The sequence below is a fragment of the Macaca fascicularis genome, chromosome 3, assembly GCF_037993035.2.
Source record: "Macaca fascicularis isolate 582-1 chromosome 3, T2T-MFA8v1.1".
Taxonomy (NCBI): Eukaryota; Metazoa; Chordata; class Mammalia; order Primates; family Cercopithecidae; genus Macaca; species Macaca fascicularis.
Window position 1 is genome coordinate 150137835 of NC_088377.1, and position 288358 is coordinate 150426192.

The following is a 288358-nucleotide window of genomic DNA, read 5'->3' on the forward strand; positions in this document are numbered from 1 at the left end:
GTGCAAGCAGGGGAAATGCCAGACGCTTATAAAACCATCAGATCTCGTGATACTCACTCACTATCACAAGAACAGCAAGGGGGAAACTACCTCCATGATCCAATTACCTCCACCTGGTCCCATCCTAGACATGTGAGGATTATGGGTATTATAATTCAAGATGAGATTTTGGGTGGGGACACAGCCAAAATCTGACACAGCCATATCAGGAGGTAAGGGAGTAAGTCTGGGGGAAAGAAGACTTGGGGGAAAGAAGTCTTGAGGGAAAGTTCTTAAAATCTGTTTTAAATTGCCTATCCTTTAAATTACTTGGCCTCACCCTTCTAAAATTTCCAGCAAAATTCACTTTGTAGAAAGACAGGCCTTATTTATCCTGTGCTTTTGCAACACACCTGGCACACTGGTGTGTACTTCTGAAGGTGTGCAGAGGTAAACCTTTAATTCAAACAAATAAATCTCCATTTATTATTGATCCTAGCCTTTAACAACTTTTATTAGTATAAGTTTATATCACAAAGGTAATATTTGCTTTTTTTCTTCAAATAACGCCAGAGAGTGCCAAGAAAAATGTTCTCTCTTCTTAACTCCATTCTTTTAGAGATAACCACTAATAATAATTGGCTATTCTTTCAGACTTTAAAACATGCATATCATTATATGGTCTATAATTTATTCTAAAATACTTAAGTATCTGTGTTTTAGCTTTAATCAATACCTTATGGCTGATTAGTTAACCTTTGACATACCCTAGTCAAGATGAATACTCCAGAGATGGTTAGTTACCAATAAAAAACTAATTAGAAGGCCACCCTCTAGAATAACCTAGAACACACTGCAAGCTTTCCAGTTATTTTTTTATTTATTTAGTATAATGGATATTAGAGATTTTTTTCCTTAGTAAAATTACTAGAGATTAAGTTGTGTGAATTGGCTAGAAATATTACATAGGCACTCCTGTCCTTGGTGAATAGGGAACAAGAGTCTAGTTAAGTCAAATTCTATACACTTTGCATGGCATGTTAGATATAAGAGTCCATTCTGTCCTCTGTGCATTTAGAAAGGGAGAATTTTATCATTTACTTCCAACTAGGTTTACTGAGTACTGTAGGTAGACTATTGTCACATCTGCCTCTGATGAACCTTTAATACAAGGTCAGTTGGAGTGTCTAAAGGAACAGAGAACTGGCACTTGGTCTTACAAGGGGAGATGGTGACTATGTTTGTGCCTGCCTGCTAATAAAGTTTTTGTTCCCTCAGCAAAAGTCCATCTGAGACCTGCTTTCATTGCGCTGCCTCGTGAGGAGTTGTAGGAGAAGACATCATAACTATTCCCCACTTCCGACTGTTAGAGGCAACAGCTGTCTGTCAAGAGCAATCTGAGGATTGTGCACAAATTGATTTGGGTCATTTTCAAACACATGTATAGTAATATGAATAAATAATAAACATACATGAAAATATATACTCCTCTAAAAAACAACAAAAAAACACGACTATACAATATATACCGTCTGCTCAAAATCTGTTGTGGAGTAAATCTCTAACTGTGGGAATTTTGGGTACCTGAAGGATACTGGTGAAAGTGATTTTTGGGTAAGATGGACTTCCATAAAATCTCAAATTTCTATCATCCAAGTGAATGTTTGTTCTGCTGATGAGTTGAATCATCTCTTCACAGTAGGCCAGGCATTTAATTATTATTATTATTATTATTATTATTATTATTTTGAGATGGAGTCTCACCTGGTTGCCCAGGCTGGAGTGCAGTGGCACAAACTCGGCTCACTGCAACCTCCACCTCCTGGGTTCAGGTGATTCCCCTGCCTCAGCCTCCCGACTAGCCGGGATTACAGGCACAATAACCACAGCCAGCTAATTTTTGTATTTTTAGTAGAGATGGGGTTTCACCATGTTGGCCAGGCTGGTCTCGAACTCCTGACCTCAGATGATCCATCTGCCTTGCCATCCCAAAGTGCTGGGATTACAGGCATGAGCCACCGTACCTGGCCGGAAATAAGCATTTAATACTTATGTGTGATGCCCAGCAGATGCTAGTAGTATTCATGGAGAGTCCCAGTCCCAGGCTCTACAGAGTAGGGGTGAGGTAGAGCTAACCATCCTGTTTCACAGAGAAGTAAGAGGGATTCACAGCTGTTCTCTGACAGCCCTCATGTCTCACGAGTCTGTGAAGTGACAGTTTCCATGGGCTCAGAGTAGATGTTGTGAAGCTTTCTAGAGTCCTCTGACCCTGGAAGCTGCTAATTAAAGTGCCACCAAGATGCTTCCAGCGACTCTGAGCTAGTTACATGTACATTTTAAAGAGCTGACCTTCCCCCTTCTTGTCTGTCGTACCCCACTGTGAGTGCTGTGGGTGGTCAGCAAATAATAACAGTTAATAACTCTCTCCTATTCTTTCAAAGCTCTACAGAAATGCAAATTGCTGCCTTCAGAAGGAAGCACACGGGCCTATGAATTTTATATCAGCAGGGATTACCAATGAGTCATGCTTGATGTTGTAAAAACTATTCAGGTAGGCAGGCAGGCACTGCAATAAGAGAATAGGATGGGGAGTGCCTCCCTTTCCTGAATGTTCAGTTATTGAAGTGCACACGTGCGTGGGTATACACACACAACCACACATGCCCAACTCACGGAAATAGACAATTACATAAAATATATGCCAAAATCTCCACAGGAAGGAAAGCTAAACTCTTTAAAACCAAATGCTTATCACACTGCCAAAGAGAAGTAAATCTGTAAGGTGGTAAGCAGTGGTAATACGTGGGGGAGTGCCAGAACACATGCAGATGTGTGTTATTTATGCCGTTAATTGTTATTTCCAGTAGGTGTCTAGCTGTCAGTGCGCATGAGTTAAGTACCGTAAAATAACAGCTGTCACACATCTCACAAGAACAACAGGGAGTCAATATACGCGGCAGTGTAAATCTGATTACCTTAGATAGTAAGGAAAAGAGAAAGAACGCAAAACCAGATGAGCCTATGGCTGTAATTTAAAAACCAAATTATCCCATTTGAATATGTTCTATAGTAATTATGCATTTACACTGAGTACACTAAGAGAAAAGCCATCTTGGAAGTACAGAGCTGATTTGGGTAATTGCAGTGAATTCTTATAATTTTATGTTGTCTTGGCATCCATTTTGAATACAAATTTAAGTTTGTTATACCAGAAGCAGAGCTCAATCACCCTTGGCACAGTTTCTGGTTCTACACCGCACCCAAATGGCTCAAGACATGGCCAGAGATAAGAACCTAGAGGCATCTCTTCGGCATACCAGGGCTCCCTGCTTTCTCACTGATTCCTTTAAATGAACCAGTTGGGCATTTGCCTATGAACTGAAAGTGCCCCACACCCTATTCCTTTGTATATACTGCTGGCTGCCCTCTCTCTCTCTCTGCCTGACTCTTCGTTCTTGCCTGATGTGACCCAGGGGTGAGAACGGTTCTTGACTCATTGTGCCTTCCCTATTTAGTATATAAATAAATCAGTATGTAAATAATTCAGTATGTAAATAAAAATCTTGGAACTTGTTTCCTGTGGTGGTGGTATACTGGATTTGCACCTTCCATCTGAAGAACTAGGGACTGCCCCAGGCTGGGTTTTCCCCAGGAAGCCAGGGAGAGCTCAACGTTGGGCTTCCAGTGCCAGGGCAATGGTTGGGCAGGCATAACCTGGATGGAGGTCAGACAAGAGCCACAGGGCATCTGCTGGCTTAAACAAGTTTCCCGTGTAATGGACCATCTCTCTCCCCACTTTTGGTCACTGGTCAGACTACTAGGCACTAGGCCATCTGCCAAGCAAAAGAAGCATCCCCTGAAAGGCCCACTGCAAACACATACATAGAGCTTCCCTACATTTCCCATTAGGGCAGGATTGCTGGTTGCCCTAGTGCTGGAACCCCAGTTTAGCTTGGGGCTCTCAGTAACGAAGTTTCTCTTAATTCTTAAAGGAACAAATGAAAGGGGGAGAATAAGTGAGAGAATGAATGAGAATGAAAAAAAGGTATAGAACCAGTCGGCCAGTGACATTTTCTAGTGAAACATATATGGGCTGCAAGAAAAAGACTCAGAAAAGCCTTGGGTGTAAATGTTGAAAGGATCTTGAATGATCTGGCAGGAGAAGATGTGCCAGCAGGGCTTCCCGTATAGTTCCGAAGGATGGTGATGAGGACACGACAGACCGAGATAGTTTACAAAGGCTTAATGGAGCTCAGATATTTGAGGAAAAAAATAATAAAAAAAAGATTAACAAGATTCAACTGAGACAAGTGAACACAAACACATATGGGTAAAGTAATCTTAAATAAAGATACTCAGATGGAGGAAAAAATGTGTCAAGCCTGGACCTGGAGTAAAAGCAGATAGAAAAATTTTGAGTTGCAAGGGATTACAACAGCTCAGAAAGGTGAGAATTCCCTTCTGTGGTTTTCAACGCAGAGGTGTCTCATTATGAAATCTTGATAAAGGATTTCATGTCTCTTTACAAACACAATGAGATCCTCATTATATATCTGAATAAATGAACCATGCCTACAATATAGAATGCATTTTGAGGTTTGTGAATATGCAAAATGTGGCTGAAACTGTTCTAACTCCAACTCTCATTTCTAGTCAAATAATTTTATACAAACTTGTTTATCCGAAACCGTAATTTTCAGATTGTAAAGAACTATTTAATAACAATCACATTTACTATGTGCTGGGCACTTTTGTAAACACTTTACATATTTAAGTAAATGAATCCACATAACAAGCCCCCTCAATAGGTGCAACTGTCCCCCCACTTTCAGCAGATGAAGAATCCAAGTCACAGAGAGCTTAACGACCTTCCCAAGGTCACACATTGAATAAATGGTGATTCAGGGATTCAAACCCAGGCAGAGGATCTCCAGAGTTCATGCTCCTTTAGCAGTACACTAGACTCCCTGTGTGTGGCAGAAAAGAAGTTGACTAGATAATTCCCTTTAGTCTGGAGGATAGACTTGATCTGTGAATGAGACTAGAAGGGCCAATGAGATATTCCCAGCCTCTACCATTCATCTGGGACTATATCTTCCTGTCTACTCACTTCCAAATATCCAGTTCCCCCTTAAAGGTAATCTCTGTGGCCTGCAGGACATGGGGTCTCATGTTATATTTTGTGTTCCAGCACCTGGACATGCATCATCTTTGGCCCATTGAGCAGGAGCGGTCGTGGAGAGACACAGACATGCTGAAGACTATGAAGAGCCTATACAGAGCTAAGAATTCCTTATGACTTTTGTGATATGATTGAGAAATTAGAACTGTAGCTAATTTTGGGAGAGTGTTTAAAGTGACCACTGTAGATAATTTTTGAAAATTCTCTGTGTAAACATATATAACTATACTACATGTTACTTATAAAACATTCATTTCTTTGGGGACACTATTTGTCTCCCTGGAAGCTTGAAACATAGACGGTTGCCCCCATTACTGTGCTTTTAAGGGACACATAAGATTATGATTACATCATAATACATTTTTTACTGGGCTGCCATTGTGCTCTTCTTTTTTCCTCTCTGGCTGAACTCTCTTACAAGTAGAGTCACTACTTTTTTTAGACAATAAAAGCATACTGCCTCTGGAAGATCATTGTTTAAATCCAAACTCAAAGTAGGATGAGTCTTGTAACTGATCAAATTCCCCTCTGTGCATTGGCAGCTATGAGCCTTCGAGCCAGAGTTGTGATCCAGTCCTAGTAAGTATATCATCATCCTTTATTGTCTGAACATCTCTCCTATCCTTATCATTTGCCCAGTTTCTTTCTTTCTTTCTTTCTTTCTTTCTTTCTTTCTTTCTTTCTTTCTTTCTTTCTTTCTTTCTTTCTTTCTTTCTTTTTTTTGAGATGGAGTCTTACTCTGTCGCCCAGGTTGGAGTGCCGCAGCGTGATCTCCGCTCACTGCAGCCTCTGCCTCCCAGGTTCCAGTGATTCTCCTGCCTCAGCCTCCTGGATAGCTGGGATTACAGGCACCCGCCACCATGCCCGGCTAATTTTTGTATTTTTAACATAGACGGGGTTTCACCATGTTAGCCATGCTGGTCTTGAACTCCTGATCTCAGGTGATCTGCCTGCCTCAGCCTCCCAAAGTGTTGGGATTATAGGCGTGAGCCGCCGCGCCCGATCCATTTGCCCAATTTCTTGACTTACTGTTTTACTGGTATGTGCTGAATTGTATCCCTTTAAGATTCATATGTCAAAGTCATAACCCCTGGTATTTCAGAATGTGACTGTATTTGGAAATAGGATCTTTAAAGAGGTAATGAAATTAAAGTGAGATCATTAGGGTGGGCTCTAATCCAATATGACCAGTGGTGTCTTATAAGAAGAAGAGATTAGGAAACAGATACACAGAAAAAAGACCATGTCAGGACACAGGTAGAAGGCAGTCATCTATAAGGCAGAAAGAGAGGCCTCACTGGAAATCAACCCCAATTTCACCTTGGTCTTGGACTTACAGCCTCCGAAATTGTGAGAAAATAAATTTCTCTTGTTTGAGCCTCTCAGTCTGTGGTATGTTATTATGGCAGCCTGTTATGGACTAAATTATGTTTCCTCAAAATTCATACATTGAAACCCTAACCTCCAGTGTAGACTGTATTTGGGGATAGGGACTTTAGGGTGGTAATTAAGAAGGGTGGCTCCCTAATCTGATAGGACTGGTGACATAGTAAGAGGAGGAAGAAACACCAAGAGAGCTCTCTCTTTCCATGTAGAGAAGAAGCCAAGTGATGATACAGTAGGAAGGCAGCCATCTATAAGCTAGGAAGAGATTCCTCACTAGAAACCAGTCCCAATGGCACTTTGATCTTGGACTTTCAGTCTCCAGAACTGTGTGAAGGTAAATTTCTGTTATGTAATTCACCTAGACTGTGGTATTTTGTGTTGGCCCTAGCAGACTAACATATAGCCCTAGCAAACAAATACATTTACCTTGTTCTATTGTTTGGACATTTTTAGAGGTGCCTTAAATCTTCGTTGGAGCAAACCATGTTTGTGTTGATCTCATTTGTAAATATGAAGAGAAAGGGGTAAGTGTTAGCCTGTTTTAAATTGCAAATACAGTGATCATAGAAAAGGTATCAAAATGTGCAAGCCAGCAAAGTGTGGCTAAAAGAATGTTTCTATAAATTAATACACTTCATTCTCTTAAGCAAAATTAAGTATTAACCTCATAATTATTAAACTCAAATTTTTCTGAGTGAAGCTTATGGTTAAATAAGCCAATAATAATGAACCCTGCTTTTTTGGGGCAGAGGCTAACTTGGAGAAGATGGACCAGAAAACTGAGCTTGAGTCTCAACCTGGCACTGCTGTGTTTCTGCCATTCAGAGAAGCTGACTGGCCTCTTCAGCTCTTGCATGGGAGCGTTAGTGGTGACTCAGCCCAGGGACAGTCCAAAAAAAAAAAAATCCCTTTAATGTGAACCTGCTGCCAGCAACATGTACCCTGAGGGTAGAACATCCCAACCACAAGAATTACCTTCTTTGGGAGTGGGAGAGTTGGAGATGAGATGGACTAAAGGTTTGGTGTCTGTTGATTCCTTTTCTCGATCTAAAATTTAACCTCTTTCTCCCTTTCGAGACATTGGAATAGAATTCTCAGTTCAAGAGGCCCAAGTGATGAGGTCAAGAGAGTTGTGTTCAACATTTTATCTTTGCTTTACCTCTCCTGGCTCACTCAGGCCCTCAATCAGGGTACATTCACAATGAGAAGCTGGAAGTAAGCTGATAAAATTAAAATATAGCACATGGCATATCCAGACAGAAATAACTTGTGCTGAGAATTGTGTCTGACTTTCCTGGTTTTGCCTACCATGGGCATTTTCAATTAACCAGCTAAGATAGCTAGTATAGGTATTCAAATATAGTAATGTCTAGACTTGTTATTTAATTATATATATGTATGCGTATGCATGTGTTTGTATGTGTGTCTCTCTATTTATCATCTGTTGATCTGCCATAATCTCTAAAGGCTATAAAGTATATCAACCAGGATTCTTTAGTTATAAGTAACCTAAGCTCATTCTTGTTAATGCTAGCAAAAAGAAAATTTATAGGAGATATTCACCATAGAATGCATTAGCTTATAGATATGTTGGCTTCCATGCTGTCACAGAACAAGAACGGAAACCAGAATAGTTTGGCAGACCTCTAGGCAGTGGAAATTGACCATCTTTTATAGGCTCTGTTCCTGCAATGATTGTGCCCTAAACTTAATTTTTAAAAAACTATCTTTGTATCACTTCTCTTTGTGTTCAAAGTCCAGGGAGAGAGAATCTCATTCCATGACTTGGTGCCAAATCTCTGATTAGGGTAAGGTACAGTTTGACTAAGGCTGCATGGAGAGGTGCAGAAGTAATTCTCCCAAAAAGGACTTGATATAATGCTAGGAAGAAGGAAGCAATCTTGGTTGGCCAAACAGTGACAATAATGATTACAATAATAACAGCAAGAAATGTCCACTGAATTTTAATTCCTTGTTTCTGATTTGGTGATCTGATGAGGATGGCTCCTCTCCAGTGTATCTTAGGATGTTTTAAATTAAATTAAACTTGTTTCCTTTTAGAGACAGGGTCTCACTCTGTCACCCAGACAGGAGTACAGTGGCACAATCACACTCACTGCAGCCTCAAATTCCTAGGCTCAAGCAATCCCACCACCTCAGCCCCCGAGTAGCTGGGATTACAGGCATGTCACCCTGCCTGGCTACTTTTCTATTTTTTGTGGAGACGGGGGGCTTACTATTTTGCCCAGGCTGTTGTCAAACTCTTGGCCTTAAGCAATCTTCCCTAGTCAGCCTTTCAAAGTGCTGGGATTACAGGCATGAGCCACTGTGCCTGGCCCTCGTAGGCTGTTTTTGGCGCCCCCTATCTGAAAGAGGATGTCTACCTTCTGCTTTAGGATTCATGCCATTTATCACAGATAGTGGTTAGCCTTTATTTATGCTCTGCTCACAGCGAGTTTAACGTACAGAATTACCATCTGCTAATTTGCAGGGTATAGTGTCCTTCTAGTGTCCTTTGGAAGCTGCTGGATGCCTGCTGCGCGAGTTTTGGAGGAAGCATGACTGTGGGAGTCCCTCCCTCTTCATCTTGCCCTGGGTCTGTGTGCTCTCGGCTGGCTGTCTCTGGTGGGACAATGAGGCTACTCTTCTTCAAGGCTAGATGATAAGGGCTTCTAGTTCTTCTCGGTGGAAATGGCCACTTTTGCATGGAGGCTAAACTCAGGCTATTTTGGTTTAACCAGAGCATGTCCACACCATGTAGGCTATCACACGCTACTTGAGAGGGAAAGAAAATCCTGAGGGTTCATGTAGTACGAAGAATGTCTTTTCTCAAATTAACTCTGAATCCGCTCTGAAGGGGGGGCATAGCAGTGAGAAACTGTGGGTGCCCAGGAGAAAGTGCAGAATGTACAGGAAGGCCACCTGGATGGGTCCCTGAGCAGCCCCAGGAGTGCAGGGCTTTAGGATGGCAGGGCTTCCTTGCCTCACTGTCAGAGCATTTCTGTTCATTCTCATCTCACATCACATCGCTTCCCTTATTAAGTGCCCAGAATCCTTGTGCTTTCTCTCCCAGTTCTTATTAGAGCCGATGGGAGGTAGTCTCATAAACATATATCAAGGTGTTAGGAACTGCGTGGGCTGCCCCCTCAGAAGGAAATTTCCTTTGAAAGGGGTTAGGATGATTTATAATGCAACAAAATTAATCCTTCTGGTGGGATTTTTAGTTACCATAATTGTGGGGAAAATATTATTGGACAACGGGGGACTTCATATCCTTACAAAACAAAGGATATTGACCACTTCCTAATTCTGCCCATGTACTACCTTACTTATCTTACCGCGGGGCATTTCCAAGCTACTGTGGAGAGAGGAAAATAATGTGAAGCACAAAAAGTGTGCCAAACTGCACAACAAGTTCTGTGCCTTCAGGGAGGAGCTTGTGGAAGGAGCCACAGAAAAGTTGATTCAGAGGCATTTAGCCAACAGAGCATTTAAACCCTCTCTTAGATCCATTTAAACTCAGAGGATGTCTTCTATGTTCTTGAGCTTTTTACAATTCTACAAAAAGCTAAACCAATATACACTAGGGTATAAGAAGAAGCAACAGAAATTGACTCAGGACCATTTACAGATAAACTGTAAACTAACTGATGGCAGTGGTTATGCTTTCAATGCCTTTGTATCACACCATTCAGCCTAATTCATTCAATGCATTGAGCAAACATTCTCTGAGCATCTTCTATGTGCCAGATGCCATGCTGGATGTTGGAGATTCTAAATCATTAAGATGTGTTTCCTGTCTTGAAAGAACACAGAACCTAGTGGAGAAGATGGAACTTATGGGCACACAATAGTTACAAAATAATGTGAAGTCCATTCCTAGTTGTAGCAATAAAATGCCATTGTATTATTGAGTGTAGAAAAAATTAATTCTGTCTGGCTGTAGAGACACGCTGGCATTTGAGCTCAGCCTTGGAGGATGAGACAGTTTCTCAGTATCTCATTAGCTTGGCATCCTGAATATAGCAAAGACTTAATAAATGTCATTGCCTAATAATCTCAAAGATGGAGGAAACTAGAATTCTTTGAAATTTAAGTTCATTGTTGTTTTTCCATTTTCTGCCTGGACTGAGGTAGACCCATTTCTCATTCAGACCCCTGCCTGGTGTGGCATAATTGGTCTCCTGTAAATCATCAATGTTCCTGAGATTATCACATGGACCCTACATAGGACATAGGAGTGGAAGCTTGACATATGACGAATGCCAAATTAGCTGTTGAAATTATCATCTCTCCTACTTTTTTTTTTTCTGTTGGAGGGTTTTATATTTTTAAGTTTTTGACCTTGACATCTGTCTTAGTCTGTTTTGTGCTGTTATAGCAGAATACTTGAGAATAGAGATTTATTTTTTACAGTTCTAGAGGCTTGGAAGTCCAAGATCAAGGGGCTCACATCTGGCAAGGGCCTTTGTTCTGTGTCATCCCACAGTGGAAGGCAGAAGGGCAAGAGAGCATGAGAAAGAGCAAAAGTGGGGCAAACTTACTGTTTAACAAACCCACTCCTGCTATAATGACATTAGTCCACTCATGAGGGCAGAGTCCTCATGACCTACTCACCTCTTAAAGGCCTCACTTCTAAACATGATTGCACTGGAGATGACACATCCAACACATGAACTCTGGGGATGCATTATTCAAATCCGAGCAGCATTACATTCATAGCCCCAGTAATTCAACTCCAAGTACATTCTGATGACAGACTAAAATTTATTGCTGTGGTGACACTTAATCTGGCACCAGTGATAAGTCAATTGTAGGGCTGTAAGTTTTAGATTTATAATGAAATTTTGATTAAATTGGGCTTTTTAAAAATAGTGATATTTATTCTGTGAACTAGCGCAGTATGTAGAAAATGAATGGTGAAAAACCCAGTACAAATCCTTCTGTGTAGTCATTAGTGACTCTATATTTATCAGTAATAATTGCATTATCTTGATGTATTTAATTTCTGTTTTCAGGCACCCTAAAAAAGTAAACAATTGAATGTTGTTGGAGAAAAATATGCAGGTCACTTCCACAGGTTGTTTTTGTCTGCCTCTAGATAGTACTATACACCTGAATGAAAGAGAATAAGCTCTACCAACCATCAGATATTTCAAAATATCTGAATTAGGATGATACAGAAACATCAATGAAATGATCGGTGGAATTTGTCAATCTTTATTTAAACTTGACACTGGATATTAAAGCCTTTGCTGTTCATTGTCAGCCTTTAGAGTTCAGAAAGAGTGAAATTCTAATTTTCTCCACAAGGTGGGAGTAGAACACTAAAAGTGTTTTGAAATGGCACTCATGAAGAGGTGTCACATATTTGTGGTAAGAAAAACCATACTCCAGCAATAAACAAGAAAAAAGAATTTTTAAAAGTCTACTAAAAATTAGTAATCTTCATGTCCTCATGTTCACATTAATTTCAGCCTCTTTATAGTTTGTAGATTTTCTACAAATTTCACCTTCAAACTAAATACAGGGTTTACAAAATGGACAAAGAAAATAAAGAGCAATAGCCAGTGAAGGGAAATACCACACATTTCATCTTGAGTGGTAGTATGTGAAGTCTCCAGTGTTTTGGGAGTGATTATGAATTCTCTCAAGATGGTTGACTGTCTGGGTGTCTGACTGGGGAACGTATATTTTTGAGGCTTGAAGATCAGTAGAAAATAGGTTGGGCAAAGTAGTTGCGTGATATGGTTTACCATTTAGACAGAGTCTAAACTTACATGAAAAGGTAAATATTTCATCTGTCTTTCTGGTCTTGTTTATAGAGCCTTTTATCAAGAGAGAAAATCAGGCCAGTCTTCTATTTCAAGTCTAACTCAAGATTCTTTTCTTTCAGGAAAACATTCATGATCTCACTCCACCTGAAGCTGGTGCCTCTGTAATGTGTAGCAGAATCCCATGGAGAAGCTGCAAAAACACAAAATGTTGGGCCCCACCCCCAGAGTTTCTGATTTTGCAGGTCTGGAGTGGGGCTGGGATACATACTTCTAACAGGCTCCCAAGAGATGCTAATGTTGCTGGTCTAGAGACACTTTGAGAGCCACTGTTTTAGTATGTATTTACCCAGCTTATGCAATCAACTGCTATCACAGCAAGGCCCAAAGAATGCTCCTTATTTGTTTGTTATGCTGGAGTTTGGCTTGGCTAAATGTTATTTGAAACTGAATGGCTATTGATTGTGGCTCAGAGACTGTTTTCTCCATAGCACTGCAGTTGGATTTATTTATTAGAATTTGAGCTGAATATTGTCTCACATTTTGGTTACATTGGTTTCTCAGGATATTTTGTGGGTACATGTTGTCTCTTTCTAAGTGCACTGTCACTTGAGGTGGGCCTGAGCCTTTTGTTCCTGTTTGTTCTTACTTTTCCACAGAGCTAGCAGTCTCCAGCACAGGGGCGATCAGTCCTTAATCACTGAAGACTAATCAATCTTTCAGTATACATGTTATTTTAGTGAGTACTTTTTACCAGAAATACTAGTACTGATGTAAAATAAGGATTAGGATTAGGGAAGGATTTGGTCTGAAGAATTCATTTCATATGTATAAGTCAGGGTTCTCTAGAGAAATAGAATCAATAGGGTGTGTGTGTGTGTGTGTGTGCAGTGATGGTGGTGGCAGTGCAGGGACAGAGAGAGAGAGAGACAGACAGGGAGGGGGAGAGAGAGATATATATATATTTATGAGAAGGAATTGGCTCACACAATCACGGAGGCTGAGAAGTCCCTAGGATCTGCAGTCAGCTAGCTGGAGACCAAGGAGAGCTGATGGTATTGTTCCAGTCCAAGTCCAAAGCCCTGAGAACTAGGAGAGATGCTAGTGTAAGTTTCAGTCCAAAAGATGCTAAATTCAAGATCCAAGAAGAACTGATGTTTCAGTTTGCGTCTAAAGGCAGGAAAAGACCGATGTCTCAGCTCAAGTATCAGGCAGGAGGAGTGCCCTCTTACAAACAATCAGTCTTTTTGTTCTGTTCAGGCCTTCAACTCATTGGATGAGGGCCACATGCATTAGGAAAGGCAATCTGCTTTCCTCAGTCTGCGCATTCATATGTTGATGTCATCCAAAAACACCCTTACAGACACACCCAGTATTATGCTTGACCTAATGCCTGGGTACTCCACAGCCCAGTCAGTTGTCACAAAATTAAGCATCACATTATATATGTGAAATCATTAGTTAAATGGAAATTGGATCATTGTCCAAATTCCTCTACCTTTTGTCTCAATAAAAGAAAAAATGGACCGACACTGTTCTGGGTGGCCTCATATGACTTCTAACTGTTTTGGTCATCAGTTTAGTGGGTGAATTGTAGCAATATGATCGCCTTTAATCTTCAGGGGTAAGATAAAAATAGCCATGCTCACCTAAAATGATCCATTGACAAATTCAACTAGCTTCCACAATAACAAAAATTCTTGTAAACATGAAGTGCTATAGATCTATTTAATAAAGACAATCATTTCCATATCATGTTTTTTACTGATGAGATATATTTCTTTATAAACCACACTTCTAGAAATAAAAGAAGTGTAAGCAGAAGTGCATGGATCCACTGAGGATGGCAACCATTTAAAGATACTAAAGATTAAAGCTGGCTATTTACCAGCATGGCACAGTGAGTGAAAGACTTTATACGATACACGTTCTAATTATTTAACAAATCAACTCAGGCATAACAATGTGGTATGCCCTACAGGCTCTGCCACCGATTCCCTTATTCCTAAGTATGTGTAACTTCTATAAAACAATCAGAGAAATTCCCATTTCTGAATCATCATAGTCTTCTCTCTACCTGAGGTGAAAGTGCAGAGTAACCCACAGGGCCATGGAAAGACACTGCATTCTTTTCTAGTACTTTAACCATAGCCTCGAGGCCCTGAATAACAAGCACTATTATTTATTTAATTTCATAATGGCTGTGGGGAGAGTGTTCATGAAATGTTTTGAGTTCCTCAAATAAAATACATGATACACTCTTTTCAGGTGAGATTTTCAGATAGATTACAAAATAATATTTTTTTTCTAAAAGTGAGGAGAGAAAAAAGTTAAAAAAAAAAACATAAAGTGAGGAGAAATGAAAGAATTCTATTTGACTTGCAGAATTTGCATTTGAATTATCTATACTTACCAAGATGGCTATGTCAGTTGTCCCTGTCTGATGGTAGCTTATAATTGCAAATGCTTAAAGATAAACAGATCATAGGTTCTGGATGAGGCTGAGCACAGGCTCTAAAAGTGGCATCACACAGCCACCTGCTCATCCTGGCTTTGGGCTCTGCCCCTTGAATGTTTGCCCATCTGACTCCATTTGTACCTCCCTCACTGCTTCCCTGATTCATTTCAGTTTCATTCTCATTTTGGCTATTTCCTCACTTCTGGTTGGTGCTCTCTAGAGTTTCTGGCAAAAACATGGACTCTGAAGTAAGGTTGCCTGGGTTTAATTCTTGTTCTATTGCTTGCTCTCTGAGTCTCAGTTTCCTTCTTCCTAAAATAGGGATAGAACCCATCTCAGAAGGTTGTTGTCAATATTCACTGAGATAAGCACAATTTCTGATAAATATTCATGCTTAATACATGCCAGTTGTTGTTATTATTATTATTATTTTTAGGTTGTTTTTGCTTTTAGCTCAACCTTATGTTACTGTGGCTCTGTGACCTGGTGTTGCTCTCTTCTGCTTAATTCTGTGGCACAATGTACTGTCCTAGCTTTCTTCAATCTGTGTGTACCCTCTGCTTCTCTCCCTCAGTTCCGCCCCTGGTAGCAGAGGGTTCCTGGGGCTTAGGAGAGCTGCTTCAGTATCATTCCTCTTCAATCTCAGACAATAGCAAACATGCTTCAGATCTTACCAGGTAAGAGATCAGGTTACAAGTGGAACTAACCTGTTGGTTTTGTCATCTGAATAAACACTATAGATCACCTCCTGAATGATTCTGTTTTAGAAATCCATATTCATCATTGGTGGAACTCGCTTGGCTACTACTGCTCTATTCATCACTCATTGATTAATTGAAGGTATGCCTGCAGAATTCATTCCATGGACAATGATTCTAATGCCAGCAATGTGAATATTCAAGTTCTTTTGTTTCCAGCCACATTTTAGGTTGACCATGCCTTGCTTTAATTGTGTATGCTGTCTTTTAGGGAACTCTCATTCAGTCATTAGCTTGAAATATTTACTGTCACCCAAAAGCCAAGTATTTTTGTTGTCCTGTAGGTTAGAGGTTAGCCTTTTGGGGCCTGAAAGAGGAAAGCAACAAAAACTCAGAGAATTTATTTCCTGCTCATACACAGCAGCTGGATGGAGAATTTTCTCCCTTGTAAGACCTTGTAGGACACCTTTTGGTTCTCTGAAGAATTGGTAAATAAAAAAGTAGAGTTAAATAATCAAGAAAATAGCACACTATGAACACAAAAGCTTTAAAGGGGTTTTTACCTATGGAATTAGCCATAGAAAAGCAGCTCTGTTTTTAGATGAATCAATCTTAGCCTAGCCTTTAATAACAAATAAACGAGGCATTTAAACCTCCATTTATTTTGAATACCTGTGCTCATCACTGTAACCAATGGTATGTTCTTTTGTCCCACAAATGAGCTGAAGACAGGGCCTTACTTTAATATGAAATATACTGATTTTGTTGGATTCTATTACCTTCTCATGCTGCTAAAAAGTCTTTTCATGTTTTCAAATTCCACTGCGTTTTCAATGTCAGGTTTTTTTCTTTCAAAAGGAAAAGGGTCCCCTGTGGAAGTTTATGAAAGCTGACACATTTTCTTGTAAAATATCCTTCTGAGACCATATGGTTTATCAGTAAGCACATATTTTTAGACCTTTTAAAATGAGTATTATGAAATTAACGTGAGATGTTTTTAGAAAAGTGAATGCTATTGACTCAGTAGGGCAGGATGCCTGTCTGCTTTGTGGTTGTTACTCTTTATAATTCCCTGTGAAAGACGTTTTCAGATAATTAAAAAAGGTATTTGGTCTATGGAGCAAAAAAACTTATCAAAAGAGGTTATATAACACATGCATGGCAGCTACTTGTCAAAGTTAAATATACCCATTTCTTTCCCCCCAAAGCCATTAGATCTATTACCACCTAATTGCTTGGAAAATTCATTTTCTTTTTCTCAAATCACAGCCTTAATTGAGGTCTGAAAGCTCACCAAGGGCCTTTTAAATCAGCAAACCTAACTTAAAAAAAATTCTCCTATAATTTAACTTTGTAGCTGGGGACATATTTTTTTTTCTTTGAGACAGTTATGGCAGTCAGTACTAGTAGAAAAGCCTCTTGCTTTGAGAAATCAGAGAACTGGGGAGCATGTCTTACTGTTTCTGATAATGCACACTGGGGCCAATAATTCACAGCAAAGTGAATAGATATTAATTGCAAACATATTGTTTAATCATGCTGAAACCAAAATATTTTAAACCAACATATGTGGGTGTTTTATTGTAAATGTTAGGATAGAAAACACAATCTATTCTACATTCTGGCTCTGGAAATCTGCCCTCCACGTGGCCATCTGCAGGAGTACCATATGTGTAACACACACAACTTTATTCCTTCTTATACCAACCCTAAAGTTTGCATAACAAGAAAAAATTTTCAACTTTGGTTTCTGACATATCAGGGTGCTTTCAAGCATAAACAGTGATTAGAATATCTAAATTGATGTTCGAAATCAGAATTAATTTTAATTATATAAGACAAATGAAAATAAATGTGATCTAAAGAAATAAACATAGAAGCAACCATTCAGGTCAGGGTTGCTATTTCAAGGAGTCACCCTGAGAAGCTATGAACTAATTTGAAATATTCTACCATTTCTCAAAATGTTTTTGAAACTCCTCTTTTGGAATTGCCTCAGAGTTAGTTTTTCATCTGCGTCTCCTTATCACTTTAGAATTACATTTTTGTTACAGATGGCGTTACCTTGCTGGGGCACTTTATTCACCAAGCTTCACTTGGAGTGAATTTTTGTGTTTAGAAACTTACAAGGATATGGTGCAAGCAAGTCCAAATATTTTGTGCAACATCACCCTCTCTGGATCGGCTATGTGCCTCTTCTCCTACCCCAGGATAACTTAGATTTAAAATTGGGAAGGAGTAAGCTGGGTGACTGATATGCATTAGTTTCATTTAATCTTTACAAAGTCCTATAAAAGAGGTATTATTCATGTTATTCAGATGAGGAAACAGACTCAAAATGTTTAAGTAATTTAAGATCTCTTTGAACTAATGTAGATTTGGGAGTTGTCTGGGACTAAATTTCAATGTTTTCTTCTACACCTGTCATCTCCACTCAAGGTGACAGCATCATTTTGGAATTACAAGTCCTGTTGTGCTTGTGAAAATTTACGTTAGTTTTTAATTATGTTCACCATGTACATACCTGTGTAAGTTTGGGCCAGGGCATCAGAGATATATTTAACATTCTGTTAATGATTATGTAGTTGTGAGAGCTGAGGATAGGTGAACAAATGTCATCTGTTTATGCACAGCAATCACTGTGATAGGAAAGCCAAATAATACTGGGCACTGTTGACAGTAATAATCTTTTACCTCCTAGTGTTATAAAAATTTGCGTCATTAAGCAGGACCAAACAAATGAGCCAATAAGAAGAAAGCCCCATTTCTGCTTCTCCTAAGCAGACCTTAGGAGTAAATAATGATGAATGAGATGTGAGCCTGTGATTCTAATGTAAAAACCTTGGGAGAGATGGAACCAGAGATGATTTGGGCCTCTGCTTAGGATGATATGTTTGAAGACAAAAGAGCCCATAAGCTAGGTGCCTAGTTTAGGAACCCATAAGCTGGGTGCTTAGATTAGGAGGCATGTATGCATGCCGCTTGCTCAGATGACATAATTCGGAAAAGAAAGAGGAATTGGAGATATGTAATAATCTAGTTATGGTTCAAAAGAGGGTACCATCTTTCCATGTGTCACCAACCACATCTTCAACAAAAGCTTACATAGAAACATTGCTTACTATGTGACAGGTGGAGTTACCTGCTTTGCCTGGGACTTTTCTAGTTTCAGCACTGAAAGTCCTGCATCCTGGAAGCTCCTAAGTCCCAGGCAAACCAGAATGTTGGTGTTTGACGCCAGGTTCTATTTTAGAACTTTATATTTAGTAACACATTTAATCTTCACAACAACCCCGTGAGGTAGGTACTATTATTATGCCTATTTTGCAGATGAGGAAATGCTTGCTTAAAGAGGTTAGGAAACTTGTCCAGGGTTCCATAGCTAGTAGGTAACAGAGTCAGGATTTGAAGTCAGGTAGTTTGGTTCAGTGTCAGGGTGCTTCTTAGAAGATTGCCTCTTGGAGGGCTGCCCCTACGAGTGTCCTGCTTTGTACTAAAGGGAAAAAGAAGGATTGTTGGGAATAGAATGATGGCTTAAAACATAGTCTTACTCTCATGCTGCATACATGAGAGGTACAGGCAAGAAAAGTGGCAATCATTAGGTCTGGGAAGGAAGAGAAACTCTTGTCATAAAGTAGAGTGAGCTATTTGGGTATGTCAGAAGGTTAATAACCCAACCTGATTGGTCAGGGATGACATGAAACAATATGTAATGGCACCAGCCTCTGGCTTGATATGTAGGGACTGGTCAATAAACAGAATTATGTCATTTGGCTTCAATTCTTGTAGCTGTAGGAGAATTGACAACTATGACAGTGGCTGCTTAAAAATGGAAATGATTGTTAAGGAAGGATGTGAGCCACTTGGAACTTCCAGGGAAGCAGAGGACTGGATGGGGAAATTTGGGATAGAATCAGTCACATTGTGATAATCCCCAAGGCCACAGTAATGTTAGTCTGAAAGTCTATGTGGTCCATGGAAGCCTGGGATAAATGAACACATAACACTGAGGATATCTTGGTGGGAGATTCTTAGGCATATTTATGACAGGATGCTGATATGTTAATACTATCAACACCACTACAACAACCCAACAAACAGACACAAATCAAAATAAAAACATAAGACTTGGAACGATTTTTCTGGAGGACATGAATTATGCTGTGTTGTTATTATGCATAGGGATTAGCAGATTTCAGAGCTCTTCCCCGATGTGGAAAACAGTAAGCACTGTCATTCACTATAAACCTGATCAATAAGCCAGTAATGTGATTAATACCTGTAATGCTCAGGATGGTCTTGGATTTTGCATTGAAAATCCTTCAGGAAACCTCTTAGTCTTGAGCAAACTGGACAGCTGACTGCTCTACCAGTAGGCTAGCTCTGGAGCTACTCAACCCCAACTCAACAGCTTGCTCCAAGCTCTGTGAACTTAGAAAAATTATTTCACTTCTTTTTAGTCTTAGTTTACTCATCTGTAAAGTGGTCATGATAAGGGTATCTACTGCAGATTTGTTATTAATCTTAAGTAGTACTTATCTGCCCTTGTTGCAATCCATTGCACATAATAAGTGCTCAATACATTTCAGCTATCATTAGGAAATACAAAAATTACACAATAGAGATGAGTTTGTCTATGTTGCTTTGCTTTGCCCATACCTATCTAGTGCATTAAGTAGTCAGTTTTTCTGTTCACCAAGCCTTTCTGGCTTTTTGTTTTCGTACATAGTAGGATTCATGTTAGGCGTGACCACCTGACTTGCTTTGGTTAATGAAATAGGAGAAATGAGGTGTGGTACATCTCAGCAGAAGCTTTAAAAATGTTCACATGGCACATCATACTCTCTTTCCCAGGAATGTCCCAGATAATGGCTGCTCTGTTATCTGGGACATTCCTGGGAAATGGATCCTGAACTAAGGATGAAGAAGCAAAGCTCTCAGTTGAACTGTAACAGATGTGAGGCATTAGTGAGAAGTAATTTGTTGCTTTAAGCTGCTGAGGAATTTTGGGTTTGTTTGTTACTACAGCATAAGCTAGCCTCTATGCCAAGGAGTGGACTGACAGTCTCTGAGCAATGCCGTTCATGGAGAACTGTAGTCGGGCCAAAGTCAACTGACTTAACCCAGTTACTTTCCAATTGACTGGAAACTTGTTTATTTTTGGCTTTTCAGGTTTGCCATTTTATCAAACAAAGAACAAAATGACTCTGTGCATGCTTTATCGTGGCTGACTTGCGACGGCAGTGATGTCGATCTGTGGTACACTGTGCTGTGCTCTCTGTGGCTTTGCATTGTTTTGCTGCTTATGTGTAATGCCTTCAGTTGGATAGTCATTTACAACCCTGGAAGGATATTAGACTCTTCTGGGGAGTTTATAAAATATACCCATATCCAGGGTATACCCTACATGCTGTACCCTACACGCTGTTTTGTAGGAGGTCCCCAGGTGATTCCAATGTACAATACATGCTGACTGTTTTGCAGGAGGTCCCCTGGTGATTCCAATGTACAGTAGGGGTTTCAGCCTCAACCAGTTCATTAACTCTTTGGTGAGGAACTATGACCTGAAATTGCTGGATATCTTCTTTACATCTATTGTAAACAGGAGGCCAGGACGCAGAGGGCCATGGGGCATCATGAAGAAGAAAGCATGACATGACTTAGTGGAGGGTAGCAGACCATTGTCCCACACTTCTAAGTGCTATTTGCCAATTCAGAACAAGCATTCAGTGTGGGCTGACATGATCTTTCCAGAAGGGTAATTCAGGGCTGCAGGTGTCAATTAAATCGTTGTGGAATGTAGTGTTTCAAATGTCCACATCATTAATAAGATGTGGTCTCCTTAAGAAAGAAGGAATCATGTCCTTGTGGGCATACTAAGGGAAGTTCTTCACTTTGGTAAAAGGGTGCTGCTGATCTACAAGCACTGTGGACACGGATCATTTTTGGAGGTGACATCTTGTCTGCTGTTTCTTTGGCTTCACTTGTTGCTGACCTTGACTCTCTTACTATGGGATCAACTGTTCATTGCCTTTTTGATACTGCCTTCCTCCAATGAATGCGCATACCCTTGTACTGACTCTAGGATTTTATTTCTGTCTCTGTCCTCATTTGTGCAAATGAGTGCCCCTCTGTGGTTTGGATCTTCTGATCCTGAATCCCGGTGGCCATATGCAGCCAGTGTTTGCTGAGTCTGGGGAGCACTGTCCAGGCTCTTCTCTGTGTTGCTTTGCTAACCTGGACTGTTTCTATTATCAGTTCAACCTGCCAACTCATGCCCCCCCAGGTGCAGTGGAGGGTGAAGAAAGGCAAGATCCTCCTCGTTTTTGCAGCTTTTAGTTGGCCTCCTTGTCCTTTGATCCTGCTTATTTTTCTAAGCCAATTAATCGGAGCTCTTGTGTATAAACATATAACACATATAAATACACAGACAGAGAGACAGAAGATGCAGCACTTGTAAAATTTTTCATTTGCCAGATTTTTTATTGGATTACTGGCTTCAGGGTGGAGCCCTTGGGGGAACAGGGCCATGAAAGCATGCATTTCTAGGGTCAAATAGGCAGCAAACAAGCAGTTGAAGGCAAAGACAGATCCCCAAAATTGAGGGCATCATTTTATACTGGATCCTGGCTCCCCAAAAGGAGAGAAATACTATGGGAGAGGACAGTGCAGTGCTTCTACTCTGCATTTCATTGCAAGGCAGCCCAAAGCCAATCAGCTCATTTTGTCATCAGCCCATCTCTCACGGGAGTCTCATCTTGCTGGGCAAGTGGGGATGTTTCCTTCCAGGTGACCAACAGTGTGCATCTCTGATCCAAGTGTGCAAAGAGTCAAGTATCCCTCCATAATAACTATTAGCCATCCCTTAAAGTATATTTCCTACCTGGTTATTACACACCAAAGCTCTCTCATAATGTGAAGTAATTTCTGATACTTCCAAAACTCAAAACCATCAGATAACACAATACAAAACAGAACAGGGCCTTTGATTTTGAGAGGGATCTATCCACTTTTAATTCCTGGGATTTCATGAGGAAAATAAAGGATTTTTTCCCAAAACGGGTTTTTTGGCACTTCCTCAGTTTTTCCCAATGAGTTTCAGGCTACCAGAAATTATCTTAGGGCCTCTCGTGTGCATTAAGAGTGGCAAGACAGAAAAAAAAAAAAAAAAAAAAGGAGAAAAATAATTCAGCCGACTGAGAAGAAAAAACCTTTTCCCAGAAAAACAAGTTCCAAGAAGAGAAAAACATAAAGGCTTTAAAAATATATCTATAGCTTGTTTATCCACTTTTAATTAAGCTGACTTTTAACCATAGTGCTCTTTAAAAAAGAAATCCTTTCAGATCTCTTATTACCCGACTTTAGCCATGCCAGGCAGCCAATAGTTCTAGTTTCTGAACTTTACCAAAGGTAACCTCCTACATGCTTCAAAGACATGGTAAACTGTTTCTTTTTTACAAGATTTGGAATCTCTACAAGGTGGTTCAGAGAAAGGAAAATTCAAGAGAGGAAATCAGAAGCTAACGATGGGGGAAAAAACTCAATAAATGGCCAAGTTACACAAATAACAAACCAGAAAGGAATCAATCCAGAAGCCAACAATTGAACTCAGGCCACCACTGTCAAAAGATAAAGCCTTAGCTACTAAGTATACAGCATTGAGCAGTTTCTATTACTTTTCCCAGAAGGAGCCTAGAGAAGCCAATTTCAAGCTTGAAAGGCTTTTAACTGCTCAAGAAATTTTTTTAGGACTAACTATGACATGAACCCCCAAATTCCTGTCCTCTGGATGGTGGAAACCAAAAGAAAGTATCCCCACGTGGTCACAAGGTTAAGCTCTTAAGGACACAAAACAAGACAGAGGCATTTCATACAGTATTGGTTTCAGGGAGCCATAGCAAAGTTTGTAAATGACCAGCCTGCCAAGCTGGCTTGAAAAGCAGGCTTATAGGGGTCCTAAACCCACGTTCTATCCTGTGATACCCCTTTCTCCATTACAGAACACAGAAAGACAAATTCTTAGCACAAGGTATACCAGATTTGTTGCAGCCTAAGACTAGTCTCACAAATCCTTTTTTCTATTCATCAAACTCTTGCAGAGGAGACCAATAGTTTACTGTTTTACTCAGACAGAGAAACAGAAAGAGAGAGAGAGACCAGAAACTTGGCTGGTAAGAATTTCTTACCCTTTTTGCTGGCATACCAGGTTTCTGGATTCCCTTTCTCTGCAGCTTCCAGAAGAACAGAGTGGCTTCTGACATCCCTGCTCGCTTGTGCTATAGCTGTGGGGTTCAATCCACTTTACAAGAGAAAATCACCCATTACTATTTCATAGAGACATAGACAAGATTCTTAATTTGCAAGATGCTGCCCAATGGGTTACATACGGAACCAAATTAACATTTTCCAACCAGCAAAATACACATAACAAAACAAACATTAGTCAGTTGTTTAGCAGCCAGTATCAGCCTGGCAAAGCTCAAATTGTTTCCCGTTGGTCCCTGTTGTCTTTGATCCACTCCAGGTGGGGACAGATGATCTCTGAACGGTAATTCACAATGGAGTCTCTGGGCAAAGGGAAGAGCAGACAGGCCTGAGAGACAGGCCTGGTTAGCCTTCTTTAGAGCTCATTGAATGTAACCAGACAAATGAGGACTTCCATCAGCAACCCCTCTGAGATCTCTTCCATATATACAAACACACACAAAGACGAGTTGGACAGAAGGCCTTCCAAATTAGATCCCTAACCAAGAACTCCAAGAGTATCCCTTCCAAACTATCCTCCTATTCTCCATCTGAGAAACCTCCTCAAAATCTTCCTGATTGAGGAGAAGTCTCCTAAACCAGGACTCTTCCTACTAGTTAGAAAGAGCCAATTGAGACCTCCCAGGAGCCGAACAAACACCCTGCAATGAAGCTACAGACACAAATATCCCATGGTGGAACTATAGACACCCTACAATGGGGCTACAGATTCCCCACCACAGGGCTACAGAACCAGTCAGGAGAAGGAAGGAGGTATTGGCAGTGCCTAGGATACTCACCAATTCAGACATCCTAAAATGGGGTTACAGGCAGGCACCCTACCATAGGGCTACAGACAGATACTCTGTGATAGGGCTACAGTTAAGGGACATCTCCCCAGGACTATTTCTCCATTGCAATTAAATCTATGCACATTGGGTCGGGAGCACCCCACCAGCAGAGAGAGTACCAGAGTCAGCCCCCAGTCCAAGATAACTAGGCAGCCACTTGGGCTGGCTTCTGGATCCATCGCTGGTGTGGGGGGCCACTGAACCATGGATAGGTAGCCACAAGGGCAATCCAGGATGAGCCCCCAAATTTATAACCACCCAAGGGGTTTACCTTGGCAACTGCTTAGACAGAACCGATTCATCAAGATGGGGAAATGCAATAGAGAAAGAGTAATTCATGCAGAGCTGACTGTGTGGGAGACCCTAGTTTTATTATTACTCAAATCTGTTTCCCTGAGCATTCAGGGAGCAGAGTTTTTAAGGATAACTTGGTGGGTGGGGGAAAGCCAGTGAGCCAGGAGTGATAATTGGTCAGGGATGAAATCATAGGTAGTCAATGCTGTCTTCTTGTGCTGAGTCAGTTCCTGGGTTGAGGCCACAGGATCAAATGAGCCAGTTTATTGATCTGGGTGGTGCCAGCTGATCTATCAAGTGCAGGGTCTGCAAAATATCTCAAGTACTGATCTTAGAAGCAGTTTAGGGAGGGTCAGAATCTTGTAGCCTCTAGCTGCGTGATTCCTAAACCATAATTTCTAATCTTGTGGCTAATGTTAGATCTACAAAGGCAGTCTAGTCCCCAGCCAAGAAGGAGGCCTGCTTTGGGAAAGGGCTGTTACTGTCTTTGTTTAGACTATAAATTATAAACTAAGTTTCTCCCAAAGTTAGTTCAGCCCACACCCAGAAATGAATAAGGACGGCTTGGAGGTTGGAAGCAAGATGGAGTCGGTTAAGTTAGATCTTTTTCACTGTCTCAGTCATAGTTTCCCAAAGGCAGTTTCACCCTTTGCCTCTGTCTGACTCTCTACCTCTCCCTGCTTCTCTGAGGTTTAAATAGATCAGAGGCAGAAGTTAATTGGAGATAAAAGTTTACCGTTAAGCAGGCAGGTTGTAGCACAATATCCATATAATCTAAAGTAACCGAGGCTCTCTCAGGGTCATTGAAATGTGCAAAGGTATTCTTCCAATGCATTTTTAAAACCTAGATAAATTGTGTGTCATATAAAATGCATTATAAAAGGTTCCAATTGAGTCATTGGATTAAATGAACCTTTCAGCACCTTCCAGAGGAAAAGAGATGATATTTGGTGTGATAGAGTAGTCAATGCTTGGCTTCACACTTCCATGCTGCAGCAATCTTCCGGGAAGGCTTTGCTTAAAAAGAGAAATAAAAAGAAATAAACCAGTGAACTAATGACTCTGTATTTGATATAAAGTATCTTTTTTTTTTTTTTAAATAAAAACTTCCAGAATATTCCCAGGAAGGAAAATGATATCTAAAGCTTCTACTTTCCTTTGACCCACTACTAAAAGGATACCTAATTCACCCCTCCTCGCATCCAACCTTTAGTACTGCCCACTAAATGGCTGATTACTCATATGCTAAAAGCTGTCTGGATTTCTCTCTCTCCTTAAATAGCAAGTGTGGCATTTTGCTAATGTCACAATTAACAGGAAGCTGTAAGCCAATCTCTGACCAGTGAGCTAATACAGAAGAAAAAGAACAGATGCAATCAACCTATTAATCAGGGTTCAATGTTCTTTATTCTTCAACTATTTTTATTCTGAACCTATGTTTTAGAAGACTATTTAAAAGATTCTATTAATTTGGAATCCATTTATTACAGACAGTCATCCTTAGAGATACTATTTTCACCTGAATAATATTGTGCTGTTACCTTTATGGAGCATAATTAATGAGAGAAATGTTCTGATTACTCATTTCACAAATTCCAAAGTCCACCTCTCTCACGCCCTTTCTTCCAATATCTCACTTTTAGACTTTCTGTCTCTCAGCCTGCCCACTGATTTGTCTGTGAGGTCCTCAGTTTGTTTTCCAATTTAAAGGTAACATTTTGGCCAGGCATAGTGGCTCACATCTGCAAACCCGGCACTTTGGGAGGCCAAGGTGGGGGGGGGTACACTGGAGGTCAGGAGTTCAAGACCAGCCTGGCCAACATGGCGAAACCCCGTCTCTACTAAAAATGCAAAAATTAGCTGGGCATGGTGGTAGGTGCCTGTAATCCCAGCTACTCAGGAGGCTGAGGCGAGAGAATTGCTTGAACTCGGGAGGCAGAGGTTGCAGTGAACTGAGATCATACCACTCCACTCCAGCCTGGGTGACAGAGCAAGGCTCTGTCACCAAAAAAAAAAAAAAAAGGTAATATTTTGTTCAAGAATTCTTGTCTGCTTATTCTCCATTTATATATCTTGTATTATGATTATTTTTCTTAAAATTTAAAACATCTAGAATAGGGTCCTTGCTCCTACTAAAATGATGCTTTTGCTTGTTCCTCATTTGTGTATCTATACCATGATTATTTTTCTTCGAATTTAAAGTACGTGAGGGTAGGGGATTTCCTTCTGTTGAAACGATGTTATTGGATGGTGATGATAAGCTAAAAGAAGGAAGAAATCAATTTTTTAATGTGTTAAAATGGTTATAAGAAACATTAAAATTTTTGGATAAAGGGCATATGATCATTTATAGCATAACTTCTTGAAAACAAGATAATAGGCACTGATAAAATTAAAATTTATAAAAATTATCTTTTCCTCTTGGAGCCCTCCATTCAAATTTTTATTGAGCAACTAACTGTCTTGTGCCTTATATACTGGCTTTAGCTCTCCTAGACTGTCTTTCATTCCAGTCCCACTTGGACAGAGTCCCATATTTTCTTGCAGGCCCTGGAGGGGAAAGGGGAAGAGAAAATGAGCTGGGATTCTGGCATGGGGAGGGCTGCTGTGGCAGAGTGGGATGGCCCTGTAGCTGAGAGTGGCAGTATAATCCCCCTGAGCCAAGACCAGCTGCCTCAGTGAGACATAAGATAGGCTTAAATCAGACTGCAAGGTCTTAATGAAACTGAAAAAGGACAGGCCATGAATCCTACCAGCTGCCAAGCTTAACAGCAGTTGCCAGTACAATGCCCAGAAACAGGCTCAGTGGCACTTCCATGATGGCCTGTCCAGAGAGAAGCATAAGGATGGAAACTGTTAATCCCAGCCCTCCACTCCCTACTGTCAGGAGGATACAGAAAACATGCTTCATATACCCAGATGTCCCCTTGGGGAAGAAAAGAGAGAGAGAGAGAGAGAGAATATCTAACCAAAAAAGACTGAGTTATCTAGAGAGAAATAGATTACAAGAGAGAAATGAGCTCAGTTTTTATCACCACTCAGTAGGTGGGTGCTAATGAGAAAGATTAGATTGCTTACAGACAAAATAAAGAAGCTGAATTTTTTCTGCACATTTGTGTGAAGTGAGAGAAATTTTGGAAACCTCTGCTGTGTGTGGTATGTTTGTGTAGTGGAGATAAGTGGGAGGAGGGTTCGTCTCAAAATCACAAAGAGGAAGTAGGAACATAGAAGGAAAAAGTTAGATTTGATGCCTGGAGGTTCTGGCGAGTAGTGACCAGCGTTTCCACCTGCAACTTGCTCCCATTACACACGAACACTGCCATCTATTAGACAAAATGGAATGAAATAGGGCTAACTAGGAATATAAGGAATGAACAAAGAGTGTGTAGAAAAGTTACCATTGACATTGTGTTGGGACTCATGGAAAACTCTACTGAAGACAGAGGGGTCTTTGAGAGGTAGCCTGAAAGGCGAGTAGAATTTCAAAAGGAGATTGTGCAAGAGCTCAGAAGCAAGGGAATACACATATGCAAAACCAAAATGTTGAGTTTGTCTCGGGTTTAAAACCATGGAGGGAAGGAGCCAGGAGTTGTGGATGAAAAGGCAGGATGGGGCCAAGCTGGGAGGGCAGGACAAAGAGTTTGCACTTCATTCTATAGGATATTGAGGTCAAGTGGATTTTTTTCACCTCACTCTTCTGCTGAAACTCCTCAATGACTCCTCTTAGACAAAAACTTAATATATCCTAGAATGTCATAGCATGTCCTGCCTGATGTCCCATGAGAAAAAAAAAGAAGTCCCGGGTCATATAGGTTTGGAAAATGTCCTACATCAAATTCTCCTTCATCACATTCTTGGAGATTCACAATATGCATTTGCCTATTAAAAGCTTTAAGAAATCCTATGGCAAAGAAACCTGTTACCATTGTTTTCTTCATTTAACCCAGCATTTCCTGGACCAATGGATTATGAACTAGTTTTTTTTCTTTTTTTTTAACATTCACCATAATTAGTATCCCCTAAAATTAGTTTTTCTCTTTGTCTCAGAATACTTGGATTCTTTTCATGGGAACTGAAGTTCTTCATGATCTGGTCCTCTTTGTGAAATGAACTTCTCCTTGAGCATTTTCTGAGCTGCTGTATTCCTCCAGACTCACTTTCTCCTTTCTCTTTAGAAACGTCTTCATTTTCTAACCAGGGAAGTATTTGTCTCTTTTTTTCCTCTAATGAACCTTTTATTGTATATATTTATGATGATTGGTTTTCTATACTGTCCTTTGAGCCCCTCGAAGATAGAATACATACCTTGTAAATTTCTTTATTCCTATTATCTAAGACAGTGTCTAGCACATAGCAAGGATGTGATTTATCTTAAATATATTAAACAAATGAATAATTCTACCTGGGTTCTACAGATAACTATGGTAGAGTTGTGGGAGATGAATTTGAGGAGAGAAGACCATGGAGGCAAGGAGACTTGTGGGAACCTATTGCAGTTTTAAGAGAAGACTTAGGCCTGTACTGGCATAGTGGCAATGGCGATCAAAAGAGAGGGGCTAAGATTTACTGAACATCTGTTATAGGCCAGACACTAGACAAGTTGCTGTAAATCTTATCCTATTTTCACAAACACCTGTACTGGGCAGGTCATGTAAGCTTGTGTTTAGTTACACTAGCCCTTTCTGATAAACCTCAGGGCACCTGCCTGTTACCAGCTCTCTTTTAGTAGGTTCTATGTGCAGATGTAACCATGCTTTGTCCTGTGTGGCCTTGGCACTTTAGCCACACTTGAGTGTATCAAGGATGAGCATCATCAATCTCCAAGGCAGCCATCCACAGGCTGGCCAGTGTCTACAAGAGACAGCAGCAAGCTCTGTCCCAAAGATAGAATTCTATTTGGAGTAGTAATCAGATCTGACCTTGTCTTTCAGACAGCTTAAAAATGAAACACAAAAAGGGTGCAGTGGGAAGTAGAAGCAGAAGAGAAATACATGTAGAAAAGGTGATAGAAGGAAGGCAATAGGAAAAGGAAGTTAGCAGGAGTCATAACATTAAGCGTGGAGGGAAGTTAGTTGGTGTAGAATAGAAGGGAGCAGGTATAAGAAAAGCAGAGAGAGAGAAAGGGACTGTCACCATTTAGGCAGAGCTGCTAGTGTAGGGAGTAACAAACTCTCATCTTTAAATGGATGAGTTTTTGTCCTGTAGGGTCATCGGAGTCACATCTGCCCTGTTTTGAATCATGATCAATGACGTCCTGGTCATCTGGGTGGTGACTATTTCCTTTTCTTCCTGTTTATTTATATTTTTAAAATTGTAAATTTATAGTTGTTAAATTTATGGGGTCTGAGTGATATTATAATTTTTTAGTGCAATGTGTACAATAATTAAATCAAGCTAGTTAACATATCCATCACCACAAATACTTAACAGTTTTTGTGATGAGAAGTTTAGAAATCTCTCTTAGCAATCTTGAAATGCACAATAGTCTATTAATAATTATATTCACCACACTGTGCAATAGAACTAAAATAAATCATTTCTCCCATCTGAGATTTTGTACCCTTTGACCACCGTCTCCCTATTCCTCCCACGGCCTTGCTGCTCTAACCATCATTCTACTCTCTGTTTCTATGAGTTAGATTGTTTTTATTCCACATAGAAATGAGAATATGAGGTGTTTGTCTTTCTGTGTTTGGCTTATTTCATTTAGCACAATGCTCTCCAATTCCATCTATTTTGTTGGAAATGACAGAATTTCTTTCTTTTTTAAGGCCAAATATATTATTCCATTGTGCAAGTATACCATATTTTCTTTATTCATTCACCCATTGGTTGATGGTCATCTAGGTTGACTCTACAATTTCGTTATTGTGAATACTGCTGCAATGAACATGAGAGTGCAAACATCTCTTCTACAAACTAATTTCAAATCTTTTGGTTAAATACCCAGAAGTGGCATTACTGACTCATATGGTGATTCTATTTTTGGTTTTTTGAGAAACCTGCATACTGTTTTCCGTAATGACTGGACTAATTTACATTCCCACCAACAGTGTACAAGGATTCACTTTTCTGTACATCCTCACCAATGCTTGTTATCTTTTGTCTTTTTGATAACAGTCATTCTTACAGGTGTGAGACATATCTCATTGCAGTTTTAATTTGCATTTCCTTATTGATTGGCAATATTGAACATTTTTTTTCATATGCCTGTTGGCCATTTCTATGTCTTCCTTTGAGAAAGTCTATTTTGGTCCCTTGCCCGTTTTTTAACTGTTTTTTTTTTTTTTTAAATCCTATTGAGTTCATTGGGCCACTTATATACTTTGGATATTAACCCTCTATCAAATGTATGGCTTGCAAATATTTTTCTTCAATCCATAGGTTGTCTCTGCACACTGTTCTTTCCTTTGCTGTGCAGAACATTTTTCTATCATATGTAATATCTTGATGATATCCTGAGATAACTAGAAATGTGTGTCTCTTCCTTGAGAGAGCCTAGCATAGCACTATTATTTTTATTATAATTTTTAAGGTAAGGAAACCAAGGCTCCTCAAGACTAGGTGTTTTGCTCAAGCTCATAGAACTAGTAACCATGAGACTAGAGACAGAAGCTGAAGCTAGATTTCTTTTACTCACAGTCAATATTATATCTGATTCTATATAAACTTTCACCAGTTGGGAAGCAGAGGATGGATTCAGAAAGCACTGCAGAATTAGAATCCATGGTGCTTGGTGACCTAGTAGCTGTTTCATTTGCATGTCATTAAACAGATCTTATAATGTTTTTTCTTTTCTCTCATTTTTTTTTTTTAAAATACCATTTGCACTGCAGGAAGATGATGCAGAATCATGGACTCAAAGGGCTGTGATGCTGTTGAGTCCAGTTTTTTTGTTCTTAAAAAAAAATTCTGAATCACTTGTGAATTTGCTTCAGCTTAACAGCAGAGACTCCTTAGATATAGTACCTGTTGATTTTTGGGACTCATGAAAAGAGAAAGCTTTCTGCTCTTCACTGGTCTAAATAGGATAAAGAGGCAAAGCACCTGCCTGCACAGAATTCACAAAAACATTCCTTGTCTTTCATCATGGCAACACAGCATTCATGTAGACAAGCCTTGGCCTAACGCTTCTTCTGTCTTCAGGGGGGACCCCACTTCCTCTTCCTCTTTCCTTCGATTTCCAAGAAAATTGTATTAAGTCAGTCTCCACAAATTTAAAGACAGATGAATAAGATAAAAGGTGGTTGGAAGTTTATCCTTTAAAGGTACACAAAAAGATTTTTTTTTGGGGAAAAATCATAGTATGAAGAAGACTGGGGTGAACATTATGTCTTCCATAGATAGTGCTGTGTGTGAGAAAATGTGGATGCATTCAGTGTCTGTTCTGCATTGTAAACACCATGAAATCAGGGACTAGGTCTTTCTTGTTTGTCACTACATTTCCAGCTCTAGTTTACTGTCTGCATTGTAATAGCTACATATTACAGACTGAATTGTATCCTCATAAAATTCATATGTTGAAGCCCTAATCCAGTGTGACCCTATTTGGAGATAGGGCCTTTAGAGAGTTAACTAAGGTTGAGTGAGATCAGAAGTGTGGGGCCTTAATCTGATAAGACTAGTTTCCTTATAAGAAGCAGAAGAGAGATCAGATCTCTCTCTCTCTCTCGCTCTGTCCACACCTTGCACAAAGGAACAGTCATGTGTCTATAAGCCAGGAAGAGAAGCCTCAACAGAAACCAACCCCAAGGCATCTTGATCTTGGACTTCTCCCAGCCTTCACAACTGTGAGAAAATAAATTTCTGTTGTTTAAGCCACCCAGTCCGTGGTATTTTGTTATAGCAGCACTAACACACTAATACACTACCTCTAAATCTTTGTAAAGAAATAAAGGAAAGAAGAATGGCGGGAAGGAGAAGAGATTTATCTTTTCTACTTACTGTATTGTGTGGCCTTGGGCAAATCACTGAAGATGCCTCTATTTCTTTTTTTTTTTTTTTGAGATGGAGTCTTGTTCTGTTGCCAGGCTGTAGTGCAGTGGCACAATCTTGGCTCACTGCAACCTCCAACTCCTGGATTCAAGTGATTTTCCTGCTTCAGCCTCCTGAGTAGCTGGGACTACAGGTGCGCACCACCACACCTGGCTAATTTTTGTACTTTTAGTAGACAAGGGGTTTCACCATGTTGGCCAGGATGGTCTTGATCTCTTGACCTCATGATCCACCCTCCTTAGTCTCCCAAAGCTCTGGGATTACAGGCGTGAGCCACCCTGCCCTGCCCAGATGCCTCTATTTCTTAATGGACACAATACAGATGAAAATAAGACCACCTTCTCAGGTTTTTAGGGAGGGGTAAATAGGAGAGTATATGTAGACTACAAAATACTATTAAAATGTTAGTTGTTCACCTCATCAAAAGCACTCATTCAACGACTGCTTATTGAGAATTAGTGAAAACTTCCTGTTAGACTACAAGGTCCAGAAATAATAGTTCTTATTATTGACTGCAGAAGTAATGAACAAATACTGAAATCTGTATTTTAGGGAATAAAAAATGTGATTGTCATTTTTCTTCAACTTCTGTAGCTGTTTCTTTCCAGGCTTTTCAAAAACGAGTGACATAAGATCATCTCATATTTATATTTCACTTGCTTCACATGAAAATTTGTGGAACTCGCCCAGGTTTTCTGTGTTAAACGTCATCAACAATAAAGATAATGCATGCCATTCTTTGCAATCTGGTATTGATGTCTTCCTTCTGTCCTGAATCCTTGTGAGAAATAAACAAACAAAAAAAGATTAAAAAAATTGCCAAGAGGCACCAAGCTATCCGTTAACTTTTAGGGAAGCTTTATGAAACAAGGTGTGGTGAGTTTCAGTTATACAGGATGATTAAGTTGTAGAGATCTACTGTACAACATGAAACCTACAATGAGCGTATTGTGCACTTCAAAATATGCTAAGACAATTGATCTCATGTTAAATTTTACCAACACACACACACACACACAAGCACACAAAATAACACAATATAATTTTGGAGGTGACATACATGTTTAGTACCTTGATTGTGTGATGATATCACAGGCATATGTGTATGTCTAAACTAATTAAATTGTATGCAGTAAATATGTGCAATTTTTGTGTATCAGTTACATCTCAACAAAGCTTAAACAACAACAAACCAAAATGTGTTCTGTTGGAACCAGTTTGCACTGACTTGTGAGAGCCAATTGTTATATTTTTATGAATTTTATGAGCCTAATATTAAGCACAACTATTATTAAAAACTAAATGATATAAACTTACAATTAAAAAATTAAATTTAAAACACAGGTTATTACTCAGAACATATCATTTTCTAATTACTGCACTCCATTTCATGATTATCAATAATCTTGGAGTTGTTTACATTTGCTGTGTCTGCCCAAAGGGAATAAACCTAATGGTGAGAGGCTGCATAGCTTCTTCTAAATGTGTGTGCTGTGATGTTACCTTAGTAGCTTGAAATAGGATGGAAAATGGCAAACACTACAAACCTGAGCTTTCCTGTTCTCTCCACTGGAGACCTGTGGTTAAACATTTACCCACAGATGACTGGGGGCAACAAGCAGAAGTGACTGCGATTGGACCTTCACGGTGCTGTCAGGGTTGGTTTCTCATTCAGGATGGCCTGGAAAACAAACCAGCTAAGTCCTGGAAGAACCCTTTTCCGGATGGGGGGTGGGAGTGAGGCTGTACCAAATACAGCTTTCCATGGGACTAGGTACTAGGTACTTCTCTCCAGCAGGTGGATGGCAACATCTCGTGTGCTCCAAAGTCTCCAGAAGCTGGGCAGTTGGTGTTTCCAAACACTATAAGGGCTGGCTCCCCAGAACAGACTGCCTGGAGAAAGCTGCCTGTGTACTCCCCAGTGACAAGGCTATTTTCTCAGTTGGCTCAATATAGAAGGCAGAATAACATATTGCAAGGCCCACAGGAATGCAAATCCTGACTCTGGGCCCACCAGGGCAGAAATGGCAGAAACGGTGGGATCTAGGACTTTACTTTCCTTCTTGCTTCTCCTGCTTTCTTTGTTGCTTAACGAATACAAGAGCCATACCATGTAAGACTATGCTATGTGCCCTGAATTGCGGTATAGGTGAGATAAGACACAAGACCAGCAACAGAAACAAAAACAAAAACAAAAACAAAAACTTACAAGACTGAAAGCTATGTTAACGAGACAGTCATCCACATAGCATCTATTTCATTTTTTGGATCACATCCTGAAAGTTTCTTGCTTATTACATTCAAAAATTTGTTTTTACCTCATACTATTATTGAAAGATGGTTTGCAAAAATACATACATTACATCATGTTGGAATAAATTAAAAATAATTGGGGAATTTGGACAAAGGGAATATGTATAATATGTAAAATAGAAGTAAAGGAATTCCAGAATATACAAATGCTAATTATGATATCATAGATCCTTGCAAGGGGTAGTCAACAAGTTTTCTCTAGCAGCCATCATGAAGAAGAAAACACAACCATTATATTCACAGGGCCCTTCAGGCACCCACAAACAGACTGTTTAGGAAAAGTACCACTATTTCTGATTCTGTGACAATAGGACCATTTTTGATGTAGTGATTGATGTTCTCAGTGACACCCTACAGTTAATATAGTATTTAATTTCATTGTGCTGTTTAGTATAATGGCTCAATGTAAGCTGATGTTAATTTCCATTGTTCTGCATTAATGAATTAACAAACACCTTAGCTAGATTTGGTTATAACTGTTATCTCTGCCAAGTTTTCCTTTCCTTATCCAAATTCTGCTTGACCTTCTTTTTTGTGTTCCATTATTGTTTTGTGTCCTCATTTGGTATTTGCTGCAATAATAACTTTCTTATATTATGACATTTATTATTAATTGCAGAAAATTCATGGTCTACCCAATGATTTATGTTTAGATTCAAATTAATGAAATTTGTATCTATTGTATTAATAAGAAAGCTTGATACAGCCAATATGTTTTATGAAATTTTTGACCCTAACAACTTATTGCTTGGGAATGCCTTTTTAAAATCCAAGGGCCTGGTCTTGTAGTCTGCCATCTCTTGCTCTTAGTTCTGTGTACCTTAGACCCTCTGAGGAGTCAGAAAAGATATATTCTTTTTGGCATGAAGAATAGCATCTAAATCAAGTCCAACAGGATTCACTTTGGGCAGAGTATGGCAATTACTGTGTTAAGTCTTACTATGTGTCAGGCACCTTGCCATATGCTTTCTGTATGTTTTTTGATTTAACTCTCACAGCACTGAAGGTACATATTTATTACCTCCTTTTACAGATAAAGAAGCTGAGGCTCAGAGAGGATAAATGAACTATCTGATGTCGCCCAAGGAGGAGCACGTCAGGGTTTTCACTAGGTTCTCCTTCATTGCAAAGTGTGTGCTTTGAACTCCAGGTTGCCATGGTGTCAAAGGAGGGAACATTTGGGCTTTCCTATCAGCTTGCCCAGATGGGGCAGTGGAAGAAGAAGAAGTGATGGTATTTGAAAGCTGTCAACAGTCAAACATCAAAAATGGAGTCAAACTCTTTATCACAAACTTGCAGACCAGAGACGTCTCTTCATCAGTGCCCAACCCAGCTACCCTCTAGGCTGGTCTTTCTGAGGTGGCTGAAATTCATTAATAAAGTGGTACTGAACCTCTACAGGAAATTGATTTCATATTTCTAGAAGAGTTTTAGGTCCACTGCGTAATTGAATGAAAAGTACTGCACAAAGAGCTGCCATATACTCCAACATGCACAGCTCTCTGACTGTCAGCATCCCCCACTGCAGTGGTACATTGGTTAAACCTGGTGAACCTACATTGACACATCATTATCATCCAGGGTTCCTAGTTTACATTAGGGCTCACTTTCAGTGCTGTACATTCCAGGGATTTGCAAAAAGGCATAATGGTGTATCCTCTGTGTTACATTTTACCGTTTCACATAATTGCTCAGGCAGAGTTCTTTTGCAGACTGATGAAATCTCTGTAGGTTCAGAATCCAGTTTCAAGACACTTATTGCTATCAGTTCCCTTAGGAATGATGAGCTTCTGGGGATTGACTTCAGGCTAACAAGGCGCATAGACTGATGTATAAACAAGTGCCAACATTAATATTCAGTGGGCATTTGCTTTTCTTGTCACTAGAAAACCTTATCTCATGTATCTCTTCCCATTATCAAGCTTTCCGGGAATCCAGGGTGCTAACCAAGAAATTGTGAGGCAAACATGAATATATGAAATCATGGTGAAATAAACTGAGTAGGCTTGATGGATATTTCTTTTGAGTTATGGCAAAAATTAAAGAATTATACATGCTTTACCACAGAGTATGTATCTCTAGTGGCTTTTATCATCTAGATTCCAGGTCTCTGGATAAACTCTAATAAATGGTTATTTTTCAACACTGTTTTCTAAACTTCATGCAGATTGCCAGGTCATTTCGTTAGCATTTATGAGTAAAATGTGGTCTTCCAGGTTATTCAAAGTCAAAGCTCAGGTTATAGTGACTTAGTCCCCTGAAGAGAGTTAGAGACACACCAGTCTCCTGCAATATTCACTTCAAAAAGCCTGTCGTGGGTCACTTTTGGAGAAGGCTAATCGTATCCTATGTTAATTAACTTCAGTTTCAGAGGATGACATTTCTGATTTTGTTTCCAACTTTCGGGAGTGACTCTTAGTCTTTGGAGCTTACTCTACACTGATTATTTAGGATCTGAAATGAAGGTGTCTAATATATTAAATACAAAAAAATCACTTGACAAAATGGAAGTCTTATATAAATACAGCTAATTATAAAAACATAAATTCCATGGTTTCCCTCAAAATCCCTCTTGTACCAACCCCACCCCTGTTCTCAACTTAGGTTGTTTATGACACTTTGACATAGTGAACTTCACCCTGGCTCAACCTCCATTGTATACCTATGTTACCAGAACAGTTTTATTCTCTTGGGTTCCTAAAACCAGGATCTGCCAAATTAAGTGTCACTTTCTATTGAGTATGGAATGTGAGCTGCTACCTTGAAAAAGACACTGTGAGAAGAAATTTTCCCAGCTTTCCAAGTGACAAGGTTTTGGCTTATCAGTATTACATTAATAAATGCAATGTCTGAACAAAAGAATATAACTAAAACAAAACAATTTGTGATGCTAATTTACAATCAACATTCGTTTAGTTACAAAAAAATGAAACTAAAACAAAACAATGTAACCTGTGACTGTGGATTTGGCTCCAAACTTCAGTGGGTTTCTCTCAATTTATTCTTTAATAACGATAAATAGCAATTGAAAAATTAAAAAAAAAGAGACCTTAAAACTCACCTTCATCTCCTAAACTTCAGTTTGATACTTTAAAGCTCATGCTTGATTCATGTCTCAGGATTATAAATCTTGAGATGTGTTATTATTATTTTTGTACATAGCTGTTTAATGCAACAAAAAAATCCATCCTGCTGCAAGTCTCTTTTCTTTTTTTCTTTTATGTTCTTTTCTCTCTTCTTTCTCTCTTACTTTTTTCTTTTCTTTCTTTCTTTTCTTTCTTTATCTCTCTCTTTCTTTCTCTTTCCTTTTTTTCTTTCCTTTCTTTCTTTCCTTTCTTTCTTTCTCTCCCTCTCCTTCATTCCTTTCTTCCTTTCCCTTCTTTCTTCTTCCTTTCTCTCTCCTTCCTTCCTTCCTTCCTTCCTTCCTTCCTTCCTTCCTTCCTTCCTTCCTTCCTTCCTTCCTTCCTTCCTCCCTCCCTCCCTCCCTCCCTCCCTCTCTTCCTCCCTTCCTTCCTCTCTTCTCTCTTTCTTTCTTTCTTTCTTTCTTTCTTTCTTTCTTTCTTTCTTTCTTTCTTTCTTTCTTTCTTTCTTTCCTTCCTTCCTTCCTTCCTTCCTTCCTTCCTTCCTTCCTTCCTTCCTTCCTTCCTTCCTTCCTTCCTTCCTTCCTTATCTCTCTTTCTCCTTTCCTTCCTTCCTTGCTTGCTTCCTTCCTTCCTTCTTTCCTTCCTTCCTTCCCTCCTTCCTTTTTCCCTTCCCTTCTCTCCTCTCCTCTCCCCTCTCCTTCTTTCCTTCCCTCTTTCCTCTTGCTTCTTTTTTAAAAAAGGCATCCTATTTCCTTCTAAATGGAAGTCTGTTTTTTAATAAAAATGATTTTGATTTCAAGCAACAAGACAGGACAGTTGGAAAAGCAGTCTAGTGCATTTTCCAAGCGCAATGGTACAGGCTTCCTTAAATATCCCTTTGGAAATTAATGGCAAAATTGATGTCTCCTTTTCCTAATCACTAAGCCAGACTGGTAGAGAAAAAAGGGCTCTGTGTTTGTATGCCTCTCCTCTTCTCCTTAAATGCAGGGTCAAATTGGAACTGTAAAAATGACAGTCAAGAAAGTAATTACACTCTGTTCCTTGTTCTTGCCTGAGGAGGGGTTGTAAGTAAACTAGTGTAAGCCCAGTACTTCCAAGCTATGAAAGGATTTCTCTGGTGCATTTTTCCCTCTTTGTGCAGACATTAGTTAGGGTAAATCCCATTTCATTTAATAACTGCCTGGATTAAGGAGGCTTTTTGAAGGGACTAATTTACATAAAGTAAGCTGATTTGAATAACGTGTTGGTTTGAATATTAAAAACAAAATGTGCACCTGCAATTTTGTAAAATAATTTGACTTGATTGGCACTGCCTCAGGTATTTCTTCTAATATTAGTGAGGTTAAAGTTTCCTTACTACTTTTGTGCGTCAGTGAAAAGAGCTAAAGAGAGACTTCCATACAAATAAATTATTTGGCAACTAATTACTGGGCACTTTGCTTAAAAGTTTGTTGCCTAAAAGTTTGTGCTGCCTTAAATTACAGAAACATGAAATCAAAGATGGTAGAAAAAAATTAATTCTTCTGAAACTAAAGACTTAGTGTTTACCTCTATAAAATCCTACACTATGGCTGCCGTTATTTAGTTCTATAAAGATAAAAACCAAGAATTTCTTTATATTTAGAGGCTAAATACTTTTTGTAATACCCAAATAAATGTATGTATTTTTTCTTTGATAAGGAGTCTCGCTCTATCGCCCAAGCTGGAGTGCAGCGGCACAATCCCGGCTCACTGCAAGCTCCGCCTCCCGGGTTCACACCATTCTCCTGCCTCAGCCTCCCAAGTAGCTAGGACTACAGGCGCGTGCCACCATGCCCAGCTAATTTTTGTAATTTTAGTAGAGACGGGGTTTCACCATGTTGGCCAGGATGGTCTCGATCTTTTGACCTCATGAGACACCCACCTCGGCCTCACAAAGTGCTGGGATTACAGGCGTGAGCCACCGTGTCTGGCCATAAATCTTTATAGAAAGTTTTTCATTTGAATTTTGCAAAAGGGCCAATATATAATAACAATGTATAGTTTATGTCTCATTTCATAGCATTTAGGCAGAGGTTCTTGAACTTTCTCTAGCCTCTGTACCCTTAATGTCTAGTAATTTTTTTTACAGAGTCTCTAGGCAAAAGAAATACCCAATGGATCTGTTTGTTAAGCAGTTAGGCTCAAACAACTTTATTTATATCCTAAAACATGAATGCTATTTTGAAAAATAATATGTAAAGGCAGAGAAAACTCACAGGTCATTCTGAAATAACTGCAACTATTTACCAAATGTATGTATGTATACATCTATTGGTCACTGCGGAAATTCTCAAACCTTAGAAACAGATGAACATTATTGCTCTTATTTCTTGTTCCACATTGATTTTCATTTGGTTCTTTTTATCACCGTTGCAAATGTTTCAGAATGATATGATGTCATCAGGACTGTAAATTCATCCAGTGCTGACACTGAACGATCTTGGAGCTAGTAGTTTCCGTGGTGTCTGACAGATGTCACTGTGTTCCTCCTGAAAACTAAACTTCCTATGGCACCTTTGTAAATTTGCTGTGGCTCCCTTGGGGGGCTTCACGCAGTTTTAGAAGGTTTTATGCATCCCTTTTACAGTTTTTAACTCTCTAAAGGTAAATTTCTTGTCAGTGTTTTCAGTTCTTGGTTTTGTTGTTAGTCATTAACTGCAGAGGAAATATTAGCTGTGTGAATATATTCAATAAACATACTTTTACAATGAATTCCATCTACTTCAGGGATAATGGTAACTCTTTTCAAGTGAAATATGTCTTGGAAACATTGATTTAGTTTAACTTTCCAGAAAAGCAGTACATAAGCATTCCTCAAATATATCAAAGGCCAGGATGAACCCAATTGTAGAGAGAAATAAATGGCCAAACAGAAGCAAAATGCCAGGAAACTTCATTTTCTAGAGTGTTTGTCTGACTCACTGATGCAGCATTCCTGTTTTCTGCTTTGGTTGGAATTCCCATCCTCTGTGAACCCAAGAAATGTAGGACATGGGTTCAGAAGATTAGTGCTAAAATAAACATCTCATCATGGAGAAGAGTTGAGAACATATAATGGGTTTGGCCTTCCCTGTATTGTTATATGCACTTAAGTTTCAGATTTACAGTCTATTATCTAGAGAAGACCAGAATTGTGAAGACTAGATAAAGAAAAGGCAGGTAACATTTAGAGTGCAGAATGAATAGTCTTGGAAAGGGCAGGACTGAACCAAACATGAACTATACATTTCATGTAGCATGACAATAAGATTAAGACAGTAAGACAATAAGATCTCTTCCATCCTCCCTCAACCCTGATCTTAATCAAGTAGCATGACAATAAGATTAAGATCAGGGTTGAGGGAGGATGGAAGAGATAAAGAAAAAGTGGAATCTGCAGATTAAATATACCCATTCAACTGGAGAAAAACGGACTAGTAAGGGGTCAGCTTATTTCCAGTTGCTTGCTGACCAATTCTATTGGTTACCCTTTAGATTTTTTACTCTTATGACTAATAGTGTACTAGACATCACCTTACATAAATCTTCATGAACCTCTCTGATAATTTCCACAGGGCAAATTCTTAAAAGAATTGCTGAGTCATAGAATATAAGTATGTTAAGACTTTTGGGACACTTTTTTCGAAGTATTGCACAGAAAGGTAATAGCAACTGAAAGTCCTCCATCAGTGTATGAGAATGAACACCGAAAATCACACTGTAATCATCTGGCAAGGTCCACCTAAGACAGTTATATCTGGACATGGCAATAACAAGAAGGATTCTGTCACCTCTTCAAAGGCCAGAAATTAAGAAATATTAGATCTACACTAAAAAGTAAAAACTATATAAAGTTCACTAATGATGTCTATTTTTAAATACTTCTAAGCATCTGTGAATACCCCACAGTGAGATGTTGGCAGCAAGTTGTAGTTACTCCTCAAGGGTGGGATACCAATCCAGAGTAGCTGAAGGAATGCTCTCTCTCTGATTTGGTCTGGATACTTTTGGCTGGCTTAAATGAGTCTTTGAAAATGACTTCATTATCTGTACTCAAAAATCTGCTCTTCTTTGTGAATTTTCCTATCTTGGTGAATAGAACTACCATGCACACATTTGCCAAGCCAGACCTGAGAATGATCCCAAAATACCACAATTTGCCCTTACCCAGATCCAGCTGCCAACTGCTTATCAATTTCTATCAATTGTATTTCTTTAATATCTTTCAAACATACCCCAATTCCAGTGCCCTAATTTACACTTTTGTCATTTCTTGTTTCCGTATGTTCTTGCTACCTTTCACCTTATTCTTTTCCAATCTATCACACTGACACTGGAATGAGATTTCTAAAACGTGTATCAGGTCATGTCATGTTCCTGTTCATAATTTTAAATAGATTCCTTTTGTCTACAGAATAGAACCTAGGCCTATGTTCAGTCTTATGTTGTCCTCTGAGCCATGGAGCCCTCTGCCATGTCACACAGCTTCTATCACAGAACACACCCTTATACTGGTCATGATTTTCATCCTTAAAACCACGGTTTTACCTTTGCCCATCTGAGGCACCATATTCAGTCTCAGTCTTATCCCTCACACTTTGATTTATGATTGATCATCCTAGCCACAGCCTCTCTTTAACCTTCCCACGTTATGCTCAGCACTGCCTCTTTGACTTTGATTTCTGTTGCCCTGCTCTAACTATTATTGAGAATCTCCCTTTGTCCTTGTTGCCGTAAGCTACCATGGAAAAAGATATCAAGAATTCTACTAGAATCAGGGCATCTGCTCAGGGTGAACCTAGAAGTAATGTTGATTTGATACCTGTCTGGTGCTTTAAAATTCACCTTCACTACAGGCAGAGCTGGCCCAAAGCACGGGGACAGGCTAAACTTGTCCGAAGGGGCTCAGTTTCCTGAGTGTCAGGATTGAGGTTCTGTAGAACTAGAGCCAAGGCCAACCATGGTTCTTAGAGGCAAAACTCTATGTAAATATTTTGTCTCATTTGCAGATTTTCCTTAGAAAGCTATCATAGGAGTGCTGTAGAGACAATTAAGCTTTTAATAACAGAATGGTTTAGAAAGAGTATTTTTAATTTGTTAAATTATTTCCAGTTGAAAAATTGAGAATTTGAAAAAGCAGGAAAGCATTATTTCCTGCCTGATAGCTTAGTCTATTGATAAATAAATAATGTTTGAGGTAAGCTGGCTATCCTAATTTTAATGTTTTCATGTAAAAATGCAATTGATTAATGAAAGGAAGCAAAAACATTGTTCATATAAATAACATTTATCTTATTAAAATACTTCTTAATGTTTCTAGTTACAGAAAATATCCAGAATAAATGAATTTTAAGCATTTAAGCAATAGTAATTGACATTACTGTTATTTACCTTAATATAATATGACTAAAATATTTATAATTTACCTGTTGAATAAGAAGGGCTTTATTGCCAGTTATTCTGAAATAACTTAGTTTTGATTAGCTTTTGGATGAAAATAATAAGCCGGTTCAATTTTTTTTATGTACACAGAATATGAATTTAATATTGAAACAAAGTGGTGCTGTAAAATGCATAAAATAGGCCTTGAAAAATCAAACTTGTGGCTGGGTGAGGTGGCTGATGCCTGTAAACCCAGCAGTTTGGGAGGCTGAGGTGGGCAGATCACCTGAGGTCAGGAGTTCAAGACCAGCCTGGTCAACATGATGAAACCCCATCTCTACTAAAAAAATACAAAAGTTAGCCAGGCGTGGTGGCGGGCTCCTGTAATCCTAGCTACTTGGGAGACTGAAGCAGGAGAATCTGTTGAACCCAGGAGGTGAGGTTGCAGTGAGCTGAGATAACTCCATTGCACTCCAGCCTGGGTGACAGAGCAAGGCTCTGTGTCAAAAAAAAAAAAAAAAAAAAAGAAAAAAAAAAGAAAAAAAAAAAAAGAAAATCAAACTTGTGTTTATATCTTTGTTATAATTTTAAAACTTGTAATATATAATACTTTAGGGTTGGATGGGCTTTTATTGGCATTCAGTCACGTAGCTTATAATGTGTGGATGAGGATAACTTAATTGAGAAAGTATTTGGAGCCCCAAATAGGATCATAGGTCCATTTTGTGAGGGAGGCATGATAAGCCAGAAAGGGGTTACTGAATGGAGACAGAAGGTCACATAGATGCAAATCCCAAACAAGCCACACTAAAGAGATGCTTTCTCAAGTTTATGTGAATGTACCATCTCCATTGTCACTGAGTATCAGATAAATAGTCACCAGATTAACAATTAATAAAACACTGAAGAATAAGAGATTGGATGGTACAAGAGTCAATGCTAAATGGAAAAAAAAGAGAAAATACTTATGTTTACATGAACGTTGATTATCAAACATGCTGTGAACTTTTTCCAGATCAAAATAATTGCCTTTCAGTAAGAAAAGCTTTCACTGACACCCCATCTTGAGTAATAATAGATATATTATACAACTCATCTAACTGATTAGCAGTTTTTGGCTTTTAGGGGGTTTTTCAATAAGATAAAAAGACTGAAGTGGAGTAGAAGGGAGACCATCTGTTTCAGTGTTGAATTTTAATTTTCTATTATTAATATAACAATTAGCGATTGATAGTTATTACAGATAAAACCTGTGTTCATAAATATTTAAAACAAGACAAATGGGTGGTTGGATTGGATGACTTGGAGAAGATTTGGATCGATGTAATCAGAATTTAGTGGTTATATGGTTTGTGTTCCTTGTTAAATTCTAGAATGGCACAGGGATATAGAATAGCATTAAATTAATTTCCTTTTTCACTCTCGTTTTGTGCAATTTCCCACATTATACCCTTTGCTATAATATGTGCCATGTTCAATTAAGATGTGCTAGTATGTTGAAGTATTTTTCAACAACTCTGTTGAAATCTCATGAATGAGGTCAGCTCACAGGGTCAAACTAATACATGCTAAATGCTTGTATGTAATTTTTTAGCTTGAGACAGGCTGTGAGGCATTTATTTGACGAACTCCTAAGAATAATTGGTTCTCCAACAACCTTGACAGAATAGGCTTTTTGAGAATAAAATAGGTCCTCTTTCATTTCTTTCCTGTAGCTCATTTTAAGTGGTATCTTATAACAATCTCAATTTTAAAGTTACTTCTATTCATTCAATGAAAGTAACTTGTTTCTTTTGATCCTTTTGGTTGCTGGGTCTTTAAATTGCTTAAAGCTATTCTCTCAAACTGTCACTGTTAATCATGCATATTTGTTTTGCCTTATGCTATTAGTAGGATGGAATTTTCTAACTTCTTTGCATGATCCTGTTACATTGATATACTTAACATCTGCCATAAATGATTTATGAAGATTTAGTGAAAATTATATTTAAACACATTTAAGATGCAAACTTTGTTGAAAACATAAATGGTTTACTCACATTTCAGAACTTGCCGAACCTTTCTAATTATAATTAAGATATAATATCATTTCATTATTATTTTGGAGCCCCAAGCTGTCACAATGTATTTTTCCCTTTATGCAGCATTTTCCTTTTAAACACATTCATAAAACTTTCATTTTATCTAGGTGAGTACAGGCCTTTGGTTGCAATTTCTTTTTTAGATCTGATGCATGTTGCAAGGTATGGAAGAGTTTGTGATTTTCAGAGTAATCTAAAAGCCCAGTGTAGAAATTTGACTTAACAGATGGAACACACACACACACACACACACACACACACACGATGGAATTTGATGCTTTTTTTTCCTAACAAAAAAATATTGCTCACACCAAAGGTTATTTTATTTAAATAGGTCGAATCACTTGGGTCACCAAAGCTAATGTAATAAGCCTGGACGGTTATGTTAAAGCATTAGCTTAATGGATTAATATGCCTCCTCTGAATAAACAACCCTCTTGAGATTGTTTCAGCCTGTGAATTCAATAAATTTACCACTCCTAAAACATTAGGCTTAAATAGCGTTCTACTCTCCTGGGACTTTAGCCTCGCCAACTCAAAATCAAACTTTACAAGGGCTTCCAGTTACATTTCCTTTCCTATGCCACCTTTCCTTCCTTGCCTATGCTCTTACTCATTTTAGGAGACCTCGGGACTAAGGACACTCTCTTGTATCTGTGTATAGACTTATAACAATTTAAACTCTATGATTAGTGACAGGAGTGTGTGGCAGTATCCCAAGGTAAAGAGCATCATTTAACTTTGGGTGATTCACTTCGTCTCTTAGAGTTGAGTTACTTCATTCTTACGATAAGGATAGGCCCTATATTTTTGTGGGTAAAATGGTTAAAAGAAACATCTCCAGAGCTGCTAGGGGGAGATGGGTAATGAGGAAAGTCCTTTTCAGCTTAGATGAAGCCAGTTGACCTGCCTCCAGTAAGTACTTAATAAATACTAATATTATTACTAAAAGAAAAACAAACCTGATAATGATTTTTCATTTGCCAGGGTATTCAGAGTCCCAGTTGCTACGCAAGGCAGAACACAGACAAAAAGGAAGGATGTGCACATTAGGAAGAAATTTCCATTTCTATTTTAAAAAATAAGTGTCACAGATTTGGTCTGAATACTTCTTTTTAAGGAGCACATTGGAACAAACATCCATAGACATCCTTCAACGAATGTTTGTTGCCCAAAACATATTTGAACAATCATTAATCAGAGACAGAATAATCTACAAGGAGTACTACAAACAAACAAACCGGGGTTTCAATCTGGAGGTCCATGAGTGACATTTGCCCTGCAATGTGTTTTGCTTGACTGCCAGGATGGTTTTAAAAAATGAATGTGAATTACTTTAGGCAAGACAGTTATCCTTCAGTTTGTTATAGGCTCCACTAACTCCCTAATGCTTTGAAACTGTGAAGGTTTATACCTTTATATAGCTTTCTGGGCTTTGCAGCTGATTGAATTTATGTTCTCTGATAATCAGCTATTTGTATTAAGAGTCCTTTTATACCATGAGAGATGTACAAGCAAAGAGTGAGGCTGAGCCCTAACAGGAGGCTCTGTTAAGCCCGGTGGAAGTATCCTGACGAAATCTAAGAGAGACCCCTCCTTTAACTCTCTCTCGGTATTCCCATTCTTGAGGAGAAACTGGAACTTGCCAGAATCTCACTGTGGAATATTCACAGATGCTTAGAAGTATATATAAATTAACATTATTAGTAAACCCTACTTCTTGTTTTTTAGTGCACATCTAATATTTCTCAGTGAATTAATTTTTGGCCCTTGAGGAGGTGGCAGAATCCCTCTTAGTCATTGCTATGTACAGATAGAACTGTCCCGGGTGGACCCTGTCAGGCAATTATAGCACCATTTTTGCTGTCCATTCTCACACATCAATGGCAGACTTTCAGTTGTTATGAATTTTCTGTGCAATGCTTTGACAAACTCTATAGACACTCATAACATACTTGTGTTCTATGACTCAGCAATTCTTCTAGGAATGTGTCCTGTAGAAATTATCAGAGGTGCATAAAGATTTATGTATGAGGATGTCTAGCACCCTATTAGCTCTAAGAGTAAAAAATCAGAAACAATCTAAGTGTCCCAAATAAGTATTTGTTAAATAAATTTCAGTATGGTAATCTGGAATTCACTGCAGTCATTAAAAATCTTTATTGGAATATGTGGTAACATAGAGAAGATGTTTACAATAAAGTGTTCTGTGAAAAAAGTACCTTATGAAATAGTACATAGGCTATGACCTTGCTTGGGTCTCTAAAAAGTAAATGTAAAATCACAGAATAAGTTTAGAACTATGCCCTTAAATGTTAACAGTGGCTCTCTGGGTGATAGGGGTATGGTTGATTTTAATTTTTCTGTGTGCTTTTCTTTGTTTTCTAAATTTTATTGTTGTATAATGAGAAAAATACTAAAAATAACTATTTTTAAGAGGCATTCTCATGCTCCAATGGCTAACACTAGGCAAGCAGCACCCCTTAAACACTACTCAACAAGTCTAGTTTTTGGCTGTTTTCCCTGCCTAAGCCAGAGGACTTGAACGTCAGTTCTCTGGAGGGCCCTTTCAACCTCATGGCCTAATTCTCTGATTTTAAGATAATCATGATTTGTAGATCTCTTGTCATCTCAAGCAACTTTTCAATTGTAGAGGAATTGGAAGCTTTTCACTGTCAGAGCTAATGGTCCATACCAGTACTGCCACCCTGTAGAATAATTATGCTTTTAAGAGGAAAAAATCTCTGCTACCCTGTGATCGTTAACTACGGGATTGTTCTTTTCATTTCAAGAGGAGTGGCTCTAATTTAATGCTTCTGAATGATAGTGAAGGGAATGGTTATTTGTTCTCAAAAGGGTCTTTTTAATAGGATCATTGCCTTGAAGCAAAGTTCCCTTGGAAACTGCTTGATGTCTGTCTGTACATTTAAACATTTAAAAGTTGGGTGCATGTGCATGTCTGTGAAATTCATATTGAAACGGATGAAGATTAGTATAGAAAAGGGAAATGCATTTGTGTCCTAAAACCTCAAATTAAATTAAAAGTATCTGACCATTTTTTTTTTTTTCAGAATAAGGGTATAATGAAGAAAAGAAAAACATCCAATTTTTGAAATTCTTTCAAATGTTTATGTGGTGGGAAAAATTTATTGTTAACGTATGTAAATCCTAAACTCGTACTAGTTTTCAAGTTTTTTCTTAGCCTCTATGCTATGGGTTATATGAAGAAATTAATTTATGCTACTGCAAAGTTGCTGGCTTGGCATGAGAGGCCTTGCATATTTGGTATTTTGGAGGCTTGGGAAGGTAAATTAACATAAAAGTATTTATTAACACTTAGGGCTTTGATGGAGATTACAAAAGGAAAAAAAAGATTATATTCACTAGATGACATAATTTGCTTTAGAAATACAAACCATTATTTCATTTAGTGAGTTCAGACCACATTTTTTAGGCAATAAAGACACCTACCAAGTATTCAAGGCAACGTTGGAGAACGTCTAGCTCAGTGGTCCTGAATGGCCAGTGTGCATATATGGTGGGAGATGTGCAAGGGGGCTTGAAAAGATAAGCAATTAATTGCTGAGCATTTTTAGACTGCTAAACCTCGCCCTGCCCAGAACTGGATGGAGTACGCAGTCTTTGGTTACATGAAGTTTGAAAATGTCTTGGGCGTTTCTTCTTGAAAAGTTGTAACTTTATAAATTGATAAATGAAAATACCAGGCTCCAGAGAAGTTCAGTGACAATACATAACATTACCAAACTAGTTTAGAAAACAGATTAGTTTCTCGTTTATAATATGAATTATTTTAATATAAAATTGAAAGGGAAGGGTAGGAAACAAACTTCAATATACAGAGCAAAAGCGCTTCTCAGCTTGCTTTATGCTTTCCACCCTGACACAACCACCTCTTACTTGTCACTATTGAAGGACTCAGTTGTCATGACTGCTACTGGCCCAGCTTTGTGTCTTATCTGCTCTTGTTTACCCTTTGGTACAGAAACAAGTGACATTTGAAAAAATGGCTCTATATCAAGGTGTAAACATGTTACTGCTGGAGGGTATCTAGGTTCTTGGCATCTTGAACAAAGAATTGGACAAAATGCACAAACAAAGCAAAAAAAGTATGAAGCGACAATAGCAGAGATTTATTGAAAACACAAGTAAGCTCCATAGGACGGGAGTGGGTCTCAGCAAGGGGTTCAAAAGCCTGGTTACAGAGTTTTCTGGGGTTTAAATACCCTCTAGAGGTTTCCCGTTGGTTACTTGGTGCACACCCTACGTAAATGAAGTAGCAGCCCACGAGCAGTTTGATTGGTTGTGGGAGAGGACCAATCAGAATCAGAAGTACTTCCAATTTTTCATCTGCCAGACAGAAAATGGGGGTGGGGGGAGGGGCGGGAGGAGGGGCGGGGTGTCGGGGGTGGCAGAAAGGGGAAGGGGGGTGGGGGAGGGGAAGGGGGATGGGGGAGGGGAATGGAGAAGCGGGGAGGGGTGGTGGGGGCGGGACGGGGTTGTCAAGGGAGTAGACTCTGGTACTTTTGGTACTTTTGTTACTTGGATATGGAAAGTTGCGGCTTTCCTTTTGATTTCGTTCTAGGAAGTCAGCATGAATCGGCCTTCGGTTCCCTGCCTCCAGATCCTATTCTCCAGCCTCAAACATGTTGGAGGGGTTAAAGTGGGTGAATAAATGACGAAGAGGAGATGAATGTGTATAGACTGTATAGACTATTGCTTCAAGAAATTATCACTGAAGAAGAAAGAGTGAGGGTGGTAGCTGGGTAATAGAGAAAAGATGAAAGCCTATATGGGATATGGTAAAAAAAAAAATAATGGAGAAATGGTTGCAGAAATCTTTCTAGATGTTATTGATGCTATATATAAAAATACTTTTAGGATTTTGCTGTGATAATGCTGCATAGCAAACGCCCTTGAAGTCTAGTGGCTTTCAGCAGCAAGCATTTTTTTTTTCTAATGGGGTTGTAGGTTAGATCTTACTTGCTGGGCTCTGTTGGGCTTGCCTGGGCTTGGGTGCTATGGGTTGGTTCAGCTTTGATCTACATGATTCTCATTTAGGGACCAGAGACAATCCCAGGTATGCTCTTTTCAAGGAAAATGATAAAAGCACAAGTGTTTAAACCAAACCACTACAGCACATATAAAGCCTCTGCTTGCATAATGTCCCCTTACACAACCCACTGGCCAAAGAAAATCGCATGGCTTAGTTCAACATCAATGGGTCAGAGTATACATCTCCTCCAGAATCAGGATAGCAACCACGTATCTCTTGGCAATGCATTTCAGAGTTACACAAGGCATAATGATCCCCTGCTCTTCATTGGCACCTCCCTATTAATCAGGGACTTAGTATATTGACTCATAGTCAAGACTGGGTGCCCTTTAGGGTTCCCACTTAGTTCATGCTTACTTTGCTTACTTCATCATAGCACTTATCATTGCACTATGCAATTAGGGTGTTCAGAGAGGCTTCACTGAGAGGGTGACATTTGAATAAATGTCCCAAAAGAGGCAAAGGAGAGAGCCATATAGATATCTGGGGAAGGATATTCTAGGCAGAGATAAAAGCAGATGCAAAGGCACTAGGAAAAAATGTACCTATCTGCTGTGTTCAAGGATTAGCAGTAGACAAGTATGGTGGGAATAGAATGAGGGGGAGAATAGTAGGAGATGAGGTCAGAGTGGTGAAGGGAATCAGTGGTAGATTGAGCAAAGGAGAGACATGTTCTAATCTAACTTTTAAAGGATTATTCTAGTTGTCATATTGAGAATAGACCATAGGGGGTTGAGGGTGTAAACATGGAGGTTGGTTAGGACACTGTGATTATACTCCCGACAATAAATGATGATGACTTGAATCATGGTGGTAACTACAGAGGTGATAAAAAAGGGGTTAGATTCTAGATTTATTTTGAAGGCAGAGCCAATAGGATTGGATGGGTGCATGAGAGAAAGAAAGTCAATGATGACTTAAAGGCTTTTGGAACAGCTGGAATGATGGAGCTGCACATTGCAGATATGAGGAAGATTGCAGGATAAGCAGGTTTGGGGGTAAAACCAGTTTTGTTCAGGACGTTTTGAGATTTTCATTGACCATGTCAGTGAAGACATTGAATAGGGGAGCTAGTGTTGTAGACTATAGTATTTGTTCACAGCTCTTTCTTTCCCCATCCCCATCCTTGTCATGGCTTCCATTGGGTGCAGTATGTTTCTCTACCTCATTGGTTCTGGGCTTGGCCACATTACTTGCATTGGCCAATTAAATGTGAATGGAAGTGATAGTGTGGACACTTAGCTGGGATATAGATACTATGGCAAAAATGTGGCAGTCCCTTTGAAGATTTTACTCTCTGCCATGAGAAAAGCATGCCCTTGAAGAGCTATTGGAACCAGAATGAGACAGAGGTGAAGCAAACCTGAACTAAACCTGTAGCCTGAGTTACAGAGGCCTGGGAAAACCTGAAGACAAATGAGAAAAAAAAATAAGTATTTTTAAAAATCATAAGCCATTGAACTTGTGAGTTGTTCGTTATAGTGTTATTAAAGCGGAAACATGACGAATGCTGTTAGATATTTGAGACTGGAATTTATGGGAGAAGTCAATGCTAAAATATAAATCTGGGAGTTGTCAGCTTGTAGATTGATAGATCACCAAAGAAATGAGTGAAGATAGAGGAGATCCCAAGAATGAGCCCTGGGACTCTCCACTGTGAAGTTGTCATAAAGGGGAGGAGGGTTCACAAAAAATGAAATGAAACAACAAAACAAAACAAAACACTGCCCCCAAAATCTGAAGAGTGACCCATGGATAGAAGAAAAACTAGAAGAATGTGAGGTCCTGGAAAACAAGTGAAAAAAGTCTTTCGAGGAGGAGGGTGTGATCAACTAAGTCAAATATTGCAGCTTTGTCATGTAGGTGAAAAACTGAGACCTAATTTAGCAACCTGGAGGTGACCTCAACAACAGTTTTGGCGAATTGATGGTTGTGTGCTTAACAGAATGATTTAGTAGAGATTTTTTAAATTTTGGAAAGAGCAAGGATAATTTTTGGAGCAATATAATTTATTTGATGAGAGATTATGGGATCCAGTGCTCAAATCGAGGAGTTGGGTCGAGATGAAGCCATGGAAAAATCACTTGTAGTAACAAAGAGGAAGGTGCAATACTTGCAGCTGGGTAGATAGAGGTGGTGGCAGTAGTTTCTAGAACTACTTTTTTCTAAGAGATGTAGGCAGGAAAGTAAGTAACTGAGAGTGAAGATGAGATGATGGAATTTTGAGGTGGAAGAAGAGATATAAAAGAATTTTCTAGGAGAAAAAGAATAAGTAGAGAAATACAGTTCATTCTCTGGGCAGCACTAAAAGTCTCTTTGAGATTAATTATTATGATTTAAACATACAGCAAAACCTTTTTCTCTAGCTACTAGCTACCTTCAGCTTCATGGGTGCTAGGACAGAACAGGTGGGGAGTTGGATTTAACCATGATTACAGTTTTGCCAAGTTAGAACCACAAAGTAAGAAGTTAAGAGAATTGAGGTTTTATACAAAAGAGAGAGGATGAGCTATGGATTTAAAAATAGGTAAAAATGGAAGTAAATACATAAGTAGGATGTGGGAAAAACTGATAGGTCCTAGTTTGGATTGGGATAGTAGAGGGAAAGTGCTGGAAGGACAAGGAGTGGTGGTGGGAGAGTGGAATGCTTGATATTGAGTCTATAGAGGAATTGCTGTTGTAGGTGGCTAGGCGGAAGACAAGAACATTAGAGGAAGTAAATTCAGGTGTATTGGAAGGATCATCCAGCTAGATATTTAAGTCACCAAAAATGATGGTAAGTAGAGTGCTGGAAGTGCAGGGAATGAGGGACTCAATTCTTCAGGGAGTGAGGGAAAGGACCCAGGTGTATAGATAATTGCAACAAGGGAGGGTAGTGGGTTGATGGTCTGATGAGATAAATGGAAACTATATCTTGTCAGGAGATTCAGGTCAAGTTGAGGACATTAAGGATACAGGGCATTTTGCTGATGATCGAGTGTGGATTTCACAGAGCACATTGAAATTGTTTCAGGTGTTGGGATGGGTGGGGGATGAGTTCATAAACCAGAAAGTAGGCAGCTATCTAATAAGAGTGAGGATGAAGGCATATGGGGTGGGAGAGGAATCGAAGAGGGTGAGAAGCTGAGCTTCTTGAGGTGGTCAATAAATCAGGAATTAAGAGATAAATCTGTTCCAGTTTTATAGTAGATAGAAAGGTAGTGAGAGTTGATGTAGTGAACAAGAAAAGTGGGGTTTTATCTGTAGCACATGAAGTTTGGAAACCTTCCTCTTCTTGTCAAGGATAGTGTGGAAAAGGCAGAAGAGTGGTATTAGCTGATGCTTGAAGAGCCCGGGGCACGGAATTAGGACGCCGTGGTGTGAGTGGTTGAGGTAATATGTAATGTTAGAGTCACCTGGCATAAGCAATTAATCAGGGTTCTTTGTTTCTAGGTACTTCAGGTTCAGAACACAGTACTATTCTTCCCTAATCATAGTGACTTTTTCCTGATTATGTTGTAAAAGCCACGGTTCAGTAGCTAATTATTTGACAATTAAGTTAAAAGTAAAAAACAAACAAAAATCATGTATTGAGAGCATTTATATAAGACATAGAGTTACAGGAGTACTTTATCTTATCTAATTATCAATCAGTTTCTTTATTGTGTGGAGGTGTGGGGGAGGCACTGTCTCTTACCTCAAATAAATTTCATAGAGGATTTAAAAAGTGCCCAAACTATTTAATGTGAGAGGAAGAAATCAGGCCATCTACCATTTTCCTTCTGCTCTGACCATGATGCAGCCCTGGGTCAACTTCATGAGTTAGCAGAGGAGGAAGATGTCATCTGGTGAGTTATCCATTCTTACTTTTAAGGGATTCTGTGTGAAGTTTTTCACAAGAATCAACAGAATCATACCCTTGAAGAAGATTAATTTCGCATACCTCTTGGTGCAAAGATCCTCTTTTCCCCAAATGGAAGGCTAGAAGATTGATGAGGTCATTTTGGCTGATTCATAATAAAATTTTCCTTTATTTGCATAGCAATTGAGGCATTACTATACTTTATTTTTATAAGGTACATTTTCAAAGCTACTTCACTTACAATGGTTAATTTTATGATAGAATTTAAACTTTTCGCCCACTTTAATTTATGGTGTTAAAGTGTTACATCTGAGTACTTTGCTTAATTGGCTTCCAGAGAGTGACTGACGGGCATGGCTTACATTAATCAGCTCTGAATCTCCATAGCAAAATTTCTTTTACCCTCTATAATAATTTTATGCTTAGGGGCTGTCAGGAAATAGTATGTATCCCTTTGGGAATCCCACATTCTAGAGAAGTGAATGTGTGGAAAGATAATAAACCATGTAGCTCCCTGGCACTTGTGTTTCTCTAGGATAGAATTCTTGAACAATTAGATCATGATAGATTGAGAAGCACCACTCTACTGTATTTAAAAATGAAATGCGTTTTAGTTCATCAACAGTATCCTTTATTTTGGAGTCTTGAGATAGAAGTTGTAAATACCTCACTCATTTATTCCTTTGCCTTTCCTGAGGGAGACCACATCAGATTTTTATTTGTTCTAAACATCAAATGGAGACACAATGACGGCTAGACAGAGAATAGAACAACAAGCCATGTATTTGAATGGGTATAAGTTGCTTTGTGTCATTTCATTTTTCAGGTAGGTTCTGTTAGGTAGTAAATTATGTCATAGCTTTATTTGAAATAAATTAGGTTCATTTACTTCTCATGGTTCAAAGTATCAGAGTATGGGATAAAAGAGGCCTGAGCAATATCAGAGGTGGAGGGAAAGGAGCCAAAAGAGGAGAATGAACCCGAGAAAGTAAATTTGTCCATCTTGGGAAGGAATGACACCTTCTTTTCTGAAATGAGGGAAAAGTAGGCCTACACATTGTCACATTTTAAGGTCGAAGTATAAGAAGTCAGTAGTGTTTCTGTCTGATGGTGTTATCTCTACAAACACTCATGAAATTTAATTCCTATGTTGAATTTTGGTGCATAGAAAGTACTCAGATGTAAAATGTTACTTTCCTAGTCACAGGACATCAGCATACTTTACCCACTTCAGTGGTCTTCTAGAATCCAGGTGTTTGGCACTATTGGTCACAGGTGGGGGAGTCCACCTGTGCAGCTGTCCTCCTCTAAGTCCAAGTTTCCCACCAGAACAACTGATTCACAGTGTTCAGCAGCTTATTTGGTCTCTTTTAGGTTGTAAATTTTTGTAGAAACCGGCTCTGCCTTTTCAAGTGCTCTGTGTTCATGTCTTCATAATAGCCCAATAAATATTTGATGCATGGTCACAGTTTGTTAACAGTGATTTCATTCCCAGAAGAATGTATATGAATTGCCAGGGTATGTACTCTAGTACTTCAGTTAGTAGAAGGTTATGGTGGAGTAACCTATCTTTTATTAATGCTTACAGTTATGAAATGTAACCTAACGATTAAGCGGGGGTGGGTCGGGGGTGGGGGTATAAATTGGAGAGGACTCTCTGGTGGAAATATCCTAACAATCCACAAGAGGGGGATATATTGCCATTGAAGCAGAGAAGGGAGCTAATGAGATCTCAGTTCCTAGCTTTTCAGAGCAGAATATTTGAGTGTATTTCTCCAGTTGGAAATGAGAAAAGGATAGGCTTTACAATTTTCTTTTGGGATGGGAGATTAGATTTAGAGATGCTCACTTATTTGCAGACTGCTGGAATACGCATGACATATCAAGGTTTAGGATGCATCAACAGCCTCGATGAGCCTATCTAAAAGCTTAAAGGATTTTTGTTTGTTTGGTTTTGATCTGATTATTGTTCCTTCAAGGATGGGTTGCAAAGCTACCTTTGCTGTATCTCCCCTTTTCATTTCATTGGCAGTGGCAGTAGAGAGTTAGTGCTGCCTAAATTGAGTTTATAGTCCTTGCTGGGAAGAGGCCTCACTAGTTTCACTGCCTCCTTTGGGCAAGATGTGGCAGCAGAATACATCATTTTGGTTTTCAGGAGCCTTTACGTACCAAAAGGCAAGGCGGAACTGCAGGTAACTGTATATAAGAGGAACAGAGGGAAACTTGATTCTAAATAGTGTTTATTTGTACCTTGAGATCCATATTAATTGCCTGACCTCCTCATGTTTATGTGGTTAATGGGGACAGAAACCCTTTATCATTCAATGAAAATGTTTGCAACATTATTACTGGATCACTTGTAAATATTATTTACATAATATTTACATAAAAGTCTTTTCAGAACAGTTTTCTTTCTCCTCCTGTGTGTTAACAAATGATATCAGCCAATGATATTTTCAGTCTTTGACATTTCTGACTCCTCCCTGATTTGTAAAGCTATTTCTTTCCTTAGTTTTCTTGTTACCTTTTTGAGCTTCCCATTCTCAGTGTTCTTCATGCAATCCTTGCTTCCTCCCATGTCATTGCTGTCCACGGCCACCTCTATGGCCCTGCTGTCTTAGGAAGGATGTATTGTATAGAGACTGAAAGCATGGACTGGAGACATTTTGTCTGGTTTACATCTCAGCTCCAGTAGCTACTGTGTGATCTTGGGTAAGTTGCTTAAACTCTCTGTGCCTTAGTTTCATGATCTGCAGAATGGGAAGAGTGATAATGCACACCCCCATTGGATTTCTGTGAGGAAAAGAAGAGTTAATATATGTAAAGGGCTTAGAATAGAGTTTGACACATGGGAAATACTCTTTCAATCTTGGCTATTAGCATCATTCTTGTTGTTATTAACCTCTTCCACCATAGACTTCCTTTGCAGTAACTCATCTGCATCCAAAGTCTCCACTATCCCCTGAACATCTTTTCTGAGCCTTAGGTACATTTCCTGGGGCTTTCCAGACATAGCCACCTGGACTGCTCCCATGTACCTCCGACTTAATGTGTTCAAAATTGAACTCATCATCTCATCATCTCTCACCTTCTTCTCCTTGCAAACTTGCTTTTTTTTTTTTTTTTTTTTTCCCTATTCCTTCTTTCACCCAATGGTACCATCTCTATGTGTAGAAGCCAAAGCCAGGAAATAATGAGTTATCCTTGCCTTCAATCCTTCACCTCCAATTCATTTGGTTATCAAATTATATTAATGTACATATTAAAACTTCTTCCACATGCAAGCCCTTAATTACCCCAGGGGCCCCGAACCTATCTCCTTGCCCCTGATTGTACCTTGTTCTTTTTACTTTGGCCAGAATGATTTTTTTTTTTTACGAATGCAAATTCTGATTCCATACTTCCTCAGATTAAAACTATTCCATATTTTTTATAGCTTTCAAAGTTATGTGGGGTTTGATGACCTGGACCCTGCTTGCCTCACTGTGCTGCCTATTGATTCTCTCTGCTGCCCAGAAACTATTGTCCTAATGCAAACGTGGGAGCACAAAGGGGAAACCTATTGTTCATGCAGCAGAGAGAGAGAGAGAGAGTAATATCTAAATTGCTGTGTCTAATACAGACACTAGCACATAGTAGGCACTAAATGTATACTCACGTCTGTATGAATAAAGGCCTGGACTCTGTATGAACGGTGGTTCTTTCTTGCTGATAGACTTTAAAACTGCCCTCAATGTGTTGATTGGAATCATCATGTTTCACAACATAATTAAAATGTAAGAAATGTTTCTAGCACATCAGTAAAATAGACACTTTCAAATAATGTCAGAGGAAATGCAAGCTCAAACTCACAAATAGCCTTTTACATAAACAACACTCAGAGGTGCATTTTCTCCTTAATGCATGTACATAACTTCCATTAACGTTCTTTGCCTCAGTGTTTAGCTTTTATTTTTATGTCTGTTGTGTAAATCTGAGTGTTGACACTTTAATGGAAATATCCTGGTTTGTGATGACATCATACCAAATGTAAAGTAGAGATAGTCGGATTGTTTGGAAAACTTTCCTCTGAGAATGTCTGTCTGTAATTCTGAAGAAAATTTGTTTTAATCCGTGACATTCTGCTTCCTAAGGGAGCCTCACTAGTTCACAAGTCCTGTATGCTGCCTTCGCTGCTTTAAATTGTGGATGATTTCACATGGATAGTCATAGGGAAATGACTTCATGTAGCCTAATCCCAGTTAAAAGGCAAAAGGCTTAGGCTGGAGAGAAATCCTAGGAGTCATTATGCCTTCTGCAGAAAGGGGCTGAGGTGCCACAGGGATGGTGATGGGGAGGAACGGGTAATGGAAAAAGAACAACAGTGGCTCTTTTTTGTTGTTAGTACGGTGTTTGGCACATAGTTGGTGTTTTAGAAACCATTCTGGTGAGGCTTTGTCCCATATCCTATAATTTTTATCTTTTTTACACTAAATTTAGGGGAAAATGAAAGGTTTGAGTATACCAGGGTCTCCTGGGTTTCTTTATGTTGTTCTGGAATCCTGAAAAGATGGAAGTAGGCATAGATCTTTGATTCTTCTCACACGTCTCTGTTGGGCCACCCTGATGGGATGGAATCCTGCTTGTTATCAGTGGAAGAGGAAGCCCAGCAGTCTCCCTACATTATCTTCACACACGTCCCACTCTACCTGTCATTAGCACAACTGACTGCCCTGAGGAATGATATGTGGCTTTGACCTTCATGCTGAATTGTCACCCTGACGTTTTATTCTTCCGTGTTGTTCACTGGATCAGACAGATGCCGAGGGTTTTAATTCCAGGGCAATACTTCTTCTCTGAACATGACCCTCAGTGGATATTTCAAGGTTCATAGAATGTTGAGCTGCAATGGAGACCATTGTGCTCTTATTAGGGAAGAGGAAATTGAGACTCACTGGAGTTATATGAGAGGAAATTGAGAACTGGAGTTACTTGCTCAAGACAGATTTAGTAACAGAGCGAGGATGGGAGCTCAGTTCCCAGAATACAGTATGGGCCCTCCGTCCTTTGCTTCATTCAAAATTTCTCTCATTCTCTCTCTCCAATTCTTTCTTTCCATTCTTCCCCCCCAATCTCTCTTCTTCCATTTTGTTTCTGCTATATGAGAACACTTTGACAATGTAGAAGACAGAGCAATCTTTATAACATGAAAGTCCTAACAATTTTCTCTTCAAAGACCACACAATGTATTATTAAAGGGCATGAAAAAATAGACTTTATTTTTTGAAGATTTCATTCACTATTAACTTTCCCTAGATCAGAGAGATGGGTCTTGACAGTTTTGCTTTGAGACTGCTCAGTTAGTGATATTAGCTCATTCTCTTTCTTGGTCCATTTTTGATAGCTGGACACTTGTAAGGGCAACTCGTTGTCTTGCTCTCAGCTCAGCCTGGTCGTTAGTGTCATTTAATGTCACTTCACTCTGCAGAAAATCATACTCTAGTTGCAGTAATTATTTTTCTTTTTAATTTAAAAATATTTCAAGCATACGACTAAGAACAGGAGAAAGAGAAAAGATACCCACATTATCCACCATCCAGATTTAATGCACATTAACATTTTGCCATAACTTCTTCAGACATTTTATCTGAAACATTGCAAAATACATTAGAAGTTTCCTCAATCCTTCAGTCTCCTCAAGGATTAGCATTGTTTTAAAGTTAATGTGTACCCATTTCTTTATATTATATCTCCACAAAAATTGTGTTTTTAACAACTTACATAAATAAAACCATTGTGTATGTATTCTTTTGCAGATTTCCTTTTAAACTCAAAATTAGTTTCTATAGATATATCTATACTTACATAGTAATTCATTTTTATTGATCTGTATGTTATTCATTTGGACTGCCATGCATGATACCATTTAGTAAAAAATGCCATCATTTATCATTCACTATTGATAGACATTGAAGTTGGATTCAATTTTTTCTAATATTATAAACTACACTGCAGTGAACATCCTTGTATGCATTTTTTTAGTGCACTTATATGGGAGCTACTCTAGGGCACCCATCTAAGAGTAGAAATTTTGGTTTGTACAGTATGTTTAATTTTGCTACTACTTCTAGCTCTCTACCTTCTAGGCACATGATAGAATTGTACTCTTCCAATCCCTTTGAAATTAGGTGTAGCTGTTTGATTTGTTTTGGGCAATGAAATGTGAGCACAGCCTGCAGAGGCAGTGAGGAATTTACCACATTCTTTCTTTGCTTCTGCCTCAGTGAACTTTAATGATCCATATGATGACTTCATCGAATGGGGTCTCAGTGAGGATGACATGGAGTAAAGTCACCAGTTGACTTGCAATAAATATTAGGCATGAGCTATAAATAAATTATTGAAGTTTTATATCAGGGGTTGGCAAACTATAGCCTATTGGCCAAATCTGGCTCATTACCTGTTTGTTTATATATCATCTAGGCAGAATTGAGTAGTTGAGACAGAAACCATGTAGTCTATAAAGTTGAAAATACCTACTATTTAGCCCTTTGATGAAAAACTTTGCTGACCCTTGTTTCAAACCACTGAGATCCTGGAGTCGTTATGCGGTATAACATAACAAATCCTGACTAATATGCTCACTGCCATATGGTATTGTCTGACTGTAAGCTTTTGGCCAATCTGATAGATGTCTTAAAGTATTTTTTATCAGGAAAGCAAATCATTCTGTTTTTAAAGCCATAGATATATCTTGTTGACCCTTAGGGACCTAATGTCTCTTTCTTTACGAAGTTTTTTTGAGCAGCTTTTTTGTGAGGTACAATCACATACAGTACAATTCTTTCTTTATAGGTATATAATTTAATATTCTTTAGTAAATTTAAAGAGCTATGCAACCATCACCATAATTCACTTTTAGAGCAATCCCATCAATTTTAGAGCAATCCCCCAAAGTTCTCTCATCTTCACTTGCAGATAATCCTCATTTCCACCCTCGGCCCCAGGCAACCACTAATCTGTTTTCTGTTTCTATATTTTCACTGTTTCTATACATTTTATATAAGTGGAACCATACAATCTGTAGTTTTTCAAATCTGACTTCATGGTTTTGAGCATGATGGTTTTGAGATTCATCAATATTTTAGCACCAATCAGTTCCTTTTTATTGATGAATAGTATTTGATTATATGATTCCACATTTTGTTTATCCATTCACAAGTTGTTGAAAATTTGAATTGTTTCTACTTTTTGGCTATTATGAATAATGCAGGTATAAATATTTGTGTACATGCTTTTACAGAGGCATATGTTTTTATTTCTCTTGGGTAAATTTCTAGAAGTGAAATTAATGAATTACATTTCACTTTTTAAAGAAACTGCTACACTGTTTTCCCAAATAGCTGTTTCATTTAACATTCCCATTAGCAGTATATGTAGGTTTCATTTCTCCAGATCCCCACCAACACTTAGTGTTGTCAGTCTTTTGGATTATAGCCATTCTAGTGGATCGACAGTGGCATCTCATTGTGGTTTTAACAATGACTTCTCTAATGACTAACAATATTGAGCAACTTTTCATTCATATATCTCATTTGTAAAATATATATTCAAATCTGCTCATTTTAAGATTGGATTCTATTTTTATATTGAGTTGAAAGGATTCTTTATATACTATGTACAAATCCTCTATGACATATAATTTGCAAATATTTTCTAGTCTTTGTTTTGGCTTTCCATTTTCTTATTTAAGTATGTTGATGCAAAATACTTTAATTTTTATTAAGTCCAGTTTATAAGTGTTCTCTTTTGTAGATCATGATTTTGTTGTTGTTTTCTAAGAACGTTTTGTTTCCCATGAACCTAAGGCCGTGACAATTTTCTTCTAAAAATCATATAGTTTTTGCTTTTACATTTAGGTCTTCTACATTTGGTAAGTCTTCTTTTTCTTCCCTTCTTCCCTCTCTTCTTCTTCTCTCTCATCTCCTTTCTTCTTCCTTCTCGCTTTTATCACCTCATGGCAGATAACATCAGTGCTGCATATGTTTCAAGGAATACCTCTGTGTTCTGAGCCTGAATCATTTTCGTTGTCACAAATATAAAAGCTAAATCAGTTTTTGAGTTGATTTTGGTGTACGGTAGGCCTAGTGGCTCTTGTCTTATTCCTTTTGGGGTGACTAAAGGTGGGAAGAAGTATTAGAGATGAAAAACTGGTAGCTTGTTGAGTTTGGTGAAGAAGAGAAAACAGAAGCCAGAGAACATACTTTTCATTAAGAACAACTTTTTAAGTAGGAAAATGTGAAACTTTCAAAGTGTGAAAATATCTTCCTTCTGTGAAAAATCCATTTTGAAACATTATCAATGTTTGCATTGTAAGCAAGTAATAATGAGAGCTACTCTTGCTCTTATGTGCATAAAATTGTGGATGTTTGAAAAGAAAAGAATTGGAGCTTATGAAACCTTATCTTTCCTTCTAGTTTTACAGACTTCAAGTGAGTTATGCAAGTCCAGAGAGACTTAAGTTTTCTTCAAAGATTTCAGGACGTAACTCAACTCAGCAAGGAACACTTTCATAATTCTTTCATAAAACGAGGGGAATGCGGATGTCTTTGAGTAGGACCAACACGGCTTTCTGTAGAGATTTAATTGTGCACACAGAGATAAGCTTTTTCTTCTTTCTAGCTGCAGCAACTTCGGAGCCGGGTGGGAAGTTACACTGCACTTATTTAGCTGCAGAATTATGCAGTTTTGTAGTAGTATTGCTAACCCAAGGACACAGGCATCAGGGTCACAATAAAAGTAGCAACATCAAAGAACATCCTCGTAGTCTCTACCTATCAGTCAAATGTTGCATCTCCCATGGTCTGTGTGTTGTGTCCCTCCTGAGAAGAGTCTCAGATGCTGTCCCTGTTGTTCATGCTGTGACTCTTGACTGTGTCCACTGCTGTTCGGCAAGCCAGGCCTGGCAGATTTCATTGTCAGATGCTATCTCCCAGGTTCCTCCACTCTCTGCCCACAGCATCTATAGGCCTTGGAGTTAAATAGCCTTGGTTTGAATCTTGGCTTTGCTAGTGGCACTGTGTCCACGAGCAAATCCTTTGTTCTCTTTGATCCTCAGTTTCCTCACCTGTGTAAGTAAGAAAACAACATTGAACTTTTAGGATGCTGTGTGGATTAAAGACAATATAAAGTACCTAACACAGTGCCTAGCTCATCATAACACTTCACGACATCTAAAAATACCTTGCTGAGTACACACTATAAATGGTAGCCACACAAAACTAGTTGTGGTAGTAGTACTGGTAGGTCTTCTTGTTCTCCACTTCTTCCCTCTCCTCTTCTTCTGTCTCCTCTCTTTTCTTCTTCTTTCTCCTTTCTATCACCTCATGGCAGATAACATTAGTGCTACAGTTGTTTCAATGAACACTTCTGTGTTCTGAGCCAGAATCACTTTCATTGTCACAAAACTCCTCTCCTCTCTTGCTATCCATCGTTGTCATCCATCCCTACCATCTCCCCTGTCAAACCAAATAGACTTGGTTTGAATCCCAAAGATGGGCTATATGTGTCAAATCTAGCAATACGTTTCATTTCAGGGTAGCATGGGCTGAAATGTTGCTAGTCGTGTAAGGGGTAAGCCTTTTAGAGCAAAATGTGGGGGCAGGGGACCTTTTCTGCAGCCCAAGTTACTGAGCTGAAATACAAAGCTCTGAAGGGCTGCTTTATCTGGGGAAACTCAGATACCTTTTCAAAATGGTCATCTGGCTGCAGTTTTCCCCTCTGCCTCATTCACCCCCTGAAGCTGGAGGGACATTTTTACATTCCTTCTTGACGTGGGGTTGCAGTTCCTTCCCTACTTCTCCTCACACCAGTAAATGACACTTCATTCTGCAACTTACATTCAATGCATCGGTTAGTCTCGTGCTCCATTAAAAATGTATGTACTCTGATTCTTTTGACTTGTATTCTTTGCTATTACCTACAAACCCTAACTCAAGCCACCATCCTCTCTTTTCTGGACAAGTCTTCTTACACTGTTCCTACTTCCATTTTTGAACCCCTGTAATGGATGCTACATTATGAAGCCAGAGAGATCCTAAAATACAAATCACATCATGCATTATCCTACATAAAACCCTCTAATTGCTTCTCATAACTCTTAGCACAAAATCCAAACACTTTACCATGCTTTTACAAAGTCCTGTATATCCTGGCCCCACTAACGTTTCTGTCATTACCCACTACTTTTGTTTGCTGTGCTCCAGCCACAATGAATGTCTTTATGTTTGTTAACCTGGGCAAATTAATATACTCAGCAGACTCTACATATCCTTTGCCATCTCCTTTGCCTAGAATCCTTTTATCCTATATTCCCCCATGACTATCTTTTTTAAAAAAATAAAAAATTTTGTGGATACTGTGATGGTTAATACTGAGTGTTAACCTGATTGGATTGAGGGATACAAAGTATTAATCCTGGGTGTGTCTGTGAGGGTGTTACCAAAAGAGATTAACATTTGAGTCAGTGGGCTGGGGAAGGCAGATCCACCCTTGATCTGGTGGGCACAATCTAATCAGCTTCCAGTGAATTAAAAGCAGGCAGAAAATTGTGAAAAAGGAGAGACAGGCCTAGCCTCCCAGCCTACATCCTTCTCCCATGCTAGATGCTTCCTTCCCTCAAACATCGGACTCCAAGTTCTTCAGTTTTGAGACTCGGACCAGCTCTCCTTACTCCTCAAGCTTGCAGACAGCCTATTGTGGGACTTTGTGATCATGTAAGTTAATATTTAATAAACTATATATATTATATATATATATATATATTTATGGGCCACGTGAGATGTTTTGATATAGGCATGCAATGTGCAATAATCACATCATGGAAAATTGGGTAACCATCTCCATAAGCATTTGTCCTTTGTGTTACAAACCATCCAATTATACTCTTTTTGTTATGTTAAAATGTACAATTAAATTATTATTGACTATATTCACCCCGGTTGTGCTATCAAATACTATATGTTATTCATTCTTTTTATTTTTTTGTGTCCATTAACAATCCCCCCTCCCCACTCCACCCTTCCTAACCTCTGGTAACCATCCTTCTACTCCCTCTCCATGAGTTCAATTGTTTTGATTTTTAGATCCCACAAGTGGGAACATGTGATGTTTGTCTTTCTGTGCCTGGTTTATTTCACTTAACACAATGACCTCCAGTCCATCCATTTGGTTGCAAATGACAGGATCTCATTCTTTTCTATGGCTGAGTAGTACTCCATTGAGTATATGTACCACATTTTCTTTATTCATCATTGAGTATATGTACCATGTTTTCTTTATCCATTCATCTGTTGTTGGACACTTAGGCTGTTTCCAAATCTTTGCTATTGTGAACAGTGCTGCAACAAACATGGGAATACAGATATCTCGTCAATATACTGATTTTCTTTCTGTTGGGTATATACCTAGCAGTGAAATTGCTAGATTGTATAGTATCTCAAGTTTTAGTTTTTTAAGGAACTTCCAAACTGTCCTCCATAGTGGTTATACTAATTTATATTTCGACCACAGTGTACAAGGAATCTCTTTTCTCCCCATCCTTGCCAGCATTTGTTATTGCCTGTCTTTTGTATATAAGCCATTTTAACTGGGGTGAGATGCTATCTCATTGTAGTTTTGATTTGTATGTCTCTGATCGGTGATATTGGGTACCTTTACATATGCCTGTTTGCCATTTGTATGTCTTCTTTTGAGAAATATCTATTCATGTCTTTTGTCCATTTCTAAATTTGATTATTCAATTTTTTTCTATAGAATTGTTGGAGCTTTATATATATTCTGGTTATTAATCCTTTGTCAGATGAGTAGTTCACAAATATTTTCTCCCATTCTGTGGGTTGTATCTTCACTTTGCTGATGACTATCTTTTTCTTCACGTTTAGATTAAGTCCAGGTGTTATATCACCAGAGGCCTTTCCTGACTCTCCAATATAATGAGGTGCCTTCACTCCCCTGGTGGTTTGCTTTGCACTATCATGGTTTTAATTGTGCATTTATGTATGTAGTAATTTTGTTTGTTTGTTTGGTATCTGCCTCCCCCAAGTAGTATACTAGCTCCAGGAGAAAAGAAACATTCTCTGACTTGGTCACTCCTTTATCCTTAGTGTATAGAATAGTGCCTGGCACACAAAAGACTCAATAAATACTTGTGCAACAACTGAATAAATAGTTCAACATCCAGGGATAACTCCCACTTCCAAAAGCACTGCTGAGCACTTTCTACTGCTCAGAGGTTCCACTCCAGGATTTCTGTTTCCTCTTCTGAGGAATGTTCCATCAGACTTCTTGCGGGGGAGCTCCTGGTGAGGAGTGGGTCTGGACAGTTGTTCCTTCAGGATCCTAGGGTAAGATTCCAGCCTGGGGACCTCCTGTCCCTAGTCTGGGTTCCTCTAAATGGTGACTGGCTTTAGGAAAGTATTGATATCAAAAAGATAAGACTGCAGATCAAAATGAGCTGTCAATCACTTGTATTTGTCAGGGAAGTGTAACTGAGGCATGGAGCAAAATTGGGACTTAAAATTGCAGGTGGTGGGAAGCTGTGTTGAAGAGATCAATGATACAGGGTAGTCCAGTGAGAATGGTATGGGTGAATTTTAGAGTTGAAGTATGGATTTTTGAGGCCATTTATTGTGGAAGCAGAGCATGTATTTAATGTGGTTGATCTAGGTTTGTTTAAATAATTGTAATGCCAAAAGCTTGCCAAAAGCATGAGGATTGGGACCTGCCTCAGTCAGGTTTTTATGTTCCTTCTGCATCACACACACACACACACACACACACACACACACGAATCAATGGGCAAAAAAATTATGTTGTGTGTGTATACATATGTATATTATGTATGTAATTATGTATACACACATACCATAATTTCTTTGTCCATTCATCAATTTTCAAACTGTTAGGTTATTTTCATATTTGGCTACTGTAAATAATCCTGCAAAGAACATGGTAGTGCAGATATCTCTTTAGGATACAATTTCATTGTCTTTGATATATGTTCAGAAGTGGGATTACACATTTTCTCTAAAGTATCCTCCCATTTTTTTGTCCTTAGAACAATGAAGAAATGTACTGTTTTGTAATCAGATTTTCAAGAGTGAGCCTTGGACACATTTTCAGGCATGTTTAATCTTTTAGACCAAACACTGCTTGTTTCTGAGAAGATATCTGTGCCTGTCGTATATACGATGTAATTGTTGAGATGATATACAGAGAAAATTGCCTTAAGAAAGTCTGTACACACACATCTGAGCTTGCTGAACTCTAACATACACTAGAGCTTATTATTTTATGAAACAATACATAGTAGACATTCTTAATGATTCAAAATAATATTTTACTTGAAGAATAAGATTGCCATATACATTATAACATAAAGTGAAGAAAATGTATGCAAAAAGCCACCACCTCTCCTAAAGTATTGGAATATTTGTGAGCTTTTCTCAACTCTGTCATATATAGAGAGTATAAATTCTGGCTGAATTCATTACTTGGCAAAGTGATTGTTTGCTCAAGGCAGCACTAGAGACAAAAGTTTCCCTCAGTTTCACATCTAAAAGCATCATGCAGAAGTAACAACTGCAAAAGCTGCCTTCTCTGCACCAGGCTTTTCATTTGTGCTTCACAACAACCATAGTAGGTGCTGTTACCCTTGTTTTACAGATGGAGAAATGGACAGAACAACTGATTGCTTGCAAATGTGGTTGAAGCCTCACAAATGAAGTCTTACTTTTTGAATTATGGTGGTACCTCTTACTTCAAATTAGAATCCCAGCAGGTTTTTAACTTCACCAATTTTCTCAGCAAGAAGGGAGCTAAAAAATGATGTGTCTGTGAAAGTATGAACGAGACCTGTTACCCTAGAGTTTCGCAGAAATGGAAAGATGCAAAAAAGTGATTCTTTTTGTTCTTGACATGTTGGGAAGGTCTATAGACAATTTGGGGCGTGAAAGAAGTTAACTAAGAAGTGTGAATTTACTGTGCTGTTCTGGCCTTAGAAACATGTTTGTACTTCATTTTAACCTCTCTCTCTCTCTCTTTATCTCTATCTCTCTGTCTTGTATTTTATGACTTTGTTTTTTTGACTGTGTACTCTTTGGCTGAAATTCTCAAGCATGACTGTATCAGAATTATATTAGTTATAAAAAAGAAAACAAAAAAAAAACACTCAGAAAAAAGACTAAAATAGAATATCCTTAATTACTGTTAATTATTTAATAGTGATTTGTGTTAATTCCGATGAAAATTCTTATAGGATTTGAAAATGTCCACTGAAAAGAAAGATTATTTTTAGAATGCAGAATGTATTCACTTAAGCCTCCTGAATTTCTTAAATATTTGATGGAAATTGCAACATCTATTTTCCTTGAAGTGATAGCTCAAAAAAGTGTTTTAATAAATCTATCTAATCATATCCTGCATAAATGACTTCTGTAAAACATGTTGAATAAATTTGAAAACTTTCTGAAATCATCAATATTTCTTATATTTACACGTGTAGAGGAGAAATGGATGTTGGTTTCTTCCTTGGAATCAACGTAGGACATTAAGGACATTCAATTCATATATTCTGAGGAGACAGGATTAGCAAGTGTTGGAAATTGGAAATAAGGAGGTCAAGTTTAAGATTACATATCTTTGGTTTGAGGATCAAGCAGAGAAAAGATTGAAAGGGTGTTGCCATTAGTTTATGATGTGTTTGGTAGGTGCCAAGTATTGGAGCAGGGAAGAGAAGAAGCAGAGCTTCTTGTGTATGAATACTGATTGTGTCTGTTAAAGTGAGGTCCTCAATGGAATAAATGCAAACCAAAGTGATCAAGGTCAGTGGAAACTCTTGAGTGGGCATCAGAGTTAACAAGGGAAAAGAGCATCCAACCAGAGAGTTGATCAGTCAGAATGATCTGAGGGCAAACTCAGCCTCTCAGCACGATTTTAACCTAGGCAGTAGACTAAGGATAGAACTTGGAACCTAGAGTATGAACTTAAAAGTGTAGCTCCTCTGAATAAATTTCTTAGTTGAGGTTTGGATGAATCCTGCTGTATTAGTTCGTTTTCCTACCACTATAAAGAACTACTTGAGACTGGATAATTTATAATGAAAAGAGGTTTAATTGATTCACAGTTCCACATGGCTGGGGAAGCCTCAGGAAACTTACAATCATGGTGGAAGGTGAAGAGGAAGCAAGGCACGTCTTACGTGGAGGCAGGAGAGTGAGAATAAGAGAGAGAGGAACCACACCACACACAAACAAACAGATCTTGTAAGAACTCACTCACTATCATGAGAAGAGCATGGGAGAAACTACCCTCATGATCCAATCACTTCCCACCAGGTCCCTCCCTTGACATGTGGGGATTACAGTTTGAGATAAGATTTGGATAGAGACACAGAGCCAAATCATATTACATGCTAACCTTCCAGAGATGCTGTGAGTTGTAACTATGCTTAAATATAAAATGACAAAAAGTCAAGTGTCACCTACAAGTGAACTAATTCTAATACAATATGAAGTGTATATGATGTCTAAATCTGTGTTTTCACTTAAAAAATAAACCAAGTCTTCAATTCCACACAGTAGATGAGCTAAAATAACTAATTTACTTTTAAAGTTCAGTGATTAGAAATTATATTTCCATCCTTTTTATATTTCAGGAGCAATACTCATAGATGCTATCTAGGTAAGTTGTGATATTTTCTTATTTGAGTTTTTCAAAATCAAAGTATTGACTTTATCTTTTAACAGTAACTTTTTTTTGGAATGAAAAAGAGATTAATCATGAAATAGCATAAATACTGTGATTCAGAAGCCATTCTCATCTGGAGTGCTGGGATAGCACTACAGTGAGAAGAGTTCCTTTACAAATAATAGTTGCAAGAAGGAAAGAAGGGAACCCTACTCACTATGCAACTGACTTTCTAAGAGGAAGAAAAGGCAAATAAATAAGCTCTTGTTGAGTTAAATTATATATACATATAATTAAAATACGTGTATATATATATATTCACACATAACATTCAAACGTCCAAATAATAATTGATACTTCTTGTTTTATGCTCAACATTTTGATAGAGAAAGAAGAAGGTATAAACAAGTGAATACAGGTTGAATATCTCTAATCTGAAAATTCAAAATTCAAAATGCTCCAAAATCCAAACTTTCTGAGTGCTGACATGACATTCAAAGGAAATGGTCATTGGAGCATTTTGAAACTGTATATTTTCAGATTTGGACTGCTCAACCAGTAAATATAGTAAAAAATTCCAAAGTCCAAAAGATTTCTGGCCCCAGGCATTTTGGATAAAGGATACTCAACCTGTGCATAGTACATCATGTTTGTTGTCCTTACCAGATCTGTAAAAACTGACTTCTCATTACTGCTGAATATGTCCCCTTGGCTTCAATTCTCTGCCTTCTCATTCCCAATTCTCTCTTAGGGTAGCAAAATTAAGTTTTCTTCAGATATCCGAGACTTAGAAAAATAAAATCAAAATATAATGATTAGAGAGATTATATTTCCAGGTTCAAATCTGGAAGACTAAATCAAGCTTAATTGTAATATAATCTATGGCATTAACATTGATAAAGGAAGGAGATACCAATGGAAGCAGGCAGTAACACGAAAGCAAAGACAAACGAGGAGTAAGGGCACCATCTTAGAGAAAAAATTGCTCTGAAATTGCATGAGTATCTGGTCCATGAATCAGGAATGTGTATGTAGTGGAGGTGGAAGCATCCTGCTCTCCATACTTGCTGTATTGAGTACTAAAATCATACAGTTAGTTGCCATTGTTCTGATTCTTTACACTACCTTCTGATAATAATTTGGCTTCCCATATAGCTTTGCCCCAGTATCAATATGACATACAATCCACTGGACTGTTAGGTCTCTTATTATAAAGGCATGCTTTGGCATTCTGACTCATACGTTAATATTTTGTGAGTCCAATTATTGAGAAAAGTTTCCAAGAGACTGATCATCTGATAATTGATATTCTCAATGTGTATACTGAAGTCTGTGCTCAGAGCTGTTGGGCCCTCACTAAGTAAATGCCATTATAGAATGCTCTGGCTGGGATACAGGGTGGCTCGAGCTTTTGCCAACAGTATTTCCTTCTCAGCTCATCTCTCCTTTGAATGACGGTGCCTGATTTTACATTACCCATTCCCTTTTCTTGATGCACTTTCTTCTACTCATTCCAGTCCTGTCTGAGAGACAGTTTCACAGCTTGTATCAGTTGGAGCAGTGGTTCTCAACTTTGGCTGCATATTACAATTATCTGGGCAGTTAAAATAGTTCCAATGCCAAGCCCACAACTAAGACCAAATAAATCAGAACCTAAATAAATAGAACCCAAGTTAATTCTGATGTGTAGCCAAGGTTGAGAACCATTGCTTTAAAAATTCTCTGTTAATTTATCCAGCTCACCTGAATTGTCTCTTTGCCAAATTCCTTTTGCATTCCATCTATTTTCACATCTTTGTATTTTTTGTCGTTCTAAATTGAAAGTATACTCCATGTGCTTATGGAGGTATTTCTTCAATGAGTTTTTAAATATAATTTATGAAATTACCTCTGATAGACATAAATATTTTGGATAAATAGTAGTTTACCAGTTTACCATACCTGTAGTGAACCATTCTTCTCCTAGATTGCTTAAACATATTTCAACATTGGTAGGATATAATCCACATTGTTTATGATTTGATAATCCTAATCTGTTATTTTTGGTACAGGGTGTATTGAAGAATGTGGACCTATGTGTGTGTACGTTCATGAGTATGTGTGTGTGTGTGCACAAATAAATATAGACATAACTTGAATTTGTTGAAATTCCAAAGCAGCGTATTAAATAGAAGAGGGAAAGTTGATTTAATTATCTCGTGTTATTGGTAGCCATTTTTCATGAATTTGTTTTTTCACTCAGGATGATTGGAGGCTTATGTTTTTATTAAAATTTATTAATATGTATCATCAATGTGTGTTTTTTATTTTTTATTATTTTTCAGACAGAGTTTCGCTTTTGTCTCCCAGGCTGGAGTGCAATGGCACGATCTCGGCTCAATGCAACCTCTACCTCCCAGGTTCAAGTGATTCTCCTGCCTCAGCCTCTGGAGTAGCTGGGAATACAGGTGTGTGCCACCATGCATGGCTAATTTTTGTATTTTTAGTAGAGACAGGGTTTCACCATATTGGCTGGGCTAGTCTCGAACTCCTGACCTCAGATGATCTGCTTGCCTCTGCCTCCCAAAGTGCTGGGATTACAGGTGTGAGCCATCGCGCCCAGCCAGTGTGTATCTTTTAATTGCTAGAGTGATATCCTAGACTAGCTAGGCTGGTGATTTTAATATATGATAATAAGTTCTTATATCCCAAAATTAAGAGCCAAGATTATGACACTCTGAGTTCATAAGTGGAGAAAATAAGACTGTAGCCTTTTAGTGAAAATAATTGTCTGCAGATTTCAGCTGAGCTTAAATGACTTCAGATGATGACTTGGACTACATGATTCCTGGTAAGTGTAAGAGAAAAAGTTTAACAAACCTTTGTTGAACCGTTTCTCACTTTTAATTTTTACTCTGCATACAGAATTAAGTTTTTAGGGATATGACTACAGAGATATTAAAAAAGCCTAATGAATAACTAAAGTGTTGGATGAGAAAATACAGCTCAACATAGTGTTTTCTTTCCCTCCTTTTTTCCTTTATTTCCCCCTCCTTCACCATGATTCATGGTGTGTCATAGTTGTTTGAAAAACTACAGGATTAACTATTTATAGTTTGTATTATAGAGGCTGGATATATTTATCACTTTTCTGGGATGGAAGCTCTAATAAAATAATCAGTTAAGGCTGGGCACAATGGCTCATGCCTGTAATCCCAGCACTTTGGGGGGCCAAGGCAGGTGAATCACGAGGTCAGGAGATTGAGGCCATCCAGGCCAACATGGCGAAACCCTGTCTCTACTAAACATACAAAAAATTTGCTGCGCATAGTGGTGGGTGCCTGTAGCCCCAGCTACTTGGGAGGCTGAGGCAGGAGAATTGCTTGAACCCAGGAGGCGGAGGTTGCAGTTAGCTAAGATCGTGCCACTGCACTTTAGCCTGGACGACAGAGCGAGACTCCATCTCAAAAAAAAAAAAAAAAAAAAAAAAAAAAGAAAAAAAGAAAACAATTAAGACTTCTGAAAGTTAGTTAGGCTGGAAGATTATATTTATTGCTTCTAAAATTTTGTCAGGGGAGCTGGTACTGGCTCTATTTCAAATGTCTACTATGAGCTACTTAGTTGCTGTAAAATAATATCAGAGCCTGTTTTTAAGGAAAACATCCTTTCAGAATGAAAGAGTTAAAAACTTTCAATTATTACATGTTACTTTGACAAATCGCTTTCACTTTTAGATATTTTGTAGTGCTTCTGACTCACTAAAAAGTAGCTAAGCCCAGCCTTATCTCAGAAAGGACTCCGTTTTACTCCCGAAAGAAGTGGTTACATGTGAAACGCTTTTCAACTTAACAATTATGAACATTCTCATTAGATGTCAGGCAGTACCTAGACCATCCGGATTCCTTTTATGATGGAATCTGTCATTTCATGCTAGAACTCAGAGTGTACCTTTTCTTAAAATCAGCTCGACTTAGGAGTCACTTCTGTGGCTCATTCCAAGAGAAGGCACCTTGAGGAACATTTGGTTCTTTCCCATTTGTGTACCTCATGCAACAGCACTTTTGTTGATTAGAGATAATTTGATAACTGGGAGTTAAAGAAGGATTATTAAAACAGCTAGCAAAAGTGCAGCCTCAGAAATTCTGGAAACCTACAGAAATGACTTTTTAAATGCATTCTTTAATAATTTATATTTGACATTTTGGATTCTGAGCTGCTGAATGAGAAGAGAATTGGAATAGAAATAGTGTGTTGCCTAAGATTTTACTTAGCTAGATAAATATAGATAGATAATTAGAGTCAATTTGGGGGTTTTTATAGCAATGGGGGCCTGTAGGCGGGAGAGACATTGTATACTAATAGAAATTGCACTGCTGTCCTGTTTAGGTGTTGAGGTTCTTTGATTTAAAGATACTAGTGTTTTTAAATTTATATTATTAGTCAAGATTATTTTTGTTGCAAGAAACAGACCCTTCTCAATTGTGTGGAGCATAGGATAACTCTCTTCTAAGATTAGGAGTCAAAAGAGGTCTGGGTTTCACAGGTGTGGTGGTTCTGGATTCAAAGCCACCCTTGAATCTTAGTGTCAGGAGCTCATGCATCTTTCCTCTTGTGTTGAACCATTCCTGAGACTCAGCTGCACCCCAAATGCCTGCATCTTTCTGTCTCCTGCTCCAACCAACTGTGGGGCAGAGAGAACCAATGGCCTACCATCCACACAGCAAGGGCTATGAATAAAAATGACTCCTTGGTATTCTGGCTCAGACATTATCCCCAAAGACATTGCTACCACAAATGTTACTGGGAACCAAGAAGAATCTGGAGAGCTTCTATTGTCTTAGGAGGAGAAGATGTTATATTCAGGTTTGCTTGTATTAAACAGAGATAACTAGATGGTCAGGTGAATATATCCAGAAGACATTTGGTTAATTGCATCTGAAGGTCAGGGCAGAGGGCAGGGCTGTGGAACTCGCTTTGTTTGCCAGTAGCACATAGATGAGAATTCATATCATTAGCTCAAATGATACCACCTGAGAAAAATATATACAGAGAAGAGCAATGTGCAGAAAAAGTGAGGAGAAAATAAAACACTGTAGAACACTAGCATTCAAGAGACAGGAGGAGGAGAAACAAAAATAGTCATGCAGGAGATAGCAGTAGAACAGTTAGAGTAGAGGTAAACCCAGGAGAGAATAATCCCATGGAAACCAATGATATACAATTTTAGAAAGACATGAGCCTCTAGCATTCTCAAGTGGAACAGAGGGGACCAACACTGCAAGAACAGACAGTGAGCAGATTTGACATTATGAAGATAGGTGGTGGCCATTTGCAGAGCAATTTTTAGAGTTGAGGCAAGTGTGTGGTGGGTAGGTACGAGGTGAAAACCAGTTTTTCATGGTTGGTGGAGAATGGGAAATGGGAAGTGAGGATGTAGAATTAACTAGAGTAGAATATTCTTCCAAAGCAGCTGAACAAAGAAGGAAATTAAGCAGAGTTAAAGATAGGGCCTGGGCCAATGAAAGGGATATCCTTTTAGAATAGAAGAAATTTGAGTATATTTATTAGCTCAGGGTAAAAGACTGGAGGGTGCAAGAAGACCAAAGGATTAAAAGTTATGGTATAAACAAAGCCAAGAGAAAGGTGATGTGGAGGAAGATTCCGCATTGATAGGTAGCTGCTGGCCTATTACAGTTAAACTGTGCTGGCTGCCAGAAGTAACTATGAAGTATCTATGTATGTAAGGTATAATGTTTAATTAATTTTTAAATTAATGTATTAAACCATTGACATATGTACTCAAGTCTTTCTGTCTCTGATCTCTTATTACAGGTGATATAATGTATAGGTGATGTATTTTTTCTTGGCTATTATGGCGTTTAGAAATAGCAGAAACAAATCCTTGAAAAATTCACTATAAACTATTTTTAACCTTTTAACCATTTTGATCTATTACTGAAATACAAAACATAGTGTCATTGACTGATGTATGCTTTATTTCCCTTCCCTTCCCTTCCCTTCCCTTCCCTTCCCTTCCCTTCCCACTTACTCCCATGAAAAATACTAGTGAGAAAAAAAAATAACAAACACCACTCATATCTCCTAATGCTAATCAAGTGATGGAAGTGGCTTACTCAATGGGAAAATTAAAGTAAATTTTTGTGATTAGGAGCCTTGTGCCATTTCAACAGTTGTAACTACTTCCTTATGGTACTGGTGATTCTAGACTTGCCTTTCAGATGCTAATGGAGCTTAGTCATACCAGGTCAGCAGGGTCAGAAAGCAGAGACAGGGACTCAGAAAGACATAACATGGGACATTTTAATTTTACTTAAAATATTTTTAATTCTTCTAGGGACACAGTGTATATATATTTGTGTAGTATGTGAGATGTTTTGATACTGGCATGCAATGTGAAATAAGCACATCATGGAGAGTGGGGATTCATCCCCTCAAGCATTTATACTTTGAGTTACAAATAATTGAATTATACTCTTTAAGCTGTTTTAAAATGTACAGTTATTATTGACTATATTCACCCTGTTATGCTATTAAATACTAGATCTTATTCATTCTTTCTATTTTTTATACTCTTAACCAACCCCATCTGCTCCCCAGCCCCCGACTACCTTTCCCAGCCTCTGATAACCATCTTTCTACTCTCTATGTCCCTAAGTTCAATTGTTTTGAATTTTAGATTCTACAAATAAGTGAGAAGATGTGATGTTTGTCTTTCAGTGCCTGGCTTATTTCACTTAACATAATGATCTCCAGTCCATCTATGCTGTGCAAACGATTGGATCTTATTCTTTTTTGTTGCTGAATAGTACTCCATTGTGTATATGTACTACATTTTCGTCATCCATTTATCTGTTGGTGGACACTTAGGTTGCTTCCAAATCTTAGCCATTGTAAACAGTGCTGCAACAAATATAAGAGGGCAGATATCTCTTCAATATACTGATTCCTTTTGGGTATATACCCAGCAGTGGCATTGTTGGATCATAGAGTAGCTCAATTTTTAGATTTTTGAGGAACCTCCAGCCTGTTCTCCATAGTGATTGTACTAATTTACATTCCCACCAACAATGTGGAAAGGTTCCCTTTTCTCCACATCCTCACCAGCATTTGTTATTGCCTGTCTTTTGGATATAAGCCATTTTAACTGGGGTGAGATGATATCTCATTGTAGTTTTGATTTGCATGTCTCTGATGATCAATGATGTTTGGCACCTTTTCATGTGCATGTTTGCCATTTGTATGTCTTCTTTTGAGAAATGTCTATTCAAATCTTTTTCCCATCTTTTGATTGGATTGATTTTTTCCTATAGAATTGTTTGAATTCTTTACATATTCTGGTTAATAATCCCTGTCATGTGGATAGTTTGCAAATATTTTCTCCTATTCTGTGCATTCTCTCTTTGCTTTGTTGATTGTATCCTTTGCTGTGCAAAAGCTTTTTAACTTAATGTGATCCCATTTGTCCATTTCTGCTTTGGTTGCCTGTGCTTGTGGGATATTGCTCAAGAAATTTTGCCCAGGCCTATGTCCTGGAGATTTTCCCCAATGTTTTCTTGTAGTAGTTTCATGGGTCTTAAATTTAAGTCTTTAATCCATTTCAGTTTAATTTTTGTATATGGTGAGAGATAGGGGTCTAGTTTCATTCTTCTGCATATGGATTTCCAGTTTTCCCAGCACCATTTGTTGAAGAAACTGTTTTTTCCCCAGTGTATGTTCTTGGCATCTTTGTAAAAAACGAGTTCACTGTAGATGTGCAGACATGTTTCTGGGTTCTCTGTTCTGTTCTATTGGTCTATGTGTCTGTTCTTATGCCAGTACCATGCTGTTTTTGTTATTATAGCTCTGTAGTATAATTTGAAGTTAGTGTGATTCTTTCAGTTTTATTCTTTTTGCTTAGAATAACTTTGGCTATTCTGGGTCTTTTGTGACTACATATAAATTTTAGATTTTTTTTTATTTCTGTGAAAAATATCATTAGTATCTTGAGAGGCATTGCACTGAATCTGTGGATTTTTTGGTAGTATGGACATTTTAACAACTCTGGCTATAACTTCCTGTACTATGTTGAATAATAGCAGTGACAGTAGGCATCCTTGTCCTCTTTCAAATCTTAGCGGAAAGGTTATCAGTTTTTCCCCATTCAGTATGATGCTAGCTGTGGGTCTGTCATATATGGCTTTTATTATATTGAGGTATGTTTCTGCTGTCTCCAGCTTTTTAAGGGTTTTTTTTTTTTAATCATGAAAGGATGTTTAATTTCATCAAATTATTTTTCAACATCAATTGAAATGGTCATATGGTTTTTGTCCTTCATTCTGTTGATATGATGTATCACACTGATTGATTTGCATATGTTGAACTATACTTGCATCCCAGGAATAAATCCCACTTGGTCATGATGAATGATCTTTCTAATGTATTGTTGAATTTGGTTTGCTAGTATTTTGTTGAGGATTTTTGCATCAATATTCATCAGAGTTATTGGCCTCTAGTTTTCTTTTTTTTGATGTGTCTTTGGTTTTGGTATCAGGGTAATACTGGTCTCATAGAATTAGTTTGGGAGTCTTCCTTCCTCCTCTTTTTTTTTTGGAATAGTTTGAGTGTAATTAGTATTAGTTCTTCTTTAAATGTCTGGTCGAATTCCGCAGTGAAGCCATCAGGTCCCGGGTTTTCTTTACTGGAGGATTTTTTTTTATTATGACTTTAATCTTGTTTTTTTTATTGGACTGTTCAGGTTTTGGATTTTTTCAATCTTGGTAGGTTGTATGTAACTAGGAATTTATCCATTTCCTCTAGATTTTGCAATTTATTGGCACATGGTTGCTCATAGTAGCCATTAATAATCTTTCGAATTTCTGCATTATTAGTTGTAACATCTCATTTTTCATCTCTGATTTTATTTATTTGGATCTTCTCTTGTTTTTTCTTAGTCTGGCTAAAGGTTTGTCAATTTTGTCTAACTTTTCAAAAAGTCAATCATTTGTTTCATTCATCTTTTGTATTTTTTTTACTTCAATTTCATTTCTGCTCTGATTGGTATTTCTTCTACTAATTTCGGGTTTGGTTTGCTCTTGTTTTTCTAGGTCCTTAAAAGGCATCATTAGATTGCTTATTTGAAGTTTTTCCTCTTTTCTGATGTAGGCATTTATAGCTATAAACGTCCTTCTGAGTATTGCTTTTGTTGTATCTCATAGATTTTGGTACATTGTGTTTCCATAATCATTTGTTTAAAAAAATTCTCAATTTCCTTCTTAATTTCTTCATTGACCCAGTGGTCATTCAGGAATATATTGTTTAAGTTTCATGTAGTTATATAGTTTCCAAAATTCCTCTGGTTACTAATTTCTAGTTTTATTCCATTGTGGTCAGGGAAGATGCTTGATATTATTTCAATTTTTTTCCAATATTTTAAGTCTTGTTTTGTGGCTTAACATATGGTCTATACTTGAGAATAATCCATGTACTGAGGAAAAGGATGTGTATTCTGCAGGTCTTAGGTAAAATGTTCTGTAAATACCTATGAGATCCATTTTGTCTATAGTGTAGATTAAGTCTGATGTTTCTTTGTTGATTTTCTGTCTGGAGATCTATCCATTGCTGAAGTGGGGTGCTGAAGTCTCCATGTATTATTATATATGGGCCTGCCTTTCTCTTTATCTCTAATAATACTTGTTATATATATCTGGGTGCTCTAGTGTTAGGTGAATATATTTTTTAAATTGTTATATCCTCTTGCTGAATTGACCCCTTTATCGTTATATAGTGACCTTCTTTGTCTCTTCTTATAGTTTTCTTTTTGAAATCTATTTTGTCTGATGTAAATATAGTGACTCCTGCTCTTTTTATGTTTCCAATGGCATGGAATATTTTTTTTACATCCCTTTATTTTTATGCTATATATGTCCTTATAGGTGAAGTGTGTTCCTTGTATTCAACAGATCAATGGGTCTTTTTTCATGCATTTAGCCATTCTATATCTTTTTATTGGAAAGTTTAGTCCATTTACATTCAATGTTATTGTTGATAAGTAAGTCCTTACTCCTGTCACTTTGTTTTATTTGTTTTCTGGTTGTCTTATGGTATTCTTTCCTTTTTGTCTTCTTCCATTAAGGACAGTTTCCTCTGGCGATATGATTTAGTTTCTTGCTTTTCATTTTTTTGTTTACCCATTGTACAGTTTTTAGTCTGAGGTTACCTTGAGGCTTCCAAATAGTAGCTTATAACCCATTATTTTAACCTGATAACAACATAACACTGCTTGTATAAACACGCAGAAGGAAAACTAATAAAAACTCTATGCCTTCATTTTGTCCCCCTGCTTTTTAACTTTTGTTGTTTCTATTTATATCTTATTGTATTATGTCTTGAAAAGCTATTGTAGTTATTACTTTTGATTGGTTCATCATTTAGTCTTTCCACTAAAGACTAAGGTAGGTAACATACCACATATTGTTATAATATTGTGTGTTTTTCTGTGTACTATTAGCAGTGAGTTTTGTACCTCCAGGTGAATGTTTACGGTTACCAATGTCCTTTTCTTTCTGATTGAAGTACTCCCTTTAGCGTTTATTGTAGGACAGGTGTGGTATTGATGAAATCCCTCAGCTTTTGTTTGTCTGGGAGTCTTTATTTCTCTTTCATGTTTGAAGGATTTTTTTTTTTTTACCAGATATACTATTTTAGGGTAAAATTTTTTCCTTCAGCTCTTTAAAAATGTCATGCCATTCTCTCCTGGCCTGTAAGATTTCCACTGAAAAGTTTGCTGCCAGATGTATTGGAGCTCCATTGTAGGTGGTTTCTTTTTTCTTGCTGCTTTTAAGATCCTTTCTTCTCATTGACCTTTGGGAGTTTGAATATTAAATGCCTTGAGGTATTCTTCTTTGGGTTAAATCTCCTTGGTGTTCTATAACCTTCTTGTACTTCAATATTGACATATTTCTCTAGGTTGGAGAAGTTCTCTATTATTATCCCTTTGAATAAATGTTCTACCCTCATCTCTTTCTCTACCTCCTCTTAAAGGTCAATAGCTCTTAGGTTTGCCCCTTTAGGCTATTATCTAGATCCTGTAGGTCTGCTTCCTTGTTTTTTATTCTCTTTTCTTTTGTCTCCTCTGTATATGTTTTAAAAGCCTATCTTCAACCTCACCAATTCTTTCTTCTGCCTGATCCATTCTGCTATCAATTGCATTTTTCAGCTCTAGAATTTGTTTGATTCTTTTTAATTACTTCAATCTCTTTGTTAAATTTATCTGACAGAATTCTGTTTTCCTTCTTCGTGTTATCTTGAATTTCTTTGAGTTTCTTCAACACATTTACTTTGAAATAAAAGGTCACTTATTTCTGTTTCTCCAGGATTGGTCCCTGGTGCCTCATTTAGTTCATTTGGTGAGGTCATGGTTTCCTGGATGGTGTTTATGCTAATAGATGTTATTGGCATCTGGGCATTGAAGTGTTAGATATTTATTGTAGTCTGTACTGTCTGGGCTTATTTGTGGCCATTCTTCTTGGGAAGGCTTTCCAGATATTTGAAAGGACTTGAGTGTTGTGATCTCAACTGTATCTGCTTTAGGGGGCACTCCAAGCCCAGGAATGCTGTGGTTCTTGCAGGCTCGTAGAGGTATACCATCTTGATGGTCTTGGACAAGATTTGGGAGAATTCTCTGGGTTACCAGCCAGAAACTCTTGTTTTCTTCCCTTGCTTTCTCCCAAACATATAGAATATCTTGCTCTCTATTCTGAGCTACCTAAAGCTGCAGGTGGAGTAACACATGCGACCTGTTGCCACCACCACTATGATGTACTGCTTCAGACCTGAAGCCAGCATGGCGCTGGGTCTCACCCAAGGCTGGCTGGAACTACCCCCTGGTGACCACTTATATTCGCTCAAGGCCCCAGGGCTCTACAATATGCAGGTTGCAAGGCCATTTAGGCCTGCATCCTTTCCTTTAGGGAATGGATGATGGGTCCCTGGGTAGGTCCAGAAGTGCTGTCTGGAATTCAGGTACTAGCGTCAAAAATCTTAGAAGTCTATCTGGTGCTGTCTTGTATTGCAGCTTAGCTGGATCTCCAACCACAAGACTCAGTCCTTTCCATTCTTCCCTCCCCTTTCCAAAGGCATAGGAACCTCATCCTGCAGCCACTTCCACCCCAGGCCATGAGGAGTATTGTCAGACTACTGCCGATGTTCCCTTAAGGCCCAAGGTCTCTTAAGTCAGCTTGTGAATGCGGCCTGTCCTGGGACTTACCCTTCAGGGCAGTGGGCTCCCTTCTGGCCCCAGGGAGGTCCAGAAATACCATCCACAAATCAAGTCCTGGAATCAGTGCCCTCCGCTTGGTGTTCTACCTACCTGTGGCTGTGCAAGACAAAGTCTCCTTTACTTTTCCCTCTGATTTTCTCAAGTGGAAGAAGTTTTGCCCTATAGTCAAAATAGCTGGTAATGTGCTGAGTCTTACCTGAAGTCTGCAAGTCTCAGAGGCTCTCCCAAGGCTCTTGATGTAGTACCTGGGTATCACTGCTGGTTGTTCAAGGCCCAAGGGCTCTTCAGTTAGCAGGTAATGAATGCTGCCAGAACTGGGTCCTTTCCTTCCAGGCAGCAGGTTCCCTTCTGGCTCAGGGCATGTCTAGAAATGTAATCTGGGAGCTAGGGCCTTGAATGGGGGTGTGGTGGCTCTGATTGGTGCCTTATCCTGCTATGACTGAGCTGGTATCCTAAATCTAAGACAAAGTTCTCCCCACTCTTCCCTATCCTTGCCTCAAGAGGAAGGAAGGAAGGAAGGGGTCTCTTTTGGAGCTGCAAGCTGTGCCACCTGGGGTTAGGGGAGGGTGATGCCAGCACTCCCTCGGCTGCTTCAGCTGGTGTCTCAGTATATCTCCTGTCACACCTCCCAAGTCCACTGTCTTGGGCCTAGCTCAGCACTAGGACTCACCTGAGTTTTAGTCTTTATGGCCTAGACTGTCTTTCAAGTTTACTTGGAGACACAGAGTGTTGTAGCCCTTGGTGGTGAGGTTTTGCAGGCACTCAAGTTTGGACCACTGAGACCAACAATTCTCCTCTGGCTAGGGTTGGTTTAAATGCTTCCTCTGTGGGTGGGCATCAGTGAGTTTGGACTGGTTTTCCTTTCTGCTCTAACAAGACAGCACTGAGTTCAAAGCCTAACAACTGCAGTCTTCTCCCTGCCCCAGCACCAGAGCTTCTGTTAGCACCATGCAGCCAATGTGGGATTGCGTGGCATTGCAGATTCAGGACTGTTTTTTCTATCTCTTCAGTTCAGTGCCTCTTTCAGTGATCTGAAGTTAAAACTAGGTGTGAGTTTGAGTGCTCACCTGATTTTTGTTTTTTATGAAGGTGTTTTCTTGTGTAGATTGTTGTTAACTTGGTGTTCTTGTGAAGGGGGAAGATCCATGGTGCTTTCTATTCTGCTATCTTGCTCTGCCCCTTCCCAGTGTGGGACATTTATATGGAATGAATTAAGGAGATATAACCATGTGCCATCTGCTGCAAAATAATTTAGAGTTTCAACACAAATTCTTGATATCACATCTTGAATTCCTTGAGACATGAAGTCAGATATAACAGTTAATTATATTTTGAAGTGTTTGTCATTAACAGGCTCACTCAGCTATGCACGTTGTGATCAAAGCTCTAAGGTTATCTGTGGACTTATAGCAGCCAACATTTTCCTCTTTATGTTAAAGCAGAAAAAAGGACTTTGTAGCTCTACCCGACATTCTGGTAAGACCCAGAATGTTTCACATGGACTTCATTTGGTGCTTCTGACTTAAAAAATTGATGAACAGTTATACTTGCATTGTTACCACTAAGAAACTTATACAGGTTCTCCGTTTTACACATAGACTACTCAGAATTAAAATTTTAAACTAGGAAAGATAAGAACCTAAAGTAGTAGCAGAGAGAGAAAGCAAAATCTGCTGAGAGGAAGAGAAGCAAATAATAAAACCATGAAAAATTCCTGCAATTTTCTAAAGAAGAGGAGAGATTAAAAGTAGGTTCTTGAGGGCCAGATGTGATGGCTCAAGCCTGTAATCCTAGAACTTTGGAAGGCCAAAGCAAGAGGATTACTTTAGCTCAGGAGTTAGAGACCAGCCTGGGCAACATAGCAAGACCCTGTCTCTTAAAAAAAAAAGTAGGTTTTTGAATAAGACAAATAGATTGGAATCAGGCAATGAGATTTGAATCTAGGTTTAGGCCCTTAGCCCTGTGATGTTGCATAAGTTATACAGGTCTATAAGCCCCTGTAAATGGGTTGCTGTGCATTTTAAATGAAATATAGAGTGAAAAGCATGATACCCAGCACATGAGAGATAGTTAATAAACATCAGTCATTGTAATTAAAAAGGCACACTTAAGGGATGTATGAAATGGAAAGTGGGTCTGACAAATGTACTGAAAGTTGTTTATGTTAGAAACAATCTGGGAACGTTGAATAGACTGTAGGGAACACAGATGTGCTCTGAGTGGGGGCAGCTAATCGCCGGCAACATTAGTGAGGAGTGAGCATCCTCACCTCTCTGCAATAAATGATGCATCTGTTCAGGTTAGCCTAAAGAGTAAGGACAATGGCTCCTTGAAGAGTTGTAAAAAAATATGTATTTCCAGGATGCCTAATGTCTTTCCCTCTGCCCAACTTAATTGTTAATGAATAGGGCTGGTTAGTGTCCTGAAATCTGTGCATTCAAAGTGATCTTCAGTGGGTCTGATGACACGAACCACTGGGTTAGGGAATGGTGCCTAGAAGGGCAGAGCTACTTTAAAAAAATATACTACTGCTCAACCTGGTGGCTCACACCTGTAATCCCAGCACTTTGGGAGGCCGAGGTAGGCGGATCACGAGATCAGGAGATGGAGACCATCCTGGCTAACACAGTGAAACCCCGTCTCTACTAAAAATACAACAACAACAACAACAACAACAACAACAACAACAACAACAAAATAGCCATGTGTGGTGGTGGGCGCCTGTAGTCCAGCTACTCAGGAGGCTGAGGCAGGAGAATTGCTTGAACCCGGGAGATGGAGGTTGTAGTGAGCCGAGATCGTGCCATTGCACTCCAGCCTGGCGACAGAGTGAGACTCTGTCTCAAAAAAAACAAGCAAGCAAGCAAACAAACAAACAAACAAAAAACCAAAATAACCCTACTATGGCAATCATTAAAAAAAAAGTTTGGTAGGTCTTAAAGCCCTCTGAAAATCTAATGTAAAAGCTATGGATCCTTTAAGAATGCAGTGCATACTTATTCATAACAATTTGCTTACATTTCAAAGTGTTCTCTTACGTTAAAAGCTTAGCCGCACTGGGCTAAAGAAAACCCTCTGTAAGATTATTTATGCAAATAGAACTGTTTGTGGCACTGATAACAACTAGCCAAGTAAAGGGATTCTTTCTACTGGCTCCTAATGAGTTGTAACACAGAGAGCTAGCTCTTCATCAAAAACTTACGCCTTTCTTATTATAGCATAGAACTCTTGCTGGGAAATAACTATTTTCCCAGCCTCCCTTACATTTAGGCGTGGCTATACTAATAGCTTTGTCAGTAAAATGTGAGCAGTGATGATTTATGTGTCACTTGCAGGAAGAGAGGGTCAAGAATGAGACACACCTTCTCCATCCCCTCTTTTTCTCACTGGCTGTCTGGATGAACATCCCCGGGGTAACCTTGGAAACCACATGTTGAAAACAGAAAAGCAGTCAATTGAATGGAGGCTGGATCTTGAATTAATGCTCACAGGAGAACTGGCAGCAGATCAGGAACACTCATTTTTCTTTATATGCAAGAGAGATACATTTATTATATGGTAAGCCACTGAGATTTCAAGATTTCTCGCGAGCAGCTGGTGTTATCTTAAATAACCACTGTGCATTTTGATAACTATGGTAGAGGGTTTAGCCACAGACCACTACTTGAGAAATAAGCAGTAAGTGTATAGTTTTCTGTCATAAGTCAATAGGATAAATGTCTCCTGTAGAGGGCGGTGAATTTCATAGATGGTGTGCTGGGAAATAAAGCAACGAATGAAGCCAGTGTTGTTCTCTGAGCCAGTAGTGGAGCTAGCTCTTATTTCTACGGACTCCTCTCCCTAGAATAACCAGGACAATTTGGAACACTTAATACAAGACTCAGGCCGAAGAAAGGGGAGAGGTTTCTCCTGTCAGCACATTTTGCTTTTAGTTTTCCCATTTAGAAAATGGGGCTGACTCTCTCTTCCTGTGTCCTAGGTATGTGTTTTGGGAATGGAAAGAAAGAAAGGTTCAATGCCATTGTGACAGAGCTGCTAGATAGTCCCCAAATCCCTGTCCTTTCCTTCATGAGCACATGTCTAGACTTGCTTCCCATCCTCAGTTGCAGTTTGGTAGCTATGTAACTAACTGAGTTTTAGCTCATGGAATGTGAGTAGAAGTGATATATGTCACATTTTCCTGGCCTTGAAAAATCTTCCAGATGTGGTCTTCCATGTTAATTTCCCCTTAGAGCTGGCTCAGAGGGAAATGACCATCATGGCCTTGGTCTCTACCTATTGAAGGTGGCAAAGCCTCTGTCACTTTAGGTCCCTGAATGACTGTAAGGAGGACAGCTCTACTGAACTGATCACCTTCCCAGCAAGAAATAAAATCCCATTGAGTTTGAGGCAAAATATATTTTGGGTTTATTTGTTACAGAAACTTGTATTACTTTAACCACTCTAGCCAGCAACTGAACTTTGGATCATACATCCTAATAAAGATCCTTAAAATTTTTATAAATAAATAAACATATATGTAATATACATTATCTAGATCTTAACATACACATTTAATATATATACATGCATGTGTGTGTGTGTAAAAGGAAATCATTAATGTTTTCATTAGAATGACTGTAATATGATAGTAAGAACAATTGGAAGGTACTCTAGGACCTAAGTTGAGGAGCAAAGTATTTAATAGTCAGGAAGTTTCTTACTTAGATAGAACTCAATTAGTTAATGGGAAGTAAATAAATGGCTTTGAATCCGAAATGGCTTTTATATTTTTCTTTTGTTTTTATCTAACAATGACTTATTTATTCAAATTAAAACATTTGGGGGTTAACATCAGAATTGCTTCTCTTGAAATAAGAGTGGTGGGTGAAGGGCTGAATCCTATCAGACTAAGGAATCCTCTGTAAAAGGGTTGTAGGGACCCCAGGACCACTCACAGCACAATCTGGAATATCTTGGATTAGGTGAGCTCTAAAGTTTCTTTTGGATATAGCATACCCTCATCTTGGAAACAAGTAAGGTTTTCATATTTTGTTTCCAACTGTGTGTAGTTGACAACACCAAATTCTATTTCCACTTTCTTTTTTGATTAATAGTGACCTAACTGGACTGAACGAATGGGAATCCAATGATATTTTATCTTCTTTTCCAAGTGCACTTGAAAACCCCAGCTTCTCAGGAGTCTGACCAAACTGCAATCTAGTATTCATGTCAACACATTTGTAAACACTTTTGTAGAAGAACCTTGCTATCTACTTTGAATACTAGAAATATTGTTACTTCCCCTTTGATTTTTTAGTTAAATTTTATTCCTAACTCTGTCTGTGTATATGTGTGTGTGTGTGTGTGTGTGTGTGTATGTATGTGTGCACATAATGATGAATATCTATAGCAATCATCAATAAAATTAGGGGCCTCTTTTAGCTCTATGGAAAAATTTATTAATTTGTTAGCTTATGGTCTTAAGCCTAATTCTCAATTATTAGTAAAAGGAAATGTTGACTGTTTTTTTCAGTCAGAGTGAAACAGATGGGATACTCAAACTGAGTAATAAATAAACAGGGTAGTAACAGGGTAGTAAATAAGGACAGGGTATGTGGAGGTATACCAGCAAAGCCATAGCACAGTAAGGACCTGGGAATTAGTAATAATGGGGCACCATCATGATCTGGAGGCCCGAAGAGGCAAAAGTGGAAGAGTAGTTACCAGAAGCATGAAACAGAGAGGGCATTTGGAGAGGGCTGTGGGAAAGGAACTGTGGCTTGTGGTTGAGGGAAATTGGTAGCCCACAGCGGCCTTGGAGATAAATAATCCAACTTCATTCCTCTCTTCTATCTTTCTGCAGGGAATTCCCAGAAACCAACCCCAAAATAGAAGCCAGAGGGCAAGGGAGTCCATTTTATTAATCTACACATGTCAGCCTAAGGGGCCTTGAGTAGCGAAGAGAAAGAGAGGGTCTTGATCTAGATGGGCAACAAAATATCCAGCCTACTGATCATGGATCTCTGTTATACAATTTAAGAGTGATATGGTTTGGATGTTTGTTTCCTCCAAATCTCATGATGAAATGTGATTCCCAGTGTGGTGCGGCCTGGTGGGAGGTGATTTGATCATAGGGGTGGATCCCTCATGAATGGTTTAGCACTATCTCCTTAGTGATGGTGAATTCTTGCTCAGTTAGTTTACAGGAGATCTGGCTGTTTAAAAGTCTGGGACCTCCCCTTCTCTCTCTCTCTTACTCCCTCTCTTGCTACATGACATTGCCTTCTCTCTTTAGACATTTTTCCATGATTGGAAGCTGCCTGAGGCCTCACCGGAAGCAGATGCTAGAGTCATGCTTGTATAGTCTGTAGAACTGTAAGGCAGTTTTGAGGTGTTTCTTCATAGCAATGCAAGAACAGACTAATACAAAGAGTATTTGTAAAAATTAAATTAGGTCAGACACAGTGGCTCATGCCTATAATCCCAGAATTTTGGGTGACTGAGGTGGGAGGATCACCTGAGACCAGGAATTTGAGACCAGCTGGGCAACATAATAAGACCCCCATCTCTACCAAAAGTTAAAAAAAGTTAGCTAGGTGCAGTCATGCACACCTGTAGTACTAGCTACTTGGGAGGCTGAGGCACAAGGATCACTTGAGCCCAAGAGATTGAGGCTGCAGTGAATTGTGATTATGATTGCACCACTGCATTCCCTCCTTGGTGATAGTGGGAGATGTTGTCTCAAAAAAAATTAGAGTAATTAGTATTCATGTTCGTGTTTAAATATCTAATCCTTTATTTAAGGTGCTCTTTCATATGTAAGACTATTCTTAATCACAAAAATATAAGCATTTGAATTTGTCTCTGTCCAGTATGGTACATGTGACCATTTAAATTAAGATATATACAAATTAAATAAAATTATAAATTTAGTTCCTTGGTGCTCACTCACTTCATGAGGCTAGTAGCTGCTGTACTGGGCAGCAGAAATAGAGGACGTTGCCATCATTACAGAAAATTCTGTTGGATAGTGCTACTCTAGTTATTTAATTGTTAATTGCCTAACTTCTTTCCTTTCTTTTGACTCAAAGTGAAAGTGAAATGACTTTTGTGATGATTCATTTTTTTCTTGAAATCCTGGACCCTAAAATTGTTAGATTATTATCTGAAATTATCTTATTCTGAATGAGTAGAGTTATTTGCATTTATGCAAAAGAAAGCACTGGCTAACTCAGGCAAAAATGAAATATATTGAAGAGATCTGTTAACACCTTGGTTTTAGCCCAGTCAGTCTGATTTTGAGCTTCTGACCTCCAGAATTATAATAGAAAAAAATTATGCCTTAAGATACTAGATTGTGGTAATTTGTTCTAGCAGGAATAAGAAACGAATACAGTATTTCAAAGGTTTGTGGTCCTCCAAAGTTTAACTCTACAGGACACAAATCTTCATTAGGGAGATTTGAATTGAACTGGATTTTTCTTTCTGGGGGAGGTAATAATAAAAGGTTGAGAAGCACTGATACGGAGTTTCACAAATATTTCTACCTCTTACATTATCTACAACCAACCTAAACTATACTCACCCCTTTCCCAAATGGAAATAGACTAAAATTGTGATTGGTTCCTGCATCTTGTTCCAAGTATGGGGATATCTGGGCAATGTTTATTCCTTGTATGGTTTCCTTGAGATCAATTTTATCCTTATAATACTCACATTATGGGCTAAATGGCAAGGTTAATTACCATCACTAAACGCTATCTTCAATATTGGTGGAGGGCAATGTGAAAGAGAAAGGAAATTACTAAAAGAAAAATGACTCAGCAATGAAGGGAATATGAGCAGGGTTAGAGTTTCATCTCTCGCATTTATGATTTCTTCTGCACTACCTTTTCCAGTTCCCTTTGCCCTTGGTAGGGGTTGTTTGCCCAATGATATGCTCCAAATATTTATTCTTTAAATATCTGAAACCCTGCTGGTCCTTCGCTGGATTTTACTACATATTTGTTTTTAACCATATGTTTTAAGCATAGTTGTAAAAGAAGGTGTCCAGGGAATTACCTGAATTCCAGCCATTTCCCTGATCCTATATAATAGCTATAATAGCAGCAGCTCCTTCAGCATAGTGATCAACACTGTAACACCTCCTTTTGCCTATTTTCCCAGTGGTATAAAGATCTCTAAACAGTCAAGTGGTACTCATAGCTTTCATTTCAGCAGATAATTGCTGGATGCCCTGTTGGAGAAATTCCTTCCACTCCCTTGTGTGTTTTAAAACTCCCGAACAACTCAGATATGTGGATCTGGGAGATAAAATGCATCATAAGTAGAAAATTGTGTTATTGGAAAGAAGTTGAATTAGCTCAACTTTTGAAAGGCCATGAAATATTCTAAGCAACGGAGCTACATGATCAGTTTTGTATTCAGAAAATAGTGCTGCATTAAATTTACTTTCTGAATTATTCTTTGTTTAATTAGTTGATGATCAATATACCTCAAAGTAAGATTTGCATTTACTCTGCCAGTTCTCTGAGGCTGCTCCCAATCTGGAACCACCATAAATTAAACTTTCCTCTTAAGGTTTTTTTTTTTCCTTCTTCAAATCACACAAATAGTATGACTTCAGGTTGCAAATATGCTTTAAGAATGGCTTATGGCTCTAAATTACCAGAGTAAATATAATTTTTTTCCTCTTCAAGGGAACATAGATGAAATAGGTGAATTTCTTTTCTGTTCCATTCTGTGCAATGGAGCCTATGCCTCACCCATACTTACATCGTGAGTATAGCAGGAATCACTTAGATTACACATCCTTGAGGAGGCCTGGGATTTATGTCCCATTCCTTACCTTCTGAGCAGGTGTCAGAGTGGAAGCTCAAGGCCTTCCAACTTTAGTGATAGTCTTCAGGTCAAAAGTCAGCCTTGGCACTCTTTTATCTCCTAGACTTTCCAGGTTACTTTACTTCTGAAGCTTGATGTCTTCATTGCTTTTGTGTTAGCTCAGTGATTCATGTAAAAAAATACTTAAAAAATTTTTATCTGACATCTTATTCAAAAGGGTTGTTCAGGGTATCTAATCTGCCATCCTGTCAAGTACAGAAATCCTTCCACTTTTATTTCAAAGGTAAGAAAACAGACTCAGAGTTAACATTACTTTCCTAGGATCACACGGTTGTTTTGAACAATGACATATGCTCAGTAGATACTAATTTTGAGACAAGATGAGAGTCAGGCTTTCTGACAACGCCTGGCACCTTGTTTTTATCTCTGTACATAAAAGAAATCAATGTCTTGATCAAAGATGACTTGACTATAACAAATAAAGCCTATTAAAAATATACTGAGCCAAAAAGAAGATTTGGGTTATAGAACCCAAAGGCAGGAGGTGCAGTTTAACCACAGGAGGCATTGCCATCAGTTGTAAAAAAATCATCCAAATTCAAGGCAGTCACTCTCTCTGCCTCTCCTGTCCTCAAAATCCCCATCTCTGCAGTTCTCTTGCATTTGCCTTATTCTCTTAATTTTTTTGCTAACTGACTTCCTTGTCATTTTGCATAAGGTGAATAATGACCATTCTAGTTCCCTTTAAATTACCTCAAAGCCGAAATACTTAGTGACCGAGTTCTCTCAGTGAACTCTAATACAATCAGTGTGAGGCAATATAATTGGTTCAGCTAGAAAATTTTCTTCTAGTAAGCTTTGGCCAAGGTGTCAGTTTGGGATGTGACAGTACACTCTATGGGAATGGGGCATGGATATATTATTTTAAAAGAGAGAATATGATAAACTAGGTATTGAAGGAATATACCTCAAGATAATAAGAGCCATGTATGACAGACCCACAGGCAACATCATACTGAATAGGCAAAAGCTGGAAGCATTCCCCTTGAAAATCAGCATAAGACAAAGATGCCCTCTCTCACCATTCTTATTCAATGTAGTATTGGAAGTCCTGGCCAGAGCAATTAGGCAAGAGAAAGAAAGAAAGAACATCCAATAGGAAGAGAGGAAGTCAAACTATCCCTGTTTGCAGATGACATGATTCTATATGTAGATAACTCCATAGTCTCTGACCAAAAGCTCCTTAAGCTGATAAAAAACTTCAGCATAGTTTCAGGATACAAAATCAATATACAACAATCACTAACATTTCTATACAACTGCCAAGCCAAGAGCCAAATCAGGAATGCAATCCCATTCACAGTTGCCACAGAAAGAATAAAATACTTAGAAATACAGATAACCAGGGAGGTGAAAGATCTCTCCAATGAGAATTACAAAACATTGCTCAGAGAAAGCAGAGATGACACAAACAATGGAAAAATATCCCATGCAGATGGATGGGAAGAATCAATATCATTAAAATGGCCAACCTGCCCAAAGCAATTTACAGATTCGATCTTATTCCTATCTAACTACCAACGACATTATTCACAGAACTAGAAAAAAGTATTTTAAAAATCTCATGGAACCAAAAAAGAGCCCAAATAGCCAAGGCAATCCTAAGCAAAAAGAACAAAGCTGGAGGCATCACATACCCATCTTCAAACTATACTACAGGGTTACAGTAACCAAAACAGTATTGCACTGTTATAAGAACGGACACATAGACCAATGGAACAGAATAGAGAGACCAGAAATAAAGCTGCACAACTGCAACCACTTGATCTTTGACAAAACTGACACAAACAAGCAATGGGGAAAGGATTCCCTATTCAATAAATGGTGCTGGGATAATTAACTAGTCATATGCAGAATATTGAAACTGGACCCCTTTGTTACATCATAAACAAAAATAAACTCAAGGTGCATTAAAGACTTAAATGTAAATCCCCAAACTAAAAAAACCCTGGAAGACAACCTAGGCAATACCATTCTGGATGTAGGAAGGGGCAAAGATTTCACTACAAAAATGCCAAAAGCATTTGCAACAAAAAGAAAAATTGACAAATGGAATCTATAAAGAGCTTCTGCAAAGCAAAATAAACTATTACCAGAGTGAACAGATAATCTACAGAATGGGAGAAAATGTTTTCAAGCTACGTCTCTCACAAAGGCCTAAAATCCAGCATCTATAAGGAACTTAAACAAATTTACAAGAAAAACAAACAAACAACCTCCTTAAAAACTGGGCGAAGGACATGAACAGACACTTCTCAAAAGAAGACATACATGTGGCCAACAAGCATATGAAAAAGAGCTCAATATCACTAATCATTAGAGAAATGCAAATTGAAACCACAATGAGCTACTATCTCACCCCAGTCAGAATGGCTACTATTAAAAAGTAAAAAAAAAATAACAGATGCTGGTGAAGTTGTGGAGAAAAGGGAATACCTACACACTGTTGGCGGGAGTGTAAACTAGTTCAACCATTCTGGAAGCAGGGTGGTGATTCCTCAAAGAGATAAAAAAGAACTACCATTTGATCCAGCAATCCCATTGCTGGGAACATACGCAAACAAATATAAATTGTTCTATCGTAAAGACACACGCATGCATATGTTAATTGCAGCACTATTCCCAGTAGCGAAGACATGGAATCAACCTAAATGTCCATCATTGACAGACTGGATAAAGAAAATCTGGTGCATATACACCACTGAATATTATGCAGCCGTAAAAGAATGAGATCATGTTCTTCTCAGGAACATAAAGGGAGCTGGAGACCATTATCCTTAGCAAACTAACTCAGGCACAGAAAACCAAAAACTACATGTTCTCACGAATAAGTGGGAACTAAATAATGCGAATACCTGGATACACAGAAGGGAACATCAGACACTGGCACTTACCTGAAGGTAGAAGGCACTTACCTGAAGGTAGAAGATGAGAGGAGGGAGAGGATCAGAAAACAACAACAACAACAACAAAAAAAAAAAAAAAAAAAAAAAAACAAAGAAAAAAAAACCTATTGGATACTAGGCTTAGTACAGTGATGAAATAATCTATACAACAAACCCCTGTGACGTGAGTTTACCTATATAACCTGCATATGAACATAAAATGAAAGTTTAAAAAAAGTAATATAGGAAGGAAAAGACTAAAGGAGAATATATCCATCTCTAGTACTGCTAGAAATATATATATATATATATTCATATATATAAGTATATACATGCCTCTGTGTGTGTGTGTGTGTGTCTGTGTATTATTATTATTATTATTATTTTACTAGGCCATGAATTACTATGGAATTTTAGGCACACCAACGACTTAGGTCATAAAACACAATAATGGCATTGTTTATTTCTCCTTTTGCAAAACAAAAGTCGACTCAAAAAAACCTTTGTTTTCATATTAACCTTTTGTTTATGTAATATGCTAGAGTGGCATTTTCTTTCTTTCTATGGTCTGTATGAAAGAGTGACTAAATGAGATTTAATGCTTTGTTCCAGCCAGTGTGTGCCAAATATAAGATTCCAAAAAAATGACCTTTTAAAGTCTGACTCCTTGTAGATGATGGTTGCCAAGAAAAAGCCAGCTTATAGGTTGATTTAATGAATGGGCCAATCCATTATGAATAGGACAAGAGCTTTCTGAAATTGCATCTGGGCCTGTTTCAGATGTTTTATCCAACTAAGTGTCTGTAGTGTCTGTTTTTGTCCTTGGTTTATCTTATTTTGGCAATCTATGTGGTATCCTTAATTCAGATTCTTTTGACTACTAGGCAGAGGAAGAGAAGACAAATAAATGCAAGTGTGTGTGTGTGTGTATGTGTGTGTGTAGGAAGAGGAGGAGGAGGAGGAGGAGGAGGAGGAAGAGGAGAATATTTTGAGGAATTAAGGGAAATAAATGTCTTCTCAGGACTAGAAAACTAGAATCTGAGGACATAATTTGAGAATACCTCCATTTCCCAGAAAAGACAGAAACAAGTCATGTATTTGGAAGCTCTTTTGAGATCCAGAACAATTTGTAGAGAATCTCTGTGGGAGTTGTTGAAAATCTAAGGGCAATAATACATCTAGACAAGGTTTGAGAAGGGAGAAGAAAACCTGCGATGGCTTATTCTCTTCCTATCTATCAAGGGAATGGCAAGAGTGGTGTAGGGAATAGGAATATAAAGAAAAATTTAAAATATGTTGCATTTTTTGTTGGGAAGATGCTCTACCCCTTTAATACTGCTCAACTTCCTAATGCTTGTCACTTTTGTTTTTGTCACACAAGTTGATTGTGGATGCTCCAGTTCTTGAACCACATCGTGATAACTATCAAATTATATAATAAGATCATTTTGAATTGAACTATAGATAGGGTTCTTCTGTGTAATCTTCTTTGGGTGTTTATGTTATATCATGTGATATGACTTCATTTAAAGGAACTTCACTTAGGATGATTTACATCCTGAGAAATAGCTCTGACTTCTAGAGTTTCTTTTTCCCCTCTTAAACATCATTTGAAGAGATGCTCAACTAGTGTGTTTCTGAGAGTTCACAAACTCATAAAGAAATGTGATAGGGCTGGGTGTGTAATCCCAGCACCTTGGGAGGCTGAGATGGGAGCGTTGCTTGAGGCCAGGAGTTCAAGACCAGCCTGGGCAGCATAGTGAGACCCTGTCTTTCCCACTGCCCTCTGCACTCTCTATCTCTCTCTCTATATATAAAAGAAATGTGATAGACATATACTATGACATGGAAAAATATGTTTCTAAGAAGTCAGAGACTATACTATTTACCAACATAGATACCATTCCTAACTAATGCAGTGCCTGGAACCATGTATGTGCTCAATTATTTATTGGCTGAGTAGACAAGGTACATGCTCTGTTAGTTCCAAGGAGAATAAATGACATGATACACTCTCTTGGACTTTTTATTTTACTTTTCAGGGTATAATCAGGTGAGCAAAATAAAAATAATTGTGACATCAAATTCATTTGTAATTCAGACTGGGAAACACAGGAGTTTCTGGGTCATTAAATGATGGTCAGGGCCGAATCTACATAATCTACATTAACTGCTAGTTTGACCCTGAAAACCTGTCCAGAATGCACTGACATTAAAGAGGCAAGGAATTATGAACTGCAGCCTTCCTGGATACATAATTTATTTCCTTTCATATGACATTTACCTTGAATAGTGATAAGTGTATTAGACTATCATAAATAATAAGTCGGATAAGCCTGTTTTATTTTGGAGTTTTAAAATTAAAAACTTAAAGAAGAAAGGGTGCAATAGTGGAATGAATTGGATTATGAAGTAACATTTTATAATAGTAAAATTAATATAAAAGTTTAATTATGATCTTCATATTTTCTCATATAATTAGAACTGGGGAAGTTGTCCCAGTTCATGATCTGGGATATTTTACTCTTGACAATTTGCTAGATTAAATTTCTAAAGGGTAGGGATAATGTGTTACCCAAACAACCTTTTATTTTTAAAATTTTTTTGAGGTAAAAATATACATAAATAATTAGCCATCTTTACCAATTTTAAGTGTAGAGTTTAAATACATTTATATTCTTCCCTCAACCCCTTCATTCCCATGATGCCCCCCTCTGGATTCTGGTAATCAGAACTCTACTTTCTATCTTCATGAGATTCACTTTTTTAGCTCCTGCACATGAGTGAGAACATGTGATATCTGTCTTTATGTGGCATTCTTCTTTGAATTCCTATGTCCCTTCTTTTTTCAATGCTTATTTTAGATTCAGGGGGTACGTGTGCAGATTTGTTACCTGGGTATATTGTTTGATGCTGAGGTTTGGGGCACAAATTTTCCTGTCACTCACGTACTAAGCACAGTACCCAATAGTTAGTTTTTCAACCAATTTCCCCTCCTCTCTCCCTCCCCGCCTAGGATTCTCCAGTTTCTATTGTTGCCATCTTTATGTCCGTGAGTACTAAATATTTAGTTCTCACTTGTAAGTGAGAACATGTGGTTCTCTGTTCCTGCATTAATTCTTTTAGGATAATGGCCTCCAGATGCATCCATGTTGGTGCAAAATACATGATTTCGTTCATTTTTATGGCTGCATAGTATTCCATGGTTTATATGTACAACATTTTCTTTATCCAGTCCACAACTGACATGCACCTAGGTTGATTTTGTGTCTTTGCTAGTGTGAATAGTGCTGCAATGAATATGTGAGTACATCTGTCTTTGGTAGGACACTGTTTTCTTTCAGATATAGATCCAGTAATGGAATTGCTAGGTCAAATGGTATTTCTGTTTTAATTTCTTTGGGAAATCTCTAAACTGGTTTTCACTGTGGCTGAACTAATTTACATTCTCACCAACAGTGTATAAGCTTTTCCCTTTTCTCCGCAGCCTCACCAGCATCTGTTGTGTTTTGACTTTTTAAGAATAGCCATTTTGACTAGTATGAAATGGTATCTCTTTGTGGTTTTGATTTGCATTTCTCTGATGATTAGTAATGTGGAGCATTTTTTTCTTATGTTAGTTGGCTGCTTGTATGTCTTCTTTTGAGAAGTGTCTGTTCATGTTTTTTGCCCACTTTTTGATGAGGTTATTTGTTTTTTATTTGTTGAATTATTTAAGTTCCTTACAGATTCTGAATATTAGACCTTTGTTGGATGTACAGTTTGTAAATATTTTCTTCCATTCTGTGGACTGTCTGTTTACTCTGTTGATAGTTTCTTCTTCTGTGCAAAAGCTCTTTAGTTTAGTTAGGTCCCACTTGTCAATTTTTGTTTTTGTTGCAATTGCTTTTGAGAAATTAGTCATAAATTACTTCTCAATGCCAGTGTCTGGAATGGTGTTTCCTAGGTTTTCATCCTGGATTTTATATTTTGAGGTCTTAAGTCTTTAATTCATCTTGTGCTAATTGTTGTATACGGTGAAAGATAGGGGCTTAACACAAAGTATGGCCTCATTCTCTCTTCACAGGAAAGTATAACTAATAATAGTTAAACCTTTGTTAATCAGATAACCTAGGTTTTTTTTTTTTGGCTAAGAACCCACCCATTAAGATCTTTGTGATTGTTTGAGTGGAAGCACTTCAGATTTCTTCAGAAATCCATTTTAGATATAATTCCCTTCCCTTAAGGCGTTATAGTGCAATGTTGCTTTAAAAAATGTTTGGACCATTTGAGTGGCATGAATGTCACCAAAAATATTATATAAAAATTTCATTTTCCATGGGGCCAAAAGGACAAAGTGCTAAAGACAGAGGCTTAAATTTCTATTTTGAATTAAATGTATCTTGAAACAAGAGGCAATACATCCTTGGTCGACTAAGGCAATGTGTAAGATAAAATACCTTTTACAGAATCCATCTTGAAAAGTATAGGCCAATGACAGGCAATCAGTTGTTTCTCAAGAAGAGATAAGGACATAGTTAAAAGCCTTAATGTTGATGAGAAATGGACTTGCTGGTGCTTTAGGGGATGAAATGGGTTTTCTGTAGAAAAAGAGTTTTAAGTTTTCAGGAAAATTGTTAAGTGCAATAAGATGTCATTGAAATGAAGTATTAGGGAATGTTAAATCTTGGGTCAGAGCAATAGGCCCCAAAATCATTTTCCTGGGTTCATCTTTGCTAGATTAAGTGAGCTCAGTTTTATACTTACTACTTTCTTACAGTTTTATACATTCTATAACTTTTATTCTTTAATTTCCTATATCTGCCATTGATCTCTGTATCCAGCCTTGATTTTTCCCCCGACCTTGAGAATCATAGATACACATTGCTGTTGAACATCTTCACATGGATGTCCTACATGGTCTTAAATTAATATTCCACTCTTCTTCCTTTCCACACTGCTACCCAAGAACAGTCTTTTTTCCCCCAGTATTCCAGTCACTGTTAATGACATCACCATTCATTCACTTCCTCAAGATAGAAAACGGAGTTTTCCTGGACAGGGCTGCTGCTTGCTCTTGTAGTGCTTTTGTGGAAGTTAGAAAGAGTTGACCTTTTGGGCATACAGATCCTACCTGATAAGCCAAGCTCAGGTTGAATTTCAGTCCTCACTTCCCCTCCTCTGCTGGTTCTTGTTCAGCACACGACATGCATAGCTATGGAACAATCCTCATTCTAGATTTTTCTACTTTCTAACTCACATATGATCAATTTTCAGCACACAAATATCCTGTAATCTGCAACACCTTTTTCTTCTCTGCTTAATTGTCCTTTAAATTAGTTAATACAGAAAAAGTATATATATTATATATGTGTGAACACCACTAAACCTAGAACCTTTCCAAGAACCAGAACATTATTAGCTTTTTGCCATCCTTTTTGGCCCTTCCTATTCCTGCCCTAGTTCATGCCTCCATTGTATCTCACTTTATTGCTATAGCCTCGTGATAGACTTCAATGCCCCAGTATGTCCATGTTAATCCACAAAGCGTATCACCACAAATTTACCTTTTCACTCCCTTGCATAAAACTCTTTGTAGATTTTCATTCCTTAGACAAGAGCTCCTCTAAGTTGCTCAGCATACCAGGGAAGGCTGTCTGAGTTCTGTCACCCACATGTGTGCCAAGCCCAATCTCGGCACTTCGTAGTTTAGGCAGAACCAAACTGTCGTTCCCCAAACAGCACACTCAGCTGCTGGCTCTGCATGAGCCCAGCTGGATGAACATTGTTCTGACCAGCCAATCCTTTCACATTTTCTGGAGCATCTCCCTCTATGTCTCTCTCTTAGTAGACTGCTAGCTCTTTGAAGACAGCAAATACATCTTTATTTTTGTTTCTAATCCAATTTCTGGAGCATATCAGGGCTTCAAATGTTTGAATTGAAATGGTGAGGAAAGAAGTTTATCTAAATATCTTCTTGAGTGATGCCAAATGTTCTTTCTAATGTTGGTTTTAGATTCAACTGGTCATCTAGACATTTATTCTGGAGGCCTTTTAGTATATATTTAATGTATATATTTTTGTGATTATGTAAACACAATCTCTGGGTTACTTTGGGGAAAGTTTCTTAATGTGAATCTGCTCAGGGAATATGACAAAACAGAAAATAGTGTTGATTCCCGCCCCCCACCCACTTTCAACATAATTAAATGAACTCAAAGGACTTGCTTGGTATCATGTAAACTCTTACATGCAGCGTTGTCCTAGAGCCCTCTTGGATAAAGTTTTAGAAATTCCATAGCACCCAGTGTATCTTCTCTTTTGTTCTCCTTTCATCTCTGGCTTTTTTTTTTCTCCCTGCCACTCAGATTCCTAATACTCTACAGCTGCTGTTAGGGTCTGCCAAGGCTCCCAGCACTCTGTGCTCCAGGGCAATTTCACTTGTTACAAGGTTTCCTCTCTACACTCTCTTTCAGTCCACCCTTCTTCCAGGGCCACCGTTTATTACTGACTATCAAGAGGAAAGAAATCTCATTACATTAATTCAATTAGTATATGAATACTGTTATTTAACTTAATGTGTGAACTGTCTCAAGAGTATCTAGATTGAGAGAATACTTATTACCCTAAAGGAATGAAGCTTGAATGATGCATTGCATTTAGTGGGTAGTGCATCTTGATATTTTTCTAATCATCAAATAATGTGCATGCCCATTCCCTTTCCCACAAATCAGCCTTGCTTGAATGTCTAACTGTTCAAGTTGATCCATTTGTAAAAGAAGGAATAAGCTTTATAAATATTATTTATTGGCAAAGTCAAAAATGTACAAAGCATTTCAAAATCAAGTAGGGTGATTCTTATCTGTGGAGGTCAGGCATAAGGGCAAAATCTCAGCCTGTTTATGCATAGTTGAACTTACAAGAAGTTGGTTTACATTTTTACCTCCCTTTCTACCTTCACAACAATCTCATACTATGAGAAAGCTTGGGTAGTAATGTGGGTTATTACCTTTTCTCCAGCCCTAATGCATACCATGGTGGTAATGGATGTTTGAAAACTTTAGTACCTCTTTCAACGTGACAAATATTTGTTGAAAATATAGTATTTTCAGGGCAGTGTGCAATGAATAAGACATGATTCCTGTCCTCGCATAGCTTAGTAGAAGCTCTCACTCCACCCAGAAGACAGGGTGTGATAAATGTTACATGGGAGGTACAAATAGCCTCCCTAAGTTCCAAGGAGAAGATTAATTCTGTATGGCAAAGGCTGAAAATACTTTACAGAAGGGTAGCAGTGTAGCATCTGAAGAAGAGCTGTAACTTCAAAATGTGGAGTTGTTGGGCAAGGGTATTCTGGATAAAAGAGGAGTGTCAGCCAGAATACAGAGGCAGGAAAGAAGAGGATGAGCAAGGGTGTATCTGGAGTGTCTGAGTGGAAGAAAGGTCAGAGGCCTAGACTATTACTCTAGATTTTGACCGAGAAACACTCAGCACATAGCAATTCCTTTATTCTTCGAAAAATAATTCAAGCATGTTTTATTGCCACTTAATAGATTCACATTTTAATTGTTTTCATTTTCAATGAGTCTTACTTTAGACAATATAACAACCCCAGTTTGTATCAATGAAAATAAAAATTTAGGAAATTGTCCCCTATTTTACCATTTAAATATTACATCTTAAAGTCTCATATTGTCTAATGAGTTTTAAGTTTTCTGTAGTTTTAGAGTGTATCAGACACAGCTAGTAAGCTTTAACAAGTAATCATTGAGTACCAACTATATACCAAATGCCATTTTGAGTGCTATAAATGTGAAAATGTCTCTCCCCTCATGCAGCTTAAGTTCCAGTGAGGGAGATAGACATTTACCCAATAAACAAATGAGTAAATGATCCGTAGATTGATAAACGATCTGTGCTTTTGCTATTGTGTCCGGAATTGGTGGGTTCTTGGTCTCACTGGCTTCAAGAATGAAGCTGCGGACCCTTGCGGTGAGTGTTACAGTTCTTAAAGATGGTGTGTCTGGAATTTGTTCCTTCAGACGTTCAGATGTGTCTGGAGCTTCTTCCTTCTGGTGGGTTCATGGTCTCGCTGTTAGGTGTGAAGCTGCAGACCTTCATGGTGTTAGGGCTCTTAAAGGCAGCGCATCTGGAGTTGTTCGTTCTTTCCAGTGGGTTGGTGGTCTCAATGGCTTCAGGAGTGAAGCTGCAGACCCTTCCAGTGAGTGTTACAGCTCATAAATGCAGCGTGGACCCAAAGAGTGAGCAGCACCAACATTTATTGCAAAGAATGAAAGTACAAAGCTTCCATAGTGTGGAAGGGAACCCAAGCAGTTTGCCACTGGTGGTTCTGGCAACCTGCTTTTATTCCCTTATCTGATCCCATGCACACCCTGCTGATTGGTCTATTTTACAAAGAGCTGATTGGTCCGTTTTACAGAGAGCTGATTGGTCCAGTTTGACAGAGTGCTGATTGGTGCGTTTACAATCCTTGAGGTAGACAGAGTCACAGGGTGCTAGACAGGAAAGTTCTGCAAGTCCCCACTAAGTTAGCTAGATACAGAGTACCAATTGGTGTATTTACAAACCTTGAGCTAGACACAGAGTGCTGATTGATGTGTTTACAATCCTTGAGCTACACACAGAGTGCTAGACAGAAAAGTTCTCCAAGTCCCCACTAGGTTAGCTAGATACAGAGTACCAATTGGTGTCTTTACAAATCCTGAGCTAGACACAGAGTTCTGACTGGTGTATTTACAAACCCTGAGCTAGACACAGAGTACTGATTGGTTTATTTACAACCCCTTAGTTAGACATAAAGGTTTTGCAAGTCCCCACTAGACTCAGGAGCCCAGCTGCCTTCACCTAGTGGATACTGCACCAGGGCTGCAGGTGGAGCTGCCCTCCAGTCCTGAGCCGCGCCTGCACTCCTCAGCCCTTGGCTGGTTGATGGGACCGGGCGCTGCGGAGCAGGGGGTGGCGCCTGTCTGGGAGGCTCAGGCGAGGGAGCCCACCGCTGGCGGCGGGGGGCGGAGAGGGGCGGGGAGCTCACACATGGCAGGCTGCAGGTCCAGAGCCCTGCCCCAGCGAGGAGGCAGCTAAGGCCCAGTGAGAATTCAAGTGTGGTGCATGCGGACAGGCAGTGCTGGGGGACCTGGCGCAACCTCCGCAGCTGCTGGCCCGGGTGCTAAGCCCCTCACTACCCGCGGAGCTCGCCCGGGCGCCTGCTGGAACTCGCACTGGCCCCCTAGCGCAGCGCGCGCAGCCCTGGTTCCTGCCTGCGCCTCTCCTTCCACACCTCCTGGCAAGCAGAGGGAGGCGGTTCTGGCCTCAGCCAGCCCAGAGAGGGGGTCCCACGGTGCTGTGGCAGGCTGAAGGGCTCCTCAAGCGCCGCCAGAGTGGATGCGGAGGCCGAGAAGGCGCTGAGAGTGAGGGGTGCTAGCACATTGTCACCTCTCACTATGGCAACAAAGAACAGCAAATTCTCAGTGGCTTAAAGAAACAAGATTGATTTCCTGCGTGCGTATCTGGGATCAGCTGGGGTTAATCTGTTTGATGCTTTGGATGGGTTCTGACCCGTGCCATATGCTTGCGATTCCAGCAGCTCTGTTGAAGGGGGCGGTGGTTACCTCAGACAAACTCTTCTCATTGTGAGGGAAGGGTCTCAGGAGCACAAGAGGGCTGGTGAGACTTACCATGCCCATTGAGGTTCATTGTCACTTCCAGCCATATTTTGGTGGCCAAAGCAAGTCACATGACCAAGTCTCAAGGGACTGGGAAAGTACACACTTCCCAGTGTGAGTGCTATGGGAAAGACTGACTCTGCTGCATATCACCCAGTCTACCTCAAAAATAAACAAAAAGTATGTAAGAGTAGGATCTTCAAGAGTAATGTGTATTGAAAGAAAATAAAGCCAGGTAATGGGATAGAGTACCTGGGATAGAGCAAGAAACTTCTTTAGACAAAGTGATTAGGGAAGAGGTGATGTGACTTTGGACTTGAGATCTAAATGGTGAGCAAGAGCAAGTCATGATGAAGCCCGGGGAACAGGCATTGTGGACCTCAGCAGCAATATGGGTAAGCACCCTGTGGTGTGAATGAGCTTGGCTTACTTCCAGGCTGGAAAGTAGACCAAAGTGGCTGAAGCCTGGCAAATAGTGGTGACTGGAGAGGAGGTCAGAGCAGCAGGCAGGAGCCAGATCACAAAGAGGAGTGTATGCCAAGCAAAGAGTTTGGATCTTTGTGCAATGGGAAAACACCGGGCTTTCAAGTCAGGGTAGTGACACAACCTAAGTTTAAAATGTATCTTGCTGCTGTGTGGCTTCTGGACCATGGGAGTAAGGGTAGGTGAGGGTGGAAGCAGGGAGATGAATTAAGGGGCTATTGGAGGAGTCCAGGAGAGAGAGGATGGCAGTTGGGAATAGGGTAATAGGAATGGAGAAGGTGAGGAATCTAATAAGGGACATGTTTTGAAGTATAATTAAAGAAGGATTTATTTTTCTGTTATAAGAGATCATGTGCTTTTGACTAAACACAGTCTAAGCAGCTGTGGTGGAAGGGAAAGAACACTGGGCTTTAAGTCTGAAGATCTTTCTTTACCCAGGCTTTGCTTTAGCCTGTGTTTGACCTAGGGCAAGCTCTTAACTATTCTGAGCCTTAGTTTCCATAATTCAAGCAAACAAGTAAACAAACAAACAAATAATAACCAGATAGGGAATGACAACTAAGTCATATAATTTTTAGGTGATGAAATATGAAAGAAATTCATATAAAATACAAGCAGTCTGCATGAGTAAGGCTTAGATGTCTTTAATATGGTCATTTCTTGGCATTCTAAAAAAAAGTGTTTCAGATATAGGCAGTTCCATAAGTTGTGCATTCTAGAAGATGACACAGTGGTGGCAGTGCTGGCTTATAGGTGCCCCTAAATGATACATAAAATATCAATGTTGTGTCTCCCAATCTTCAAGTGAGTGCAGTCACTGAGAAATGCAGGAACTGTTGAAGCTGGAAGTTTCTCTAAGCATGGATTTATGATATACATTCTTGGGAGTCACCCTTTCATAGGTTGACCCATATGCTGCTGCCAGGGATAAGGGATAGTATGCCATAAGCCTTATCAGTTAGTATAGCAATATTACTTGTAATGGAGTGATTAAGCCATTGTTTTGGTTGAAAACACCTGAGCATCGAATTGAGCTGTCAGGGATTTGCAGGAAGGTAGCAATTTTTCAGACAGGGTTCTGGCATTTTCTGATAACATCGTGTTTTTATATATAATTAATACCACTGCTATTTGGCTGGTGTTTCTGAGATGTGAACTGCAATGGCTTCGTAAGTCCCAGATTAGGGAGAGAGGTGATACTTTCACATCTGAATTTATTTCTTTCTGTTTTTTTTTCTCCCTCTACCTGAACAAGTCTTCATAGACCTACTGCTGGCAGTCCTTATGATGAAAAGCACAGGCAATATCTCCCAAGTAAACTTAAAGCTATTTCCAGTTGGTGTTTCTAATAAAGATTCAGCTAATTACGGTTATGTATATACCTTTGCAGCTTCACGGTTGAACATTTGAGTCACCTTCACATAAATAATCAGTTTCCATATGTATGTGTCAGGCAAGTTCCAAGGGAAAAAAAGTGAATCATTTAGTTTAAGAACCCCCCCAGAAAGGATTATATTAAGGAAACCAACAAGGGATGTGGAGGCACCCAGAACCTAGCAGCAAGGGAAGCCATTACAGTCCCTAGGGTTGAAGGGAAAATGGCATTATTTAAACCTGGTGAGAATTGGTGCTTTGGAGAAGGAATTAGCTTAATATTAGTTATAGTCCTGGAGGAATATAACTTGGCAGAAAGGTAGTCCAAAGCATAGAGTGCAAGGAGAAGAAATATACTGATCTCCCTCTTTTCCCCAGCTCTGGCTTCCTCCTGATGATGCCCATTAGCCATGCCCTACTTAAGCCAGCCTGCAAAGTAACTCAGATGATGTGAACCAGTTGGTCCGGTCTCCCAGGACAAAGCAGAGAGGAAAAGAGCTGAGAATACATTTAGGCGACTAAGTGAACAATAACTACACATCTATATTTCTCAGCTATTATACTGTACCTTGAAATCTTCCCAGTTATCTGAAAGAGTTTTAAAAATTTTTCTAAAAATGTGTTTAAGTCATCTCGTGGGGGTAATGTCAAAAAAGCCACCAACAGACTAAATTATCTTAGTCTTGAAATCACCGGGTCATGAGAAACATCCCATGTGAGCAGTTTTGGTTCATTCTCCTATTGAGTGTGTTGAACAGGGCGTTGGGAGTTGCGAATTCTGGCTCCATCACTCAGTAAGCATGTGACTCAGGTGAGTCACTGTGACTCTGTGGACTTCTGTTTTCTCATTTGTAATATAAAAAAGAGTATTTATTGCTATAACCTGTAAGCATTATTGTAACCACTAGTGAATCATAGATAACTTCTAGAATATTTACTTAAGAAAGGCAAATCCACAGCCAAAAATTTATGTAACAATAAAAGTCATGTATTTGTGAATGTAGTTTTATCACGGCTTAGGATTATCCATAATATCACACTTAAAGCAAACAAGGTTAGTTGCAAGTTGACATAAACACAGATGTCTTTTGTGTAAACAGTCTGTTGTAGCCTTGTGATATGAAATTAAATGTATGCATTTGGAACCAATGAAAACATGAAGCATGACGGATTGCTGGAATTCCAGTACTGCAGAATGGCAATGTTTTTATGCTACTCTTACAACATATACTTGCAAATCAGCATCTGTGGATGGTCAAAGGTAACATTAGTGAAGTCACTGGCTGCTTCCCATGGGGTCTGTACCCTCAAAACAGAATTGAGTCTTTATCGCTTGCTCTTCATGGGGCAAAGATTTATTTTTCTCTTAGATTGCTCTTCTCCCCCTTTTATGTCCCTTCCCATATCCAACTTTATATTCTTCTTTTAATTTCTATATTTTTGTCTAATTCTCCTTCTTTTTTCCCAAGATCAGGTATAATTTGGCATGTAGTTGAGTTTGAAGGGTCTCAAGAGTTGGTCAAGGTGTAGTTTAAGAAAGCAAGTGGAATCAATGCGTTTGCTGATACAGGTAGCTCAAAGCTAATGGAATTGCCTGTTAAGAGAGAAGTTGGCTTTAAGGCACATCAGTAAGTAGTAGACATAGGCAGGATTAGGAGTTTGGATTTCATTTTCATTGCAGTGAGGTCATTGAATGTTGGAAAGTGACATGATTAGTCTCACATTTCAAAAAGATAGTTCTGGTTGTTTGGTAGTAAATGGCTTTGAGGGCATCATCAGTGGAGGCAGAGAAAACCAGTTCAGAGGTTATCATACATTTTCAAGGTGAGAGATTATAATGACTTGAATAATGTAAGTAGCAGTAAAGAAGGAGGAAGATAGATTTTGATGTGGTAGAAGCTGTGCTGTCCAACCCAGATTCCCCTCAGGACTGAGGCACTCGTTCCCTCAGCTCTGGGGAGAGCAGGCTGCCAACAACCCAGAGCTTAGTCCACCTCCAAGACGTGTTCTTTCCTAAGGGAAATGCCTCATCCAAGATCATGCCTCTGGGTTGGCCACCCCTATTAACTGCTCAATGAGAAGGAAGTACAAAGGCCCTTTCCTTAATTTAGGACAACCCTGAAAGACCATCCTAGCTCCATAGCTTCCTGTGGAATCAGTTGAGGCCCATGTCACCACTGCATTGCAGTTCAGCTGCTCCCGCTGTCATCCTGCTTTCCTATTCCCTTACATATGTTCTCCTGAGTACACCCCCAGTAAACCCCTTGCATACAAATCTCTCAGACTCTGTTTCCAATTCAAACCAGGAGAATGCAAAATCAGTTTTGGAGGTAGAATTAACAGGATTTGTGAACAGATCAAAGGGGGAAGGGTATGGCGGCCAAAATAAAGAAAAGAGAAGAATCTTCTATGTCGCTAAGGTTTCTGACTTCCACATCTAGGAGGATGATTATGCTTTTCATGGAACTTGGGAAGATTGATGCTCATTATTAGGATTTTGGATATGCTTTGTGTCAGGAGACACTAAGACTGACCTATTCAAGCAGGAGATGTCAAATATATAGTTAAATACATGAATTATCCCTTTCTTCAGAGCCCCACTGCCACTTCTTTCATCCTGGTCATCATCTCTCCTCTGGAGTTCTGCAGTAGCCACTGACTCACCTTTCTGGTTCCAATCATGTTCCTCCTAAATTCACTCTCCATTCTTTAGTTAGGGCTACTTTATAAAATGTCATAATTTAAGTTTTATACTTAAAATGGTTTTGTTGGTTCTCTTTGTCCCGAGATAAAGTCAAGATCTTTTAATCTAGCGTGGAAGGTCTGCCACCTCCACCCTGTCCGGAGTGTTGACCTCATCTCTTTTCGGTCTCTCATGTTTATCACACTGAACTTTTTCATGCCTTGAATGTACTCTGTTTTATCTTATCTCAGGGCCTTTCCGCATGGTGTTTCCTCTGCCTGGGATATTACCACTTTGCCCTCTCCCTTCAAAAGACTAATTCCTCCTCATCTTTGGGACCTAGTTTAAATGTCATCTCTTCAGGAATGTCTTTATGTCTTGGAAGGCCCCCCTGTGATATATTTGCAGAGCTCACTATACTTTTCTTATCATAATTCTTATTACATTTTTGTTTTGACAGGGTTCCTGGCAACTTATTTCTACATTCAGGGAAAGAAAAGTCTGGTCTAAATTAATATAGAATTCTTTTATTTTTCCATAGAGTCTTGTCTCGTTTCTTAGTCTTCTTTTATATTCAAATCAAAAAGTGCTCAAAACCGCAGACAGCTTCCCATCTGAGACCCAGGGGTATGAGCTTCCATTAAAATCGACCTCTAGGTCAGATAAGGTCAGATAAAACTTAATGAACTTGTCTCTTGACAACTCACCACTCCTCCGCTCACATCCCCTCCTGGCCAGAGATAGAGTAAAACCAAGAATCCTAATAGCAATAGCACATTTCTCTCCTTACTTGACTCAGGCACGCTAGGAAGATGAGGGTTTTCTAGACTCTGCCTGCTTTGTCCTCCTTTGTTGAACTTTGCTCTGAATGAACATGTCGTCCCGGCTACGAGTTTTCCAAAGCCATCCCTAGTTTTTTTTTGTTTTGTTTTGTTTTTGAGACGGAGTCTCGCCCTGTCGCCCAGGGCGGACCTCAGCTCACTGCAAGCTCCGCCTCCCAGGTTTACCCCATTCTCCTGCCTCAGCCTCCCAAGTAACTGGGACTACAGGCGCCTGCCACCTCGCCCAGCTAGTTTTTTGTATTTTTTAGTAGAGACGGAGTTTCACCGTGTTAGCCAGGATGGTCTTGATCTCCTGACCTCGTGATCCTCCCGTCTCGGCCTCCCAAAGTGCTGGGATTACAGGCTTGAGCCACCGCGCCCGGCCCCTAGTTTCGTTTTTAAGGCACACCACCTCTTCTGTATAGGACCTTCTGGTTTTAATGTATTATATTAATTTATTTTTTTACCACTCATTAGGAATTTCTTATCAGAGGTTACCCTGCCCAGACATCTGTCTCTGAAATGCTGAGAGGGTAAGAATGAGAGCAGAACATCAGGAATTTCGGCTATTGGAGTTGCTCTTGGGCATGGAGTTTAGCTTTAAATCCTTTATGAATTTCCCAAAGGTCTTTAGGGCTCTTTCTAGACAAAATTTATGGGTTATTAAGAACTTAACATCTACAGATTGACTTTGGGCATTGCGAATGCTAGGGGCCACATGTTGCAATATTGAGACACATTCTTGATATTCACCTTCACCTTCTGGTTGGCTGCATTTATTAAAGACATAATCATCAGAGATAATTCTTAGCTCCTACCCCTCAAACACTAGGGACCAATCAGAAAGGGTTCTGTAGATGCCAGTCAACTTGGTAGCCTTTGCCACATGCATTCAATGATAACTTATGGCTTGTATCTAGCAAAAATTCCACTCTACAGGTGATTTTCTAGAGAGCTCTCCTTTGGAGGTCTTGAAGGTAATATTTTGAAATTCGTTTGCTGAGAAGTAGAGAGGTGAGCCACCAATCCTGGAATTTCTCACTGATTGCCTGACTATAAGCGGCCACCAGCCTAGTTGGTCATATCTATACACAAAGACTTTGTTCATGACCCCAGATCTCTTTCATGGATTCCTATAGACAGTGGCTCAATTAGTCCCCTTCTCTCAAAGGTGATGTTGTCAGGAAACTTGCAGCAGAATTCTGTAAAACTGTCAGAGGTTCTTGACGTTAGAGGATGAAGCATAGAAGAAGATGAGTAGAGACAGATTTTATAGCCATTCTGTAGAATTCATTGGTTTCTCAGGGAACACTAGGGTCAATGGCAATCTAATTGCTTTTCTATTTGTTTCAGATTAGCTTTCACTGTTGCTGTGAAACACTTAGGAGAGAGGCTGTGTTTAGTTATTCACTGCTAATCCCTAGTACCTGCAGGGTGTTGGCCCAGAGAAATCACTCAATAAATATTCATGTCACCAATAATGTATTTGATTATTTCAATAGGATGCATCTCAATTTATGCTTCATTTGAGGCTGGTTTTGAGATTGAGTAGTTTGTCTCAGCTGTTCCTTCTCCTTGCTCCCTTGAAGTCCTCTCCTTTCTAACCAGTTCTGTCCCCCACCAGGTGGATGTCCTCAGTCTGTGTCACTGCCATCATGGCATGTGCTCTCTTTGGGGTCTGTACTGAAGTCCACTCTCTGTTACTATCCATTGCTGTAGCTATTTTGAATGTCTTCCGCAGAGATTATACTCTTCATGAAGGCAAGAATACCACCTTGGTATTTGCAGTATCTTGTGGAGTCCTGGTATACAGCAAGAGCAAAGGAAAACTTGAATCTCTGAAGAAACTGCACATTTCTGGCAAGCTAACTAACCGAATGACCTCGGGGAAGGTCCTTTGCCACTTAAGACCTATATTTTTCAATAAGAAAAATGAGAAGTTGAATTTTGATCTCTAGGATTTAATCTCAACCTTAGAATTAACCATTTTCCTTGCCTTGAGGTAAATCATTTTAGATTGCTTGATAGAGCTTTTTGTGCCTTTCTAAGGTCTTTATTATTAATCAACAAGAATTAATGAAATAATATGTAAGATGCTATTTGGGATGCTAACTTACAAAAATGTACTTAACATCTCATTTCCTATGTCTTTTCTTCCTCATTTTTGCCTAACTGTTTGGTAAAGTGTTTGACTGTCTTTGTTTTGGGTGTTGGGATATTAACTTTCATCTATTACTGAGTAATCCAGAATGTCTAAGTTAGCTCTGCTGATGACCATGTTTGAAAAATCACTTACACTCTACAGTTGGATGTAGAGTGTCAGATATATTTCTCTCAGCAACAGTCTGTTTTTTTAATATGAATATTTGTTTTTGATGTAAAGTTCCACTGTGTCTTTTAATTATGAGTTTGGCTGAAAGCATTCTTAACCATTCTAGTTACTTTATTTTATTTGGGTGGTTAATTTATATGTTGATCTGACTTCTCCCTCATTCATGGGCTTTAAGTGGGTGAGCTCAAGAAACACATATTCAATATGACTGTCTCTTCTTCTCTGGATTTAGCATGATCCTAAGCCTGGCACTTATCAGAAGGTAAAATACTCTTCCAAATGTGATTGGCTATGTGTAGTAGACTAGAAACATGTGGTAAACACTGGGTTTCTACTGAGATTTCCCTGTTCCCCTCACCTGCCATATTATATACGAAGGCAGTGGGATGACTAGAGGGACTTCTGAAATGACTCATGAAATCTTTGCTATTCTATGAGCTCAGTATAGGTAAAAGACAGATAAGAAAAAAGAAACCCAAGTACATACAAGTGCATTATACCTTTTCTCTTCAAGGTACTATATTTATGCATTTATTATGGATTTCCATGCATATCTATTTTTTAGTGACTGCTCAGTACTTGATTTTGAAATTATTCTCCTTATTTCACAGATCTTCATTCTGTACATAAAAGGTTTTTCAAAGCTATTTTTTCTATATGTTTTATTTAATACGTATATCTATAGATAAACTGTCTTAAGATCATGCCCTATCAAGAACAAATTCTGCTCTTCTTGTGAGTAGGTGCAAGAAAAGCCCAGGCAAAGAGTCTATGTTCCTTTGGATTTAGCATGCAAATTTTCTTATACAATATTACAGTTCAAACACAGTCACATAGGTATGGAATATGAGAACTCCAGTGGAAATAAGCTGAGTTCCATTTAAGAAGCAGATAAGAAGGGTGTAAATAAAACAGAATCAGCAATGAGATGAGTTTGCTGTGTACACTATGAATGAGCAACAATGGAGCTCAAGAAGATTCCTATCACTCAAGTGTGTGGTGATTCTTTGGGCTGGAAAATGCATTCTGTTATATGGAGCTTATTAGTATCACAGTCTTGAGCTGCTGTTATAAAGCCCAAATGCAGCTGTGAGTGCAGCCATGGGCCTCTCAGCACCTGCTATGTGTGGATCACTGATTAGAGTCAAGCTTTCAGTGCCTTTGAATTCCAACCCTTCAGTTCAGCTTGGGAAGGGAAGCAAAGTGCACAGAGTCAAAGACAGTAAATAGTGTTTGGAGGAAGTGCTGGATCAAAAGTCCTATCATCCTTTGTCTTGACAGAGCATGAATGACAAGGGCAGGCTCAGCTGTAGGGTTCCCTGAATCTCCCCATCCATGAGTGAGTGAGCTACATGTACAACTGGGAATGAATGGTGCTTCATCTGCAGAGCCTACCCTGTCACTCTGTGCTGTCAGCAATAACGCCAATTAGTGTCAGTTTTGATGATGGCTCTCGAGACCTGAAGAAGACCAGTGTTTTGGCTACTGAAATAAGAATGTGCTTTTCTATTCAAATCATAAGAAAAATAAAAATTCTTCTTAGGTCTCCAGATGTGGAAAGGAGGTGGTGAGTGAGTAAATCATTTGACTACCATAAACAATATTTTTGTTTAGGCACGACTGATTCTTTGGGGGAAGTGTTCTATAAACATGTCAGCCTCTGTGATCTGAATCTGAATATGAAATAAGAATGTCCCCAAGTACATTCCCTTCCTAGTTTGGCAGAAATTATGGCGCACACCTGGAATATGTTTTCCAGGAGTGGTGCTGGATTGTGCTGAGCCATTGCCCCTCCTTTCAGACAGGTGACTTGCATTTTCACACTCTCTGAGTTGAGTGTATATGCAGCTTACAGTAATGGGAAAAGAGGCTTAGGGTTTGCATTTGCGAACTGTGTCTCAGAATGTGATTCTAAATTACTTAGCTGGCTGATGTGTTCTTAATACAGTCTAATCTTGGCAAGGAGGCACTTGCTCTAGACATGTTTCATTCTTGTCTGCTTTCTTTTAATTATCCTTCTGTTTAGGGAAGGAACTGAACTGCCTAAGTGGCAAAAATGAAGAAGCATTATTTCTATCCAGCACAAATTTCACATCAATGCTGATAATCTGGTAGCACAGAGGCAGTTACAATTATGGTCTAACACAGAAGAACAGTTTTGTAAACAAATATTCAATCCTGGAGATGAGAACTAGTTCAAGCCATGAAACTGGTTTACCCTTGCAAGTCAAGTTGATGTAGAAAACTGACGAGGCATGACAAGGCCCATGAGTTTTTTTTAGCACATAAAAAAGAACTCAGGATGTATTTGCCAAATTCTGGGTGATTCATCACCACACATTCTCTCTGTTTTTAGTAATATTATATGCTATCAACAATATGGTCTACTCTTTTGTTGTAGAAACAGCATGGATGATTTTTGAAATCTGTTTAAAGACCAAGTCTATCCAGACTTAAAAAGAAGTCAGGTAACATTTCCATTTTGTCCTATGATGTGTTATTCTTCCTTTCTGAACATGTGGCAGAGTATAAAAGGGTTTGTTGGGCTGTCTTGGAATGACATGCTTCCACTATTTTACTGATTTCAGTGTGAGCTTGGCATGCTTCTCACAATTCTGCTTTGGATTGTAATTTGGACTTATGACAGACTTTTAGGACTTTAAGAAACTTAAAGAAATCCACCCTAGAATGTACTTGAAAAGTATGTTTTTTTTTCCCATGTCCTCATTCTTTATAGAAGTCTCTGAGTAAGCAGTTTTAGTTCTGTGACTCTCAAACTTTAACGTGTATATTTTCACCTAGAGGATCTTAATAAAATGCAGATTCTAATTCAGCAGCACTGAGGCAGGGCCCAAGATTTTCTGCATTTCTAATAAGCTCCCAGGTGACGCTAATGCTACTGATCTGTGAACCACATTTTGAGTAGGAAGGATATTCCTGGATTTCCCTGGCTGCTGCTTTATGAGTTGTATTTTCCTGATTCTTTGCATGCTTTGTTACTTTTGATTGGATGCCAGAGTGTTACCTTGTTGGATGCTGGGTATTTTTATATTCTTATAAATATTCTTGAATTTTGTCTGGGATGCAGCTAAGCTACTTGGAAATAATTTGAGCCTTTTGAGGCTTGTGTTTAAACTTTGTTAGGTAGGTCCAGAGCAGTGTTAATTTAGGACTTATTTTACTCCATTACTAAGGCAATTCTCTTCTGAGTACTCTACCAGAGACTCTAACCATTATGAGGTTTTCAATCTGGCTGTTATCTTTGTCCTGTGTGAGCTCCAGGATAAAGAAGATAAGGACTGAGAAAACAAGGTCAATATCTCATAAAAGCAAAACCAAGAAAGAACTCTTAAAAATTAAGGATATTATTGTTGTAAAACTAACAATGAGAACATGGTAAATAGATCAGGAATTAAAGTCGAAGAGTGGAGTAGAAAATCTCCCAGAATAGAAAGAGCAAGATATACAATATGAGGAAGAGAGAGAGAGAGAGAGAGAGAGAGAGAGAGAGAGAAAGAGAAAGAGAGAGGCATAGACAATCACTGTAGAAAGGTGGTTCTTCTTTCTGCCTTTGGTAGTTTCTTCACATAAATACATGGATCAGTACTCATTTGATGACTTGAGACAAATCCTTTGCAGGTATCTGGAATTCTCTCTTTGTGCAGCCATCTCTTCCCCTCTACTCTGCCTTACACACTCTAATTGCCCTCCCCTCCTTCATTTCTCAACTCTATGTCCTTAACTTAGGGAGATTTTTGGGCTCCCCCTGGGTTCTTCTCCATTCAGCTTGGACACTCTTATAGGCCCTTTATTTCCCTTCTTTCGGAGAGCGCTGTGTTATACTACCTGATGTCCAATGTCTAACAACCATTGCCTTCATATATTTTTTTCCCCCAGTGTTCTAGGCATGAAGATAAATTTGGCCCATTACTTTATCCTGGCCAGATGTTGAAGTTCCTAGATATTCTTGTCTATCCTGATTGTCTTTGCTTATTTAGCTTAGTGTCAAGAACTGTGCCCTGCTTGCAAACTAACGAGTAAGTCTGCCACAGTTACAGTATTGGCAGAAGACATGAGACACCTGGATCATAGAAAAAGGATATATTGCTCATGGCATAGCAAACAGCTTGAGCTTCATGTCCCTTTTGTTCCTCTTGTCCTCCAAGTCCTATGAGGATATGTGGAGTGGCCTAGATGAATGGTGTGCACACAGTGGGTCTGCATCACAGCTGAGGATCCCTGAACCCCAGTCTTATAAAGAAACTTCTGGCCAATTTGCCAAAACTTTGTTCTGAAGGGAGACTTAAAAAATTATTCTGGTCACTAAGAAATATTCTGCTCTCTGCCCCAGAGGGAGACACTATCTTTAACTTCCAATATGTTCACCATATAATCATTCTTGGGAAAGATAGTCCAGATGAAAACTGTCACAAGACATGTTGAACCTCTCTGGAGAATAGCTCCTCAACACTAAGCTGTAATAGTGAACTGGCTGAGGGTTTTTGGACTCCGGTTACTTCAACTATTTTTTTAAATCAGGTATCGAGGGATGCAATTACTTACGCAGGATGTCTTTAAATAAGGGCCAGACTCAGTTTGACAGTGAACAGATTTAGAACACACACATTGATGATTTACCATTTATTCAATTTTAACAAATAGGATGCATTATAAGCATTGGAAAGCACTAAAGTTACTTACTTTTTCAAGGAAAATGAACACGCAAAGTAGGATTCTGCTTTTTGAAGATAATCTCAACTTCAACATAGGCAAATATTCACAGTGTAGATTCACATATGATAAGTTATTGAACTTCGATAAGGTATATTGATACTGTTGAGTACAAAAAAATGATCCTTTCCAATTTAAGTGTTATGTGTCTTATCATCCAGCTGGGCCTGTGCTAAAATTGAGAGGTAAGGCTGGAAGAGAGAAGTCTGCCCAGGTGCAGTGAGCATCTTGTCCTTTCATTGGAGAATTTCTTGGGCTTTGATAATATTTCTCATGTGCTGTCTGAAAGAAGCAATTCTAATTATGTGTAACAAAAAGTATGTATGACATAGTTAGACTTGATTAAAGAAACAAAGCTGATAATATTGACTTTATTATTTGGCAAAGTCCCGTAGGAAACTAGAACTATTAGGCAAAACTATCTGGAAATGTCATAAGCATGTCAATAGAATTCATTCAAAGGCTTAGTCAGCTCATATAACAATTTAGACACATTGCATTCTCGGGAGTGGGTCTTTTTTTTTTTTATAATTTTTGTATTTTTAAAAAATTATTATTATACTTTAAGTTCTAGGGTACATGTGCATAACGTGCAGGTTTGTTACATATGTATACTTGTGCCATGTTGCTGTGCTGCACCCATCAACTCGTCAGCACCCCTCAACTCGTCATTTACATCAGGTATAACTCCCAATGCAATCCCTCCCCCCTCCCCCCTCATGATAGGCCCCGGTGTGTGATGTTCCCCTTCCCAAGTTCAAGAAAGGCTCAGGACAGATGTGGAGATAGTTTGCCCATTGTATGGTTTTGTGCTAGAAAGAATGGGAAGGGCTAATATTTGCAAATGACTTTGAGGGTAAGTTTCTGTCTTACCTGTAAACGTCTCTAAAGCTTTTTCTGGATCTCCTGGAAAAGTTTATAAGTTCCTATCAGCCAGGGCTTCTTTCCTTGGGGAACTTAGACACAACGGGACTCTTCAGGAAGCCTGTGAATCTGTAAAATTTAGTGTGGTTGGATGTGTTGCATTTTTCGGGAGAGAGTCAATAACTTTTATCAGATTCTTGAAGAGTCAATTGAGATTAAGAACAATGTTTCAAAGTTTAGATAAACTAAAGAATAACTCAGAGACATTTAGTTGGGTACTTTTGCACTCTCACAGTTAGTTTGAATGAAAATTGTTCTCTCAAATGTTAGAAAGTTAGTTGTAGACTGAGTCAAATGACAAAGGTAAAAACAGAATTGAAAGAGAGGGACTGAGGGGGATTTAAAAAAACTATAGTTAATTTGAGATTAGCAAATCTTATTAATATGCTTATTGGATGAAGTATAATAAATCTTATTAGCATATTTTTTGGTCTACCTGCTAGTAGAAAAGTCAGTCTGGAAACTTTTTCCTTGAGATGGCAAACTATGGTGCCAAAGGAAACAGTTTTAGTTATTGATAAATTCTCTAGAAAGCCTGGAGAGCTTTGCTGAGGAATGTACATGACAGGCTTTGTCTCTTTACCTATCTGTCCATCAGCACCTCCAGCATAGTTAACCAAGTTCAGCCTCATTTCCCTGAGTTTCTCACAGGTCAAATTGAACAAAACTCCAAGGGAAGATCTCACTGCAGAAAAACCACACAGTGTTTTTCTTGAGCGGTACACCGTGATCTTTGTCAAGTTATTAACATAAATTAATTCTCTTTTTTATGCTTCTCTCATGATGGTTATCCTTTTATTACTTCCAAATTATGGCCAAAGTTTGAAAGACACATTTCAAACTCTATTAGCTTAGAGACAATTGAATCATCATTTTCCCAAATTATGTTTTATATGAGAAGAAGAATTCAAGAGTACAGTTTTTTATTATTGGTCAATGCACAAAGCAATTTCATTTTATTATGAAAGTGGCCAAGGATAATTACAGGGTATTTAATGATTAGTTGGCCTATCAGAATCCTTTTCTTCAACATTCAGGGCCTATATATTGGCCTAATTGTGCCCAGGAAATTGATCCAAACTACCTATTTCTTCAGTCTGTTTTAAAACGTTGCTGTCAAAACTCAATTAAAGAGAGGAAGAATATAAAACTATATGGCATTCTATTTTTAATTAGCATTAGTCTGGTTTATTCCTTGACATTTCCTTGTAATATCCTGCCTCAGGACCTTGGAGCATGCTATTATGTCTGTCTGGCACACTCTTTCCCTAGATATTTACATTCAGATTGTTCCTCCAAAGTCTTTTCCTTAATGATGCTTTCTCTAATTATTCTGGAAAATATTAATCTAAATTTTCCAAAATGTAATTATCCTGGAAAATATTAATCTAAATGTTCTAAAATGGAAAATTACCTGCATCACTCCCCTCTCCATATTGCTTTATTTTGCTTCAGCACACTTACCCTTATATTGCATAGCCCATCCTTCTGTCTATAGTCTCTACCAGAATGAAAGAAAGTGCCACACATACAGCTTTCAACTGACTCTCATGCTTCAAGAATGGTGCTCAGAATATTGAAGTTCTCCACTGAGCATTATTGAGAGAATGAATATATGGATCTTTATCTAAATATTCTGGAATAGTGTCTTTAGATGGAATGCATAGGTGTTCTTCAGCTATAGAAAAATGATGCCAACTTCTTTGACTATGCTCAACACAGAGCCTGTTGTCTTTTTCTGGCAGCAATTTCTAAGAAGTTAATTTTAATGGTTAGAATTATTCTGGAACAGTTAAACATTAACAGCATGGTGATAGCACAACTTGAGTTGTCTACTACATATTTATACAATATAATTGTCACTTCTGAACTTATTCAGTAGTTTAAACTTCTAAGTTTTGGTATTTAAATGGTCTCTTTTCTATTATCTTGCATAGAGATGTGACAGCCTGTCATATTACACTAGTGATGTGATCCCTATCAGTAGTAAAAAAGTTTCAAGATCAAAGGTCTAAACTATCCACTTCTTATTTTTATCCTCATAATTCCAAAAGCAAGATGGAAAAACAAGTAATTGAAGTAGTAAGGAAAACTTAGGATCCATACAAAATATGAGTGAAAGGATGATGTGAGTAGCTAAAAATGACAGTTATTACAATTGTCTGTTATTTTTATTCTTTGATTCCAGAAACATAATAGCTAAATTTAGGATTCAAGACATTTAATCAACTCAACTCAGGAGCTTAAAAGTCATATTTCTTCTTCATGTTTTAGATGGTCGATCTCACTTTTATTCTTAAATATCATACTTCACATTCTGTGATATCTTTAAAGATCTTCAGAATTTATTTGAAACAAACAGGACATGATGTTAATTAGAAAAACTCTGTGAGTCACATTTCAGAATTGCTGCATGTGTAATTTTGTATTGCATACTTAATGTTCATGGTGATAAACTGTAGACTAATTTACAAACATCTCAATGTAGCAGATGAACCAATATCCTTACAATATAGAGTCATAATAATTTTATTGCTATTTTAATCTAAAAATCTCAGCTGTGAGCAAAGATTTCAAAAAATAATCAACCTTTGTTCTTTTTTTGATGAAATGGAGTAAAACTTGAAAAAAATTTGAGGAAACAGTTAAAAATGACTTAGTTGTACTGATCCAAATGTTCTTAGCATGCTATGAATGTTTGCTGCTGAAATTTTTTCCATTACCTGTCATCAAGAAGAGGTTAAATATGGTTCCTATAAATTATGTTGCAGACCAATTGCAGTAGAAAAATGGCAGTCATTATTTTATCAAATTACTTTTTATCTACAAGACTGCTGTCCTTGCTGCCATGGTATTATAAATTAGGTGCTAATGTTTGAAAAGGGGAGTTTGTTACTTAGTTTCTAATCTCTATTTCTATTGCTGACAAAATAACTTTATCTTTTAAGGAAATCCAGTAAGACCCCATTGAGTACTTTGCAGTCTGGGCTACTGCACATGTTTGATGCTAATAAATTCTCATGATAAAAATCAATAAAAGGAAGGTTTCATTTCATTAGTGTTATGAGACTATGAGTTAGCTAAGAAGTATTAGTAACTAATAATAACTGTTAATTTGGCATAGAGTATTTAAATCTCTTGATATTGCAACTTCCAACAAAATTTACTTCATTGAGCTAAAATTGTAGATTTCAGCACAGGCTTATATATGTCTCAGAGTATTTCACAAATATTATTTGGCTATGGATAGAGGTGTGGGCTTGGGGAACAACCCAGTACTTGTTCAGGGCCTATGATGTGTTAGGTGTTTTTTCTCTTCAATGCTCACAACTCCGTACCTTATAGGTGTCCAGTACCTATGAGTATTATTCTACTCAGTTTTTAGATAAGCAAACTTTTGCCAATGCCAAATCATACAGCATTAAAGAAGCAGACTCAAGACCTCTCAGACTCTAAGCTATGTTCTTATACTATCAGTCTGTATCAGTTCAGACTGCTGTAATAAATTACCATAGACTGAGATGCTTAAACAACAGAAATTTCTCACAGTTACGGAGGCTTCAAGCCTGAGATCAGGGTGGGAACACAGTCAGGGTCTTGTGAGGCCCCCTTTTGGGGACACCGACTACTTTCTTCTCATCATGCTGTCACCCTGTGGAAAGACAGCAAGGTAGCTCTCTGAGGTCCATTTTATATGGGTGCTAATTCCATTTATGAGGCCTCAACCCTCATGATCTAATAAACTCTCAAAGTCCTCACCTCCTAATACTATAGAAGTAGTGGTTAGGGTTTCAACGTATGACTTTTGGGGGATGCAAACATTCAGTCCATTGTACCACTTCATGTCATTCCCACACATTTTGCATATGGGGAACAATAGGAAAGGCAAGGACAATTGTGCTTATTTATTCTGAAGAGGAGAGAACTGAACATGTCTTTAAGAAGGTATAAGGTTTAGGGGGGAGGGAGATGCATGAAAATAGTTTTGAAACTGAATTGAGAAACCAAGTCCTTGTTTTAGTCACTAATTAACTCTGTATGGTAAATAAACAACTTAACTACAAAGAGTCCCATTTGTTTCTTGGTAAAATGGAGGAGTTGGTTTCAATATTTCAAGATCTTTTCTAAGTCTGAATTACTTTAATTTTGTGATGCTGAAAGATTATTATTGACTTAGCTATCTTGAGTTTAGATGAAAAGAGAAAATGCTTTAGAATGAATGTCTGAAAGGTACAAAGAAAATTCTTGCTTACTCAAAGGCAGGGTTATGATTGGGGGCCATGAAACTATCTAAAAATTTGAAGGACCCACTCTCTTGGAGTGCCTTGAGGGTAGAAAATCATACATCAAGAACTTGTCTTTCATTCAACGAATACAATTCGGAGTCCTTTCTGTGTACAAAGCACTATGGAAATATGTGAGATATAACCCCACTATCTTCAAGGAGACTTTGATGTAGTAGAGGAATAGATGTGTAAACACTAATAGAATATAGTATTTGTACAATAATGGATCTAATCTTTTTGAAGTGGGCAAAGGAACAATTTAGAAACCCCAAAGTAATTCAGAATAGCTCTCTTACTTATTTGCTTAACCACATGAAAGGCATAATGTAATCTAAAGTAATACTTTAAACACATCCTTTATCTCTCATTCATTTTCCTCACACACTCCCAAATCTGGTGCCTCTCTCTTTTCAAAATTCCCCACATCACACTACTGTACATTTTGTGTCTCTCTTCCTTCTTCCTCCCCACCCTCTCTTGTGTTCTAATTCTGTAAAACAAAATCTGAAAGAACTAGGAGAAAATCGATGTCTGAGCACAGAAGAGAAAAAGACACTAAGCCAGCAAAGATAAAAGTTTCCTTCAGGGACCTGTGATAGCTATAGTGTGGTTTTCCCCACTGTTTACCTTCACTTTTATCCACTATAGAGCTTCCTCTTAGGGGGAACATGTTCAGGTGGTTTTAGGAACTTATTTCACTCTCCACCAGTCACAGAGATAGAGGTGCTTCAGGACTGACCATCAGACTTCTTCATTCTCCTGGCCAAGGTGATTGGTTCAAGGACATGCTCATGTCCTAAACTGGGTCAATCCAAGGGTCTCCAGGAGATTGGATATATGGACTCCAGGAAAGAGTGAACCTCTTTCTTCCTTTGTCTATCACAAGCTGTAAGGATCACACAGTATGGAACTGCGAGAATCCATTTCCTTGGTTGGATGCAACAAGCTTCCAGCAGAATAAAGTTGCTAAAAGAGGAGAGCATAACTAGAAAATGGAGAAACCAGTAAACAGTGGACAATATGAGTCTGTAGATCCAACAGTGTTGAAAGTTGATGTCCCTCTATATTCATCCAAGTTCATGAACTAATAAATCCCATCTTTTTTTTCTTCAGCTAGTTTAGGTTGATTTTTTGCCTTTTAAAAAGAAAAGAGTCCTGTAGAATGCACATCCTTAGTTGTGGTTATGGGAATTTTCATGTGTTAATAATTGTCCATTTTCACTAATGCTGGGTCAGTCTTCATAAAGGTTGCAAAATGTTAGTCCAGAACAGCTAAATCTCTTCATATCTCAAGTTCCCAGCCTACCTGCTCTATCAGTAGAGCTCTGTTTACAGTTCAGTGTCTCCACTCTTTTTTTTCCTATTGGGCACGTATACATCTTTCAGGTTCCTCTGTAGGTGCTGCAAAGTAGACTTTATGTGAATTCATTGCAGTCCCTTCTTGAAAACCTTGAGGTTGAGGACTGATGAGCTTCTCAAAGAGCAAACCTGCATTTTAGGCATTTGGTCTCCTTTCCAGTGTTTTAACTCTTGAAAAGAGAAAGAAGCTTGGGAAAACCTCCTTGACACAATAAAACAGGAAACAAAGGCTGTCCTGACAAATATATCCCAACAATGCTGGATGTGCATACCTCCTGGGAAGGAATGGTGAAATAGCTACATTATTTCCACTTATGCTCCACTCCAATTTATAAATTAAGAGACACAATCTTCATCAAGGACTCCTGGATTGCTCTTGAGGGTTCCCTGACCATGATGGCAGAAATCAGCCTTTTTCTACCTGCTGTTGGAAATTATCTTCAAGGGAAAGAGATACATCTCCTTTGCTTCCAGCTTTCCAAGATCACTCAGAGAGTGTTATATCTGAGTCTCATTAGTCTGTCTGGCCAGAGATCAGCAAGTTATCTCCTCAGTCCTTATTAGATTCAGTATTGAGGAAAATTTGGGTAGCTTTTTGGGAAAGTAATGAAGTCTATTATTGATTATTAATGACAGACAATCTATAGACCCTACTTAGACGATTATGAACTTTCAGGTCTCAGTTTGTAGTTCCAAATGGATCACAAATTATAGTTCTTTCTCAGATAATGTGAGAAGACAAAGTAAATGCTTCCCTGTTCATTGACATTTGGTGATAAATTTGGCATATGAGTCCAGTAACTTTTCATAGCAGCATAGCTTTGTTTTAGGGCAGTGGGATCCTGCTACATGGATATGTTCATTTTTATGGCTTTGAGTCTATCAACAGCTCTTGGGACAGAGACTTGAAAACAGTCCTGTGAGGCATACCTCTCCTTCCTATCCATCCCAATGCTTTGTCTATGGTATTCTCTAACCGTAATTTAAGGGTCTCTTTTCTAGACTCTGGAATAGTATTTTCTATAACTGTCTCAAGTTTCTGGTGGGAAGTATCTGTCTCAGTGGTTCCAACACCTGTCTGATGTAGGTACAATAGCCACCATCAAGTCCCTTGGAATTGGGACTTTGTCCATGAAGACATACAGTGTTTTCAAGCAGATCAAGCTGACATCTATGTCCTCTCAGTGTCCAAAATTGACTTCATCTTTTAAGAAACAAGATGTCTAACCATGTTGAAGTTAAAACGAATTTCAAATTTGTTACTTTCTTAGTATGTAGATATCCCCTGTGCATTTGACCTATGAAGTTTGATTCTCTGGCTGGAAAAATACTATTTTGTTTTATTTTATTTTTTAAGTTTAAGTATTTTTTAAACTTTAATTTTAGGTTCATGGGTACATGTGCAGATTTGTTATACAGGTAAACTTGTGTCATGAAGATTCGTTGTACAGATTGTTTCGTCACCCAGGTAATAAGCCTAGTACCAATTAGTCATTTTTTCTGATTCTTTCCCTCCACCCTCCGGTGGACCCCAGTGTCTGTTGTTTCCCTCTTTGTGTGCATATGTTCTCATCATTTAGCTCCCACTTAAAAGTGAGAACATGTGGTATTTGGTTTTCTGTTCCAGCGTTAGTTTGTGCAAATACTGGCCTCCAACTCCATCCACGTTCCTGCAAAATACATGATCTCATTCTCTCATTCTGTCTTAGGGCTGCATAATATTCCATTGTGTAAACATACCACATTTTCTTTTCTTTTTATTATTATGCTTTAAGTTCTAGGGTACATGTGTACAATGTGCAGGTTTGTTACATATGTATACATGTGCCATGTTGGTGTGCTGCACCCATTAACTCATCATTTACATTAGGTATATCTCCTAATGCTATCCCTCCCCACTCTCCCCATCCCATGACAGGCCTCAGTGTGTAATGCTGCCCTTCCTGTGTCCAAGTGTTCTCATTGTTCAATTCCCACCTATGAGTGAGAACATGCAATGTTTGGCTTTTTGTCCTTGCGATAGTTTGCTGAGAATGATGGTTTCTAGCTTCATCCATGTCACTACAAAGGACATGAACTCATCATTTTTTATGGCTGCATAGTATTCCATGGTGTATATGTGCCACATTTTCTTAATCCAGTCTGTCATTGGTGGACATTTGGGTTGGTTCCAAGCCTTTGCTATTGTGAATAATGCCACAATAAACATACGTGTGCATGTGTCTTTATAGCAGCATGATTTATAATCCACTGGATATATACCCAGTAATGGGATGGCTGGCACAAATGGTATTTCTAGTCCTAGATCCTTGAGGAATTGCCACTGTCTTCCACAATGGTTGAACTATTTTACAATCCCACCAACAGTGTAAAAGTGTTCCTATTTCTCCACATCCTCTCTATCACCCGTTGCTTCCTGACTTTTTAATGATCACCATTCTAACTGGTGTAAGATGCTATCTCATTGTATATGTGTCACATTTTCTTTATCCAGTCTACAGTTGATGGGCATTTAGGTTGATTCCATGTCTTTGTTATTGTAAATAGTGCTGCAATGAACATTTGTATGCATGTGTCTTTATGGTAGAATGATTTATATTCCTTTTGGTATATTCCCAGTAATGGAATTGTTGGTTGAATGGTAGTTCCGTTTTTAGCTCTTTGAGGAATTGCCACACTGCTTTCCACAATGATTTAACTAAATTACACTCCCAAAAACAGTGTGTAAGTGTTCTATTTTCTCCAGATCCTCACCAGTTATTTTTTAACTTTTTAATAGTAGCTATTCTGATTGGTGTGAGATGGTATCTCATTGTGGTTTTTATTTGCATTTCTCTAATAATTAGTGATATTGAGTTTTTTTTTCATATGCTTTTTGGCCGTATGTGTGTCTTCTTTATAAAAGTGTCTGTTCATGTCTTTCGCCTACCTTTTAAGGTTTTGTTTTTTTTTTAATTTTGCTTTTATCTTGTAAATTTCTTGAAGTTCCTTACAGATGGTGGATTTTAGACCTTTGTCAGAGGCGTAACTTGCAAATATTTTCTCCCATTCTGTAGTTGTCTGTTTACTCTGTTGATAGTTTCTTTTGCTGTGCCGAAGCATTTTTAGTTATTAGATTCCATTTGTCAATTTCTGCTTTTGTTGCAATTGCCTTTTGCCATCTTCATCATGAAAGTTTTGCCTGTTCCTGTGTCCTGAATGCTATTGCCCAGGTTGTCTTCAGGGTTTTTATTGTTTTGGACATTACATTTAAGTTTTTAATCCATCTTGAGTTGATTTTTGTATGTGGTGTAAGGAAAGGGTCCAGTTTCAGTTTTCTGCATATGGCAGACAGTTATCCTAGCACTATTTATAGAATAGGGGATCCTTTCTCCATTGCTTCTGTGTGTCTGCTTTTCTGAAGATCGGATGGTTGTAGGTGTGCGACCTTATCTGGGCTCTCTATTCTCTTCCATTGGTTGATGCGTCTGTTCTTGTAACAGTACAGTGCTGTTTTGGTTACTGTAACCCTGTAGTATAGTTTGAAGATGGGTAATGTGATGCCTCCAGCTTTGTTCTTTTTGCTTTTGATTGCTTTGACTATTTAGGCTCTTTTTTGGTTCCATATGAATTTTAAAATACTTTTTTTCCAATTTTGTGAAGAATGTCATTGGTAGTTTGATAGGAATAGGACTGAATCTGTCAACTGTTTTGGGCAGTTTGACCATTTTAATGATACTGTTTTTTTCCCCATCCATGATCATGGAATGTTTTTCTGTATGTTTGTGTCATCTCTGATTTCTTTGGACAGTGTTTTGAAGAGATATTTCACCTCCCTGGTTAGCTGTATTCCTAGGGATCTTATTCTTTTTGTGGAAATTGTGAATAAGATTACCTTCCTGATTTGACTGTTGTTGGTGTATAGGAATGCTAGTGATTTTTGTACGTTAATTTTGTGTCTTGAAACTTTGCTGAAGTTGTTTATCAGCTGAAGGAACTTTTGGGCTGAGACTATAGGGTTTTCTAGGTATAGAATCATGTTGTCTGCAAACAGGAATAGTTTGACTTTCTCTCTTCCTATTTGGATTTCCTTTATTTCTTTCTCTTGCCTGATTGCTCTGGCCACAACTTCCAATACTACATTGAATAGGAGTGGTGAGAGAGGGCACCTTTGTCTTATGCTAGTTTTCAAGGGGAATGCTTCCGGCTTTTGCCCATTCAGTATGATGTTGGCTATGGGTTTGTCATAGATGGCTTTTATTATTTTGAGGTATGTTCCTTCAATACCTAGATTATTGAGAGTTTTTAATATGAAGAGATGATGAATTTTATCAAAAGCCTTTTCTGCATCTATTGAGATAATCATGTTGTTTTTGTTTTTAGCTCTATTTATGTGGTGAATCACATTTGTTGATTTGTGTATATTAAACCAACTTTGTGTCCTGGCCCAATTGATGGTGGTGGATTAGCTTTTTGATTGCTATTGTATTTGGTTTGCAAGTATTTTGCTAAAAAATTTGGCATCAGTATTCATCAAAGATATTCGCCTGAAGTTTTCTTTTGTGTGTGTTTGTGTCCCTGACAGGTTTTAGTATCAGAATAATGCTGGCCTCATAGAATGAGTTGGAGATTTTGGAATAATTTCAGTAGGAATGGTACCAGCTTTTCTTTGTACATTTGGTAGAATTTGGCTGTGAATCCATTTGGTCCTAGCTTTTTTAGTTGGTAGGCTATTTATTATTGATTCCAATTTTGGAACTTATTATTAGTCTGTTCAGGGAACTAATTTCTTCCAGGTTCAGTACTGGGGGAGTGTGTGTGTCAAGGAATTTATCCATCTCTTCTACGTTTTCTTGTTTGTGTGCATAGAGGTGTTTGTAGTAGTTTCTGATGATTATTTTTATTTCTATGGGGTCAGTTGTAACATTCCTTTTGTCTTTTCTACTTGTGTTTATTTGGATCTTCTGTGTTCTTTATTAGTCTAGCTATCTTATTATATTTTTCAAAAACAAACCCCTGGATTTATGAATCTTTTGAATGTTTTTTCATGTCTTGATCTTCAGTTCAGCTCTGATTTTGGTTATTTCTCATCTTCTGCTAGCTTTGGTGTTGGTTTGCTCTTGCTTCTCTAGTTCTTTCGGTTGTGTTGTTAGGTTGTCAATTTGAGATCTTTCTAACTTTTTGATGTGGATGTTTATGGCTACAAATTTCCCTCTTAACACTACCTTTACTGTGTCCCAGAGATTCTGGTATGTTGCATCTTTGTTCTCTTTAGTTTCAAAGAACTTCTGAATTTCTGCCTTAATTTCATTATTTACTTAAAAGTCATTCAGCACATTGTTTAATTTCCATGTAATTGTATGGTTTCTATTTAATTGTATGGTTTTATTGCCCTGGGGTCTGAGAGTGTGTTTGGGATGATTTTGATTCTTTCGCATTTACTGAGGATTGTTTTATGTTCAATTGTGTGGTTGGTTTTAGAGTATGTGCCATGTGTGACAATGAGGAGAATTGTATATACTGTTATTTTCTCCTTTGCTTAGGAAACTTAATTTGGCTGGAAATAAAATTCTTGGTTGAAGATTTTTTTCTTTAAGAATGTTGAGGCCGGGGGTGGCTCAAACCTGTAATCCCAGCACTTTGGGAGGCTGAGACGGGCGGATCACGAGGTCAGGAGATAGAGACCATCCTGGCTAACACGGTGAAACCCCGTCTCTACTAAGAAATACAAAAAACTAGCCGGGCGAGGTGGCAGGCGCCTGTAGTCCCAGCTACTTGGGAGGCTGAGGCAGGAGAATGGCGTAAACCCGGGAGGCGGAGCTTGCAGTGAGCTGAGATCAGGCCACTGCACTCCAGCCTGGGCGACAGAGCGAGACTCCTTCTGAAAAAAAAAAGAATGTTGAATATAGGCCCCCAATCTCTTCTGACTTGTAGGGTTACTGCTGGCAGGTCTTCTGTTAGCCTGATAGGGTTCCTTTTGTAGGTGACCTGCCCTTTCTGTCTAGCTGCCTTTAACGTTCTTTCTTTCATTTCAACCTTTGAAAATCTGATGATTATGTGTCTTGGGGATTATCTTCTTGTGTAGAATCTTTCAGGAGTCCTTTGTATTTCCTGAATTTGACTGTTGGCCTCTCTAGCAAGGTTGGGGAAGTTTTCATGGATGACACCCTGAAATATGTTTTCCAAGTTGTTTCCTTTCATCCTATCCCTTTTAGGGATGCCAATCATTTGTAGATTTGGCCTCTTACATAGTCCCATATTTCTTGGAGGTTTTGTTCATTCCATTGTATTCTTTTTAAATAATTTCGTTTGACTGTCTTATTTCAGGGAGCCAGTTTTCAAGTTCTGAGATTCTTTCCTCAGCTTGGTCTATTCTGCTGTTAATAGTTGTAATAGCATTGTGAAAATCTTGTAGTGTGTTTTCCAGCTCTATCAGATCAGTTGGGTTCTTTTTTATTCTGGCTATTTCATCTGTTCTGTTGCTCCTGTGTCATTTTATTGTGATTCTTAGTGTCCTTGGATTGGGTTTTGGCATTCTCTTGAATTTCAATGATCTTCATTCGTATCCATATTCTGAATTCTATTTCTGTCATTTCAGCAAACTTAGCCTGTAAGAACTCTTGTTGAACCAGTGCAGTTGTTTGGAGGACAGATGACACTGGTCATTTGAGTTGATGGAGTTCTTGCATTGGTTCTTTCTCATCTCTGCATGTAGATGTTCCTTTAGTTGTGATGAAGATTGAGTATAGTAAGTAGACTCCTTTTCTGGATGTCTTCACAGGGCCCAGGTTTCATGCAGGATCTTTATTTGAAGGTAACTTCTTGTTTCTGGTTTCAGAGGTGGGTATGTTAGTGAGGTATTTTGAGTGTTGAAGCTTTGGGATGTGATCCAGTGGGTGGTGCTTAGGCATAGCAGGTAGACTCTTGCTTAGTCATGTAGCTCCCCTATATTTCCTCACAGTGGCAGCTGTCCACCCCCTCAATGCTCTGGAAGTGTGGGTTCCTCTCCTGCTTGAGTTCTGGCTGTAGACTGCAGCTTGGCAGTCTCAGGCTGTCCACCACAGCTCTGGGATGATCTTGGGTTTTATGTTTCCTCTCAAACTTGGAGGCAGCAGAAGGGACCTTACTAGTGGTTGTGGCTGAGGGTCTTTTGCTTGCTTCCTGGGGGCTTCACCTTAGAAAGATGCAGGTCAGCTATCACTAAGTGCAATCAGCCTGGGATAAGGGGTCTGTGCTGTGGGTCCAAGCTGGGGGTTCCCTGGCTGGTGATGAACAGGAGGGATGAGTCGGACCCATGGGAGATGAATTGGTCTCCTCTTGGCCTGATTGTAGCTTATTGGAGGTGTGGAGAAGGTACTTAGGGTCTTTGTTCCTTTGTTAGTTCAAGGGTTGCAGGGGTAGTATCACTGCAGAGGCAGTGGTAGAGAGACTTTTGATTGCCCTGGGGCTCCACCTCCAAGAAACACAGAGCCACTATTACTAGGAGTGTTCTGTCAGTGGGATGGGGAAGCTGCACTGCTGGCATGAGATTGGGGTTCCACTTATTGAGGAGTAGAGGATTGAGCGCTCACTGAGAGGAGAGACTGGTGTCCTCTCTGTATGGTGACTGTGGCATGCTGTAAGCTTGGGTGTACCCCTCATGCTGTTTGTTTCTTCCCCAGACTGAGGGCAGCAGTGGGGATGGGGGTTCCCGTGGAAGAGGAGATCAACTCCTTTCTGTATGGTGTGCTGGAGATGCCAGTGTAATGACTAGGTTCTTTGTTCCTTCCCCAGCCCAAGGACTATTAGGATAGCACCATTACAACTGTAGTGGCAGAGGGGTTGTGGGTTGATTCTGGGATTTCCTCCTTGGAGAAATGCTGGGCTGTCTCTGATTGTGGTGACCAGGCATGGTCAGGGTGGTCGTACTGGAGTCCCAGGTTGGACGGCCCTGCCCAGTGAGGAGAATTGAGGACCAGCATCTGTGTGGATAACAGTCTGGCCACTTTTTTGTGAGATGATTGCTCTGTGTTTGGGCTCTGGATCAGCCCCTGGTCCCATAGACTCTCCAGAGCCTGGAGACAGCAAGGGCAAGGGCTGGGAGACAGCAAAGATGGCAACCCATCCCTCCCACTGGGAGCTCTGTCCAGGGAGTAGCATAGCTGCTACTGGCTCAATAACCCTGGTGGGGAGTGGCTGGAAACCCAGGCCTGGAGGACTCACCCAGTGAGAAGATATGAGATCAGGGACACATGTAAGAAACAGTCTGGCCACTTTTCTATAGGGCTGCTGCAGTATGCTGGGGGGTCTGCTCTAGTCCCTAGTCATCTTGGATTTTTCATTACCTGAAGGTATCAACAGTGAAGGCTGTGAAACAGCAAAGACGACAGCCTATCCTTCATTCTTGGAGCACTGTCCCAGGGAGGTATGGACCTGAGCTGGTCTGAATGCACCTGCAGAAGGTGGCTGGAGATCCCAGTTGGGAGATCCTGCCCGTGAGGAGGAACAGGATCAGGAACCCATGTAGAAAAGCAGTCTAGCCACTTTTTCATAGAGCAGCTGTGCTGTGCTAGGGGTTTGCTCCAGCCCCCAGTTGCCTTGGACTCTCCAGAGCCCAGTGGAAATAATGGCTAAGTCTGCTAAACAGCAAAGATGTCAGGTCACCTCTCCCCCTGGGACCTCCATCCCAGGGAGGTTTGAAACCTCTGTTGGCTGAAGCATATTGGTAGGAGTGGCTGGAGTCCCTGGTCAGGAGATCCTGTCCAGAAGAAATGGTATTGAGGACCCACTTACAAAAGTAGTCTGGCTACTTTTTTGTAGAGCAGCTCTGCTGTGCTGGGGGTCCACTCCAGCCCCCAGTTGCCTCAGGCTTTCCAAAGTCCGGAGGCAAGAATGGCTAAGACTGCCAAATAGCAAAGGAGATGGCCCACCACTCTCTCTGGAAGCCCCATCCCAGGGAGGTGTGAAACCTCGGTTGGTTGGAAAATACTAGTGTGGGTGACAGGAGATCCCAGGTGGAGATTTAAGAGAAATGGGATTTGGGATCTGTGTGAATAAGCAGCAGTCTTACTGCTTCTCCATAGAGCTGCTGGACTGTGCTGGCGGATTGCCCCAGTACCTAGTTGCTTCGAACTCCTACTTCCCTGGGTGGAGGAGGTTCCCCTGGCTCTGTGTTGCTCCTGGGAGGGCAGTTGTCCTGCCTTGCTTTTCTCCGTTCTCCATGGGTCAAGTTGTTTCCTTGGTTAATCCCGATGTGAGTACCTGGATGTTTCTGTTGAAGGTGCTGTATTTACTTACCCCTTCCATTTCTCTCTGTGAAAGCAATGCAAACTAGTTGCTTTTAGTTGGCCATATCGGCCAACCCCCTGGCAAAATTATTTTTTTTATTATTATTATTTTTTTAATGCTTAATTTCATTATAATCTTAGATCCATTCATAGATCGTCCATGTACAAAATGTTTTTTTTTTTTAATTTATTTATTATTATTGTACTTTAAGTTGTAGGGTACATGTGCATAACGTGCAGGTTTGTTACATATGTATACTTGTGCCATGTTGCTGTGCTGCACCCATCAACTCATCATTTACATCAGGTATAACTCCCAATGCAATCCCTCCCCCCTCCCCCCTCCCCATGATAGGCCCCTGTGTGTGATGTTCCCCTTCCTGAGTCCAAGTGATCTCATTGTTCAGTTCCCACCTATGAGTGAGAACATGCGGTGTTTGGTTTTCTGTTCTTGTGATAGTTTGCTAAGAATGATGGTTTCCAGCTGCATCCATGTCCCTACAAAGGACACAAACTCATCCTTTTTTATGGCTGCATAGTATTCCATGGTGTATATGTGCCACATTTTCTTAATCCAATCTGTCACTGATGGACATTTGGGTTGATTCCAAGTCTTTGCTATTGTGAATAGTGCTGCAATAAACATACGTGTGCATGTGTCTTTATAGCAGCATGATTTATAATCCTTTGGGTATATACCCAGTAATGGGATGGCTGGGTCATATGGTACATCTAGTTCTAGATCCTTGAGGAATCGCCATACTGTTTTCCATAATGGTTGAACTAGTTTACAATCCCACCAACAGTGTAAAAGTGTTCCTATTTCTCCACATCCTCTCCAGCACCTGTTGTTTCCTGACTTTTTAATGATCGCCATTCTAACTGGTGTGAGATGGTATCTCATTGTGGTTTTGATTTGCATTTCTCTGATGGCCAGTGATGATGAGCATTTTTTCATGTGTCTGTTGGCTGTATGAATGTCTTCTTTTGAGAAATGTCTGTTCATATCCTTTGCCCACTTTTTGATGGGGTTGTTTGTTTTTTTCCTGTAAATTTGTTTGAGTTCTTTGTAGGTTCTGGTGCTTTTGTCCATAATGTGCAACTCTGATTTTAGTGTCACCTCCCTAATGATTTTTTGAGTTTTAAAGATGTTATTATATTTATGCCTTAAATATAATTGAAATGTTTTTGGCACCATAATTCCAACAATTTAGGTTTTGTAGGTGGAGGAGTCCTTTTGGGTCAGATCTGGAATGACTCTTTTAATCCAGTGAATTGTGTATCCTAAGAGTGTCCAAGGTCTTTATTGGAATTGCCACAAAATATAACCTTACAAAACTGTTAAACCACATTCCGCTCCTTTTACACTTTTTATTTCTTAATTTCAATTATATTTTGTCTGTTGTCCATTCACTTGGGAGTCTGATTCTGGCACCTAATATATTAACTGTCCACCCCACATTCATGATACCCGCAGCAGTACCCATGAAAGAATTGTATGTGTAACTTGATAAATTTCCTCTGTTTGGCAGCCCCATACTCTGTTTTAATAGATCTTTTTTCTTGACTACGACTAATAACTTCATCAGCATGGTATATACCATAAGTTCTCAGCATTTTTTGCAACCTTTCAATCATCCCCTTACCTTCTCCAAAGAAAAGCTCATGTGCTATATGGCACATATTCTATGTCCTACATGACATGAATGATAATGAGCTTAATTAGGAAAAACATATCTCTGTTATTGCTTTAACTAGGTAAATGCATTTTCTCTTAATAAACTCTTTAGGGAGACTCAATTCTTGATGCTACAAGAATCTATGCTATAGGAAAGCTGTAGAGAAATACACTTTCAGAAAGGAGAGCGTTTTCTAGACATTTAAGTTACAGTCACATGTTGGTCTGGCCTCTATGTCCTGCTTTTCAGACCTGGGAGATGAATTCATTCATTCATTTATTCAGTAAATATTTATGGAGTGTCTGCTCTGTGTTAGGAAATGTTCTTGACACTGGTTATTTGTTAATAACAAAGACTCCATGCTCGTGGGTTTACATTCTAGTGGATGAGACAGGCTATGAACAGATAAATGTTATATATCAGGAGATAATACATGCAATGAAGAAACATAAAGAAGATAAGAAGGAAAGGAAGTTCTGGATTCAGGGCTTACTACTTTATATAGGATAGTCAGAGAAGGCTGCTATATCAGATGATATTTGTACAGACATCTAAAGGATGTAAAGGAATTAGCTACATGGATATCACTGGAAAAAGTTTTCTGGGCAGAAGTAGAAACATATGCAAAGAACTTGAGCTTAGGGCATGAGAAGAGATGGTGGCTTTGTCCAGGGTGACAACTGTAGAAATTGGGAAAATGTGGTTGAATTTTGGAAACACTTTGAAATAAAACCCACTCCATTTGAAGAAAATGGGTTTTCTTTACATCCCTTGGTGAATATAATTAAGTAATGGCATGAAGAGCCTTTGCTCTACTGTCCCTGGTGATTGGCTCATATTTAGCCCTTACTACATGACTGAAGTTGAAATCTTTATTTTGTGCATATTTTGCATACGCTAATATATGTGAACAGAATGTGTCAGAATAATTGACTCCTGTGATAGGTTGTAAGTATGTACTTTTAAAATGCCAGGCATATGTTCTAGATTTTTATTATGTTTCACCTTTGTTAAATTGATTTAATGTATGTCACATTATGAGATTATTACTGTCAACTCCAAATTTCATTAAATCACTCATATCATAATAGAAGACATTGACAAAAGGCTGGTTGTGCTTTGTGTCTTTTATAGGATTCCTGGAAAATGTCATTATGGTTATGTCTTTTTGCTAAATGGAATTTGTAAGAACTGCTTAACATTTATGGGTGAGACATCAACCCCTCCCGTCCCATGCTTGTAAATCCTGATGCTTTTGCTCCAGAAATCCTCATTTCTACACTGTGATCTCAGACTTTGGTTTCCTATCTGCATATCCTGGTGAGACAATGTCAGCTTGTCCTGTGCCACACTTTGAACCACAGCTATTGTTGTCTTTAAATGGTAATCCAGAGTGAGAGGTCATTTCACTGTACTTTGCCACCAACTCAAATGCTTAGTGCATTTCAAATCATGGCTTGTTAGAGTCAAAAACCTTTATAAATTGCCTTGTCTATTATCTCGTCTTACAGATATGGAAAATGAGCCTAGAATAGCTTTAAAAAACTTAATGTTTTTGTATTTTTTTACCATTATGAGAGACAAGAACTTGTGCTTTAAAAAAGCCTCTACCTGGGGTTGAATAGTAGCTACTTTAACAAGAAATTTTATCAAAATATCATGGTCATCATTCTGAGGTCAAAGTCATAGTGTTAACAATGTGGTGCGAAATGATCTTGGGAGCAATAGTGTGAAGGGAGCAGCTAAGAGGTGTGTCTCTTGTAGGTGGATGTGCCTCCATCTTAACCTGAACAGCAGGCATATTGAAAAGAGGAGAAAATGGTTCCTTGTTTCCTCTTGGAGGTCATATCAGTCTTCTGGCTACTCAGAATTGTTTTTGATGGGTTATCCTATTAATAACCATTGATATATCTCTGGCAGGATAAAAGCAGATTAGTAATGCTATAATGTAAAGGAAAAAATCATGTGTAACTACATATTTCTCCAGCGAGCCACTGACCCTTAAGCTCACATCATGCCTTAAAGCAGTTGATACATGCTTTTTTTTTAGTCCCCAGTCAAGCACTGATTTCGTTTTGTCATATGTTTTTCTAAGCCTCGAGAGGTGCCTGACTAAAAGGCAATCCAGAGGTTGCTCCTAGAACAAGGGAAAATTGATTCTGGGAGAGAAAACAGCAGATACTTCCTATAATGGAGGAGCAAGGAGAGCAAAGGGATTCTCTGAGGGCTTCTTGAAGATAGAATTCAAGTTTGCTTTCCAAACTAAGATATTAGAGGAGATGTGAGGTAGAATGGTAATTTTTGTCAGTATCTGAGACCTCAATTACTGGCTTTTTATTTCATAAAACCCTCATTTCTTGGTATAGGTTTAACTTCCTTTCTAGAATAATCCTTTCCACATTTCCACCTGCTTATTGTCTTGGCAATGTGGACCTCTTGCTGTGCACTTCATAGGACCCTTATGGGCTTGCTTCACTTCTAGGTGGGGCTGTCTGAGGCAATCTCTACCATTTGACCTTGAAGTTTGTGAACAATTTTGCTGTTTTTCATGTGAGTTATTTATGAGAAATGTTGCTCAAGAAAAAGCTTATCCCTATATATATACTTTGGAGAATATATATATATATATATATATATATATATATATATATATATATATATATATAAAAAACAAATTATCTATACTCCAGAAGGATTAGTTTAAGGGGGGGCAGTCCAGGGGTATGAACAGGTAATTCTGGACAATGAACATCTAACTACAATGGAGAGGAGAGTTTAGTTAGGGCTTCTGCTGACAAATAACACTAGTCACTTTGGAGTATTTACTATTCTGTGAACATAAGTGCAGTCTCTCTCCTGTCCCACTAAACCCATCAACTGCTCCACATCTCTAGCTCTTAAGAGTAACTTTTCTTGAAGACTCTGTAAAAATTGCTCCTTGAAATCTGTCCTTTTTCATTTAAAATGCTATTTCTTTTGTGCAGTGGTAGCAATGTACTCAGACCTCTATTTACAGCCTTTATTTCATTCTGCCCTTTATAATGCTTAGTTGTTTACATACATTCTGCACCCCTATATTATAGGCTTGTTGAACCCAGATACATTCTCTCATATCTCCCTACCATGTGGCATCTGATACAGTGACTACTTACACTGGTCCCTTCAATACCTGTTTGCTAAATAAATGAATGTAGTAGGTCAGTTTTTCCTCCTGATTATCAGTAGAGAAGTGTGAATGAAGCACACAGCTTGAATGAAGCACACAGCTTGCATCTTATCCAGGTTTCCAGGTTTACATATCTAGGATCAAAGATGGGCATCAAATAAAACAATCTTGTTTTGATTTAAATAATATTTTGATGTTTTCAGTTTGCATATCCGTTTTGTTTTAGTACATCTAAAAACACATGGTTTGGTCTTGTTTCTATGTGGGGTTTTAAAGGAAAAAAAAGGCCAAATGAAAAAAAAATGTTTACTTACAGCCTCCACCCCCAACACACACACACACTCACACTTACATCACCACCATCAAATAATAATCATGGTACAGTGAATAAAGTCCGTTTCTGGTTTTGGAATATGACTGAGGCATCTGGATAAAAGTCCAAATTTAATAGTTACTGTACATGTCATGTTTTATTTTATAAATTTGTAAGTATATAAATAAGCAAGATATTATTTATAAACACAAGGTTTTGAAATTATTTATTGTTCTCTAAAGGATCCAATTTCTTCTTCTCCCCTCTCTCCTCCTCCCATTCCTCCTTCCTGTCCTCTTCATACTCCTCTTTCTTTGTCTTAGTCAGTTTCATTGTCTTCCTTCTCTTTGGCATATTCTCTTTCTCCTCTTCCACCTCCTCACTTAGCAGTCTGACAACTTGGTATAGATTCTTTTGCCCTTTTCAATGAAGTTATAAAGTCCCTAAAAACTAAAAAGTGAAGTTTCTTAGGGTAAAAGATAGTTTAGCAAGAGGGACATTTTTAAGACAAAATAAATTTATTCTGTTAATAACAACACATCAAAATAAATAACTCAGAGGGCAAAATGTTAAATACTAAAAACCTTCCAGATTTATGTCCTACTGACAATGTAAGGGTTAATTTTATGTGTTAACTGGGCTAGTCTGTAGCACCCACTTATTTAATCAAACATTAGTCTAGGTATTGCCATGAAGATATTTTGTAGATGTGGTTAATATTTATGGTCAGTTGACTTGTAAAAAATGAGGTTACACTCGATAGTGTGAATGGGCCTCATTCAGTCCTTTGAAGGCCATAAGAGTAAAAACCAAAGTATCTAAAAAGAGAAAGAAATTTTACCTTAAGACTGCAGTGCCAACATTTGCCTGAGTTTCCACCCTGCTGGCTTGCTCTATGAGTTTTGGACTTGCCAGGCCCCATAATTGCCTGAGCCAATTCTTTAAAATAAATCTCCTTATATATGTATATCCTACGTGTTCTGTTTCTTTGGAGAACCCTGACTGATACAGATAGGAATACTTATTACAGTAATAAATGATGAAAGCAATACTTCCTGAAATGTTCTTAAAGTCACTTTAAGGATGCTTTATTTGGTAGTTAATAAGCATCAATTGCTGTATCTATCAATGGCGAGGATAAAAGTAGACAGTACCTGTGTTGCTCAAATAGATTGTGGCTGCCTTTGCAGTTACTTGCTAGCCTACCATAATGGTTTATAAAGTCTAAATAAGAATGAACTGTTCTGGCTGGGCACCTTGCCTCACACCTGTAATCCCAGCACTTTGGGAGGCTAAGGCAGGCGGATCACTTGAGGTCAGGAGTTCGAGACCAGCCTGGCCAACATGGTGAAACCCTGTCTCCCTGTAATCACAGCTACTGAGGAGGCTGTGTTAGGAGAATCACTTGAACCCAGGTGGTAGAGGTTGCAGTGAGCTGAGATCGTGCCACTGCACTCCAGCTTGGGTGACAGAGTGACTCTGTCTCAAAAACAAAAAACAAAAAACAAAAAAAAAAAAAGGGAGAACTGTTCTGGAATGGATTATATTCCTCTTAAGAGTAATATATATTATAAATACCATTTTGATATGCTAAGAGAATCCAGTAAGCATAACCAAATAGATCAGCATATTCAGAAGGAAATCTTCAATTTATGGAAAATTGTATTCAGAGATATGATGTTAAGTTGCAATTTAAAGCACATTCTTTCACCTTCATAGAAATCATGTTGTGTATTAGGTTAAAAACAACCAAAATTTTTTATATAAGTTGCCCAAAATATACTCTGTGAAAGCTATTTTAGAAATTATGATTTATGTATAATGATGTGTTTTTAATGAAAAAACAAATTTCTACTTTGGAATACCAGGGATATAGTTTTTCCAGCTGCAGCTCTAGCAGAAGCATCTAGGAGTTATTCATTTTGACTGGCTTGGCAGCCAAAGGGAGAAATAATTTTTCCAGTTTAAGTCACCAGTGATGAGGCCTGGATCAGAGACCTCAGCATCTTGTGTTTATGCATTTTGACACTTATTTGTATGATCTGTATATAGCTCTTAATTGATTATAGAGTACTTACTTTATGCCAAGCATTGTGAGACACTGAAGGTGAAAAGACGAGAAAAACCTAAACTGTCTAGTAGTTTTCTAGTCAAACATACCACTACTCCTTCCCTCAAAGAAATAGAATTCAATGTGGTAAGCATTGAAGAGGAGATACAGATAAGGTGCAATGGAGATATAGCAGCAGGAACTCTTAAAGCAGCATGACTGGAACACAGAGTTGCATTAAGGACAATGGCAAGGACAAGGTTATGAAGGGTCTGTCATGCTCCATTGAGCAGTTAAAACTTTAGTCTGATAAGAAACTGATGCTTTGCTTGTCCAATACCCTTTATTCTTCCCGGAGCAATACTTACCTCCTTTCAGGGAATTATTCCTCTTGTATCTTTAGCCATGGGCATTCAATGGGATGACATCCTTCCAACTACAGGGATTGGTGGATGAATAGACTTCTGTTCTGAGCTGGGACAATCATTTTCCCAGCTCCTCTCATAGTGATTTTTCCAAGGATGGGATTATTGTCCAGACTAGAATTTTTCTAATTATATTTTGATGATGAATATTCTTTCTTTGATAGTCAGAAGCTGTTAGGATGTGAGTTAGGATTTTTAGTCACCAGTCAATTGCCTTTTGGAAAAGCTTGCTTTAGAGAACAAAGTGACCTAAAGAGAGAAGTGGAAACAAGAGATGGAAAAATAATTTTTTGACAGTGTTTAAGAGCTTTCTTTGTGGTATCTAAAAACAAACTCTATCCTCCTGCCTCATAATTTCTTTACAAACTCGTGTGTGTGGTTATTTTTTAAGCTAATTTGAGTTGGGTTTCTCCTATTTGCAACTGAAGACTCTGGATTAACATAAGTACCTTGAAAGAATTTGGAACTGGACTGTGATGTGACCTCTGAATGCAATAAGAGGTTAGGTTGAGACCAGCGGGACAATGGAATGAAAAGGGATAATCAGAGGCAGGGAGACAAGACAGCTCAGTGTTTCCCAAAGTGTGGTTGAATGGATCACCAGTACTGGAATCTCCTGCAAATAGTGAAATAGTTTGTTAATCATGAAGATTCCAGGTAACTGAAAAACATTTCTGAGGATGGGGGCTGATAAATCTTCATTTTAAACATGCACATAAAGTAAAACTTTTAGAACCACTAAGTTTGGAAGCTACTGTCACTATGAGGTGAGAATTGAGGTCTCAATTCTAAACCAGGGGAGGGGGATCATAGAAAAAAGAGGTTAGAGAGATATTTGGTTGGCAAAATACACAGAATTGGAAGGTTGTGCAGCAGGGCCATGGGAGTGAGAAGAGGCTAGGGTAATTCTCAGGTGTTTGGTTGCTTAGTAGATAACAGTAGAGTTACATTAATAAATTGAAATCTAAAGAAAGGAGTAGACTTGAATCTGGAAGAGAATATTTGGATTTGGGCTTTTATTATGAGTTTAAAGTGTTTGTGAGGCATTTTAATAGTTTTCCAGCAGGGCTAACTATACAGTCTGATAGTTTAGGGGACAATTCTGGGTTAGAAAGACATATTTAGTAGTTATCAGAATATAAGAGGAAGTTAAATCTATGGGCATGTCTGAGATTACCCGAAGAGTAATGAGTCAAGACGGAAAGTCTGTGATAGAGTCAAGGCCTGAGGACCACTGCTGTTTAAGACAGTGATACCGGGGAGTAGGCTGTTGGAATACCTTATTTCAGAGGTATGAGGTTTCTGACTGATGACAAGATTCACATTATGGTCTTGAAAGTGGAATACACAAGAGGAATGAAGGTAAAGGTAATGGCAGTTGAGCAGTTGAAGAGATTATGAGGATCTCCATTAATATTGATGTCCTTCTGGATAAAGCCTGGAAGTAATTTGGGTGATCCAGATGCCAACATCTGCAATGAATGTAAAATAAATTTGAAATTATGGGGGAGAGGGCAAGATGGCTGACTAAATGCAGACAAATGGAACAGCTCCCATGGAGGGACTGAGATGACTGGCATGCCATTAACAGATCTTCAGAAGGAAGGCACTGAGAGTAGACAGATGGAAGACGCAGAAGCTGGGCTGTAGGAAAAGAAAGCTGGGGACTCTGCATGGGGCTACTGTGTACCAGGACTCATTTTTGGACCACAACAGCTCTGGGAGAATGGGTCACTTGTACTGGCAAGGAGCAACCTGCTATCACCCTGGGCTCTGGAACCTTGACAAGAGAGGACCCCTCAACCACCATGGACAATTGAGGTATCAGGAAGGAAGGGCTGCTTAGAGAAGTGGTGGAGACACTAAAGGTGCCTCCCTGTGGGAAAGGCATCTATGCCTCTCCTGAAAGTCACTTTTAGGATGCTTTATTTGGTAGTTAATAGGCATCAATTGGCTTTATCTATCAATGGCTGGAAGAAAAGTAGACTGTACCTGGGTTTTTCAAATAGATTGTGGCTGCCTCCTTAGCAGTTACCTCCTAGCATACCATAATGGTTTATAAAGTCTAAATAAGGATGAACTATTTTGGATGGAATGGATTACATTCTTTCACATCAACAAACCAGCTGGTGTGGAGCCTAAAGGATCTGGCACAGGAGCATCTGCAGCAGAGCATGGCCAGGGACAGCAATCCCCCTAGGCTCAACTCGCTCCCATAAGATAATTTAGCTCTAGGGGAACTGTTGGACCTGAGATTTGCAAGGCCATCTTGCCCATCAGACATGGCTGGTTTGACCTGAGTACTCCTTGGTCTGCTGGCCTCTCCTGGGACCCCAGCCTGGCCATGCCTGCTTGCAGGGCAATCTCAGGTACCGATGGGCCCACACCATAGCTTCTGTGATGGCAGATCATGCCTGACCAGTGGAGAACTCCAGCAATGCAGTCCCTTCAGCCACAGACCAGCCTGAACCCTCCCTCCCCATACTGCAGCTTCCCCCCAGTCCACGGGCAACTCCCTACATCACTTTGATGGCACATGTCTGCACAGGTTGGTTTTGCTTTACTTGCCCCCCTATCATGAGGAGTGCAGTCCACACCCACCCCCTTCCCCTGCTGACTGCCATTGCAGATAGAACCTTAGCAGGCACAGAGCCAGCAAACCCTGCCCCTGCCAGTGCCCTACCCTTGTGCTAACACTGGCTAGAGAATATGGAATCCTCCCACACCCTGAGCAATAATTCCTGCTTACAGGGTACAGAGAAGGCACCCAGACCTGCATCTGCCAGCACCCCACCCCCCTGCCAACACCACCTCCAGCATAACCACACACACAGTCTTCAGCAGGGGCCCCCTGACCCCTGACCAGCTGTGTTGCCTCCACCACCACAGTGAATGCCCACAGAGAGGCAGGCAAGCCAGCACCCACTAACCCTCTGTCACACCTGCCACACCTCAGCCCTCAACAGCAGTGGGTTCCATACCTGGAGGATCAGGGAACAAAGTCAGGGCCCAATACAAGTCCCACAGAGTTATAGCAGGCAGGCCAGGAGTTGGAAGCTCAGTGCTGGCCCCCTAAAATCTCCCAGAAATGAAACCAGTTGGCTGGTTTGATGACCTCAAGGTCATCAAATAGGATAAAAAAAAAAATCTGAAGGTCAGCAACCTCAAAGATTGTAGGTAGATAAGCCTACAAAGATGAGAAATAATCAGTTCAAAAATGCTGAAAACTCAAGGAGCCAGAGTGCCTTTTGTCCTCTAAATGATCATATCACCTCTTCAGCAAGAGTTCTGAACTTGATGAGATGGCTAAAATGACAGAAATAGATTTCAGAATATGGACAGGAATGAAGATCATTGAGCTACAGGAGGATGTTGAAATCCAATGCAAGGAAGCTAAAAAATCATGATAAAATAATGCAGGAGCTGAGAGACAAAATAGCCAGTGTGGAAAAGAATGTAACCAATCAAATAGAGCTGAAAAACACACTACAAGAATTTCATTATGCAATCACAAGTATTAATAGGACAATAGACCAAACAGAGGAAAGAATATCAGAGTTTAAAAACTGGCTTTCTGAAATAAAACAGTCAGACAAGAATAGAGAAAAAAGAATCTAAAGGAATGAACACAACCTCTGAGAAATAAGGGATTATGTAAAGAGACTAAATCTATGACTAATTGGTGTCTCTGAAAGAGATGGGGAGAAAGGAGTCAACTTGGAAAACATATTTTAGTTTATCATCCATGAAAACTTCTTCAGCCTAGCTACAGAGGCCAACATTCAAATTCAGGAAATGCAGAGAACGCCTGTAAGATACTTCACAACAAGGTCATCCCCAAAACACATAATCATCAGATTCTCCAAGGCTGAAATGAAAGAAAAAATGTTAAAGACAACTAGAGAGAAAGGCAAGGTCATCTACAAAGGGAAGCCCATCAGAGTAACAGTGAACCTCTCAACTGAAACCCTACAATCTAGAAGACACTGGGGGCCAATATTCAACATTCTTAAAGCACAGAAATTCCAACCTAGAATTTCATATTTAGGCAAACTAAGCTTCATAAGTGAAGCATAGATACGATCTTTTTCAGAAAAAAAAAATGCTGAGGGAATTTGTTACTACCAGACCTGCCTTGTAAGAGCTTCTGAAGAAAGCACTAAATATGGAAAGGAAAGACCATTACCAACCTTTAGAAAAACATACTGAAGTATACAGACCAGTGACACTGTAAAGCAACCACATAAACAAGTCTGCAAAATGACCAGCTAACATAATGATGATAGGATCAAATCCACACATATCAATACTAACCTTAAATGTAAATGGGCTAAATGTCTGGATAAAGAACCAAGACCCATTGGTATGCTGTCTTCAAGAGACTCACCTCACATGCAGTGACATATATGGGCTCAAAATAAAGGGTTGGAGAGAAATCTGCGAAGCAAATGAAAAGCAGAAATAAAGCAGGGGTTGCAACCCTAGTTTCTGAAAAAACAAAAACAAAAACAGACTTTAAATCAACAAAGATAAAAAAATACAAAGGAGGACATTATATAATGGTAAAATATTCAATTCAACAAGAAGCTCCAACTATCCTAAATATATATGCACCCAACACAGTAGCAACTGGTAGGACTAAAGCAAGTCCTTACAGTCCTTCAGAGAGACTTAGACTCTGCACAATAATAGTGGGAGGCTTTAACACCCCACTGACAATATTAGACAGATCATCAAGACAGAAAATTAACAAAGATATTCAGGACCTGAACTTGGCCCTGGATCAAATGGACCTGATAGATATGTATAGAATTCTCCACCCCCAAACAACAGAATATGCGTTCTTCTTATTGCCACATGGCACATACTCTAAAGTTGATCACATATGGCCCGGTGTGGTGGCTTACGCCTGCAATCCCAGCACTTTGGGAGGCCGGGGTGGGTGGATCACGAGATCAAGAGATTGAGACCATCCTGGCCAACATGGTGAAACCCCATCTCTACTAAAAATAGAAAAAAAATTAGCTGGGCATGGTGGCATGTACCTGTAGTCCCAGCTACTTGGGAGGCTGAGGCAGAGAATTGCTTGAACCCAGTGGGTGGAGGTTGCAGTGAACTGAGATTGCACCACTGCACTCCAGCTTGGGTGGCTAAGTGAGACTCCTTCTCAAAAAAAAAAAAAAAAATGATCACATAATCAGAAGTAGAACACTCCTCAGCAAATGCAAAAGAACTGAGATCATAACAAACAGCCTATTGGACCACACAGTGCAACCAAATTAGAAATCAATACTAAAAATTCACTCGAAACCATACAATTACATGGAAATGGAATAACCTGCTCCTGAATGGCTTCTGGGTAAAAAACAAAGTTAAAGCATAAATCAAGAAGTTCTTTGAAACCAATGAGATTAAAGACGCAGCATACCAGAATCCTAAAGCAGTGTTAAGCAGGAAATTTATAGCACTAAGTGCCCACATCAAAATGTCAGAAAGATCTCAATTTAACAATCTAACATCACAACTAAAAGAATTAGAGCATCAAGAGCAAACAAATCTCAAAGCAAGCAGAAGACAAGAAATAGCCAAAATCACAGCTGAACTGAAGGAGATAGAGACACAAAAATCCACTGGAAAGATCAGCAAATCCAGGAGCTGGTTTTTGAAAAAATAATTAGATAGACTGCAAACTAGATTAATAATGAAAAAAGGGAGAAGACTAAAATAAACACAATCAGAAATGACAAGGGAGATATTACCACTGACCCCACAAAATTACAAACAAAAATAAGAGAATATTATGAACATAAATAAGAAAACCTAGAAGAAATACATAAATTTCTGGACACATATGCCCTGCCAAGACTAAACCAGGAGGAAACTGAATCCCTGAATAGACCAACAATGAACTCTGAAATTGAGGCAGTAATAAATAACGTACCAACCAAAAAAAAAAAAAAAAAAAAAAAAAGACAAAAAAAAGGCCCAAGATCAGACAGATTCCCAGCTAAATTCTAACAGATGTACAAAGAAGAGTTAGTACCATTCCTACCGAAACTATTCCAAAAAATTTAGGAGCATGGAATCCTCCCTAAGTCATTCTATGAGGCAAGCATTATTTGGATACCAAAACCTGACAGAGACACAACATAAAAAGAAAACTTCAGGCCAATATCTTTGATGAACATCATGCAAAAATTCTCAACAAAATGCTGACAAACTGAATCCAGCAGCACATCAAAAAGCCTACCCACCATGGTGAAGCAAGCTTTATCCCTGGGATGCAAGGTTGGTTCAACATATGCAAGTCAATGAATGTGATTAGTCACTAAACAGAACTAAAGACAAAAACCACATGATTAACTCAATAGATGTACAAAGGCTTTTGATAAAATTCAACACCGCTTCATGTTAAAAGCTGTCAGTAAACTACGTATTGAAGGAACATACCTCACAATAATAAGAGCCATCTATGACAAACCCACAGTCAACATCATACTGAATGGTCAAAAGTTGGACTCATTTCCCTTGAAAACCAGCAAAAAACAAGGATGCCCTCTTCACTCTTATTCAACATAGTATTGGAAGCCCTGGCCAAGGCAACTGGGCAAGAGAAAGAAATAAAGGGCACCCAAATAGGAAGACAGGAAGTCAAACTATCCCTGTTTGCAGATGACATGATCCTATATTAGAAAATTCCATCATCTCAGCCCCAAATTTTCTTCAGCTGATAACAACTTCAGCAAACTTTCAGGATACAAAACCAATGACCAAAAATTACTAGCATTCCTATATACCAACAACAGCCAAGCCAAGAGCCAAATTAGGAACACAATCCCATTCACAATTGCCACAAAAAGAATAAAATATCTAGAAATATAGCTAAATAGGGAGGTGAAAGACCTCTATGGGGAGAACTACAAACCACTGCTCAAGAAAATCAGAGATGACACAAACAAATGGAAAAACATTCCATGCTCATGTATAGGAAAAATCGATATCATAAAAATGGCCATACTGTCCAAAGCAATTAACAGATTCAATGTTACTTCTATTAAACTACCATTGGGATTTTTCATAGAACTAGAAAAAGCTATTTTAAAATTCACACGGAACAAACAAACAAACAAAATTCCTGAATAGCCAAGGCAATCCTAAGCAAAAAGAACAAAGCTGGAGCCATTACCCTACCTGACCCCCAACTATATTACAGGGCTACAGTAACCAAAACAGCATGGTACTGGTACAAAAATAGACACATAGCCCAATGGAACAGAATTAAGAGTCCAGAAATGATCAGGCTGCACACCTACAACTATCTGATCTTCAACAAAACTGACAAAAACCAGCAATGGAGAAAGGATTCCCTATTGGATAAACGGTGGTGGGATAACAGGCTAGCTATATGCAGGAGATTGAAACTGGAACCCTTTCTTATACCATATGCAAAAATTAACTCAAGATGGATTAAAGACTTAAATGTAAAAATCGCAAACTATAACAATCCTGGAAGACAACCTAGTCAATGCATAGGCAAATATTTCATGACAAAGACACCAAAGGCAACTGCAACAAAAGCAAAAATTAACAAATGGGACCTAATTAAATTTAAGAGCTACTGCATGGCAAAGGAAATTATTGACTGAGGGAGCAGGCAACTTACAGAACGGGAAAAAATTTTTGCAAATTATGCATTCAACAAAGGTCAAATATCCAGCATCTATAAGGAACTTAAATAAATTTACGTGAAAAAACCAAACAATCCCACTAAAAAGTGGGCAAAGGACATGAACAGACACTTTTAAAAAAAGACATATATGCAGTCAACAATCATATGAAAAAAAGCTCAGCATCACTAATCATTTGAAAAATGCAAATCAAAACCACAATGAAATACCATTTCACACCAGTCAGAATGGCTATTGTTAATAAGCCAAAAATAATGATGCTAGCGAGGTTGTGGAGACAAGCAACACTTGTACACTCTCAGTGGGAGTGTAAGTTAGTCCAACCATTGTGGAAGACAGTGTGGTAATTCCTCAAAGACCTAAAAACAGAAATACCATTCGATTTGGCAATCCCATTACTAGGTGTATACTGAAAGGCATATAAATAATTCTATTATAAAACCACTTGCACATATATGTTCATTGCAGCATGATTCACAATAGCAAAGACATGGAATCAACCTATATGTCCATCAGTGATACACTGGATAAAGACAACATGGTACATATCTACCACAGAGTACTATGCAGCCATAAAAAAGAACAAGATCCTGTTCTTTGCAGGGACATGGATGGAGCTGGAGGCCATTATTTTCAGCAAACTAATCCAGGAACAGAAAACCAAATACTGCATGTTCTCAGTTATAAGTGGGAGCTAAATGATGAGAACACATGGACACATAGAGGGGAACAACACCCACTGCGGCTTATTGGAGGGTTGAGGGTGGGAGGAGGGAGAAGATCAGGAAAAATAACTAATTGGTACTAGGCTTAATACATGGGTGATGAAATAATCTGTACAAAAATCCCCTGTGACACAAGTTTACCTATATAACAAACCTGCACATGTACCTCTGAACTTAAAAGTTAAAACAAACAAACAAACATTTGAAATGACCCCACTGGAAAGGGAAGAAGTTAATATAGTTTGACAATATGGCAATCAAAGGAGGAGTGTGTTCCTTTCATACTTGGGTGGAGTGAATTGATTTAAAGTGCCCATGGGAAGCCAAGAAAATGCATATCCCATCTCCTTTCCCTAGTGTACATGGGTCAGGGAAGCTTCCATTCAGAAGAGTTGTAAGAAAAGCCATCTCCTAAGAGACCTCTGTTTTTATTTAAGCATGGGGATGGGAGGAGCATCCTGCAGTCATTAAGGAGGTAGGGGAATATTGGTGCTAGATTTGGGAGCTCCAGAATTGGAAAGGGTTGAGTGGGAGGTTTTCTGTTGGAGAATGAAAGAGGGCTGGTGAAGGGAAGGAGTGGTCTGGATGTGGAAGCAGGTAGGACCACATGATGATGAGTGGACAGGAGAGGAAAAAGAACCAGAGGGATGCAAGACAACATCTCTACCTTGTGGAGTTAGGGAGAGAATACACATGTACATCAGGACATTCACAGAGTTGTTCAGGGCTCTACATACAATCGTGCCAAAGTAGTTTGTTTATTAAATAAGTGGAGTTCAAAGGAGAAAGAGAATATGCTAAAAAGTGGCAGTGCAAAGACCCTTGGATTGAATGAGACATAAATCAAGTAGGTTAATTTATATGAAGCACTCTCAAAACTGTGAAGTATAATATGACAACATGAGATGATGTAATCAGGGCGATGATCTAGAACAGTTTCCAAATTCCTTTAATCAACCTGCTGCATCAGGATTTTCTGAGGAACTTTTGAAATTTTGGATGCATGGGCCTGGGCCCTACTCTTGATTTACTAAGTCAGACTCTCTGATAGTGAGGCCTGGAGATTGCTGTGTATTTTGTACAGCTCTCTTTCTGAGTACACAGTTAATTTGTATTTTAACATCAGATATCTACTTGATTATATTATAGTTAAACTTACATGGCAATAAAAATGCGTGAATGGCAAAAAAAAAAAAAAAAAAAAGATTACTGTGAATGAATCTCATGAATAAAGATAAGGAATTGTGGACAACTATTTGGAAAAATCATGGGAGGCCCTTAATTTCAGAATTTTATTTTGAATGCAATGAAATACCACAGAATCATTTTGAGCAAGTAGCAATGCTGTGAATGATGTATTTTAAGAATATTATTCTGGTTCCTGTAAATAATAATTAGTAACAAAATTCGAGTGACTCAGAATTATTCTACTCGTGTTTGGAATGAACATATTTAGTGTAATATGATTCTAAATGTGGCTTACTAAAAGTTTTGGTAAAAATGAAAACTCTAATCTGTATCATTCTAAGCATTATTTTTGTCTAATATTGAGAAATTTGACATTTATTATTATTATTTTAACTCAAACAGCTATGTTTATCTGCAATAAAGTTTAAGCAGAAAATTATTATTTTTTTCTGTAAGTTGATTTCCAGTTTCTCTAGTGAATTAAAAGTTATTCATTTTTAAACACAGAAACAAAACTTATTCTATACCAATCCTTTTTATGTTAAAAAAAAAAAAAGATTCGTTTTGCTTTGTGGACTTATGAATTCCTTGCAGTGTGTAAAGGAATTAAAAATCATAATTTGGTGAATACTTCTGGGGCACATAGAATGACATTTTATGCTTTGCTGAAGTTGTATGTTTTATGGTCTTTTCTAACGCAAAAATTGCGTGCCATTTCAATCTTTTCCTTACATTGAAATCTGTCTCTGAAGCTACTTTTAAGAAATATATAATTCTGATGAAGAATTCTGTTTCTCTCTGAAAAACTTTCTTCTCTATCTGATTCTGGGTGACACAATGGTGATTACCTTTGTTCCTACTTAGACATGCTGAAAATTGCTTCAAGGCTTTGAAGTTCTCAGATTTAAAGAAAAGATGAAATGCAAATATGTATGTGCTGTTTTCATATGGAAATGATATTCTGAATCAGAAATATACTTCTTTGTTGGCATACACTGGGTCTTATAGAATAAATTAAAAAGCTCTTGCAACACAGGCTTCATGTTTTTCCTCATAACTACACTAAGGTACATTATTAACTAGAGTCTAAAACTTCTAGGACTTTAAAGAACAATTGAAGTTTTCATTAAATTTTAGCATATTAGAATGTGAGGATTTTATTTGTTTATTTCCATGTTTGGAGTGTGTCCATGTCATTCTCTGAGTTCCAGTGATTTTTTTTTTGGTAAGTAGCTTTATATTTTATTATTTCAGATTACTAAAGTTGTACATCTCATTGTGAAAAGTCAGGGAACACAGACATATAGTGGAAATTACTTATAATCTCTCTAGTGAGACTCAGTCACAATTAATCTTTTAATATACATCCTTTCAGACTTTTCTCTGTCCTTAGGAATCTTTGTGGGTATAACTCAACCTGTGCCCCTCATTCTGTATATGTCTCTGGGTGGGCCAGTCTCTCTCTTGTCTTGGCTTTCTCTCTTTTCGCAGGATTTTCTCCATTCTATCTTAGGAGGGATCCCTTATTTGACTTTTATTTTTGCTTCTCTGCTCCTCATCTTTCTGTCATACTGTCTATCTTTCACATTCTCTATATAGGTATTCATATGTGTGTATAAGTGTGTGAGTGAGTGTGTGTATATGCGTGTGTGTATGTTTATGTGAAAAAGGATCATTAGACACATGGTGCCTTGTAATTTTTTTTAAAAACCCTTTCATAACAATAAATATACATCTAAAACTTCAAATGACTGAATGGTATTTGATAGTAATGGATAGCACAGTGTAGTATAGACTTTGTTTATCCAATCCTTTTAGGCAATTTCTTTTGGATATTTAGGTTGTTTCAATTTATTTTACTGTCTTTCATCCTTTAATGTATTTTTATGTATCGTACAATTTGTACAACTTCTACGTATTTCTTAGTAATTGAAATAAATGTGGAAGTAGTTTTAAATATTTTTACAAGGATGGGTAGATGACATATTCCTTTGCTTTTGAATTCTAATTGTTTGAGTTCTGCATAGTTTAGGTTATACTCTTTTTGCTTTTCCTACGTGAAAGATAACTTGATCTTGTATAGAATACTTAGGTAGCAATGTTTTTCCCCCTCAAAACTCTTTTCTTCTGTTATCTGATCTGCAAAGGAGGAGGGTGAATTTTGCCTGCTTATTATTATTGTTATTTTTGCCTTTGTTTTATTTCCTGGTTAAGGTTGATGGCAGTGGAGATGAAATGAGTGAGTAGAATATGGATACATTTTCAAGGTATATTCATGGTGAGTACACACATGTAAACAGTGGGAAGTGACAAAGATGCTCAACAACTTCTGGTTTAAGGTGGTGGCCTATGCCTAAAGATTTCTTCCCTTTCCACCTAAAACATCTAAAAATGTTTCAGAGAATAAATGAAATATAAAGATTCCGAAATACAAGACGGAGTGCCAATTGTGATGAAATTTTATGAGTACTTTTTGGAAATTGCAGAATCAGGGTAATGAAAAACCAGGAAAGAAAACTTTAGCCTAGACCATCAGAAATAAAAAGATGTCTGGAGAAAATCCATGTAATACACCAGATTCAGTGTAAAGAAAAAAAATTCCAAGGACAAATTAGGATCTACATTATCAATAGGATGTTTAATTAAAAAGATACACTTGATACTGGGCTAATTGGGTCCCTTTTCTGCTTGTACTTTTACCTCTCCCACTTTTTCTGTTGTATCTATCCTCCAAGAATAATTTCAAGGATTGATATCGAAAGACATTGTTAATTTGCCTTGGGATGGCCCCTTGTGTGGCCATTAAAGCCAGAGAAAAGCAGGAGAAATTCTGTGTCTCCACCACAGACATGGAGGAAAGAAAGGGAGAGCAGCAACTCCCAGGTGTAGAAAACACTAAATAGTCCTTTCCTAAAGTTCAATTTACTACTTAGGCTTTTTTTTTTACTTTTTATTTTTTTTTTGTGGATCCCATCCCTGCCTGTCAACTCACCTCTCTGCCGACTCACACTACGGGGAAGCCTTTGATTTGACATATGCCTGTACTTACACAGAGCTTGTGGTCAAGACTCCCATTTGGAGGCAAGACTTAGTAAAGTTGCTTAATGAAACAATGCAGGGAAACCTGCACAAATATGAACATTTATGCATTGCCCTTTGCTTTTAAATGAGAATGGTAAACCAATAATTGCCCACAGCCTAAAAGAGAAATATCAAGATGATGATAAGGAACAAGAGACCCACAAGAAAGCAGAGATAATTCAGGGTGCTGAAAATAGAGTAAGTGGAGATTATACACACACACACACACACACACACACACACACACACACACATATAGGGACATGGTCTCACCATGTTGCCCAGGCTGATGTGCAGTAAATGGGTATTTTTATTAATATCTTTAGACTTATCTAAGTGCTGAATTTTGTAAAAGAATAGAGGCAATGGAAAAGAAATAATCCATGAACAGTAAAAGAGTTTTTTAAAATTTAAAAGTATTATTTTCATATTTTAAAAATGGATTTACTGAAAAATAAAATGAGTATGGTAAAATTGACTTGGTTTTGGAAGTGCTATGGTCAGAAAATTCTGCTAGAAAAAAAGCAAACAGACAAAGAGATAATGAGTATGAGAACAACATTGAGATTTAGCACCTTAATGATATGCATTTCAAAAAAAGAAAACAGAGACAACGAAAGGGAAGAATTAATCAGTAAAACACTAGATGAGTATTTCCTTCAAGTGAATAAAGGTTAGTTAAAAAGGCCCAAGGAAGACTCAACAGGAAAAATAAAATTATTCAACTAGATATACTGCTGATGTTTCTGAATTCTAACAATGTGAAAATTTGTAAATCTTTCCTAGAGAAAAAAGGTATTTTACAAGAAAGAAATAATTTGTCTTATAGTGTTTCTCCTTAGTAACAATAGATATTTGAGAAAGAAGCCATGTCTCTTTTTGAAGCAAATTTGTTTCTTTTTTTTTTTTTTTTTTTTGAGACGGAGTCTCTCTGTGGCTCCCAGACTGGAGTGCAGTGGCGCAATCTTGGCTCACTGCAAGCTCCACCTCCCGGGTTCACGCCATTCTCCTGCCTCAGCCTCCCGAGTAGCTGGGACTACAGGCGCCTGCCACCACGCCCGGCTAATTTTTTGTATTTTTAGTAGAGACGGAGTTTCACCGTGTTAGCCAGGATGGTCTCGATCTCCTGACCTCGTGATCCACCCGCCTCGGCCTCCCAAAGTGCTGGGATTACAGGCGTGAGCCACCACGCCCAGCCTAGCGAATTTATTTTGAATCTAGCCAAAGTATCTAGTGTGATTGCAAAATAAGGACATTATTAGACATGTTAAAATTCCCAAATTACCACCATGTTGTTTCCTGATGTGAAAAAGCTATTTGATGACCATTTGCTTTGAATGCTTTGCACTGGGAATTGGCTACTTAGGCTTTCCTCATATTATTATTTTTTTTAGGTACTTATAAAACAAAAGCTTTTACTGACAAATTTAGGAATATTAATAACAATAATTTTTTTGTTTATCAGGTTTAGTAATGAGAACAATGTAATTCTTTTAGGGGAAATAACATTTCATTTAATTGGTGTTTAAAGTTACTTTTTAAATTTTTTTATTATTATTCTTTAAGTTCTAGGGTACATGTGCACAACATGCAGGTTTGTTACATATGTATACATGTGCCATGTTGGTGTGCTGCACCCATTAACTCGTCATTTACATTAGGTATATCTCCTAATGCTATCCCTCTCCCCTCTCCCCTCCCCACAATAGGCCCCAGTGTATGATGTTCCCCTTCCTGTGTCCAAGTGATCTCATTGTTCATTTCCCGTCTATGAGTGAGAACATGCGGTGTTTGGTCCTCTGTTCTTGCGATAGTTTGCTGAGAATGATGGTTTCCAGCTGCATCCATGTCCCTACAAAGGACACAAACTCATCCTTTTTTATGGCTGCATAGTATTCCATGGTGTATAGGTGCCACATTTTCTTAATCCAGTCTGTCACTAATGGACATTTGGGTTGATTCCAAGTCTTTGCTATTGTGAATAGTGCTGCAATAAACATACATGTGCATGTGTCTTTATAGCAGCATGATTTATAATCCTTTGGATATATACCCAGTAATGGGATGGCTGGGTCAAATGGTATTTCTAGTTCTAGATCCTTGAGAAATCACCACACTGTTTTCCACAATGGTTGAACTGGCTTACAGTCCCACCAACAGTGTAAAAGTGTTCCTGTTTCTCCACATCCTCTCCAGCACCTATTGTTTCCTGACTTTTTAATGATTGCCATTCTGACTGGTGTGAGATGGTATCTCATTGTGGTTTTGATTTGCATTTCTCTGATGGTGAGTGATGATGAGAATTTTTTCATGTGTCTGTTGGCTGTATAAATGTCTTCTTTTGAGAAGTGTCTGTTCATATCCTTTGCCCACTTTTTGATGGGGTTGTTTGTTTTTTTTTCTTGTAAATTGTTTCAGTTTGTAGATTCTGGATATTAGCCCTTTGTCAGATGAGTAAATTGCAAAAATTTTCTCCCATTCTGTAGGTTGCCTGTTCACTCTGATGGTGGTTTCTTTTGCTGTGCAGAAGCTGTTTAGTTTAATTATATCCCATTTGTCAATTTTGGCTTTTGTTGCCATTGCTTTTGGTGTTTTAGACATGAAGTCCTTGCCCATACCTATGTCCTGAATGGTATTCCCTAGGTTTTCTTCTAGGGTTTTTATGGTTTTAGGTCTAACATTTAAGTCTCTAATCCATCTTGAATTAATTTTTGTATAAGGAGTAAGGAAAGGATCCAGTTTCAGCTTTCTACTTATGGCTAGCCAATTTTCCCAGTACCATTTATTAATTAGGGAGTCCTTTTCCAATTTCTTGTTTTTGTCAGGTTTGTCAAAGATCAGATGGCTGTAGATGTGTGGTATTATTTCTGAGGGCTCTGTTCTGTTCCATTGGTCTGTATCTCTGTTTTGGTACCAGTACCATGCTGTTTTGGTTACTGTAGCCTTGTAGTACAGTTTGAAGTCAGGTAGCATGATGGTTCCAGCTTTGTTCTTCTGGCTTAGGATTGTCTTGGCAATGTGGGCTCTGTTTTAGTTCCATATGAACTTTAATGCAGTTTTTTTTCAATTCTGTGAAGAAACTCATTGGTAGCTTAATGGGAATGGCATTGAATCTATAAATTACCTTGGGCAGTATGGCCATTTTCATGATATTGATTCTTCCTATCCATGAGCATGGTATGTTCTTCCATTTGTTTGTGTCCTCTTTTATTTCATTGAGCAGTGGTTTGTAGTTCTCCTTGAAGAGGCCCCTTCACATCCCTTGTAAGTTGGATTCCTAGGTATTTTATTCTCTTTGAAGCAGTTGTGAATGGGAGTTCATTCATGATTTGGCTGTTTGTCTGTTATTGGTGTATAAGAATGCTTGTGATTTTTGCACATTGATTTTGTATTCTGAGACTTTGCTGAAGTTGCTTATCAGCTTAAGGAGATTTTGGGTTGAGATGATGGGGTTTTCTAAACATACAATCATGTCATCTGTAAACGGGGACAATTTGACTTCTTCTTTTCCTATGTGAATACCCTTTATTTCTTTCTCTTGATTGCCCTAGCCAGAACTTCCACCACTATGTTGAATAGGAGTGGTGAGAGAAGGCATGCCTGTCTTGTGCTAGTTTTCAAAGGGAATGCTTCCAGGTTTTGCCCATTCAGTATGATATTGGCTGTGGGTTTGTCATAAATAGCTCTTATTATTTTGAGATATGTTCCATCAATACCGAATTTATTGAGAGTTTTTAGCCTGAAGGGCTGTTGAATTTTGTCAAAGGTCTTTTCTGCATCTATTGAGATAATCATGTGGTTTTTGTCTTTGGTTCTGTTTATATGTTGGATTGTGTTTATCGATTTAAGTATGTTGAACCAGCCTTGTATCACAGGGATGAAGCCCACTTGATCATGGTGAATAAACTTTTTGATGTGCTGCTGGATTTGGTTTGTTAATATTTTATTGAGGATTTTTGCATCAATGTTCCTCAGGGATATTGGTCTAAAATTCTCTTTTTTTGTTGTGTCTCTGCCAGGCTTTGGTATCAGGATGATGTTGGCCTCATAAAATAAGTTAGGGAGAATTTCCTCTTTTTCTATTGATTGGAATAGTTTCAGAAGGAATGGTACTAGCTCCTCCTTGTTCCTCTGGTAGAATTCGGCTGTGAATTAGTCTGGTCCTGGACTTTTTTTGGTTGGTAGGCTATTAATTATTGCCTCAATTTCAGAGCCTGCTATTGGTCTATTCAGGGATTCAACTTCTTCCTGGTTTATTCGTGGGAGAATGTATGTGTCCAGGAATTTATCCTTTTCTTCTAGATTTTCTAGTTTATGTGCGTACAGGTGTTTATAGTATTCTTTGATGGTAGTTGGTATTTCTGTGGGGTCGGTGGTGATATCCCCTTTATCATTTTTTTATTGCATCTATTTGATTCTTCTCTCTTTTCTTCTTTATTAGTCTTGCTAGGGGTCTATCAATTTTGTTGATCTTTTAAAAAAATCAGCTCCTGGATTCATTGATTTTTTGAAGGGTCTTTTTGTGTCTCTATCTCCTTCAGTTCTGCTCTGATCTTAGTTATTTCTTGCCTTCTGCTAGCTTTTGAATGTGTTTGCTCTTGCTTCTCTAGTTCTTTTAATTGTGATGTTAGGTGTCAATTTTAGATCTTTCCTGCTTTCTCTTGTGGGCATTTAGTGTTATAAATTTCCCTCTACACACTGCTTTAAATGTGTCCCAGAGATTCTTGGTATGTTGTATCTTTGTTCTCATTGGTTTCAAAGAACATCTTTATTTCTGCCTTCATTTCGTTATGTACCCAGTAGTCATTCAGGAGCAGGTTGTTCAGTTTCCATGTAGTTGAGTGGTTTTGATTGAATTTCTTAGTCCTGAGTTCTAGTTTGATTGCACTGTGGTCTGAGAGACAGTTTGTTATAATTTCTGTTCTTGTACATTTGCTGAGGAGTGCTTTACTTCCAATTATGTGGTCAATTTTGGAATAAGTGCAATGTGATGCTGAGAAGAATGTATATTCTGTTGATTTGGGGTGGAGAGTTCTATAGATGTCTATTAGGTCTGCTTGCTGCAGAGATGAGTTCAATTCCTGAATATCCTTGTTAACTTTCTGTCTCGTTGATCTGTCTAATGTTGACAGTGGGGTGTTGAAGTCTCCCATTATTATTGTATGGGAGTCTAAGTCTCTTTATAAGTCTCTAAGGACTTGCTTTCTGAATCTGGGTGCTCCTGTATTGGGTGCATATGTATTTAGGATAGTTAGCTCTTCCTGTTGAATTGATCCCTTTACCATTATGTAATGGCCTTCTTTGTCTCTTTTGATCTTTGATGGTTTAAAGTCTGTTTTATCAGAGACTAGGATTGCAACCCCTGCTTTTTTTTGTTTTCCATTTGCTTGGTAAATCTTCCTCCATCCCTTTATTTTGAGCCTATGTATGTCTCTGCATGTGAGATGGGTCTCCTGAATACAGCAGACTGATGGGTCTTGACTCTTTATCCAGTTTGCCAGTCTGTGTCTTTTAATTGGAGCATTTAGTCCATTTACATTTAAGGTTAATATTGTTATGTGTGAACTTGATCCTGCCATTATGATATTAACTGGTTATTTTGCTCGTTAGTTGATGCAGTTTCTTCCTAGCCTCGATGGTCTTTACATTTTGGCATGTTTTTGCAATGGCTGGTACCGGTTGTTCCTTTCCATGTTTCGTGCTTCCTTCAGGGTCTCTTGTAAGGCAGGCCTGGTGGTGACAAAATCTCTAAGCATTTGCTTATCTGTAAAGGATTTTATTTCTCCTTCACTTATGAAACATAGTGTGGCTGGATATGAAATTCTGGGTTGAAAATTCTTTTCTTTAAGAATGTTGAATATTGGCCCCACTCTCATCTGACATGTAGAGTTTCTGCCCAGAGATCTGCTGTTAGTCTGATGGGCTTCCCTTTGTGTGTAACCCAACCTTTCTCTCTGGCTGCCCTTAACATTTTTTCCTTCATTTTAACTTTGGTGAGTCTGACAATTATGTGTCTTGGAGTTGCTCTTCTCAAGGAGTGTCCTTATGGCATTCTCTGTCTCTCCTGAATTTGAATGTTGGCCTGCCTTGTTATGTTGGGGAAGTTCTCCTGGATAATATCCTGCAGAGTGTTTTCCAACTTGGATCCATTCTCCCTGTCACTTTCAGGCACACCAATCAGACGTAGATTTGATCTTTTCACATAATCCCATATTTCTTGGAGGCTTTGTTCATTTCTTTTTACTCTTTTTTCTCTAAACTTCTCTTCTTCCTTCATTTCATTCATTTGATCTTCAATCACTGATACTCTTTCTTCCAGTTGATCGATTTGGTTACTGAAGCTTGTGCATTTGTCACTTAGCTTTTGTTTCATGGTTTTCATTTCTGTCAGTTCGTTTATGGACTTCTCTGCATTGGTTATTCTAGTTATCCATTCTTCCATTCTTTTTTCAAGGTTTTTAGTTTCTTTGCCCTGGGCACGTAGTTCCTCCTTTAGCTCTGAGAAGTTTGATTGAAGCCTTCTTCTCTCAGCTTGTCCAAGTCATTCTCCATCCAGCTTTGTTCCATTACTGGCGATGAGCTGTGTTCCTTTGGAGGGGGAGATGCTCTCTGATTTTTTGAATTTCCAGCTTTTCTGCACTGCTTTTCCCCTATCTTTGTGGTTTTATGTGCCTTAGGTCTTTGATGATGGTGACCTACTCATGGGGTTTTGGTGTGGGTGTCCTTTCTGTTTGTTAGTTTTCCTTCTAACAGTCAGGACCCTCAGCTGCAGGTCTGTTGGAGTTTTCTTGAGGTCCACTCCAGACCCTGTTTGCCTGGGTAGCAGCAGCGGAGGCTGCAGAAGATAGAATATTGCTGAACAGCAAGTGTTGATGTCTGATTCTTGCTCTGGAAGCTTCATCTCAGAGGTGTACCCAGCCGTGTGAGGTGTAAGGTGTCAGTCTGCACCTGGGGATGTCTTCCAGTTAGGCTACTCAGGGGTCAGGGACCCACTTGAGCATGCAGTCTGTCCGTTCTCAGATCTCAACCTCCATGCTGGGAGAACCAGTGCTCTCTTCAAAACTCAGTTGAAAATGCAGAAATCACCTTTCTTCTGTGTCACTCATGATGGGAACTGGAGGCTGGAGCTGTTCCTATTTGGCCATCTTGGGCTTCCCCCCTTCCTCCTATCTTTATGAATTTAATTTTAGTTGCAATAATTGTGCCTGATACACAATTCTAGTATTTTTCTTTCTTTTAAATTATACTTTAAGTTCTGGGGTACATGTGCAGAATGTGCCAGTTTGTTACATAGGTACACACATGCCATGGTTGTTGGCTGCACCCATCAATCTGTCATCTACATTAGGTATTTCTCCTAATGCTATCCCACCCCTTGCCCCCCACCCACCAACAGGTCCTGGTGTCTGATGTTCCCCTCCCTGTGCCCATATGTTCTCATTGCTGAACTCCCACTTATGAGTGAGAACATGTGGCATTTGGTTTTCTGTTCCTGTGTTAATTTGCTGAGAATGAATGATTATTTTATTTTAATTGAGCAACAAGTTAAACCTTAGGAAATTGCACGTAAACATTTTGGATTTCTGGCTTCTTTCAGATAACTGGAAGGTTTGACAGCCTTGCGTCTGCACTTCCTTATGATATCAACCTGCTCTTCTTGAGAGATATCTGCCCTTTTTAGGTGAAGAATATGGAGCACGTTTGTCACATGCTCCATCACCGCCTTCTCCAATACACACATATCCTACCTGCTTCATTTTTTTATTGTTTTCCTTATAAACATTTTAGTTTGCAACCCTCATTATAAACATTCTACATTAGATGTTTTAAGTTACATAGACTTAGAAATTCACTGTTAGGCTAAATACAATATAGTTTCCATGGTTTTTTTGGGGGGAAAGGGTCAATTTTCTTTAAATAATAAAATATTATAAGATGTCGCTAGCAACTATTGGTGGGATGTCGCCTTTATATTGCTTGGCATTTCTAACAGTGTATCTGCTGATGGATATGTTCTGATCTGTTTTCTCCATGACCAACAGGGAGCAGTGTTTTGAAAAAATCAACCAGGATTATGGCTGCTGTTTGTAATTCAAATAACAGAATCAAGCTACACAGCCGTGGAAATAGGAATGGGACTTATTATCCTGCCTTTACCACTTAGATCAATCATATTCTTTTCTCAACAACAGCACAACTTCCTCTTAAGTTTTGCCTCCCTATTCTTTAGTTCTTTGTCTAAATAAACTCTAAGTTATTTGAGGCAGGAGCCTTATTTTCACTGTGATGTTTTGTGAAATGCCATATGCACACATGACATTTTGTAGATAATAAAGCCAGCAATGATTATAGGCTGTTGGTAGTCTTCTGTTGATATCCCTGCTGGTAACAATACACAAAGATATCACTTGACATTCTATTGAGTTAATAGTGACTATTGTGTTGATTTTTACTGCTGTTAAGAGCAGGAAAAGTATTGATTTTAATCAGAAGAAACGGAGAAATTGCTTCAACATGTGTTTTTTCCTTGATCTTTGAGAATGTCATGAAATAATGAAAAGAATAAATAATAATCTATATAGGGCTCCTTCAAAAGGGCTGAAAGGTTGTTTGAAAATAGTGACCCACAGATAGAAATTTAGTTTTTGAAATGAAATGTTTAATCAGCCATCTTAGAGCAACCTTTTGCATAACTATTAAAAGCTTTTCATTGGAATATTAAACAATGTGATTTTAGTCAAACTGTGATTGAATATATTAAAAACACTGGTTTAATTTATCATTTTAACATTTATATATGTATTTATTCATTCAACAAATATATAATGAGCACCTACGATACAGCTGGTGTTGTCCTAAGTCCTGGGGGGTGCAGCAGTGAGCAAAGCAGATGAAGTCATTGCTTTAATATACCTTGCATTATTGTGGATAAAATAGACAATAAAAGTATAATATGTTCAATGGCAATAAGTATTATGGAGAAAAAAATGGATCAGGGTGATGGAGGATGGAAACTGCCAGTGTACATGAATTGTTAGTAGCCATTTTATATAGAAGTCTCTCTTGGGGACCTAAGGAAGTGAAAAACAAGCAAATGTTGATATTTGCCAAAAGAATGCTCATAGCAGAAGAAAAAGCCACGGTCCTGAGGCAAAAGTGTGCCTAAGAGATAGCAAGGAGTCCTGTGTGATTGGGAGAGTAGCTGATGTCAGCAAGGATGTTGGGGGATTCAGACATCATAGGGCCTTGGAGGCCATCATAAGACATTGGCTTTTGCTCTGATTGAGATGGGAAGGCTGAAGGCCACAAGCAGAAAAAGTGACCTGATGTTACTTTCCTTAAAAAGGATTAGTTTGGGTGCTATCAGAATAACTGGAATGGGGCCAAAATGGAAGTAAACACTGTGGTGGCTAGTTCAAATCTAGGCAATGCACAAGAGTGATTTGGATCAGGATGATAGCAATAGAGGGTGTGACGAGTGATTAGATTTTTATCATATTTTGGAGATAGAGGGGACATAATTTTTTGATGGAATACATGATGGGCATGAGATGAAGCTAGTGGCCAAAATGATTCTAAGGTTTTGGGCCTGAGCAACTAAGATGGGCAATGCTGGAAGTAAAGATTTGGTAGGGGAACTTGGCAGGTCACTTTGGGACATGTCAAGTTTGGACACTGGAGAGATAAGTGTTTACTTCCAAGGGAAAGGTCATGGCTGGACCTGAACATTTGGGAGTCATCAGCATAAAACTGGTATTTAGAGCCATGAAAGTCAGGAACTAGAAGAGATCACTTAGGGAGTAAGTTTGGATGGGAAGTTCTGAGAGCTGAGGCCTAGAGATTGGAGGAAAGAGCAATGAAGACTGAAGAAGAAAGAGACGCTGAGATACAAGGAAAAGCAAAAGATAGTGGTGTTCAGAGGCCGGATGAAGTACTTGTTCAAGGAGGGAGGGGCACAGAGGCAAAAACTCTTTATAGGTCTAATGAAAGGAGGATGGAGTTGGCAATGGGGGGTTATTATTGACAATTTTGTGAATTGTTCGATAAAATGGCAGAGAAAAAGCCTTTCTGGGCGAGTTCAAAGGAGAATAAGAAGACAAAAAGTAGACACAGCAACTATAGATAACTCTTGAAGAGTTTTGCTATAAAAAAGGAATGGTATTGTTGTTTCAGCCATGTTGAATGAATAGTCAGATAGCACACACACCCAGCCTGTTAGGACAATGTTTATTGGGAGAAAAGTTACAGGCACAGAACCAGTATCAGAAGTGTGAACTCCCATTGCCTTATTGCATTTTAGAGCAGTGCACAGAGATCTAGCAGGCCTGAGTGTCAGACTCTAGGAGAAGGACTCTATCATCAGCCTGCGGAGCCTTCAAGCTGCACCAGCTCCTCTCCCATTGTGATAGGATGGCTGGGATACTTGGACTCCTGTCTGATTCCTTTCATTCCTGCCTTGGCTGCTCACAGGGCTGTGGTTCAAGCCTCTGACTGACCAGAATTCATTATTCATTATTATAATAAGCACTAACTCCCCAAGTTCTATGGGAACTCTGTAGTACAAATTCTTTTCTAGGAGCCCAGCCTAAGGGAGATCAGTCTTGAGAAGGTAAGTCTTTTATGACATAAGAAGCAGTAAAGGTTCTGAACTCTTTCCCTCCCTCCCTTCCCTCCCTCCCCTCCATTCCCTTCCCTTCTCTTCCCTTCCCTTCCCTTCCCTTCCCTCCTCCCTTCCTCCCTCCCTTCTTTCCTTCCTTCCTTGCCTCCTTCCGTCCTTCCTTCCTTCCTTCCTTCCTTCCTTCCTTCCTTCCTTCCTTCCTTCCTTCCTTCCTTCCTTCCTTCCTTCCTTCCTTCCTTCTTCTTTGAGGTAGAACATCATAGATTTTTGAATGCTAATGGGAATAATCTAGTAGAAACGAAAAAGCATTGAAAATAGAGGGGAAATAGTCATTGGAGACATTTCTGTTGAGAAGGCAAGACGATTAAGATTCACCCAAGAGTGGAGAGCTTTGCCTCTGAGAGGAGGATGGATAGTGCATCTGCATTTAGTGGGAAGAAGGCAGGGTTTGTAAGCACAGACGTGCTTATGCTGTAGACAGAGATTGTGGGCATTCCCTTAGGACTGCTTCTAATTTCTCAGTGAAATGTGAACTTGCATTGAGAGCAAGGAGACAGAAGTAGTTGCTGGAGTGATTATAATAGTGTGTGATTAACAACCCTATTTTATTCAGAGAGAACAAATGTCATTAGGTATATGCCTTAAAAAAAAAAAAACTGCTTTCGTTCTCTTACTCAGCATTGAATTTTGTGGATTTATGGTAGGCAATTTAAATCAAATCCACTTAGCTTTTGGTCAAATGTTTATATCTATGGGCCATCTTTTGTAGAAAATAAATGTCACTTTTTATGGTATTCAGTGATTTGAGCCGTGTTAGATGATTCTGACAACATAACAGAGAAATGAGCAAAATGTACATGTGGTTATATGAAATGTGGGTAGAAGAATCTGTGCTTATTAAGCATATAAATATGTTTAAAATTCACAAACCTTCATACGGCTGACAGTAGGCAAAAGCATGATGTTTGAAATTGTCTTTATTGCCTTCTGAGGGCATGGCATGACTGGAACATCATAACCTACTTGTAACTGTTAGACTGAACCAGTTATTTGCATAAATTTATTTTTTTTCATGTTTGGGGCTTAGATAATTGGATTAAATCATAGCAAAATAAATGAGGCCTGGTATACTTATGCTTCCTTGGATGGATGAGGAGATTAGCTATTCTGGCAAAATGCATGTATTTTAAAAAATGTCATTATATGTATGATTCTTTAAAAAGCAAGGAAAATATCCCATTTTAAAATAAATAAGGTGACAGATAATAATAAGACTCCATGGCTTTTGATTTCCTCAGCTTTAATATGGAGGTCAAGTTAAGGTTGTACTAATTGACTTCTACAGACCCTTCCAATTATAACATTTTATGATCTCTAAAAGTCGTTTCAGTGGGTGAGCTATCTGTAGTTGAGTTATTAACCTGGACGATACCATATACTAGTTTTCCAACATATCTTTTATTTTCTTCCTCCAAGAAAGCATTTCCTTAGTTCTTTTTGAGATAATTATGCCTTTTTACTTCATTGTTAAGGTAGCTCAAATGGAATGTGGGAGTAATTTCAAACCTCATTTTTAAATGGCAGGAGTCTTGTGGCAAAATTTCCATGGAATTTATTAAAATGTAAATTTCCAGAACCCATCTTCTAAGCTTACAATTGAATGGTTTGAGACTAGGCCTGGGAATCTGCATTTTAATAAGCACTCAGGTGGTTCTGAGGTGGGTGGCCAAAAAAAAAAAAAAAAAAAAAAAATCACACACATTAAAACCCTATCCCTGTAATCCCAACACTTTGGGAGGCCAAGGTGGGCAGATCACCTGAGGTCGGGAGTTGGAGACTAGCCTGACCAAGATGGAGAAACCCTGTCTCTACTAAAAATACAAAATTAGTTGGGCATGGTGGCACATGCCTATAATCCCAGCTACTCGGGAGGCTGAGGCAGAAGAATCACTTGAACCCAGGAGATGGAGGTTGCAGTGAGCCAAGATCGTGCCATTACACTCTAGCCTGGGCGACAAGAGCGAAACTCCGTCTCAAACAAACAAACAAACAAAAAAACCCCTGTCTTACTTAATATATAGAATTTATATAGCTATGTATATATGACTGATTTAGTAATACTGGACATAAGGACCCAATTCCCATGATGTTTAGCTGAAAAATCAAAAGATGCTGAAAATTAACAAAGAAATAGAAAATAAAGGCGAGTATGGCAATCTTCCCAGCTTGCTAAACCTGGAAGAAAATTGCATTGGGAGAAGGTCGAAAGATATTGCAATAGAAGTTGTCATATGTAAATTTTATTTAAATATAATATATAGCCTTTGGCATGAGTTGGGAGGCACCGAAATATTGAGCTCCAGAAAGTGACACATCGTATTATGATGTTAAAGAAAAAAACCAGCTCAGCTTTGTCTTCTGTTAGTAACTCCAGACCCACACAAGACAAGAGCTACTGAAAATATGGATCTTAAATTTGTAAAATAATAAAGTTCTATATCTCCATCCTGAAATCTATGTTGAATCCAGAAAACTATCATTTTGAAAGTTATTGGAAATTAAGAATCCTGTTAGATGATGCTGCTGAGTTGCCTCCCTCCCTCCTTCCCTTCCTGACTCCCTTCCTTCTTCCATCTCTCCTTCTCTCTCTGTTTGTCCTGGTAGTGTTTTTTTTTCACATTTAAATCTTGTGTATGTATTCTACAGTTAAGAGGAAAGCCTTATCCATTTCTTGGTCTTTAAAAAGTTGCTTTTATATTTTTTAAAATTACAACTTCTATAAGGGTAAGAGCTATGACAAATACTGTACTTATAAATCCTTACTATTTTCTTTTTTTTAAAATTTATTTATTATTATTATACTTTAAGTTCTAGGGTACATGTGCATAACGTGCAGGTTTGTTACATATGTATACTTGTGCCATGTTGGTGTGCTGCATCCATCAACTCGTCAGCACCCCTCAACTCGTCATTTACATCAGGTATAACTCCCAATGCAATCCCTCCCCCCTCCCCCCTCCCCATGATAGGCCCCGGTGTTTTCTACTGTAATGAGCAATATTAGAATTGCAACCAATGTTTTAATGAGCTTTCTGCTGTTTCTTTCTTTTCTTTTCTTTTTGAGATGGAGTCTTGCTCTTGTCACCCAGACTGGAGTGCAATGGCGTAATCTCTGCTCACTATAACCTCTGCCTCCCAGGTTCAAGTGATTCTCCTCCCTCAGCTTCCCAAGTCACTGGGATTACAGGCGCCCACACCACGCCCAGCTAATTTTTTGTATTTGTAGTAGAGACAGGGTTTCACCATGATGCCCAGGCTGGTCTTGAACTCCTGATCTCAAGTGATCTGCCTGCTGTGGTCTCCCAAAGTGCTGGGATTACATCCGTGAGCCACCACACCTGGCCTCTGCTGTTTCGTTTCTTTTCTTTTTTATTTTAAAGACTATTTCCTGTCTTTATTTCTGTTTATAAACTAAAAAGTTAAGTCTTTAGACTTCAACCCTTTGATAGTGAGGAAGATAACAAAGTATGTCCTTGTATTTATTTATTCATTTATTTATTTTTAAATTATACTTTAAGTTTTGGGGTACACATGCAGAACCTGCAGGTTTGTTACATAGGTATACACGTGCCATGGTTTGAATCTCAAAGAACTAGTAGGATTCTACCCTAGCAAGAGAATGAGAAATACACTTCGAGCAAAAGAAACAACAGAGGCACATGTGACAGTTTCATGGATGCCTCTGCTGTTTCTTTTGCTTGAAGTGTATTTCTCATTCTCTTGCTAGGGTAGAATCCTACTAGTTCTTTGAGATTCATTGAAACTCTTACTTCTTTAGGATGACTACCCTGCAGCCTCCCCATTCTCCTAAATTAATTGCCTCGTCCTCTGAGTTTTCATAGTAGTTTTACCATACTATTTATCAGCTTATGAGCTCCTTAAATAGGATGACCATATAACTTAATTTGTTTGAGTTACTTTTCCTGGCATAAGTATTAACGGACCACCCTTTCACTCTAAAGTGTTACAGTTTGGACAGTAGATGATGCGTCCATCTATCATGTCTTTTTATCTCTAGTGTTTAACCTATTACCTGGTATGTAAAAGTTTAATAAAATTTTGTCAATGAGTTGTAATTGAATTTATTATTTGATGGCTGGAAGGACTGTTAAAATTCCACCAGAGGCCTTTGGGTATTTTATAGATATTATTATTTATAGGTATTAATGTTTTAAGAGAGCCACACTGGGAGCCCACAAAGCTGTTAGTGACTCTGAAAAAGGCAGAGAGAGACATAACCTTGCCCAGCCTTTCAGGATTTGGCTGTAACCTAGAGCCCACTGGTTTCTAAATGCTGATCCAGAAAATGTCCAAAGGAAAGTAAGAATCCTCGAAGATATATTTATCGTTTCATGGCAAAAAAGAAAAAAAAAGGTGCAGGTAGTGAGTTACAACTAAATTTATTATATTTATTGGATGGTTCTTTAAGATTATAGACTATTGTTTGTATGTTAGAATTTTCTTTCTTTTCTTAATTGATGGTAATTACTTAAAACACTCTTTCCTAGTCAAAATAAGAACTCGGCAATCCCAAAGTCTGGCAAACATTGGCTAAGAAAATGGGCTGGGGATGGAGAGTGCTACCTGGACTCATCAGGTAAGAATAACGGAAGGACTCAAATCTGTCAGTTATAGAAAGATCAGTCCTCTTTCCTATCCCCTTCTGGGAAACTCCCATTTGAGAGGGATAGTGTCTGTTTTGTCCACAGCTTTATTCCCAGGATTTACACAGTGCCTAACACACCGTATTTAATAATTATTTGTTATATAAATGAATGCATAGACTTCATGAGTAAAATCATCTGCTAAGAACATCTGAAGTGGCCCAGCCTGGCAAACAGTTCAGCCACTGTGCCTGGTTGGGTGTCCAGGCTTCACTGTGAGCAGGTATCAGTTCCTACTCCTAGTTCTTATTTTGGTTAAAATTTTGGCTAAGCATTCAATGTTTCTTTGTGTAGGCTATTGCAATGGTCTCTCTTTCAAATTTTAAAGCTCAAAAAAATTGTGGTAAAATACATATAACATAACATTTATTATCTTAATCATTTTTAAGCCTATAGTTTGGTAGCACTAAGTACATTCATATCCTTGTGTTACCACCATGACCGTACATCCACAGAACTCCTCATCAGCAAAACTGAAACTCTGTACCTACTAAACAATAATTTCCCATTCCCTCCTCCTCCCAACCCCTGGAAACCTCTATTCTACTTCCTATCTCTATGAATTTGACTACTCTAGGTACCTCAGATAAGTGAAATAATACAGCATTTGTCCTTTGTGACTTACTAGTTTCATTTATCATAGTGTCTTCAAAGTTCATTCATGTTGTTGCATGTGCCAGAATTTCCTTCCTTTTTAAAGACTGAGTGCTATTTCATTGCATGTATACATCATATTTTGTTTATTCATTTATTCATTAATAGACACTTGGGTTACTTCTAACTTTCAGCTATTGAGAAGAATGCTGCTATGAGCATGACTTACAAATATCTCTTCAAGTTCTTGCTTTCAGTTCTTTTGGGTATATATACCCAAAGTGGAATTGCTGGATCATATGGTAACTTTATTTGTCATATTATGAGGAACTGACATACTGTTTTCCATAGCAGCCACACCATTTTACATTCTCACCAATAGTTTGCAAGAGTTCTGATTTCTCTTTTTTCCTTCCTTCCTTCCTTCCTTCCTTCCTTCCTTCCTTCCTTCCTTCCTTCCTTCCTTCCTTCCTTCCTTCCTTCCTTCCTTCCTTTCTTTTTCTTTCTTTCTTTCTTTCTTTCTTTCTTTCTTTCTTTCTTTCTTTCTTTCTTTCTTTCTTTCTTTTTTTGAGACAGTTTTACTCTGATGTGCAGGCTGGAGTGCAGTGGTATCATCTCGGCTCACTGCAGCCTCTGCCTCCCAGGTTCCAGTGATTCTCCTGCCTCAGCATCCCGGGTAGCTGGGATTACAGGCACATGCCACCACACCTGGCTAATTTTTGTGTTTTTAGTAGAGATGGGGTTTCACCATGTTGACCAGGCTTGTCTTGAACTCATGACCTCAGGTGATCCGCCCGCCTCCGCCTCCCAAAATGCTAGGATTACAGGTGTGAGCCACTGCACCTGACCAAGAGTCCCAATTTCTCATCTCTGCCAACAGTAGTCATTTTCTGTGTTCATGTGTGTGGTTCTTTTTTCTTTTTTTTTTTCTTTGTAGCAGCATTTTTTAAAGATGTGAGTTGTAATAGACTGTTAACTGGCCTCCTTGTCTCCAGGACCACTCTCATGCAATCAATCCTCTTCACTATAGCTAGAGTACTTTTTCTTACCTGCATATCTGACCATGGCAAATTTATCCATGACTCTCGATGTTTCTTGCTTTCAATTCTAAACTTCTTAACATGCTTCCTTCATAGAACTCATTTCTATCCATTCTGTTTGTATTCTAGTTGTAAATATCTGCTCTTCTTTATACTTACTGTCTTACCTGATGTGTCACTCAAGTCCCTACAACTTTGTACTGATGACTTTTTCAGTATGGATTACCTTAATTCTGTGTTTCCCAGATTTTGTGTATTACTTTTGTGCCTTTTCCCTCATTCTTCATTTCCCATCTATAGATTATTTTTCTGTAACTTTTTCCTTTGATAAATTGTAAACAGTTTACTTTTTAAAGTTTATTTTCATTCTTAGCAAAAATATCCATGAAATAAGGGATTTAATAAGCTGGTCATATTCTTCTTCACACATCTTAAATGAATTCATATTAAGTAAAAAGTCTATCTATATATCACCAGAAATTCATCTCCGCCAGCGCTGTATGTGCCACACTTTGTAAAAAGACTATGCTAATTTACCGTCCCAGTCTACCTGATCATCTTTAACTCATCTTTAGGATGAGCTCATCCATTGGTATTAAATAGTGTAGTGAATCATGGTGTTAGCTCTGGAATTAGATGAGTGGTCCAGAGCCTAATGTGCCATTCCCTAATTGGGTAAACTTGGACTGTTCCTTAACCTCAGTAAACTCTGTTTTCTCTTTTGCAAAAGGGGTTAATAATAATTCCTACTTGAAAGACTTGTTGTGAGAAGTTAGAGGATAATGTATGCAGAGCTCAATATTTTCTAACTATTCTAGCTTTCCTGTTGCTCTCTATGTCATTAAAAGATGATCAACATTTGCTTCAGTTAATTCATTCAAAGTTCTTCCATTACGAAATTGATGAACAAAACAGTAAAGTGGAATCAATACAAGATATGCTTTTATGGTAGTTCTAACATAACGCATATATTGCAATCTTTTTAATTTCAGAGCCAAATGGGATGTAAAGTTGACCCTGAGGATATTTTTCCTATCCGTTTTAGATTAGGTAATGTATCTCTAATGGAATAGAGGCAAATGGGTGTGAAGCCAAGTGTCAACAGCTGCCTCTTTGGGATCCCAATGACTTCGAAGACAACTAGATAAGACTGAATATTTATTTCAGTTTCTAGTATTAGAGAACATGTAGAACAGTTTTAGGAATTGCTTATATCTCTCAACCTTGATACTTTCCAAATCTCTTGAGTCCAAGTTAGATTTTTCTCTATTCTCTATTGTGTTTGCTGGTTCCCTTGGCAGCCCTTTGTGCTTAAAACTGTCCCCTTTCTTTACTCTTTTGTCCTCAAAATGCAGGGTTTTTTTTTCATTTACCATTTTTGCACAAATTCGCTGTGCAAAGAAACTGAAGGAATAGGAAGAAAAAAATGAAAGTATAAGAGGAATAAAAAAGAAGAAAAATCAAGAGATGGTTGAAAGCTTGTTCTTCTGTAACTCTAACATTTAACTGAACATTGGCTTTCTTGTTATATGTAAATGACTTTGTCTGTATTTCCTAGATAGTAAGCCCCTTGGGCAGAACCCATACCTGTGCCTTCCCTGTATGGTGTGAACATTCCATAGGCAGTGATACCATATTATTATCTTCAAACTGAAAGACTCTCTTTGTAATATAAGAGACAGACAATCAGAAGAATGCTATTTTTTTTTTTCTACCAGATCCATTTTGGTCTTATGTATTGAATATAAACAAGATTTATAAGTTATTATTTCCATATCAATAAAAGAGAAGGGTAGGCATGATTTTCTTTTGAAATGTTCCTTTTTATCTGAAGTGAATTTAAAAAATTAAGATTTTTTTCCTTAGTAGTTGCTTAATGTATAATATTTATGTATCACTTGATCTTAGCCAAAAGGCCGAGAAGCGATAATATTTATGTATCTAAGACCTTTACCTTACAACTTTATGGACTTCTAACATTTAACCTATGTGAACATGACATTTAAGATGAAGTAGGTGGTATGACAGTGACACCTGAAAAACCAGGAGTGTACTATTTTTCATTTATCTAGCTTCAAGTTCTTATGATCCCTTCAGAGACATTAGACCTTTTGATTCTAATACAATATTTTGTATTTAAAGACTAATTAGGCTATTTGTCAAGAATGCTCATTAAATGAAAGGTCATATCTTTGGGCAGAAAATATGAATTATGGATAATACAAGTGAGTTTACTAGAGAATTCAAATTATATTTCAAAAGAAGTTCACAGCTTACTTTGGTAAATGAGTTCTTAGTGCTTTTAGTTAATCAATTCTGGCAAAATAATGATTACTTGAATGCAAAAAGAGTCAGATCACAGATCTTTTTGTATTGATTCATTTCTGCATAATTTATACCAAAAGTTGTGTGTCAAACCAAACTTTATTTTTATGTTGTCATAGAAAAATTTAGTAACATTAAAAACAATCTCCTTTTAGCAGCAGAAGAGATTTAATTATATGTCTCTATGAGAACCATAACCCAATTTTATAAAATAAAATTAAATGAAGCATTTTCAGAGTTGCTGCAAAAGGAAGCATCTTCAAGCAAAGAATATGTGAATTATGTAATGGGATGTGGGGTACCTTGGGGAAAACAGATTGCCAAAGATTTCTAATTATTAATATTAATTAAAAGGAGTAAAATATAATGTAGCTATAATTCTTGAGAGGGAGAAAGAAGAATTAAATGTTAATACTCACCTGCATGTTATTTTCCCATTTTAAATAGTAAATGTACTGTTCTGAATCCCTTTGATTAGCACGGGCTTACTCTACAGAGACCTAGAACCCTGGGTCGGGAGGGGTTTGGTTATTCTGAGATATACTCAAGAACATGGTCAGTTCTGTTAGACCACTTCTGGCTTAGGATGGGATCTGGGCTGCATGGAAGCTAAGGTTCTTCTGGCAGGAGATATAAGCTGTGACTGAAATGTTCTTGTAGCAGAGCTGAAAAGAGGCTTCTGAGCAGATATCATTAAGATTTATAAAGACTCTAGATTAGCAACTGCCATAAGTGGCTGAGAGGTAATAATAAAAGCTGACAGAGAATCAGCATTTAGAGATTCAAAAAGCCTTGGGTTAGTAGGTCAGAGAATGACTCAATTGAGAAGCATTTTGAAGTCAGGATGGCTCAGAGTATTTACTAAGACATTTAACTCCATGCCAACTTGTTGCTTCACTTAGCGAGTATTTCCTCAACAAACATGCAAACAAGTCTTAATATATCAGGACGGTAGGGTTTCTTTCAAGTGGGTGTCAAAACCAAGTCTTGGCAAGAAAGACGAGTAAGAAGAGCTGCTACATAAGAAAGGTTAAGTGACACTACTTCACAGAACACAGAACAGTACAATAAAGAAACCTCGAACTGTTGCCTTGTACAGTTCTCTGCTTCAGTCCTGATAACTGGTTTGTCTCTAACTCCTTTAGTATTATAGAACACTGCAAGCATTAATTGCTCAACAAGAAAAATCATTTTCACATTATGTAATATTTATAACATTTAAAATAAGCTGTAAGGCTGATCTTTCTGCCTCTCCAAGTACACAGTTGGGGGGAAAGTACCAGCTCTTTGATGCTTTCTGATGTGAGGAATGACCTAATTGATGAAGATGATGAGTTATTTTAGCTTTTCAACTGAAGGATCTTTCCACAGGGAAACCAGAAGGGCTGCCAATTATATTTCAGCTTTTTCCTCTAAGTCACTTTGTAAGATTACATCTCTCACAGATGAAATGATAAAATTAATGAGGGTGTATAATAATGTTTGGAAATAATAAATGATACCAAATGGAATTTCTGTCATCCAGTCCAGTAGATCTGTGGTTGACCATTATTCTCTGGTGAAAGCTTTGAAAGCACAAATAAAGTCATAATAAAGTACCCTACTGAGATGTGAGAAAACCTTGGCTTAAATTTACCTTCCATCTCAGAGTTAATCATGTGTTAGCTGAGGCAGAGTGTGGAGCAAAACAAAACTCATGAGTTCTCTCTTTTTAGTTTGACCACTTGTTTGAAAAGTGTAGTAGGGAGATTAATTTTAATAAGTAATATTGATGAAATTCTTAATATATGGAAGGAACAATAGGGAACAAAAGGGACAATAGGGAACAAAAGGGTTAAAGCATTGCATCTCTGTTAAAGAATTTACCATGTTCTGGAAGAGATAAAAATCTAAACAAAAATGACTATTAAGAAGGGTTGTAATAAGTCAAATCTCTGTAAATAAGACTGGGAGACCTGGAGGTCATTACAATGATATTAAGAAGGGCAGAGAAGAAAATACACCCCTTTCTAAAGACTTGGTGCTGGCTACTCCTTATTAATGATTTACTAAATATATAATGTTGGTGTCTTAGTGTGAAATATATGTAGCCTTCTCTCATTTACCCTCCATCTTTAATCCTTCCCCAAACTGGGAATGATAATTTAGTTGCTAAAATTCAGGGCACTGATTAGGCAGTATTTGCTAGTGTGCAAATTGGACACTGTACATTGAACATTACATACATACATTTTGTGCATTTTCTTCTTCTTGCCCAATGCAGCTGAGGTGATGAGCTGATCCAGGGTGCACTGTCAGAACAATCCTGGCCAGATTTCATAATGTATTTTCTTTCTCCTTCTTCTTTGTCAAAGAGCTTTGTCCAGCTTTCTGAGAGTAAAGTTACCCATCTGTTTTCTGCTCTCTGATGTTCCGGCCATATCTGGACTTAAAACTTTGGCCCTGTTTTATCTAGGCAACCTTGACATTAACCTTGGAAGAAAATTCCTCTTGTTTCATCTACTGCAGGATTTTTGAATGTGTGTTGGATATGACTTTCAATATACTGCAGTGGTAAGATCCTATACTTGGGTCTGGAGGTGGTGGAAAAACACAGGCATTGCATATTTTCTAATATGGCTAGTATGGCATCTTTTCTAGTATGGCTTTCTGTGATTGAGTGGGAACACATAAATTGAGACTTATGTTTGGGAAGTGATGTGCCTCATAGCAAGATGAAACATCTGTCTGTTTTGCATGGCTGTCACAAAATAATCAAAGACTGAGTAATTTATAAAGAACAAAAATTTATTTCTCATAGTTCTGGAGGCTGAGAAGTCTAAGACCAAAGAGCTGGCATCTCATGAGGGTCTTCTTCCTGTGCCCCACAGGGCGTAAGTGTGTAAGAATATGAACTCACTTCTGCAAGCCCTTTATGCAGTGAAAATTCATTCATGAGAGTGGGGACTTCATGACCTAAATATCTCCCATGAGATTCTAACTCACAACACTGTTGCACTGTGCATTGAGTTTCTAACACATAAGTTTTGGGGGGCACATTCAGACCATAGCTTGGGGTTTTCTGCATTGAGAGATGAAGGATCCATTTAATACAGGGACCTCAAAATGTAAAGAGAAAACTGATTGGCTGTTTGGAGCTAGATGAAGAGGAATAAGAAACTACTATTTGCAAGACTGTGTAATTCCAAGGACTGTTATTCTTGGATAGTATGATGTTTTTAAAGAACAAACTACTATACATTTGCAAGTTATTAAATTATTAATATTATTTGAGAATTTCAAATGGCTTAATTAATCAATGTGATATAGTGGGAAAATTGGACCTTTAGTTGTAGACGCAATTTGCTGATTACCACTTGATAACTTTGCCCTTGCTTCCCTAACCCTCAGTTCATCTTGTAAAATGCATTAGTTCTACTACATAGGGCTATTGTGAGATTTAAACTCAGTGCAGCATAGTAAGCAGCCAATGTAGTCTCTCATACATAGTGAGACATCAATAAGATTGTTGCTACTGGTAGAAATCTTTTGGCATTTGGTAGATTTCCAATAAATACTAATTCTTCTAAAACTTTTAATAATTATGTAGATAGATATATGCCTAGATCTGGTAACAAATATGCTATATCAATAGTCAAAACATTCTCTCTTAATTTTATTAGGACATATATTGGAAATCTTAGTGCGGTTTTGATTATACTAACATAATTGTATGGCATTAGTGTGCCAAAGGTACTCACAGTTATGCCAAAATTACCTGCCCCAAATTACAACTAATCCTTTCCCAGCTTGTTAATTTCTAAAAAACATCCTGTTGAATCTATACATCAATTTGCTCCTGACAGTTTAATGATAGTAAGTTTTCCAATCCATGAACATAACTATTAGTTTTGGTTTTCTTTAATTTCTCTCATCAATATTTTCTAGTTTCCAGTATATATATTGTACTCATATTTCACTAAATTTATTTCTAAGTCAGCACTCTTTTAGTTTTCTGAATGTCATAAATAGATACTAAATTATGCTAAATACCTTATCTGGGCCATCTATTGAGATGATCATATGGTTTTCCCTTTTGTAGACTGCTGACATAAAGAATTAAATGGACTGATTTTTAAATGTTGAATAATCATTGCCTTACTGAGGTCAGGCCCACTCTTCAAAATATATTAAATTTTATTTGCTAATATTTTTGTATGGATTTTTACATCTGTGTCTATGAATACTTTATTTTCCTCTAATATCTTTGTCTGGTTTCTTTATCAGGGTAATATCAGCCTCATAAGATGAGTTGAGAAGTGTTTCCTCTGCTGTCTCCTGGAAGATTTAAGGAAATTGGTATTATTTATGCATTTGATATTTAATAGAATTGAACAGTGAAGCCATATGGGCTGAGTTTTCCTTATGGAAAGATTTTTAGACTATAAGTTAAATTTATTGTATAAACATTGGGACATTCAGTTTATCTGTTCCTTCTTCAGTGATGATTGGTAGTTTGTATCTTTCAAGGAATTTTGCTATTTTATTTATCAAAATTATTGGGATTATATTGTTGATGATCATTTCTTTATATGCCTTTAACTATGTAATATGCAGTGATGCCCCCTCTTCCTATAAAATATTAGTAGTTTTCATTTTGATTAACAATTCTAGAAGTTGATCAATTTTGTCAATCTTTAAAAATAACCAACCACTTTTTAAGCTAATAAGCAACTTTAGCAAACTCTTGGGATACAAAGTCAATGTGCAAAAATCGCTAGCATTCCTATACACCAACAACAGACAAGCAGAGAGCCAAATTATGAATGAATTCTCATTCACAACTGCCACAAAAAGAATAAAATACTTAGGAATAGAGCTAACAAGGGAAGTGAAGGACCTCTTCAAGGAGAATTACAAATCACTGCTCAAAGAAATCAGAGGTGACACACAACAAATGAAAAAACATTCCATGCTCATGGATAGGAAGAATCAATATTGTGAAAATGGCCATACTGCCCAAAGCAATTTATAGATTCAATGCTATTCCCATTAAAGTATCATTGACATTCTTCACAGAATTAGAAAAAAACTATTTTAAAATTAATATGAAACCCCCAAAGAACCTGAGTAGCCAAGTCAATCTTAAGCAAAAAAGAACAAAGCTGGAGGCTTCATACTACCTGACATCAAGCTATACTACAAAGTTGCAGTAACTAAAACAGAATGGTAGTGGTACAAAAACAGACACATAGACCAATGGAACAGAGCTGAGAACCTAGAAATAAGACTGCACATCTACAACCATCTGATCTTCAACAAACCTGACAAAAACAAGTAATGCGAAAAGGATTTCTTATTTAATAAATGATGCTGGGAGAACTAGCTGGCCATATGCAGAAAATTGAAACTGGACCTCTTCCTTACACCATATACAAAAATAAACTCAAGATGGATTAAAGACTTAAACTCCAAACTATAAAAACCCTAGAAGAAAGCCTAGGCAATACCATTCAGCACATAGGCACGGGCAAAGATTCATGACAAAGATGCTAAAAGCAATTGCAACAAAAGCTAAAATTGACAAATGAGATCTAATTAAACTAAAGAGCTTCTGCACAGCAAAGAAAACTTTCAGCTGAGTGCACAGAAAACCTATGAAATGGGAGAAAATTTTTGCAAACTATGCATCTGACAAGGGTGTAATATCCAGCATCTATAAGGAACTTAAACAAATGTATAAGAAAAAAACCCATTAAGAAGGGCAAAGGACACAGACACTTTAAAAATAAGATACACATGCAGCCAACAAGCATATGAAAAAAGGCTCAATATCACTGATCATTAGAGAATTGCAAATCAAAACCACAAAGAGATACTATCTCACACCAATCAGAATGGCTGTTGTTAAAAAGTAAAAAATATAATAGATGCTAGTGAGGTTTTGGAGAAAAGGGAACACTTATACACTGATGGTGGGAGTGTAAATTAATCCAACCATTGTGGAAGACAGTGTAGCAATTCCTCAAACACCTAAAAACAGAAATACCATTCAACCTGGCAATTCCATTACTGGGTATATACTCAAAAAAATATAAATCATTCTATTACAAAGACAGATGCATGTGTATGTTTATTGAAGCACTACTCACAGTAGCAAAGACATGGAATCAACCTAAATGCCCATCAATGATACACTAGGTAAAGAAAATGTGATACATGTATACCATAGAATACTATACAGCCATAAAAAACAACAAGATCATGTCCTTTGCAGGGACATGAATGGAGCTGGAGGCCATTATTTTTAGCAAACTAATGCAGGAACAGAAAACCAAATACCATGTGTTCTCAGTTATAAGTGGGAGATAAATGATGAGAACACATGGACACATAGAGGGGAACAACACACACTGGGGACTGTAAGAGAGTTGAGGGTAGGAGGAGGAAGAGGATCAGGAAGACTAGCTAGTGGATGCTGGGCTTAATACCTAGGTGATGAGATGATTTGTGCAGCAAACCACCATGGCACATGTTTACCTATGTAACAAACCTGCGCAAGTACCCCTGAACTTAAAAGCTGAAAATAAAAAAAAATTCTTTTAAGACTAGTAAAAAGAACACTAGCTTTTGTGTTTATTAATTTTCTCTATTGTTTTTCTATTTTTAATTGTATTGCTTGCCAGTCTTATTTTTATTACTTTCCAACTTTTACTTGTTTAATTTTAATTTGCTCTTCCTCTTCTATTTTCATAAGGTAGAAGCTTCTATTATTGATTTGAGAACTTTCTGCTTTTCTAATGTAATCAATTGATAGTATAAATCCCCCTCTAATCACTGCCTTAGCTGTGCTCCACAGATTTTGATACGTTATGCTTTCATTTTCAGTCAATTAAGGTATTTTCTAATTTCCCTTGTGATTTTTCTTTGCTACATAGAAGTACTTAAAATTATGTTGGGTAATTTCCAAAACTTTTTGGTTTTCTAGATAGCTTTCTGTTACTGATTTCTAATGTCATCCTGTTTTGGCCAGAGAATACAATTTGGATGTTTTCATATTTCACATTAAAAAAAATAGTAAAATACATGTAACACCAAATTTACCATTTTAACCATCTTTAAATGTACAGTTCAATGGCATTCCAATATATTTACATTGTTGTGCTACCATCACCATCATTCATCCACAGAACTCTTCTTATCTTTCAGAACTGAAACTCTGCCCGTAAACAGTAACTCCTTACTGACCCCTTCTCGCAGCCATTGGCAACTACCATCCTAATAGGATTTGACTACTTTAGATACCTCATGTAAGTCTAATCACACAATATTTGTACTTTTATGATTGGCTCATTTCACTTAGCAGTATGTCCTCAAGGTTCATACATGCCATAGCATGTGTCAGAACTTCCTTTCTTTTTTTTTTTTTTTTTGAGACAGAGTCTTGCTCTGTTGCCAGGCTGGAGTACAGTGGCATAATCTCGGCTCACTGCAACCTCTGTCTCCTGGGTTCAAGCGATTCTCCTGCCTCAGCCTTCCAAGTAGCTGGGACTACAGGCACCTGCCACCATGGCTGGTTAATTTTTCTATTTTTGGTAGAGAAGAGGTTTCACCATGTAGGGCAGGATGGTCTGGATCTCCTGACCTCATGATTCACCCACCTTGGCCTCCCAAAGTGCTGGGATTACAGGCATGAGCCACTGTGCCCGGCCCAGCTTCCTTCCTTTTTAAAGGTCTAATAATATTTCATTGTATGTGTACACCACATTTTGTTTATTCATTCATGTTGACATTTTTATGGCTCCAGTTATGTTCTATGTTGATGCATACGCACACATGAAAAGAAGGTATATTCTGACATTGTTGGATGGGATTTAATATGTAGCTGTGAAGTTGGTTGATAATGTTTAGGTTTTCTGTATCTTTACTGATTTTCTCTCCAATTGTTTTGTCAGTCACTGAGAAAAGTATTAAAGTCTCCAACAAAGTTGTGTATTTGTCTATTTCTTTCTTCAGTTCTGTCAGTTTTTGCTTTATGAATTTAATCTCTATTGTTAGATATATACACATTTAATATTGTTACATATTCTTGATAAATTGTCTCATTTACCACTATTTAATGCTTCCTCTGCATTTCTGATAATATTCTTTGTTCTGAATTCTGTTTTGTATTGTATCAGTGTAAGCACATTTTTTTCTTTTACTAGTGTTCAAATAGTATTTTTTAAATCATCCCTTTACTGTTAACCTATGTATTTATATACCTAAAGTGGGTTTCTTATAGACAGCATTCAGTTTTTTATTCAAAATGATAATCACTATATTTTAATTGGGATATTTAGGCCATTTACACTTAGTGTAAACTTTGGATATAGTTTGACTTAAATCTACATTTTAAATAGTTGTTTTCTGTTTGTCCTATATGTTCTTTTTTTGTTTATTGTTCATGTCTCACTTTTTTTTGGATAAATGTATTTTTTTATGATTCCATTTTATTTCTAGTATTGGCTTCTGAGTTTTTCTTTAACTTTAATTTTGGGTTCAGAAGTACATGTGGAGACTTGTTATATATAGGTAAGCTGTGTGTCATGGGGGTTTAGAGTACAGATTATTTAATCACCCAGGTAATAAGCATAGTATCTGATAGGTAGTTTTTGATCTTCTCCCTCCTCCACCCTTCACCCTTAAGAAGGCTCTGGTGTCTGTTATTCCCTTCTTTATGTGTTCTCATTGTTTAGCTCCCACTTATTAGTGAGAACATATGGTATTTGGTTTTCTGGTTCTGCATTAGTTTGTTTATGATAATTGCCTCCAGCTCCATCCATGTTGCTGCAAAGGACATAATCTCATTCATTTTTATGTCTGCATAGTATTCTGTGGTGTATATGTGCCATATTTTCTTTATCCATTCTACCACTGATGGGCACTTAGTTTGATTCCATGTCCTTGCTATTGTGAATAGTGCTGCAATAAATACATGCAAGCATTTGTTTCTTTGTGGTAGAATGATATTTATTCCTTTGGGCATATACCCAATAATGGGATTTCTGAGTCAAATGGTAATTCTGTTTCAAGTTAATTGAGGAATTGCCAGACTGCTTTCCACAATGGCTGAATGAAATTACATTCCCACCAGCAGAGTATAAGCATTCCCTTTTCTCTGCAACTTCACCAGCATCTGTTATTTTTTTGATTGCTCAAAGCAATTTACAGATTCAGTGCTATTCCCGTCACACTACCAATGATATTCTTCACAGAATTAGAAGAAAACTATTTAAACATTCATGTGGAATCAAAAAAGAGCCCAAATAGCCAAAGCAATCCTATGCAAAAAGATCAAAGCAGGAAGCATCACGTTACCCCATTTCAAACTGTATTATAAGGCTACAGTAGCCAAAACAGCATGATACTCATATGAAAAGAGACACAGAAAGCAATGGAACAGAATAGAAAGCCCAGAAATAATGCTGCACACCTACCACCATCTTGTCTTTGACCAAGTTGACAAAAACAAGCAATGGGGAAAGGACTCCTATTCAATAAATGGTGCTGAGATAACTGGCTAGCCATATGCAGAAGACTGAAATTGGGACCCTTTCTTACATCATATACAAAAATCATATCAAGATGGATTAAAGACTTAAATGTAAAACCTAAAAGAATAAAAACCCTGGAAGATAACCTAGGCAATACCATTCTGGACATAGGAACTGGCAAAGATTTCAAAAGCAATTGCAACAAAACCAAAAATTGACAAATGGGACCTAGTTAAACTAAAGAGCTTCTGCACAGCAACAGAAACTACCAACAGAGCAAACAGACAACCTAAGAATAGGAGAAAATATTTGCAAACTATGCATCCAACAGATATCTAATATCTGGAATCTATAAGGAACTTAAACGAAAAACAAATAATCCTATTGAAAATTGGGCAAAGGACATGAACAGACACTTTTCAAAGGAAGACATACATGCAACCAACAAGTATATGAAAAAATGCTCAACATCACTAATCATTATAGAAATGCAAATCAAAACCACAGTGAGATACCACCACACACTAGTCACAATGGCTCTATTTTTTAAGAAGACTTAGCAGTTATACCAGCTTTAAAAATAATTATTTGTTGCTCTGCTTTCTATATAGTATAAGAATCTTACAATAGTGTACTTAGCATGCTAGGGAACTCTCCCAGTTTCCTACCATTCTCCAATCATTTTTGTGTTATTCTAAACTGTGAATTTATCACAGTGATTTTAAACCTTCATGTTAGCCCTTTAAAATTTTATGTTTGTCTTTTCTCTTCTTACCTGCTCATATAGTAGTCACTTTTTCCTCCATGCTCTGCTAAAGGTGAAACAATTTGTGTGTCCTGTTTACCCTCAGAGGGGCTTGTCACTCTGGAATTTGTTTATTTGGGTGCCTAGTGGCTTCAGTTATCTGATAGCCTCACAAAATATTATGATTTTATAAATTGTACAGCTTTTTAATTGTTATTGGAAACAATGGCTTAAGTGACATTATCTTGTAGCTTTCTGCATCTTTAGTGGCAGTGAAACTTCAATGACGGGATTTTGGCATTTAGATATTAAGTGAATGCTCTAAAATGCCATGAGTAGAGAATGGTGTTGAACTCCAAAACTCACTTTCCCTCCATTATATCACATTACATTATTAAGCTCTTTAAATATTTGAATAATATTAGTAAGTTATATATTTATACAGTGGTTTTGCAATTAAGAACACTTTAGTTTTTACACTTAGCAACTAATTGAATCTTTGTAGTCTTGTGATTTACACATTACTGAGGTCCTCAGTTTACAGGTGAGAATCAATAACTGAAGCTGATAAGTAATGGAGATAAAACTCAAATCTGCTTCCAAGCACATAGAGGTTTTCAAAATCCGTGCCTATCTATGTGGATATTTAAAGCAGATAGACCCACATGGATTATTTAAATGTTGAGTTTATTCCCTAAAAGATAAAACATAATTAGTGAGAAATTTAGTTCCCAAAATGTAAAACTAATTAGTGAGAAACAGCACTTAATAGAAAATTTATTAATTGTAGAGCTACTTATAGCCATTGATATCATCCCTTTCTGTAGGTGAAAGTCAAATGGATGATTATCTTTGGAACTGTGCTGTTAATTTGCAAAAAAGGAAGGTTTTGCTACTCTTGTAATGAGCAGTAACTGCTTCAGAAATAAGGTCAATATATCTTTCCTAGCATTTACCTATCAGTTGGATACTATTACTAGAGAACAAATTAATATTTTATTAATATTGTCATTTACACATCCTATTTTAATAACCCATGTACAGTTATACTGAAAAATAAAAGATAACATAAAAATGTATCTTAAGGACAAAGAAAACATTATTTTTGAACTTACACATATTTTAGACATTAAGATTTACAGAATTCAAAGTTGAAGTAAGTAGATGGTTCACTCATGCCACATATATGAGAGGGCACAAATTTGAGTAGGATGTTCTTCCTAGTACATGTTTTATAAGAATTGCTCTCTATTTCTAAAATTGGTTTGAAGTCACATAATGAGAAATGGTAAAGCATTGAGTTTATTATATGGAATAATTATACCCCAAATGCCTTAATAATTTAATAGGTTTCAGGTCAAGGTTCTAGAAATACTTATGAACTAAAAGCACGTAGTAAGAGTTGAAGAAAATAACAAATACTACTTGTCTCAAAATATATTCTATAGTGCCTAAATTTCTGCCACTGAATTACCTTTGCAGGTTTAGTGTATTGTTTCTAAATGGAACTCGGAAATTTCGCTTTTTATCTGGAAGAGGAAAAAAAAAGTCGGGCTAGCCAGCCATCCATTTGCAAAACTGATGGTACTGAGGGACTGGGATTGCGCCAGATGACTTTGAACAGGAAACAGATCAGAAAGGGTACAAAGCCTATGACACTTCCTCAGAGAAGGTGATCTTGATAAACACGAGGAGATTGGACATACCAGAGAAGAGAATGTAGCAAAGAGTAAAAGATTTCAAGCCATCTGATAGTTTTTCCCAGAGACTTAGTAGATAATGTACTTGCTAACAAGGATAGTATCTAGTCCTTGTCAACACCAAATCAGCAAGTATACATTGTTTACCAGATCTTCACCATATTCATGACACTATTCTGGAAGCAATGAATATAAAAAGAAGCATGTTTTCTCATTTACATATTCTATTATATATTTGGAGTTATAGTAGTACAGAAAAAAGCAAAGATAGGCAATAGCAAAAATAAATAACCACAAAAGAAACTGAGAATCCCGTTGAGTGTGACAGAAAAGTCTGATAGGCAATTTCTAGATTCAGATAATTGAAACCAAGTTCCAATGAGGCAATAGGATTTGAGATAGTCCCTAAGACTATTCCTAAGAGAAATGTTTGGATGAGTGGAATTTTGGGGTGGCATCTTCCAAAGGGAGCTACTCAGAAGAAGCAAAATTCAAGAGAAGTAGACACATTTCTCTGGAGCAGATGATTCTCTGTTGTGAAAGCTGGAAGATTAATAAGGAGATTTAATACAGGATTGGATTGTGGGGTCTACTTCTCATACCTTTCTTACTCTGTTTCTTAAACGTTGATGTTGCCTTGGCCTCCAGCCTCGAGCTGCATTTCACTCTGCATACTCTCCCCGGGAACTCGCATATTCTCCTAAGACTTCAGTTTTGAAGAAAATGTGTTGAAGGTCTTTAAACTTATATATCTAACCATTTTGTTTGTAAATTGTTTGCTTTCCAAGATAGTATATCCAATTGCTTATTAGACTTCTATACTTGAATGTCTCACAACCATCAGAGACTAAAGTATTAAAATCTGATCTCATACTCTCTCTCAGCATCCTCTCCTAACTCCTCTTCCTATAATCTTCTCTACTTACTACCTATATAGCTTTGGGCAAGTTGCTTAAGCTCTTTGTATCTTGGTTTCTATATTTGAAAAAAAGGAATAAAAATACTGTTATTTTTAGGAGTTTCTGGGAGGACAAAAACAAGTTAATACATGTCAAGCTCTGAGAATAGTGCCTAGCACATAAGAAGTCCCCAACAAATATCATGCTTTTCCAGCCATCTAAATCAGTATATCTTATTACTTTTGTCTCAGTATAGGACTGGTCACAAAGTGCTATCAAATATATGCCTCTTCATTTCCTTCTTTCAGTCCCCTCTAGCATGATCTTAGTCCAGATGTGCATCACTTTTCAACTGTATCATGATAATTGTAATAAGGTGATAACACACTCTCTGTCCAGTTTCACTTCTGTCCCCTCTGTCTTCCAAAATGCCACCATTGTGACCTTTTGAAACTGCACTGAACAAAATGCTTCAAGGAAAATGAATGGCATTCACAGTGAGACCCAAATTCCCTCGAACAGCACTCTAGGCCCTACGGGTACCTCTTTGGGTGTCTATTCCACCGCTTTCCCAATGACTCCTGGTATTTCAGATATATTAAATATTCCTTGTCCTCTATATTTTTGCAAATGCAATTCCTTCCACTTTCAAAGTGCATTCTCCAACCCCTTTCTTCTTCTATCTAACTTTTACTTTTTCTCTATGACCAGGTCATACACTTTGTCTTCCTCACTGTGATCTTTCCCAGCCTGCTCTGGGTTGGGTGATGTATCAAGAAACAAGCAGGAAACAGGTGGCACACTCAGGTGAGTAATTTGAGGAGGATTTTATAAAGGGATTATTTACAAAGGTGTAGAGAGGATTAACGGAAACCCACAAAAGTAGAACAGAACCCCAGCAGTAGCAATAGCTTGGTGCTATTATTACCCCTAGGCCTGATGGGGAAAGAGGAGGTAACATCTTATGGCTTATCCTGGAGAGGACCACCTAACAGGAGGTGTGGTCTGTTGTACAGCCTGCAGCTATCCCTCAAGGAGGAACTGGGGGATAAATTTCCTTTGCTCAGTGTCTTTGCACCCTTTGCTTACTTTTTCTTATTGTCTGCACTCAACCTGAGACTAGAAGGTATGGCTTTAAAGTAGCTATAAGGTCTGTGTCCCGGGAGCAGTGAGCACTGTGGATAAGCACGGAAAGGGGATCTGGGAGGACAATTGAAAAATATTCAACAGAGATGCTTTCTTTTGCAGGACCTAGTCCCTAGGACATACCTTCATTATGAAACTTAACAAACAATATTGAATACATGTCCACTTTATCATAAATTGAGGAATCCTTGATCATAGGGACTATCTTTTTATTTTCTCAGCATCCCCATACTTTAACAGGTGCTCGAATGAATTAATTAACAAATAGCAATGTCAGGGTAAGGTCTGTGCCCTATAAAACACAAGGAATAATTACTGTTTGAAGTTAATTACCTAATTCACTTTCCAGAACTTTAGATTTGTGCTACAATTTAGGATTTTTCAGTTAAGACATCATGTCTATTTCTCTTTGGTGTAATATGTAAATGAGTGGAAGTATGCACATGTGTTGTTTACTTCATAATTTAAAAAATGATGATGGGTCAGACAAATACCAGACAATTCGCAAGCTTTAGATAAATATGATAAAACAATTTCTCTAAGAAAATGATCTCCATTTAGTCATTTATTCACTTGATTTAACCCCATGCTGCTATTAGTTATGCAGGGAAAATAGTGTTTTAATGACTCTTCAGAAAATGTTCACCACAGGAAGAAATACTGTATGACTGGAATAGGCTAAGAGGACATTTATCTCTCTGTGCATTCTGTGGGTCTTAATACCATCACACCTACGTGCTCCAAGAAAGATATTACAATAGAACAGCTCCTAACAAAGGGCTATATAATTCATATGGAAATTAAGACTTTAGAAAGAGCAAAGTCCTTTTGAACATGTTAACTAGTCTAAATATGAGATAGAAATTACGGCCGGCCGTGGTGGCTCATGCCTGTAATCCCAGCACTTTGGGAGGCTGAGATGGGCAGATCACCTGAGGTCAGGAGTTCAACACTAGCCTGGCCAACATGGTGAAACTCCATCTCTACTAAAAATACAAAAAAGTAGCCAGGCATGGTGGCATGTGCCTGTAGTTCTAGCTACTCGGGAGGCTGAGGCACGAGAATTGTTTGAACCCGGGAGGCAGAGGTTGCAGTGCGCTGAGATCACGCCACTGCACTCCAGCCTGGGTGACAGAGTGAGACTCCGTCTCAAAAACAACAACAAAAAAGAAATTACATGATCTACCCTTTATTAATATAAAGCATGACTTTATTAATATAATCAGCGTGACTATGGTTGCAATCAAAGATAGCTTAGAATATGAAGAGTTAATAATATACAGTAATTCTGTATCTTGACTTTGTGAAATAAAGTACTTTTATCAAGTGTTGTTAACTGGTTATGATAAGTATAATCAACCCAAATTCTTTTGTAACAAGAAAAACAAGTTTTTAAGAGTTTGAAAAAGACATACAAATTAGAAAAAAATTGAAGAAACTGATATAGAAGAGATCATCACCATGTGAAATCACTTTCTAGTTGGATATAGAGATAGAACCCCTGTTTCTGGACTCCTGAGCCTAAATTCCTGATATCACATCATGCTGCCCTCTAATGCTAAGCACTAGTGGGATAAGATCATCTAAAGTTGGGCAGTCAATTTCCATAGCATTCCATGAGGGGGCTGTGCTTTCTGGAGAGAGCCAAGAACCCTGTTACAGAGCACAGTGATTTGTTTAATAAGAGTTTGAATATGGAAGCCCAGATCCATTTCTAAACTTATAAACTACAGAATTAGAAAATGCCTCTACTAAGGAAATTTTGTGGGTGAATGGTTTTAAGATGGCATCATTAATGGCTTATTAAAGAAAAGCAGGAGTGGTCCTGTGTTATTTTTGGGAAAATAGTTTTCATAAATAGAAATAACCATTTTTTTAAAAGTACCTTTTGTATTAGTCCATTTTCACACTGTTATAAAGAATACTACCTGAGACTAGGTAATTTATAAAGGAAAGAGGTTTAATTGACTCACAGTTCCACACGGCTGGAGAGATCTCAGGAAACTTACAATCATGGCCAAAGGTGAAGGCGAAGCAAGGACCTTCTTCACATGGTGGCAGGAGAGAGAAGTACAAGCAGGGGAAATGCCAGATGCTTATAAAACCATCAGATCTCATGAAAACTCACTCACTATCATGGGAACAGCATGGGGGAAACTGCCCCTACGACCTAATCACCTCCCACAGGGTCCCTCCCTTGACACTTGGGGATTATGGGATTTACAATTCAAGATAAGATTTGGGTGGGACACAGTCAAATCGTGTAACTTTTTATGGGAATTCCATTTCTTCCCTTTTGTACTCTGAATTTTACTTTCCTTACGTTTTCATAGCTCAGATTTACTATTAATTTTCTTGACCTGTTCCCAGCCCCCTCCCTAGTCATTCATATTGACTTGAAAGCTGAATAAAGGGGAAAAATGAGCTGAGAAACAACTATTCACTTGATTAAATTGAACTCATTTATTTTCATCTCATGGATGAGAACTTATCATCTGAAATCTCATCACCATTTGTTTTAATCTATTCTATGTTTCTGGTGGCAAAGTGAAACTCTTCAAGGCTTGGAGCTATTTTTTGATGTTAATCCTTGTAAAACTAGTACTAATCTTTGTCATTTATGACAGGTCCTGACATTGGAGCTGCTTAGTGCCAATTTGGAGGAAATAGGATACAATGTTATCTGAGTCATTTTTCCCTCCCTGGCAAACATCAGGGATCTCTCTTAAAATAAAACAGAGATTCTCTTTCTGCTTAGAAAGTCTTATCTCTAGCCCTTCAACTTTTCCATGGATTTCAAAGGGGGATCTCTAACTCCCTCTGGATTTTTCTCAAAAGCTTCTCGGCCGGGCGTGGTGGCTCAAGCCTGTAATCCCAGCACTTTGGGAGGCCGAGATGGGCGGATCACGAGGTCAGGAGATCGAGACCATCCTGGCTAACACGGTGAAACCCCGTTTCTACTAAAAAAAAAAAAAAAAAAAAACAAAAAACTAGCCGGGCGAGGTGGCGGGCGCCTGTGGTCCCAGCTACTCGGGAGGCTGAGGCAGGAGAATGGCGTGAACCCGGGAGGCGGAGCTTGCAGTGAGCTGAGATCTGGTCACTGCGCTCCAGCGTGGGCGACAGAGCGAGACTCCGTCTCAAAAAAAAAAAAAAAAAAAAAAAAAAAAAGCTTCTCAAACTTGTCTCTTCCTTTCAAAACTTCCTCTTCCATCAGTCTTCCCCAATTCAGTAACATGGAAAATACGGCCCCAATTTGGGTGGTGGGGAAGGCTAGAAGTGGCTAAAGAAGAATATAGAGACCTATACTAAACACCTAAAACCTCATCCCCTGGTCTCTCAAGAATGCAATTAAACTGTACCACACAGGAAATAAATTTACAAGTCAATCAGTCCATCTACCTGCCTTGAGGTAGTGCCTACACCTAAACATTCATTGATGTATGTGAAAAACCAGTCCTCTTGAGGCATTTAGAAAACATATTCTGAAGTAGGTATTATGACTTGTGTGTGAAAAGATGGGTAGAAGGTTGAATGTGAATTCGAGATATGTATCAAAAACAAAGACAAAACAACTGAAGCCTATTCCATGAGTGGAGCAGTGTAAGTGTGTCTTGGGGGAAGCCCTTGTGCTGTGTGAAGGGAATTTTCTGCTGTCTTTGAAACTTGCTTCTCTCTAAGGTATTTTGTGAAATTATTAGGAACAGAGTAGGGCTCAGCTTTAGTAAGGTTTTGATTAGTATTTGAAAAGCCTTCAGAGTTTGTCTTAGATGCCTATAATGGGTGAAAATCAACTGCATATCATAAATCATACCAGTTATTAGTAGTAGGTGGAATAAATCCTGAAGTAAGTGAACAGAGAATGAGAGTGCTTTATTCCTAAAGCACTTTATAAGATATATATGCAGTGAAACAGCTGCAAGTCAAAGATCTGGCAAGAAGTAGAAGAGGGAGGGTACTGAGTGAGGTGTCATTCTCTGAAACTACAGGTATTTGCCACCAAACACCTTGATTTGGGGACCTGGGTTGCTCGATGTTGCAAAAATAGTGGGTTGTGTGTCTGAAGAGATTATATAAAATGACTGGCTGAAAAGGGTCAATTGTTGTTTTTAAAAGTATTTATCCTGGGCTCCTAGCATCCATGAGCTGAATTTGTTCCTCAGAATGCATTGGGAGACCGGCAAAAGACTAAAGGAAAACCAATACGTAAAATGAGAACTCATGAGTTTTGTTACCCCTAACAATCCCATATTTCCTAGGAGTTACTTCTATTTCCCAGGTCTCTCATAGCTGCAGGATTTTCCTCCTGCCTGGCCCTTTACCAGATTGTCAATACACACAAATGTCCACATACTTAACAGCTATTACAGAATCCCTTGATCTTGAGTCCCCCTCCTGCTCAATATTCTATTTTTTTTTTTTTGTAGCCAAAGGAGAAAGAAAAGTCTATTCGCACTGCCTTGTCCTTCCTCAACTTCCTGGGATTCTCACATTCATTACTCTGCAGAAGTGGGCTTCTCCCAGGTGACTGATAGCCTCCCACCAACCATATCAGTTGCGTCCTCCAGGATCTATGGCTTCTGAGTCATTACCATCTCCCAATTTTCCTCTTAACTTTTTAACTACTGTTTATCAGTCTCCTTCCAGGTTTCTTTCACTGTTTGGAAGCCTGTAAATGCTGATATTACCAAAGGATGAGTTGTTGGCTCTGTGACACTCTCCTTCTCATATTCGCTGCCATGACCTCAAATATCATGATTTCCACAAACCTCTGTCTCTAACCCAGACCTCATAGCTGAGCTGCCGATTATCATCTTCACCTGGTTGACCTTAAGGGCTCTCAAAGGTCACACAGCTAATTTCTATCTTCAGGTAAATTTTCTCCATCCTCTTAATAGAATTACTTTGCAGTTATCCCTGCTGGAAACCTTGCCATTTTTGACTCCTCCTTTTCACACCCCTAGGAATCAATCAATAAGTCTTGCTGGTAGCATATCAGAACTAACATCACAATTTCCTTTCTATTCCTCTGTTGTTTCTGACATTCCCTTCATTTGTGTTGCCTCATTTCTCAACTAGTTTAAATAGGCTCCTAATAATGTTTTTGTCTCTAGGCATCTCAATTCTTCCCTGCACTTCTCCCATATTACTTTCTCTAATCATTTCTCTTTCCTTCTTAAAACAATGAATCTGTATCAAGAGCATCAAATTAATTAGCATAGTGTTTAAGACACTTCATAATCTGTTTCCAGGCAACATTTTAGACATTACATTGTTTTTGACATTATATACATTTCTTTTCCACTACACTCTCAAATCTTGTCTTGAACTTCTAAATATCAAATCATACTAGACTATGTGTTATCACCCAAAATATGCTGTGTGCATTTGAGCCTTGATTATTTTGCATAAACTTTCTCCCACCCCTCATTTGGAATTTACTCCTGCTGTTCTTTGTCTCCTGGTATGTTCTTCTTCAAGCCCAGCTCATGTGTCCTTGCCTCTGTGTAAACTTCCTTAACTCCCAATTCCAGGGGCAGAATGAAGTCCCATTCTCCCCTCCTCCCCCACCTCTCTTCTCTTCCCCTCCCTTCTCCTCCTCCCCTTCCCTCCACCTCTTCTCTACTTCCTCCTTTTCTCTCGCTCCTCCCCTTTCCCCTCCCCTTCTGCCCTCCCCTGGCCTCCTTCCCTCCCCTCTTCTCCCCACTCCCCTCTCCCCTCCTCCCTTCCCCTCCCCTCCTTCCTTTCCCTCCACCTCTCCTCCAGTTCCCTCCCCTGTTGTCCCCCCTCCCCTTTCCTCCTCCTCTCCTCCATTCCCTTCCTTTCCTCCCTTCCGTCCCGTCCCCTCCCCTCCCCTCCCCTCCCCTCCCCTCCCCTCCCCTCCCCTCCCTCTTCTCCCTCTTCTCCCTCTTCTCCCTCTTCTCCCTCTTCTCCCCTCCTTTCCTCTCCTCTTTTCTACTTCTCTCCTCTTCTCTTTCTCATACTTTGAGAAATCATGGAGCAATGTGGAAAGGTCATGAGTTCTGATGTCAGAGCAACTTCAGTGCCAATCATAGCTTCTCTACATTCTAGCTCTGGACATTTAGTAAGTTATTTAAACTTTTTTTTTTTTAATTCGACCATATGTAAAATGGGTTGTTGATACATGTCTACCAAAGATTCTAATATTTATTAGAGAGTTACAGTGTGCTAGTCACTCTTTGAGGCTTTTGACATGAAGTAACTCATTTAATGAAGAGTAGTTTTAAAGAGTCTATTGCATCATAACCATTATACCAGCAGCAAAATACTTATCACACTAGGTCATTGTTCCTGGTTTATGAGGATCTTGTACCCCTCCAGAATGTGTTCTTTTTGAAGGTAGAAACTTGTTCATCTATCACCTTCTCTATTTGGCAAAGCACTCGCATAAAATAGGTGCTAAATAATCATGGAGCCATCAGCAAAGCAGAATTGGCTGTTGAACTGATATTGTATTAGATGCAACTTTTTGTTTTGCAAATGGTTTCCATATTCATACATATGAATATTCTAGTGAAGATTAAATACAAAGGCAAGTTTTAAAATGCTATCTCTTTGCATTAAAATAAAGACAACAAATTATATTGTGATAAAGTTTCTTATTTTTAAATAAATGCTAATTTTATCCCCATATTGACACATGCTCTTATTTTCGATAGGACTATTTTTCTGTGGGGCAGAGTGAATAACTAAGATTAAAACTGGCCAGACTTCTAGTAAGAAAAAAAGAAAAAATGTATTGTATTTGGACTTTTGTGAGTTTTTAAAAATTGCTTCATTTTGTTTTAATGATATCAGATTGGTGAAATGTTCAATATTGACATTTACTATTATAATTTGAATTTGTTATTCAAATGGCAAATATCTGATGGGAACTCAATGCTTGACTAGGCCTGTTCCATTGGGTCTTTAGTTAACCCAGAAAATGGAAGAGTCAGGAATCTTGAGGGCCCCCATGGAGAGATTATTCTGTCTTCCATATCTGTTTCATGATGATCCAAATGAGTCAGGAGAATGGGGTCTGAAGGCAGGGAACTTAAGGTCAATGTGTGATGAATCAAGGAAAAACATCAAGGTCCTGTGGTAGGGAATCTGAGGCCAATTTGTGCTGACTTCCCAAAGCTGGATCAAAAGGAAAACACCTGGGTCTGGGAGCAGGCACCTTAAGGCCAATTAAGGCAAACTTCCAAAAGCTGAACCAAAAGGAAAACCCCATGTACCCATGTCTAGTAACAAAGGATCAAAGACTACTCTCCCTACAACTCTCCCCTTCCACCGCATCTCAGATGGAAAGGGATAGTGCCCTGGATTTGCTGTGGGCCAAGCAGGAACCATCCCTTCATCTGTATAGGGCACCAGTTCACTTCAGCCTTTAATTAGCCACAGGCCAAATCCTTCATCCAGATAAGGGGTAACTGGTAGGAACCTCAAAAAAAGTGCTTAAAACCCAGAAAACTTTATAACTGGGCCCTCGAGCTGCTTGCTCGGCCGACTCCCACCCTGTGGAGTGCTTTCTCACTTTAGTAAATTCCTGCTTGCGTTGCTTCGTTCTTGTGTTTTGTTCTTTTGTTACTTTGTGCATTTTGTCCAATTCTTTGTTCAAAACACCAAGGACCTGGACAACTTACACTCAAGGCTCTCCTTCTGGTAACACTAGTAGACTGAGAAGGATTTGGTGTTCTCTTTTATTCATAAAGGAAAAGGATGTTGGGGTAGAGGCATATGTCTGATTGTCCCTGATTCTGCTTGTCAGAGATTGTTTTGCACCACCCCGCTGCACAGCAAAACAAACAGAACAGGTCCTTTAAGGGGCATTCAAAAGAGGAAGTATAGGTGTGTCGCAGAGTGCTAAGGAAACTCCATCCTGAAAAGTCAAATCCCCATTGAAAGGAAAGTACTCAGTAAAGAAAAGGAATTTGGAAAGAGAAAATAAAATAGGACTATAACTTGGGTAGCTTGTTATTATTATAAAAGTCTCTCTTTTTTTGAATGGAAGAAGTAGAATTTAAAAGTTTAGGATCGTTAGTCCTTGGGGTCTGCTTTCTTTCTGCTGAGATTTACTTATCATTTAAAAGCTGATACCCCAGATCACTAGCCCAAACCTCTTTCTTCAGCTCCAGATCAATACATTTAACAGCCTAGTAGACTTCTCACTTTTATGTCTCAGAGACAATTCAGCCTAAAACAAAACTTAATTATTTCCCCTTTCCCCTTCTTTCTTCCCTTAAGTTCCTGTATTTCCAAGCTCGGTGGATGGCATTGTCGCTTAGCCTCCTACTAAGCCAGAAATGTAGGGATTATTCCAGAGTTTTTCATTTCTCTGTGTTCCACATTCGACTGGTCAGCAAACCTTATTCAATTGACCTCTGATATGGTTTGGCTCTGTGTCCCCACCCAACTCTCATCTTGAATTGTTATCCCTACAATCACCACATGTTGAGGGAGGAACCCTACGGGAGGTGATTGGATCATGGGCGGCAGTTTCCACCATGCTGTTCTTATGGTAGTGAGTGAGTTCTCATGAGATATGATGGTTTTATAAGTGTCTGGCATTTCCCATGCTTGTGCTTCTCTCTCCTGCTGCCTTGTAAAGAAGGACGTGTTTGCTTCCTCTTCCACCATGATTATAAGTTTCCTGAGGCCTCCCAACCATGCAGAACTGTGAGTCAACTAAACCTCTTTCCTTTATAAATTACCCAGTGTTGGGTAGTATCTTTATACCAGTGTAAGAATGGACTAATACAATCTCCTTAGTGTCTCTAGATTCAGGTCACATTTTCCCACTCTACCCTCACTGTCTTTGTTTAGACCCACGTCATTTCTTGTCTTGAAAACTGCAACAGCCTAGGTCAGCATGGTATCTATTTCCTTGCCTGCATAACGTAGTGGGTCCGCCCTCTCTCCCTCCTCCCTTTCTTCTCCCTTTCTCCTATGCAGACAAAACACACAAGAAATAAAATTAAAGTTCTCTTTCTGAAATCTTTGCAATGGTTGTATCAGCCCTGTGCTCATTGCTTTGATTTTGCTCTGTGAGGTGATTTTGGAGGAACAGTTTTATCTTCAGGCTGTGCTTTATGGGAAGGTTAGAGGACCCTGACTCTAAATGGAATCTGGAAGACAGTAAGATTCCAAGAGCTTGTTCTGCCAGTTTCCTAAAGCAATAAAAACCACAAGCCCACCCATAGAGGGGTTGGACTGTATGTAGGGCTTGGAAATTCTCCCCAAACTGCGTGGTTCTTCCCTTGATCTGCATTTTGTTTCTCTGCTTGTCCTTCTTGGAGAGACTACTTCTAGGAAGACAACCTGTCTGACACAGCTAGAGTGTCCAGAAAACTCTCAGGAGAGCTCTCATCATTGTAGTTTTGTTGTTTTCTCCTTTCTTTCTATTTACATTTCAGTTTGTTAGGTAGGAGGAACTAAGCCTAAAATTTGTTAGGTTAGGTTAGCAAAATGACTATGTGTTGCTACACTGCTAATTTGTTCGTGTGAATCTCTTTCCAAGCTACATAGACCCTGATTCTTATTAGCTGACTTGGAATTAAACTAGGTGAACTTGATTTTCCCCACAGAATACAGTGAATTTTTTCTCCCAGTCTTCTATGACTTCAGCAGATCTGGGAAGTGATACTTTTATTATTCCAATTTGATACTTTCACTCTTTTCTTAAAAGCCTTAAAAGGCTTATGATTACCTTTAGTGTAAAATTTATGTTGAATGATTTGCTTTCCAAGCAGTGTACTGTGATCTCCCACGCTTGTCCTTTTCTACCTTCCATTCCTTCTGCCCAAGTTTCTCCCGCTCCCCAGTACCATGCATTTCTTCATCTGCCCCTGTCTTATCCAATATTTAAAAGTCATCTCCAATGCCATCTGGTCAGGGAAGGGTTTGCTTATTATCATTATTTCTTCCCACTTCCCACCAAACCTGGTGTAGGTAAATTTCCCATGCCCTCATAAAAAGAATCTGGTACTTTTGTCCTAGCATTGGTGTACTTCTTGATCTCACTATCCAACAGACTGAGAAGTCCAAGGTCACAACTTTGACTTATTTGACTTTGTTCTCTTGAGTTTAACACAGTGCCTGGGGCTTAGTAGTATTAAACAGATCTTTGTTGACTAAATTTAAGAACCAAGTATAGGTCCCGGGGTATGCTGTTTTCAATGAAATTTCAAACCGTTTTTCCACAGGTAACCCAATACCTCCTAGTTTGTGTCACACCCTGTGAAAGACTCTTTGGATATTAAAGTTGGCCTAAACATTTCATGTAATGCATCATATATGATTGAGGCAAGAAATTATCCATATAAATCTAGGTGACATGTATAAAGAAAGGATCTTTAACATGACTATATGTTAAGAATCATTAAATATTTTTAGAATCTGATTGGATTATAGCTCCTTAGAGAAGAAAGAGAAAGTTTGTAATCTACTGTAGCTAAAGCTTTTTGGTTCACTTGGGTTGGGACTGGATTAAGACCAAATGTTTATCCATCAATTGTACAAATGGACATTTTCATATATTACCAGAATAGACATTAATGGTTTACTTAATTTGTTCTCTTTGAGATGATTGAATTGACTCTAAAATTTTTCTGATCAGGTTCACGTGAAATACCAACATACAGGAATAGGAAGGGCAGGGGACAAAGCCCTTCATCTCCCATATTGCTGTCTTATTCTCATTTTGTCAACTTTTATTCGTTGCATGAAAGTGGCACAGTTGCAGTAAACTGTCTCTCCATCTTTCATGTTGACCAAAAATGCTTGGTTTATTTACCTATTTTTGGAAAGTCTCAAAATAGAGGCCACAGATCTCTCATTGAGTGCCCAGTAGTGATGAGCTGCATCTTCCACTAGGTGTCATTGAATTTTCAAACAAATGACTTTAAAGAACATTTCAGTAAAAGCTAGCTTCAAGTCCCGGATTTTTGTTCTTCCTTTTCATGGCATCTTTGAAGTAAGTAATAATGCTATCATTCATCTTAACACATTTGGCCTATTTAAATTTTCAAATTTATTTTGCCTTATCCACCCCGTTGCATTGTGAACTGGTGCTTACAATGCATGAATGGTACTTTTCATAATGCAATACTGATCTCGTCTTCACTTAAAAGATGTGAAAACTATTCAGAAGCACAAAACAATATATATTTAATAGCCTTTCCATTACAGAAAGCTAATAAAAATTCCAACATGAATAGATTTTGCTTAGGAAATTACATTTCCATTTCTCTTGGGAAAAATGGGTACTTTATTTTTTATGTTCCTTCGTAAATGACTACAAAAATCACACAACTTCTGTGCATTCTAGAGTTGTGCAGCAATTTTATCAACTTTTCAAAAAGTGCTACTAAATTTTTGTTATCAATTACAAACTTTCCAATATGAACTCCTGAGGTTGTGTTATTCATACTTCACCCAGCAGCTGTACATGCTGTTTTTCCACCAAAAAGGTAAGATTGAATGTAAGAAAAGGTAATCTGTAAAGCATAGCAATCTCTCACTTGCATATTTAATAATCTCTGATCACAGCAGGTATAATAGTTATCTACTTGCATATCTAAATAATAGGCTTTCAAAATCAAGCCAAATGTAGTGTTATTGTGAACTGATGTATATTTCTCATTTATGTTTTTTGAAAAGATTATTAATAAGTGAAACTTCTTATAAAGGACTGACATTTAGAACCAAAAATCTCATTTTCTACTGATTCATACTCAATCTTTCTGTCTATTTCCCCTGTAGAAACTAGAAGTTTTCAGATTTAAACATAAAAATGTTCTTCCTTCAATACCACTGACCTATTAGATCTATCCCTATTACACATTGTTTCCTGAATGGAGGATTTTTCTTTTGGAATAGTCAATTCCATGCTGTTAAAACCTCTATAATACCAAAGCAATACAGGGATAATTATGTGTGGTTAGTGCTCTATAATTCTTCAGAACTGCTAGCAAAGTTGATTAAACTTCTATTGGGTTGAACTCTGACCTAGCTTTATCCTGAGAACTTCTTGTCCTCTGTGGCTAATTCCTTGATGCAGCAATAAGTGTTACTTTCTCCCTACTGTGTCCAGGTCAGGATGGTCACTGAAGTTGTTCACTTTGAGGGAAAAATATGTAAGGATAAAGATTTTCACCCATAACAAGAAACATATTGGTGACAGGCAAAGGCTTAAAAATGAATGAAGATGATCAAGAACACTACACTATACTGAGGAGTGATACTATATTATTGATATCTTGGTGTCATGGGCACTGAAAACAGAGAAGGAACTGGATATACCTTCACTTGGCTGAATTAAGGATTTTCAAATACGTGTAGAAGTCTCTGCTATTCTATGAGGTCTGTGTCCCTGCCTATACAAAATTATACTGTCTTTTGAACAAAAAAATATCATAATGGTATATACTCAGGTTGGTATGCTTGAGTGTTTGGTAGTTGAGTTTTGGTGATAATTTCTTGGTCATACTCTCTTGCCTGTTCCATCTTGATCACTTGCATTGGTCACAAACTGGGTGCTGAGATTAGGGGACACATTTTACTTCATTTGACAGAAAGAGAAGGAGCCTCAGAAGGAGAAAGGGGCCTTGGACTTGCAAGATAGTTGTGATTACAGATGCAAGTACTAGCGTAGAAATAGACTAAAGTTCAGATACTTACCATATGGAAACTAAAACCACAGCTTTCACCTCTTTAATGCAGTCTTCTAACCATCATTATCATTGATCATCTCGTGCATATATAAAGGATAGAGTTCCACATGGTCATTATTCTCCCACAGTCACATCACACCTATTGTAGTTATATGTGATTGCTCTGAAAATTTGTCTTGTGGGAAAACTCCTGTTTATATTTGGACCTCTGCTCCTGAATGGAGACCAGAAAATCAACTGTTGTCTTATTCAAACATGATTATACTCTAGGTCTGACTCTGGAAAATTAAATACAAAGGGGTCACATGTATTTAAAAATATAGTTATAAAGGAAGAGACTTCTGTCTAGCAAATTCAGGAGCAACCTCAGAGGTACTTTTCCAGATGTCCGTAGATGAGATGATCTGAAGGTGGATTTCATTAGACCAGTAGGCCATGGTCGGGAGTTCCATCATACCTGTTCACTCTCGATCAGAACAGCTCTGCTACATCTATTTTACACACAGAAGCAAAGTGTGTAACTGGGCTCCTGGGTAGACTGGTTCAAAACCTGGCTTCCTTCCTCACAACTTGGGTGATCTCTACAACTTAGTTAACTTCATTATTACCAACTTTCTTCATCTGATGTAAATTGGGGATAATAAAACTACCTGTCTCTGGATTGTGTTGTAAGATTTAAATAAGCTAATACATAGATTTAGAACTGTACCTGACACATAGTAATGCTTAGTAAGCATTGGTTCTTGCTATTATCACTGTTATTATTTTGGATTTCTGCCTGCTAGTTCCTTTGAAAAATGGAATAATTTTCTTCGGCCAATAAATTTTGAAACCTACCAATCTAGACTATTAATATATGAAAATTCTATTTTCTCCACTCTAAGCATTTTCCCTGGTAAATTGGAATGGGTTCCACAGATCAGAGCAATGAAGTGTTGAGGTCAGTGCTCAGTGAACCCTGATGAATTGTTCTTTGATGAGTTGTCATTTTCTATTCTTAAAAGAGGCATTAAGAATTTATAACAATGTCCTAGTTGCATTACCATTTGGATGGTGTATTTATGCTAATTTCTTCTGCCAATCCTAATTACCAGTGGTTAAATTCATTAAAAAATAATTTTTTCCCAGACTCTTGTCTAAATCACCTTGCTTCCTAGAATATTTCAATTTCCTTTTGGTTCAATTGTCACAAGATCAAATGATTTATTCACCACACAGTGTAAATCAGAGGCACTTTTATTTATTCACTAGGCAGTTACTGAGTGCTTCTGGATACTTTGTGGGTATCTAAACATTTCCTACAGAACCTTTGGGGTCATCTAGTCCAACAGATCACATATTAGAGTTATTTTATATGCTCAGTGACAGTTGGTTTTCTGTCTGTTACTTGAAGACTAGATTTATGCCTGAGAATAGCTTATACTGTAGTTAGTAAGACATTATACAGAGTTAAGAGTAAAGTTACAAAGCTCTCACATTTTGCAATCTGATAACTGAAGTGCAGATGTTACTTACTTACCCAAGTCACAAGCTACGTAGCAATAGGATTGAGAAAAGAATTTAGATGCTCCAACTCGTAAAACACAACTTTATCATTATACCACTTTGCTCAGAGCTATTTTCTCTTCTAAAAAGTGCTATAAACAGTAGTTAGATGTTTAGATAGGCTACAAAACTAGACTTAGTACAAGACTTGCTTTTGTGGCCAGAAGTCGTGGGTAAGAAATCAGACAGTGCAAGTCATGGGTGAGAAATCAGGCTGTGTCACTGAACAGTTGTGTGAGATATGGTCAAAACTGTAGAAGGCTCTACATCTTTTCAGTGGAAGGAAGGAAAAGTTCCTGGAACACAGTTGATAGACGATAGAATTAATATTTTAGGAATGGTGAAATTGTACACCTTCTACTTCCAGTTGTCCTGGCAATGAACGTTTATCTTATAATGATTTTATAATGAGAAAATTCTTTTCTGCCTCATTCAAGAAAAATAGCAGTCTACTGCCCTTTGGGGAAGTTTGTGAGAGGACTTCATGGTTTTTGTTTACAAAGCTGAAGCCCAGTGAGATTTTAAGAGACAGGGGTTTGTTCCAAATTAAAGGATACTATTAGAGACTAAAAGAGGAACAGGTAGAAGATTGTGGAATAGTGAACAAAAGTATAGGTTTACATAGTTTCACTATTTTATTTTGGGGAGAAGTTTAAGGAAAAATCTTTAATGATTCTGTGCTGCAGATAGAAGATAAAATAATGATGAAAATAATTTTCAACTTTTATAGTTATAGAATTAAATTGATTTTAGAGGTTTGAAAGCTCCTGGGCAAAGAGCTTGAGTGATGTTTCAGTGCTAATCACCTAAGCAATTGAAAATCCGTGTGGTCTTCCCTATATTTCCCATCCGTTTGAGGTCTGAAAGGGACTTTGTACTCAAAAACCAGTTTTATTTCCTGTCAGCTTGGCTAGAACTGCAGTGGTCTCTTGTGTGAATGCTCTTTCTGTCCTGTATTATTGGCCTGAAACTTTGAGACTGCTAGGAGATGAAAAGGAGTGGAACCACTGAAATAACCAGCATTCTGACTTTCCTTCCTCTTAAGATCAGATACCTGTGCTTTCTCCATGCCATTCTTGGATTGTGGGACACTTTGACCAATCTAGAAGACCCAGGCCAGATTCAGTTTCCTTGAAGTTTTGTGTGACTATGGGTTACGTAACACTCCCTGTCCAATGGCTCATAACTCAACCTGGAGACATCCTTCTCTTTTCAAACCACATTTCTTCCAAGGTACTAAGCTTGTGAAAAGAAAAACCAGGATACTCTGCCATGAACGTCTCTTGAAACAAACATGGAGTCTACTCACTGCTTCAATAATAAAGGAAAGTAAAGAAAACGTAGAGTAAACCATAAGTTATATCCTGACGTGATTCTACTCCATATAGATTGGACACATATATTTTATCTGTAGACTGAGAACAGGCAAATGAAAACTCACCCAAACAATGGGTCTTCTAAATGTCCATCTGTCTCATGATCGTGGAAGGCTTGGCTGGTGAGCCTTTTTGCCCTGGATTATTCATCAGAGGTCTTGGCCATTTGAGTAGCTTCCAGTTTTTGGGTATTCATATGCCCAGCTTCTACTGCTTGCCAGGAAATGTGTATCCATTGTCCTCTGGGATCCCTAACCTTATCTCATCTTCATTGTGTTCTTTTCCCCCTGAATTTCAGACAGTTTACTGCTGGCAAATAACTCACCTTCCATGTTGGACCGGGGGATGGTGATTTCTTCTTAGCTGTTTTCCTGTGACATTACTATTTTTCTCTTTATTTTCTCCTCACAATGTCTGGCATCATTTGTCAACCTGCATTCCAAAATTCCCTGACATAAAACTCAACTCACAAAGCATTTTATGAAGCATGCCGGGCTCTGTAAGTGAGCAGTTTTTTCTGTATTAAATTAATGATATTCACTAAAACTTTGATTTTTCTCAAGCAGTTGTATTCAAGGAAAATCAGTTTTAAATGGAAGAGGATAAAACCAGCAAATGATTTTGGATATTTTAAAAAACGTTAAAAATTAATGGCTCTTGTTCTTTTTATATTTTTTATGCTGGAGCTCCCTGTGACAAAATGGAGTCCTAGGTATATTGCATGAATGCGTTCTTGGCCCAAGTTCCATCAAAAGACTCAGAAAAATATTTCCATCAGACAGTCCACAAAATTTCCACAATTGGCAGCCCAACTGGTGGTTGCCAACTGGTTGTCTAACTGGCACTGGTGGCTCGCACTAGATTAAATATAAAAATGTTAAAACACGAATACCTCTGAGCTGCTTAAACCATGTGTCTGTACTGTGGGGATACCTGCTGTTAGCTGTAATTCCAATTGCAAAGTTACGTTTCCTCCCAAAAGAGTAAGTAAGAGTGAGCCTTCTCTTTACTGGATGATAATCAGAGAGTGTAGAATCAAATGGCCAGGCTGTGTTGCAGAAATGGATTATGCACATGTAAGAATACCCACATAGGGCTGGGCATGGTGGCTCACACCTGTAATCCTAGAGCTTTGGGAAGCTGAAGCAGAAGAATTGTTGAGGCCAGGAGTTCAAAACCAGCCTGGGCAATGTAACAAGACCTTCATTTCCACAAAAAATAAATTTTAAAAATTAGCAAGGTATGGTGGTGAGCACCTCTAGCCTTAGCTACTCAGGAGGTGAAGACAGGAACATCATGTGAGCCTAAGAGTTTGAGATTGTGGTGAGCTCTGACTGTGCCACTGCGCTCCAGCCTGGGTAACAGTGCGAGACTCTGTCTATAAAAAGATACAAATTAAATAAAAAGAATACCCTCATGGGTTAATGAAGATGACAGAAACCTTAAAAGACCATCATATATGTGACGTTTTCTAATCTAATCTCATGGATTAATGAAGATGACAGAAACCTTAAAGGACCATCATATATGTGACATTTTCTAATCTAATCTCATGGATTAATGAAGATGACAGAAACTTTAAAGGACCATCGTATATGTGACATTTTCTAATCTAATCTCATGGATTAATGAAGATGACAGAAACCTTAACGGACCATCATATATGTGACATTTTCTAATTGAGTGCCTGCCACGTAGTAAATGCTCAAAAAAGCTCAGCTGAATATGAAAATTAAGCATATTAGAGGGAGTTCATGACTTCTGGATGACTGTTACAAGGCTCAGAACCTAGGGTAATTAAGTGATCATTGACTAGAGGTTATGAGTTCTACCAGTGATGGCTTGGTGATATGGTTTGGCTCTGTGTCTCCACCCAAATCTCATGTTTAATTGTAATTCCCATTGTTGGGGGAGGGAACTGGTGGAGGTGATTTGATCATGGGGGTGGATTTTCCACTTGCTATTCTTGTGATAGTGAGTTCTCATGAGATCTGGTTGTGACAAAGTGTGTAGCACTTCCCCCTTCACTCTCTGTCTCTCGTGCTCCACCATGGGAAGATTGTGCCTGGTTCCCCCTCACCTTCTGCCGTAATTGTAAGTTTCCTGAGGGTTCCCTAACCATGCCTCCTGCATGGCCTGTAGAAATGTGAGTCAGTTAAGCCTCTCCTTCAGAAATTACCTAGTCTCAGGTATGTCTTTATAGCAGTATGAGAATGGACTAATACAGAAAATTGGTAACAGAGAAGATACCTGAAAATGCTGAAGCAACTTTGGAACTGGGTAATGGGCAGAGGTTTGAACAGTTTGGAGTGCCCAGAAGACGTCTCTAGGAAAGCTGGAATTTCCTAGAGACTTGTTGAATTGTTGTGACCAAAATGCTGATAGTGATATGGACAGTGAAGTCCAGGCTGAGGTGATCTCAGATAGAGATGAGGAATTTACTAGGAGTTGGAATAAAGGTGACTCTTGTTGTGCTTTAGCAAAGAGACTGGCAGCATTGTGCCCCTGCTCTAGAGATCTGTGGAACTTTGAACCTAAGAGAGATCAATTAGGGTATCTGGTGGAAGAAATTTCTAAGCTGCAGAGTGTTCAAGATGTGACCTTAAAAGACTATGCTTATTTGTATAAACAAAGAAATGACCTGAAACTAGAACTTTTATTTAAAAGGGAAGCAGAGCATAAAAGTTTGAAAAATTTGCAGCCTGACCATGTGGTAGGAAAGAAAAATGCATTTCTGGAGAGGAATTCAAGACTACAGAAATTTGCATAAAAATAGCTGAATGTTAATAGCCAAGACAATGGGGAAACTGTCTCCAGGGCATTTCAGAGACCTTTGCAGCAGCCCCTCCCATCACAGGCCTGGAGGCCTAGGAGGGAAAAATGGTTTCATGGGTGAGGTCTACGGCCGTGCTGCAATGTGCAGCCTCAGGACATGGCACCTCTAAATTTCAGAGGATGTATGGAGATGCCTGGATGTCCAGGGAGAAATCCATCACAGGGGCAGAGCCCTCATGGAGAACCTCTACTAGGGCAGTGCAGGGTGGAAATGTGGGGTTGGAGCCCCCACAAATAATCCCCACTGAGGCACTGCCTAGTGGAGCTGTGAGAAGAGGACCACAATCCTCCGGGCCCCAAAATGGTAGGTCCAGTGACAGCTTGCACTGTGCACCTGGAAAAACCACAAGCACTCAATGCCAGCCTGTTAAAGCAGCCATGGGTGCTGTACCCTGCAGAGCTACAGGGGCAGAGCTGCCCAAGGCCTAGGAGCCTACCCCTTGCATCAGTATGACCTGGATGTGAGACATGGAGTCAAAGGAGATTATTTTGGAGCTTTAGTATTTGATGACTGCCCAGCTGGGTTTCAGACTTGCAAGGGGCCTGTATCCCTTTTGTTTTGGCCAATTTTTCCCTTTTGGAACAGTAGCATTTACCGAATGCCTATATCTTGGAAATAACCAACTTGTTTTTGATTTTACAGGCTCGTAGGTGTAAGGGGCTTGCTTTGTCTCGTATGAGACTTTGGAGTTGGACTTTTGTGTTAATGCTGGCATGAATTAAGACTTTGGGGGACTGTTGGGAGGGGATGATTGTTTTTGGAATGTGAGAACATGAGATTTGGGAGGGGCCAGGGGTAGAATGATATGGTTTGTTTCTGTATTTCCACTCAAACCTCATGTTGAATTATAATTCCCAGGGCTGGGGGAGGGACCTGGTGGGAGGTGACTGAATCATGGGGGCAGATTTCCCCCTTGCTGTTCTTGTAAGAGTGAGTTCTCATGAGATCTGGTTGTTTAAATGTGTGTAGCACTTCCACCTTGGCTGTCTCTCTCCTGTTCTGCCATGTGAAGATTGTGCCTGCTTCCTGTTCACCTTCCTCCATGATTGTAAGTTTCCTGAGGCCTCCCCAGCCATGCTTCTTGTACAGCCTGCAAAACTGTGTGTCAATTAAACCTATTTTCTTCATAAATTACCCAGTCTCAGGTATGTCTTTATAGCAGTGTGAAAATAGACTAATACACTTGGTATTGATGTCTGATTCTATATGATCCCCTAACCCTGCCCTGAAACTTATTAATATTGTTCTTAGGACAATGTTCACACTCCTTAGTAAACCATATGCCATGATATGACACATGTTTATCTTTTCAGGTTCATTTTTAAATACAGTTCGCATTCCTCAATCCAGCCCCACAAAAGTTCTGTGTATTAGCCATCTCAAACAACTTGCTTGTTGAATGGATGAACAAATTATAGTAAATCCATACAATGGAATAATACTTAGCAACACAAAGCATGTACTACTGATGCACACAACATGAACATACCTCAGAAACTTTATATCGATACCCAGACACATGATTTCATTAACATGAAATTCAAAACCAGGCAAAACCAATTTATGGTAATACAAATTAGAACATGGATTGACTATGATTGGAAGGAACTGACTTAAAGGGATACAGGGGATCTTTCTTGTGGGGGTGGTGGTGATGATGTTCTATATCCTGACTGGAGTGTGAAAGACACAGTTGAATATGTTTGCCAAAATTCATTCAAGGGTACATTTTACTATATGTAAATTTTATCTAACAACAACAACAACAACAACAACAACAAAACACAATTTTCTCTTTATAGATCAGATTATGCTGTGTCAGGTTTCCAATCATTTGCTCATGCCCTCTGCAGGGAATTCTTATCCCCACCCTCAACAGCACCTTTCTATTCCACTAGTTTATGAAACTCAGATAAAGAGATCCTTCTCTGAAGCATTTCTTGACATTTCCCAGTACCAATGTGACAAATTATCTCTGCCCTTGCACAGGGTGTAGTGTATTCTTTGTGTTCTCTTCACAAGTTCCTTAATCAGAAGGCACTGGGCATTTTTATCCATCCATGGATATATCAAGTAGTTGTTGAATAATTATCCAGAAATAACTATGCAGTAATGATAACTGTTTAACAACTACAACTAGTAATCTTCAGGTTATAGTTTCAGCCATTTCAGGAAGTTCTTTTCTCAGGTATTTTCTTCACCATCCTCTTATGGTGTAAATCTTCTTGTGAAATAGTTTTCTATGCTTTCCTTCACATGCTTCCTGTCTTCTCGGCAGACTCTGTGGGATGGTAGAAAGGATAACAACACACAGACTCCCACGAGACTGGTTTCCCTCATGAGCTGTATGACCTTGGGACAATAACTCAATTTTTCTGGGTCTTGGTTTTTTTCTTGCCTGAAATGGAGATAATAGTGTCCAACTCTTGACATTATGAGCAATAAATGCAAACATAGTTAACAGCTCACAGTCTAGGACTTGGCCACAATAGGTGCTTCATAAATAGCACCTAGGGTCTGCCGCTGGCCTGATTGGATCATTGCTTTTCACTAATACCGGCTCTGTGGCTTGTTAGGCTTGCTGCTCACTGCTGTCATGGTTTCAGTTGTGCTGTCTGCTGGCCAGATAGATATCTGCACCAAGGGCAATCATAGCTTTTCCTATGTTTCCTGACTATTGAGCAAGTGAGGTTATAGAGAGTTTGCGAGTTCTCCTTGGCTAAGTTGGCCTACATTTTGTTTAAATTAAGTACAAACATACCTTCTACAATAGGTATTGGAGCTTTCCTCTTGAGTCATATCTTCTCTGTTTACAAGGTATTATGTCCACTTTCCCAGCTAGTCACCCAAAGTTGTGCCTTTCATGACATAACACCTCTGATCTTCTTTGGGGTACTTTTTATTGACTACTGAAGGCCATGCAGCACTGGGACATTGATAGCACAGCCCTACTCAGGTGTCTGCCTTGCCTCCCAGCCACAGTAAGGGAAAATCCTCTTTCCTAAAGGGTAGCTTCAGACATATCCTCGGGATCAATGTCTCATCATTCTCATCATCATCTGACAAAAGCAGTCAAATTAGCAGAGGCTATGGTTGGCAAGCTACATCATCACCCTCCTTTTATAAGTCAGTTGGAGGGATGAGGTATGGTGAGGATGAACTCTCCTAGAATCAGGGCTCAGGATCCTTGCTGTGAAAAAGCAGAGATAAGAATAATATGATAGACCAATGGAACAGAACAGAGTCCTCAGAAATAATACCACACATCTACAGCCATCTGATCTTTGACAAACCTCAGGAAAACAAGAAATGGGGAAAGGATTCCCTATTTAATAAATGGTGCTGGGAAAATTGGCTAGCCATAAGTAGAAAGCTGAAACTGGATCCTTTCCTTACTCCTTATATGGAAATTAATTCAAGATGGATTAGAGACTTAAATGTTAGACCTAATACCATAAAAACCCTAGAAGAAAACCTAGGTAATACCATTCAGGACATAGGCATGGGCAAGGACTTCATGTCTAAAACACCAAAAACAACGGCAACAAAAGCCAAAGTTGACAACTGGGATCTAATTAAACTAAAGAGCTTCTGCACAGCAAAAGAAACTACCATCAGAGTGAACAGGCAACCTACAGAATGGGAGAAAATTTTTGCAGTCTACTCATCTGACAAAGGGCTAATATCCAGAACCTACAAAGAACTCAAACAAATTTACAAGAAAAAAACAAGCAACCCCATCAAAAAGTGGGCAAAGGATATGAAGAGACAGTTCTCAAAAGAAGACATGCATACAGCCAACAGACACATGAAAATATGCTCATCATCACTGGCCATCAGAGAAATGCAAATCAAAACCACAATGAGATACCATCTCACACCAGTCAGAATGGCAATCATTAAAAAGTCAGGAAACAACAGGTGCTGGAGAGGATGTGGAGAAATAGGAACACTTTTACACTGTTGGTGGGATTGTAAACTAGTTCAACCATTATGGAAAAACAGTATGGCGATTCCTCAAGGATCTAGAACTAGAAGTACCATATGACCCAGCCATCCCATTACTGGGTATATACCCAAAGGATTATAAATCATGCTGCTATAAAGACACATGCACACGTATGTTTATTGCGGCACTATTCACAATAGCAAAGACTTGGAATCAACCCAAATGTCCATCAGTGACAGACTGGATGAAGAAAATGTGGCACATATACACCATGGAATACTATGCAGCCATAAAAAAGGATGAATTTGTGTCCTTTGTAGGGACATGGATGCAGCTGGAAACCATTATCCTCAGCAAAGTATCTCAAGAACAGAAAACCAAATGCCTCATGTTTTCACTCATAGGTGGGAACTGAACAATGAGATCACTTGGACTCGGGAAGGGGAACATCATACACCGGGGCCTATCATGGGGAGGGGGGAGGGGGGAGGGATTGCATTGGGAGTTATACCTGATGTAAATGACGAATTGATGGGTGCTGACAAGTTGATGGGTGCAGCACGCCAACATGGCACAAGTATACATATGTAACAAACCTGCATGTTATGCACATGTACCCTAGAACTTAAAGTATAATAATAAAAAAATAAATAAATAAAAGAATAATAACATATATGACAAAATTTCAGTTTCCTTCTTAAATAAACACATGTATGTTGTTGGCACTATTGTTAAATCATGGAGATTGGACTAACTTTTCAACCCATACATAGAATGAAGGGAGGGGACATATATTTTCCTGAGGTTAATAGCTGACACTGGTGGTCAGGAACATAACTTGTTAAATGAAAGGGAGAAAAGACATAGGAAAAGAGGAAAACGATGTGCAAAGAGATGAGAGAATAGAAATGACATAGAATTACTATTTTACTGGTGGGAAAAGCAGTAAGGGGTCACACGGCCTGTCTCCTATGCCTTCCAGAAGAAAGAAAGACAGTTCTTGGAAGACACCTCGGCACGGTCTCCTTAGTAAGGTTGTTTGTACAGAATCCTAGGTGGGGAGGAGTGTAAGGAGCAGCTATGGAGAAGGGGAGAAAGAAGTCAAGAAGAAGCTCCCTCTCTCCACGGAAAGAATCATAGAAAGGAAGGTGGTGGATTATATGAAATGATTGAACCCATTCCTTTAAATTAACCTGCAAATGCCTCTGTAATAATTCACAGTGCACCTCAGAGGATTGCATATTTGATTGGCAGCATGTGGAGGAATAGGTCCCCTTAAGACACCATTCTGTAGTAAGGGCTTCTTGCCCCATCTGTCCATCCTCGATCCTGAGTCACAGCTGCTGCAGACACTTTCAATCACATGGTACAAATATCCACTTAGACACTCTCATAAGTTTAGGTTTTATAAAGACAACATTAAATGTGACTAGGTGAGAAGCTGAATTCGTATATATAGTTGTGTTTAATTAATATAATACTTAATAAATATAAATATTAAACTTTATATATACAGATGGTAAACTGTATTATGACTCACAGAATGGTTATGGTATTATTGGCAACTAAGGAATTGAACACTGAAGGAATGTTCTCTTCTGGATCTAGTGTGGGTCTTTTTAAAAGTTTTTGTGTACGATGATCCTCTTTTGTGTTTTGCATGATTCTTGCAGAATCATGTGTTTCTTGAGTCAGGCTTGATTAATTGTGAAAATTCTCAATAGTTTTTATTTGCAATTGATAAAAATAAAAATGAAAAAATTACAGCCTTTGTAACCAGCACCATCAGTTGTTAATTTACTGCCTTAGATGCCTGATGTGAGGGACCTCTTAACAACAGCAACGATAATGGGAAACACTTATCTATTCTACTCACTCTATGTGTGTGAACAACTTAATTTAACAACAGCTTCATGAGGTAATAGCTAATGCTATCCCCATTTTATTATTGGGAAATTTAGGTACAGAGATGTAGAGTAACTTGCTCAAGGTCTCTGGGCTGGTAATTGGTAGAGGGGTTGAACCTGGGCAGTCTGAATCCAGAGCCTGTGCCTTTGACCACCATTTACCTCTTAAAAGCTTCATTTTCCCCAAAAGGATCTTTGAAACTTGGCTGTTAGTATTATCTGGAATGGTTTCTGTCCTCTACCTCACAATCAGAAGAATTACACGGATCATCCTGTGTGTTGACAAAAGATTTAACATCCAATAAGACTGATACATAATAAAGCTAATCCTACTATGCAGAAATGCAGAAGTCTCTATCTTTCTTTTTTTTTAATTTTCCACACCAGCCAAAGTCTCTATAACCTGCTGTAACTTTTAAATTCAATAAACAGATTTTCATTCCTGTTTGTATGTGCTACAAATTAAATCATCATTTTTTTTGCCTTAATATGCGTGTAATCCAAAGAACAGAATAGGATACAGTCAAAGTTTGGCATAGCACTCTGGGGAGGGGGATGAGGAGTTGGAGAGAGAACGTCTGGTTGTGTTTCATTCACTTCTTGCTAGGGAGAACAGCTAGGGAGAGAAATGATGATGGTACGTTGATGCAGATGTTGAAAGTGGGAGAGAGAGTTCACAAATGGGCAGGGAGTAAAGCAAAGCTAAGTCTGGCATCTATCTCATGAGAAATAAAGAGGTGATAGGAAGGAAGGAGCAGCGAAGTGAGTTTTGAGCCTGACCTTGAAAGAAATGATGGATTTGGACTGATAGTATGATACAGGGTAATCTGTATGGGTGAAAATATGAGCAACGTTTGGAAGGAAAAATGACCAAGATGTGGGGAATCTGCAGTAGTTCTCCTCATTTTTCACCAGATGTAGCAATCTCTATTATTATGGTTATTGTTTTTTGGCTTCTGAGATAATTTTAACTTATTTTTAGAAATTTTATTACAGCTTTATCTTCATTGTGACCAGATGTGAGCAGACTCCAAGCAATTGGAATTGTCTGGATGTATTAGAGTGTGTGTATAGCAAACACATAAGTCAGAGGTAGACTGTGTTAGATTATCAACAAATGCCAAGACACTTTGCACAAATGACAAAATCAAGAAACAAATTAAAAGCCCTATGAAGATTAATTGCTAATTTATGTAGCTATTACATGTAGTACCATCTAGTTTAGTAAGTTGTTTTAAATGTGTATTTCTTATAAAATCACTGTCTTGTAAGCTAATGCTACTCATTTTTGGTCATTAATTTGCCCTTCTCTATGAGAACTAATAGCCTTATAAAGCATTAGAATTATAAGGACTCGAGAGACAACTGAATCCAATCTTTGCATTTATGCAAATGGTCAAATAGAGGCTTAATGACATGAAATTATCATCTTATGCTCACACAACTGGTTATCGTCAGGTCTGATGCTAGAATTATGGTGTCCTGACACTAAATGCCCTCTTTGGTGGCCTCTCTGGTGGCAATTTGAATTCAACATCTTAAGAAGCTGGTATTGATGGCATCATACATTATACACAAACAGTATGCTATGTTATAAGTCATGTGAAGACTTTATGGAACAAAATAAAATATAACCAAAACTGAACTTTTGATCTATAACACATTAGAGAGATTGAAATTAGATGCAAAGAAATAGAAATATGAGAGTATTTTAGGGGGACTCGAATTAAAAACAAAGCAAAACAAAAACAAAAAACTTGGACTAGTAGTAAACCAAAGTAGTAGATTCTTCATCAGGGAGTGATGTGATTCTTTTGCTCTTCTAGAAAGATAGAATAATCTTTATCTATCTATCTATCTATCTATCTATCTATCTATCTATCTATCTTCTATATATATCTTATATATATCTATATATATAAGATATATATAAGAATATTCATATATGGCCATATATCTTTGGCCATATTCATATATGGTCAAAATGCCAGAAGGAAACCAAGAGAGGAAAAATGGTACCAGAGGCTTCTGATGTACACTAGACTTGACATGATGGTGTATCTTACAGGGATGGTGACAGCTCTTGACCACTCTTATTATGACTGGATAAAGGCAAGAATGGGCAAAAGTGAAGCATTATTTGCCATGTTTCCTAACCAAGGCTTTGAAATCTATGAAGATTTGAAAAATGTAGCTACCCAAGCTTCATCCTTTGTGATTCTGACTTTGTCTTGGGTGGATCCATCCTTCCATTGTGATAGTGTGTATGAATGATAAATGAGAATTGTGGGAACCAATAGAGAAAAGATATCTTTTAAAAAGCAGATTTAGAGATTCTTAGATATATAAAAGCAATTTTATTCCTTTTCTTTGATAAGTTGTTTAACAAGTTGCACAAATAATGGCCACTACTAGTTAATGTTATCCTTACAGATAACAAAGGTTAGGCTTAAACACTCCCAAACTACTAACTAGGCTTATCCATTTAGAAATGAGTAAATATTAAAAACTCAAGGATTATTTGCTTTTGAGTGTACATTTATTTGTATTTCATCTTTATTTCCTTTCTCTGTTTTCATTCTCTTCCGCAAATCTATTGGTACTCTCTAATTTTTCTTTTAATAGATATAAACCATTCTGTCCTTGCTCAGGGTCCTCTTTGCAGATAGAATCCTCTGGGAGGAGGACAGAAAGAGAAACTAATGGTGCCAAACCATGTACCTGAATGAGAAGAGAAACAAAGTATTATGACTGTTTGCTTTTAGAGCACTAGAGTGGTAGGATTTGTTTACAAGCACAGATTCTTGTCTCTGTCTACATCATTAGTCTATTTTCACACTGCTATAAATAACTTACCCGAGAATGGGTAATTTATAAAGAAAAGAGGTTTACTTGACTCACAGTTCCACATGGCTGAGGAGGACTCAGGAAACTTACAATCATGGTGGAAGGGGAAGCAGGCACGTATTACATGATGGCAGGAGAGAGACAGAGTGTATGACAGCATAGGCAAAAACTACCATTTATAAAACCCTCAGATCTTGTGAGAATGCATTCACTATTGTGAGAACAGCATGGGGGAAACTGCCCCTATAATCCAATCACCTCGCTCCCTCCACATGTGGGGGTCACAGGTCCCTCCCTTAACATGTGGGCATTACTATTTGAGATGAGATTTGGGTGGGGATACAGGGCCAAATCATATCAACCTAATTCACCTGCTCTGCTTTAGACATTCTGACCTGAAAGTCTTGCTGTAAAATATAGAAGAGTCATGGAAGGGCTCTTTAATCTTTTAAAGATTACCACTTACTCTTTTGCGTTTCAAGATTATGTGTATCTCAGCCTCTACTTTGTAAACTCTGAATGTACAGGCTGAAAATTCACAAATTCAGGTCTTCATCTTGGGCTTCTCTGAACTCCAGACTTACGTATTCAACATCACCACTTGCACCTGTAACAAGCATCTCACTTTTGATGCATTCATATCTGAGTCTGTTAATTTTCCTCCAAAACCTGTTTCCCCATTCCTACTCCTCCTGACTTCCCTATCTTAGTTATTTACAAATTCATTCATACTGTCCTTTGCAACAAAAACATACGGATAAAGAAAACCCTGGAGTCATTCTTGACTAGCTTCTTTCACTCACCTTTCACATCTAATTTGTAAACCAGCAAATTCCGTCCTCTATGTCTTCAAAATATACCCAGGCTTCCAGGTATGATAAACTGGCTTGGCGCTAACCAATCCTCCCAATGAGAGCAACCAGAAAAGCTGAATAAAATACAGAAAGGCATCTGCTTAGAGTCATTGGATGGCTACCAAGGCAGTCAGGATTTGAGGAGTCATAATCCCAGAGTAAAGGGAATTGCAGAGAAGTTATCATGTAAGCTACTTTTCCTCTTGAGGCAGTGCAGGCCAGGAGGTAGAGAGGCTAAGCAGAAAGCAGCCATCAGCAGCTGGTCGTGCTGAGGAGATAAAACTGAAGGTAAAGTCTGCCAGGTAAGCGGGTCCAGATCCTTAGTTGACAGGTTTGAAGGACTGCATGCAAAGAATAAGAGAAAATCAGAATTGGAATAAACCTGATAAAGATTGAAAACTTTAAGTCAATCAACTTAAACTCTGATTGGGATAATGGTCCTGCTCCTACTCCAGCTCCCTCCCAGAAGCTTAAGAAGCCCTCTTTGGAGACAGAAATCACCCTTTTGGATCTTTTATGACTTTTGTGTACAGAGTCCTGGTACATTACTAGGCAAGACCACTGGAAGAAATAGAGAACAGAAACACCCAAGGTGATTCAGATATTGAAATGGAAAATAATTCAAAAAATTATGTTCAAGAAAAATAGATAAGAAAATGGAGAATTTCTCTGGAGAACCAAAATCTATAATAAAGAATAAATGAACATTCAAGAATCAAAAATCATTCCTTCCTGATAGTGATAATTTTTTAAATGTCCTTTTTTCTTGATAAATTAATGGCTTTAAAAATTTTATTAGTCATCTCTAAGAACATACTTTGGTTTTATTAATTATTTCTAGAGAAACATTTGTTTCCAGTAGGCAGCTATAGGTAAACTAGTAAGCCACTCTAGGATTCAGTTATTACATCTGAAAAACATACAGGTTTTAGATTAAATGAGTATTTATAGAACTTGTGTAAAATGTTGGGTTTGAGTTGTGAAGAGAAAAACTATGTTGAAATGTGCCATAGACAGGTGGAAATTCAGAAGTGGGTTTAGGAGAGAAGTCTGGGCTAGACTTGTAGGCTGTTTTAGTCATTTGCTAAGAAGTGGTAGTTAAAACCAAGAGGGTGGATAGAATCACCACAAAAGAAATGAAGAGATGAAAGGAGTAGAAAAGCAGATCTTCAAATCTTTGCATTTCAAATCAGCTTTCTTAATCAATCCCAAAGCTTGATCGCCAGCTGAACTGCTATAATATAATGGTAGGAAAATAGGATGGAATGGGAGCTACTAATCAATGGGCGTAAGTTTCTATTAAGCAAGATAAACAAGCCCTAGAGTTCTGCTGTACAACATTGTATCTATAGTCTACAGTAATGCATTGTACAATTAAGAATTTAAGAGAGTAAATCACATGTTACATGTTCTTACCACAATAAAATAGAAAGATAGCATTATTAAACAGAAAAATCTCCACACATCCTTCCCTTACAAAAATGAAACAGTTTATGTTTTCCTAAATGATTTTCTTTTTCTTTTTAAAAAAGACCTTTTCTAACATAGGGAATATGTGGATGTATGTATAGATGAATGGATAATATCCTTCAAAAGAGTAGGGTTCTTGAGATAGGCAAAAGAAAAACAGCTTTTAAAGATACAGTGAAAATCAAAGATTGTGCAGTTTTCATCTGTGGGATCAATTAATTTAAGGGCAAAATTTTTGCAGTGTTCTACATTATAGATGAATCTAAGGGACACTGTGACACCAGGGCATGAGAAGATTTCCCTGGGCCTGTTATTTCAAAGCAGGTGTGGTTTCTTAAAAAAATAAAACATCTGTTAAAGGTATATATTTATCACAACTGAAATATTTTCAAGTGTTTTGTTTTAATCTTTCACATCTGTGTCATGTCCAAGATTCAATGCTTTTAATTTCTTGAGCAGATCAACCATAAATACTATGTGAACTTCATGACATGTTTGTCAATGGCCTCTAATCTCAGATTGAAAACTGTGCTGATCTGGCATGCCGTGTAAGAAATTTTCATCTCTCTGGTATTATCAAAACCCTGACATGCTTTTAAAAAATTGTTAAAATTAACTACCACACTTGCTTTAGTATACACATTGCCTTATAATTTACAATGTATTTGCCATGCTGAAAGATTGATTTCAGATAGGTCTAGCTTGTCTGGCTGGGGAGAAAAAAATTGTCATTCTGTTTTATGGAATAAAGCAAGATTCCACAAGACACATTCAGTTAAAATGAAGCAAAAACTGCAATGTTTGAGAATGGTAATGCCTTGTGTTATCTAGATTTATTGATCAAAATAAAATCAGTGTTCCATTTCAAATCTGCCTGCAGCAGCATGCTCTTTTTAACAGCCACAATTTTTTGAAAAGCTTTCACTGCATCCCTCCACCTCTTTTGTGCTGAAAAAGTCTTATAGAATTGTGTACTACCTGGAAGATGATTGAGTTGGTTTCTACAAAGTTAAGTTAGAAAGTGGGCCAATGAATTAAAGACCCATAGGTAGAAAAGCTTTTGAAAGTTGCTTTCTTAGCACCTGAAATTTCAAGGACTTTCCATTCAACTCAACAGGTTATATTGGAATAATCTAATATTACTTTAAAAATTGTAGCCTTAGACACTATGTAAAATGCTCTTCCATATAGACTGTTAAAACCTTTTCTTTTGTGAGAAATTATGTAAATAAGGTGTTAATTTTTAACTCAACATAACGGGAGAGAAAAAGAAAAGAAAATGATTCCTGTTCTGGTAATCTATTGCTGCAAACTACCACAAAAGAATAAGCATTTTCTTTCTTGTCAGAATCATATGGGCCAGGAATTCAGGTAGAGTTTGGCTGGGTGATCTGCATGATGCTGACTGAGATTACTTAGTGGTACTCAGCTGGCAGATGGACTGGGCTGGAGGTTCCTAGATGTTTTTACTTGCATATCTGGCATATTGGTGTGGATGGTTGGAAGCCTTGTCTTACAGGGCTTTCACCCTTTAATAAGAGTAGTTGCAAAGAACTTACAATTATCTTTAACAAAGCAAACACAGTGTCAGTTTGGATCCTTCAAGAAGCCAAGATGGGGATTAGATATGCAAGAGACTTATTGAGGGGAAGCACCTGTGAAAAATAAAGAAGGTCGAAGCAGGATGAGTCTTCAGACCACAATGTAGGTCTGACATCCAAAAAAGAAAAGAGAGAAAGAAGAATTGAGTAGGAAAATACTCAAACTTCAATGCAATTCTGGCTATGTCTCAGCTCTGAGCCAAAGTTTCCCATGAGGGGGCTTCCTGTGGTAAGCAGAAATGGGCTGGATCCAGCACTCCCACTGTGCTGAGTCATTGGCTGGGAGCAGACTGAGGAAAGTATTGCCTGGTGAATCCGAAGGGGCAGTAGTTGAAGCTTTCCATCAGCTATGTTTCCCACAGTAAGTTCTGCTGCATGGTAATGGAAGTAAGGCACCTCTGTGGCCCCCATATTTACCCAGGTAAGCAATGCATAAATAAGACTGGGAAGACAAGGTATGGCAATAAGATGAGTAATTAGGCTTATTATAAATAAGTTAGCAACGATGTCTGACCTATTTCATATAGATGAGTAATGAAGAACCATTGTCTTGATCAGCAGGCCTTGAGGGTGTCTGAGGAGTCACACTTGCTTCCTCCTTGCTGCCCAAAGAGAAAACAGCCGTAGTCTGGCTGCAGGCACTCAATTCTTTGACCAGGTTTGTGTTCCAGGCCATTTCTGATTTATTGCATAACATTCTTGTTTTTGTCTTTCCACAGGTCATTGGCCTATGCAGGGGCTGGGTGTGGGTTGAGAGCTTTGTTGGGATGCTTGGGGAATAGTGCTGTCATTGCTCTACAGAAATGTAAGAAAAATAATACTGAATGCAGACCATAATACCATGCTAAGAACCATTATGCAAAATCACCCAGGTCAAAGCAATTCTATTTGACTTATAAAGTATGCCTAGAAGAAAGGTGAAAATAAAGTTTCTAGGAGCTGGAATGTTGATTTTCTGCTTTGGCTCTTCAACTGGAACTGTCCAAATGGCTTCCAGGACTGGAACTGCTTTTATTTTCTGCCTTTGAGTGCTTTTACGTTTCTTCTCCAACCAAGTCAGCACTGACTAAAGTGGATTATCCTTTGTTGTCCTCGGTAGTGACAGACCCTTCTGCCTAAGATCATGAAGAGGAGACACATAGGAATTTGTCTTTGGTTCTTGTCCTGGAATGGAAAGCGATTTCTGTCAATTATTGAGAGCAGAAGTTATTGGATTCATTTGGATGGTTTATTTAAAAAGCAGGCACCGGGGCTGCAGTCCTAGAGATTCTGGCTCTGCAGGTGTGGGATAGGGCCTGAAGCTTCTTTCCATAATTTAAAAAAGTTTCACTGCTAAGTCTGATGCACACTGAAGTTTGAGAATTATTGCTATCAAACCTATGTAAGACAGAGTAAACAGTTACAAGAATAATTCTCCATATCTGGTTAATCCAAAATGCATTATTGTATATTAACTATGGACATAATGTATTTTCAAATAGTTCTTTTCAACAAATACATCATGAACATCTACTTTGTATTAGGATCTCTTCTTGGAGGTGGAGACATCGAAAAAGAATCAGACAATGTTTTCCTCAGGCAGCTCATAGTTTGGTGGAGGAAATGAGAAAATATACATTATAGTAACAAATGTATCATAAATAGAAAAATATCTATAGAATAAAAGTATATGGAAGCAGTTGATACATTCTGAGGTCACAAATGGAGACTTTACAGAGGAAGTGATATACAAACTGGATTCTGAAGGATGCATTGACGTGTACTAAATGGATTATGGCAGGGAAAGTAATCTAGAAAGAGGTACTGGTTTGTGTATAGGCACAGAGTTGTGCTTGAGTAACTGCAAGTAGTTTACTTTTGGTGGAGCATAAGATAAAAGGGAAAGAGATGTAAGAGATGAGTCTGAAGAGATAAGTAAGAAGCAGATTATGAAAGGTCTTTATGTTCCATGCAAAATATCTTAGATTTGTGTCCATTATGTCAGTAGTTTTTGAAGATTTACTGCATCAAGGACTTTCCAGAAATAATCTATCAGAATGTTTCACATATTTATTCAAAAATTTGTTTCACATAAAATGTTTCACATACATATTCAAAAAATGTTGCATCTCATTTCGGGGAAGTCATGGTCATGGAACCCCTCTTTTAGACAATCCATAAACAGAATCACATGGTCAGGTTTGTGTTTCAGATTAACTGCCCTTGTTATCAGGTCAGTAAGTTGGACTTATGAGGAAAGGCCACACTAGAGACAGGGAGTCGTGTTAGGAGGCACTGGCCATAGAAATGAAATGGAGAGTCACCATGGTCACATTTCAGAATTGTTTGTATAGAAAAAAGACGGAGTTGAAGACCCTGCCCAGGTTTCTGACTAGGCTTTTTATTATACAGGAGTGTTATAAAATGGAATAGGAAGCATAAGAAGAATTCTCATGGCAAAAGCAGTGTATATAAATTTGATATGGAGTAGATGTTTTGGAAAGAGTTATATCCATGGGTCTTTTGCTCAGGGGAGAGATCAGTGTAGCACATACAGCTGGTGCCCCACTACATCTGTACCATATCCATTCTTTCTTGCTGATAGAGCTCTGACTTTGTTCCCTCAGCCTTCTCTGTGCATCCATGTGATCTGGGAAGGTGAGACTAGCTTCATCCTCAACAAGGGATGCTGAGAGGCTGCTCAGCTTGAATGGTCAGTTCCTGTTGTGTTGATACTGTTCCTTGATTCACTTCTGGTTAATGAGAAATAAAAGGATGTTTTCTGGGCTCTACAAGAAGAGTTCCTTAATGTTTAAGAAGACAATGAAAGAAAAGAAGTTCTCTTTTCTGTCTCTGGCCATTGATGTGTGAGAATGTGAAGCCTAGAGCAGGTGCAACCATCTTGAAGCCAGTTGTGTTGATACTTCACAACAGATTTAGTGGGGGTAGCAGCTGCATATATTACACTGGATAGATAGATAGCGGTCTCTATTTGTCTATTGTGGTGAAAAATGGTAAATAACAAATTTACCATTTTAACCATGGTTAAGTGTACAGTTTCATAATATCATGTATATTCACATTGCTGTGAAACAGACCTTTAGAAATTTTTCATCTTGCAAATCTGAAACTTTACACCCATTAAACAACTGTTCCTTTGCCCCTCCCCCAAGCCCCTGGCAATCACCATGGGTTTTATTAATGAATAAGCTATAATTAAAACCATGAAACGAACATAATCCTTTCCAGAAAGAACACAATACTGGGAACATGGATGTTTTAGGAGTAGGCAGTGGAAGAGTTCCACAACAGAGATGAAGAAATATCAAAAGTGGAAGGTAGAAAGAGAACTGGTAAAACATGACGTCATGAGATCCATTAGGGAGAAGGATTGGAGGAAGGAGTAGCTACTTCCAAGTGCTGCAGAAAGGTATTAAAATAAGGTGTTAAAATATCAACACTATTGAGTAATTAGGATGTCACGGGTGATGTCACATGGTAAGAGTAGTTTCAGTGGAGTAAGAAGGTTAGAAGCGAGAGTTGAAGAGTGAATAGCAACTGAGGAAAGAGAAGGTTTCACAGCAAAGGGAAAGCTATACAATGAAATTCCCACTTTTCTAAACTGAGATAAAGTTGAAACTTACCCATTTATTTATTTATTTATTTATTTTTTATTATACTTTATGTTCTAGGGTACATATGCACAATATGCAGGTTTGTTACATATGTATACATGTGCTATGTTGGTGTGCTGCACCCATTAACTCGTCATTTACATCAGGTATATCTCCTAATGCTATCCCTCCCTGCTCCCTACACCCCACAACAGGCTCCAGTGTGTGATGTTCCTCTCCCTGTGTCCAAGTGTTCTCATTGTTCATTTCCCACCTATGAGTGAGACCATGTGGTGGTTGGTTTTCTGTTCTTGTGATAGTTTGTTGAGAATGATGGTTTCCAGCTGCATCCATGTCCCTACAAAGGGCATGAACTCATCCTTTTTTATGGCTGCATAGTGTTCCATGGTGTATATGTGCCACATTTTCTTAATCCAGTCTATCACTGATGGACATTTGGGTTGGTTCCAAGTCTTTTCTAGTGAATAGTGCCCCAATAAACATACATGTGCATGTGTCTTTATAGCAGCATGATTTATAATCCTTTGGGTATATCCCCAGTAATGGGATGACTGGGTCAAATGGTATTTCTAGTTCTAGATCCTTAAGGAATCGCCACACTGTCTTCCACAATGGTTGAACTAGTTTACAATCCCACCAACAGTGTAAAAGTGTTCCTATTTCTCCACATCCTCTCCATCACCTGTTGGTTCCTGACTTTTTAATGATTGCCATTCTAACTCGTGTGAGATGGTATCTCATTGAGGTTTTGATTTGCATTTCTCTGATGGCCAGTGATGATGAGCATTTTTTCATGTGTCTGTTGTCTGCATAAATGTCTTCTTCTGAGAAGTGTCTGTTTATATCCTTTGCCCACTTTTTGATGGGGTTGTTTGTTTTTTTCTTGTAAATTTGTTTGTTCTTTGTAGGTTTGGATATTAGCCCTTTGTCAGATCAGTAGATTGCAAAAATTTTCTCCCATTCTGTAGGTTGCCTGCTCACTCTGATGGTAGTTTCTTTTGCTGTGCAGAAGCTCTTTAGTTTAATTCGATCCCATTTGTCAATTTTGGCTTTTGTTGCCATTGTTTTTGGTGTTTTAGACATGAAATCCTTGCCCATACCTATGTCCTGAATGGTATTACCTAGGTTTTCTTCTAGGGTTTTTATGGTTTTAGGTCTAACATTTAAGTCTCTAATCCATCTTGAATTAATTTCCATATAAGGAGTAAGGAAAGGATGCAGTTTCAGCTTTCTACTTATGGCTAGCCATTTTTTCCCAGCACCAGTTATTAAGTAGGGAATCCTTTCCCCATTTCTTATTTTTGTCAGGTTTGTCAAAGATCAGATGGTTGTAGATGTGTGGTATTTTTTCTGAGGGCTCTGTTCTGTTCCATTGGTCTGTATCTCTGTTTTGGGAGACAGAGCAAGACCTTGTCTAAATACATACATAAATATCAAAACAGAGATATTTTTGTATTTATTTAGACAAGATCTTGCTCTGTCTCCCAGGATGAAGTGCAATGGTGGGATCTCAGCTCACTGCAGCCTCTACCTCCTGGGCTGAAGTGATCCCCCTACCTCAGCCTCCTGAGTAGCTGGGACTACAAGTATGCACCACCAAACCTGGCTAATTTATGAATTTTTCTGTAGAGATGGGGTTTTGCATGTTGCCCAGGCTGGTCTCACATTCCTGGACTCAAGTGATCAGCTCACCTCAGCCTCCCAAAGTGCTGAGATTACAGGCTTGAGCCACCGTGCCAGGCTAAACTCACCCCTTTAATACCCGGCTAATATGTTGCTTGTGTTCAGTTCTATGCTACACAGAGTGATGCCATGGGACTGGAACAAAACAGAAGCTTGAGCTTTGGAGGCCCTGCCATCATCCCACTGCCTAAACGAGCACATTTATGCTAGGGCAACTTTGACTATGTCAGCTTTGGTCTAGTTTTATGAGCTCTGTGACCATATATTGTTTTATACTTACATGAGGGTCTGGGAGAAGGTATTGCTTCTTCAAAAAGGTTGAATTTGCCCAGCAGAGAAAACTAATTGCAATGCTGTCCTAGTTTTAGAGCTTGGGAGACATATTTGGTCCTTTCTCTAGCATTGCTTATAGCACAGACTTGTCTGCTTTAAATTCAAAGCAGCATCATTATTTTTATTTATTTATTTCCCTATATCAGTTTAGGTGGAAAATACATTAATATTATGTAGTGACAAAGGTCACTTTTCTCTCCATAAGTTTTTCCTCTGTATCTGCAAAAATGGGCATTTCACCAAAAGATTGCAGTCTGTTTAATTATAACCCCAAGTAGCTGAGATGCCAGTTTAGTGGCCTAATGCCATTCATCCTCTGAAACTCTATAAATGGAAAGAATTTACAGCAGATTCCTGGATATCCTCAGGGCTAACTTCAAACGTGACTGGCTTGTAAACTCCCTGAGCTTGACCAAAATAAATTGTTTTTATCTTCTCTTAAGGAGATTAGTGGGTGAAGATGATCTTAAACTCCACAGAATAAACATTGTCAGATAATAAAAATATCCTCATTCCCAGGAAATCATGTAAAAAATAAAATTTGGATGTTGATGAACATCTCATTTAGTCATTTAATTTATATTCAGCAAACAAACCAAGTATCTAATATTTGTAAAGCTCTGAGGCAATGTTTGTCTAAAGGTGTCCTCTGTAAAAAACATTAAATGTTTTGTGACAAAAAAAGAATCTCTTATTTTTGGAAAGTCAAATTTGCATATGTTGGGATGTTTCAGTTTGTTATGAGAATGATATGTGTAGTTTGGTGGCTCTTCTCTGTTTGAAAATATTTATCTTGGCTGGGTATGGTGGCTAATGCCTGTAATCCCAGCACCTTGGGAGGCCGAGGCAGGAGGATCGCTTAGCCCAGGAGTTCAAGACCAACCTGGGCAATGTTGTGAGACCCTGTCTCTATGAAAATAATAATAAAAGAGAATATTTATCTTTTCTCTTTCTGTTTCAAATCGTTGCTTCCAACATCAAATAGATACGAGGGATTCTCCTGTCCATTAACATTCAGAAGTTAAATCCAGACTAAAGTGCTGTTAAGATAAGATGAAAATTTGCTGAGTTACTCAGTAAAAGTTGGGATATGAGCAGAACCATCTTTGAAATAGTATGTGAAAAGAATCTTTTGGATAGGCAGATTGGTTCACAGAATGTTTCATGCTTCCAGTGAACGAAATAAGTTTTGAAGCAACTTGAGGCAGTAAGTATTGATTAAATCCCCCAAGGATAGACACATGTTTATATGACAAAGAAAAGTTTTTGGAGGACAAACCATCCTGGGCTTCTGAATATTTAAATAAGAATATTTCACTACTCTACCAACATAGTGGTGTTAAATAAAAAAGTAGTGACCGAACAAAGTTCTTTTGTGTCTATTTTGCTACTTTGCAGTCAGAGTATATGCTGGGATCTAATCTAAGGTATCTGTTTATTCATTTGCCTGATTCCCAAAATGTCTCACATGTAAAATTGCTTGCTGGCATTTAGGTCCTGTGGGTTCTTACAGATTTGGAGATTTAATTGCCTACCTATTCATTTTATTATGAAGTGGTCAGCCTGTGAAGCCAGCTCTAAGCTGATAATCACCTAGGAGGAGGAACTGCTGGTTTTTACCCTGAAGATTTTAATTATCATTGGTAGCTCAAAAATAGTAAGTATCTTTAAGGTTGCAATTATAAAGAATTTTTGACAGCAGGAAAAACAGGGAATGTATTTTGATGTTAGAAGTGCCCAGATAGAAGGGAAACACTTTTCACAAATGAATGCCCTGATTGCAGAGAAGACTATAATTGGATGTCCTCTTTTGTTTCTCTTTCCTCAAATTCCCAAGACAACCAATTTAACCTTTAAAAAGGCCTTCTTTGGACTAAAGGCATTATTCTCCCAATTTTTAGCAGTCAACTTATTAAAAAAAGGAAACAAAACCCAAAACAAAACAAAACCACTAAGAATTTCAAACTAAATAGGCCTACGGGTTAATTTCTGCCCGTAGGCCACCAATTTCCACTCTCTGCTCTAAATCTTCCTTACTACATATGCAGGGGTGATTTCTTTTTCTTCTAAGTTTGTGTAACAATTATTGTCTGTACAATTCATTTGGAAGTTAATAATAAACTGCCTCGTGACATATTTCATATTTTATCTTGAGTTATTTAATTTTTTGTGGCTCTGAAACTTTTCACTTGTCTTGAACCGCAAATCAATTGTTAACCCTTTAGTGCAGAAACTGTGTCTGATATTTCTTTGCATTTCCCCCAGTGCCAAACACAATGAATCCTCAACAAATTAATGTTATTTTGTTCTATTTCATAAGGATGCGTAGTATTCCAAATCTATGCTCACCTTTTCTACAAGAGTACTGAAATTATAGAAAATAAGATATAGTCAGTTATATTCATGAAGCAATGTGTATTTCTTCCTGCAAATCACTGCAGAATTTTAAAAAAGATGTGAATACTCAAAAGCAGACTCAGTAACTGACTCACAAATGCCTCAGACGTGCTTCCCACTTCCCCCTTTCTTTCACTGAAGAGTGAGCAGGTGAAGAAGGAAAAGCAGCAGCACCATATTAGGAACTTTACATACCCATCTTTTAATTCTCACAGGTATGTATGTAGGAATTATTTTCCCCATTTTAGAAATGGGCAATTGAGATTTATAGAAGTAATGTACAGGGTCACATAGCTGCTGTTGGAGCTTGGGTTTCAATTTTCGCCTGTTTGACTTGCAAATATGGGCTCTGTCTTTGCCAGGCAGCTTCTACTTGGATGCTCCATGAAGGCGGATGCTTATAAATGCTCCAGATGAAGGGGCTACAGGACAAAGTCAGCAAAATGCCAAAATGGTGACTTGGCTTTATCCCTAACAGTTCTCGCCTGTCTTCATTTCTCAACTTTGCACCCTGTTGGCTTCAGTTTCTTCATGTTTCGCCTGGCTACGGGAAGCCATATAGCTTCTTCTGAGGCAGCTCTCCCTGAGCCTGAGCATCAAACCTACAATTAAAGCTAGATCTTTACTTTGCTGCATTCTTATTAAGGCTTTAGTTCCTTATCCCATTACTGTTGTCTATTAAGTCAATCTTCATTTATAGATTGATGGCCATTGATGAATTAATGTTATTCTTCTAGATAACATTTAAAAGAATATTTAGAAGACAATAGGTCTTTCTAGGAATTTTGGATGTGATGGAAGGCACAACGCAGGAGTTTTTGGATTAGGAGTTGTTCATTTCCACCTTCAGACAAAAGTTCTATGATAGATATATATAAAAGGAAAAATGCTTTTTTTTTATTAGAAGCTCTTTTTTTATTGTTCAACAAACAAGAAATTCATTTGAATAAGCAGATTATTTGCTAACATCATGCACGTACAGCATCGAGCACATTGTGGAGACATTCTACTTGCCCTATTCTAAGGAAACTGTCTCTTCAATAAGTGCATAGAAGGGGTTTCACAAAGCAGTAATAAAATAACCTAATGGAAGCCAGTAGGCTGAGATGGCTCCAATGCCCTGGATTCCTATGTAAACAAAATGAAAATTAAGTTTTGCTAATCATAGATGGCCAAAGTAGCATTAGTTATATAATATGGAATTTTTCGCTGAGATAAACCAAATATAACAACTGCTCAAATTTTAACCAATGAAATAATGTTGTTACTCTGCTTCTGCATTCATCCTGTAAAAGCCTACCCTTCAAACTCCTCCCCTGGAGCCCCAAATCACTTCCCACTTAATGCTGCCTGATTCATGAATCATCATTTGCTCAAATAAACTCCTTAATTTTTTTCTTTTTTTTCACTCTTCCAAAGAAATATTCGCAAAACTCCTTAAATTTTAATGTGCCTCAGTTTATCACATAACAGTAGGATATTTTTATTGATATATCTTTTATTAATACATAATATTTGTACATATTTGGGGGTTATATGTAATATTTTGCTATATGCATACAATGTGTAATGATCAAATCAGGGTGATTGAGATATCCATCACCTTAAACATTTATCTTTTCTTTATGTTAGGAACATTCCAGTTCTTCTCCTCTAACTATTTTGAACTATACAATACGTTATTGTTAAGTATAGTTACCCAGCAATACTATCAAACACTAGATCTTATTTAACTGTATTAGATCCTTATATTTAAGTTAAATAGATCTTTCTATTTAACTGTATTTTTGTACCCTTGATTTCTCTTCATCCCCCTGCTTCTCATTCTCTTGTAATCACCAAATAACTTTCTACCTCTGTGAGATCCATCTTTATTTTGCCCCCACATATGAGTGTGAACATGTGGTATTTGTTGTGCCCAGCTTATTTCACATAACATAATGCACTCTAGTTTCATCCGTGTTGCTGCAAATAACAGGAGTTCATTCTTTTCATTGCTGAATAATATTCCATTGTGTATATGTACCACATTTTCTTTATCTATTCATATGCTGATTTGATGAACACTTAGGTTGATTCTATATCTTGGCTACTGTAAATCATGATGCAATAAACATAGGAATGTGGAGTGTAGAGTGCACATGTCTCTTTGATTTATTGATTTCCTTTGTTTTGGCTGTGTACCCAACAGGGGGTTGCTGGATCATATGGTAGTTCTATTTTTAGTTTTTTGAGGAAACTCCATACTGTTTTCCATAGTGGCTATACTAATTTACATTCCCACCAACAGGGTATGAACATTTCTGTTTCTCTACATCCTTGCCAGTATTTGTTATTTTTTGTCTTTTGAGTAAAAGCCATCTTAACTTGGGTGAGACAGCACCTCATTATGGTTTTAATTTGCATTTCTCTGATGATTAGTGATGTTGAGCATTTTTTCATATATTTGTTGATCATTTGTATGTCTTTGATAAGTATTTATTCAGATATTTTGCCCATTTTTAATTGGAATTTTTTGTTCTGTTATTAGTTGTTTGAGTTCCTTATATATTTTGGTTATTGATCCCTTGTTGAATGAATAGTTTACAAATATTTTCTCCTATTTTGTGTGGGTCATGTCTCACCTTTGTTGATTGTTTCTTCCTCTTTTGTGCAAAAGCTTTTTAGCTTGATGTAATGCTATTTGTTTACTTTTGCTTTTATTGCCTGTGCTTCTGAGGTCTTACCCAAAATGTCTTTGCCCAGACCAATGTCCTGAAATGTTTCTCTGGTGTTTTCTTCTAGTAGTTTTATAGGCTCAGGTCTTATATTTAAGTCATTAAATTTATTTTGATTTGATTTTTCTATATGGTGAGAGATAGGGGCCTAACTTCATTCTTCTGTATATGGTTATCCAGTTTTTTCAAATCCATATATTGAAAAGGATGCCTTTTCCCCCATGTATGTTGGCATCTTTGTGAAAAATGAGATGACTGTAACTGCATGGATTTATTTCTGGGTTCTCTATTTTGTTTCATTAGTTTATATGTTTTTTTAAATGCCAGCACCGTGCAGTTTTGGTTACTATGGCTTGGTAGTATATTTTAAAGTCATATAGTACAATGCTTCCATCTGTGTTTTTTTTGCTCAAGATTGCTTTGGCTATTTGGGGTCTTATGTGGTTCCATAGGAGTTTAGGGATTGTTTTCTCTACTTCTGTGAAGCCTGCCATTAGTATTTTATTAGGAATTGCAATGAATTTATGTATCTTTGTGGGTTTTATTGCCATTTTAGCAACCTTAATTATTCTGACCCATGAGCATGGGATATCTTTCTATTTTTTTTGTGTCCTCTTCAATTTCTTTCATCAGTGCTTTGTAGTTTTCCTTGCAGAGATCTTTCACTTCTTTGGTTAAATTTATTCCTAGGTATTTTATAATTTTTGTAGCTATTGTAAATGGGGTTGCTATCTTTATTTCTTTTTCGGTTTGTTCACTGTTGGTGTATGGAAAACACTACTAATTTTTGTATATTGAGTTTGTGTCCTGCAACTTCACTGAATTCATTGATCAGTTCTAATAGTTTTTTGGTGGAGTATTTAGGTTTTCTAAATGTAATATCACATCATGTGTGAACAAGAATAATATGGCTTCTTCCATTCAATTTGGATGCCCTTTGTTTTTTGTGCCTGATTGTTCTGGCTAGGACATTCAGTACTATGTTGAATAAAAATGGTAAAATTGGGCATCCTTGTTTCAGATCTTAGTAGAAAGGCCTTCAATTTTTTTTCTTTCAGTATGATGTTAGCTCTGGACTTGTCAAAAATGGACTTTATTGTTTTGAGGTATGTTCCTTCTATACCCAGTGGTATGGTTAGACTTTGCCCACCCAAATCTCATCTTGAATTGTAATCCCTCTAATCCCCATGTGTCAAGGAAGAGACCAGATGGAAATAATTGAATCGTGGGAGTGGTTTCCCCCATGCTGTTCTATGATAGTAAGTGAGTTCTCATAAGATCTGATGGTTTTCTTAGAGGCTCTTCCCCCTTCACTTGGCACTTCTCCTTTCTGCCTGCTTGTGAAGAAGGCACCTTGCTTCCCCTTCACCTTCTGCCATGATTGTAAGTTTCCTGAGGTTTCCTCAGCCATGCTAGACTGTGAGTCAATTAAACCTCTTTCCTTTATAAATTACCCAGTCTCAGGCAGTTCTTTATAGCAGTATGAAGACAAACTGATACACCCAGTTTATTGAGAGTTTTTATCATAAATGGATGTTGAATTTTATGAATGCTTTTTCAGCATCTATTAAAATGATCATATGGTGATACGGTCTTTGTCCTTGATTCTTAGAAGCAGTGTTTTGGAAAGTGTTATTCTATATCAGAATTAGAGGTAGTTAAAAATACTGGTTCCCGTGCCCAATGAACCAGACTGTCTATTTTAAGAAAATGTTCATTTAGATTGGTGAAGTTGTCTTGATAAGTTTTTCATAATCAAAGCATAATCAAAATTTACTTCCTGGAAAATACATTATTTTTGGTTAATTCTGCTGCTCACAATTACCAAATATATTTGAAGACAAAAATATTTCATATAAAAAAAGTCTCTGGATCACCAAAGTCAAAGACAACCTACACAATTTTCTTTAGCACATTACACAGAGGTAGAGTATACTATATTCTTTATGCTGGGTAAAATGTCACAAATATGCTTCTTTACATTTTAGTATTTCCCAGAGAATAACTGGGATTTTGTATAGAAGACAAAAATGTGCTGAGCTACTAACTGCCAAACCAGTCAATTGTGCAATCACTTAACCCCATTTAATATATTCTGTCTTATATCCTAAAGCTTTTTTTTCTTCCTCTTTTATGCTCTTTCTCTCTCTCTCTCTCTCTCTCTCTTTTTTTTTTTTGAAACAGAGTCTCACTCTGTCACCCAGGCTGGAGTGCAGTGGCACGATCTCGGCTCACTGCAGCCTCTGCCTCCCAGTCTCAAGTGATTCTTCTGCCTCAGCCTCCCAAGTAGCTGGGATTATAGGTATGTGCCAGCACCCCCACTAAATTTTGTATTTTCAGTAGAGATGAGGATTCACCGTGTTGGCCAGGCTGGTCTCGAACTCCTGACTTCAGATGATCTGCGTGACTTGGCCTCCCAAAGTGCTGGGATTGCAGGTGTGAGCCACCACACCCAACCTCTTTCTCTTTCTTCTTATTTTTTAATTCCATGGAAGGCGGTCCTTTTAGGAAAAGCAATTGTATCTGAAATAATTTTTTGGAAATAAAAAAATTAAAAACAAGAACCAAAAAACCTCTTGAGTAAATTCCCTGATACGGATAACATGGTGGTTTTGCTTCATTCTCCTTAAGTTGGAGAGTGATTGGTCCATGAATCAGGAAGAGTTTGATCCTGGCTTTATGGTTAACAGAATTTGCAGTCTTGCTGATGTAGCTGCCTCTTGCCGTGCTCCAAGTTTTCCATATGTAAAATGAGGAGACTGGAATGATTAATTTCTGATGTCCCTTCCAGCTGTATAGTAAGGAAAGGAGCAGCAGTAGTCTTTGCAAATGTTTTCCTTGTTAGAACATGTTAATATTGTCAGGAATCTTTTCCATTTTCACTGTGAAATAATATCCATGTTTCTCTTAAGAGAAGACTCAGAAACAAAACATAAAATGGATCATTTGCATTTAAACTACTTAAGTATGACAGAAATTACTCACTTATTTAAGTGAATCAGTATTTTCACTTGAAATCTAGTGTATCTTCATGCATTTCTTAAGTTAATCACTTCAGGAAAATGGCTCTGGAGGTGGGTAGGCCAAAGTTAGCAAAAGAAGGTAATTAAAAAAAAATCCAACAATGCTTTTAATGTGTAAGTACTCGAATGAGTATTTCCTTAGGAAATGAGTTTGGTCAGCATTTCAGAGTAAATCAACTAGAAATTAAAAATCGGCATGCTCTTTTATTTGTTTGATTTTGTTTTTAAATTAAACTGATCTCTTCTTGCCCCTTGTTCTGTTCTCTAGAAGAGTGGCCTCAATATTTTTGAATATGCACATCTATCAGCAAAACAACAACAACAACAACAAAAATCTCTCTTTCTATATCTCTCTCTATATATATCTATATATATATATATATATGGCTATCTCTAGTTAGTATCTCAAGAAACAATATGCAATTGGGAAGAACTTCATTATTAGAGAATGTAGATGGAAGCGTTTGAATAATTGCAAATTTGCAGGGGGCTGACACAGGGCCACATATGATTAGATCATTGTTATTTTTATTTACAACATGGCAAAGAACACACTAAAAATAGAAATGTTTACTCTGTCATTTTTTTTTCTTGACCTTGCATCGCTACTTTTATCTTCAATCTGGGTTTCCTTGCAGAGATTGTTGTAAAGCCCTCTGAAAACTTTGGGAAGATTTAGTTTAGTATAAAAATAATCTGTAAATCTATTTAATTAGCCATACACAGTCTTTAACTCAATGCAACATGTTGAAAGGTAAGAAACCAGTGAACAGGCCAGGTTGGGGAAGAACTGACCTTTTCTCAATATCCTGTACATGACATATGTGACACATGACTCTCTGACATACAGACTGAAGGTGAGAACAAAGTTTCTCTCAACAGAAAATATTAGTAAAACTTAATTTCCCTTTTTATTTCTGGAATAAAATAAATGGAAATTCAATGTTTTCTTCCCAAATCCCACTTCAAAAATTACTGTTCTGACAGTATAATAACAGGGGCAAGCTGCGTATAGCAAATGAGAAATGACTTTTTGGAGTCATGACTAGCAGCAACTACATAAGAAGTATAAAAGATATGAAATATGTTTCTCCTTCCCTCTTTCGTTCTTCCAATAGTCAAGCATGTGCCTTTTTAGCAATAATTAAGTTGATTTTAATTCAGGCGGGAAGAGCAGAAACGAAGAGTCTGTCTGTCATTACTATCTTCTCTAAAAATAAGCCACTTTATGAGTTTGTGTTGATGACTTTCCCTTCCTATGTGGTGTGTGGCTTTCTTAACCAGGAATTCTTATCCGCTGAGATAGAAACACTATGATAACCGTCCTTGGTTAGGGCCTTAACACAAAAAGTTAGTTCAAGTGCAAATTGTCTATTTTCTTATAGGGACTATATTCCCTTGCACAGAAGGAAAAATAGAATACCATTGAAATAGAATATGTTACAAGGCTTTTAAATCACGATTAATATAGCTGCCCAACTGCCTGTTTTGACAGTTGGAAGCCATTCATATTTTCCTTCTGTCTTTTCTGAGTCTCTGTTATTCTCTGGGGTATGTTGTGAGATATATAAAGCTAAGCTCTGCACACTGATGGTGGTTTTGCCCTGAATAAACATGTGTAGTCAGCCCACATGTTTTCTTGTGTAGATCGTCTTAGTGATCTCGTGGCTGCTTTTGAGTGTAGTACTTAACTTTCTCTAGTGTGAAACATTCTGTCTTCAAATGCATTTGGCACTTGCTAGTAGCTGAGTTAACTGAAAATAGTGCATTTTTCTCCAGGCAGTGATTTGCTTTGATCATGAAAGAACATTTCCTGGGATTACTCTGAGATAGCATGAAAAGAAAAATGATTATCACAAATACAGTTTTGATGTCCACCTTTAGATACATGCTTCACAAATGACTACTGTATACTTAAAACATGTCCAAGACATATAAACTCAGGAGAGGAGTTTATCTTATTTTTAGAACCTGAAAATCTTTGGAGCTAAATAATATAAAGGAGACGTGAAAAGACTTGACATTTCATAACCATTCTACGTTAAAAATGAATGCGTACAACATACTATCCAGTGCTGTCATTTTCAGAGAGGGAATAGAGGAAAGCTTGCCAGGATAAAACATAATGCCATGCTATCTGCCAGAAAGCCAAGAAGAGAAGTTATAAACCCCATGCTTCTAATTAGAATCACTTATTTAAAATCAATTTTTTTGTTTAAACTGTATAAGCAATACATTCTTCTTGTAAAAAAAATTTAAATAGTAATGTTTCCCCACTCTCCCCACAGACCATCTGCTTTCCAAATCCTGCTTCCCAGCTCTCCAGAAGGAGCCATTATTAACTATTATTAAGGGTTTCTTACATATGCTTCCATGCATTGTTGATACATATTAAAGGACATGTGAGAAAACATGCAGACACATACATACACACACAAATCACTGGACAGTGAGCTAAGGTTCCTAGAAGGTGGAGTTCTGAGTGAATCAACACACAAAAATGTGGGTGTCATCCATACGGAGGTACATTGATTCATAGGTCATACATAAGCAATTGCTTTTCTATGCTCATTTAATCTCCCAGAGTCACGTCATGCCTCTAGCTAAGGTTTCTTCCAGCTTTCCAATGATTTCATGCAATTGTTGCCCAATCCTGCTAGATTGTAGTGACACTTCCATTAGTTCCATTGCATTAGTTCTGTGCACTTCTATTAGATGCATGCACTTACATTAGTTCTCAGTTATTGGATAAGGCCTTTCTTGATTACTTTTACCATTGTATCAAAAACTCTCTCACACTCTCTGTTTTTTTTTTTTTTTAATTTTAATTATACTTTAAGTTCTAGGGTACATGTGCACAATGTGCAGGTTTGTTACATATGTATACTTGTGCCATGTTGGTGTGCTGCACCCATCAACTCATCAGCACCCATCAACTCGTCATTTACATCAGGTATAACTCTCAATGCCATCCCTTTCCCCCTCGCCCCTCCCCATAAGGGGCCCCAGTGTGTGATGTTCCCTTTCCAGAGTCCAAGTGATCTCATTGTTCAATTCCCACCTATGAGTGAGAACATGTGGTGTTTGCTTTTCTGTTCTTGCGATAGTTTGCTGAGAATGATGGTTTCCAGCTGCATCCATGTCCCTACAAAGGGCATGAACTCATCCTTTTTCATGGCTGCATAGTGTTCCATGGTGTATATGTGCCACATTTTCTTAATCCAGTCTGTCACTGATGGACATTTGGGTTGATTCCAAGTTTTTGCTGTTGTGAATAGTGCCCCAATAAACATATGTGTGCATGTGTCTTTATAGCAGCATGATTTATAATCCTTTGGGTATATACCCAGTAATGGGATGGCTGGGTCACATGGTATTTCTAGTTCTAGATCCTTGAGAAATTGCCACACCGTTTTCCACAATGGTTGAACTAGTTTACAGTCCCACAAACAGTGTAAAACTGTTCCTATTTCTCCACATCCTCTCCATCACCTGTTGTTTCCTGACTTTTTAATGATTGCCATTCTAACTGGTGTGAGATGGTATCTCATTGTGGTTTTGATTTGCATTTCTCTGATGGCCAGTGATCACGAGCATTTTTTCATGTGCCTATTGGCTGTATGCATGTCTTCTTTTGAGAAATGTCTGTTCATATCCTTTGTCCACTTTTTGATGGGGTTGTTTGTTTTTTTCTTGTAAATTTGCTTGAGTTCTTTCTAGGTTCTGGATGTTAGCCCTTTGTCAGATGAGTAGATTGCAAAAATTTTCTCCCATTCTATAGGTTGCTCCGATGGTAGTTTCTTTTGCTGTGCAGAAGCTCTTTAGTTTAATTCGATCCCATTTGTCAATTTTGGCTTTTGTGGCCATTGCTTTTGGTGTTTTAGACATGAAATCCTTGCCTATGCCTATGTCTTGAAGGGTATTACCTAGGTTTCCTTCTAGGGTTTTTTTTATGGTATTAGGTCTAACATTTAAGTCTCTAATCTATCATGAATTAATTTTCATATAAGGAGTAAGGAAAGGATCCAGTTTCAGCTTTCTACTTATGGCTAGCCAATTTTCCCAGCTAAAAATGGATTCCCATTTATTAAATAGGGAATCTTTTCCCCATTTCTTGTTTTTGTCAGATTTGTCAAAGATCAGATGGCTGTAGATGTGTGGTATTATTTCTGAGGGCTCTGTTCTGTTCCATTGATCTATATCTCTGTTTTGGTACCAGTACCATGCTGTTTTGGTTACTGTAGCCTTGTAGTATAGTTTGAAGTCAGGTAGCGTGATACCTCCAGCTTTGTTCTTTTGACTTAGGATTGTCTTGGCAATGCAGGCTCTTTTTTGGTTCCATATGAACTTTAAAGCAGTTTTTTCCAATTCTGTGAAGAAACTCATTGGTAGCTTGATGGGAATAGCATAGAATCTATAAATTACCTTGGGCAGTATGACCATTTTCACGATATTGATTCTTCCGATCCATGAGCATGGTATGTTCTTCTATTCGTTTATGTCCTCTTTTATTTCACTGAGCAGTGGTTTGTAGTTCTCCTTGAAGAGGTCCTTTACATCCCTTGTCAGTTGGATTCCTAGGTATTTTATTCTCTTTGAAGCAATTGTGAATGGAAGCTCATTCATGATTGGGCTCTCCGTTTGTCTGTTACTGGTGTATAAGAATGCTTGTGATTTTTGTGCATTGATTTTGTATCCTAAGACTTTACTGAAGTTGCTTATCAGCTTAAGGAGATTTTGGGCTGAGATGATAGGGTTTTCTAAATATACAATCATGTCATCTGCAGACAGGGACAATTTGACTTCTTCTTTTCCTAACTGAATACCCTTTATTTCTTTCTCTTGCCTGATTGCCCTAGCCAGAACTTCCAACACTATGTTCAATAGGAGTGGTGAGAGAGGGCATCCCTGTCTTGTGCCAGTTTTCAAAGGGAATGCTTCCAGTTTTTGCCCATTCAGTATGATATTGGCTGTGGGTTTGTCATAATAGCTCTTATTATTTTGAGATACGTTCCATCAATACCGAATTTATTGAGCCTTTTTAGCATGAAGGGCTGTTGAATTTTGTCAAAGGCCTTTTCTGCATCTATTGAGATAATCATGTGGTTTTTGCCTTTGGTTCTGTTTATATGCTGGTTTACGTTTATTGATTTGCGTATGTTGAACCAGCCTTGCATCCCAGGGATGAAGCCCACTTGATCATGGTGGATAAGCTTTTTGATGTGCTGCTGGATTCGGTTTACCAGTATTTTCTTGAGGATTTTTGCATCGATGTTCATCAGGAATATTGGTCTAAAATTCTCTTTTTTTGTTGTGTCTCTGCCAGGCTTTGGTATCAGGATGATGTTGGCCTCATAAAATGAGTTAGGGAGGATTCCCTCTTTTTCTATTGATTGGAATAGTTTCAGAAGGAATGTTACCAGCTCCTCCTTGTACGTCTGGTAGAATTCAGCTGTGAATTCGTCTGGTCCTGGACTTTTTTTGGTTGGTAGGCTATTAATTATTGCCTCAATTTCAGAGCCTGCTATTGGTCTATTCAGGGATTCAACTTCTTCCTGGTTTAGTCTTGGGAGAGTGTAAGTATCCAGGAATTTATCCATTGCTTCTAGGTTTTCTAGTTTATGTGTGTAGAGGTGTCTATATTATTATCTGATGGTAGTTTGTATTTCTATGGGGTTGGTGGTGATATCCCCTTTATCATTTTTAATTGCATCAATTTGATTCTTCTCTCTTTTCTTATTTATTAGTCTTGCCAGCGGTCTATCGATTTTGTTTATCTTTTCAAAAAACCAGCTCCTGGATTCGTTGATTTTTTGGAGAGTTTTTTGTGTCTCTATCTCCTTCAGTTCTGCTCTGATCTTAGTTATTTCTTGCCTTCTGCTAGCTTTTGAATGTGTTTGCTCTTGCTTCTGTAGTTCTTTTAATTGTGATGTTAGGCTGTCAATTTTAGATCTTTCCTGCTTTCTCTTGTGGGCAATTAGTGCTATAAATTTCCCTCTACACACTGCTTTAAATGTGTCCCAGAGATTCTTGGTATGTTGTATCATTTTTTTCTCATTGGTTTCAAAGAACATGTTTATTTCTGCCTGCCTTCATTTCGTTATGTACCCAGTAGTCAATCAGGAGCAGGTTGTTCAGTTTCCATGTAGTTGAGCGGTTTTGATTGATTTTCTTAGTCCTGAGTTCTAGTTTGATTGCATTGTGGTCTGAGAGACAGTTTGTTATAATTTCTGTTCTTTTACATTAGCTAAGGAGTGCTTTCCTTCCAACTGTGTGGTCAATTTTGGAATAAGTGCGATGTGGTGCTGAGAAAAATGTATATTCTGTTGATTTGGGGTGGAGAGTTCTGTAGATGTCTATTAGGTCTGCTTAGTGCAGAGTTAATTTCAATTCCTGGATATCCTTTTTAACTTTCTGTCTCATTGATCTGTCTAATGTTGACAGTGGGGTGTTGAAGTCTCCCATTATTATTGTATGGGAGTCCAAAGCTCTTTGTAGGTCTCTGAGGGCTTGCTTTATGAATCTGGGTGCTCCTGTATTGGGTGCATACATATTTAGGATAGTTAGCTTTTCCTGTTGAATCGATCCCTTTACCATCATGTAATGGCCTTCTTTGTCTCTTTTGATCTTTGATGGTTTAAAGTCATTTTATCAGAGTCTAGGATTGCAACCCCTGCTTTTTTTTGTTCTCCAATTGCTTGGTAGGTCTTCCTCCATTCCTTTATTTTGAGCCTATGTGTGTCTCTGCATGTGAGATGGGTCTCCTGAATACAGCAAACTGACGGGTCTTGACTCTATCCAATTTGCCAGTCTGTGTCTTTTAATTGGACCATTTAGTCCATTTACATTTAAGGTTAATATTGTTATGTGTGAACTTGATCCTGTCATTGTGATATTAGCTGGTTATTTTGCTCGTTAGTTGATGCAGTTTCTTCCTAGCATCAATGGTCTTTACCTTTTGGCATGTTTTTGCAGTGGCTGGTACTGGTTGTTCCTTTCCATGTTTAGTGCTTCCTTCAGGATCTCTTGTAGGGCAGGCCTGGTGGTGACAAAATCTCTAAGCATTTGCTTGTCTGTAAAGGATTTTATTTCTCCTTCACTTATGAAACTTAGTTTGGTTGGGTATGAAATTCGGGGTTTAAAATTCTTTTCTTTAAGAATGTTGAATATTGGCCCTCACTCTCTTCTGGCTTGCAGAGTTTCTGCCCAGAGATCTGCTGTTAGTCTGGTGGGCTTCCCTTTGTGGGTAACCCGACCTTTCTGGCTGTCCTTAACATTTTTTCCTTCATTTCAACTTTGGTGAATCTGACAATTATGTGTCTTGGAGTTGCTCTTCTCGAGGAGTATCTTTGTGGCGTCCTTTGTATTTCCTGAATTTGAATGTTGGCCTGCCTTACTAGGTTGGGGAAGTTCTTCTGACTGATACCCTGAAGAGTGTTTTCCATCTTGGTTCCATTTTCCCCCTCACTTTCAGGCACACCAATTAGACCTAGATTTGGTCTTTTCACATAATCCCATATTTCTTGGAGGCTTAGTTCATTTCTTTTTCCTTTTTTTTCTCTAGACTTCTCTTCTCACTTCATTTCATTCATTTGATCTTCAATTATTGATACTCTTTCTTCCAGTTGATGGAGTCAGTTACTGAAGCTTGTGCATTTGTCAAGTATTTCTCGTGTCATGTTTTTTATCTCTGTCAGTTTGTTTATGGCCTTCTCTGCATTGATTATTCTAGTTATCCATTCATCCATTCTTTTTTTAAGGTTTTTAATTTCTTTGCGCTGGGTATGTAGTTACTCCTTTAGCTCTGAGTAGTTTGATCGACCGAAACCTTCTTCTCTCAACTCGTCAAAGTCATTCTCCATCCAGCTTTGATCCGTTGCTGGCAATGAGCTGCGTTTTTTTGGAGGGGGAGATGCGCTCTGATTTTTTGAATTTCCAGTTTTTCTGCCCTGCTTTTTCCCCATCTTTGTGGTTTTATCTGCCTTTGGTCTTTGATGCTGGTGATGTACTAATGGGGTTTTGGTGTGTGTGTCCTTTCTGTTTGTTAGTTTTCCTTCTAACAGTCAGGACCCTCAGCTGTAGGTCTGTTGGAGATTGCTTGAGGTCTACTCCAGACCCTGTTTTCCTGGGTATCAGCAGCGGAGGCTCCAGAAGATAGAATATTGCTGAACAGCAATTGCTGCTGTCTGATTCTTGCTCTGGAAGGTTTGTCTCAGGGGTGTACCCTGCCATGTGAAGTGTGAGGTGTCAGTCTGCACCTAGTGAGGGATGTCCCCCAGTTAGGGTGCTCAGGGGTCAGGAACCCACTTGAGCAGGCAATCTGTCCATTCTCAGATCTCAACCTCCATGCTAGGAGATCCACAGCTCTCTTCAAAGCTGTCAAACAGGGTCATTAACATCTGCAGAGGTTTCTGCTGCTTTTTGTTTAGCCTTGCCCTGTCCCCAGAGGTGGAGTCTACAGAGACAGGCAGGCCTCCTTGAGCTGCAGTGGGCTCCACCCAGTTCGAGCTTCCTGGAGGCTTTGTTTACCTACTTAAGTCTCAGCAATGTCTAGTGCCCTCCCCCAGGCTCGCTGCTGCCTTGCAGTTAGATCTCAGACTGCTGTGCTAGCAATGAGGGAGGCTCTGTGGGCATGAGACCCTCCCAGCCAGGTGTGGGATATAATCTGGTGTGCCATTTGCTAAGACTCTTGGTAAAGCACCATATTAGGGTGGGAGTTACCTGATTTTCCAGGTGTTGTGTGTCTCAGTTTCTAAAGGGATTCTCTTCCCCATTGAGCTTCCCAGGTGAGGTGATGCCTCGCCCTGCTTCAGCTCTCACTGGTTGGGCTGCACCAGCTGACCAGCACCGATTGTCTGTCACTCCCCAGTGAGATGAACCTCAGTTGAAAATGCAGAAATCACCCGTCTTCTGTGTCACTCGTGCTGGTAGCTGGAGGCTGGAGCTGTTCCTATTTGGCCATCTTGCTCTGGGGAACTCACTCTCTCTGTTTTTTAGAGACAGGGTCTTGCTTTGTTACCCAGGCTGGAGGGCAGTGATGTGATGATAGCTCACTGCCTCGAACTCCTGGGCTCAAGAGATCCTCCTGTTTCAGACTCTAGTAGCTAGGACTACAGGGGCCAGCCACTGCTCCTGGAGATATATATATATATATATATATAATATATATATATTTTATATTTATGTATATATATATGGGGGAGGGCAGGTCTAGTGCTGTTACTAACAAACCTTCTACAATTGTTATGGATTTAATTTGTTGGCCAGTATGTAAATAAATAGCAGAAAGAGAGATTATCATACAGCAAAAAATGGAAGATACAATGACTGTATTTATAGCTGTAGACTCATTGACTCTATTTGTACTATGGGGTTTCAGTGGTTGGAAGTGGAAAGTATAGTCTCCTAGGAAGAGATTGTCTTTGGTTGAGAGCATGCAAAATGCTCAGATCATGGGAAAAAATAGACATATTCCAGTTATCTATTGTGTAACAATCAGCACAAATGATAATGGCATTAAACAACCAGTTTCTAATTCCCACAATTTCTGGGGTCAGGAATATGGCCTGAATCCAGTATTGATGGCTTGTCTCTGCTTTACAAGGAAAGACTAGGAGGCTGGGGCTGATATCCACAGGAGGCACGATAGCTCACATGTCTGATAGTTGATGCTGTTTGTTGGCTGGGCTTCAGCTGAGGCTGTAAACCAGAGCACCTAAAGGGCCTCTTCATGTTGCCTAGGCTTCCTTAGAGCAGAATCGGGATTCAGGAGCTAGTATACCAAGAGGCAGAACATGGAAATGGCCAGTTTCTTGTGGCCTGGGTCTGGAAACAAATCCAGTGTTACTATTTTCCCTATTCTATTGATGAAGCAGTAAAAGAGCCCAGATCCAAGAAGGGGGACACAGACTCCATTTCTCTGTAGGAGCTAGGTAAGCAAACAATCAGAAAACCAAAACACTCAGATGAATTGTTTATATATTTTCTCCCACATTAGATGAAAAAAAATCTCTAAAGAGTGTTATGTTGAGCCACTCTACCTATAAGTAGTATAAAAGCAAGCTTCTCTTCTTCTAACCCCATACTTGGTATTATAATACATTTTGCTGTTTTCCAGTTTCCTTTTATTACACACAGCTTGAAATACTAATATTTATTTTTAATATACAATTTTCTTCCCTTTTTATTGCCTGTATAGCATTCTCTTGTATAAATACATGGACTTATTTAATTAGTCTCCAGTTTGATTTTTAGTTATTTTATATTTAAATAACACTTATCAGTTACTAGACACTGTTCTAAGCCCTTTATAAATATCAATACATTGACTTTTCATAAAAATCTAATGACATAGAGTCTTATTATCCCCTGTTTTATAGATAATGAAACATAGCAACAGAGAGGTTAAGTATCTTGCCTAAAGTCAAACAGCAGCAAGTAGTGGAGCCCTCAGAGTTTAGTCTTTTGATCATCATGCTGTGCTGTCTGCTGTCTGTTAGCAGGTATTGATTTTTTACCCCATTTTTTACTGGTATAAGCCATGCTATAGTGGACAGCCTTCCACACACTGTGAGCACTTTTCTTGGCAAAGGTGAATTTCTTTTGAAAGTATTAAAGCCAAGCCTTCAGAAACCCTCACTTGCGCAGGATCTCTGAACACTGAGAATTGCAGAGTATTTTTGGTGGAGGATACTGGGATTCAACCAGGAAGCACATTGAAATAAGCAATTCTGGTAAATTTTCTCAATAGATCTTAAGACAAAAGAAAGGACCTGATTTCCAAAACTCTTCAAATTTGTTTTATTTTCCCGTTATACATATTCACTTTTTTCCCCCTTAAACAACGGAAATTTAGTTTTCACGTTTTTGGAAGCTGGAAAGTCCGAGATTAAGGTGCTGGCAAGGTCATTTTCTTCTGAGGACTCCTCTCCTTTTTATTTTATTTTACTTTTTAAAATTTTTATGGGTACCTAGCAGATGTATATATTTATGGGGTACATGTGACATTTTGATACAGCCATACAATGTATAATAATCATATCAGGGTAAATGAGGTGTCCATCACCTCAAGTATTTATCATTTCTTTGTGTTACAAACATTCCAATTATACTCATTTAATTATTTTAAAATGTACAATAAATTATTGTTGACTGTAATCACCCTTTTGTGCTATCAAATACTAGATCGTATTCATTCTGTCTACCTATATTTTTCTACCCATTAACCATCCTCATTCCCCCTTCGTACTCCACTGCCCTTTCCCAGTCTCTGGTTAACCATCATTCTACTCTCTATCTTCATGAATTCAATTGCTTTACATTTTAGCTCCCACAAATGAGGGAGAACATGTGAAGTTTGTCTTTCTGTGCCTGACTTATTTCACTTAACATAATGTCCTGCGGTCTCTCCTCTTGGCTTGCAGGCAGCTACCGTCTTTCTGTGTGCTCACGTCACCTCCTCTATGTGTACGTGTAGATGGACAGTGAGCGAGCTCTCTGATGTCTCTTCCCCTTGCCCTTTTTTTCCCAACTGGACTTTTTAAAATTATGATAAAAGTCACCATCCTAACCATTTTTAAGTGTATAGTTTATTTAATACAGTGAAATGAGCTTAGCTGAATACAATTTGCCTTGCTGTATTAAAGAGGATCTCCAAAATTACACAAGTTTCTGGCCTCACAAAGCTTAGATCTGCCTTTGTTTCTAGGACAAATTCCTATGAGTGAAGTTGCTAAGTCAAAGGTCTGCTTATTTTAAATGTTGATAACAATAATAATATTTAACACTAATGTAGAACTTTCTTTGTGTGAGACACAATTCTAATTACTTTGAAAACACTAATTTATTTCTTGCCATACACAATAAGTAGATATTATTATCCACACTTTCAGTTGAATAAACAGAGGCACAGAATTGTTATAATTTATAAAAACAAATATTTCCACATCATATTCTTAAATGGTTTCACCAATTCTGAGTGTAAATGAAAAGTGCATGTTATAGAATATTTTAATTTTTAAAGTATTTGATAGTCAAAGCATTTTAATATACCTCTCATGTTATGAGAGACATTGAGTAGCCTTTCCTGTGCTCACTGGCTAACTGTACTGCTTTTTCTGTAAATTGGAACTGATCTTTTAACTTTCTATTCATTAAAAATCCTAGATGCTTTGAGATATGAGGTACACATGAGGTCAGATGGACTCCAGCTATATGAGACAGGCCACTGGATTGATTCTACATTGATTTCAGAGAATGGCCGCCAATGCGGAGATGATGTGTGAAGAAGTAATAGCAATGTTCAAGAGTTGTGGCAAATGAAAATATTGTATTAGGCATCTTGTTTGGTATCATCTAGACTCAATCCAAGTGGATAATTCTTATAAAAGAAGAACAGGTATAAAACACTGAGAACTCTGGAATAACATGGCAGTCACTAGCATGTGAATTGCAATTTTTTTTACATTAGGTCCTTTTGTATTTTCTTTTTTGAGACAGGGTCTCCCTCTGTCATCCAGACTGCAGTCCAGTGGTGCAATCTCTACTCACTGTAGCTTCAACCTCTAGGGCTCAAGTGATCTTTCCACCTCAGCCTTCTGAAGAGCTGGGACTACAAACATGTGCCACCACATCTGGCTAATTTTTTAATTTTTTATAGAGACAAGGGCTCCCTAAGTTGTCCAGGCTAGTCTTGAACTCCTGAACTCAAGTGATTCATCCGCCTTGCCTCCCAAAGAAAGTGCTGGGATTACGGGCGTGAGCCACCACATCTAGCCCATTAGGCACCTTTAAGATCCAAATTCCAAAATGTTTTGCTCATTGTGAGAAGTAAGAGAATAAACAAGACCCATGAGATTTGATCAGGACAGGCCACAGGATGGGTCCAGAGTGTTTAGTATGGAAATTTTCTATATAGCCAAAGTGGCCATCAAGAAAATATGACTGCTAAAATCACTAATAATAAAGTCAGAGTCCTCTGGAGAAGGACTCTAGAAGTGGAAGTGACTAGTGAGAACAATGACCTTCACTGATAAAGTCAGTGATGACCCTTAGGGGACATACACATTACCTTAGGGGACCAAAGAAACCTTGGTCTTAAAGAGAGAACCCTGGCCAGGCACGGTGGCTCATTTCTGTAATCCCAGCATTTTGGGAGGCTGAGGCAGGTGGATCACCTGAGGTCAGGAGTTCGAGACCAGCCTGGCCAACATGGTGAAACACTGTCTCTACTAAAAATACAAAAATTAGCCAGGCGTGGTAACACGTGCCTGTAATCCCAGCTACTCGGGAGGTTGAGGCAGGGAAATCACTTGAACCCAGATGCAGAGGTTGCAGTGAACCGAGATCATGCCACTGCACTCCAGCCTGGGTGACCGAGAAGGACTCTGTCTCAAAAAAAGAACTCTAAGTAGAGTAATAGGTTAGTATAGCCTGTGCAGTTAGTACATGCAGTTGCAGTGGTGTGCACCTGTAGTCCCAGCTACTCATGAGGCTGAGGCAGGAGGATCACTTGAGCGCAGGAGTTTAAGACCACAGTATACTATGACCACACCTGTGAATAGTCACCTCACTCTAGCCTGGTCAATATAGTGAAATCTCTTCTCAAAAAAAAAAAAAAACCTAATCAGACACCACAGGCATTTCCAAGCCCCTTGTCCAATTCAGTGCAGTTTGTATAATTATAAAGAGACAAATATGGAAACAACATGAAAAGTAGTGATAGCAGAATACCAGAAACAGTAGCAACAGCGACAATTAAGGCAGACAGTCTTGTAGATTACAAATTAGAATTAAGTGAATTCAAGTAGAAACCTACAGCCAGCACAATTGTGGAGAGTGTTGCTTCAAATACTTTTCTTTTGGAACAAGGAAGGCTATAATTTATTAATTAAATGTAAATAAATACTGCTGAAGTCTGCACTGTAAGCCAAAGGAAATAAAAAGAATAGCTTTGGTTCTCAAAAGTAGATAATGTCAAAGATAATTTGCTTTAAGACAGAGCCTCTATTTTACCTGCAATTAGAAGAAAGTGAACAGAAATGTGACACAAAATGAGAATATATCCTGTCTTTCATAATCCATTACGGATCTAGCAAAATTGGCTTTGGTTCATCCATATTTTTATATTAGTTCATAATTAATTTCTTTACCTGCAAATTTCCATGCTAAAATATTATTTAGGAAAAGAAGTAAAAACAGCTGGACTGTGTAGACCTCCTAAAATTTTCATTTTTGTTCCTTTCATGTGTTGTGGGAAGTAATATAATTATTTTCTAGGCCCTAAGTCACAAAAGTAGCAGTTATAAAAACTGACCTTTGTAAAGATACTGTCTTTCAGCTGTGAATATTGCTTTACATGAGTATTATGAAACATTTTATCATACTGGCTTATGGGATTCTGGAAGCCTGCTAATAATGCATCATCTGCTTTGTCTGTGGCCTGAAAATTAGTGTTAGTATTAAAAGTAGTCAATGTGTCAAGTTTCTGGGCCAGCCTATGCTTGCTGCCAAAGAGGTAAGTAAAATACATAAAATGGAAGGAACCAATTTTTAAAATTATCAGCTTAAAGTTTTTACCATTAAAACTATTTCCCAGTGTAAAATATTGAGCTCTTCCACAGTATCACTGAAAAGTATTAATATTCTCTCTCTAATATCTTACTAGTGGCCTCCTTAATTCTTTAACCATTTATGCAAAATATCCCTACACTGCATTTTCCTGAAGCAATTCTGTATTTCCCCCCAAAGTAGCTATTTATATATCTCTAATACAATTGTGGATTTTATATAATTAAAAGGTAAGTATGATAAATCTGTTTGGACCTTACATCACTTACTATAATTTGACCCATGAAAATTATCTCCACATTTTATTTGTTTTTTATTCCTGGGAAGAGTCTATCCCAATATGGTTACAGACAATTCTTTCAGCTTTATTAATATGTATGGCCTTCTCTGGGTAGGTTTCGTTTTCTCAAATTTATGGTGGTAGTTGGCATTGAGAATGGAATAAACAGGTCTGCTTAGCTCTGCAGAAAATAAAATAAAGTTTCATCAACTCTTTTTAGTTGTCAGCTCTAAATGCAACTCTCATGTTACAAGGTTAGCGTAAGGCTGACATTAAATCATCATCTAGGGCCATAGCTGAAATACGTTGAATTATGTATTTAAATGTGCTCACACATTATCTCCATATAGAATAAAACAAAGTAATCAGATTTCCATTTTATTTCTATGCCAGAACCTACAGTATTATTTTGCACTTGCTGGAGGGAATTTGGCAATGTGTTATTCTCCTCAGGCCTGTTTTCACAAGATAGCAATTCAACTGAAGTGCAGTGTAGAAGTATTTATTAAAAGCAATTCCCCTCTGGTACTTGGAAATGAAAGACAATAGGAGTGTGCTGTTTTGCTATCTAGGAAGGGTTCACATTTTGTGAGTCGATGAAAAAGTTTAGTGTATCACACCCTTAAATAAATATCTATGATTGTGCCTGGAGAAGAAAGTAGCAGGAGTTTTCAAAAGTTCTTAAAAAACTCATAAGAAAAGTGACCAGAATCTTGGAGTAGAGATAAAGACAGTTTAGGTACAGTCTTTTTCAGTTCTTTCCAATTTTAATCCTGATTCTCTGTACCTGAAGGCTCAGCCCATTTCATCGGCCCATTGTTTTTTCCTATCCCTACTGCCCAGCATCTAAGACCATCATTGCAATGGGATATATACTTATAGTCTCTGTCTCCTAGCATTTGGGATGTGGATTTAGTCTTGTTGACAGAATCAAAATACCAAGGATACCTGAAGCAAGCCACAAGTTTACTAATGTGCCAACTGAGTTGTAGTTTTTACCCCATGGAATTGTTCAGGCCACCTAACTGGTATTTGGCACCTGTTGCTCAGGCTAGTTCTTCCTTGAGTCTTTGCCGAGCCCTTCTCCCAGGAGGATCCACTCGGTTCTCTGCCCCCTGACTATTGAAAGTGCTCTTGAAATCTGCTAAAATTCAGTGCACATGTGCTGCAGATTTCTGCTTCAATACTCCATTTGCTGGCCTGGAGTGCAGTGGCTTCCTAAAGCAAGTGTGAAGTACGTTGGGACGGTAAACGTCAGACCAATAGTCATCTTTAGTGACTAGCTCTGCATCTGAGTCAGTGGCTTGTAGGCTCTTCTATCTGTTCTTAGGCATCCTAGCTTCTTTCTCCTCACAACCAGCTTGCATTGCTTTGGTTGCCAAATGTCTCTTAGTTGTGCCTGCCCTATGGCAGGTTCAATGAATTATGAACAAGTTATTCATACTTGGTAATGCATTCATTTTTCAATGGTTTAGCATGCTTGATTGAATTGTAGCTTTACTACCTACTGAATGAGCAATTAAAACCATGCAATTAAAATAGCTCTCATTTATCATTTTTAAAGTAGTAATTATTGATCAAGATCCCTGAGTCCTCCTCTCCTCTCCTCTCCCCTCCCCTCCCCTCCTCTCCTCTGCCCTCCCCTCCCCTCCCCTGTCCTCCCCTCCCCTGTCCTCCCCTCCCCTCCCCTCCGCTCCCCTGCCCTTCTCTCCCCTTCTCCCTCTCACTTCCCCCTCCCCTCCCCTCCCCTCCCTTCTGCCAAAGCAAAAATTGCACTGGACAAAGCTCAACAGGCAAGGAAGACTTTATTCAAGCCTATCTCAACAGGGGAGAGAGGCCAGGACTCAGTCTGAGCTCAACTCCACTGAAGCAAAGGATGAGAGAATTTTTATGTGCTGGGCTGAGAGTGAGAACATAGGCTTGTTTGCTAATTGGCTTTACCCAAAGGAGAAGTAAAAGTTTACTCCTTCAGGAGTAAATTTCCTCTCCTCTCTGACAGGAGATAGTTTTACAACTTGGAGCAAGCTGTCCACCAAAGTTGGACAGGGAGACAGGGGTACCATCTCCCTTGATGATTACATGTCAAAGGGATAGTTCTAGGCCCTTGAGAAGGAGATTGCTGGATTCATAACTGAAAGGGACTTTAAAAAAATTTACACACATTTCAAAAAGACAGAGAAATAATATACAATGAAAAGTTTTGTAATGTAAATGCTCTCAGAAAAGAGAGGTCCCGATGAAACCTATCTGAAATTTGGTCAAGCAGAGGGGAATCTTAAGACTGTCTGGTTCTTTTCCCTTCTGCTTCTGATGCAGGAGTTTTCTTCTTGGTCACTTTGCAAGCTGGGGACTCCCAGCCAGCGACATCCCACCTAGGCCTCACTCAGGCATGCTGGCGTGCCCCAGCTTGCCTGTGTTATGGCTTGTATACATATTTGCTGGTTCCTGAGCTCTTGTACTGTGCCCATGAAGAATGAAGACATGTGGGACATTGAAGGATGAGTAAGGCAGAGAATAATTTTATTGAGTGGTGAAGATGGCTTTCAGCAGAGGGGGGATGTGGGGTTGGTCCCCCTACCTGAAGGCGGGAAAGTTCTCCCCCTGTTGCTGGGTCCGGGGCCTTTTATGGACTCAGAATGTAGAGAGTGTGCTGATTGATTTATAAGTATGCAAAAAAAAAAAAAAAAAAAAAAAAAAAAGTAAAGCAAAGCCACCACTCAAAAGTGGGCATGACAGTGTAGAAAACCAATCAGGAAAGGGTAAGTATATGAAAAATCAGTGAAGGGTGGGGACCAATCAGAGGAAAGTGTGTCAAATGGGAAGACAAGTTCTTAATCAGATCTGGGGATTTAACTTGCAGCTTGCCTTTCAGGCTTTAAACTTTCTTTGGCTTGCCGGTGGGGTTTCACTGGGGACTCGCCCCCATCTGCCTGTGCATTTGGCTGTCTCCTGCTGCTCTCACTTCCATCCCCTTGCTCTCCCCTCACCTCCTTTCTCTCTCATTTTCTTTCCTTCTCCTCCCTTATCCTCTTTTTTTCTTCCTCTTTCTGTTTTTCCTTTCTCAGCTCTTGTCTATTACTTGCCTTCCAAAGTGTATTTATTTAACATTTTATGCCAGATTTATTTATTTTTATACTTTCTCCCATCATCATCTTGTGATTTGTCAAAGTTGTTTGTGATCTACTTTAACGGTGCAAAAGAGATGTTAAAAATATCCTGCCTATCCACAGCCTGCTTGTTCATTGCAATAAAGAATCTTCTTACTGGAGAAAATCTCCCAGGCGTGTGCATTAGGTTTAAGACCCTCAGAGTTCTTACACTACCTCCTTTAGAGAACCATTTCTATACAGCAAAAGTATTTTTAAAAGTTATTTAGAATAGCTAAAACATAGATGCATTCACTTGTTTCCTCACTCATACACTCATCAGACAGGTACTGACTCTCCACTTCTCTTGGTTTGCCTCTTATGAGTTATCCTATAACTCGGCCTTTATCCTAGTGTTCCTTGTATGTTGCTCTTTAAAATGTCTTCTGTCCTAACAGAGCATTGCTTGCCCTGGTTTGCTTACACTTTAACAGCTTTTCTGCCTTCCTTTCCATATCTGGCAATCCATTATCAGGCAGCCCTTTTCATTCTTATTCAGGCATCCTAGTACTAAGTACATGCTTCAAATTATGCCCAATTAAATGCTGTGAATCCGATTTACCTTGACTGTTGGAGTTGTGTTTTAAATTTTTATTTTATAGAATACCAGTTCACTTATTTTTTGCCTGATTCTGTAAAATTTCCCCATTGCTTCGTAGATGGGAAACCCCCTGCATGTTTTCATGTTTTTGAGCTATGAACCAGCAAATTCACCACATTCTTCGTGCCTTTTAAAGGTATAACCTACCTTCTATTAAATTAATGTTTGTCACTAATTCTGACTCTTTGGAGAAATTGTTTTATCAATGTTAATATCTTGTTATATGAATATACCATGAATATAATATTCCTAGTATAACTTTACTATTCATTTTATAAATACACTATTCCCTAAATTCTGAATAATGAATAGTGGAAAATATGGAAGGTTGTCACTGAAGACACACCTAACCAGTGAACTAGTTTTGTGAATGGCTTTGTTACAGCATTCTGATCCTAGTTTGTGTTCTCTCAATGCCTGTGTGCCAGGCACTGTTTCAGTAATGGGTAGTGGGAATTCAGGGTGAATCAAGGCAGAGTCTTTGCCTTTGCAGGATTTTTCTGGAGCTTCTGCTCTGTGCACCTTGTGGAGCAAAGTAGACAGTACTCCAGTAACAAGTTGTGTAGTATCTTGCTCATTCTTTCTGGTAACATTTTGTGTGTGACTTGTGTTTTACATCTTGCCTGAAATCTGAAGAAATGATAACAAAGATAAAATAGTTGGACCTTATAATGGGAAAGAAACTGGAACATTAGGAAGTTCCACGATATACGTGATTTGATGATTGTTTTTTTCCTTATAGAGAGCGTGGTCCACTGGAATAAAATTTTCTAGAAGTCAGTTGCATTTCTTTTTAACCACTTAGGATATTTTACTTCTGATGAATGACTACATGAATAACTACTTATTAAGTTAATTCACATTAAAAGTACTAAATGCATTAAATTGAAGAGGTGAAGCCTAAAGGAATTAATTTTTTTTGAAGTAAAGAAGAACTTATTATAAAATAATGTGGTCCAGGCGTAGTGGTTCACGCCTATAATCCCAGCACTTTGGAAGGCCAAGATGGGCAGATCACCTGAGGTCAGGAGTTTGAGACTAGCCTGCCCAATGTGGTGAAACCTTGTCTCTATTAAAAATACAAAAATTAGCTGGGCATGGTGGCACATGCCTGTAATCTCAGCTACTCGGGAGGCTGAGGCAGGAGAATTGCTTGAACTCAGGAGGCAGAGGTTTCAGTGAGCTGAGATTGTGCCACTGCACTCCAGCCTGGGCAACAGAGCTAGACTCCATCTCAAAAAAAAAAAAAAAAAAAAAAGAAAAAAAAATCATATGAATTCTGCGTCAGTATAGCTACCAATTGCCTAGTACTATAGCATATTTATGAGTTTTGTCATACTCATTTCTTCTACTTCCTTCTGGATATTTTGACTTCTTTTCCTGAACTCCTTTCAGCCTTCTGATGTTTCATCTAATTTCCAAGTTCTGTTGTTATATTTTTCCCCTCATTTTTGCTTCTGAGACTCAGTCCCTGTGTTTTCTTTGATGTGAAGAATAATAATAGGCTGTCGGTTGAATATTTTCAGGTTTATTAATATGTATTATGCCTTTTGTTACCTTTTTTCAGTTGTTGCTTGAAATTTACTTTTGTAGCTGCCTTCTGGCAGGCATAGAAATAGACAGCATGCTTACCCAGGCTTTAAACTGAGAACAAGTGCATGGGAGAAAAAAAAGCAGGTAAAAATATCACTAAATTGGACTATCAAATATTTTTAATAATTTTTCGTAACTTATTCTTACTACTCTACAGTATCAGCATTTAAAAAGTGATGTTAAAATGGAGAAAAGAATTAAAGATAATAATTCCAAATTAGCAGAAATAACCTGAATAAAGAAATGGATTTTTATGGTAAGGGTTGGCTTAGCACATGGCATTATTATTTGAAGAAGATTGTCAAGGAAAAGAGCAACATCCTCTGAGAACAGAGAGAGATTAAAGAGCAAGTTTTGTTTATAGGAGGGAAATATTGAGGGTTAATGTCACTCGTCAATTGATGTAGGACACTACAAGTTGCTTCCAATTTCTTGAAAATAGTTACTGTAAAAAATAAGATAATTAGTGAAAAACATGAGGAAGGCATACATCGAAGATAACATTACTGAGAAAATTATTCTAACACCACTTTATAGACATTTATATGAATAAAATGAATAATTAATGGAGAAAATATTACTGCCTCTGAAGGAAATTTGCCAGGATAATTTAGTTGGGCATTTTTTCTCTGTTTTAAGAGACAATGATGAAATTAATTTCATTTAATTTGAATTAATTTAATCTGTACTTAAACTGTGCATGTTTTCAGATGAAGAAGAAGTACCTGAGGAATAGTTTGTATTTTACATTTTCTCTCAACATTCCTTGAGTCACTCATTCATCATTTGTTGAGTCCCTCCTGTGTGCCAGATTCTAAAAGAAATGGCTTATGACTGAGATGTTGACAGTAGTAGGCCTCAGTAATTCATCCTAGAGTGAATTGGGTCTTTGTGTAGGACAAAGTATTTGGTAGTGATTCTAGAGAGAAAATATTTTAAGGAAACATAGTTTGAAAGTTCAGTAATGGAAATCAGATCAGTGTCTCTCATTTAATCATATCCTGCCATATGGGCAATGATCTTCATAATTCCTACATATTCTCATCTTTAAGCTGTATACTCTCTAAGAATAGGAGTTGCGTTTTATCCCTTTTGTAAATCAAATATTTAACACACTTTCTGGGACACAGTAAAGGTCAATAATGGTTTTAAGTCTGAGTCCAAGACTCATTGGTTAGAAAACAAGTTGCATTTGAGTCCTTTTTGAAAGTACAACAATTGTTGATTTGCTTTTTAACCAGATCAACCAATGAAATTCTAGGGAATGTAAATGTTTCCTAAATTATTGAGAAACCTTCTTGCAATACTTTATTCTAACCCATGAACATGGTAAAAGTACTGTGCTTTTTTTTTTTTTTAAAAGCTGTAAGATTTATCTTAATAATGAAATATAAGCCTTGATCTTATGTCTTTAGATCACTGTAGGCAAAAGTACAATAAAATTAAGGGAGATTGAATTGAAGAGTTTAAAACTATAAGTATACTACGTTAACTATGTAATGTGTACTATTGCATATTATAGTAAAATATATGTTACATATAGTATTATAGTTTAAAAACTACTAATATAAGGGAGAATAAAACACTAAAAATAAATGCATATATTTAAGGATACAAACATCTTCACTTTTATCTCCAAATTTCACAAATATCCACAAATGTATTTTCTCCTAATGTTAATTCATGGGATAGACAATAATGTAAATAGCTTTAAAAATGACAAGAATAAGATTTTTAAGATAATGAAATATTCCCATTTTTGTTCCAGTTCGGAGATATTTCTGCTGATAAAAGAGGTGATTTACCATAAGATGATTTCCAATCTCTATTAATTTATAGAAAAATGATGTGTCTTTTACAGTCTTGCATCATTTCATTTGTCAGCCAGAGAAGCTAATGAAAGTTTGCCTAAACTCTCCCATTTTAAATGGGCAGACTTAAACTTTTCTCATATTAATATAAATTAGATGACTTTTGTCCTTGCCTGAAGTGACAATGTCAATGTCTGGAGCTTACATCTTTCATGACTGTCAGCTAATTAGAATGCAAGGGAGCTGTAAAGGTCTCCTCTCTAATCCGCCATCCTGGATTACATCCAGTGTTAGCACTCCTGTCAGTCATCGCAGAGCCCTGGGCTGCATTTCCCAAACGTACGATAAGTATAGTTTCCATGAGAATCAACAGCAGGAGGTAAAAAAAACCCTACATTTTTATGTATCAGAATTTAAAATAAATCTGATAATCGCACTACTGTAAAGTCCTCAATCCGCTGCTGCTGAACAGATACCATCTTTCTGCGGACTAAAAGATTGTCAGTCAAAGAAGTGCTCTTGCTGTTTCTTGTTTTCATACTTGTGCACAACTAGAAATTGTGTTTCCTGAGAGAAGTAATTTTTTGTTTAGTGACTTTTCCTGAGTCGCAGGAGTATGTTGACTTCACTTACGGCTCTCCTTTCTAGCTCTCAACTCTCCTTCTTCCATTCGGCTTTCCCAGTCCTCATCTGAAGGGCAAGTGCCACAAAATGGTTTCTCTTTCTTTCATGCTCACTGTCTCACTCCAACCTTCTGCATCCTTGCAAAAGTTCATGCTGCAGCCTCAATTTTCTTTACAATCATTGCCTTTGCTGACTACTTTCTTTTTAAATTGGAATTTGTTAGTAAATTCAGGCTGCTGATGAAACTTATTTGGAAAGCTTTCCTCCAAATCTTTAGTCAGGAACCTCTCTACCACCTCCCTGTGTCTCCTGGGTCAATCACTAACTCCAGGTATCCATTGTTTTTTCCACATGGTTTTCTTCCAAAACATGAACAGACATCTACCTGCCTTTCAGTCTCCCCAGGTTATATCACCCTTCAGTAGTCTCAAGGTCTCTCTTTTCCAGATGCATTAAAGAAATTAATACTCAGTTAAGTTTTCCTCTCGACTCAAATTATCCTTATCCCACGTAGCCTCAGTGTCTCCAGAGAGGACCCACCTAACACTCTATCTGTTCTTCAAACGAGGTTCTTTGCTACTTGACTTCAGGCAGTCATGCCTATGGCCACTACCTAAACCTTATCATCCTCGAACACTAGTCCATTTCAGAAATATGAGCTCTTGAATTTCCAGTTTCATTTCTTTCTGTAGTTCTGTGCCTTTCTTAGACTGCATTTGGACTTCCTGGAGATCTCTAAGTTCTTTGAGTTCTTACTACTCAAAATGAGTTCTGTGGACCAGCAGTAGGAGTGTCAGCCTTACCTGGGAGCTTGTTGGAAATGTAGGATTCTCTGACCCCTCTCCCCACCTTGTCTGCAATTTAATAAGGTCCCCCAATGCTTCATATGCACATACATGTTTGAGAGGACTGCTCTGACACTGACAGTCTTTACTCACTTGCTTTCCTGCCTAGCCTGTATTCTAGATCAAACATTTCAGCTTGTTCTCACCAGCCTGCTTATCTGTCACTGTATTCTGCCTAAGCTGCAGAGGGCTGCTAGTGTAAATGACCACACTGAACTGGGACTGTTGCTTGCTCATGGTTTGTGACCTTAACTAGACCTCAAGGCTTATCAGTGCTGTTTCTGAGAACTACTGCTTCCTACTTTCCAATACTTGTATACCTTTCCTCAGAGGTCCCAGTATATGTCTCCAAACACTTTTTGTTTTCTTTTAAAGTCCTGCCTCCCATTTAGAGAGAATGAAATTCATTTGCCACACATAATCTTAATATCTCTCCTAAATGCCTACAAACATCTATATTCATCCTGTTATTCCCTTCTTTCCTTTTGTCACTAAGGAAGTATCTTTTTAAATATCTAAGGCTACACCTCCATTGTACTGATTCCACTTAACCACTGTCCCCTCGCTCTTTATAAATAAATTTTTATTCTGATATAATTTGTTAGTTTCAGAAAAGTTGCAAGGACTGTGCAGAGATTTCCCAAGTATCCCTATGGTGGGTTGTATAGTAACTCAAAAGTTTGGTACCTGTGAATGTGACCGTAATTGGAAATAGGGTCTTTGAAGATAAAATTAAAGATTTCAAGATGGGATCATCTTGATACTAGGGAGAAGGCTAAATCCAATGATGAATGTCCTTATAAGAGACCGAAAAGGAAAAGACACACACATGGGATGTGGGGGCGGGAGGAGAAGTCTTGAAGAAGGTTATGTGAGATTGAAGTGCAGTTACAAACCAAGAAACACCAAAGATTTTTAGCAGCCAGCAAAAGCTATGTCAAAAGCTATGTCAAAGGCATGAAATGGCTTCTCCCTCAGAGCCTCCAGAAGGAAATAGCTCTGCTCCTACCTTGATTCCAGACTTCTGGCCTCCAGAACTATGAGAAAATGTGCTGTGGTTTTCAGTTTGTAGAAATTTGTTATGGCAGACCTAGGAAACCAACACAGCCCCTCACTCAGTATCCTTTAATATTTACATCTTATATTACCAGACACATGTGTCAAAACTAAGGAACCATCCTTGGTATATTGCTATTAACTAAACTCTTGTCCTTATTTGCATTTCCCTAGCTTTTACACTAATGTCCTTTTTGTGTTCCAGGATCCAATCTAAAGGGGATACCACATTGCGTTTAGTCATCATGTCTCTTTAGCCATTTGTGATATGTGATGGTTTCTCAGTCTTTCTTTGTTTTTCACTGTCTTTATAGTTTTGAGGAGTAATGGTTAGTTATTTGACAGAACGCTCCTCAATTTGCGTTTGTCTGGTGGTAGTCTCACAACTCGAGGTTATGAACTTTTGGGAAAAACAAACACCACAGAGATAAAGTGACATCATCATGTTATAGCAGGAGGTACATGAGATCAATGTGGCATCACTGCTTATGTTAGCATTAATCACATGATTAACGTAGTCTTTGCCAGGTTTCTCTGCTGTAAAGTTACTATTTTCCACTTTCTATCCTCGATTGTTTAAAAGAGAATGATGAAGTCCAGCTTACACTCAAGGGAAGAAGAGCATTTCCATATATGATTTGGAATATTTCTGTAAGAAAGATTTATCTCTTCTCCCACATTTTTTGTTTATTCAATCACTTATTCATATTAGTATGAATAATTTCATTTCATATGAATCATTTATTCATATCAGACTCCTGCCCCATAAATTCGTAACTTGTTCTGTTCTCTTTCCCATTCTAAATAATATCTCTTCTGCCTGATTTTTTCCTTCTAGCAGTACTACTTTCCCAAACCCCATCATCTTTGTGTCTCTCTCCCCGCCCCTCTTTCATTTGTTAGTTAATTGAGAACCAGACACTAACTGTATCTTAAGGATAAAGTAATAAATAACATATGATTCATTTTCTGTAGGATTTCACAGCCTAGCAAATTCTGCTATGTGCTGTTTATCATGCTAGGTTCTAAGGATGTAAAAGCATTTTGGGGGGCACCCAAAAGGAGATAATACTCCACTTCTTCACAGTCAATCTTTCCAGTTTCTTACCTGTATTTACTCCTCCCTCATTCACTGTTTACAGATTTTCTTACACTGCATGGTTTCTTTCCATGGAAATTATATTATTTGCATAATTTCTACTGTATGATAATGATCCTCAAATATCTTTCTCACTCAGAACTCTCTCCTAGGCTCCAGACTTGTTTATTTTACTACTACCTGGAATAGCACAGAGATACCTCTAATGACCTCCAAATATTTTCTCCTTCCTCAAAGCCTACATGCTATCAATGACACTATTACAATTTACTGGGATTCATTCTGAGCGCCATCCTATTATCTTCTAAACCCAGTCAGCCACTGTGATGATTAATTTTAGGTGTCAACTTGACTGGATTATCTAGAGAACAAGTAAAGGATTATTACTGTGTGTGTCTTGACAGTGTTTCCTGAGGAGACTGGCCTGTGAGGCAGTGGACTGAATGAGGAAGATGACCTCCAATGTAGGTGGGCACCATCCAATCAGTTGTGGGCCCAGATGTAACAAAAAAGTGAGTTTCTTTCTCTTCTGGAGCTGGGGTACACATTTCTTTTTCTCCTGTCTTTGGACATCAGAACCCTAGGCTCTCTGGCTTTTGAACTCCAGGACTTACACCAACTCCTCCTGAGGCCTCTATGCCTTGGGTTCTCAGGCCTTTGTCCTTGGACTGAGAGTTACACAATGATTCTGAGTTTCACCACCTGGTTCTGAGGATTTTGGACTTGAACTGGGCTATTTTATTGGTCTGTTCTCACACTGCTGTAAAGAACTACCTGAGGCTGGGTAATTTATGAAGAAAAGAGGTTTAATGGACTCACAATTCTGCAGGCTGTACTGGAAGCATGGCTGGAGGCCTCAGGCAACTTACAATCACGGTGGAAGGTGAAGGAAGCAGGTATTATCATGGCAGAGCAGGAGGGAGAGAGAGCCAAGAGGAAAGTGCCACACACTTTTAAACCATCAAATCTTGTGGGAACTCACTACTGCGATAACAGCAAGGGGGAAACCCCCATGATCCAATCACTTCCCACCAGATCCTTCCCCTAACACTGGGAATTACAATTCAACATGAGATTTGTGTGAGGACACAGAGCCAAATCATATCAGCCGTGCTACTGGCCTTCTAGGTGGCCTCCAGCTTGTAGGTGGCCTATCATGGGACTTCTCAGCCTCTATAATTGCGAGAGCCAATTCCCCTAAGTCTTCTCTTACATATCTATATATCCTATTGGTTCTATTTCTCTGGAGAATCCTGATTAATATGGCCACATAGCCTTTAGAAGTTATATCCTAGACCGAGTGCAGTGGCTCTCAGCACTTTGAGAGGCTGAGGTGGGCAGATCACGAGGTCAGAAGATCAAGACCACCCTGGCTAACATGGTGAAACCCCATCTCTACTAAAAATACCCCCCCTCCCCCCCCAAAATGCCAGGCGTGGTGGCGGGTGCCTGTAGTCCCAGCTACTGGGGAGGCTGAGGCAGGAGAATGGTGTGAACCTGGGAGGCGGAGGTTGCAGTGAGCCGAGATGGCACCATTGCACTCCAGCCTGGGTGACAGAGACAGAACAAGACTCTGTCTCATTAAATAAATAAATAAATAAATAAATAAATAAATAAATAGAACTTATATCCTAAATATTTTTCAAGTAGTAACCGTACTTTTTCTCAATATGTCTGCTTTTGTGTGCTATCTCCATTAAACGCCAATCCACATTCTGCAATCTTTCCAGAGTTAGCATTCTAAAATGTAAATTTGATCATATTCCCTTCTGATTTAAAATACCTTTTAGAATTTCTTTTCCCCAGGATAAGGCCCAAATATACAATATCCTATTAAATGTGATTTTCATATTATCATGGCTCAATGCTTTCATGATTTAGTCACGCCGAGCAACATACCAGTCTACTTTCAGGTTCATGTGACTTTGTGCATGTCCTTCCTTATTCCTGGATGACCACCCCCTCATTTCCCATAAGCACCCTCTCTGTCTTCATGATCACCTCAAATATTTTCTCTGTGACTCCTTTCCCCAAATTCTGTAGAGACAGATACTTCTCTATGCCTTTATAGCATGTCGATATCCATTAGTCAATTTTTTACATTATATTTTCATTATTTATATTTGTAAATTTTCTTTACTAGGCTGCTACAAGAAAATAGGGACAATGTTTTTATTTATCTTTGTACACAGTAGTCCTCCTTATTTTGGAGGAATATATTCCAAGACCCCCAGTGGATGCCTGAAACTGATTGCCATCAGGTGGAACACATTTCTGTTCATGTCTTACACCCATAAATTTAATGCCTTTTCCACTTTAATTCAGCACTTATCACGCACTGTGGCCATAACTTTTGCATTTTGAGGTGTGACAGCAAAACTAGCACACATTTCTTTTTCCTTCTTCACAATTTCACAGATAGAAGATTCATTCCTATCATGGATCTTAGCAACCTCAGCATACAATTTTTTTGCTTTCTTTATTAAGTTGAGAACTTTTACCTCTTCACTCATAGAAAGCACTTGACAGATTCTCTTTGGCATAGTCAAATTGCCAGCATCACTGCTCTTGCATTTTGTGGCTGCTGTGATATAAAATAAGTGTTCTTTGAACACAAGTATGGTGATACAACCATAGTTGCGCTGATCATCTAGATGGCTACTAAGTGGCTAATGGGAGGTGGTGTAGACAGCATGGATCTCCTGGGCAAAGGGATGATTCACATCTTGAGCAGATGGAGTTGAGTCGCATGAGATTTCATCACGCTACTCAGAATGGTGTGCAATTTGAAACATATGAATTGCTATTTCTGGAATTTTTCATTTAATATTTTCAGATCGTGGTTGAATGTGGGTACCTGGAACCATAGAAAGCGAAACTATGTATATGGGGGAGGTTGCTGTACACAGTGCTCACCGCATAGTCACTGATTTTCAATGCACATTTGTTCACAGAGCGAAGAAATACAAGCCTGCAAATATCTTATTTCATTCCTCACCAGCTAGATGTCAGTACTAGGGTGATACTTTCTATTGTAAAAATGTATTTTCTGTAGAATTCTAACTTCAGGTGATTTCTCTTATTAACCAAAGAGAAAGCATATTGTCCAAGGTGTAGGCTACAGAAAAGGACTTTTGAGTTTCAGTGATGGTTTTGGCAGCTGCTGGTTGAGATATTCGTTTTAAAAAACATCATTGAATAGTTGAATTTGTAACGTACATCTACGTAAACAAGAAAGGGCATATTAAAACTCTCCCACATGGTTTTTTCTAATGTTCTCACTTCCCTTGTCGTGCCATGCTCCAGATTCCTGGTGTTCTTGCTCCTTTGTCACCAGCCACCCAGTACTGTCATGCTCCTTGATGATTCTTCTAAACATTCCTCCCTACTTCCCCACTTTTATCTCTTCCACCAGCTCACTTGGCTCCCAAAGCTGGAATTTCTTTGATACACTCTATCAGGAAGAAAGTCATATGCGTTTATCTTTAATGTTCTTATGATACCTTGGAGTTATAGCCACAGTTTTCTGTACATTCTCATTTGATCCTTCTTCAGGGGGCTGTTATCTCTAATTTTCAGACAAGCTGATTGAGATTCACTGAGTTTATGCTTTCCCTAATATTCCCCTATAAAAAGACTTGGACCTGGAATCCTGATTTAACTTAAAATCCCACATACTTTTCAACTCAGAGAAATCAGGTCCTGATGACATCATTTGTGCCCTGGAAAAGTAGCATCTAAACCAAAATTATACAGGAATATCTCATTTATAGGAGCCAATATTTTTCTCAAGAGCAAATGTAAGTCAGGTTTTCTGTCTACATAAGACCTAATTGCAATCAAAATATTCTGATCAGATGTAGCCTTTACAGGTTTTGATTCTGTGGTTGGTGAATATTAACAAGGGTGATTTATAAGGTATCTGAATGTGTATGCCTCTGTGCTTATTGCAGAAGAGGAAAATATAGAAGTGTTGTCATATATTTCATTGCCTTCTCTGTGACAGAAAAAAATCAACCATGAAATGAAAATGTTCTTTTTCAATAGAAGTGTCTCTGCATTCATATATTTTCTTGAGTGTTTTAGATTATTGTTTCTTTCTTTGTTTAAAACCAACTTAAGTTGAATATAAATATGATGGCTCAGGAAGTGATGAAAATATAAATATACTTCTTACATATCCTGGTCACCATTAAAATTACCACTTTCAGAAAGAACCAAGACAAGCCTACCCCTGTCATTTTCTCTCTCAGTGTAACTGACACTATTCCTAGTAGCCCAGTTCTGTCTCCCTGGAACAGCTGTAGGAAATGTGGGCAAGTGTCCCAGCAAAATAGTATTAAGATGCATCAAAGAAAGTCTTTTGATTCATAAGCAGCTTAGCTCACTACTGGATTTTTTTTTCACTGTACTCATTACAGCAGAAATACTGAATCAATACAGTGGCAGCCTGGTAGATAACCCTAGGGTTTTGCCCACAAATTGCGCTCAGCACACAGTCTATATGGCTTGATTTAATCTAGGTAATTCAGAAGTAATCTAGCCTCTGAATTTTACTGTGTTTGTTTTGCTTCATTTGTTTAAGAGGGAGTGAATTTTCAGCCTAATCCTGAGAGAGAAATATTTCATTTGATAAGTGTTTCACTCCCAGAAACAAGAAATGCATATGTGTCTTTGGATTTGAAATCAATGTTGATATTTTCATGGGCTTAAACTGGCTCCAGGAATGTCCTTAGGTGGTGCCAGGAGGTCAGATTTCAGAGTCAGTGTTCTCCTGAATGCCTTCTCTTGTGTGAGCTGTTTTCCCACTTTGGCTATGCCAGCAGTTATTCTTCCCCAGAAACCTAGCAAATCTTGCTTTTTAGTTGGAGCTGATGCCCTTAATTACTGTTCTTTTCAAGTCTAACTGAAAGATAAATCCTCCAGTCATTTGTTTTGTAGAATGGAATGAACAATTTATCCAAGTCTCATGCTAAAATCATATCGACTTTTGAAAATGGCAAGTAAAGTTCCCAAAATATCATTTAAAAATTCTGCCCATAGACATTGATTTTGTAAAAATATATCAAAATAGAATTTTTAACAAACTAAATTTTCAATTTTCAGTATTCTTAAATGTCATCAACTAAACAAAAATGACTTCAACACAAATATAAACAAACTGAAAAAATGCTACTAAAAAGATGATGTGAATAGTAGGAAGTTCAACAACTTTTAATTCAAATTTGTGAGGTTTCAAATATCAGCATTATCACTTCCTGGCTCTTTTTACTTCAAGAAATTAGGTTTATGTAAATAGAATTCCTTATGTGAAAATGAAGATAATGATAAGGACCAGTGGGGCTATTGTGAGGTTAAGAATAATATACATAAAATGTCTGTCACATATTGGGACTCAATAAATGTAATTATTTTTATTACAATAATTTTTAATATCTTCATTTCAGGTTTTCATTGTGACTAAAATTGTGTTAATTGATCCTACAACATATATCATCAAGTGAATTTGTGACAGTCTTCCCAATATCATATTTATAATAGTGCAAGGAGAAACATATCAATTGAATATTTATTATACTGAAGAATAAGAGTGTATGAGCATACTAATAGTGTTATAAGCCTATGTTACAGCATTTCTCAGCTCCAAACACTGTAATAGGAGTATACTTAGAAGTTAGAACATAGCAAAATAATATGAATTATACACATTTTCAAGAGCTATGATAGTCTTTGTCACAAGTGAATTTTTACAGAGAAACTTAATCTATTTCCATGATAGTTTCCCTGGAAGACTTGGCCTTCCCTATAGAAAGTGCCTTCATTCATTTTAACATGAATAATTATTCAAGATGAACCAGTGTTCTTTGATAATTTGATCTGATTCTTTTATATAGGTTTTTAGCTAAAGTTTTCCCCCATTTTTGGCAGGCATTTTTTAAAAAAATTATGCTTTAAGTTCTAGGGTACATGTGCACAACATGCAGGTTTGTTACATATGTATACTTGTGCCACGTTGGTGTGCTGCACCCATCAACTCGTCAGCACCCATCAACTCGTCATTTACATCAGGTGTAACTCCCAATGCCATCCTTCCCCCCTCTCCCCTCCCCATAATAGGCCCTGGTGTGTGATGTTCCTCTTCCAGAGTCCAAGTGATCTCATTGTTCAATTCCCACCCATGAGTGAGAACATGCGGTGTTTGATTTTCTGTTCTTGTGATAGTTTGCTGAGAATGATGGTTTCCAGTGGAGGCATTTTTTTATATGAGTTTTCACTGTCAGTGAATCCCCTTTCAGACACGCTCATAGAAAAAGCCTGTCAGATTTGTGTTAAGAAAGCAATTCTGCATCAGAAATAAATGAGATAGCCACCAAGAGAGTGTCAGGTAACATTTTATTATTTATGATTAATAATTCATAATAACTACATGAATTTGTTTGTAAATACTGATGTTGCCTGCAGAAACTTTTGAAACTATCACTCTGGGTGATAGAGGGTTAAGCTAGGCAAGGTGATGGGTTGCAACTGTTGTCAGATGGGTTATTAGTGAACATGGTTTTGATAGCAGCAGGAGGCAGACAAATCCTAGGCAGACAGGGGCAGGTCCCCAGTGAAACCCCACTTTCAAACCAAAGACAGTTTAAAGCCTAAAGGCCAAGCTACAAGTCTCAGATAAATCCACCGACCAGATTGAGGACCTGTCTTCTTGTTTGGCATGCTTTACTCTGATTAATCCTCACCCTTCACATAGGTTACATACACCTACCCTTCCCTAATTGGTTTTTTACACTGTCATGCCCACCTTTGAACGATGCCTTTGATTTACCCTTTTTTGCATACTCACAAACCAATCAGCATGCACTGTCCATTCTGAGCCCATGAAAGCCTGGAAGTCAACCACTCTGAGAAAGAGACCACTGGACTATGGGTGGTAGACCATGCTCGTGTCCCCTTTTTGTTGAGAGCTGTTTCCTCACTCAATAAACTTCTTCTCCCCCCTCATCACTGTTTAGTTGTCAATCTATCCTCATTCTTCTTGGATGTGGGACAAGGGCTCAGTACCCACGAACGTGGGTACAGAAAAGACTGTAACACTGTGGCCCCCTTCCCTCTGCCAGTGGAGGGCAGCTGCCCCATACAACAGAAAGCAGCAGCAGGACTGAGTCAGCCCCAGAGCCACAGGCTGGAGCAGGGCAAGGGGCTGACAGACCTGTTAATGCACTGCCATCCATTGAGCTGTGAACAGCAGGACTGAAAAAGCTAATTAGTATGCTGTAACACCCTAGCTCTGGGGCGTCATGGTCGTGGGCACCCCTGCCTGGGCATCCTTATATTCCCCTTATCTGGACACTGGAGTCCACTGTGCAAGTGGCTTGCGACATGCCTGGTCCAGCTGTAAGCCCTGCATGGAGTCTGTTCTTGTGCTGGAGTGTGGAATGGATGGCTGGACCTGACATTCACTTACACACTCACTCCCACTGAGGGGTGAGCATGCAGTTGCAGTGATTGCGGGATCCATGCTGGAGGGAAGGCCAGGCATAGCCCAAGGGACCGAGTGGACAGGGCATCTTCTGTGGTGAACCCCATCTTGAGCAAGGCCTGGGAAGTGGTGTTGCTGGCTGGAGGTCTCTGGCTAAGTGACTGAGAAAAACCCTGCATCAGTTTTAGTAGTAAATCCTAATTTTTGATATGTTCATTTAAAAAAGCAAATTCATGTCATGTATTTGTTACCTTTTCTTCAGCTTAAATTACCCAGTATTCTTAAAATACCTTAAAATTCACTTTCCAAGTCTTTAACTACCTTTGCTATTTTTCTCTGAACCTTTTACAATTTTTAATGCAGGAAAAGTCCAATGCTGAGAAAATTTAAATGTCCCTGAATTTAATCATTGCTGTCTGCCTATTTGTTTTTTGAGGGCCTTTTTTGGAGGGTTCTGGCCTTTTTGCCTTTCACTTCTAAATTCATTTCCTGTACACGTTTGTACTTCTTTGGTTCTTTAGAAAAAGATTGTGTTTGAATTGAGGTGTTACCAGTTAAAGCTCAATTCACAGATAATTCAGGTTTCTTCAACACTCAAAAGAATGCAGCAAACATAAATCAGAGTGGTGGTTGCCCACTGATGGTGTTGTTCAGAGGCACACCTGGTCTGTGGAGTTACAATATTAGCCTAGAACTGGGTATTCCATTCTAGAGAGAATTTGACCTTTGCCGAGGTAAAAGGCACGATTTTACTTTCGTCATTATGTCTTAAGGTAGTGCACATAAACTAGTATTTTGGCCTCACAAAATATTTAAAGGTATGTATTATTGTTTCAGGCTTTTAATTTGAGAAAAGTCGAGATGGATCAAGTATTTAACAACAAATTCAACAATCTTCCTCTTCTACTTTTTTCATTTTCGTGTTCAGAAAACCCACAATGGTGTCCTGTTTCTCTGTGTCCTTTTTAAATCTCTCTGATGGTCTCATGTTACTCCCCAGGGAAGCTTTTCAACTTCATACTTTTGGAAATTATTGTTGATTCAAAATTTAAATATTTAAGTAAGATTTCTAATATACTTTCACTTGTTTTGTGTTACTCTAATATGCATGCCTAGATTTTTGAATGGCATAAACCATTTTCTCTTGCACCTTTAAAATATACTGAGAATCCTACCACTTCTTATCTACTTCATTGCCATCATCTTAGTCTAAAACATCATCATCTTTCATCCGGATTATTGTAATTACTCCTAATAAGTCTCCTCATTTTATTATACCTGCCCTACTACCATTATTGCCCATACAGCAACCAATGTGATCCTTCTAAAAGATAACCTAGTTCTTGTTATTCCTCTGCTCAAAACCCTTCCTTGGTTTCCCATTTCAGTCAAGTAAATGCAAAAGTGCATGTAATTGCTTACAATGCTCTTCATCATTTGACTCCTCTCTGACACCATCTACTACTGCCTTTTATGTTCTCTCCTTTCCAGCCACACTGATCTCTTTTATCTCAAGCAAGCATGCTGGGCATGGTCCCATCTCAACGTCTTTGTGTTGCTGTCTCTTCTACTTAGCTACATGCTGGACTCATTCATTCCACCACCTCTCTTGAGTTTCTGTGCAAATATCAGTGAGGTCTTCCCATATAACACTAAGTAAAAGTACAGGACTTATTGCATGTCCTAGCCCCATCCTTGCTTTATTTGTCTTTGCTATCATCTCAGCACGGTCCCCAAAATGCATGTGTTGACACTTAATGGTCAATGTAATAGTATTAAGAGGTGAGGCTATTAGGAGGTGATTAAGTTATGAGGACAAAGCCTTCATGGATGTGATTAGGGCCCTTATAAAAGAGCTTGAAGGAATGGGTTCATTCTCTTCTGCTCTTCCAGTATGTGAGGGTACAGAGCACAAGACATCATCTTGGATGCAGAGACTGGACCTGCTGGTGCCTTGGTCTTGGACTTCCCAGCCTCCAGAAATATATGGGAAATAAATTTCTGTTATTTATAAATTATACAGTCTCAGGTATTTTGTTATAGCAGCACAAATGGACTAAGACAGACTTCATAGACTTTGTCACCAAATGACATATTATATATTTCTCTTTTCTTTCTGATTTCCTATAGACTGTAAGCTCCATGAAAGCAGTGTTATTTGTATGTTGTATTCCCAACTATATCTACAGCATCTTACACACAAAGACAGTCAATATTTATTAATTAGATTAGTCAATGTATAAATGTCTTTCCTGTTAGTATTCTATATATGTAGTGTTAAATTATTTGTTGGGTAAAAGGCATTGGGTGAGATAGTGGTGGGATATAGTGATAGTTGGTGTCATATTTTAACAAAATCTGGACACATTTTGATCTTGCAGGTTTAGCTGAGACATTTCAAATATAGTAGGTTATATATTTTGCTCTTAGGCAATTTCTAAAAACTAGCTTTTGAGCCAAACTAGTTACCAAAATAAGAACTCTAAATTATTCCTCTACGAATAATTCCTGTACTCAATTTACTTCATCAATTAAAAAAACAGTATCAATGGCATGTATGTTTTAGAAATTACCAGGACATAGAAATTAGCTTACTTAGATATAATTTAGCAATTTTTCCCAGATAATGTGAGTAAAATTTGGGCCTTAGATATAATTTAGCAATTTTCTCCATATAATGAGAGTAAAATTTGGGCTTCTTGGGACCTTTCCAGTCCTAGGAGAGAGGGATTCCTTCAGATAATAATTCTTGGCCCTATGAAGTTACTGAGGTTCAAGAAATTATCTGGGTGGGATGGAGATGACAATTATGATGACCTTGATAAAAATAGCTTAAAATATGTAGTGTTTACTATGTGTAGGTACTATTCTAAGTGGTTATTCTATTAATATATTTAATCCTCTCAACAACCCTGTGAATTATGCATTAGTGTTCACAGTCGGGCAGAAGATACTGAATAATTTGCTAAGGTCACACAGAAAACATAAATGTAGAGATGGAATTTGAATGCTTGGCATCAGAGCCCTCTTTCCTTTAGCCTCAGAGACATAGTGTTCAAATCTATCTAGAGAGTAAGTAGAACTACAAAAAGTGTATGTGCATGCATGTGTGAGTGTGTGCATGTTCATGTGTGTGTGTACAAGAGTAAACACACGTGCACATGTGCATGAATGAAGGGTTGATAGTGGCAACGGAACTGTTAATGATGAATGTGACAGAGCTTGAAAGAGACTGGAGGTGAGAAAGTAACTACTGGTGTTAAGCCTTACATTTGTTACTTTACTTAATCAGTATAGCAAGCCTTAGGAGGGAATATTGCATTCTCTTTTTTATTAGATGAGATATTACAGGATCAGAGAAATAAGAACCCCACCCTTGGATAAGGCCTGCCTGGGCAGAGACAGTGAGCTTGGAAGGAAAATCTCACTCTACTCCTTAAGGGTAGAGCTGACTCTTCTGGAGTTGCATAGGAGGCACTCTTTGGCTTCCCTATTGATATCCCCTGTACCCAGAGACATCTGTCTGTTTTCTGTGTTGAGGAAACACCAACCAAGAGAAAACATTGGGTCAGTATAGAACTATGTAATCTGGGCTAGGGTGGCCAAATATTGCATGGGACATGCTTATACTAAAAAGTATGTGTTGTTATCTGAAATTCAAATTTACCTGGGTGTCAATGTTTTTTTTTTCTCCTAATCTCAATCTCATAAGTCTACCTGGGGCTTCTCTATCTCTGTTAGGAGTGCTGAGCAGATCACGAGAACAGAGACACTGCCTTGGACTTTGTGAATTCTACATAGATTCATCAACTGTTCATTTAATCATACATAGAAACAATGCCTACCCAGCACTTACCACAGCCAGGCAGAATGAGGCTTTGGGAGCATTCACTCCTAGAACTTACTGTGTCTAGTACAGTGGTTCTCAAATTTTAGCTTACATTAAAGCTTGTTAAAAGTGCTGGGAAGCTTGTTAAAAATGCTATTCCTAAGTCCCAGTTCCAGAGGTTGTGATTCTAGGATTAGAACCCTGAAGTCTATTCTTTAATAAACACTACAGATGACTTTGAAGTCAGTGGTTCTCTAAGCAAACTTTGATATTGCCTTAGTTCATTTGTGCTTCTATAACAAAACACCTTAGACTGGGTCACTTATAAACAACAGAAATTTATTGCTTATAGTTCTGGAGACTGGGAAGTCCAACATCAAGGTGCAAGCAGATATGGTGTCTGGTGAGGGCCTCATTCCTCATAGATGGCACCTTATTTGCTGTGTCCTCATATGGTGGAAGAGACAAAGGAGCTGACTTGAGCCTTTTTTATAAGGTCAGAAATACCATTCTGGAAAGTAGAGCCTTCATAACTTAATCACTCCCTAAAGGCCCCATTTCTTGAGATACTATCACATGGGGTATTAGGTTACAACATATGAATTGGGGGGTAGGGGGTAACCAACATTCAGACCATAGCAGACATGCAGTGGTCTACTAGATGGAAGGAGACGTCGTCTAAACATATGACAGTAAGAATTACTTCTCAGTGGGATTTGAGACACGGGGACATTGTGTGATTTGAGTTCCTCTATGTTGTTAATGTAGATTATAGAATATTCCTGTGTTATAGGTATTTTGCTTTTAAAAGTGAAAATACATTCTAATACAATTTAGTTAGTATGCTATAGTAAGCCCATATTGACTGTGGACCTATTAGGTTCCCCCAAAGAGAGGTTTTCCTCAGGTTCCTGATCAGATCCTAAGTCAAATGAAGTGTGACATTCTTATAAAGTAGCTTAGACTCCTTGAGCCACAGTCAGTTCAATTCCAGAATCTTATATGAAAGCCTTGTTTCTAGAAGGAAAATGTTCACTGTGTTTCATGGGGTTAAAAGCAGGACCTGAACCTACAATTTTTCAAGCCAGCTCTCTATTTTAGCGTAATGTTTGTGGTACTGATGTGATGTGTGCAAGCATTTCTGTATTAGTTGTTGAACACCCTGACTGCTGAATCCTCTACAAAGTCAAGTCAAAGCAGTGAGCATTCTGGGAGGGAAGCCAACAATAAATTGTAGTAATCCAGCCTTGTTGTTATAAAGGCATGAATCAATAGCTCAGCATCTTGCTGAGACAGCAATAGTCTTAACCTTGTTATACTCCTGAGATGGTAATATGAGGTCTTATCAATATGGTTGATATGGCTCTCAAAGGAAAGCTGAGGGTCAAAAATGGCTGACATTTATCATGGAAAATATTGCTTTGTGGGATGTCCAGCTGTAGAATTGTGACTACCTATTAAATCCTCTGTGGAGCAAAAAATATATGGTCCACTGCCTGTAGGATAAGAGAAGGGGAAGGAGGTGGAATCAAAAGTGAAATAGAACTGGTCAAATGAGATGAAAGTCTGATATCTTAATTTTCAGCTGTAGGCATCAGTTTTTGAGATTACCCCTTAGGCAGCTTCTGATTAAGTGGGGATAGTTCCATGCCATGAAAGATTAAAGGCTTTCTGGGTGTCTGTATTTTAAGTGGTGAAATCTTTATCAAAGAAGCTTTTGTTTTTGTAATCAACTCTAGGCTGTGTACATGTGAAAGGCAAGCTACAAGTGACCTAGACAATTGATAGCATTTAAATTAGCATACAAAACAAGACCGCTGTGATCTATGTGGTCTATTTTTTATTTGAGCTTTATATATAACAACTTTCTTAGAAGTCAAACCAAGATTGATTCCAGCAAGACAGAGCTTTCTTTAGAAATCATCATTAGTATTCAGTTCTAACCTCATACCCTCCAGGAAGAAGGACATGATGCAGACTGTTCAAAAGCATAGGTTTAAAAGTTAGAAAGACCTGGACATGAATCACAGCTTTGCCATTTCCAAGTCGTGAGGCTTTGAGTAGGTTACTTAACCTCTCTGTGCCTCCATTTCATTATCTATAAAACGCACGTAATACAATGAAGCAAGAAACTTTACCTGACCCCTTCACAGGTAGGAACTGAAGTGTGGGCACTAGAGCTAGCTAGCCTCTTCAGCGCCAGCACAGACAAACTCCACTCATTCCAACCCGTTGTGCTCAACCTGTTGTGCTCACCTGTGGGAGGGAGCATGCAGGTGAGCCAGTGCAGGAGCCAGGGTAAGTGCTTTTGGGTGCCAGCAGGAGCAAAGCTTCATATGGGCCCCATGGCAGCATCTAGGAAGGAGTACCTGCAAGCACCAAAGCCCCAGAAGAGGTGTTACAATCAGCTCTCTTTTAGCTTTGCCATCCGCAGATGGTTTAAGTGTTAACAGCTCAGTGGAGGGTCAGTGTGACAGCATTTTGCACCCACACCTGAGTTCTTGTTCAGTGTCCAAGAGGAATGAGGTTGCACAAACAAATTGAGAGGGGATAAATGTGGAGGATTTTATTGCTGATGAAAGTGGCTTTCAGTGGGGAGGGAAGCTGAAAAGGGGATGGAGTGGGAAGGTGATCTTCCCCTGGATTCTGGCTGTCCCTGGCCAAACTCCTCTCCGAAGAAATGCCATCAAGCCATCCCTTTGAAATCAAGCTGCTTCTCTCCAACGTCCAACTGTAGTCTCCAAGGCCCAGCTGTTCCATTTTTTTGTTTTTTGAGATGGAGTCTCCCCCCTCACCCAAACTGGAGTGCAGTGGTGTGATCTCCGCTCACTGCAACCTCCACCTCCAGGGTTCAAGCGATTCTCCTGCCTCAACCTTCCCAGTAGCTGGGATTACAGGCACCTGCCACCATGCCCAGCTGATTTTTGTATTTTTAGTAGAGACAGGGTTTCACCATGTTGGCCAGGCTGGTCTCGAACTCCTGACCTCAAGTTATCCACCTGCCTTGGCCTCCCAAAGTGCTGAGATTACAGTCATGAGCCACTGCGCCCAGCCCAGCTGTTCCTCCTCTTATCTGCTTTCTGCTAATGGAGACTGGAGTTGTTATGGGCACAGGATGGGGAGCAGGGTGGGGCACGGGTGGTTTTGGGAAAGGCAACATTTGAGCACGAAAACAGAAATGCATGATCTCACTTCAGGCTGTTGTTCCAGGCTTGAGACTGGGGCCCAAGAGGGCTGCCTTCTTCTGTCCAGAATTTCCCTGTCTCCCGTCCCTATCACTAGTACTTGCCTCATAAGGTTTTTGTGAGGATAAAATGAGGTAATTTATGCAGAATATTTCTGCTGTGCTTGGCACATGGTATGCAATCAATAATTAAAGTTGAGATTTTGAAACCACCCCCCAAAATTGTACCCTTCTTTTCCACGCAGTTTCTGAACAATTTGGGAAATTTGGGAAAAGCAAATACAGAAGCAAAATATTACCTCATTACTTGTAGAGAAAGGTTGGAGAATGCGGTTTAGTTTGGGAGACAAACTGACCTGCTAAAAGCACCCTAGAATTAGGTAGACTCATGCTTCCTGTCATAGCGACACCGCCTGGGGTATGTTTACCATAAAAAGAGAAGAAAGTCCCTACAGGAAGCTGTTTTCCAAGAATATTGGTAGAACTAGGCTGAGCATGCACAGATGTTTTTTCATATTACCAGAGACATCACTTCCTATCACCAAGGTCCAAGAGATAAAAGGGTCAGGAGAGGCCAGAAGGGTGTCAGATAAAAGTCCTCCTCATGGAAATCAAGACTGTGGAGAAGATGTTCTCATCTGACATAGGGTGTTATTACCATCATAATCATCATCAATAATTCATTTCCATTATACTTCATTACATTATTTTATTTTTAAATTCTTTTTGGAAATAGGTTGTTGCTCTGTCCCTCAGGCTGGAGTGCAGTTGCAAAATCGTAGCTCACTGCAGTCTCAAACTCCCAGCCGCAAGCAATTCTTCTGCCTCAGCCTCCTGATCTGCTAGGACTACAGGTGTGTGCCACCACACTTGGCTAATTAAAACAAAAAGTTTTGAATTAGAGATGGAGGTTCTGGCTATGTTGCCTAGTCTAGTTACAAATTCCTGGCCTGAAGCAGTCGTCCTGTCTCAGCTCCCAAAGTGCAGGGATTGCAAAGTGTTCCCAGGCGTGAGCCACTGCGTCTAGTTTATTCCATTATTTAATTTGGTATTACCTTCTATCTTTATCTTTTCAAATCATATGACTGTATTCATTTTCTAATATGGCTGTAACAAATTACCACAAACTTAGTGGTTGAAACAATACAAAACGTATTCTGTTACAGCTCTGGAGGACAGAAGTCCAGAATCAGTCTTATTGGGCTCAAGTCTAGGTGTTGACAAGGCTGATTCCTTCTGGAGGCTCTTAGGGAATAATCATTCCCTTGCCTTTTCTAGCTTCCACAGGCTAGCTGCCTGTGGCCCCTTCCTTGCTTCTTTCCAACCTCATGCTCATCATCACATCTCCTATGCTGACTTTGACCTTCTTGTCTCCGTCTTTTAGGGATCCTTGTGACTAAACTGGGCCTATCTGTATAATCTAGGATAATCTCCCATCTCAAGATTATCAATCTAGTCACATCTTCTGAGTCCCTTTTACCATGTTCACCTGTTCCAAAGATTAGGATGTGGATATCTTTGGGGAGTCATGAATCAGCTACCACAATGGCACTTTGAATATCTGAATTTGCCTTGTAGCTATTTTTCAAATCATTTTATATAGCATTCTTTTTAATATTTCCTGAATCAGATTGTAAATTCCTCAAGGGGAGACATCAGGTCTTCTAAGATTTTATACTTTTCCTACTTCATTATCTCACATGTTTAAAAGCAAAACATCTGCTCATAATAGGTACTTAGTAAAGCCTATTGATTTAAATCAGAAAATCTTCAGAAAGGTGGCTTGGATCTTATCTACTTATGTTCCAGGACAGACAAAATCTTAGCTTTGACTTTTGATTCCATAAACATTCGGATTATGTTAGAAACAATGTATTTAAAGCAAAGCATTAGAATGTGGATTGTTTTCCAGAATTTTCAGAATTGTTGGACTGTAGAGAGGCTTTGAGACAGTCAGTTAAATGTTAAGATTTACCAGAAATCCATAGGCTTATTCTTGCAACACTCTCCTTCCTTCAAATAAAAGGGAAGAAATATTGCAATTCTTGTGAGTGGATGTGAAAACTTACATTGCACAATTTAACCTGCTCTCTCCATTAAACTTTAGAGAAATGAGGATTATTATACATTGGAATATATTTCTGATTTTTGATGCAATGGTTGATAAGTATACTGTAACTTGAAATGAATACAAATGCAAAATAATTCCAGCTCTCAGACATAGGTACATTTTGAATGCATGATTGTTCATTACTTATGGGTTGAATTAGAAAGTTATGGAGACCAATATGTAATTTTAAGGTATTCAATTTAGGTTAATAGATATCTAAATGAACCATAGAATTAGCTTTAAAACATAGCCCTATTCACTACTGATAATTTTAAAAGTTAGGGATGCTATATAGTAGCCTTGCATATAATGTTTTGTTATATTATTAAGACAAAAAGATTATTTTTGTCCTTAGCCCTGATAATTTGAACTTTTTGGTACTTGACCTATGTTACTTTTGTATCTTCTCCCTCTGTCCTTGAGTTTTCCTTTCTAGGATGGTAGAATGTGAATTGTAGAACTAGAAAGGGCCTTAGAAGCCATCTCGTCAACTTGGACACATTATAAGCAAGAACATTGTTTTAAAGACATTAATTGACTTGCTTAAGGTCATTCAGCTATTGACAGAGCTTTATTAAAAGCTCAGGTTTCCTAATGGTACAGACGGGAGGCAGGGAAATACTGGTAGAAGAGGGTGGTTCCCCACAAAGGCCCTACCCTCAAGCCGGGAAACCCACGGTCCTAAATGGGAACAGACATTTTTGTTTTTGTGCCCAAATGTTGCCTTTTGGCCTACCATGTCCCCATATCCTGTACCCACATAAACCTCAAACCCCAGGCTCCGCAAGCAGAAGAGCAACAGAGCAGCATGCCAGAAAAGGAGAGAAGAGGAGGAGCATCTGAACATTGAGAGGAGTTTGACTGGAGAGGGTTGGAGAGGAGATCAGCCACGGGACGGCCAAACTCCAGGGGAAGATCATCTTCCCTCTCCATCCCATTTACAGCTCCCTATCCATCCTGCTGAGAGCCACCTCCATCACTCAATAGAATCTCCACATTCACCATCCTTCATGTCGGTGTGACCTGGTCTTCTTGGATGCCAGACAAGGACCTGGGTGCCAAGAGGGCAGGGTGTAAAAGGTTGTCACCCTGACCCTCCACTGAACTGATGAACACTTAGCCATTAGCAGACAGCAGCTGTTGAAATAGCATTAATTGTAACACACCTCTGTCACAAGTCCGGTGATGGGGTCAAAAAACTCTCCTGTCTCAAGTTGGGGCTTGTCTGGGATCCAGCACAAGGGTGGATCTGTCAGATCTGCCTCTTTTCTAAGATTGTACCACCTCTCTCTTTCCTTTGGGTAAAAGGAATATTGACTCTGTTTCTCTTCACAGAGGTCAAGCTGTCACGTGGGACTGGAGTAAAGTCCTGGGGCAACTGAAGACATCTTTTATTGCTGGAAGGCCCCAAGACTGAACTCTGTAGGCCAAGACCCTCAGACTTTTTTCTTTTCGTAGCTTGAAATGGCTCCTGTCTCTTTTATAATTTTAGCGTTTTATAACTCTTTTATAATCTCAGCAAACTACTGAGATGTATGCTTGGCTCAGCCATCAGAGATGCAGTTCAGAACAATGTGGTTTCTATTTGTTCTTAGAGGTGCCACCCCCACCCTGACAGCCACAAGTGTGTATGGTGCATGGCGGCTTCCCTCCTTGCCCCCTCCCCTCCTGGCTCAGGCATCTGGGCATGCCCACGGCATGCAAGAACTGTGCTCAATTGTCACGAGGGTTGGTAGAAAACTGTGGCTGCCACTGGGACCTCCTGTGGCTGGCTGGCTGGTGCCTCCTGCAGCTGCGCCAGTGGAACCTTTCCTTTCGTGGCCGAGGGGTCCTTACTAGTCTGAACTGGGGGAGGGATACAGTAATTGAAGGACTTCATTTGCACAAATCAAGTAGTTCTTTTCCCCAACCCTTTTTTTATACTTTAAGCTGTTTTCCTTTTTCTTTTCTAAGTGAGAATGTTCTTTTCCTTTCCCCATCACACTGCTTATGATAGCGAAAACAAGGAGGAGCGACCCCTGCTGGCTGATAACTGCAAATTCAGCAAGGCCCATTTGAGACGTAATCTAAACAGATGCATGCAGCCCCTGAAATACATTTTTGTCCCAAACTTGATTCCAGGTTTCAGGTTGAGGCCCTAGAAAGAAAAACCAGATCTGAGGGATCCAAAAGCCAGGCAATGGGCACAACATAAATGGGCAGGACCAATTCTTGCTGATTAAACCCTTGCTTCATGAAAGGAGGTCATGTTCCTTGATATAGACAAGGCCCAGGGAACTCAAAGGTTGTCGACAGCCAGGAAGATAGGGCATACATGTGTAAGAGCAGATACTTCCACCCCCAGACCCCCTGTTAATGTAGGTGAAAGCCACTTTGGCACCCATGGGTGGCACCTGCCAAGGTTACTGGGACTCGGGAACAAAAAGATGGAAGAGAAAGGGGGGATGCCCACTTTCTGTCCATCACACCCTGGGTTATCACTGAAAGAAGGGAGGGAAATGAGGGACAACTCTATTTCCCTGTCTTTCAGAATGGGCAACCAGCTATCTTCACCACCCCAGCTTATTCTCCTCTCTAGAGTGTATCCTAAACCCTTGGGACTGCTTTGACTCTTGGACTCTGAAGGAAAAACATCTCATAGCCCTCTGCATAAAGGTTTGGCCACATTATGATTTACAAGAAGGACTGGCTTGGCCTCAGGAAGGCACTATTCATTTTAACACCATCCAGCAGTTGGACCTTTTTTGGAAATGTGAAGACAGATGATCTGAGGCTCCATATGTACAGGCTTTCTTTACCTTGCAAGGCAACCCAGACCTTTACTGACAGTGTAGAATTGATCCAGCCCTCCTGTTTGACATCTCAGGAGAGGCTGCAAGGGGCAATCCCAGGGAATTAAGTCCCAGAACCCTGCTCCTCTGGGTCCACCCTGACCTCCCTATCTAGCTTCAGTCTCTCACTTGCCCCTTCCTAGAAATCTTCATCCTAGACAAGCCTCAGTCTCATTCTTGCCCCTCCAATAGATGCCTGGTAAATTTGGCTCCAGCAAGGTCCCGGTCCTCTTCTCTCTACAGGACTTAAAGCAAACTGAAGAGTATTTTGGCAAGTTTTCAGATGACCCTGACAGATATATAGAGTCTTTCCAGAATTCAACTCAAATATTTGAACTTTCCTGGAGTTCAAATTATGTTACTTTTGAATCAGACCCTGATGAACACTGAGAAGAAGGCTGATCTTCAAGCAGCAGAGAGATTTGGGGGTGAGATTTGTACAACATACAGCATCAGGGAAGGGGATGAACTTTATCCAACTGAAAGAGAAGCAGTACCAATGAATGACCTTGGATAGGATCCCAATGATGAGATGGGAAACTGGAAGAGGAGATGCTTTCAGGTGTGAATAAGGAGGGCTTACACAGGACTAGGACCAAATCCCTGAATTATACCCAGTTATCCTTGATAGACCAGGGATTTAATGAGAATCTCATTGCCTTCCTGGAAAGGATAAGGAAGGCCTTGGTAAAGCAAATCACCCTATCTCCTGATTCAGTCAAGGGACCACTAATCCTGAAGGATACATTTATTACTCAGAAAGCTCTGGTATCAGAAGGAAGTTGCAGAAATGGGCCCTGGGACCAGATAGTACGTACTTTAGAGGACCTCCTGAAAGGGAGACACAAGAAAGAGGTAGAAGCTTTAATAGCTACCATGCAAGCCCAGAAACCTCAGAATTCCCAAGGTGCACCTGTTAACTGCTACAGATGTGGCAAGAACAGTTATCTCTATTCTAAAGTTTAACTGCTCCCATACAAGGTTAATTTCTTTCACCAGGGTGACTCAGCTCAGGGTAAAATGTTGTTAGTATATTTCACTTCTTATTTCTGTAATCTTTGGCACTAGATTCTTTCATTGCATAATACACATGTTTAACACATGCATACTTAACCTTATAGAACTTGTTTTTTTTTTTTCTCTCTCTCACCTAGAGGCCATCAAACTCCAAACGGTCAGGCAACTGGAACCTTGGACAATGGCTCCTTTTTGCCAGGGACCCTTAGATAGACCTCTGGGAGAAAATTAACTGCCATTTTCCCCAAAAAACTCCTCCTGTCAGCAGGAAGTAGCTAAGATTGGTCATCATCCATATGCTAATGGCAGTTAGGTATGCCTCTTCAGAGAGGGGAAATAATATGGACAGGAGGCAGGAAAACACTGGATAGAAGAGGGTGATTCCCCGGCAAAGGCCCCACTCTCAAGCCTAGAAACCCATGGCCCTGAATGGGAATAGGCATTCCTATTTTCATGCCCATATGTTGCCTTTTGGCCCACCACACCCCCCTATCCTGTATCCATGTAAGCCCCAAACCCTGGGCTCCACAAGCACAAGAGAGGCAGAGTGGCAGAGCAACAGAGAAGGAGAGAAGAAAAGGAGTTTCTGAATGTTGAGAGGAGTTTGGCTGGTGATGGTGAGAGAGATCCTGTGTGGAATGGCTGAACTCCAGGGGAATATCATCTTCCCACTCCATCCCCTTTCCAGCTCTCCAATCATCCTGCTGAAAGCCACCTCCACCACTCAACAAAATGCCTGCACTCACCATCCTTCAAGTCCATGTGACCTGATTCTTCCTGGACACTGGACAAGGACCTCAGTACCAAGAGAGCAGGGTGTAAAAGGCTGTCACCCTCACTCTACACTGATCTGGTTAACACTTAGCCATCCATGGACAACAACCACTAAAAGAACATTAATTGTAACACACCTCTGTCACAAGTCCCACGAGGGGGTCAGGAAATTCTCCTCTCACTAACTCTCTGTAACGATTGTTCCCTGCTTCTCTCCCTTATTTAGGTAAAATAATTTAAGGGTGAAAAGAAAAAAAAAGGCATAATTGAGTAGCAAAGCAAAAAAGTGTGAGAAGATTATGGAAATATTTGGCTTAAGGGAGCCACAATTTTCACTTAGTCACCCTCTTTCTGGAGCTTCTTAGCTGTTAGAGCCAGAGGAGGAAAGATAGGCCTGCTCTGAAGGATGAAAACAAGGACACAGTTGAAGGTCTAATTCTGATAGAGTACTGGTGAGGGCACCCACAAATCAAGGTCACAGGCCTAAAATAAAGGAAGGATTAAAGAGATACCAGGAAATTGCAAAAATAAGAAAAAAAGGAAGGTATTGCAATTTTAATAATAGGAAAAGAGACAGGTAAAGTTTAAAGTACTAATCAAGATAGGGAAAGATATTTTGTAATTATAAAGTTACAAAATTAACAATATATGAAGGTACTAAGATACCACACAACAAAAGCACCACAAAACCATATAACAGCTAAATATAAAAAGTAATGTCTGTTAGATATTCAAGGATAAATTATAAAACTAAAATTATAATGGGATACCTTAAAACTCATTTTCAAGGATTATATAAAAAATAAGATAAACAAATTAAAAATGATATAAATACATTTTCTCATGTACAGAGAGCAAGATAAAAAGATTTGGAAATGTATATTCTTTTAATTGAGAGTACAAATTATTTTCTATATCCATGGAAACTTTACAAAAATAGATCACATAACTGACCTCAAAGCAAATCTTGATAGAATTTAAAAAGCGAAATGTTTTACAGGCTACTTTTTATGAACATAATAAAATAAAATTAGATAATAAAATAGTGATCCTCTTTCCCTGCTCACCTCCCTAATAGTAACTACTTGGAAATTAAGAATGCACTCATTATTAGCCCATGGATCAAAGACAACATGAAAACTGAGATTACAAACCATCTAGAAAACAACAAAAAAGGATGAATATCCAAAGAGAACACAAAAAAACTGAGAAAATTTATAACCTTATGTTTCTTTGATAAATGGCAAAGTAAAAAGGAAAGAGAATGAAGCATATTTCAAAGCCTAAAGAAAATTTATAAAGAAGTATAGAACTATAATAAAACAATTAGGGCTGAAGAAGTGGCAAAGGTGATTAAAGATATTAGATCACCTACCACCAAGGATGGGAGAAAAAGAAGATATATCATTAGAAAAGTCATTGTGAACATGTGCACAGGCATACCTTGCCTTATTAAACTTTGCAGATACTATGTTTTTTACAAACTGAGTGTGTGTAGCAACTGTGGTCAAGCGCAAGTCTATTGGTGTCGTTTTTCTGACAGTGTGTGCTCACTTAGTGTCTCTCCATCACGTTTTGACAATTCTTGTAGTATTTCAATGTTTTCATTATTATTATATCTGCTATGGTGATTTGTGCTCTTTGATGATACTATTATAATTGTTTTGGGGCACTGTGAAATATACTCCTAAAAGACAGAAAACTTTATAGATGTGTGTGTTCTGGCTGCTCCACTGACCACCCATTCCCCCATCTCTTTCCTTTTCTTTAGGCCTTTCTGTTCTCTGAGACACAGTAATATTAAATTTAGGCCAATTTATAACCCTATAATGACCTCTAAGTGTTTTAAGTAAAAGGAAAAGTTGTACTTTTTCACTTTAAATCCAAAACTAGAAATAATTAAGCTGAGTGAGGAAGGCATGTTGAAAGACGAGATAGGCTGAAAGCTAGGCCTCTTGAGTCAAATAGTCAAGTTGTGAATGCAAAGAAAACATTTTTGGAGAAATTTAAAAGTGCTACTCCAGTGAACACACAAATGATATGAAAGTGAAACAGCCTTATTGCTGATATGGAGAAAGCTTTAGTGGTCTGGATAGAAGATCAAACCAGCCACAACACTCCCTTAAGCCAAAACCTAATCCAGAGCAAGGCCCTAATGCTCTTCATTTCTATGAAGGATGACAGAGGTGAGGAAGCTGCAGAAGAAAAGGTTGAAGCTGGCAGAGGTTGGCTCATGAGATTTAAGGAAAAAAGCCATCTTCATAACATAAAAATGCAAAGTGAAGCAGCAAATGCTGATGTAGAAGCTGCATCACATTATCCATGAGATCTAACTAAGATCATTGATGAAGGCAGTTAAACTGAACAATGGATTTTAAATGTAGACACAATAGATTTTAAATGTAGACAAAACAGCCTTCTATTGAAAGAACATATCATCTAGGACTTCATAGCTAGAGAGTAGAAGTCAATACTTGCCTTCAGAACTTCAAAGGACAGGCTGATGATCTTCTTAGGGGCTAGCACAATTGTTGAATTTAAGCTGCAGCCAATATTCAGTTACCATTTCAAAAATCCTAGGGCCCCTAAGAATTCTGCTAAGTTTACTCTACCTGTCCCTATAAATGAAACAACAAAGCCTGACTCTTTACAGTACATCTGTTTACAGCATGGTTTAGTGAATATTTTAAGCACACTGTTGAGACCTAGTGCTTGGAAAAAAAGATTGCTTTCAAATCATTACTGCTCATTCACAACACACCTGGTGACCCAGTACCTCTGATGAAGATGTACAAGGAGATTAATAGATAAGTAGATCGAAGATATAATAAATAAATTGATCTTCTATCAGCAATTAAGACCTAGAAATAAAAATAAGGGAGAGTCCATTAAATAACAATATAATCATAAAATTTATAGAAATACCCTTGCCTAGAATAGCACAGAATTGTTACCCAAAAAATTATAAACTTTTTGAATTGTATAAAATAGTACTAAAAATGAAAAGGGTAATATTCTTAGGAAGATTAAAATGTCAATTCTGCTAAAATTAAGAATTTAATGTAATTTTATTCAGATTCCAGAAGGTCATATTCAGGGATAAATTTTATAAGATGATCTTAAATATGAAATAATAAATGTTTGACAATAGTTATGAAAATTTAAGGAAAAGAAGAGCAGAGATAGAAGACCTACCTTACTATTGTTAGAAGTAAGATGGCATTGTTCTAGAATTAGAAAATTAGATTATAATGTCAAAAACAAAATTAAAAAATTTTAAAGTAGGTTAAAAAATTAAAAATTTGTCAAATGATTCCAGTACATATAAGCATTTAATATATGACAAAGTATTTCAATTTCATTGGTAAAAGATGAATTATTTAATAAATAGTTATATAACAATTGACTCTCCAATTGAAAAAATAAGTTTGGGTTCTTATTTTAACATGATATCTAGAATACATTTCAAATGAAATAATAACAAGTGCAAAACATTTAAATATATTAGAATTACAGCTAGGCTACACATGTGATCCAGGGTGGAATGACTTTCTTAGGTAAGATAAAAAACCTGGATGCTCTAAAAGATTACATATTCAGCTAGACAAAATTAAGGCCAGGCATGGTGGCTCACATCTGTAGTCCCAGTGCTTTGGGAGGCTGAATCGGGAGGATTGCTTTGGGCTGGGAGTTTGTGACCGGCCTGAGCAACAGGCAAAATCCTGTCTCTTCAAAAAACAAAAAATAACAAAAACAAAAACAAACAACTAAAAACAAATCCTTAAGTAAAGATTATCAAGTTTTAGTATGTATACTATACAAATGGACAAGAAAAATAATCTAATTGATTAAACAATAAAAACAGAAATATTTCATAGTAGAGAGAAAATCTACATGGCCAATAAACATCTGAGAAGATGCTGAAAATGTAGTCAGAGATGTAAATCAAATACAATTTAGTGTTATTTACATCCATTAGATTGCCAAAAATGTGGAAAGAATAATAGCATTATTGCTAGCTGTAATATGAGGAAATGGGTACTTTCTTTTTTTTTTGCTTTAAAAAAATATTTATTATGATTTTTTTCAAACATATACAGAAGTAGAGACACTATCACAACAAACTTCCATATACCTATCACCAAAATTTCACATTTCCGTAAACTTGGCAGATAAATTTTTTACTAAATGAATTTACCCGAATATTTTTACATAATGAAGATTTTATGTTTAAACTTTTATGTTTATATTGTAGCAAACAGTAATATAGGTCTGATTATATTTCCTTATGTATTCAGACAAATAACAAATCATTTGTACCTATGAATGAAGTTATTTGTAGTCTTCGTCTATCTTCGGTACTGCTATTTCAAAAATTGGCCATGATGATTTTAGTATGACTTTACTGACTCTTTTACTCATCTTGAAATGTAGTCATCACTGGCTTCTTCAAGAATACTTTTTACTTTTTTTTAAAATTATTATTATTATACTTTAAGTTCTAGGGTACATGTGCATAACGTGCAGGTTTGTTACATATGTATACTTGTGCCATGTTGCTGTGCTGCACCCATCAACTCATCAGCACCCAACATCTCGTCATTTACATCAAGTATAACTCCCAATGCAATCCCTCCCCTCTCCCCCCTCCCCATCATAGGCCCTGGTGTGTGATGTCCCCCTTCCTGACTCCAAGTGATCTCATTGTTCAGTTCCCACCTGTGAGTGAGAACATGCGGTGTTTGGTTTTCTGTTCTTGTGATAGTTTTCTAAGAATGATGGTTTCCAGCTGCATCCATGTCCCTACAAAGGACACAAACTCATCCTTTTTGATGGCTGCATAGTATTCCATGGTGTATATGTGACACATTTTCTTCATCCAGTCTGTCACTGATGGACATTTGGGTTGATTCCAAGTCTTTGCTATTGTGAATAGTGCCGCAATGAACATACGTGTGCATGTGTCTTTATAGCAGCATGATTTATAATTCTTTGGGTATATACCCAGTAATGGGATGGCTGGGTCATATGGTACATCTAGTTCTAGATCCTTGAGGAATCGCCATACTGTTTTCCATAATGGTTGAACTAGTTACAATCCCACCAACAGTGTAAAAGTGTTCCTATTTCTCCACATCCTCTCCAGCACCTGTTGTTTCCTGACTTTTTAATGATCGCCATTCTGACTGGTGTGAGATGGTATCTCATTGTGGTTTTGATTTGCATTTCTCTGATGGCCAGTGATGATGAGCATTTTTTCATGTGTCTGTTGGCTGTATGAATGTCTTCTTTTGAGAAATGTCTCTTCATATCCTTTGCCCACTTTTTGATGGGGTTGTTTGTTTTTTTCTTGTAAATTTGTTTGAGTTCTTTGTAGGTTCTGGATATTAGCCCTTTGTCAGATGAGTAGATTGCAAAAATTTTCTCCCATTCTGTAGGTTGCCTGTTCACTCTGATGGTAGTTTCTTTTGCTGTGCAGAAGCTTTTTAGTTTAATTAGATCCCATTTGTCAATCTTGGCTTTTGCTGCCGTTGCTTTTGGTGTTTTAGACATGAAGTCTTTGCCCATGCCTATGTCCTGAATGGTACTACCTAGGTTTTTCTCTAGGGTTTTTATGGTATTAGGTCTAACATTTAAGTCTCTAATCCATCTTGAATTAATTTTCATATAAGGAGTAAGGAAAGGATCCAGTTTCAGCTTTCTACTTATGGCTAGCCAATTTTCCCAGCACCATTTATTAAATAGGGAATCCTTTCCCCATTTCTTGTTTTCCTGAGGTTTGTCAAAGATCAGATGGCTGTAGATGTGTGGTATTATTTCTGAGGACTCTGTTCTGTTCCATTGGTCTATATCTCTGTTTTGGTACCAGTACCATGCTGTTTTGGTTACTGTAGCCTTGTAGTATAGTTTGAAGTCAGGTAGCGTGATGCCTCCAGCTTTGTTCTTTTGACTTAGGATTGTCTTGGCAATGTGGGCTCTTTTTTGGTTCCATATGAACTTTAAAGCAGTTTTTTCCAATTCTGTGAAGAAACTCATTGGTAGCTTGATGGGGATGGTATTGAATCTATAAATTACCTTGGGCAGTGTGGCCATTTTCACGATATTGATTCTTCCTATCCATGAGCATGGTATGTTCTTCCATTTGTTTGTGTCCTCTTTTATTTCACTGAGCAGTGGTTTGTAGTTCTCCTTGAAGAGGTCCTTTACATCCCTTGTCAGTTGGATTCCTAGGTATTTTATTCTCTTTGAAGCAATTGTGAATGGAAGTTCATTCATGATTTGGCTCTCTGTTTGTCTGTTACTGGTGTATAAGAATGCTTGTGATTTTTGCACATTAATTTTGTATCCTGAGACTTTGCTGAAGTTGCTTATCAGCTTAAGGAGATTTTGGGCTGAGACAATGAGATTTTCTAAATATACAATTATGTCATCTGCAAACAGGGACAATTTGACTTCTTTTCCTAACTGAATACCCTTGATTTCTTTTTCTTGCCTGATTGCCCTAGCCAGAACTTCCAACACTATGTTCAATAGGAGTGGTGAGAGAGGGCATCCCTGTCTTGTGCCAGTTTGCAAAGGGAATTTTTCCAGTTTTTGCCCATTCAGTATGATGTTGCCTGTGGGTTTGTCATAAATAGCTCTTATTATTTTGAGGTAAATTCCATCAATACCTAATTTATTGAGAGTTTTTAGCATGAAGCGCTGTTGAATTTTGTCAAAAGCCTTTTCTGCATCTATTGAGATAATCATGTGGTTCTTGTCTTTGGTTCTGTTTATATGCTGGATTATGTTTATTGATTTGCGAATGTTGAACCAGCCTTGCATCCCAGGGATGAAGCCCACTTGATCATGGTGGATAAGCTTTTTGATGTGCTGCTGAATCTGGTTTGCCAGTATTTTCTTGAGGATTTTTGCATCGATGTTCATCAGGGATATTGTTCTAAAATTCTCTTTTTTTGTTGTGTCTCTGCCAGGCTTTGGTATCAGGATGATGTTGGCCTCATAAAATGAGTTAGGGAGGATTCCCTCTTTTTCTATTGATTGGAATAGTTTCAGAAGGAATGGTACCAGCTCCTCCTTGAACCTCTGGTAGAATTCAGCTGTGAATCCATCTGGTCCTGGACTTTTTTTGGTTGGTAGGCTATTAATTATTGCCTCAATTTCAGAGCCTACTATTGGTCTATTCAGGGATTCAACTTCTTCCTGGTTTAGTCTTGGAAGAGTGTAAGTGTCCAGGAAATTATCCATTTCTTCTAGATTTTCCAGTTTATTTGTGTAGAGGTGTGTATAGTATTCTCTGATGGTAGTTTGTATTTCTGTGGGGTCGGTGGTGATATCCCCTTTATCATTTTTTATTGCATCTATTTGATTCTTCTCTCTTTTCTTCTTTATTAGTCTTGCTAGCGGTCTGTCAATTTTGTTGATCTTTTCAAAAAACCAACTCCTGGATTCATTCATTTTTTGGAGGGTTTTTTGTGTTTCTATCTCCTTCAGTTCTGCTCTGATCTTAGTTATTTCTTGCCTTCTGCTAGCTTTTGAATGTGTTTGCTCTTGCTTCTCTAGTTCTTTTAATTGTGATGTTAGGCTATCAATTTTAGATCTTTCCTGCTTTCTCTTGTGGGCATTTAGTGCTATAAATTTTCCTCTACACACTGCTTTAAATGTGTCCCAGAGATTCTGGTATGTTGTATCTTTGTTCTCATTGGTTTCAAAGAACATCTTTATTTCTGCCTTCATTTCGTTATGTACCCAGTAGTCATTCAGGAGCAGGTTGTTCAGTTTCCATGTAGTTGAGCGGTTTTGATTGAATTTCTTAGTCCTGAGTTCTAGTTTGATTGCACTGTGGTCTGAGAGACAGTTTGTTATAATTTCTGTTCTTGTACATTTGCTGAGGAGTGCTTTACTACCAATTATGTGGTCAATTTTGGAATAAGTGTGATGTGGTGCTAAGAAGAATGTATATTCTGTTGATTTGGGGTGGAGAATTCTATAGATGTCTATTAGGTCTGCTTGCTGCAGAGATGACTTCAATTCCTAGATATCCTTGTTAACTTTCTGTCTCGTTGATCTGTCTAATGTTGACAGTGGAGTGTTGAAGTCTCCCATTATTATTGTATGGGAGTCTAAGTCTCTTTGTAAGTCTCTAAGGACTTGCTTGATGAATCTGGGTGCTCCTGTATTGGGTGCATATATATTTAGGATAGTTAGCTCTTCCTGTTGAATTGATCCCTTTACCATTATGTAATGGCCTTCTTTGTCTCTTTTGATCTTTGATGGTTTAAAGTCTGTTTTATCAGAGACTAGTATTGCAACCCCTGCTTTCTTTTATTCTCCATTTGCTTGGTAAATCTTCCTCCATCCCTTTATTTTGAGCCTATGTATGTCTCTGCATGTGAGATGGGTCTCCTGAATACAGCAGACTGATGGGTCTTGACTCTTTATCCAGTTTGCCAGCCTGTGTCTTTTAATTGGAGCATTTAGTCCATTTACATTTAAGGTTAAGATTGTTATGTGTGAACTTGATCCTGCCATTATGATATTAACTGGTTATTTTGCTCGTTAGTTGATGCAGTTTCTTCCTAGCCTCGATGGTCTTTACATTTTGGCATGTTTTTGCAATGGCTGGTACCGGTTGTTCCTTTCCATGTTTAGTGCTTCCTTCAGGGTCTCTTGTAAGGCAGGCCTGGTGGTGACAAAATCTCTAAGCATTTGCTTATCTGTAAAGGATTTTATTTCTCCTTCACTTATGAAACTTAGTTTGGCTGGATATGAAATTCTGGGTTTAAAATTCTTTTCTTAGAGAATGTTGAATATTGGCCCCCACTCTCTTCTGGCTTGTAGAGTTTCTGCCGAGAGATCTGCTGTTAGTCTGATGGGCTTCCCTTTGTGGGTAACCTGACCTTTCTCTCTGGCTGCCCTTAAGATTTTTTCCTTCATTTCAACTTTGGTGAATCTGGCAATTATGTGTCTTGGAGTTGCTCTTCCCGAGGAGTATCTTTGTGGCGTTCTCTGTATTTCCTGGATTTGAATGTTGGCCTGCCCTACTAGGTTGGGGAAGTTCTCCTGGATGATATCCTGAAGAGTGTTTTCCAACTTGGTTCCATTTTGCCCCTCACTTTCAGGCACCCCAATCAGACGTAGATTTGGTCTTTTTACATAATCCCATACTTCTTGCAGGCTTTGTTCATTTCTTTTTCTTCTTTTTTCTTTTGGTTTCTCTTCTCGCTTCATTTCGTTCATTTGATCCTCAATCGCTGATAATCTTTCTTCCAGTTGATCAAGTTGGTTACTGAAGCTTGTGCATTTGTCACGTATTTCTCGTGTCATGGTTTTCATCTCTTTCATTTCGTTTATGACCTTCTCTGCATTAATTACTCTAGCCATCAATTCTTCCACTTTTTTTTCAAGATTTTTAGTTTCTTTGTGCTGGGTACGTAATTCCTCCTTTAGCTCTGAGAAGTTTGATGGACTGAAGCCTTCTTCTCTCATCTCGTCAAAGTCATTCTCCATCAAGCTTTGATCCATTGCTGGCGATGAGCTGCGCTCCTTTGCCGGGGGAGATGCGTTCTTATTTTTTGAATTTCCAGCTTTTCTGCCCTGCTTTTTTCCCATCTTTGTGGTTTATCTGCCTCTGGTCTTTGATGATGATGGTGACGTACTGATGGGGTTTTGGTGTAGGTGTCCTTCCTGTTTGATAGTTTTCCTTCTAACAGTCAGGACCCTCAGCTGTAGGTCTGTTGGAGATTGCTTGAGGTCCACTCCAGACCCTGTTTGCCTGGGTATCAGCAGCAGAGGCTGCAGAAGATAGAATATTGCTGAACAGCGAGTGTAGCTGTCTGATTCTTGCTTTGGAGGCTTCCTCTCAGGGGTGTACTCCACCCTGTGAGGTGTGGGGTGTCAGACTGCCCCTAGTGGGGGATGTCTCCCAGTTAGGCTACTCAGGGGTCAGGGACTCACTTGAGCAGACAGTCTGTCCCTTCTCAGATCTCAACCTCCGTGTTGGGAGATCCACTGCTCTCTTCAAAGCTGTCAGACAGAGTCGTTTGCGTCTGCAGAGGTTTCTGCTGCTTTTGTTGTTATCTGTGCCCTGTCCCCAGAGGTGGAGTCTGCAGAGACAGGCCGGTTTCCTTGAGCTGCTGTGTGCTCCACCCAGTTCCAGCTTCCCAGCAGCTTTGTTTACTTACTTAAGCCTCAGCAATGGCGGGCGCCCCTCCCCCAGCCTCGCTGCTGCCTTGTGGTTAGATCGCAGACTGCTGTGCTATCAATGAGGGAGGCTCCGTGGGCGTGGGACCCTCCCGGCCAGGTGTGGGATATAATCTCCTGGTGTGCCTGTTTGCTTAAAGCGCAGTATTGGGGTGGGAGTTACCCGATTTTCCAGGTGTTGTGTGTCTCAGTTCCCCTGGCTAGGAAAAGGGATTCCCTTTCCCCTTGCACTTCCCAGGTGAGGCGATGCCTCACCCTGCTTCAGCTCTCACTGGTTGGGCTGCAGCAGCTGACCAGCACCGATTGTCTGGCACTCCCTAGTGAGATGAACCCAGTACCTCAGTTGAAAATGCAGAAATCACCTGTCTTCTGTGTCGCTCGCGCTGGGAGTTGGAGACTGGAGCTGTTCCTATTAGGCCATCTTGCTCCGCCCCCCCCGAAATGGGTACTTTCATATATTGGTAGACAAATGCAATTTTGCAGGCTTTTGGTAAAGAAATCTGATAACACCTACTAACATTAAAAATATATGTATCCTTGACACCACAGTATTATTACCACATATCTGTCCCATA

General features: G+C 38.4%; 1 long non-coding RNA gene across 2 annotated transcripts; it reads left to right on the forward strand.

Moving 5' to 3' along the window:
• The first annotated feature begins 66925 nt into the window (after nt 1–66925).
• Nucleotides 66926–176815, forward strand: LOC135969913 (uncharacterized). Of its 2 annotated transcripts, none has more exons than XR_010585269.1 (4): nt 66926–67018; nt 72686–72808; nt 167787–167875; nt 176168–176815. It is a non-coding gene; the product is annotated as an uncharacterized lncRNA (long non-coding RNA). The 2 variants fall into 2 exon arrangements; XR_012432795.1 differs by lacking the exon at nt 66926–67018 and adding an exon at nt 70329–70355.
• Nucleotides 176816–288358: the final 111543 nt, after the last annotated feature.